Here is a 288358-nt window from a genome sequence, read left to right on the forward strand (position 1 = left end):
GGTTACTATATACATACATATGTTCCCACAACATCCCACATTTTTATCGCCAAGTTCTTAGTTGATCGACATTCTATGCCAAATAAACGTTACGTTTCAAATTGTAACGTTTTGCAGATACTTATGTTCAAAATTTTCCCTCCAACCCTGGTTGGTTGCATCGACATAAGGCAAGTGAAATGCTTTCACAAAAAATCTAATAACATTTCTATTTCACTTCCAATATCAAAATTTCTTTACCAAACAAATTATCCCATTTACTCTTAGGCCAAAAAGGGCTAAAGCTTTTTTAGCGAATCTGCCAATTGAGGTATAGTGCACTCGTTCATTCGTTACACAAGTTTATGCATACATTGACACTATCTGCTGCTTGTATGGATGGGTGACATGGGAGACAAATAGATTATTGATGTTAGTGGCCACCACTTGTGCCTTTTTGTCTGTCATCCACATTTGCATCCCAACCCACCGCTGGCCCACTGCACACACCCCAGACACTCAATTACAATTACATGTGTATGCGAATGACTGTGGGTATGATGCGCTTTCCAGCGCATGTGCATCTTGGGCATTGTGAAAATCGGCCTTTCCGTCTTTTGTGCTCGAGGTAAGTGGTACGCAAAAATTTGCATCTCTCATAAAATCGAAAATTTTTCAAAAGAAATTGCAAACATCCATTTGAAAATAGTGTGAAATCGTTTCAAATTATCAATTGGTAAGTAAGTGGAAGAAATATTTTTTGTTAAGTTGCAGTGTTTTTCTTTAAATTAAATAAAAAATAAAATTCGTAAATCCCAATTGCAAAAAGACAAATGTGTATTGAGAAAAGTGCATGTCTATATATGATATATAGTATATATAAAGATATATGTATGTGGTGAAATGCAAAAGTACTTACCGGCCGGTAGAAAAAAATGTGATTTTTTTTATAAAAATTAAAGAAAACTATTAAAAGAGTTTTCACTTTTGAATTGGCTTACAAGTAATTATCAGTAAAAACAAGATTTTGTTCAATATTTCGCAGAAAAAAATCTGTCTGAAATCCCTTAAATGTCTTGCGATTTCGTAATTCAATATGGCGACATGTGGCATAAAAATATATGGTGACTGTGTGCGCCTACTTATCTAACCGGAAATAAGTGCAGTTTCTTTTTTAAATATGAGTGAAATATTGTGAAATTCCCTAATTATCAAAAAAATAATTTGCAAAAACATATTTAAATTATTAAAATTCTACAACATTTTCTTTGTGATGTTAGTTTCTTTTTTTCTAGAAGAATGTGTATGTATACCATATGTATATGCTGAGCTGATTTGTATGGGTCTTGAAAATTATCTTTTCCAAACAAAATTATTAGAGTGAAGTTGATCATTTTTGATTTAGAGGCTGAAACTATTTTAACTTTTTTACGTTTTTTTTTTTTATAAACCATGTCATTTAAGCTGTCAATTCCACTGGATATTTGTCAAAGAATTTATGTATTTTAATAAAAGTCGTGTTTTATGTGACACATTAGGTTTAGAGTATATCCCAAAATAGAGGTCGAGATTTTCTCCCATGCTTTTTTAATGGTAAACTTAGTCCATATTTACATTAGGAAATTTTTTCAAAAAATTTGTTCATGTGGAATAGGCAATTCTGATTTTTTACTAAGTCCATATTTATATTATAGTACGGTTACACTAGAGTTTTTTTGCCGGGTTAACCCACTTCGAGAGGATTTATTTGACGTTTGCGCTATGAAACTGACATTTGAAACCCAAACCCACTGGGTTAATCCGGTTAAGTGTAACCGGGGTATTAGGCAATTTTCCCTGCGGCAATTGTCATTTTGTTGGAGAGAGAGGTGAGGCATATGGTAACCCTTTGACTCTCAACACCCTCCCTCACCTTCAAATTGACAATTGCCGCAAGAAAATTGCCTAATATAAATAGTCCATATTTACATTAGGCAATTTTCCTTGCGGCAATTGTCAGTTTGATGGAGAGAGAGGTGAGGCATATGGTAACCCTTTGCCTCTCAACACCCTCTCTCACCAACAAACTGACAATTGCCGCAAGTAAACTCGCCTAATGTAAATTGGGACATATGGACTTAGCAAAAATCGATTTGCCTATTCCACATGAACAAATTTTTTGAAAAAGTAAAGAAACGGAAAAATTTTCCGCTATGGGGCCGTTTTGTAGCAAAAAATTGTAAAAATAGTATTATTTTGCAGGTTGAGCTCCAAAAATTGCTGAACAGTTGTCTAACCTATGTGTATTTGACATTGACAGCTGGAACGCCGGGAATATCAGTATATATTTCGTAGAAACCAAGGCCTAAGAAGGTCGCCCATTCAGAGTTCTGTTAACAACTTTTGATAAAAAACATAATAGATTTTATATTATTGTGATTTGAGTTTCTTTGTATTTTAAATCACAATAATGTTTTTGACAACAAACATAACAATCAGTAGTGCGATTCTCTAACACATTTTTTGAGTTAGCGACAAATGTCGGTAAAATTAAAATGTTTATAATTTCGATAGTTAACGATATTATTCGGTAAGTTAGCGACCAATAAAAAGTAGTCGTAAAGTTCTACCGATAGCAACAATGTTGTCAACTTTTATTTGAAGTTTTTATTCATAATTTTGCGTTTTAATGTTACCGATTTTTGTCGGTAACTCAAAAAATGTGTTAGAGAATCGCACTATAGGTGGGCTTAGTGTCCAACTGTATAAACTGTGGTAAAAACCTTATGTCATATGTTCCATATATGAGGCGCTCAGCGCCAAAACGGCCTAACCCACGTGGCCAAAAAAATCAAACAGACTAAAAATATCTAAAGATAGAAACAGAATCAGCTCGTTCCCTTGCTTGCTTTCCTAATGTCAAAATTATTGCTTATTATTTGCAATAATCAGGATTAATCTCAGGGCGGTGAACAGGTTTGAAAGGAAACATCGTAGCTCCCATGCCGCTTTTTTACTATCACACATCGAAGCGTGACATTTTTGGCGCCGGCTATCATATGTTTTGGGTAAACAAAAAAGTATTTTGCAATTTATTAATTTTTCCTCAAACATTGTATAGTTTTAACAAGTCACCGCCAATTGTTGTTGTTAAAACTGATTGTGTTGTGTCAAACGAACTGTCAAAATGAAATGTCAAGTATCAAGCAGAATACGAATTCCAAAGTTAAACAATTTTTAACTTCGGCGCCTGAAATCTTGCTTCGTTGTGGGCTGTTCTATGAAAACAGTACAATTTAATTTCTCGCTTTCACGCCAAGCAACAAAAATCCATTGTGTTTCTACCTTAACCGCAACCTTTTGAAATTAATACTCAAAAAACTCCCTATTGCATCCTATAACACTAGGTAATACTACCTTCTAAGACAATGCAATATGGATTTTTTAAAGCATTTATTTCAAAAGGTTCCGGTTTGATCTTTATAGTCACTTTGATTTTTTTTTTGGCCATGTGGGTTATAGTACGGTTACACTAGAGTTTTTGCCGGGTTAACCCACTTCATTATGATTTATTTGACGTTTGCGCTATGGAAGTGACATCTGAAACAAAAAACCACTGGGTTAATCTGGTTAAGTGTGACCGGGGTATTAGGCCCTTTTGGCGCTGAGCGCCACATATAAAGGCAGTGGTTTAAGAAGTAGGATTGTCCTTTTCTTTTTTATTCTTTTAACAAAAGCAAGCAGGCGAGGCAACTTATGTATTCAGGCCTTTATTGTGAATTTGCATGTAATAGTACTTTTACATATGACCATTTAAAATGTCAATTCAATTGTGCATTTGTCAACTAGCCCGGCAAAAATCTATAATATAAACTATAACCGGATTTTATTAAATCCACTGAAATTTCAAATGTGGATTCCATGCAAACATGGCATTTAAAAGACAAAGATCGACCTATTTCGAATTTGGGTAGTTCTGTATTATTTTATCAGAAACTACTTAAGTCCCAATTTACATTGGGCGAGTTTACTTGCGGCAATTGTCAGTTTGTAGGTGAGAGAGGGTGCTGAGAGGCAAAGGGTTACCATATGCCTCACCTCTCTCTCCTACAAAATGACAATTGCCGCAAGTAAACTCGCCCAATGTAAATTGGGACTAAGCCGAAAACAATCAACGTTTGAGTTGATACGTGCTGATAGTTGTTTGCAAATATTTTTGTTCTGATGTTTTTTTGGGAAAGCCGAAAAGTGAGTGTGCAATTCTCATTTATTTGAGAATACTAGACACTTAAAGAGTTCGGGTTTTCGCTAAAAAAGGCATCATTTCAAAAAGCTGAAAAGCCAATTGATAATTCCCTTCGCCGGGATAAAATTATGTCAGTTCGTTTTGAAAAACATTACTCTCTGTAACAAAAAGTAATGATGAAGTTTAAGCCATTGGGGTAATACTCCTGACTTAAAAACAATCAAACCCAGTGAGTTAGTTAAATCTGGTAATATGTACACGTACTATAATACTAAGTTTACATTTACGAAATACACTCGATTTCAAATGTCAATTCCATTGATTAAACGTCAAATGAAATCCAATGGATTGCCGTTGAAATTTCATTTGACGTATACCCAAAGGAATTGACAGTCGAAATCGAGTGGATTTCGTAAATGTAAGCTTAGTATAATATTGCGTTTGCATATAACTGGACTTAGTAAACCCACTGGGTTTCAAATGTCAATTCCATTGCGTATACGTCAAAATAAATCCTCATAATTTTGTTGTGGCGCTTTAATACTCAGCCGGGAAGGGGCCAACAGCTTAAAGAGGGTTAACTAACTCGGCAAAAAGCTCAAGTGCAAACGTCGTTTAAGGCCAAGTTTAAATTACCCAGCAAAATTTGACGGAAGGGGTTCTTTGCGATGACGTGATTTCATGTCATCTTTTGCATTGGTTCAAAGGAAGTCGTGAAAGATCCGATATTTTCATTAGGATTTGAACCAATGCCAAGGAAGTCGTGAAAGATCCGATCTTTTCATCAGCATTTGTACCCATTCCATCAATCCAATAGAGATGATGTTTGTGTTTTTATTTACACACCTGTTTATTTTCATTTTGGTATGTTCCAGTACTGCAAAAATCTACTAATTTTTACTATTTTTTCCGATAACATAAAGGAAAAATTGTTATCGTAGTAAAAATAAGTAGATTCTTGCAGTTTCTGGAACAGACCAAAGTTGTTAGAACTGTCGTCGTGATGTTGTCTTACATTTCCTGCATATCAAACAACTAAAATTTCTAAACAATTGGTATTATATGAAGTCCCAATCATCGAGCTAAAAATAGAATCGGACTGCACACATTGCTATTTTAAAAGTTCCCTTGTCTGTTCTAAATCTGACATAGAATGAAATCAATCAAATCTCGCTTCTTGGAATTTGAAAAAAAGTCCGAAACGAAAAGGAACAAGAATCTGAAAATAAAGAAGAAACTACTTTTGGAAAGAAACAATTAAAAATAAATTAATTAAGCAAAAATGCATAAAAAGTCTCTCCTCCCCGATCGTTACATTTTGTTCTTAGAGATCCCTAAAGCAAGCCGGGTTGTAGATCCCTACATATGTATTTCCGTCATTAAACAAAAGAGTATAAATTACCAAAATATTGTTATAAAATAACAAAATTATAAAATAAAAGTAATTTACGAAATAAAAATACTTAAAGCAGTGCATTTGGAGTCCATGTTGAAATCTGAACTGGTGATGGGAAGATAATTGAAAAAACCTTTTGTAAGATGAAAGAATATCAGTTGCGGAGAACGGAGGAAGTAATCTTTTGCGTTGCAGCGGTGGTGATAACATTGCAATTTTGGATGTAAACTTTTGAAAAACTAAACTGATAAATAAATTGTAGCTATTTCATGAATTCGTTTGAATTAATAAAGAGGTTTGTTTTTCATGAAAACCATATTTCAATACAGCATTTCCATTTTCCAAACAAGACATGAAAATTTCATGCCAAGGGGTTGGTGAAAATGACATGCCAAAGCATTGGTTAAAATGACATGTCAAAGCATGGGTGAAAATGACGTGTCAAAGCATTGGTGAAAATGACATGTCAAATCATTGGTGGAAATGACATGCCAAAGCATTGGTGGAAATGACATGTCAACGCATTGGTTAAAATGACATGCTTAGGATCCAGAAAAGAACGTCATCTTTTGGGGTCCACGCTCATATAAAATTCATCGATGAAGATGCTAAAAAGATGACATGCTAGATCACTTGCACCCATGATTGAATGTCATCTTTGGCATCGAACATTTTGCTGGGTTAGTTTTAAAAATTCACTAAGTTTCACATGTCAATTCCATTGCATTAACGTCAATTAAATTCTCGTCATAAATCAATGAATTTTATTTAATATATACGCTATGCAATTGACATATGAAATATAGTGGATTTCGTAAATCTCTAACGTACTATTATGCCAAAATTATATTGAAACAAGTTCCCACATTATCAAACTACCTTCGTAAAATTGATTTACTTTGTGTGTGTGGGTTTTCTAAGGAAATTCGTTTCATTTCATTTTTGAAAACACATCGACATCTTCACGCCTAGTGTGATACACGGCAGCATCTGCATTTTAATTTGCATTTATGTGCAAACTTAAAAGAACATGTGTTAATAAAACTAACCTGCACCAATCTCTTCCCGCCACACAAAATTAAAATGATGAGTTGTCAGTTGTAACATGTGTTAATTTTAGTTTGTTTTTGTTTGATGGCATATCTGAATATCATTCACAAAAACAAAAATCACAAGAGATCTTTGACCTAAATTCAAGGACGAAATTTTGATTTATTGGAAAACATATGGCAGCGGGATAAATGTTGGAGGGAGATATTTAGACAGTAGACCACTAGTGCAATTTTCTGACTCATTTTTTGAGTTGCCGACATAAAATCGGCAAATGTTTAAAATGTTTATAATTTCGCTAATTAACGATATTTTTCAGAAAGTTTACGGTCGTTAAGTTCTACCGATAGGAAGAATGTTGTCAACTTTTATTCGACCTTTTCATTCATAATTTTGCGTTTTAATGTTACCTATTTTTGTCGGTAACTCAAAAAAATTAGTTAGAGGATCGCACAACAGAAAAAGTATAGAAAAGCAAATACCTTGGTACATAAAGGCCTCGGTGCATAATACCCCGTTTGCACTTAACCAGACTTAATAAACCGACTGGGTTTCAAATGTCAATTCCATATCGCAAACGTCAAATAAATCCTCATAAAGAAGGTTAACCCGGCAAAAAGCCCTAATGCAAACGACGTTTAAGAAGTCTCGCCGACTGGCTGTCCTTTCTTACTTAAACCTACTCAAACGTTGATTGTGTATTAGCTTTGGGGAGAGGAATGTCATGCTGCTTAAGGCCTCGGTACATAAGAAGCCTTACCGGCTGGCTTCCTTGCTCCACTTCATTCATTTCCGATAAAAGAATAAAGAAGGCCCATTAAATTTCAGGAGTATTACCCCGATGGCTTAAACTTCATCATTATTTTTTGTTACAGAGAGTAATGTTTTTCAAAACGAAATGACATGATTTCATCCCGTCGAAGGGATATATCAATTGGCTTTTCAGCTTTTTGAAATGATGCCTTTTTTAGCGAAAAACCGAACTCTTTAAGTGCCTAGTATTTTGAAATAAATGAGAATTTCACACTCACTTTTCGGCTTTCCCAAAAAACATCAGAACAAAAATATTTGCAAACAACTATCAGCACGTATCAACTAAGAACTCATAGAGTTCTGTAAGTTGAAAAGAACATCACCACAGTTGCATGTGAGTAGTTGTTGTTGGAATTTGTTAAATTCCCCGGCGCGTGCCATCCGCTGTTTTTTTTTTTGTTTTGGTGTTCGAAATCACCTGAAATTCATAAATGTAAATATGCTTTTACTTAACAGATGTCAAATTGCATGGTGTAAATGTGCTATAAGAACTATTGGGTCCCGGTTCACACTAGAACAATTTCATTGTAAAAATTTCATGAAATAAGGCGTTTCTAGATCGAGTTCCACACTACAGAAATTTCATGATATTACTATGCTATGGAACTCGATCTAGGGACGCATAGTTTTATAACATTTTTGCAATGAAATCACTCTAGTGTGGGCCGGGACTTGAAAACATTCCTTACCATGCGTTTACACATGACAAAAACCCTGCAAAAACAATTGTAAAATTATGAATGAAAACCATATATATCTTTTTGATTTCCGTTCACATATTAGACCTGTTCGATAACTTCGCAAGTAAAAAGTATTTGCAAGTTCTTGCAAGTACTTCTCATTTCTCTTTTACTGAACAAGTTTGTTATCGAACAACATTTTGTAAAAGTTTGTACAAAATTGTACCAACTTTTGAGTTATCGTACAGACCTATTTTGTTATAGCTCAAATTCTTCTGTTTTTATAGTCCCAATTTACATTAGGCGAGTTTACTTGCGGCAATTGTCAGTTTGATGGAGAGAGAGGTGAGGCATATGGTAACCCTTTGCCTCTCAGCCCCCTCTCTCATCTACAAACTGACAATTGCCGCAAGTAAACTCGCTTAATGTAAATTGGGACCAATTATTATTTCAATTATTAGGTCTGTACGATAACTTTCCCAGCAATAATTACTCAGCAAGTTCCAGCAACTACTCTCAGTGAATTTTACTCTCTCAAGCAAGAAAAAATGCAGAAAAAATGAACAACATTTTGTAAGGATTCGCAAGAAAGTCAGCTATTTCCGAAAATGTATGAAAACTGTTTTTGTTTATTTTGATATTTTAAACCAAATTGAACAAAAACATATATTTTAAAATTGCATTTTACCTATTTATAGCACGGTTACACTACAGGTTTTTGCCGGGTTAACCCACTTCATGAGGATTTATTTGCTTAATCTGCTCAAATCTGACCAGATTTTCCATACAAAAATTAAATCCTCTCATGGCTGGATTTATTTTAAATCTGGCACAAATCCACCAAAAATACAGTGTTGTATTCGGTATTTGTGCAAAAAAATCCAACTCTACTCAAAAAGTACCAAAAGTTGCAACCAAAAGTTGCAACAGAGTATGTCGTGTTTTACACGTTTACGATTGGTCGCATGAGATTTTATGGAGTTAATAAATCTAAAGTTATTTGGAAATCATAAAATTGTTTTTTTTTCATTAGACACTTTTTTAACAAAAAGTACGATAGATACCAGGATACAAAAATGTATCCCTGTGTGTAAAATATACCAATATGAGCAAAGAGGGGACGATATCTCATACGAGAAATTGTAAAAGTGTAACACACGACTTTATTAGCTATTTTGTATGTATACGTAAACAAACATCAGCTGACAGTTTATATCCTCGAAAAGCTAAGTGTAACCAGCAAAGATTAACCCACTGGATCTATTACACCCAGTGGGTTAACCTTCAATAGTGTAACCGGGGTATTAAAGCAGTAATCCTATCCACAATGCTTTAGAATCTAAAAAAAATGTGAAATTTTGACATTTTCTTGGTCAAAAATGTTAACATTTCAGGTTGTTTACATTGAACAGCTGATCAAAAAATCAGCTGGCCAAACTTACAAAATTTTTACGGGACAAATTTTCCCAGCAAAAATTTGCAAATTCTCAGTCACAGAACTGTCAAAAAGTCTCTCTCAACTCGCTCTCTTTTGCTAGACAATTTTGTTATCGAACAGCATTCAGTAAAAATTTGTACGAATCTGGAACAGAGCTACAAAAATGTAAAAAATTGGTTACCTCTACTGATGGATAGCCCTGCGTTTACACATGACAAGACAGTTGAGTACATGTATTGATTGTCAAAAACCCAAAACTTGCCTGTGTGACGTATGCGTCCAGACAACTGCAAAAACAGTTATAAAATTATGATTGAAAATCGTCGATTTCTTTTTGTTTTCCGTTCACATATTTTGTTTTTGTTCATGTTCTTTTGTTTTCAATAAACTTCAATTATTTTGCACACATTTTCACAAAAAATATCAAAAATTTTTTTAACCCGACTGTCTGTGAAAAAATGATGGACAGCTGGAAGACAGCCGACAAATGCATGTATGTGTTAGTAAATCAGAGTTGTATTTGAAGACAAACTGTCAGGTGTAAACGCCTAGTAACTGGGAGACAAACGACAAGTGTATGTATGTTAGAAAATCAGGGTTGTATTTTAAGAATAAATATCTTGTGTAAACGCCTAGTTAAAGGAGCCTATCCAAGGAAAATGTAATGTAAATGTAGGCAAATCACGCCAGCTTATTGGAAACATAAAATGTCAAAACAAAACTGTTCTAATGTGAAATGTAAACAAACATCTTGTTCTGATTGGTTGAAATAAATCCGCTGTAAATGTAAGCGCGAAACTTACATTTTATGTTACCACAAAAGCTGCTTTGTTGCAGCAATTCGCCGAATCTGCTACCTATTCAATACGCCTATTCAGATCTATTTACCAGGGGCTCAATTCTATTTCTATGAAAATTTGAAATGAAGACGGTTGTAAAGGAGAAAACTGTCAAATGAAAAAAAATACAAAAAAAATATTTTTCATTTCAAATTTTCATAGAGCAAGAATACAGGGCCTATTCTGTAACTTTTTAACAACTTTACTCATTGTTTATTTTACAACAATTTTATTTGTTTCTTTTGTAGTTAGTCTGTGTTTGGGACAGAGCGGAGAGGAAAGAGCTCCTCAATACTCTTTCCTACCCCCTATTGCCTAAAAACTGAATTTACTTTCCCGAGAAATTTGTGTGTCTAAACAGGGACTTGTTACAAAAACAAAAGATATTTTACTAGGCGTTTACACAAGACAGTCGGTCTGCAAATACAACTCTGATTTACTAACACATATGTACATATATTTGCGGCTGTCTCCCAGCTGTCCATCATTTTTTCACAGACAGTCGGGTTAACAAATTTTTTACATTTTTGTAAAAATTAGTGAAATAATTGGCCTGTTTCCGTACTTTATAAAGTGGTAAAAGTCGTAAACGATTTTCATATAAATTTTGTGTACGGGAACGCAAAATGTGTAAAAGTAGTAAAACTTGTAAAAACTTTTTAGTTCTGGAACAGAGCTAATAATTGAAATGTGTTGAAAACAAAAGAACATGAACAAAAACAAAATATGTGAAGGGAAAACAAAAAGAAATCGACGATTTTCACTCATAATTTTACAACTGTGTTTGCGTGACGGAGGCAAGTTTTGAATTTTTGACAATCAATACATGTACTCAACTGTCCTGTGATGTGTAATCGCAGGGTTAAAAACTTTTCAATCGATAAAAGTTACAGAATAGGCCTACAGGGGCTCAATTCAGTTTCTATGAAAATGTGAAATGAAAACTTTTATAAAGGAGAAAACTGTAAAAAAAAATTATAAAGGAAATATTTTTCATTTCAAATTTTCATAGAACAAGAATCCAGCCCCAGGTCACGTAAAGCGGGGTACACACCGTCATTCAAAAGTGACAGTCAACGTACTTTTAGGACAATTTTTTGGCAAATAAAAATGATTGTTTAGCTAAAAATGTTTGTAATACAATATGTACACAGTCTTACATAAGTATACGTACGCCCCATAAATCTCGGGTTTTAGAAAAAGTAATGATATTTATGAAATTCCAAGTACACAGGTTTATTTCGTCTCACTAATAAATAATATTTAATACAACAAAAGTATATTCCATAATATAAATAACGGTAAATTTTACAAAAACCAAAAAATGATACTTACAAAAGTATACATACGCCCCAAGGAAATATGAGTATTATCGTACAATTTATGGAATTAGCAGCAAAATTTATACATTTTATTGTTTTGGCGAATGTGTCTGGGTGTCCGAGATATATTTTAGAGAAAAAAAAAAATAATTTTTGGGTGTTAAGTGCCGTTATTTAATGCCAAACTTCTTGTATAGCTCGTTAAAGCGGACCCTTGCTGATTTGTTTCCGTTTTAGGTATTTGAGTATACAAAAGCCACAATATTAGTGTCAGATTATAGATTTTGAGATCCTAGAAAGCTTTTTAGTTGACCTTGTGCATAACACACCTTCCTGGGTGTCGATAAATTCACATTTTTCCTGGGATATCTCAGGAAGTTAATAGATTCCTCGGAATTCTTGGCTCAAATTACATGCGGAAGACCTTGAATTGTGTTCTAATATGGCGTTATATAATCCTTGGACACCAATTGAATCAGAAATGTGCAATTATCCGATACTTTCCGACCCTATATTGACGGTAATGGTTATAATACGAAAACTACGTTGTTCACAGTGTAAATTTCATGCTTTTGGTAGTGATTATATTTTGATGCTTTGGGAGCAGGTTTTTAACAGAATATTTCACATTTCTGATTCAATTGGTGTCCAAGGATTATATAACACCATATTAAAACACAATTCAAGGTCTTCTGTATGTAATTTGAGCCAAGAATTCCGAGGAAACTATTAACTTCCTGAGATATCCTAGGAAAAATGTGAATTTATCGACACCCAGGAAGGTGTGTTATGCACAAGGTCAACTAAAAAGCTTTCTAGGATCTCAAAATCTATAATCTGACACTAATATTGTGGCTTTTGCATACTCAAATACCTAAAACGGAAAGAAATCAGCAAGGGTCCGCTTTAACGAGCTATACAAGAAGTTTGGCATTAAATAACGGCACTTAACACCCAAAAATTATTTTTTTTTTCTCTAAAATATATCTCGGACACCCAGACACATTCGCCAAAACAATAAAATGTATAAATTTTGCTGCTAATTCCATAAATTGTACGATAATACTCATATTTCCTTGGGGCGTATGTATACTTTTGTAAGTATCATTTTTTGGTTTTTGTAAAATTTACCGTTATTTATATTATGGAATATACTTTTGTTGTATTAAATATTATTTATTAGTGAGACGAAATAAACCTGTGTACTTGGAATTTCATAAATATCATTACTTTTTCTAAAACCCGAGATTTATGGGGCGTACGTATACTTATGTAAGACTGTGTATATACCCAGCAAAAAGTTTGCATCCGCGGATGCAATTGAATCACTACAAGTGTGCAGTACATTTGCCGTTGGAGTACATCTTTTCCAATGAATTCACTTATGAATTTTACAAGAGAGCGCGCAGCTAGGATGTACTCCGTTTTCGATCCATATCACAACTTTTTATGTAGTCTTTTGGATTAAATTTAAAGTCACTTTTCGGATTGTGTTTTTAATCAATCCAAAGATGCAGGTAAAGTGCAAGCTATTGCGAAATATCCCAGAATAAATAAAATGCATTTATTATTTGTGTAAAACAAAAACACAAAGAACTTTATTATATAAACATAAATTAAAAAAAGTTTCCATTAAATTCAATCACTATTGAGTGTACTTCCTTTCTCTCCATTTAATCCAAGCGCAACTGATTTTGCTTCGTCGTCCTAAAGGTTTTTATGTTGCTTTCCCATCACTAGTTCAGATTTCGACTCTAACTCCAGCCATTTAAAAATTTCCGTCTCGTAAATTACCACAAACATGTTCGCAATGGGCATGGACTCCGTTAAAAATTTCCGTCTCGTGAATTACCACAAAAATGTTCGCAACTTAAGTTTTTATTTCTTTATTTTATAACAAATTCTCCGAAATGTATACACTACACTCTAGTTTGTCTTTTGAAGAAATGTGTAGGGATCAACCAACTGGTTTTTTCTGTAGGGATCTCTACAGCAACTGCTTATAAAATGTATCGAACAGAGTGCATTTTTCATAACTCTGTTGGACTACATCGAAAGATGTTGTGAAATCATAACTCCAATTGCTCAACTTCCAAATTTTTTTTCTGGGTAAAGTATTATTTACAGATTGGGAAAGTAAGAATTTAGCTAGACTTTGACATTAACGAAGTAGACCTCGATGACTGTCAGTTTTGTTGGTCAGTGTGTACTATGTTTAAGTAAGTCCCAATTTACATTGGGCGAGTTTACTTGCGGCAATTGTCATTTTGTAGGAGAGAGAGGTGAGGCATATGGTAACCCTTTGCCTCTCAGCACCCTCTCTCACCTACAAACTGACAATTGCCGCAAGTAAACTCGCCTAATGTAAATTGGGACTAACACAGCAACCACTCATGTTTGGTCGAAAATTCTTCAATATGTCAAATTGTCAATAGCATAACGTGGCGTTTTACGTCACCTTATAATTTCATCATGGGCCTATCCATGGTGAAATAAGAAGTTGTTACATCAAATTATTGGTCATGGGCCTATCTGAGTACGTTTATTGTGCATTGCATATAACAAATGTCAATTCCATTGCGTATACGTCAAAAACCCTAATACACGATGCTATTTTATTCTGAAAAGATTTTATCTTCAATTGAATGTTTATATGACCCACCCTATTATACGCTATTCGAAATAAATTCCCCAAAATAAACGATTCCAAAAGACATGCGAGCGATAAGCTAAGGAGTAGGACCAATACAATGGGGAAACTATGCTGTTACTATGTCAAGAATAGAACATTAATAAAAACTAAAGGAGGAAACAAAAAAAAAAAAAAAGGAAAATTTCAGGCATTGGTGAGGAGGATGTGTGTTGGTGACACAACACACAACGGCCATTTGGAGAACAAAATGTAATGGACGTTGATACTAAGGAAATGCGCAAATAAATAGTTGTTCGTATGCATTATGGGAGTGCAAAAATTTGTCATCAGCAAAGAACTCTCCTTACCTCCAATGACATTTCCATGCATGACACATAGTGCACCCCAAAATGGCATGGAAAAAAGAGAACAGAGAAACACAGATTCAGTGAGAAAGTCAATTGGCGTTAAGGGAAATAAAGAACGAAATAACATCGGCTATGACATCGTGCATCATTATGGAAATTGATTTTTCCGTCTTTGCAAACTACTTGCCTTCGCCGGTAGCTAACGAATGAGTAAGGGAACTCGAAGGAAAACGAGAACATGCCGAGCGCACGAAGTTTGTGCTCAATTGTTAACAACTCTTTTAATTTGGTTTCCAATGCACATGGCAGCACATACCGGTCTCATGCATGGCACCGGTCTGGTCTGTTGCAAGGATGAAATGAACCCTTCTACCTCTGCTTCTCTGGCTTTTGCAGGTTAAATGCATTAGTGTGTTGGGGGAAAGGGGATCTGGATTATTGCTCTCTTTTTTTGGATAGAGCAGAATATTTTTTCTTCTCCACTCTACAGCAAAATACACACAAACAGACTCACATAAACATTTATCGATTTTCCGTATAGAGAAAAATCACGAACACCACCGCCAGACTTTAACGAGGAAAAAGCCAACAAAAATTTTGAACATTTCCAATCCAGACAGACTTACGGAAACACAAAGAATCTCCCAACAGCAGCCGTATAAAGTGCACAAATATAAAATTTTTTAAATATTAAAAAAACGGTAAAAATTATTTTTAATAAATAGTTAAAATTAATTTTATGTTTTTAAATGTGTGTGGTGGATAATAAGTGAAAATTTTAAATTAACAAATTTATTGACAAAGATGAAAGCATACATATTTCACACCTTATCTTGGAAAATTTTTCAGTCCAAGTATGAAACGGGCATTTTGCAATTTCTTTGGTTTCTAAGAAAAAATTCGTTGCTTTTAATTTCTATTTCCTGTTTTTAAATTACATAATTTTTTTCCTTTCCACCTACTTCCAGTGCTTTTGGTGACTAGTTTCTTGGGTATACCAGCAAATAACGGTTAATTGTGCTACTTTTATTGTAATAAGCGGCATATAAAAAGTGTAAGTATTTTCCACCATTCCACAGCATAACTTGAATATCTATAACTAAACAGAAAATTGCACGCACACACACAGACGGACATACTTCACAAATGCATATTTATGTACATACACATTGATTTATAAAATAACGGCACAAATAGAAATCCGAAAGGCAAACTATTCATACTCGTCGTTTCTGTCGTTTCCGTATTCGCGATTTGAGTGAGGTATAACTTTCCACCCCACATTCCAGGAATACCAATAGGATAATAGACAAAGTATATGAGGTTATCTTTGTAAAGGATATTGAATTGTCATTGTCAATATAAAGGAAACGGAAATTATATCTCTTATGAAATATTACAGAAGTTTGGCCACACTTCAACGATTTCTTTTATTATCGTGGATAGAATTTAAAATGTGGCCCGGCCGCTTTATGTATCCACCATTTGTGATTATTGTAATTGAAATTGAGAAATTGTTCGAGACCTTTGTCTAATAACATGTCTGTCATCGTTACTTTGACACTTTGGGGTCCACACATTCCTTTTAATTCTATTAAACCATAGCTCTGTTCCTTTACGTGCCTGAGGTTACCATTTCTTACAATTTTTAACCTGCAAAGTGTTCCTTTACTTTAAAAAGCATACAATTTATATGAGACCAGTTCACCACTTTTACCATTTTTTGCCACTGTTACCATTTTTAAAAGTAAAGGAACAGACCACATAATACCATTTTGAGGTAATCGATTAACGAGTAATAGTACGTTTACATATGACCGGATTTAATAAATCCTCCGGATTTCAAATGTCATTCCATATCTATATATAGCTCTGTTCCTTTACGTGCAAGAATCTTCAAGTTTTACCACTTCTACTCGAAAAAGTTCCTTTACTTCTGACACCATGCAATTTATATGGGAGCAGTTTAAAACTTTTACTACTTTTGCCGGTTTTACCACTTTCAAAAGTAAAGGAACAGCCCATATATAAAAATGGTGTAAAAAATGTATAGTAATTCATAAAATGAGAACGGCTAGGCAGATTTCTGTAAAATTTTTTGTCAGTTATTCGTATTTTCGAGGAGAAGGTCTTTACGGAAGAACATTTTGGAAAACCTCTCTGGAAAAGTTGGAAAATTGGAAAAATCGAAAATTGAGTTTTTGTATGAAATTTTATTCCTTAATAGCGAGACGAAGTTCGCCGGGTCCGCTAGTGTAAAATAAATATCCATAAAAAGATTAACCCGACAAAAAGCTACAATGTGTATGGCGTTTAGGACTAGATTTACGAAATCTACTGGATTTCAAATGTCAATTCATTGCATATATGTATGTCAAATAAATCCTCGTCACAAATCCAATGGATTTTATTAGAAGTATACTCTATAGATTTGACATTTGAAATCCAAATTTCGAAAGCATGTTTACATTTAAGGAATCCATTGGATTCAAATGTCAATTCCATTGGTTATATGGCAAATAAAAACGTAACCTAAATCAAGTGAAATTTCATTTGACGTTTACCTTATGGTTTCCATAGGAAATCTGTAATTCAACCGTGGCTGAATGGTAGTTTCCATAGGAAATCTACAATTCAGCCAGGCTGAATGTTAGTTTCCACAGGAAATCTGCAATTCAGCCTGGCTGAATGTTAGTTTCCACAGGAAATCTGCAATTCAGCCTGGCTGAATAAAGGTTTCCATAGGAAATCTGCAATTCAGCCTGGCTGAATAAAGGTTTCCATACGAAATCTGCAATTCAGCCTGGCTGAATGAAGGTTTCCATAGGAAATCTGCAATTCAGCCTGGCTGAATGAAGGTTTCCATAGGGAATCTGCAATTCAGCCTGGCTGAATGAAGGTTTCCATAGGGAATCTGCAATTCAGCCTGGCTGAATGAAGGTTTCCATAGGGAATCTGCAATTCAGCCTGGCTGAATGGTAGTTTCTATAGGAAATCTGCAATTCTGCCTGGCTGAATGGTAGTTTCCATAGGAAATGTGCAATTTAGCCTGGCTGAATGGTAGTTTCCATAGAAAATCGACAATTCTGCCTGGCTGAATAAAGGTTTCCATAGGAAATCTGCAATTCGGCCTGGCTGAATGGTAGTTTCCATAGGAAATCTGCAATTCAGCCTGGCTGAATGGTAGTTTCCATAGGAAATCTGCTATTCAGCCTGTCTGAATGGTAGTTTCCATAGGAAATCTGCAATTCAGCCTGGCTGAATGGTAGTTTCCATAGGAAATCTGCAATTCAGCCTGGCTTAATGGTAGTTTCCATAGTCCGTGTTTAGACACACAAATTTCTCGGGAAAGAAAATTCAGTTTTTAGGCAATAGGGGGTAGGAAAGAGTATTGAGGAGCTCTTTCCTCTCCGCTCTCTCCCAAAAAACTCAATTTACTTTCCCGAGAAATTTGTGTATCTAAACACAGACATAGGAAATGACATTTTAAATATGCAATTCAGCCTGGCTGAATGGTAGTTTCCATAGGAAATCTGCAATTCAGCCTGGCTGAATGGTAGTTTCCATTGGAAATCTGCAATACAGCCTGGTGAATGGTAGTTTCCATAGCAAATCTGCAATTGAGCTTGGCTGGATGGTAGTTTCCATAGAAAAACTGCAATTCAGCCTGGCTGAATGGTAGTTTCCATAGAAAAACTGCAATTCAGCCTGGCTGAATGGTAGTTTCCATAGGAAATCTGCAATTCAGCCTGGCTGGATGGTAGTTTCCATAGGAAATCTGCAATTCAGCCTGGCTGAATAAAGGTTTCCATAGGGAATCTGCAATTCAGCCTGGCTGAATAAAGGTTTCCGTAGGAAATCTCCACTTCAGTCTGGCTGAATAAAGGTTTCCACAGGAAATCTGCAATACAGCCGTGCCTGAATGGAGGTTTCCACAGGAAATCTGCAATTTAGCCGTCGCTGAATGGAGGTTTCCATAGGAAATCTGCAATTCAGTCGTGGCTGAGTGGCAGCAGTTTCCATAGGAAAGCTAGCTAAAGTGTGTCAATTACCCTCAGGTTTAGGAAGGGTGTTCCGATATCCTATTTAGGAATTACATAACGTATCTACAATACATGTCATCCATGTCCTTGCAATGACTTTATAAATTCTTCTCTTTATCCCTTTCAGCATCTACGCAAACAATAGCTCCGTAAACAGAAAGCCCGACAACAATTTCTTTTATTTTAATTCATTTTTTGTGTTGCATAAAACCGGAAATTTCCTCCTCTAAATCTCCACTTTAACATGGGTAAGGAAAAGATTCATATTAACATCGTTGTCATTGGACATGTCGATTCTGGTAAATCAACCACTACCGGTCATTTGATCTACAAATGTGGTGGCATTGATAAGCGAACCATTGAAAAGTTCGAAAAGGAAGCCCAAGAAATGGGCAAAGGTTCCTTTAAATATGCCTGGGTATTGGATAAGCTAAAGGCGGAACGTGAACGTGGTATTACCATTGATATCGCCTTGTGGAAATTCGAAACACAAAAATACTATGTAACCATTATTGATGCACCCGGACATCGTGATTTCATTAAGAACATGATTACCGGCACTTCGCAAGCTGATTGTGCTGTGCTGATTGTTGCTGCCGGTACCGGTGAATTTGAAGCTGGCATCTCTAAGAATGGCCAGACACGTGAGCATGCCTTGTTGGCCTTTACTTTGGGTGTAAAACAATTGATTGTGGGTGTGAATAAAATGGATTCGACTGAACCACCCTACAGTGAGGCCCGTTATGAGGAAATCAAAAAGGAAGTGTCATCGTATATCAAGAAAATTGGTTACAATCCAGCCGGTGTTGCATTTGTACCCATATCCGGCTGGCATGGTGATAATATGTTGGAGCCATCGGATAAAATGCCCTGGTTTAAGGGATGGACCGTGGAACGCAAAGAGGGTAAAGTTGAGGGTAAAACTTTAATTGATGCATTGGATGCCATTATGCCGCCATCACGTCCCACCGACAAGCCATTGCGTTTGCCATTGCAGGATGTTTATAAAATTGGTGGTATTGGCACGGTACCAGTGGGTCGTGTTGAAACCGGTATTCTCAAACCAGGTAAGTTTAAAGGGTGGGGGGGGGGGGGGGGGGGGGTTTAGTGAATTTAAGTTAAAAAAGTGGGTCGATGGGTTATTAAAAGCCACTAATTGGCATTTGCAATTGTTTATGTAAATGTGTGTGTTCGATGGGAATTTTCCTTGTCTTATTTTTGTGTGTATCCATGTTGTTTCACTCTCTGAGAGTGTTGGGGAAAGAAAAAGTGAGAGAAAATAAAGAATAACTGAAACATTTACACTTTCCCCTCCTTAGGTATGGTTGTCAACTTTGCTCCGGTTAATTTGGTAACTGAAGTCAAGTCGGTAGAAATGCATCATGAAGCTTTGTCCGAAGCTTTGCCCGGTGACAATGTGGGTTTTAACGTCAAGAACGTTTCTGTAAAGGAATTGCGCCGTGGTTATGTTGCCGGTGATTCCAAGAATTGCCCACCCAAGGGGGCTGCTGATTTTACTGCCCAGGTGGGTGTTTTATTACCTTTTTATGACGAGGTTGGTAATGAAATGAAATTGTTGTTTTTTAGGTTATTGTTCTCAACCATCCTGGTCAAATTGCCAATGGCTATACACCAGTATTGGATTGCCATACCGCTCACATTGCTTGTAAATTTGCTGAAATCAAGGAGAAATGTGATCGTCGTACCGGTAAAACAACCGAAACCGATCCGAAGGCCATTAAGTCGGGTGATGCAGCCATTATTATGCTGGTACCCACCAAACCGTTGTGTGTTGAAAGTTTCCAAGAATTTCCACCATTGGGACGTTTTGCTGTACGCGATATGAGGCAAACTGTTGCTGTTGGTGTCATCAAATCGGTGACATTTAAGGAAACGACTTCGGGTAAAGTCACAAAAGCCGCTGAGAAGGCCCAAAAGAAGAAATAACTAGGGAGCAGCCAGAAGAAAGAAATGCAACAAACTCAACAACAACAACAGCAAAATGTTACACAACAACAACAAAAAGAATATCAATTTCTGCTCCCAAATGGATGGATGGCATATGAAGAAAAATCATTTAATAAGCATAAATATAAAAATAATATTAAAAACAACAACAACAAGAACAGCAAAATCATCATTAACAAAACCAACAACAACATTAATAATATTATAAAATTTATTCAAACATTTAGTGATTATTACAACAAGAACAACAAAAACCAAAATAACAACAATAATTATCATTCAGAAATTACACTCCAACTACAGCAGTCACCACAATTTATTCCACTGGATATTATTGAACAAATTCCAAAATACTCATCAGCCCACATTACTAAACCAACAACAACAACTACTATTGGCAGCCTTCAATATTTTCAATTTTATGGAAAATCACAACCCAATCATAATCATATTAAAAGCATAGAAAAGACATTAATTCCTAAAACCAAACTTACTACATCAACATCACAACCAATATCATCATTATTATTCCTTGAATCCATTATAAAACCTGGTTTTAAACTCTCTTTCACATTCATCAATCATCATCAACAATAACAACAACAACAACATCATTAATAAGAATTATGAAGATTTTACTAAAAATTTGGAAAGCATTTTAATACAACTTTTTATAGAATTTTTCCTAATTTATTATAATTATTTGTATCTAAATTTACACAGACATCGTAAATCATTTCGCAGGAAATCATTGCCATCACCATCAACAACAGTGTTGTCAACAACATCATTATCACGACAAGTCTCTTGCCGCCGCACAGTTCTCACACATGATCTCTCCTTGTTTTGTCATCATCATCGGATAATGCCAATAAATTGCTGGTCTATTGTGTCTAGATTATAATCATGGGCCAACAACTGTTCTCCTCTCAATTTAGGGCACTATGTGCATGAACAAATGAGATGAGAAACAAAGAGCAAAAAAAAAAACACACAACTACACATCTCTCAGTTATGACAAATACATCACTCTCATTCCTTTATCATCTCACAGAAAATTACAAAATTTTTAATACATGATTTTCTATCAAAATTCTTTTACTTATTTGCCTAACCAAAAAAAAAAAAAGAAAACTAATTTATTTGCTTAGCAAAATAATGTGATTTGATTTAATGTGAAGAACCCCTAAAAGGAATAGCAACTAATTAAATACTACTAAGGTTTGTTTTCCCCAAAAGCAGCACAAGGAAGTAAAATGAAATGTGTGCATAAGAGTATCTAAAAGAACAAGAACAAGATTATGAATCCCTTTCTTCTTTTAAACAAAACCAATTGGCCAACTTAATACTCATATTTTTTATTAATAAAATACATTTACACAACAATAAACAACAACACTTTTACACTTGTATAATTGCCAGCATATAATGGCTTGGCTTGAACGTGTTGGCTCAAATATCCATCATGAGATCTTTTGTCGTTTTTTCGAAATGAATGTGTAGGCTTTTAGAGAATCCTATTTTGTGGTATCCTAACGATCATATAGAATCACTTAAAATTATGATAAAATACAACACACACACACAGATACACGCTGAAACACAATACTAATAAGCGAAAAGTGGGATACAAAAATTAAAAGGAATAATTATGAAAATCGAATAACAACAACTTCATATTATATTAAAACAAAAGATAAAAAACAATACAGAATTAAAATTAATGAAATACTATAAATGTATGTGCTTCATTCTTAAAAACCAAAAAACGTAAATAAAAACAACAATAAAAGTAATACAACATAAGTAGGGTGTTTTATTTAGGCCACAAATAATCCTTCGTTCTTTGGAAGCAATCATTCAAAATCCTATTGGCAAAATTATCCTTTGCGTTAAAATTTAACATGAAGCCTAAAAGTATGCAGCATTTTTTACATATTCGCATAGAATGACCCCCAATAGTGGAATTGTTTATTAAATACAGACATCAGAAAATGTCATACTGGAAAACACATACCTATTGTAGGGAGAATATAGAGGCCTTACATGAGAGATATTACTGATCTACTACAGGTATACAGGTAAAGAGTTACTTCTATATGTCTATACAAATACCTACATTTCTTTTATTAGAAGGCCAACATATCTATTGGTCTTCTATATGAGGTATATTTTGCGAGGAACTTTTGGTCTACTAGGGAATGAGTTTTTGGTCTTCCTAGGGACTATCTTTCTAGTTCTTCTTCTGGACTTTTTAAAACTGAAATTCCCATGAAGAAATCTATTTGTTAGAAAGATTCCTATTTAAAGACAAAACCTAAATTATTGCGTGTTGAGTGTGCGTTCTTCAAAACAACAACAAAATACTAATATTTCAAATTTGAAATACATATGTACATGTATTTTGTTTTTGTTTTGAATAACTCACACACAATATGCAATAATTTAGGTTTTGCGCTAAAAAAATTCTTCAAAAGGTTCCTTTGCCTTAACATTTAACATGAAACCTAAAAGTATGCTGCAATTATCACATATTTTTTACATTTCTCATATAATGACTTCCAATAGTGGAATTGAGTAACAGTTTTGTTTGTTAAATAAAGAAATCAGAAAATGACATACTGGAAAACATGCAGACCTATTTAAGGGAATATAGAGGCCTTGCATGACAGATCTTACTGCTCCACTACGGATAGAGAGTTACTACTATACAATGTCTTGGTCTTCCATATGAGGATCTGTTGGTCTTCTTCGTGAAGAACTTTTGGTCTTGTAGGGAAAGACTTATACATTATCCAAAGGAAGGCCATATTAGCACCTACTGGTACTGAGCGTGATGAGCTTCGCCGAACCAACCCAATAACCCCAGAGTCAGGGGGCTGACAATGGAAGTTAATAGGCTAGTCGGCGAGCATAAGCGGAACAAGTGGTTAAATCATCTGAAGAGTTGCAACATTGGAGCCGTTATAGGTGAATTGTGGGCAACGGTTAAGTCACTCTCGAACCCTTGAAGAAGGGATGATAGAACCTACGTCACGTTTGGCGACGTTACGTTGACTGACCCGAAGAGGTGCGCAAGTTATTTCAATCGACAGTTTGTCGAGCACCCCGAGAGTGACAGGGCGAAGATCTCTTCCTGCCGAGGAGGAACCACCACAGTTTACAATGGATGATGTTGCCAATGCCATCAGGAACGCTAAATCATACAAAGCGTTGGGCCCTGATGGAATCTCCATGGTAATGCTGAAGGAGCTGGATGAGCCGGCAGTGGAGTATCTCACTAAAGTTCTCAACTTGTCGCTATCCACCCTCATTGTTCCCGAAGTCTGGAAAATGGGCAGGGTGGTCCCGCTACTGAAGCCAGGCAAGGATGCCAGCAGAAATGAATCGTACAGGCCGACTTCGCTTTTGCCGCCCGTAGCAAAGACCCTTGAGGCCTTGCTCCTCCCCAGTATCAGAAATAGCTATCAAGTTGCCGATCATCAGCATGGATTCCGTAAGCAGCACAGCACGACAACAGCGCTGCACGCCATTATCACATATATCTGCAAAGGACTCAACCAGAGACTGCCGTGCGATAGAACAGTTATGGTGGCGCTTGACTTATCAAAAGCCTTTGATACAGTCAGGCACTCCACGCTGTTTGAGGACATTGAGCAGACAACCCTCCGGCCAAGCTTGAAACGTTGGATAGTCAATTATATGTGTGGACGCCAGTCGTACGTGGAATTCAGGAACAAGAAGTCCAAACCCCGTAGAGTGAAACAGGGAGTTCTTCAAGGTGGGGTGATATCTCCGGAACTGTTTAACCTCTACCTCTCCTGTATTCCGCCCCCTCCAAACGGCATCGAGATCGTAACGTATGCGGATGATTGCACGATCCTGGCGTCGGGTACCTATCCTGATGACATCTGTGAGAGACTGAACAACTATTTAACCGATCTTACCACCTTCTTCCATTCGAGGAATATGCAGATTTCCGCCACAAAATCAACATCCACTCTGTTCACCACATGGACAGCGCAGTTTGGAAGAGAATTGAATGTCGTGGTCGACGGTAGCACAATTCCGACCACAAACTGCCCCAAACTGAAAAGTAGGAACAAGGTCCTCAAGTCCCTAGCCGGCAGCACTTGGGGTGCAGATAAAGAAAACTTGTTGACCACATATACGCGATAGGTCGGTCTGTGGTAAGCTATGCGGCGCCAATCTGGTCCCCAAGTTATGTAATACGAATAGGAAAAAGATTCAAACTTGCCAGAATGCCGCCCTGAGAACAGCAACAGGGTGCCTCCTCAAATTTTCAGTGGGCCATCTACATGAGTAGGCAAAGATTCTTCCAGTAAAGCAACACAATGAGATGCTTTCGTTGCAGTACCTGCTTGGATGTTACCGTGTGAGCCATCCAAATCACCATCTTGTGGGTAGGCCCGACACATACAGGCAGATCAGGAAGGATATCCATGCTCTAGAGAACGCCTAGATCAACAAGCGTATCAAGCAGGTTTAAATAGTGTTCATACGGATGCAGTTGCCAAGGCCTTAAGCAATTATAGTGTGAATAAAGTCCTCGAAATACATCCCCCATCTATTGCAGCTGAGGAGCATCTGCTGCCACGACAAACTAGAGTAGTTTTGGCTCAACTACCCTCGGGATATTGCAGTCGCCTAAATTCTTATTGGGCGGAAATCGACCGCGTCGTGCAAGACATCTGCCCAGTATGTGGCATGGGCCCGCACGACACAAAACACCTTTTCAACTGCCCTGCCAAACCTACTCATCTAACTCCAGTGGATCTGTGGTTACATGCCATCGAAGCAGCCACTTTCCTGGAACTGGAGATAGACCCAGAGCCAGATTGAACAGAAGAACGAACATACAAACATAATAACAAACACTGTTACAACAACAACAACTGGTATCATATAAAAAGGCTGTTTTTCGATGGGTAAAATCTATTGGTCTTCGGCGGGATGATCATATTCTTCTATGTAAAGATCTATTGATCTTCTACTGAAAGATCTACTGATCTTCTATAGGAAGGTTTATTGGTCTTTATGGTAAGATCTGCTGCTCATCATTGGGAAGACCTAATGCTCTGCATAATGCTCGTTCGTATATCTTTTCAATTATCTGTTCTAGATTCGAAAATTCTGCAATTCTTTGATTCGAATTGAGGCGGCTGCATCGTCCGGATCTTAATTAAGCTAAAACCATTCGTGTTTGTCTTGGGGTGGTCTACGAGAAAGGCATTCACACTGTATCTTTGTATTGCCTGCACAACTGCACCAGTTTGAATACTAACCTGCGTGACAGACTCGTTGACCTAGAGGTTCTCGTTTGTACCTTAAGACATCTCTATCTCTTGACGTGTAACACTGTTGTGGTTGTGTGGGCAATTGTTTCTTTTTATGGGGAGGAGTAGAACCTCTAGGATTTTCACTACTGGCGATAGGAAGGTAATCGCCCTATAAAATTCGCCTCTGTTGGCATACTTGCCTGGCGTCAGTAGCAGCGCCACCCTGTCAACATTCCAAGGTTTTTGTAAAATATAGGTGGCTAACGATAGAATGAGGAAACCTGTCAAATACACAACTCCGGGTTCACCCAGTTGCTTATTGCTCATTGTAAATTGTGGTGGTACTTCCCCGGCTGTAAAAGCTCTTATACGGCGTGGCGCTACTCTTTGCCCTGTCACTCTCGGGGAGCTCAATAAATTACCGGTTAAAATAACACCCGTTAACCATTGCCCACAATTTACTCAATCCTTTACAAATGTTGCATTGCTTCAGGTGGTTGAGCCACTATTTCCGTTTCAAGTTAATTTCCCTAGTTCTTGGGTCTTCAGGGTTCGTACGAAGAAGCTCATCATGCTCAGTTGCTAGTCCCATCGCTTCTGCTGGCAAATTTTGTGGACATTGAAATCACACAGCACCAGTTAGAACCTTAAGTATGGATCACTAGAGTCAAGCTCAAGCGAGATAGGTCTGTACTGGACAGACTGTTGTATATGTCCTATTTCTCTTCTACTTGTACGATCCTCCACCGAAAAATTGAAGAGTACAGGTGACGGTAAACTTTGGCTGACTTCCGAAACGTTAGTTGCTTTGTAGTCGTACATGAAACTAGGGGTTCTTAGATCGAGTTCCATACTGGAGTAATTTTATGAAGTTGCAGTAGTGGGGAACTCGATCTAAGAATCCCTAGTTTCATGCATGACTACAAAGCAAATGACATGTACCGCGAGAGCCATCCCAATCACCATCTGCTGGCCACCGATACGATACACCCAGACATATCAGGAAGGATATTCGTGCTCTAGAGACGGAGGTCCAGCAATATAGGAGAGAACTCCTCGATCAACAGGCATATCAGGTAGGTTTGAACAACATTCACACGGACACAGTTGCCAAGACCATAAGCAATTATTGTGTGAATGCAGTCATCGGAGTACATCCCCCATCTGTCGCAGCTGAAAAGCGTCAGCTGCCACGACAAACCAGAGTAGTTTTGGCTCGATATTGCAGTCGCCTAAATTCCTATTGGGCGGGAATTGACCGCACCGTACAAGACATCTGCCCAGTATGCGGCATGGGCCCGCACGATACTATGCACCTATTCAACTGCCCCGCCAAACCTACTCATCTAAATCCAGTGGATCTGTGGTTACATCCCATCGAAGTAGCCACTTTCCTGGAACTGGAGATAGACACAGAGCCAGATTGAACAGGAGAACGAACATACAAACATAATAATAAAACACTGTTACAACAACAACAAAGCAACTGACATTACGGAAGTCAGCCTTTTTTCGTGGATCGCGGCAATGGCAATGGGCGGATATGGCAAACGGAACAGCAAACTCGGGTCTCTTCTCTTTCCCGACACGGACCAAAAGAGCACGGAGAAGGAATACCGAATATATTGCTGCTCCCTTGGTAATAAAAGTACACAAACTCATAATTGTTGAGATGACGGAGAGCCGGCCGCCATAACGCTCGATACAAAGTAAGTCCCATATCATTGAGCTAATACGAATTCATGTGCCCTCATTTACATATATGGGAATGACCTAAAAGTATTCTATACGAAAACCAACAGGTCGTTGGAAAGGCCTAAATGTATCTCTTCTATTAAAAAATTAGCCTTTTGTAAGGAAGGCCATTGTATTCTTTGTGCTCTTCTTTTAGTTTATGTTGACTTCTATTTTCAAGTTATTACTCCATGTAGTTCGGCCTTTGTGTGCTGATTTTAATGACACAAACATTTTCGAGGGGGATGTCCACAATTTTCGAGGCATATATATATATACAGTGAGTCAATTAAGTATTTTGCCTCTTTAGAAAATTGAAAAATTTTCAATAAATTCGTTTGAAACCATCAAATTAGTGGTAAAAAAGTCGAATACTTATGTGTAGTATGTTTGTGGGTAGTTTAGTATCCAATATCTGCAAGAAACGCAGCGAAAGGCTTAATGGTCTTCTAGATATTGACCAAAATCTATAACAACATAAAATATTTTACCTCAAAAAAGTATTTTGCCTTTTACATATTTTTTGAGAAAAACACATTTTTGTTACACTCTAAAGATTTTTATTGTAACCGTTGGAGATTATGACATTATGCAACTGTTTCGGCACCAGTTCTACCACCTTGCGACATGTTTACTTACTTACTTACTTAGCTGGCCCATTACAGAACATTTGTTCTATAGGCCGAACTAAGAAGAGATCTCCATTCCTCTCTATTTGTTGCTTTGCACTCTGGAATACCGCGCCTTTTCATCTCATCATCCACTTGTTTGCGCCATCTATTCCTTGGCCTGCCAATTCTGCGTGCACCGCCATGTGGCATGTATTCATACGCCTTTTTAGCGGGATCATCATCGCTCATTCTTTTGATATGGCCTAGCCAACGCAATCGCTGCTTCTCGATACGTTTAACAATATTCATGTCGTTGTATAGCAGATACAGCTCGTGGTTCATGCGACGTCGATATTCACCGTCAACGCAGATTGGTCCGTAGATCTTTCGAAGAATTTTTCTCTCAAACACACCAAGCACTGCCATGTCTGCTTGCGCAAGTACCCAGGCTTCGGAGCCATACATCAGCACGGGTAGTATCAGTGTTTTGTAGAGCGTTATTTTTGTTTGACGAGATGTGGCTTTGTTTTTAAACTGCTTACTTAATCCAAAGTAGCATCTGTTGGCCAATACAATTCTACTTTTTATTTCACAACTGATGTCGTTTGTTGTGTTGACGGAGGTGCCGAGGTAGACGAAGTCTTTTACTACCTCAATATTATAGGAACCAACTTCCACAGTCGGTCCGAGCTCAATGGACGCATTGCGCGTCGACACCATTAACTTGGTCTTCTCATCCGATGCAAATATATTTAAATACCTTCGCCACTAAACCGCACCATTTTTAAAATCCAATTTTATAACTTCAGAGGTCTTGGCAAGGGATGATTGTTTCCCTATATTTTCCAATTATTTTCTAATGTTTTATTTGCTACAAAACCGTCAATATCTCCGGATTTTGGAAACTGGTGGGCAATTTATGCAAGACATTGGTTCCGAGATTAGTATTGAAGACACGATTCATTTTTGGAAGCAGTCAGGAGTGATCTTCGCGATTTTTTAAATATTTTTTTGTCTCTGTTCTTAATTTTCCTAGTTCCAAACTATAATTTCTTTCACTATTCGTGATGCGTCTTAGCTTTTTATTTATTTTTTACGCTATTGTTAGGATTTGAAGGTAGCGGCGAATCATTTTTCACTGATTTTCTTAGAGATTAATGTCGGTAATGACCAAAATTAATAAAACATATTGTCAAATAAATTAATGTAGGAAAATTGGAGAAAATAACCGCGTAAACATGTCGCAAGGTGGTAGAACTGGTGCCGAAACAGTTGCATAATGTCATAATCTCCAACGGTTACAATAAAAATCTTTAGAGTGTAACAAAAATGTGTTTTTCTCAAAAAATATGTAAAAGGCAAAATACTTTTTTGAGGTAAAATATTTTATGTTGTTATAGATTTTGGTCAATATCTAGAAGACCATTAAGCCTTTCGCTGCGTTTCTTGCAGATATTGGATACTAAACTACCCACAAACATACTACACATAAATGTTCGACTTTTTGACCACAAATTTGATGGTTTCAAACGAATTTATTGAAAATTTTTCAATTTTCTAAAGAGGCAAAATACTTAATTGACTCACTGTATATAGTTTTACAATGTAAATATATTTTGACCAGATTTATTTATATTTCCCGCTGAAGGCAGTTCTTCTCATTTTCATCACAATATGTTGCTTCCCTGATTATATGTCACATATTAAAATTCAGGGAATTACCCATGGGACTGCCAATAATTCGCAATGGAAATAAAAGGTTATTCTTTATGAATTCTATTAATATAATTATGAGAAGGATTCCAGACATCGAATTCTGGAGTCGTGCACGGAATTATTGAGGTCTTCGAATTATCCTCATATCGCTTCATTCATCTAATATCTACATCTACTTGTTAGGACAAACTTCAATTGTTTATAAAATTGTTTTTATTATTCTCTAAACTAAATAATAAACAAGAAGAAAAAAACTTACATACTATCACATTACACACAACTACTGCCATTCACTATCGGAATCATATTCTTCCCAATCTAAATCTTTATCCACGGGCAGGTTGCGCTTTTCCAAATAAACATTAAATTGTTCTTTGACATTCATAAATTGTTTAATTTTCATACGGAATTGTTTCCAGGTCCATTGATCATGATTACGACGATCCGTAACCATGGCTTTGTAATTGAATTTATATTTATCCAAGAAATAGGAAAGATGGCTTACGACACCTTTGGGTAATCTAAAGAAACAAAGTAGAAGCATAGAATTACAAATAAAATCTTGTAAATAAAAATATTTGTGTAACTTGCCTAAATTTAGATTCTGCCTTTTGTTTTGCCATTTCTTCCATTTCACTGACAACATGCCCACGTTTTGGCACCGGTTTGGTATCCTCCTCGGTGAGTTCTTCTTCTTCAAAACCATTTACAATTTTAGTGATTTTCAAACGATCATTTTTGAAATTTGGTATGGGCACTGTTTTATTGGGATCTACACACAAACCCATTTCACTGAAATTTGTTCCAGGTCGCTTTCTGTCTTCCCACAGCTTTTTAAAGGCAGGACTGGAACAATTGGAATTACAAGACAAGCCAACACAAATGTTTGTTTACTTACTCTTTTATTTTACCAGTGGATGACCGGGTTTTATTCAAAGTTTTTCTATTTACATTGTAGCGATAACGTTTCTGTCTATGATTTCTACGAATTTTCATTGTAAAACTGTTGTTTTATTGAATTTTTTAGTAATTATTTTAATAAATTATCCAGCGTTTAAATCTACGGGCAACAAAGTGTTTACACGTGCTACGAAGAGAGCACTTTGAATCAAATGTCAAATTGTTTACGGCTCTCTCTCATTAATAACAGTGTTGCCTACTCGCAGAGTATGGTGTACCTAAACAACGGCGTAAAAAGTATGGCAAATGACAAAATTGTTTTTAAGGGTTTGTTTTAACTTTTTTTGGACTTTTAAACCGATTATTTGGTTGAAAAGTAGATTTTTTATTTATTTATTTCACCAAATAAAAAAATGCTCAGAAATTATTTTATTTTTATCAGAAAAATAGGCACGAAATGTTCAACATTGCGCGTCTTAAATACTTTCGACGTTTTTTTATGGAATGTGGGTTAGCCACACTTTCACCTAGTGTGAAAACAAGGCCAAGTACAGGTAGATACATCGTGAAACAAAAGAATAAGGTGTAACAGCAAATCCCAAACGTCAAAATCGTTCTCAATAACACATTACTGTGAATTATTCACGATAATGCATTTTGACAACTAGTGTGATGATCAGCTGTTTTCCCGTTATACCTGTATTATTGTGCCACGAAAGAAACAAAAGATCTTGGCATGGTGGAATAATGAGGTGTAACGCCAAAAACAGATGATCTTCATACCAGTTGTCAAAATGTGTTATTGTGAATAAAATCACGTACAAAATGTAAACAAGCAATTCACAGTAATGCATGATTGTGAGCAAATTTGACGTTTGACATGATTTGATGTAACACCTTCCACCATGGATCTTGTTAATGTTAGAATTCAATCAAATTCGATCAGCTGATGCATCTACCTTGGTAATTGTACAATTGATTTATGATGTACGTATGTCATGTATGTTATTAGTTAGTTAAGGGCTGTTTACACCATCTATCAATGTCATATGAGCTGTCATTTCTTTCACCCATTCGACATTCTCTATGTTTGTCAAAATTGACGTCATCCATACAACTTTCAATTTGTGCGTTCATACCTACAAGTGTTATTTTCGTATGACATAACCTATAAATATAAAAACAGCTGTTTTTGTCATTGTTTACATTTATTGTTGAGTTACAAATTTGCGCAAATTTTTAATTTTGGTTGAAGGAAAATGAATATCTAGCATGTTTGTTGTGGTAGAATAGGTTTTTGGGGTTATAGAGGCATTCATGTTTTGCCACAAAGCAATAATTTCCAACACTGCTCCTTTCGACCAATCGATCTAAAAATAACATTATAAACACCCTTTATTTACTTTTCTAAATACTTAAATATACATAACTTTCCATTTTCTTTTTTAAAAGATATTGTTTTTCAATTTTTTTTTTTGAGAATGCCAGAAAACAGCTGATAAATTTATGTTTACATACGAGAATGCCGTATCAAATAGAGCGCTCCCTAAATGAAAAAATTACATATGAGTTGCCAAATCATTTTGATAGATGAAAATTTTCATAGTGGTCACACTATAGGTGTGTTCGTTTACTCAACAATTTGTACAAATTTGTACAAGTCCAGTAACTTCTTGTAATCGACTAAGGTCTTTTGCATTGTACTGTAGAGTAAACGAACAACATCCAGTAACAATTTGTACAAATTTTGAGTAAACGAACACACATTATGTGTACAACATTCGCAGGTAGAAAATTTGACATCTCATACGACATTGATAGATGGTGTAAACAACCCTTTAGTGGACTCGTTGAAAAGTTGTTTGTATTATTGCGGAAAAGGATATTGTTTGTTATAAGGACAATAAGGCTTGCTACAATGCGCGATATACAAATATTGGATCCCAGAAACTTGGTCAAGAACCGAGAAATCCTCTATAGACTTATAATAAGGTAAGGCAATCATGAATGTCTTTTGGAAGCTAGGAATTACTAACAGTCCTCATTATCTTTTCTTCCAGTCAACTTATGTACGATGGCCTGGAGAAATTTGCCATGGAATTGTCCATGTTGGTAAAGGCTGATGAATGTACGCCTAGTGAACGTCTTTTACACGTTATGATTGCTGGTATGCAGGCGATGTCGGATAAAGAACCTGCACCCAAGGATGATGTTTTGCCTTGTATCGATTTAGAATTTGAACCTGACGCAGCTGCAATGGCGCCCGAGCCAGCATCGTACGAAACAGCATATGTTACCTCTCACAAGGCTTCATGTCGTGCTGGGGCCTTCAGTCATGATGGTACTTTAGTGGCAACGGGCAGTCAAGATGCCAGTATAAAAATTCTCGATGTAGAACGTATGTTGGCCAAGTCGGCTCCGGATGAACTGGATACTGGACGTGAACAACAAGGACATCCCGTTATACGTACCCTTTATGATCATACAGATGAAGTGGCATATTTGGAATTTCATCCCAAAGAACATATTCTGGCCTCGGGTTCAAGAGATGGTACGGTGAAGTTATTCGACATAGCCAAACCATCGGTTAAGAAGGCGCATAAAGTTTTTACGGATTGTGAACCGGTGACATGTTTATGTTTCCATCCATCTGGTGATTATATGGCAATTGGTACGGAGCATTCTCTGTTACGGCTTTATGATGTACATACGGCCCAATGTTTTGTCAGTGCTATTGGGTCGCAGCATCACAATGGTTCGGTAACATGTGTGGCGTTTGCTCCCACGGCCAAGCTTTATGCCAGTGGAAGTATTGATGGTTCCATTAAAATATGGGATGGAGTTAGTGGTCGCTGCATTAATACAATTGCAGATGCTCATGATGGAGCTGAAATATTTTCCATACAATTTACCCGAAATGGAAAGGTAAGTAGTTTTGACCTGCCAATCATGATTTATTTATAAAAAAAACTTTTCTTTTAGTACCTTCTTTCTTCGGGTAAAAATTCCTTGGTATATCTTTGGGAATTGTGTACAAGTCGTCCCATCCAAACATATACCGGTGCCGGTACTACGGGCAAACAGGAACACAATACCCAAGCCGTTTTCAATCACACCGAAGATTATGTTCTATTTCCGGACGAAGCTACCACTTCATTGTGTTCATGGAATTCTCGTAATGGTAGCCGTTTAAATTTGATGTCATTGGGTCACAATGGTCCCGTTCGTTTTATAACACACTCTCCCAATGCCCCAGCATTCTTAACATGTTCAGATGATTTCCGTGCAAGATTTTGGTATAGACGTACAACAAATCAATAGTTTCCAAGTCAAATCCTCCATGTGTAGTAATGACAAAGATATTTGAATGTAGTTTATAAGGCAAATTTCATATAAATAAGAAGTAGAAATTAAACAAAATATAATATCCTTGTGAAGAATAATAACAAAAATTTAAATTGGAAATATTCAGGAAGGCAGGCCAAAGGAAATCTTTATTTTTATACAAACCGAATAGGGAGTCCATAGGAGTCTATAGATGATGAGCTTAAGGGAATCTTTAAAGACGAGCTTGAGGGAGTCTTTATGGACGAGTTTAAGGGAGTCTTTATAGACGAGCTTAGGGGACTCTTTATAGACGAGCTTAAGGGAGTCTTTATAGACGAGCTTAAGGGAGTCTTTATAGACGAGCATAAGGGAGTCTTTATAGAAGAGCTTAAGGGAGTCTTTTTGGGGGAGGTTAAGGGAGTTTATATAGAAGAGCTTAAGGGAGTCTTTTTACACGAGCTTAGGGAGTCTTTATAGACGAGCTTAAGGGAGACTTTATAGAAGAGCTTAAGGGAGTCTTTATAGAAGAGCTTAAGGGAGTCTTTATAGACGAGCTTAGGGAGTTTTTATAGACGAGCCCAAGTGAGTCTTTATAGACGAGCTTAGGGAGTCTTTAGACGAGCTTAAGGGGTCTTTATGGACGAGCTTAAGGGAGTCTTTATAGACGATTTTATTGGAGTCTTTATAGACGATTTTATTGGAGTCTTTTTAGACGAGCTTAAGGGAGTCTTTATAGACGAGCTTAAGGGAGTCTTTATAGACGAGCTTAAGGGAGTCTTTATAGACGAGCTTAAGGGAGTCTTTATAGACGAGCTTAAGGGAGTCTTTATAGACGAGCTTAAGGGAGTCTTTGTAGAAGAGCTTAAGGGTGTCTTTTTAGACGAGCTTAAGGGAGTCTTTATAGACGAGCTTAAGGGAGTCTTTATAGACGAGCTTAGGGGAGTCTTTATAGAAGAGCTTAGGGGAGTCTTTATAGACGAGCTTAGGGAAGTCTTTATAGACGAGCTTAAGGGAGTCTTTATAGAGGAGCTTTATAGACGAGCTTAGGGAGTCTTTAGACGAACTTAAGGGCTCTTTATGGACGAGCTTAAGGGAGTCTTTATAGACGATTTTATTGGAGTCTTTATAGACGAGCTTAAGGGAGTCTTTATAGACGAGCTTAAGGGCGTCTTTATAGACGAGCTTACGGGGGTCTTTATAGACGATTTTTTTTGGAGTCTTTATAGACGATTTTATTGGAATCTTTATAGACGAGCTTAAGGGAGTCTTTATAGACGAGTTTATGGAGTCTTTATAGACGAGCTTAAGGGAGTCTTTATAGACGAGCTTAAGGGAGTCTTTATATACGAGCTTAAGGGAGTCATTATAGACGAGCTTAGGGGAGTCTTTATAGACGAGCTTAGGGGAGTCTTTATAGACGAGCTTAGGGAAGTCTTTATAGACGAGCTTAAGGGAGTCTTTATAGAGGAGCTTTATAGACGAGCTTAGGGAGTCTTTAGACGAACTTAAGGGCTCTTTATGGACGAGCTTAAGGGAGTCTTTATAGACGATTTTATTGGAGTCTTTATAGAAGAGCTTAAGGGAATCTTTATAGACGAGCTTAAGGGCGTCTTTATAGACGAGCTTAAGGGGGTCTTTATAGACGATTTTTTTGGAGTCTTTATAGACGAGCTTAAGGGAGTCTTTATAGACGAGTTTATGGAGTCTTTATAGACGAGCTTAAGGAGTCTTTATAGACGAGCTTAAGGGAGTCTTTATAGACGAGCTTAAGGGAGTCTTTATAGACGAGCTTCAGGGAGTCTTTATAGACGAGCTTAAGGGAGTCTTTATAAACGAGCTTAAGGTAGTCTTTATAGACGAGCTTAAGGGAGTCTTTATAGACGAGCTTAAGGGAGTCTTTATAGACGAGCTTAAAGGGTCTTTATAGACGATTTTATTGGAGTCTTTATAGACGATTTTATTGGAATCTTTATAGACGAGCTTAAGGGAGTCTTTATAGACGATTTTATGGAGTCTTTATAGACGAGCTTAAGGGAGTCTTTATAGACGAGCTTAAGGGAGTCTTTATAGACGAGCTTAAGGGAGTCTTTACAGACGAGCTTAGGGGAGTCTTTATAGACGAGCTTAAGGGAGTCTTTATAGACGAGCTTAAGGGAGTCTTTATAGATGAGCTTAAGGGAGTCTTTATAGACGAGCTTAAGGGAGTCTTTATAGACGAGCTTAAGGGAGTCTTTATAGACGAGCTTAAGGTAGTCTTTATAGACGAGCTTAAGGGAGTCTTTATAGACGAGCTTAAGGGAGTCTTTGTAGACGAGCTTAAGGGAGTCTTTATAGACGAGCTTAGGGAGTATTTATAGACGAGCTTAAGGGCGTCTTTATAGACGAGCTTAAGGGAGTCTTTATAGACGAGCTTAAGGGAGTCCTTATAGACGAGCTTAAGGAGTCTTTAGACGAACTTGAGGGAGTCTTCATAAACGAGCTTAATGGAGTCTTCATAAACGAGCTTAAGGGATTCTTTATAGACGAACTTAAGGGAGTCTTTATGGACGAGCTTAAGGTAGTCTTTATAGACGAGCTTAAGGGAGTCTTTATAGACGAGCTTAGGGGAGCCTTTATAGACGAGCTTAAGGAAGGAAGTCTTTATAGATGGGCTTATAGGAGTCTTTATAGACGAGCTTAAGGGAGTCTTTATAGACGAACTTAAGGGAGTCTTTATAGACGAACTTAAGGGAGTCTTTATAGAAGAGATTAATGGGCCGATTCCGTACAGCGAGGCGAGTCGTGTCGCGTTGCCAGTTGCAATTTTTCCATTACGTATGGCAAAAGTCGCACGACGACGTCAAATTTTGTCGCCGTAATGTTCATTTTCCGGCGACAACAAATTAGCTGTTCATTGTTACTAACGAATAAAAAAAAATAAAAAAAAAAATAAAAATAACTTGTTATCGACGATTATTTTCTATCGCTGTACGTAGTGCATTTTTTAAATTTTGTCACAGAGACGATAGACGACGCGACATGACTCGCCTCGCTGTACGGAATCGGCCCATAAGGGAGTCTTTATAGACGAGCTTAAGGAAGTCTTTATAGACGAGCTTAAGGGAGTCTTTATATTATCCTATTCGTAGCCGTGTTCGTGTTCCAATGTTCGTCATCAGGTCATGGTAGGACAATATAAGGTATAATATAAGTCTATGTTCTCAGTCACAGAACTCTCCAAACTCGCTCTCTTTTACTGGAAAATTTTGTTATCGAATAGGATTCAGTAAAAATAAGTACGAATTTGTACAAATTGTTGGGTTATCGTACAGACCTATAGTTCATCTAATTTTGATACCCATATACATATTTATGAGACCACGTTTGTGGTTTTCTGGTTATAATAGATCTTCTGTGTGGTTAATGACTCGAAGATCGTTTAATAGATTATGAACGGATGACTTAAAAGGGTTATAGAAAATCGTTTCACATTCAATTGCAAATGGTCCGCACGTAAAGATAGATCTCATTGGCCTGGTAGACGATAATTTCATAGAAATTTTAATTATTAATTCACATTTCACAATTTCATTCATTCCGTTAAACAATGAAGCCAATTCTCGAAGTCTTGTTTTCTAAACACAACTACCCGGCAAGTGATCAAGAAAAACAGAAGCCACAAGAGCAAAAGAAAACCCTACGACAAGGTCTAAAAGAAATCTACTATGAATATTGTACAAATACCTCGGTACATTGTATTCAATATTTGGGAACACATCGTCCATGGAAAGAAATTATTTTCTGGTTAACCATATTCGCTATATCATTTTATTGTTGTTCCGAAACTATAACAAAGATATATCAAAAATGGAATGATACTCCAGTTATTGTGACTTTTTCGGAACATTCAACACCTGTGTCAGATATACCATTTCCAGCCATAACCATTTGTCCAGAAATAAGAAGAAGGGCAAACAAAAATGGTCGGTATTTGAGAGTTATTTGCATGGCAACAGGAAGGAAGAGTCTTATTAATATTCTTTCTTCTTTTTTTTTTGTTTTTACAGGTCCAAGCTATGGCGCGTTTTTGTCGAATATAACAAATGGTATGGAAATTTCAAAGAGTCTAACAAAAACTGAACGTGAAGAATTGCTGACTCTATTACAAACCTGTAACAAAGATGTGTATTCCAGTGAGATTCCCAGGCTATTCAATGGATCTCTAGATTATATTCAAATAATAAATAACATGGCATTGGGATTCGAGGAACAGACTGTGGCTTGTAAATGGTTTGGCATCAGTGACATTTGCCGGGATTTACTAACGAATACCTATACCGATGATGGCCTTTGCTATACCTTTAATGGTTTCAATGGCACCGATTTGTATCGTGAAAATACCGTACAATATAAACTATTGGGTCTTGAGAATATTATCGATCAATCAACTCTTCAACGTATAAATCGTAGCTTAAATTGGTCCATGGAACATGGCTATCCAAATGACGCTCCACTCAAAACTTATCCCGCCCGAGTTATAAGTGCCAATACACGGACATCTTTTGAGGCAACACTGCGTATACCAGGCGGACACAGTGATCACAGTTGTAGTGGTGGAACCGATGGTTATAAAATTGTTCTACACACCCCATCCGATGTACCAATGTTGTCCAAACGTTTTGTACGCATTTCACCGCACAAGGAGGTTGTAATCACTGTAAAACCCATACTGTTGACCACATCCGATGGTGTTGCCAATTATTCGCCGGAAAAGCGTGAATGTTATATGGATGGCGAAAGATATTTGCGATTCTTTAAGGTCTATAGTGCCCGCAACTGTGAAATGGAATGCCTTACCAACTATACCCTCAAGGAATGTGGTTGTGTAAAATTCTCCATGCCTCGCAGTGCCGATATGCCCATTTGTGCTGAGGATAAAATCAGTTGTTATGTACAGGCCGAAGATCGAATGCTATTGGAACATTTCGGCAGCAGTGATAAGGATCCATGCAACTGTATGCCATCGTGTACCTCGTTGGACTATGATGTTGAAATATCACAATCGGAGTTTAATGAAGAACAAATTTTTGCAGCATTTAAAATTAAAGATGCCGTTGGGGCAAAATGGTCTCGTTTAACTGTCCATTTTAAGGATAATGAATTTATAACTTCCAAGCGTTCCGAGTTGTATGGATTCACGGATTTTTTGGCAAATTGTGGTGGCGTTTTGGGTCTGTTTATGGGTATTTCCATATTGAGCTTTATCGAATGGTTGTATCATTTCACTTTGCGTCTGTGGTCGAATATGAGAATGAATCATGTTTGAGTCATTGAGATTGTAAAGTACCACCCGTTCAATTTCTGCCTTCATTTAATTATTTGCAATATTTGTATTATATTTTATTATTAATAACAACCTGCGTCACAACATTTATTCGCCATATGTATGTATATCCAATACTTTGAGAACATATACAGTCGGCATTTCGAAAACCTATGCTAAATGACGATAATGTTATAAAGAAACCAGTAAGGAAAGGATTAAAGGCGGTATATATATTGGGAGTTATACCGAAATCTGAACCGATTCCAAAAAAATATGGCACACTTATTTCTGGATCAAATTCCGTCACACATTCCAAATTTCATCGAAATCGGACATATATAGCGTGTTTTGGCGTAAAATCGGCCGAAAATATATATGGGAGCTATATCCAAATCTAAACCGATTTCGATATAATTTGGCACATTTATTTCTAGACCGAATTCAGTCATACATTCCAAATTTTATCGAAATCGGAAATATATAACGTGTTTGGTGCAGAAAATACTTGAAATCGGCCGAAAATATATATGGGAGCTATATCCAAATCTTAACCGATTTCGATATAATTTGGCACATTTATTTCTAGACCGAATTCAGTCACACATTCCAAATTTGGTACAGCAAATACGGAAAATCGGCCGAAAATATATATGGGAGCTTTATCCAAATCTGAAACGAATTTCACCAAAAGCAATAGCGTTCTTCCTATGGCTAAAAAATTATATTCCCCAATTTTCAGCTGAATCGGACAATAATTGCGAACTGTATGTTGCGAACATAAATACATGGACAGACGGGCGGGCATGCATAATTCGACTCAGAAAGTTAAAATATGTACATACATACATACATACATATATCCCCAAAAGGAACTATGGGTCTATTTTGTTTCCTTATGTATGTTACATACAAATGCACAAATACATAATACCCTCTATTTTTTTGTTAATAATTGTTTTCGCTAATTGAGAAACAATGGAAATTTGCGAATTTTTTAAATAAAATGATAAAAAATATGAAATTAAATATGATTTGGTTAATAAAAATATTTTTATTAAGTGTGTTGGAGAGCTTTAAAGTGACACGTTTCCAAAAAATACAATTCCACTTGCAAAAGTAAAAGTGGTTTCGAAAAAATTTCGTTTTTCTTTTTCTGAAGGAGCTAAATACGCAAGGTATATTCATATAAGGTAAATGCATGAATTACAAAAACAACATTGTTGTTGTTGAAAATTAATTGTCAAAGAAAAATATTGAATAATAGGGTCGTTCCAAAAATTTGTTCAGGAAAAGCATAAATACATTTTGAAAATCCTCTAAAATAAAACAAATTTTAATCAAAATGTAAATATAAAGCATACAGAACTGTCGTAGGTCATTGTTATTACACGTTTACGGTGAAAAGAAGAATTTTATGGTAGCACATTTTGAAGTTTAAAATTTCATGAGTAGACCCTATTACATTTTGAAAACTAAATTTACAAAAAAAGTAAGAATACAGCTGATTGTCACTTCTACCTTGTATAAATATGCCTTGTAAATACGGAATTAATTCCACTTTCGATCGGAATGTTTCTGTCACATGCCTGTATATTAGAGTGGGGCGATTTGAACACCATCACGGGCGCCTGGAGTTTCTGAATCTTGGGATTGTTCTGAGCAAAAAAGTCAACTAGACCCTATGTCTACGGTGAAAATCGAGCCCCCGGATTTTGACTTGAAGTTTTTTTTCAAGGATTTTTGGATATTTTGGCATATAACAACTAAACCACTGAGATTTTCGATCCAACACAAAGACAACAATTGTAGCCAAGACTATAATTAAGAACTTTCTAGTACATCGCAAAAGCATTGGAACTCTCCTTCAGGTAGTTATGCCCTCGAGAAGATGAATATTTTTCGGAAAATATCGATAAATGACACTGTGCTACAAAATGGGACTCAAAGTCAGTGTGTGGAAAATTCCTTGTGGAGATGAAAGCTCTTAGTGAGTGTACTAAGAACCCAAAAGGAAATTTTCACCATAGGTCAAGTTTCCAAGATAATTTTGGGCCCTTAATTTGTGAGAGAATAACTTTATATCTCTGTTAAGCGTTATTGTAGCTTCATTTTGAGATTACATGTCTTCAGTCAAATCGAATGGTGAACCTTTTTGTAAAATATTTCATTCCTCTAACTCAATTCCTTCTATGTTCTTTTCGTCCTTTATTTTTTGAACCGTAGTAAAAGTACCAAGACGATGATACCACAGATCCAATCCCACAAGATGGTATAGAATGTATACCGCCCGGCCAAGATGAGGTAAAAACAGCAATCAACCGGCTGAAGAATAATAAAGCAGCAGGAGCCGATGGCTTACAAGCCGAGCTGTTTAAAACCGGAGGCGACGCGCTGATAAGGTGAATGCATCAGCTAGTTAGCACCATCTGGCAGGAAGAACGCGTACCCGACGATTGGAACCTGAGCATTCTATGTCCCGTCCACAAGAAAGGAGATAAGACTGTATGCTCCAACTATAGGGGCATAAGTCTTCTCCCTATTGCCTATAAGATAGTGTCAGGGATATTGTGCGAACGACTAAAGCCAATGGTCAACGAAATAATTGGACCAATGTGGCTTTAGACCTGGCAAGTCCACCATTGACCAGATATTTACCCTGCGGCAAATCCTAGAGAAGACCCAAGAGATGCAGATCGACACATTTCACCTTTTTGTCGATTATAAAGCAGCATTCGACAGTCCCCTCCGATCAAAGGTATTCCACGCAATGTCTGAATTTGGTATCCCCGCAAAGCTCATCCGGCTTTGTAAGATGTTAAAAAAAGAAGTTAAAATTGGAAAGAACATCTCCGAAGAATTTTGTACCAAAAGAGGTTTCAGACAAGGAGACAGCCTTTCGTGTGACCTATTCAACATTTTGCTGGAAAAGGTAATACGAGATGCAAATGTCAAAAGAAATGGCACAATTTACACCAATACCCACATGTTACTTGCCTATGCTGATGACATAGACATCATGGGACGATCAGTAGAGGAAGTAACTGATACCTTTAGGAAGGACGAAGCAGAATCTGCGAAAGTGGGTCTGGCGGTAAACGGCGAAAAGACCAAATTGATGGTGTCGACACGCAAAGCGTCCATAGAGCTCGGACCAACTGAGGTAGTTAAAGACTTCGTCTACCTCGGCACTGCCATAAACACAACAAACAACATCAGTTGTGAAATAAGGAGAAGAATTGTATTGGCCAACAGATGCTACTATGGTCTAAGTAAGCAATTTAAAAACAAAGCCACATCTCGTCAAACAAAAATAACACTATACAAAACGCTGATACTACCCGTGCGCAAGCAGATAAGGCAGTGCTTGGTGTGTTTGAGAGGAAAATTCTTCGAAAGATCTACGGGCCGATTTGCGTTAACGGTGAATATCGACGTCGTATGAACCACGAGCTATATAAGCTATACAAAGACATGCATATAGTTAAACGTATCGAGATGCAACGATTGCGTTGGCTAGGCCATATCATGAGAATGAGCGACGACGAACCCGCTACAAAGGCGTATGAATACATGCCACATGGCGATGCACGCAGAATCGGCAGGCCTAAGCTTCGATGGAGCATACAAGTGGATGAAGAAATGAAAAGGCGTGGTATTCCAAAAAGTCAAGCGAAAAACAGAGGAATGGAGATCTTTTCTTAGTTCGGTCTATGGAACAAATGTTCTGTAATGGGCCAACTAAGTAAGTAAGTAAGTAAAAGTACCATAAGACGAGATTTTACAGCATCCAAATATTCTGCAAAAATGTTGTTCAGAAGATTTTAGGTACGGTTCTCATTGATGACCATTCGATATTTCCCCGTTTTCATGGTCCTTTTTGACATTTACCCGGTTTTTGTTCAGAAAACTATGTTTTGTTTTTATGTATATTCGTTATTGGTCTGTGGTGCTTCTGAAATACTTACCATAAATAGCTCTTGTAATGACGAACACGTTAATAACAAATTTTATTGGAGGATAGATCCGGTTATCTAAATTTTTGAACCGGATATTCTGATATTAAAACCGATTAATGAACCGGTTTTAAGTAACCACGTTTTTTGATTACCTCCTATAGAACGGTACCACCCGTTTATATAGCCTCCGTAGAACAGTTCCTCCCGATTTTAGGGGTTTTCAGGGTTTTAGCCGAATTATTCTACAGAAATTTAGTATTTAGTCTTCTATGAGGCTATAATATCCTTTCCCCTCAATTCGTTAATTTGTTTTGATATAGCCACCGACGTATAGGATAAGTACCAGTGTTCGAAATTTCGAACAGTCAACTTTTCACATATGTAAAGTCACGCTTAGCCCAGTCAATATAGATTTGCGTATAAGGGGGAAATAGCAAAAATTCCCACAAAGCTGAATTTTGGTGGAAAGCTGGGTTTAGCCATTAGAAGCAACATCCTAAAAGTTCCATGTTGTAACAGGTTGGCTGCAACCGTATGTTTTTCCTTGTAGATAGAATGTAGATTCTCGAATAGATTTGCTTGTGTGCTAGTGTGTTAGGTGTGGAGTGGGTGCCCAAAAAAATTTTTTTACCGAGGCTCTGATATTAGATTCTTTTAAGAGGTTTTCCAAAGTTTGTTCAGAAAATTTACGGAATTCTCAAAATTTCCCTCAGAAATTGAAGCGATCTTCAGCAAGATTTCGTTTAAGAATTTCTGCACACTTTCGTGCGCTTGTTTTCGAAAATGTTGCGAGTAATCTGCACATACTCTAATGGGAAATTTTGATTCGTTTCTCTCTCTCTCTCTGGAACAAAATTGTCGAACATTCGTCGAGAGTTGATTTAAAGGCAAGGGAGAGATTTTTTGTGCCTCCACGATATTGCTTGTTTTTTAGTTATTTTGCAGCTGTTAAGTGAATAAGACGTAACGGAACAAGTTATTTTGTGATGAAATTGGCACATGTTTTACAATAAATGAAAGTGTAAGATTGTATACACATTTTCTAAAACGTTGTTTATAATATTGTTATTTCTATTTTAGATACAGTCTGTCGCAAAAATTAGTATACACCGTTGAAACCAAAATGTATTAGCGATAAATATCACTATAACTTATTGAAATCAACGAACAATTAGTTTTATTTGATAGACAAGAAGGTTGTCTTCCGTAATAACAAATAAAAGTGCGCAATATTTGCATACATTAGCAAATGTACGGTTCGAATCCCAAAAATACCAAAATTTATGTCGCAAAAGTTAGTATACAACGGAGAATCCTCGTGGAACTGTGTAAAAAATTCTTGATATTTTTGAACAAAAAGAAACTAAATCTGTACTTAAGCTCATAAAGAGTATATTAATTGGTTTTAATGGCAGTTATAGTACTTATAGTGATAAGTCCAAAGTACACTGGATGGTAAAATCCACAAAAATTGGTCATCTAGAAATACAACAACTGTAGCGACAAAATTCCGGGTGTTATGTCCTGGTTATGAATTCTAAAGCAATGAAATGCTCAGAAAAGCTCTAAAGTTTCAATATGGGGTGATTTTGATCGAGTTTCGACTTGCCTTGTTTGAACAAACGGGAATGTCTTGAAGGAAACCCACACTTTTGAGGCCATTGTCCTTCTAAAACATGTGATAATCCTTAATCCTTACACATAAGGAATTTCCTTTTGAGTTAATTTTCTCACAAATGTCCCCCCTTTTCGTATTCCCACCAAAGTAAATAGTAGGAGAACCTCAAGTTCTGGTGTAAGCCCTACAGTGATACTCCACCACCACAGAAGCATATGATAGCTAATTTAAAATTTTAATACAGTGTTATAACGCATGGATTGTGCAAAAACTTTCTGAAAAACTGTGTTCGCTTCACTTAGGACCAAAATACAACTAAATGGATCAGTTAGAAGTAGTTCATTAGACATTAGACACTATGGACACGAGAAGCATGTCCGATACTGCTAAAAGGCCGGTAGGACAGTATAACTGTAGGGCTACAACAGATCTTGAGGTTCTCCTACTATTTACTTTTGGTGGGAATACGAAAAGGGGCAACATTTGTGAGAAAATTAACTCAAAAGGAAAGTCCTTATGTGTAAGGATTAAGGATTATCACATGTTTTAGAAGGACAATGGCCTCAAAAGTATGGGTTTCCTTCAAGAAATTCCCGTTTTTTCAAACAAGACGAGTCGAAACTCCATCAAAATCACCCCATATTGAAACTTTAGAGCTTTTCTGAGCATTTCATTGCTTTAGAATTCATAACCAGGACATAACACCCGTAATTTTGTCGCTACAGTTGTTGTATTTCTAGATGACCAATTTTTGTGGATTTTACGATCCAGTGTACGTTGCACTTATCACTATAAGTACTATAACTGCCATTAAAACCAATTAATATACTCTGTATGAGCTTAAGTACAGATTTAGTTTCTTTTTGTTCAAAAATATCAAGAATTTTTTACACAGTTCCACGAGGATTCTCCGTTGTATACTAACTTTTGCGATATAAATTTTGGTATTTTTGGGATTCGAACCGTACATTTGCTAATGTATGCAAATATTGCGCACTTTTATTTGTTATTACGGAAGACAACCTTCTTGTCTATCAAATAAAACTAATTGTTCGTTGATTTCAATAAGTTATAGTGATATTTATCGCTAATACATTTTGGTTTCAACGGTGTATACTAATTTTTGCGACAGACTGTAAATCAAATGGAAAAATTGTTCGCAAGGACTGTGCTTTATGATTTTATAAATGTGCAATTCAGTGGGCAGCAGCGACGAATACTATTTCATCAACATTGTAATAATAAAAAGTTCAACAAATATTTTAAATAAAGTTCCAATTTAATCAATGAGAAATTCGAATCGTATCTAATAAACATTGAGAATTTTGGGAGAAAATATTCAGAATATCTAATAAAACATCAGAATAGTTTCCGATTTACGGAGAAAATATCAAGAATTTTTTAGAATTTGTTCCGAAATTTTTCAGAATCTCGAAACAAATCTCCGAGAAGAATTCTTTTTTCTTCAGATTTTCGAATATTTCTTCAGAGTGTTATCAGAAAATCTTTCGAATTCTAAACGAATTCGTGTAGAAACTAGAATGTTCTTTCCGAATTTCCCTCGACAAAACGTTCCGAATTCTGCGAACCGCTTCACACAAATTCGGACCTGTTTTGCATGCGATTACGGCATCAGAAATGGAAACTTGTGCAGAAAATACATCCGAATTCGGTACGATCTCGGCAAAAATTTTTGGCTGGGATATTGGTTGTGTAGGTGAGGGGTGTGAGTGTGTGGATTTATGTGGTTGTGTTGGCGGGTATGTGTGATGGATATTGTGTATGTTGGATGGAAGTTGGAAGTGTTATAAAATATATCTATTGTTGAACAAGATCATGTCATGGGCTATTGTTATTATTGATTTGGAGGAACTGTGCCACTTCCACCGGTCTCACCCAGAGGTCCACAGGGCGCAAATCTGTGGGCCTCGCTGGGCAAGAAAACAAGTGCGACATATTATGCGGGCTTTGGCAACAATTTGGGCACTGGTCTAGTGTGTCTGGAATAATTCTCGCTCGATAGCGGTTTAGGAATGTACTCCAACCAGATCTGAGCTGGGCTAATGTTATTCCAACGGATCTGGGGAGCTGCTGCTCGCTGTCAGAGATTGCTGGAGGATGTTGGTTTAGGACAACGTTAGGGCTGTACCCATTGACGGCTTCATTAACCGCCCTGGTGTGCAGCTGTTTCAGGCCTTGCGTTATTGACAGTCGGTTGACGTCCGATGGAATGACGTCTTGGATGTCCGAACGAAAGCGTCTGATGTCCTTCCGGATGTGTCGTGGAGGTGAATGCTGCACCAAAATGTGGTGGTTGGGATGACTGGGCAGATGGCAGGTCAGGAGGACTTGTCTCGCCAACAACACATTACGTTGTCTAACTGACAGAATCCTCGTCTCCTCATGTAAATGATCCACCTTCGACATCTGAACACATCCGGTAGCAATCCGCAATGCACTGTTTTGAACCACTTGCAAGTTTTGCCACTGGGTGTCACTGAGAAAGAATGTCCACACTGGGGCAACATAACTTAAGATTGAGCGACTGATGGCCTTATATGTCGCTGTGAGTGTTTCCTTGTCCTTGCCCCAGGAAGTACCTGTGAGTGCCTTCAGTACTTTATTTTTGGCTTGGACTTTTCTTTTGATGTACGTGACATGTTTTGTGAATTTCAGGAGATTATCAAACACAACACCTAGGATCTTCGGGTGTTGGACGGTCGGTATTGTTCTCTCTTCGACCTTGATGTCCAGCTCTCTCCTTAGTTCACGTGTGTCCGAGGTAAAAAGGGTAGCTGTTGATTTGGACGGCAATATAACAAGTTTCCTTTCCTGCATAAATGTGGCGATGGTGGCTATATAGTCATTTATTTTAGCACTTACTTCTTCAATATTGACGCCAGATGCCATTATGGTGCAGTCATCTGCGTAAGAAACCATTTTGACGCCATCGGGTGGTGCAGGAAGCTTCGCAAGGTATAAGTTGAAAAGGAGTGGTGACAAGACTCCCCCTTGCGGTACGCCCATTTTCAGTTTGCGATACTTCGACTTCTTGCCACGAAATTCCACATATGCCTGTCTGCCATTGAGATAATCACCAAGCCAGGGCAATGTTAACTCCATTATGTCACCCATTAGAATCGAGTGATAAACCGTGTCAAATGCTTTTGACAGGTCTAAGGCGGCGATCACAGTCCGCGCTGGTGGTCGATTCTGGTTGAGGCCGTTCGCAATATGTGTTGTTATATCATTTAGTGCAGTCGTGGTGCTATGCGCTTTCCGAAACCCGTGTTGGTGATTCGCCAGATGTAGGTGGCTGGAACAAGTTGGTAGAAGTAGCGCTTCCAAAACCTTCGCTATAGGTGACAGAAGGGAGATTGGGCGATTGGACTCTCCTGCGTTAGCCGGTTTTTCAGGTTTAGGAATAACTCTCGCCACTTTCCATATCTCTGGAATAATCAGCTGATTAATGGAGAGACTAAGAAGTTTTGAGAGATATTCCAATGCTACTGGACCATTGTGTTTGAGCATCACAATGTAGATGCCGTCTGGACCATGAGTCTTGGATGGTTTTGCCCTGGAAATAGTGGCTTGAACTTAACAGGGAGTGAAGGACCAGGACTTGTCTCGCGCTGGAGTTTCCTAAATTTTCTAAGGATGGCTCTTCTGGTCCTGTTCTGCTGGATGGGATGAGCAACGAATTGCTGGCAGAACTTGTTTGCGCACTTCTTGGCATCTGTATACTGGATATCGTCGAACGAGATAGCGATGTTACCCTGATTGTTATTTGAGCCGGAAAGACGTTTAATGGTAGACCATGGGTTCAATTCTGTTTCTATGAAAAAGTGAAATGAAAACTTTTATAAAGGAAAATACTGCCAAAGGAAAAAATTATAAAGGAAATATGTACATATTTTTCATTTCAAATTTTCATAGAACAAGAATTCAGTCCCATAACTTGTGAGCGCCAGCGTCACAGTTGTTCAGGTGATTAATCCATTTATTACGACGGTGCTAGTTTACAAGAGAGTTTATCTCTTCCGTCAGAGATGCAATCCTTTGATCATCAGGACATGTTTGAGGCAGATGGTCGCGTTCATCAGCAAGTCGTGCTGCAGCTGTCGGATAACCGGGTCTACATTGTGGAATTCTTCCAGCAGGGATATGGAGCTTTGCCGCCCGAAGAAAACTATTCCTCAGTATATTCTCACCCATGGTATAAGTAAAGAGGTAGATTTAAATGAAAAAAATCTATAGAACCCTTGTTTTTCCTGAATTCCTAATATCACGGTTACACTACAGCTTTTTGCCGGGTTAACCCACTTCATGAGGATTTATTGCTTAATCTGGTCAAATTTGACCAGATTTGCCATACAAAAATTAAATCCTCTCACGACTGGGTTTATTTTAAATCCGGCACAAATCCACCAAATATACAGTGTTGTATTCGGTATTTGTGCAAAAAATCCAACTCTACTCAAAAAGTACCAAAAGTTGCAACTGTTTTTGCAACAGAGTTAGTCGTGTTTTACACGTTTACGATTGGTCGCATGAGATTTTATGGAGTTAATAAATCTAAAGTTATTTGGAAATCATAAAATTATTATTTTTTTTTTTCATTAGACACTTTTTTAACAAAAAGTACGATTGATACCATGATACAAAAATGTATCCCTGTGTGTAAAATATACTAATATGAGCAAAGAGGGGACGATATCTCATACGAGAAATTGTAAAAGTGTAACACACGACTTTATTAGTTATTGTGTATGTATACGTAAACAAACATCAGCTGACAGTTTATATCCTCGAAAAGCTAAGTGTAACCAGCAAAGATTAACCCACTGGATCTATTAAACCCAGTGGGTTAACCTTCAATAGTGTAACCGGGGTATTAGATAAATAAAATGGAACATTTGTTCGCAAGGACTGTGCTTTATGATTTTATAAATGTGCAATTCATTGGGCAGCAGCGACGAATACTATTTCATCAACATTGTAATAATAAAAAGTTCAACAAATATTTTAAATAAAGTTCCAATTTAATCAATGAGAAATTCGAATCGTATCTAATACCCCGTTTATATATAACCGGATTTAACAAACCGACTGGGTTTTAAATGTCAATTCCATTACTTATATTTCAAACAAATCCTCATAAAGGAGGTTAACCCTGCAAAAAGCTCTAATATAAACAGCATATAATAAACATTGAGAATTTTGGGAGAAAATATTCAGAATATCTAATAAAACATCAAAATAGTTTCCGATTTACGGAGAAAATATCTAGAATTTTTTTAGAATTTTTTCCGAAAATTTTCAGAATCTCGAAACAGATCTCCGAAAAGAATTCTTTTTTCTTCAGATTTTCGAATATTTCTTCAGAGTGTTATCAGAAAATCTTTCGAATTCTAAACGAATTCGTGTAGAAACTAGAATGTTCTTTCCGAATTTCCCTCGACAAAACGTTCCAAATTCTGCGAACCGCTTCACACAAATTCGGACCTGTTTTGCATGCGATTACGGCATCAGAAATGGAAACTTGTGCAGAAAATACATCCGAATTCGGTACGATCTCGGCAAAAATTGTTGGCTGGGATATTGGTTGTGTAGGTGAGGGGTGTGAGTGTGTGGATTTATGTGGTTGTGTTGGCGGGTATGTGTGATGGATATTGTGTATGTTGGATGGAAGTTGGAAGTGTTATAAAATATATCTATTGTTGAACAAGATCATGTCATGGGCTATTGTTATTATTGATTTGGAGGAACTGTGCCACTTCCACCGGTCTCACCCAGAGGTCCACAGGGCGCAAATCTGTGGGCCTCGCTGGGCAAGAAAACAAGTGCGACATATTATGCGGGCTTTGGCGACAATATGGGCACTGGTCTAGTGTGCCTGGAATAATTCTCGCTCGATAGCAGTTTAGGAATGTACTCCAACCAGATCTGAGCTGGGCTAATGTTATTCTGACGGATCTGGGGAGCTGCTGCTCGCTGTCAGAGATTGCTGGAGGATATTGGTTTAGGACAACGTTAGGGCTGTACCCATTGACGGCTTCATTAACCGCCCTGGTGTGCAGCTGTTTCAGGTCTTGCGTTATTGACAGTCGGTTGACGTCCGATGGAATGACGTCTTGGATGTCCGGACGAAAGCGTCTGATGTCCTTCCGGATGTGTCGTGGAGGTGGATCCTGCACCAAAATTTGGTGGTTGGAATGATTGGGCAGATGGCAGGCCAGGAGGAACTGTCTCGCCAACAACACATTATGTTGTCTAACTGACAGAATCCTCGTCTCCTCCACCTTCGACATCTGAACACATCCGGTAGCAATCCGCAATGCACTGTTTTGAACCACTTGCAAGTTTTGCTACTGGGTGTCACTGAGAACGGATGTCCACACTGGGGCAACATAACTTAAGATTGAGCGACTGATGGCCTTATATGTCGCTGTGAGTGTTTCCTTGTCCTTGCCCCAGGAAGTACCTGTGAGTGCCTTCAGTACTTTATTCTTGGCTTGGACTTTTCCTTTGATGTATGTAAGTGACATGTTTCGTGAATTTCAGGAGATTATCAAACACAACACCTAGGATCTTCGGGTGTTGGACGGTCGGTATTGTTCTCTCTTCGACCTTGATGCCCAGCTCTCTCCTTATTTTACGTGTGTCCGAGGTAAAAAGGGTAGCTGTTGAATTGGACGGCGATATAATGAGTTTCCTTTCCTGCATAAATGTGGCGATGGTGGCTATATAGTCATTTATTTTAGCACTTACTTCTTCAATATTGACGGCAGATGCCATGATGGTGCAATCATCTACGTAAGAAACCATTTTGACGCCATCGTGTGGTGCAGGAAGCTTCGCAAGGTATAATTTGAAAAGGAGTGGTGACAAGGCTCCTCCTTGCGGTACGCCCATTTTCAGTTTGCGATACTTCGATTTCTTGCCACGAAATTCCACATATGCCTGTCTGCCATTGAGATGATTACTAAGCCAGCGCTTGGTAATATTGGGCAATGTAGACTCCATTATGTCACCTATCAGAATAGAGTGATCAACCGTGTCAAATGCTTTTGACAGGTCTAAGGCGGCGATCACAGTCCGCGCTGGTGGTCGATTCTGGTTGAGGCCGTTCGCAAAATGGGTTGTTAATCAGCTGATTAATGGAGAGACTAAGAAGTTTTGAGAGATATTCCAATGCTACTGGACCAAGGTGTTTGAGCATCACCATGGAGATGCCGTCTGGACTTTGAGCCTTGGATGGTTTTGCCCTGGAAATAGTGGCTTCAACTTTACAGGGAGTGAAGGAGCAGGGACTTGTCTCGCGCTGCAGTTTACTAAATTTCCTAAGGGTGGCTCTACTGGTCCTGTTCTGCTGGATGGGATGAGCAACAAATTGCTGGCAGAACTTGTTTGCACACTTCTTGGCATATGCATACTGGATATCGTTGAACGAGATAGCGATGTTACCCTGATTGTTATTTGAGCCGGAAAGACGTTTAATGGTAGACCATAACTTGTGAGAGCCAGCGTCACAGTTGTTCAGGCGATTAATCCATTTATTACGACGGTGCTGGCTTACAAGAGAGTTTATCTCTTCCGTCAGAGATGCAATCCTTTGTTCATCAGGACATGTTTAACGCAGATGGTCGCGTTCATCAGCAACTCGTGCTGCAGCTGTCGGATAACCGGGTCTACATTGTGCAATTCTTCCAGCAGGGATATGGCACTTTGCCGCCCGGAGAATACTATTCCTCAGTGTATTCTCACCCTTTCTGGCATATGAGGGGGGCGGTTGTTGGCTTAGGTCTACTTCAATTGCATTCGTGAAGCCATGCCAGTTGGCTTTGTTATAGTTCACGAATGTGCGCATATCTGGCTCCATAAAGTCGCTTGACTTCTCCACATTGATCACGATCGGGATGTGATCGGAATTTAGGGCCACGTATGTTTGCCAAGATGTTATGGCTATGAGCGACGAACTGACGATCGTAATGTCAGGGGAGCATGTGCAATTGGCCGTTATTCTGGTGGGGAAGTTCTCATTTATTGCTGCGAATTCCGAGTTGTCTATTTCATCGGCTGTGTTGAGCCCGCGGTGGTCTTGGGCGAGGTGTGAGTACCAGGTCTCGTGATGCGCGTTAAAATCACCAATTACCATCCTATTGTCCCCCACCAGAAGGTGTTGGATAGAAGGGTGGTAGCTAACCGCGATGCTGTTTACGGGCGGGATATATACGTTGACAATCTCAAGTGTGGTGCCTCCGGATCGGATTGAAATTATCATGGCCTCCAGGAATTGGCCGTGAGGCAGGGACGGCAGGTGGACTAGCTGATAATGAATATTTCTATTAATTATAAAGGCCAAACCTCCACCGTGATTGCGTTGCCTGTCCTGACGTATAATGATGTAGTTCGCGTGAGAAGTGAGCCTGATATCACTAGTCAGTTTAGTCTCCTGAATAGCAGCAATTAAGATGTTGTTCACATGCATGAAATTGGTGATCTCCACTACCTTATTTCTCAGACCATTACAATTAAGTTGTACGATCTTAAAGGAGTGGAAATTATCAATTTGATGATGTTGCTGCTGCTGATGTTGAGAGGAGGGGCTCTGGCTTTGTGGCAGTTGGTTGTTATCGAACTGGCTGTTGGAGGTTCGTGACGATGAGTTCGAGTTGTTTTGTCCAGAGGTGGAGATGATGGAGTCGGACAGTATGCTGTGCTGAGACGAAGATATTGAAGCACTGGTATGACTGCTGTTGATGGAGATGTTCGGAGAGCTGGAAGAGCTGCTCAGCGTGCTGTTATTGGAGCAGCAATCCGCCACGAAATTCAACGTTAAGTTAACAAAAATATGTTTATCAATAAAAAAATTTGTAACTACTACTACCTCAAAATAGTAATTATCTAATTTGGTCCAAATCTACTGGACTTCGTGGTATAAACCACCATGGTCTTATCGTCTTTTACTGCTACACCAATTTTGTCAGACATTAGGGTGGTCTGTTCTATTCTCACCCGACCAAGTGAAATGTACGCACGCAAAGCGTTTCTGCAACACACATTACACCCAATTTTGGTGAGTTCGACACACTGTAATTTTGATGGCGAGAGCTGAGTGAATTCTTATACTTGGTTTACATTTACGAAATCCACTCGATTTCAACTGTCAATTCCTTTGCGTAGAGTTTTACATTGTTAATGATAAAGTTTAAAAGCTCCAATAAAGCTTTCGAAAGTTCTTTCTTGAAATATGAAAGTTCTGTTTCACGTGAAATACAGAAACGCCTTTGCTTTTACAGGTGAAGTGCATGTGTGATGTGAAATGGATGCATGGTGAATTCCAGAACATGCCCGCCAACATCTATAATTAGTTTCTCTTTGGTTTTAAACGATCCTTTTTCAAGTAAAGCAAAAGATGTGTCATATTTTTTAGTCATTGAATATTTGTTGTTTTTGTTTATTTTTAATATTTTTATATATGTATATAAATTGCATTTTGCATTATCGTTAAATTATAAATAAAACATATGTATGTATATTCATACTGTTATAAACATGATTTAGTTGAGCGTTTATAAATTGCTTTAAGTAGGGCTTTTTTTGTTTTAAAACATAAAGTTATTATTAATTAATTAATGTAGTAATGATGTTGTAAAACTTACAAAATACAATTTAAAACTAATAATTGCTTTTAGTTTTCAAAAAAAAAAGTGGCAGGTAACATAACCTTTCAACCACCTCATTATTATTGCTAATACAGTTTTTGTGCTTTTTTACGTTTCATTTTTGGTCTGTTCCAGAACTGCAAGAATCTATTAATTTTTACAATTTGTTCCGATAACATAAAGGAAAAAATGTTATCGTAGTAAAAAATAGTAGCTTCTTGCAGGTTCTGGAACAGAGCGTTTTTTAGTATAATTATCAATAAGTTTTGTTTTTTTATTGTTGTAAATACTTAAGCCGTTAAACAAATTGAAGGCAAGGGTGGGTGAGTGGTTATTTTGTTTACAATTTGTTTAAAAAAAAAATCCTTTTGTAGGGGTATTTTATTTTGAAAAGTCAATTTGTAGTCTAACACTGGAAGTTCCAAGTTTTATTGTTATTGTTAAGATTTCTTTTCATAAATGTTTTTATTATAATTCTTACTAAATATATTGCTTAATAGGAGTAATATTGTCGGTGAGTTTGTGGTTTAGTCTTATTCATTGTATGTATGTTTTTAAATATATTTTTTATTTGTTTATAAATAATATTTTATTATTTATAATTAATTCCTAGTTGTTTCCCTTTTTTTTTTCTTCATATAATTGCACACATTTTAAATATGTTAAAAACATTTTTCATACACATACTTTTTTTGTTTCTTATTTTTAATAATTTTATTTGAGTTTGAGTATTGAAAATTTATCTTAATATTATATACAATATAATATTTATTCTTTTAATATTTTTAAAAACTAAAAAAGAAAATAATACAGTGTTCTTTTGTTTGTAAAAAATAAAATCACAAAATAAGTTTTTAGAAACAAAGAAAAAAAAAAACGATAGAAATGAATTAAATTTCAATGAAAAAATATCAACATTTTTATGTAGGGCTTGAGTTTTTTATTTGCTTTCTTTTTGAAATGCAATTTTTAAGTAGCTTTTGCTGGAAAAAATTATGAAAAAAAATATTTAAAAATTAAAAAAAACTAAACAAAAAATTAAAGCAAATTGTTACATTTATTAAAAAAAGCGTAGGACGGAGGACACTTGACAACGAAATAAAACAGTAAGTAGAAAACAAAATATATAGAAATCAACAAAACCTAAAAAACACAAGACGAAATAACCGATAAAATCCAATAAAAATCCAATCTGAAGGGGAACATTCAGATGTTATACCAAATCCATTATCGATAGCAATTATCGCTGAGTGGCGTTGACAGTTGCCATAATTACTTTATGTATGGCAACTTGCAACTGAAGTTGCGAATCTCAGTTGACGATGTGGCCACCTATTTTCAGTTGCAGTGAACATTTTCGAAGAAACAAGAAGTAGGCGTTCTTAAATCGAATTCCCCACTACAACAATTTTATGATTTTACTCTACTATGGAAGTCTAGTGTGGACCGGGACAAAGGAAAATAAATTTTTTTTTTAACAGTTGTTGATTGATTGCATCATTAATGAATTTTGTATATCAAAAATATGGTGAAAATAACGACAAAACAACAGTTTAAAATATTAATTGATAAATTGAGTGCAAATCCAATGTGCACATGGGTTCCATCTATACAGCCGACTACACCAGGAATTGACAGGACAGTTGACAACGCAACTCAAGTTTAGTGGCGATGCATAATCGACCCCTTAATATATGAAAAGTTAAAGTGGGTGATCCACCTTCAGCCTTGTCTATAAAGACCACCTTCAACCTCGTCTATAAAGACTCCCTTCATTTCAGCTTGTCTACAAAGATTCGCTTTAGCTTGTCTATAAAGACTCCCTTCAGTTCGTCTATAAAGACTCCCTTCAGTTCCTCTATAAAAACTCTCTTCAGTCCGTCTATTCGTATCTGAAGACGACCATCAGCTCGTCTATAAAGACGACTTTCAGCTCGTCTATAAAGACGACTTTCAGCTCGTCTATAAAGACGACTTTCAGCTCGTCTATAAAGACGACCTTCAGCTCGTCTATAAAGACGTCGACCTTCAACTCGTCTAAAAAGACGACCTTCAGCTCGTCTAAAAAGACGACCTTCAGCTCGTCTATAAAGACGTCGACCTTCAGCTCGTCTATAAAGACTCCCTTCAGCTCGTCTATAAAGACGACCTTAAGCTCGTCTATAAAGACGATCTTCAGCTCGTCTATAAAGACTCCCTTCAGTTCGTCTATAAAGACTCTCTTCAGCCCGTCTATAAAGACTCCCTTCAGTTCGTCTGTAAAGACTCTCTTCAGCTTGTCTATAAAGACGACCTTCAGCTCGTCTATAAAGACTCCCTTCAGTTCGTCTATAAAGACTCCCTTCAGTTCGTCTATAAAGACTCCCTTCAGTTCGTCTATAAAGACTCCCTTCAGTTCGTCTATAAAGACTCCCTTCAGCTCGTCTATAAAGACGACCTTCAGTTCGTCTATAAAGACGACCTTCAGTTCGTCTATAAAGACGACCTTCAGCTCATCTATAAAGACGACCTTCAGCTCATCTATAAAGACGACCTTCAGCTCATCTATAAAGACGACCTTCAGCTCGTCTATAAAGACGACCTTCAGCTCGTCTATAAAGACTCCCTTCAGTTCGTCTATAAAGACTCCCTTCAGTTCGTCTATAAAGACTCCCTTCAGTTCGTCTATAAAGACTCCCTTCAGTTCGTCTATAAAGACTCCCTTCAGTTCGTCTATAAAGACGACCTTCAGTTCGTCTATAAAGACGACCTTCAGCTCATCTATAAAGACGACCTTCAGCTCATCTATAAAGACGACCTTCAGCTCGTCTATAAAGACTCCCTTCAGTTCGTCTATAAAGACTCCCTTCAGTTCGTCTATAAAGACTCCCTTCAGTTCGTCTATAAAGACTCCCTTCAGCTCGTCTATAAAGACTCCCTTCAGTTCGTCTATAAAGACTCCCTTCAGCTCGTCTATAAAGACGACCTTCAGTTCGTCTATAAAGACGACCTTCAGTTCGTCTATAAAGACGACCTTCAGTTCGTCTATAAAGACTCTCTTCAGCCCGTCTATAAAGACTCGTCTGTAAAGACTCTCTTCAGCTTGTCTATAAAGACGACCTTCAGCTCGTCTGTAAAGACGTCGACCTTCAGCTCGTCTATAAAGACTCCCTTCAGTTCGTCTATAAAGACTCCCTTCAGTTCGTCTATAAAGACTCCCTTCAGTTCGTCTATAAAGACTCCCTTCAGTTCGTCTATAAAGACTCCCTTCAGTTCGTCTATAAAGACTCCCTTCAGTTCGTCTATAAAGACTCCCTTCAGCTCGTCTATAAAGACGACCTTCAGCTTGTCTATAAAGACGACCTTAAGCTCGTCTATAAATACGACCTTCAGCTCGTCTCTAAAGACTCCCATTAATTTGTATCTAAAGACGACCTTTAGCTCGTCTATAAAGACGACCTTCAGCTCGTCTATAAAGACAACCTTACGCTTGTCTATAAAGACAACCTTAAGCTTGTCTATAAAGACAACCTTAAGCTTGTCTATAAAGACAACCGTAAGCTTGTCTATAAAGACAACCTTAAGCTTGTCTATAAAGACAACCTTAAGCTTGTCTATAAAGACAACCTTAAGCTTGTCTATAAAGACGACCTTAAGCTTGTGTATAAAGACGACATTAAGCTTGTCTATAAAGACGACCTTAAGCTCGTCTATAAAGACGACCTTTAGTTCGTCTATAAAGACGACCTTGAGCTCGTCTATAAAGACGACCTTAAGCTTGTCTATAAAGACAACCTTAAGCTCGTCTATAAAGACGACCTTGAGCTCGTCTATAAAGACGACCTTCAGCTCGTTTATAAAGACTACCTTCAGCTCGTCTATAAAGACGACCTTCAGCTCCAACCTTAAGCTCGTCTATAAAGACAACCTTAAGCTCGTCTATAAAGACAACCTTAAGCTCGTCTATAAAGACAACCTTAAGCTTGTCTATAAAGACAACCTTAAGCTTGTCTATAAAGACAACCTAAAGCTTGTCTATAAAGACGAATTTCAGCTCGTCTATAAAGACGACCTTCAGTTCGTCTATAAAACGACCTTCAGTTCGTCTATAAAGACGACCTTCAGTTCGTCTATAAAGACGACCTTCAGTTCGTCTATAAAGACGACCTTCAGTTCGTCTATAAAGACGACCTTCAGCCCGTCTATAAAGACAACCTTCAGCTCGTCTATAAAGACAACCTTCAGCTCGTCTATAAAGACAACCTTCAGCTCGTCTATAAAGACGACATTCAGCTCGTCTATAAAGACGACCTTCAGCTCGTCTATAAAGGCGACCTTCAGCTCGTCTATAAAGACGACCTTCAGCTCGTCTATAAAGACGACCTTCAGCTCGTCTATAAAGACGACCTTCAGCTCGTCTATAAAGACGACCTTCAGCTCGTCTATAAAGACGACCTTCAGCTCGTCTATAAAGACGACCTTCAGCTCGTCTATAAAGACGACCTTCAGCTCGTCTATAAAGACGACCTTCAGCTCGTCTATAAAGACGACCTTCAGCTCGTCTATAAATACGACCTTCAGTTCGTCTATAAAGACTCCCTTCAGTTAGTTTATAAAGACTCCCTTCAGTTCGTCTATAAAGACTCCCTTCAGTTCGTCTATAAAGAATCTCTTTAGCCCGTCTATAAAGAATCTCTTCAGCCCGTCTATAAAGACTCCCTTCAGCTCGTCTATAAAGACTCCCTTCAGCCCGTCTATAAAGACTCCCTTCAGTTCGTCTGTAAAGACTTCCTTCAGTTCGTCTATAAAGACTTCCTTCAGTTCGTCTATAAAGACTCACTTCAGTTCGCCTATAAAGACTCGTCTATAAAGAGTCTCTTCAACCCGTCTATAAAGACTCCCTTCAGTTCGTCTATAAAGACGACCTTCAGCTCGTCTATAAAGAGGTCGACCTTCAACTCGTCTATAAAGACGACCTTCAACTCGTCTATAAAGACGACCTTCAACTCGTCTATAAAGACGACCTTCAACTCGTCTATATAGAGACGACCTTCAACTCGTCTATAAAGACGTCGACCTTCAGCTCGTCTATAAAGACGACCTTCAGCTTGTCTGTAAGTACTTCCTTCAGTTCTTCTATAAAGTCTTCCTTGTGGTGGTCTAAAATAGATTTCATTTTGGTAATCTATAGGGACTCACTTCTGGTCGTCTGTAGATTCCCTTCTGTTCCCCTACAAATGCTTCATTTTTCTCTTCATAGAGACTCAATGACCTGATAAAGCTATGGTCTTATTGTTGTTCATAAACACAGTCTACTGATCGATTAAACCAGACGTTCTAATTGCCTATAAAAAAAACTTTACATGACTCCTTCTTGTCTTCACCTTCTTGGTTGTTAATAAAAGTCGTTCTGTGAATAGTTTGGTTATCGCCTATATATTGAAGATATTCCAATAGTTTGTCGTGTGAGGAACTCCAAATGGTCTTTTAAATCTTCTTTATATATAAGTCGATTTGGTAGCCTTCTGTAGATAGAAAATCTTCTGATGACATTCATTCAAGCTGTCTTAATGATCTTCTTCATCGGCATGACAAATACTTTCTTCTCCCTTAAGCTGAAAACCCATTCAACGTCTGGCTAAAGTTTTGTGTCATTTCCGGTAGAAGAATAAAGAAAAATTGTAGTTGTGCTGTGTCGTTTATTCTTCTACCAGCATTGACACAAAACTTTACCCAGACGTTGAATGTGTTTTCAGCTTTAGATTGACACAAAGACTGTAAAAAATTAATTTTTTAAAATAACTTAACCTCAAAAAATTTATAATATTTTTAACATTGTTTGAGAATTGAGACAAGTGAATCACGTTGTTAGAAAAACTTAAGATTGCTATTCACATTATGGCAAATTAATGAAAATTTTGAGAAAAAAAAAATAAAAACAAAAATTACATGGAAAAAAGTTGGCAAAAAATCTAACCTCAAATTTATTTCTTTTTTGTTTTAATAAAAATGGCATTATAATGAAAACAATAACACACTATGTTGTTGTTTTAAATTTTATATAAACAAGTTGAATGTAAAACAATAATCTTGTTTAGAATCAAATGATAGTTTTTGAGGTTAGAAATTCTAAAAATTTAACAAAGTAGTAAAAAATAAAATATTATTATAAAAAAAAATTCAATTAAAAAAATTAAATTAAATTAACATAACTTATTCATTATGTTGTACTCTTACGTTTGAGTAAAAGATTTAGTTGTGCTTTTATGTTGTAAATAAAAGACTTATTGATAAATTAACAAACTTAAGCAAGATTTATTCTGTTTAATTCTGGAAACTGAAAATGCGTTACAATGGTTGATGTGCGTGTTACTACTTGTGGTGTAATACAATGACTGTGTTGTCTGAATGACTGAAAGAGACTGACTGAGTGAGAAAGAGTATAGCATGAGGGTAGCAAGTGTGTGTGTGTGTATGTATAATAACAATGATGCCTAGTTTCTGATTGTTTACAGTAGAACCCTAACATCTCCCTTTTTGAGACTTCTCGGGGGTCCGGGATACTGGCTGTACAGGGTTTCTTCGAGAAGTGATGCGTTGTGGGTGCATAACCGGTGATGATGGTGGAGTTGTGAAATCTTCTTCCATTGGTGGACTAATGTTGAAGTCTTCTAGTAGGATTTGAAGAGGAAGATTATCATTTTGCTCTGCAGGTACATTTTGATCGGTTTCTCTTGCTCGGAGTTGATCTGCGTGAGATCTCACAAGAATTTGTCTCTTATCCACTTGAATGAGAGTGTTGTAGGTAACATTTCCCACTTTGTTGATAATTTCACCTGGAACCCAGTAGCTTTTATTACCTTTGAAGTGTTTAGCGTAGACAAGATCTCCAGTGATGAAATTTCGTTGTTTTGTACCATGTTTCCGGTTGTATTGTTTCTCCATTTGAATGTTTCTCTCTCTGCTCGCTGGTGGAGGCTTTGTTATTAAATCGAAAACTGTTCTCATTTTTCGACCTAGGAATGATTCCGCTGGAGAGAGTTCATTAGGTGAGTTTTTGTTCGGTGTTGAACGATACACTTCTAAGAATGTTTGTAGTGCATTAGATGCCGTCTCCTTTCCCTCTGATTTTTTTAAAGATCGTTTGAGAGTATCGACGAATCTTTCTGCTTGACCATTGGAACTTGGGTGATATCGAACTGTTCGTGTATGTTTGATTCCTCGTTGAGAACACCAATTTTCAAAATCCGCTGAGGAAAATTGTGTTCCATTGTCGGATACGATTTGTAGAGGATTTCCAAACTGTGAACAATAAGTTGTTAGTAACCTTAATGTTGCTGCGGTCGTGGTTGATGAAGTTTCATATATGACGGGATATTTGGAATATGAATCCACTATTACGAGGTAGTAAATGCTTTTTACAGGACCTGCGTAATCTATGTGAACACGTTCGAGAACGCGTGTTGTTGTGGGCCAAGGACAAAGGTTGGTTTTGATGGGACTTTTTGCTGCGAGTTGGCAATTGTTGCATTTCTTGACGTAAGTCTCTATGTCCTTGTCTATGTTTGGCCAATATACGTAGCTGCGTGCGATAGATTTGCTTCTTTCTGTTCCTATGTGTCCGCGATGCAGTTGTTTGAGAATTTGTTTTCTGTAGCATTCGGGTACTATTATGCGCGTATTGAACATAAGACAATCATCTGTTATTGATATTGAATCTTGCCTGTTGAAATATGGAAGAATTGAAGAATCTATGCTGTTTTTGTTTTCTGGCCAGCCGTTGTATACGTAGTTTGAAACTGTTTGTAAGGTTGAATCCTTTTTGGTTGCATCCTGTATCATATTGAAGCTAACTGGCAGTGTTGATACGGCGTCTGTGATGTCATATCTTATGTCGTTTTCTAGGTTGATTGAAGCTATGATGTACTCGTCTGATGGTTTTTCATGTGCGCTTATCAATCTTGACAGAACGTCTGCATGTCCAAAATCCTTTGTATTGGTATACTTTATATCGAAATCGTAGGTGAGAAGGATGAGAGCCCAACGTTGTAACCTGTTCGCGGTGTAGACCGGAATACCTTTTTTGGAACCAAATATGGTGAGCAATGGCTTATGGTCGGTATGTAGGGTGAATTTTCTTCCGAAAATCATTTTGTGGAAACGTTGTACGGCGAAAACTAGTGCTAGTCCTTCTTTTTCGATTTGACTGTAATTTCGCTCCGTTGGAGTAAGTGATCTTGAGACGTGATGAATGGCTTTGACACTGTTGTCTGGGTAAGTATGGTATATTACCGCTCCGATGCCATGTGATGATGCGTCCGCTGCAATGTGAATTGGCAATGCTGGATTGTAATGAGTTAGTAGTAAATCCGATGTTAGAATGCGTTTGAATTCGTTGAGAGATTGTTGACATTCTTTGGTCCAAATGAATTTGTGATCTTTTTTTAAGAGATCATCTAGTGGTTTTCGGATGTTTCTCATGTTGTAGACATACTTTCCATAGTGGTTTATGGAGCCTAGTAAAGATCGTACTTCTGAAATGTTTTCAGGGACCTTCAGGTTCTGTATTGCAAGAATTTTATCTGGATCAGGTCGTATGCCATTTTTATCTATGATTTGACCTAGATACTTTATTGATGGTTTGAAAAATTGACATTTTTCGAATTTGAGTTTGAACCCGTAATCTTGAATTTTCTGTAATAACAAATTAAGATTAGTTTTGTGATCGTGAAGAGATCTACTTGCCAAGACTATGTCGTCTATGTACGCTCGTGCTCCTTGGATGCCTGTGCATAGCTCATCCATGATTCGCTGGAAGGATCCTGGTGCTGATTTTATACCTGGAGTGAGGCGATTAAATCTGTATAACCCTTTGTGAGTATTAATAGTTAGCAAGTCTTTGCTTTGATCGTCGACTTCTACTTGTAGATATGCGTCAGAGAGATCCAAATGACTAAATATCATACAATCGTGACAATCTGAGAGAATTTCTTCAGGAGTGGGCAGAGGATACTGATTTGGTTCAATTGAATTGTTGAGACCCGTGGAATAGTCTGCACAAATTCTAATTTTTCCGTTCCTTCTACTTACGACTATTGGCGCTGCAAATTTTGAAGAATTGACTGGTGTGATGATATTTGCTTTTTCAAGTCTATCTAGCTCTGTTTCTATTTCTGTTCTCACGGCATATGGTACTGGGCGTTTTGCAATGAATGTTTCTTTTGCGTCTGGAAGAAGTTTAACATGCACTTTGGTTTTTGTACAAAGGCCAAGACTGCTGTTGTCGAAAACAGGTTTGAACTTGCTTCTCAGGTTTGATATGTATTCATCGTTTGATATTTGGCGACACCAAGCTGAAATTGGTTTGTCCCAAAGGTTAAAACTTTGTATCCAGTCGATACCCATTATGTTTAAGTTATCGATTTCCGTGACGTAACATTGTAGAGTTAGCGTTTTGTCTGATACCGTTGTGTTGCATTGACACTTTCCGATTAGGCTGATGCTGTTGGAATTCACGTCTGTTGCAGTATCATTTGTTTTGTGTACGTGAGGCTTACCTATGTATTCCCATGTTGATCGTGATATGATTGAAATATCGGATGCTGTGTCGATTTGTAATTTGACTTGTTTCTTGTTTATTTCCACGGTGGTATATTTTCGCAATTGTTGAAATTGGAGTTGCTTTGAAGAGAATACAGCGTTGGCGTTGTATTTTGTTTTGTCCGACTTGACTGCAGTTTTGTCTGTAGTGGACTTGCCTCGTTTTGCGCTTTTGCAAAAGTTATCCTTGTGACCTGTCTGCTGACACTTTGAACATTTATGATTTTTAAATGGACAGTATTTTGAGTAATGCATGTCTCCGCATAACCAGCAGGGCGTTTTAGGAATTTTATGGGAATGCTTGTTGTTGTTCTTGGCGAATTTCTTGACTGCGCATATTGATTGCGATTGATGCTCGATCAATGTATTGTCTGTTTTCAAATCCATGAGTCGTTGAGTTTCATCTACAAGAGTGTCTAGAGTTGTGGAGTCCTTTGCTTCGTCTAGCAATTTGAGTAAACGTAAGCGAATGTCGTTGTCTTTGCTTGATTGTAAACCTAAGACATAGATTAGACACTTGAATTGATCCACTTGCATTTCATTTAGCTTGAAGAGTTCGCACTGTAAGTTAACTCTACCGGCGTATTCCTTATAGTCTTCTCCGTCAAGTTTTTTCATTTGCAAACACTTGTAGCGTTGAGACACTTGAGTTTCTACCTTACCAAATAGTTTGTTAAGTTTCTCCAGGGTGTCTTTGAGACTCATTTCTGTTGGATTCTTTGGAAGAACGTAGTTCCTGAATCTTTCGTGAACACTGTTTGACATCTTTCTCCAGAGTAACGCAACTTTGTCATGATCGTCCAGAGATTGGGCTTCTTTTTCGAAGACATGTTGGTAGCGATTGTACCACGCTTGAAAAATTAATCCGCTTTCCGGTTCATAAACGAAGTCTGTCATGGAATGTGAAAGAGATTCCATCAATGCTGCTTTTGAAGTGCTGGGACTCGTAGCATCTTTGGTGTTTCCAGTACTCTGTGCTTGAAGTAGATTTGTTAATTGTTGCAGTAACTGCGTTTGAAGATTCATAGCCGCTTGCTGTTCAGCTAGTAATTTCACAATGTTCTCGCTTGACATTTTATGTGCAGTTGATTTTTGCGTAGATGAATTGAAATTAAAGAATTTATTTCCTTATTCACCGTCCTCGTCGCCAGTTGTTGTACTCTTACGTTTGAGTAAAAGATTTAGTTGTGCTTTTATGTTGTAAATAAAAGACTTATTGATAAATTAACAAACTTAAGCAAGATTTATTCTGTTTAATTCTGGAAACTGAAAATGCGTTACAATGGTTGATGTGCGTGTTACTACTTGTGGTGTAATACAATGACTGTGTTGTCTGAATGACTGAAAGAGACTGACTGAGTGAGAAAGAGTATAGCATGAGGGTAGCAAGTGTGTGTGTGTGTATGTATAATAACAATGATGCCTAGTTTCTGATTGTTTACAGTAGAACCCTAACACATTACAACATACATACATATTCATATGTGTACGTTTTGTTTATTAAAGTAGATTTTTGTTATTCGGATTTTTTTTCGTTTAGGAAAATTGGACGGATTTGAAATATCAAAAATAAACTTAATTACAAATTCTTATTAAATGAAATCATATTTACTAATATTATATGTATATTCTTTTTTGTTTTTGTAAAAACTAAAACAATTAGCTTAAGTAAATTGTGTGCAAAAAATTATGCGTATTGTTTGTGGGTGGGTGTGGTGGAGTTGTTATGTATCTCCTCCAACCAAGTCTTTTCTTTTTAATTGCTTACAAAATATTTATATGAGTGTGAGTGTGTTTGTTCACACCACTTGTGATGGCAAATTTATCTACTTCACCTCTTCTAATCTTTGTGCATTTAGTTGAGCGTTTGTTGTAGTTGCTGCAGATTTCAGCAAACTTAAGGAAGAAGTTTCGGCTAAGGAAACTGAGGTACCCGAGGGTAATTGATGTAACATTGTTGAGGATGTGGCTGTTGCGGCGGCTGCTGCTGATGATGATGTTGGTGGTGGTGGTGGTGGTGAGGGTGATGGTGAGATTACAATTTCATTTTTAATTTCAATATCTGTGGGTAGCTTCAATTGCTGCGCCAGATTTTCTTTTTCTTGTTGGGCTACATGCTGGAGGAACTCCTCATTGTTGTCACCCGGGTTGGTGTTGTTGTTAATCATAATACTTAAAGCTGGATTGGAAGACTGTAATTGACTTATCAATGGTGGTTGTGATGTATTGGTGTTGGTGATGTTATTCCCAGCAGCATTGGTGTTATTACCAAAATTGGCCTGAATTTCATCAGCAGCTGCGGCACTAATGAGATAATTTAAAGGATTGAAATTTTGTATTTCCTTGGCCATAAACGAGGCATGGGTCATTTTCATGTGATTCTTCATTTTGTCTGGCCTTGAGAACTCCTTGCCACACAGGGGGCAGGGAAAAACCTTACGATGTTTACCCTCATGATAGAGGAAAGCATGTCGCTGGAAACTGTATTTGTTTTTAAATGTCTTTTGCATGTTTTCCTTGGCACATTCGGTACACTGATACACCCCCTCCGTGACACTGGCATAACGGAAAAGATCCAAACCTCGTACCGACATTTCGGTCAATTGTTCAGCCTGATCATCTATGGAGGATTGGGCTTTACGTCTAACACGACGCCGTTGAACTGGTTTGCCATTTTTGCTACGTGGGGTAGAACAATTCTGTCCCATGGCCGATTGGTGATTCATCGAATTGTTATGGGAGCTATCAAAATTTTCATTATTCTCCCCTTGGCCACCACCGCCACCCTCATTACCTGTACTATAATCCAAACCGGCATTTTCATCGGCCAATGTTAACATTTCCGGATCCGATTTATCACTTTGATCCATAAGTAAATCTAAATTATTATCATCTTCCCGCAGCAGCAAGGCATTTTGATGTTGTTGGAAAAAATCTCCACCGGATTTCATAATTGGATTAGCTGCCATGTGTAGAAGAAATTGATGGTGTAAATTATTGGCCGATGGTGGTTGTATGCTGTTGTTGTTGTTTTGAGCAGCTTGACGTTCAGCTGCATTGGCCAATGATTGCAAGGCGGAACAGGCTTCTTGGGTATCCATGTGGGTGGAGGATACCAAATCATTATTGGAGGAGGGAGCAGTTTGTTGATTCAAACTGTTGGCGGTGGTAGTGATGGTGCTGTTGCAATTGTTGTTGCTTGCATTGACACTGGCCAGTGTAACATCAATCAAATCTTTTAAGCCGGCACGTAGCTGCTGCTTTAACAAGGAATTGGGATTTGTTGATGGAGTTGAAGATGTTGCTGCCGCCAACGGTTGGGAAGATGAAGTAATGGTCATTGTCATGTGCTGATTGTCTGACTGCTGTTGCTGCTGTCCTCCTCCTCCTTGTGTTTGATTTGCCAATTCTTGTTGTTGTTGCATAGTATTTTTAAATTTCAATCCCAAAACGGTGGGCAAGTGTACGTTGATATTATCATTGAATTCAATTGCCTGTGGTGGTGGTGCAGAAGATGATGCTGCTGCGGCGGCTCTATTTTGCGGCACTAAGGAAATCATTGATGTATTGCTAGTTACAATATTGTTGTTGGTATTCGTTGGGACAGTGCTGCTGTTGCTGCTTGTAATACCAAAAAGTCTTTGTGACAGTTCTGGGCTACTGGTAATGAGATGCACTGGAAAGGAAAAACAAAATGAATTGTTAATGCAAAGGGAGATAATTTCTTTTCGGGGACTTTGTTGGGGCTTTTTTCTTTATACCAATTTGATGTGTTATCTCTAAAGTAGATATAATGATTTTTATAAATATATATGAAATTTCGACGGTGTGGTGAGTTTCTTGGGAAATTCACCACACCCCCACAATTGCTAGTTTTCGGATATATAAGAATAATGACAAACATTAGAATTGATATTTTTAAATTTCTAACATTTCTATGCTTTCACCTCGGTGTGGTGAGTTTCTTTGGAAATTCACCAAACTCTGAAATTAATATTTTTCAAACCTTTAAGCATTTCTACACACAATATATTTGATAATTTTAAGGTTCCGTGGATTTAACCCTTTGAAATGACCCAGAAAATATAGAATTTTCATCTCCCTTTCAAATAAATAAATTATTTCGGAGGCGACGTTGACTTTATATAAATACATCTTGGCGATATATTTAAAGCAGAATGATTTCCTAACATTTCTGTGCATTTACTTCGGTGTGGTGAGTTTCTTTGGAAATTCACCACACCATAAAATTTACATTTTTCGAATCTCTAAGCATTTCTACACACATTAGCCTTGATATGGCCCATCAACATAAACTATGTTTAGATATAATATAACGTGGAGTAAATCGGTTAATCCGTTCTAGAGCTATCCCACGCTCCTGCCATCTCGACTCAAAATTCTCTGCAACAGCTTCGTACAAATATTTAGACCCAGAGTATATTTGTACGAAATCTGTTGTAGACAATTTGGAGTCGATTTCGCCCCGTTATTTCCACGAGGCTCATTTTTATTGTATCAAAGTGTCTATGGGGTTCAGACCAAACGGCTGAAGCTAGAATCTTGAAATTTTGGTTGAGGGTCAGTCTTGGTCCGAAGGTGTCAGATAAGGCTGGGTTTTTGAAAATTCGAACTAGAACGCAACGAAAGTCGAAAGTCACTAATAGAGTGTAGGATAGATGTACCACAGGGTTTTTAGAAATTCGAAATCGAAGTGTACGAAAAGTACTAAAATGTACTAAACTTGGTACTATTTTGTATTATGTGAACGGATAGAGCTGGAATCTTCAAATTTGAAATGAGAATCAAGAAAGGGAAGTTGGGCTGATACAAGAGGTGGTTTTGGAATTGTATACGAAAAGTACAAAATGGTACTAATTTTGGTACAAATTTTATTTGGATGAACGTATAGAGCTGGAATCCTAAAATTTGGAATTAAGATTACTGTTGGAGTGTAGGTTTGAGATATGGAGGTAGTTTTGGAAATTAGTACTTATGTGTACGAAAAGTACTAAATATTACTAAATTTGGTACAATTTGGATTTGGGCGAATAGAACTGAAATCCTGAAATTTGGAATTAAGATTACTCTTGAAGTGTAGGATTGAGGGAGTTTTGGAAATTCGTACAATGGGTACGAAAAGTACTAAATGGTACTAAATTTGGTACAATTTGGATTTAGGTGAACGGACAGAGCTGGAGTCCTCAAATTTGAAATTTACATTACAGTAGGAGTGTAGGATCGAGGGAGTTAGGAAATTCGAACTTATGTGTACGAAAAGTACTAAATGGTACGATTTGGATTTGGGCGATCAGATAGAGCTGGAATCTTGAAATTTGGATGACTATTGAAGTGAAGGATTAAGGTAGTTTTGGAAATTCTTACTTATGGGTACGAAAAGTACTAAATATGGTAAAAGTTGATTTGGGTCAACGGGTAGAGCTGGAATTCTGAAATTTGGAATTAAGATTATTGTTTTAGTGTAGGGCTGAGGATGTTTGGAAATTCCAACTTGTGTGTACTAAATGACACTAAATTTGGTAAAATTTAGATTTGGTTGAACGGGTAGAGTAGGAATTCTCAAATTTGGAATTAAGATAACTGTTGGAGTGTAGGACTGAGGAAGTTTGGAAATTTTGATTTGGGTGAACAGATAGAGCAGCAATCCTGAGATATGGAATTAAGATTATTGTTGAAGTGAAGGATTGAGGTTGTAGTTTTGGAACATCGTTCTTATGGGTACGAAGAGTACTAAATGGTACTAAGTTTGGTACAATTTGGCATTGCACAAACGAATAGAGCTAGATTTCAGAGATTTTAAATTAAGATTACTGGTTATTTGGTGCTAATGTCAGTGTAGGGTTGAGATATGCTGTCCAATACGACAATTACTATGTGGTACCCAATTTGGTATTGTGTAGCGACAGGTCTGAATACTGTTGTTTTTTTTTCTTTTTTGTTTGTTGCAGTCAGGATGAGTGTTGGTGTGTAATGTTGGTATATGGAAGTGGTTTAAGAAATACGTACCATAAATTTACGAAAAGTACTAAATCGATCCAATGTTGGTATTGGGAACAGAGGTGGAATTCTAAAATGTGTTCTTGGAGTCATTGTTGGTAAAGGGGTAGGAATTTAGAAATAATAAGAGGAGGTTTAGGAAATTCATGCTTATGTATTTATGTGTAAAGTACTAAATAGTTTTACATTTGAACAATAATATAAGGAGTTTTTTTTTTGAAATGCGTACAAGTTCTGAAATGTGGTATAGAGGCCGCTGAGGGCTGAAAAGGTATTGGAAATAACTACTGTAAGGCAACGAAAAGTACTAAAAAGTTCTAAATTTGGTCTTGGGTGTAGGAATAAAACTAGAATTATATATAATTTGAAATACCGTTGTGTACGCTAGCTGTACTAAATAATACTAAACATTGGAGCACTGATATTGAATGAACAGGTAAAACCAGCGCTCTGAAGTGGAATTCTCACCATTCCAAAAAATAAAAATGTCGTTAATTACCGAAATTATAAGCATTTTAATTTTACCGATTTTTGTCGGTAGCTCGAAAAATTAATTACAGAATTCCCCTATTGACATTTGTTATGAGGATCACTGTTTGGACTAGATCTGAATGGTTATGAAAATGCCCACTTAAAATGTAGGCTATTCCATAGGTAGTGGGCGAATAAGTAGGGCTGAAGCTGTAAAATTTGAGATAAGCTCCTGGGTTTTGGTCTGGTATTCTACCATTGGTTTTATGTGAACCGCCTTCGGTTTCTATCTTTTCAACAAAATTGTTTCTTTATTCTGAACGGTTTAGTAATTTTATTCGGAAAAGTAGACCTATGCTACCTTCTGAGGACATCTTTATTAAAATGCCTCAAAAAATGTGGCACGCTGTTGATGTTTTGGGGTGAGATGCGGCTGTTTTTTTAGAAAATCCGACTAAAGTGATACGAACAGAGCTTAATACTTAGTACAACAAAATGGCCCCGAAAACAGGCTACATATTTTATTGAATTCCAGAAGGACGGCATACCTCCCCTATGCGATATTTTTAAAAACGCTATATTTGCAAAAACTACGAATTTATCGGTTTTAAAATTTACGAATTAATCTACAATCTAGGTACTTCTTTGGGGCCTAAAGACGCCTGTTTTTTTTTTTTAAATGTGTTATATCTCCAATACTACTGGATCGATTTCCATGAAATTTGCTGCAAAAGCTCAAGGTTTGCCGTTGTTATGTATATTTTATGAATTTCGGAGGAGGTTAGGTACTTTCCGCTCGCCTTTCTTTTAAACGCTATATGTATGTATAAGCCAAACTTATGATTATATTGGTTTTAGCATAAATTTTGGGAGGCACTGGGGTTGTTTGTACCCTTGGTACATATTTGGAGCCAAAAATACAGGACCACGCCCACTTTTTTTAAATATGTTATATCTTAAAAACTGATGACCATGCCCACTCTTTTCAATACATTATTTTTCCAAAACTACTGAACAAAATTTCATGCAATTTTTAGAAAATATTCAGGAATATCCCGTGGTCCAAACTGCTATATATTTGTAGACGAATTTCGGGGGCCTATTAATTTATAATCGCTATATTTGTTCAAATTATGAGAGCATCGACCTGCAAATTAATTTTCGAGACAACGGTGGTTGCGCCCCCGATCAAGAAAAAGGATATAAGAAGGAGGGTTGGCGTTTTTTATTTGGGATGACGACTTCTATTTTAATATTTTATTAAAACAACTTTAATTTATTTTTCCCACTAATAAATTAAAGTTGTTTTAATAAAATATTAAAACAACGACTATGGGATTAAGTCTGATTATTTTGAAAAACAAAATAGAAGTCGTGAGGTAGAAAATACCTATTTTTGAATTGTCAAGCATAAAGTCCATAAAAAGTTATCATTAAAACTCATTACGACGGCCAGCAACGCAGACCGGGGTCTGCTAGTAAGAAATAAAATAAATATGTGTTCTCAATTTAATTGGCCTATATGGAAGTTTAGTGTCGAAATTCTTGTCCTATTACATGAGAACTACAAACAGCGAAAACAACTTATTAAGCGGGTGTTCGCCAATTAGGAGAAAACAAACATGTTAAAAGTAGATTTTTTTGATCTGTGCTTTTTTATAGAAATATCAAATATTTTCGTAACAAAATATACCAAAAATAAATAAAATGCGAAGCTACCTGTTTCAAAACGTCAAAAATACGCATTTTTAACGCAGGTTGCATTTTCGAGGAACAATGTGTAAGTGTGCAACTGAAATATTTTGACTAAGTCGTCAGCTCGAAGTATAAAGGTAAGCAAAGAAAAAAGTTCAATGAGAAGTTTTTCCTTAGCAACCTCACACAACTCCGACGAAAGTGTCTGCGAAAACAATTCAAACCTTTTCCACTAGTATGTGTCGTCGAATTTCAACGAATGCACACACCAACGTGCCAGTGTCTTCAATTAGAAACATTGTGGCGTTTTTATTGGGATAGCGTTTGCAATTTTGTTTTTTCAAAATAGTCTGGCTTAATCCCATTGTTGTTGTTTTAATATTTTAAAACAACTAGTTTATTAGTGGAAAAGATTTGGCATTGTTCGCCAAGGGGTAAGATAGGGAATACTATAGATTCGATTCTCGCCACAAAATCTCATCAAAACAAATTAGGGTTTAATATATTCCAAACTAAGATAACAAATTATAAGAACAAATTTATTTTTAACAGTAAAATTTTAGAAAAAAAAATTAAGAACAATTTTTAAAAATTTTGTATTTTTTTGCTGATTATGGAACTGCAAAAATGGAACTGTATTACATTTTCATAACGATGTGGTGAGTTTGAACAAAAAAAATTCACAACACGGGCGCAAGAAAATTCGAGAAAAAACCGAAAACGTTATACATATCTAAACGAATTTTTAAAACAACTTCTCCCAAAAATTATTAGAATTAAAAAAAAAATTGCAGTACAGAAAAAATATTTTTCTTCTATTTTTTGCATGGCATATTTTTCTATAAATCTTGTTTATAGCAAATATGTTTGAAAAACTTTCCCCCTAAAAAAATAAAACCAAAATATGTTGTTTTTTGTGTGTGTTGATTGTTTAATTTTTGTTGTATTTCTCTTTCTCTTTGTAGTAATAAAATTAATTAATTGATTTATTTAAATTATGATTTTTTTTTATAATATATAATAATAATAAATTGTGTTTTGCAGTTTATGTTTTTAATGCTGTACATAAAAATTAATTTATAAAAAATATACAAGTATTATTATTAATAAAAATAATAATAAAAAAATAATTAACATTACTATAATGATAAAACATTAACCATATTGCTGGGGGGATTGGTTGGTTGGTTATTTTTGTTTTTTTTTTCTTGTTTTTTTTTTTTATGTCAATTGTTTTTGTTTTTCTTTCTTTCTTTTTGTTTTGTTTTAAATAATTATGGGGTAATTTATTATAAAAAAATTAGTTCTTTGGCGATATTATTAAGCCTCCGATTTATATATTTTCTTTTTGCAAAAAAAATTATATAAATATTATTATAAAAAAAAACAAATGTTATATTACAAGAGAAAACAAATGTGTTTGAGATGTTGTTGTTAGAAAGAAAGAATTAGAATTGTGGGGAAAAAATAAATAAAATTTATGGAAAAAAATAACCAGCAATTCAATTAATTTACACAATAAAGTGGGGTTATGATAAAATATGTTTTAGATTTTTTTGTTAACTTTTCTTTTATAGATAAAGAGAATTAGCTTCTTGTGAAGGCAACAAGGTAGATATTTTTCATATTCTTGGATGATTTCAACTATGTTTGTTTTGTTTCTTTATACAAATGTAAATTAAACTTAATTTAAAAAATTGTTGAATAAATTTAACTAAGATTTTGATAAGTTTTTTTTGTTTGTTTTAGTTTTAATAATGAAGTACTAGTATCTAGTGGTTGGTGGAACAAGTACACTTTATGAATTGTGGTGGTGGTAAGGCACTCTGTGGTGAATAATAGTTTAGCTATGTTTGTATGTACATATATGTGCATCAAACTAAGCAAAAACCTCCCAAAAAGTGTAGAGTAAAAAATGATTTATAAATTTTATGAAAATACTACATTTTAAATTATAAATATTTATTATAAAAAGAGGGTGGTGTTGGTGGTAGTGCTTATTAAAAATTAAATTATTAACTAAATATCTAAACAAAAAAATAATAAAGATTTAATTGCACACAAACTTATAAGAGAACAAAGTAGGATAGTAGTGAGGAGGGGCAAAGAATTGGGTTTATGTATTTTAAGAATACATACATTATTTTTTAAAGATAATGATATTGTCAATTTCACTTGCAGATCAGTTCTAAAGAAATTGTTTTTAGAAAATTCGAAATTTTCACATAAAGTTAAAGAGTGACAATTTTTTAAAATTGGGAAAAAAGATGAACAGAATTTATAAAACAAAATAATGATAAGGATTCCAGAGATATCCTTTGCAACATTATAACATTAGTAATGGTTTTTTGGAAAAGAAAATTAAAAATAAAAAAAAAATATAACAGAAAATATAAAAAATTAAATTAAAAAATAACAAAAAATTTAAAATTTTTCCCAGAAAAATTACTTTTTTCAAAGTTTCTTTTAAAAAGAAATCTTTAAACCGGGTTGGATTTTGGGGGTGGGGTTTGTTTTAAAGAAACTGTTGCTAATATAATTTTAATTATATTTAGTGGAAATTAAGCAAACTATTTTAATGTATAAATATAAACTTTACATTTTTAAGAGTTTTTCTTTTTTTATATTTTTTTTGGAATATTTTGGAAGCCTTTTTCTGGTTTTGTTAATGAAAGTTACTTGAAATCTATTAAAAGCTAAATATTTTTGAATATTTTCTTTTTTTGCAATATTTTACAAAGTTATAAACAGCAGAAAACCATAAGTTTAAAGCTGTTCTTATATCCTTTATATTCTATATGTGGTGTTGTCCCAGCCTAAAAGTAGTTGTAGGAGTAGCATAACAATATTTTTCTTTTTCTAATTTCCTTATCAAAAAGAAACAAAACATAGTAGATAAAGAAAGGAGGGAGGGAGAACAATAAAAGGTAGGTGGGTGGATGGGGTGAGGAGGGTTTTACTATTTTCATAAAAAGCCAAAACCTTTGCTTAATAATTTGTTTTTGTTTTTTTATACACTTAAACCATAAACTACATAGTAATATAGTAAGCCATATTGTTTCATTGCGCCGCTGCAGCTGCTGCTGTTGGCGTGGGCGTTGATGTTGTCATACCGGCCGGTGGTGAGCTAACCGATGAAGATGATGCCGATGATGATGACAAGCCTCCTGCTGCTGGTGTTGCTGTATTCAGTGACATACCACCACCCATACCCATACTCATACCACTACCCGATTGATTTGATGTTTGAGCATTCAAATCTGGTGGTGTTGGTGTCGATGAGGCGCTCACATTTTGTGAACCCGAACCGGAGATTTGTCCTGGTAATGGTAGGGGATTACCCGCCGCTGCTGCAGCTAAAGCTGTTGTTGGATTTTCAATTTTGTGGATAATTTTAACATGCGCCGTCATATTATCCTTTCGTGTAAACTCTTTGAAACAGAATGGACAGGGATAGACTTTGACATTACGTTTATGGGAGGTTACATAGTGGCGGCAGAAATTACTAATATGGGTATAGACGCGAGAGCACACCTTACAGCGATAGGTGTGTTCACCCTCTTTGATGCAGAAATCACGCACTGATCCCTCACCCTCGCCCTCAATAATGGAATTACAAGATGTATTCAATTTGATTTTGGGTGGTGGAGAATTGACATTTAGACTGCCGGTACTGGCACTGAGGGCCGATTTCATTTTTTGCAATTGGGCGGAATTCATATAGTTGCCAGATAGCATGTCCATGTAGTCGGTTGTATTGGAGAAGGGCTAAAAGAAAGAAGAAAGGAAATTAGTAAAAAAAAAATTATTAAAAAATATGGATTTTTTTAAATAAAAAAGCAAAACTAATTTGGAATCAGGCCGTAAAAGTTCAAAACGTTTTTTTTTTTCTATAAAAAATTCGCCATTTGCACATGTAATTCGAAGAATTTCAGTTGTAATTTGATTATTTCATTTGAAATTCGAAACATTTCACTTGTAATTTGAGATTTCCAATTGAATTTCGAATTATTTCATTTGTAATTTGAGAATTTCATTTGAAATTCGAATTTATTTTGTTTGTAATTTGAATTTTTTCATTTGTAATTCGAATTATTTCATTTGAAATTCGAATTTTTCCATTTGTAATTTGAATTTTTCTATTTGTAAATCGAAGTTTTTCATTTGGAATTTCAAATGAAAAAAATTCAAATTACAAATGGAAAAATTCGAATTACAAATGAAATAATTCGAATTACAAATGAAACAATTCAAATTACAAATGAAATAATTCGAATATCAAATAGAATTCTTAAATTACAAATGAAATAATTCGAATTTGAAATGAAAATCTCAAATTACAAATGAAATAATTCGAAATTCAATTGGAATTCTCAAATTACAAGTGAAATGTTTCGAATTACAACTGGAATTATTCGAATTACATGTGAAAATGGTGTAGTAATTTAAAAAAAAACTTTATTTTGCAATATTTTTCAAATTTGGTATTATTAAGTGAAATTCACCACCGCCAACAATATTTCGTGAGAAATCAAAAAAAAAAAAAAAAAAAAAAAAAAAATGACTATGTACATACTCTTGTAGCTTTCAAAATTTTTCAAAATAAAAAAATCAACTCAAACTTTGGTTTTTGCACAATCAATTTTAAAATTTAAGCAAATTTTGTAATAGAAAATTATTAAAATAAATTAATTTATGGACGGATTGGTGTGATTTAGAGCTTTGTAAATATTTGTTGTCACCCTTATAAAAATGTGATTTTTTGACATCTAAATCTCGGTGTGGTGAGTTTTGGAAAAAATTCACCACACCTCAAGCTTTGCAGAAATGAAAGTTTGAGATCTTCAATTAGTCAAATAAAATGTTAATTTTATTAAAATAAGCCTTTAGGCGTTTTGAAATGAATATTTGCCATTGAAAATTGAATATTTTTAATTACTCTTGAATTGAGAGGAACATTTTCTATGTAATTTTTAAGTTTGTTTGAGAAATTCTATCGTTGAATAATTGATAGAATATCGAAAATATTATTTTTTTCTGTCATAAATTGAATGTGGTGAATTTTTTTTTAATTTCACCACACCTAACATTTGGCAGCATTTAACAATTTTTCTGTAATTTTACAATTAAAACTAATTATTTTCATCTCAAACGTAATTTTTCGATAATTTCGAACGACTAAAAATATTTTTTTGATTGAATATTTTGAAAATAAAAATAAATTTTGGATCACATTTTTTTAAATCTGAATATTTTCGAAATAAACTAATAATGTTTAACGAATTATGTCCTTTTGATAGCCTAAGGAGAATAGAATTTTTTCCTGCCATAAAATGGGCGTTGTGATATTTTCATGAAATTCACCACACCTCAAATATTGCTATAATTATCGAATTTCCTATAGTACGAGGAAAACGAAATATTTTCGACTCAAACCTCATTGTTTCAGGTTTTCCAACCATTAAAAATATTTGAATTGATTATTTTGAAGAAAAAAAAAAATAAATCTAGGAATTAATTCTTTTAAAAATTCTGAATATAGTTGAAATAAATAAAGTTCAAAGAAACTATGTGCTTTTGATAGCCTAAGGAGAATAGAATTTTTTCTTGCCATAAAATGGGTGTGGTGAAATTTTCAAGAAATTCACCATACCTCAAATATTTGTAAATTTAGCAAATTGCATGTAGTTTTACAGGAAAAAGTTTATACTTTTGCCTCGACACTCATTTTCCCGATGATTACGAACTATGAAAATATATTAATTAAATATTTTGAGAAATAAATTCAATCATAGAGTTAAATATTTGAAAAAATCTGAATATGTTTGAAATAAACAAATAAAGTTCAAAGAAACTATGTGCTTTTGATAGCCTAAGCAGAATAGAATTTTTTCCTGCCATAAAACGAGTGTGGTAAAATTTTCAAGAAATTCACCACACCTCAAATATTGGTTAACTTAGCAAATTGCTTGTAGTTTACAAGAAAAAGTTTATACATTTGCCTCGACACTCATTTTCCCGATGATTACGAGTTATGAAAAATAATTGAATTAAATATTTTGAGAAAAATTTCAATCTTGGAACTAATTATTTAAAAAAAATCGGAATATGGTTGAAAAAAACAAATAAAGCTAAAAGAAACAATGTGCTTTTGATAGCCTGACGAGAATAGAATTTTTTCCTACTAAAAAATGAGTGTGGGGAAATTTTCAAGAAATTCACCACACCTAATTTTTTTCTTAAATTGGAAGAAAACTTGTTATTTAACAAGAAAAAGGAGTTATTTTCACTCCAAACCTTAAAGGGATTGTTCTAAAGCCCATTCCAAAAATTAGTTTGCCTTTAAAAAAAAAAAAAATTATTAAAAATTAAAAAAAAAACTTACCTTAACATCAACACCATTTTGCTTCAACTTAACACGCTTGTTAATCTTTGGCTTGACAGGTTTAACTAATGGTGCCAATTTTGGTATGCTAACCATTGAATTTAACAAACCACCTGGCATACCAGCCATTTGTAAACCACCAGCCGCTGCAGCAGCTGCCTCGGCCAATTGTTGTTGATGTTTCTGTTGGGCGGCTAAGAGAAATGCTTGCTGGCGGGCCTGTTGCGACATATTCGATATGTTATTCTCTTGTGAATCATTGGCATTTGGATCGAATTTAAATTCAACAGGTTCATCGTATTCATCCAACATTAATTGAGGTTCCATATATGATGTGTCCATGGGTTCATCATTTTCGCTGTCGTTGCCATCTGAAATAAATACGCAATAAATGAATAATGTTCTTCAAGGGGGGGAGGGGTGCAAGGGGAGGGGAAGTGGTGAAAATGTACAATGCGTTTGCGAAAAAATAGACATTACAAATATTACGAAAAAAGAAAGTTTGCAGTGTTATATTTGTTGTTGTTTTCTTTTTCTTAATTTACATTTTTGGTGTTATATGAATACCCAAATCATTGTAACGGTAGTACTGCATCTAAAATTTTTGTGATCGGAAAAGCTATAGGGATTTCAAGCCATTTCTTTGTGTATAATACGGCGCTGTTATAAAGAGTGTTTGTTTTGTTGTTTTTTTTAACTTAAAATCTAAGAAATATTTTTTTTTTGGTTAGATTATATAAAAACGAAATTTTGGTTTAAAGATTTTCGAAAATGGTATCTAATTTTTTTTTTTTTTTGGTTTATACGATTATTACGTCGGCCATAAATCCCTAAAAGCTCATACCGATTTATTTTCAAGATTTTTATTTGAGTTTCAGTTTAAAACAAATCTTTCTATTTTTCGTTATTTGCAAGTTGTTCTCTTTTTTTCTTTGCTAAACGGCATCATACGTTTCCAACAAACTTTATTTCGAACTCACCTGCCGACGTTAAACGTATGTCTGTCTGTTTCTGTTTTTTTTTTTTTACCGAAATTCGAAAATCACTAAACACTTTTCTTCGTCACTTGAACACTTACAAAAAATTCAAACATTAAACTCAACAAATAGCTGTTGAACTGTTTTTTTTTTATTAAAACGAAATCCCTTTTTAGCTTTTCCGATTTTTTGGCGTTCTATTCTAAACAACGCGTTATTGTATAAATTAAGCTAGGTTAGTTGTTTGTTTTTTATGGTGCATCTTTTTTTCCTTCTTTGCCAATAAAAAAAAAGATATGAATAATGTTCAGGAGTTTTAATGAGAATTATGTACAACAAAGAGAATCTTTCGATTTTATTTATTTGTTTTTATTTTACAAACAAAAAATGCAGGTGATTGTTTATTCTTTTGCAAATGAATATGAAATTTGATGCCCAAAATAATTGTATTTAGAAAAATAAGGAAAATGGTGACTTACCGGAAGTGCTGTTATCATCGTTTTGTTGATGGCGTTCCTGTTGCATTTGAGCTTTCTTTGAGGGTGAGAGTGAGTCGCGACTTTCCTGCAAAAATAAGTAAAAAAAAATGAGTATTAAAAATTATGTCACACCCAAAAAAAAAAAAAAAAATTGAATTTAAAAAAATGTTAACAAATATTTAAATTCTTTTTTTAGGGAATATTTATCAAAATTAATGCCTTTATAGGGAAGATGTAATGATGTGGAAATTTTTAAACATTTTTCTCGTAATCCTTATAAAAAATTTGATTTTTTGATACATAAATCTCGGTGTGGTGAGTTTTGGAAAAATCCACCACATCTTAAATTTTGCAGAAATGGAAATTTAAAGCTCTTCTATTACGCAAAGAATATGTTAATTTAATTAAATGTGCCTTTTTAGGGGGTTTTGAGTTGAATATTTTCCTTTGAAAATTATGCAAAATATGAAGAAAATTAAGTTATGCTTAAATTAAGTTTTTTTTTATATAATTTAAAATTTTTCGAATTGAATTGAAAAGAAATATTGGATTTTTGTTTTAGAAAAACAATATCTTAAAGATTTTAAGGCATATTTTTTTCATTTTAGAGTTCATCCGTAATTTTAAGGCTTTTTAAGCATTTTGAGGTGAATATTTTCAATTGAAAAACATTTAAAAAATACAAAAATTCTTTCTAAAATATGCCTGAATTAAGAAAAAATTTTCTATAGAATTTTCAAGGTGTGGTGAGTTTTTTTAGAATTTCACCACACTAAATTTTTTGGCGAATTGAAACGATAAGTTGTTCTTTTGATTAGAAAAAATATTATTTTTAAGTTTTAAGACGTATTTGGGAAATTTTGATGATGTTTTTTAAAGTTTGTGATAAGTTTTGAAAATTCAAAATATTTTTTAAGATATTCGGACATTTTACTTCCATTTAAAGATTTTTTTATATAATTTTAAATTTTTCGAATTGAAATTTAAAAGAAATATTGGATGTTTGTTTTAAATATCTTGAAGTTTTTAAGGCATGTTTCTTCTTTTTTAGACTTCATCCGTTAATTTGAAGGCTTTTTAAGCATTTTAAGGTTAATATTTTCCATTGAAAAACATTCAATAAATACAAAAATGGTTTCTAAAATATGCCTGAATTAAGAAACAATTTTCTATAGAATTTTCAAGGTGCGGTGAGTTTTTTTAAAAATTCACCATACTTAAATTTTTGGCGAATTGAAAACAAAAGTTGTTCTTTTGATTAGAAAAACTATTATTTTAAAGTTTTAAGACATATTTGGGAAATTTTTGATGATTTTTTTAAAGTTTGTGACAAATTTTGAAAATTTAAAAATCTTTTTTAAGATATTCGGATATGTTACTTACATTTAAAGATTTTTTTTATATAATTTTAAATTTTTTCGAATTGAAATTGAAAAGAAATATTGGATTTTTGTTTTAGAAAAACAATATCTTAAAGTTTTTAAGTCATATTTTCTTCATTTTTAGAGTTCATCCGTAATTTTAAGGCTTTTTAAGCATTTTGAGGTGAATATTTTCCATTGAAAAACATTCGAAAAATACAAAAATAATAAAATATAATTTGTTGTATACAATTTTCAAGGTGTGGTGAGTTTTTTGGAAATTCACCACACTTACATTTTTGGCGAATTGAAACGATAAGTTGTTCTTTTGATTAGAAAAAATATTATTTTTAAGTTTTAAGACATATTTTGGCAATTTTTGATGACTTTTTAAAAGTTTGTGACTAGTTTTGCAAATTCAAAATCTTTTTTAAGATATTCGCAAATTTTACTTACATTTAAAGATTTTTTTTATATAATTTTAAATTTTTCGAATTGAAAAGAAATATTGGATTTTTGTTTTAGGAAAACAATATCTTGAAGTTTTTAAGGCATATTTTCTTCATTTTTAGAGTTCATCCGTAACTTTAAGGCTTTTTAAGCATTTTGAGGTGAATATTTTCCATAGAAAAACATTCAAAAAATACAAAAATTCTTTCTAAAATATGCCTGAACTAAGAAAATTTGTTCTATACAATTTTCAAGGTGTGGTGAGTTTTTTTTTTTTTGAGAAATTCACCACACTTAAATTTTTTGGCGAGTTGAAAGGAAAAGTTCTTCTTTTGATTAGAAAATTATAATATTGAAGTTTTAAGACATATTTATGTAATTTTTAAGGAATTTTTTAAAGTTTGCAACAAGTTTTGAAAATTAAAATCTTTTTTCGTTTTTAAGCATTTTGAAAAAATACAAAAATTCTTTCTAAAATATGCCTGAATTAAGAAAAAATTGTCTATACAATTTTCAAGGTGTGGTGAGTTTTTTTTTTGAGAAATTCACCACACCTAAATTTTTGGCGAATTGAAACGATAAGTTGTTCTTTTGATTAGAAAAAATATTATTTTAAAGTTTTAAGACATATTTAGGTTATTTTTGATGCCTTTTTAAAAGTTTGTGACAAGTTTTGAAAATTCAAAATCTTTTTTAAGATATTCGGAAATGTTACTTACATTTAAATCATCATTATTGCCGGAATCCCTTTGATTATCATCTGAAGCATCTTCATTGCCGGAATAGGAATCATTGCACATTTTACCATCACCACCCGCCATTTCACCATCAAATTCATCATAGTCAGCATCATCACTGCCCGATAACCGACGTGGCTTGCCACGTTTACGTTTGGGCATTGAGGCCAGGGCCAATGTTAAAAGGGATTCTTGTTGTTGCTGCTGCTGTTGTTGTTGGTTTCTTGGTTTCTGTTGTTGTTGACCAGTTACACTGGCAATTTGAGGCGTTGATGAGTCTAAATCACGTTTACGTTTGGGCATTGATGCCAATGCCAAAGTTAGCAGTGATTCTTGTTGACTTTTTTGTTGTTGCTGCTGATTACCAGCTGGTGTTAGGGGGGAACCACCATTATTTTGATGGGTTTTATGACGTTGCTGTTGTTGTTGTTGCTGCTGTTGCACAACATACGGTTGTATGCGTTGCAATTGTGGTGGCTGGGGTGTGGGTTCATTGTTGGAGGGTTTATCATCATTGACTTCTGTCAAACCCTTAATGCGCAGACTTTCGGCTACACGCAAAAATGCTGTTAAACGTTCCTGATCAACAGAAACTTCACCACGATACATAAAATCCAACAGCGATTTCATATCAGCATAGGGAACATCCTTTAAAATGACAATTGGATGTTTTTCCGGGTGATTTAGGAAGAGGGCATTAAAATAGGGACTGCAGGCGGATAAAACCATCTGAAAGAGAAAATGAAAGGGCATGTTAGTTGGTCCATTGGAGAGGAATTATGTTAAAAATCTTCTACATACCTTGTGTGCTTTGAGATATTGACCGTCAACGGCCAATGTAACATCCGTAAATGTTTCGGCATGCAGTAGCTGATCGAAAACTGATAATAAATTACTTTGGTGGTTGTTCCATCGCAAACAAAATCTCTGTGAAGCCATCTTCATTTGGAAGCCGTTGTGTTTGTTTTCAGCAAAACCAGGTTAACGAAAAATCGATGCGGGGGAATTTCAGGAAATAAACTTATTTGCCTAGGATTTTCAAAATCCTTCAGTTATTTTTGTCTTTTTTGAGGATAACAATTTTTTGTTTTATTTTGTATGACAGAGTTCCTTGTTTAAAACATTTTAGTTAGGAAAAACTCCTGTAAAGAGAGAGAGAGAAAGAAAAATGTCGAATTAGTTTCAAAATGTTAAGATTTTTTTTCGTGGTTGCTTCCTTGAATGCGTTATCTAAATTTAGCCTGGTATTGCCTAATAGTAGCTGCCAGTATTGGTGGCGTCGGTATTTGTATAGATTATAAAGACACCTCTTCATCAACCTCCCCCCTTTTTCGCCGTCACCACCAACACCACCTTTTTCCACTTGGATAAAAATAAAAATCAAAACGTAAAGGCGCAACCAACAGCAGCAAAAAGAGATTTTAAAACAGCAACAACAATAACCGAAAAAAAACAAATGTGAAATTTCTTTTAGTCTTAAATCTACTTTCACGGATATTTTTCAGCTTCTTCTTCTTCTTTGGCTGAATGTTTTCGAGGAGATAATAAACAAAACAAAAATTCTCTTATTCTTCATCCAATGCGGATGATGATGAAACACGAATGTTTTTTTTTCTGTTTCCCCCCAAATAACTAAAAATAGACAAAGGATCTTCGTCGTTCGTTGTACAAACAAAAATTGAAATAAAATTTGGTTTTTGGCTTTTGACTTCATCAAAGAATGCCTGAGAGAGAGCGAGAGGAAGAGAATGGCAAATGTGGCCATAGTTGTTGGTGATGGAGACTTGACAACATAAAAACCACACGCTTTTTCTGATTTCTCATCGTGTCTAGGAGCAATAGCAGTCAACAGCCAGCAATCAGCTAAGGAATCTCATGCTTATAGAAAAAAAAAAAAAAAAAAAAGAAACTAATTTCATTGGACCGCAAACTATACAGCCAGCCAGCCAACAACAAGGAAAATGCCTTTGGAATTTCCATCTACACAAAAGCGCACTACAAAACCACAATGGAATAGGAAAGAACAGAAAATGTGTTGATATACAAACATACATTAATATGTATGAATGTGGGTATATACATACATATACTAAACAACCAATCAAGCAAACTATTGCCACGACATAAGGAAGTGATCCAGGCAACAATTTTTGTATGTGGGAAGTGTCCAGCCCCAATAGGCAAAGGATTACAAACCTACAAGAAATGAGGTGCTATACGAAAATATAGTCAGTTTTATATTACAATTCTTAAAAAATAATTTTTTGTTAAGAATTTTTTTTTAAAACATTTTTTAATTTTAAATTAAAATGTTTAATAATTCAGATTTTGGTAATAAAATATTACGAAAAAAAAATATTTATACCTATTCACCACACTGAAATTTTCAAGGCAATCAAAAGAGGGAATCCTGTAATATGCGAAAGCATAGTTTATTTAATGTGAAAATTCTTAAAAATAAAACTTTTGTTAAGAATTTTGAAAAAGAAATTTAATTTTAAATTAAAATGTTTAATAATTAACATTTTGGTGATAAAATCTTACGAAAAAAAATAATTTAATCTATAAGAGTATTTTCTATGGAATCCATACATTTTTAAAAATTTTTCTATACACTTTTTAGAGCGTTGTGAGTTTTATATGTAATTCACCACACTGAAATTTTCAAGGATATCGAAAGAGGGAATCCTGTAATATGCGAAAACATAGTTTATTTTATGTTAAAATTCTCAAAAATATAACTTTTGTTAAGAATTTTGAAAAAAAAAAAACATTTTTAATTTTAAATTAAAATGTTTAATACTTCACAGTTCGGTAATAAAATCTTACGAAAAAAAAATTATTTAATCTATAAGAGTATTTTCTATGAAATCCTTAAATTTTTAAGAATTTTTCTATACACTTTTTAGGGTGTGGTGAGTTTTATGTGCAATTCACCACAATAGCAATTTCCTGGAAATCAATATAGGTTGTTACAGTTTACAAGAAAACATTGTTTATTTAAAATAAAAACACTTAAATAACCAATTTATGTTAAGGCTTTTGAATAAAACATTTGTGATTTTAAACAAAACTTTTCAAAAATGTCCTTTTATGGTATAAAATGTTATCAAAAAAATGAAACAGAATTTTTTATGTAATCCTTAAACTTTCACTAATTTTTCAATGCACTTTTTAGGGTTTGGTGAGTTTTTTTATGAAATTTACCACACCAACATTTTCATGAAAAACAAGAAAGAAATGAATGCTTTATAAGAAAAAAATGGTTGATTTTTAATGAACATTTCTGAAAATCCAATTTCAATTAAAAATCAAAATTTTTGATTTTAATTAAAAGTTTTTAACATTAAAATTGCAAGGAAAAAATATTTAACCTGTAAGAGTAGTTTTTATGTAATATTTAAATTTTTACTAATTTTTCTATGCATTCTTTAGGGTGTGGTGAGTTTTCTATGAAATTCACCACACCAAAATTTTCATGGAAATCAATAAAGGGAATTTTGTTTTATACGAAATTAAATTTCTGTTAAGAATTTGACGAAATTTGTTATATATTTTTGCCTTATTAAGGCGAATTAATTCTCATTCTAGTTGAGCTGTTTTGATTTAAATAAAAATCTTAAGGAAAAACATTATTTAAATTAAAAGAGTATTTTTTTATGTAATCCTTAAAATTTGTACTAATTTTTCTACGCTCTTTTCAAGGTGTGGTGAGTTTCTTATTAAATTCACCACACCAAAATTTTTATAAAAATTGATAGAGAAAATTGTTTTATAATACAAGACTGTTGATTTGAAATATAAATGCTTAGAAAACCTCTTTTTTGTAATAATAATTACGAAAAAATCAACTAAACATTAAAAGAATATTTTTCATGTAATCCTTGAATTTAAACGACATTTTCGGTGCACTTTCCTTGGTTTGGTGAGTTTCTGATTAATTTCACCACACCGAAATTTTCATGGAAATCAATAGAGAAAAATGTGTTTTATACGATTAAATTGTTGATTTGAAATAAAAATGCTTGAAAGCCATTTTCCAATTAAAAAAAAAAAACTATTTAATTTTAAATTAAAATTCTTTAAAATCAAAATTTTGTTAAGAATAAAGGCGAGAAAAAAAATTATGATCAAAAATGTTAAGAAAAAAAATTGTTTAAAAAACTAAAAATATATTTTTAATGTAATCCTTGACTTTTGTTTACCAAATTTTCGTGTTTATGGTGGGTTGAGTTTTTTTTATAAAATTCTCGACACCGAAATTTTTATAAAAATTGATAGAGGAAATTGTGTTTTCTAAGACAAGATTGTTGATTTGAAATAACAATGTTTAGAGAAAAACTCTGTTTTGTAAAAATAATAACGAAAAAAGTGTTTAGAAACTATCTTTTTTGTAAAAAAAAAAATACGAAAATAACGACTAAACACGAAAAGAATATTTTTCATGTAATCCTTGAATTTAAACGACATTTTCGGTGCACTTTCCTTGGTGTGGTGAGTTTCTGATTAATTTCACCACACCGAAATTTTCATGGAAATCAATAGAGAAAAATGTGTTTTATACGATTATATCATTGATTTGAATTAAAAGTGTTTAAAAGCCTTTTTCCAATGAAGAAAACTATTTAATTTTAAATTAAAATTCTTTAAAATCAAAATTCTGTAAAAAATTTTGGCAAAAAATTATCAAAAAGGTTAAGAAAAAAATTGTTTAACCTGAAAGAATATTTTTTATGTAATCCTTGACTTTTGTTTATCAAATTTTCGTGTTTATGGTGTGTTGAGTTTTTTTATAAAATTCACCACACCGAAATTTTTATAAAAATTGATATAGTAAATTGTGTTTTATAATACAAGACTGTTGATTTAAAATATATATGCTTAGAAAACCTCTTTTGTTGTAAAAATAATTACGAAAAAATCGACTAAACATGAAAAAAATTCTTAGAAAACCTCGTTTTTGTAAAAATAATTACGAAAAAATCGACTAAACTTGAAAAGAATATTTTTCATGTAATCCATGAATTTAAACGGCATTTTCGGTGCACTTTCCAAGGTGTGGTGAGTTTTTAATGAAATTCACCACACCGAAATTTTCATGGAAATCAATAAAGATATTTACGTTTTATAAGAAAACATTGATAATTTTATAAAAATAAAACCAAAAACAGAACAAAAAGTATAAAATATCCCCGAAAAAATATTTTTTGTCCTTCCTCTGCCATTTTCTGAGTCTTAAATCCCATCCCTTGCCATAAATACATTTAAGCGTAGATTATATGTAGGTATGCCACACAGCATATCCTACTTTTCAAAAATTAATGAATAATAAACAACTTTCAAACTTTGTCTCATATACAACAACAACACTAACAACAAACAAACTTTTTTAGAGAATAAGGCATTGCCTTGTAACAATGTAACAAGTGTTTGTTTGATTCTAAAGGTGGCATTTGAAAAGAAAAAACAAAAACAACCGGTTTTTTCGAAACGAAATAAATTAACAAACATTTTATAGTTAGGTATTTTTTTATTTATTCATAAGGGTTACAACAGGAAATCGAGCTACAACTAGAGGAGAGACAAGGAAAACGTAGAAGAAAAAAACAACAACTAAAACCTCAAAAAAAAAAATTACATTCAAAACGGAAATAGATAAAAAACACAGCGAGATAATGACCAAAAACACAATATTTTAAGTGAAAAAACACAAACAACAACAAAGCCAGAGAACCCATACTACAGTAACAACAACAAAGGAGAATAAACATTAAAATGATCAACAAGTCAGCAGCAAGCCAGTAAGAGGGAAAAAAGCCGTATGGAAAACCAAGGCTCACAACACACCCATCCTAAAATCCACAAAAAAAGAAAAACATTTTAAACAGATCACGTCACAGATGAATGCATCCCCACAACCAACCAAACAAACGAGCACACACAACACAACAACAACAATCAAATACTGTTAGATATACTGAAAATGGCCTCCCCCCCTCCCCCCATCACATTAGTAAATACCATAATTCTCTTTTCAAATGTCCTCGCCATATAGAAAAAAACTACATATTGTGAAACGCAATAACAACAAAGCTGGGCTTTTTATTATACCCCCACATGTACACACTACACAGGCAATTGGGCAAACACACATGAGGCCACCCAATGTAAAGTCAAGCTTAATGGGGAGAGGTCGAGAGATACATAAAGGGCTTAGATTTCCCCATTCTGTTTTTTTTTTTTCCTAAAGTACAGCCTAAAAACAACATTAGATGTAAAATTGTACTATGATACACAACGCAACATATGGGGGAAGGAGATCACTGATTTATGTAGTGGTGTTTGTATGTATGCCAAAGCCACACAATGGGGACGGACGGCTTCGAGACTTGGCATGTCTTCCCAGCAAACCAAATGTCGGATGTCCGACATATCGGAACAATTTCGGAAACAAAATCGTTCAGATTTCGTATCGATTTCTATACGATTTTTCGTAGGGGAATTCGTTCAGATTTCGTTCCGATATGTCGGAAACAAATTTCCCTTCGCACAACAACCACCTTTTGTATATATCTAACAAGCAACATTTTAGTTTGTTGTCGAAAAACAAAATTGTTGGTTATAAAATTCGCATATACATTTTTTAAATATTTTAAATATAAATGCAACATATAATAATTCAAGCTAGTGCTGATAGACTCAACATATTCGTACACAAAGTTTGCATTGTTCTACTATAAGTACAAAATGATAACAACAGTGAAAATCATTACATATCTTTGAAATTATAATCTTCCAATAAAAAACATAACAAAGCAAATTTATCAATAAAAAAGAGGCATTAGAGAAAAATTTTTTCCTTCAATAATCATACGAAATTATCCCAAAATCGTTCAGAAATCTTTACGAAAGTTCGGAAGTTACCTCAGATTTTCATACGACATTATTCCGAAATCGTTCAGAAATCTGTACGAAAATTCGGAGGAAAAAATTCGAATTCCGAATTTCCCAAGGATTTTCTTCCGATTTCGTAGCGAATTCTGATCGAAATCGATCCGATTTCGCTCCGACATTTCGTTCCGAAATTATGTCAACCACTTCATACAACTTTCGTTAAGATATCGTTACGATTTCGGATCAGATATCGGACGTAACGTCCGAATTTTGTTCCGATTTCGTTACGATATCGGTACGATTGGTTTGCTGGGTTTTCAGTGTGCACACGAACAAAACATTACGAAACTCAAAAAGGCGTAACATTTGTCCATGTTCCACGTTTCAAAAACACGCACACACACTTGCGCACAGTAGTGTATGTGAAAGGCCCCACAGGAAAAGTCAGAAAAAAAGAAAACACGACAAAAAACGAGGAATTAATGAGAAATTAAGCATCAATGAGAGGAGAGGTCTCAAGAAAATTTCCAATTGTAAAATGTACGAAGGAAAGAAAATGAAATAGAGAGGGAAAGAGTGAGAATTGGTATACGAAACAATACCGCGATCGTTGTTGTAATAGAACGTAACGAACAAAGTATAAACAAGAAATTCTATGAATTAAATTACAACATAATGATGTTGTTGCTGTTGTTCATCGTATTGGGCCCCATTCGTCCGGGTTTACTCAATGAAGAAGATTTTGGGAGACACAGTGATACGAAAAATAGGGTTATTAAAGGAATAGTTGTGTTTGTAAAAATCCACTGAACATGAGAAAAATCTTGATTGTAGGTTATGATGGAGAGAGAGAGAGTTTACTGAACAAAATTGTAACGTTGCTGTTATAGAACAAACGAATTAACGAAAAATTCTATGAAAATTCATGTTTCTCCTTTGATCCCCACATATGATGAAAACACATCGACACAAAATAGGGTTATTAAAAGATCAGTTCTCTTTGTTAAACTCTATTGATTTCTCTTTTAACAAAACTCTCCAATATGAACAAAAACATTTTGGAGGGCAGTACAAACAAAATAAAAATACCATCGTAATGCAAATCGAGTGGAATTTAAAAAAATAATAAAAATGCTAGAAAATTTGGGGTCAAAGGCGTTATTTAAATGGAAAATTAAAGGAAATGTGAAATAAATACCCACATATGAACAGGAAAGGAGAATAATGGCAATTTTTAAAAACAAATAAATTAATTAAAATAATAATTAAAAATTAAAAATAATTAAAAATTATAATAAACAAACAAAAATAATAAACAAACAAAAATAAGTCAATAAAGATAACAAAAAATTTTAAATAATTTAAAAACATATTTTTTTTTTAATTTTTGGATTGTCCCAATTTTATTAAAAAAAAGAGAAATTTGACGTTAGATTACAAGAATATATATTTTTCAATTAAATTGTACCTAATTGCAAACACTTTTTTAAATAAAAATGAAAGTGTCGTCCCACTTTTTGGTTAATTTAATTTTTTTTTTGTTTTCATAATTTTTTCTATAAAATTGTAATTCCAAATAATTTTTTTAAATAAAAATTAAAGTGTCGTCCCCCTTTTTTGGTAATTTCTTTATTTTTAATATTTTTCTAAACACATTCTAATTTTTGTCCGCTTTAATTTTAATAAAAAAATTAAATTTCCCCTTAAAAATATTGTTATAGCAAATTATTTGTTTTCTTTTGTTATTTTTTTGTTTTTATATATTTTTTGGCTTAGATGTCGTTTAGGGGCACCTCTTGGATCGGGCTGAAATTTTTACAGTAGATAGCCCTTGGTATCCTGAATACAACGATATATAATTTTCCGGGCGGGAGTGAAAAACTTCCCGAGATATGGGTCTTGACATTTTACAATTCTAACGTGGGTAATATGGGCATCGTTTTAAAGCTTATGGAGAGTACTTTTATGCACGCGACCTATTTTTACACCTGTTTATAGGAGAATGTATTAAATTTCTGTTCAAAGCCGGCTACTTAGGAAACTTTAAATTTACAAAAAAGTTTTGTTTGCGTAGCCCCCTTTTGTCATTGTCCATAGGAGAAAGTCTTAAATCCCCGGCCGAAGGCCGTCTACTTAAGAACACTTTCAATTTGAAAGAGAGTTTTGATCGCGTAGCCCACTTTTGTCCCTGTCCATAGGAGAAAGTCTTAAGAACACTTTCAATTTAAGAGTTTTGATCGCATAGCCCACATTTGTCCCTGTCCGAAATGTCAAGACCCATATCTCGGGAAGTATGGACTTGCCCCCGGAAAATTATATATCGTTGGAATCAGAGTCCCAAGGGCTACCTATGGTAAAAATTTCGGACCGATCCGAGAGATGCCCCTAAATGACACTTGTTCCAAATTAAATTTCCCAATGAAAATATTGTAATGTCCAATAAATTTTTTTGTTTTTGTTATTTTTGTTTTTATATATTTCTTAAATAAAATTAGCAGCGTTGTCAATTTGATTTTGTTAATTTCATAAATTTGAAAATTGTTCATCAATTTGAAATTTTTCATTATTAAAAAATAAATTTCCCATTAAAAATATTGCAATATCAAATTAATTTTTTTATTTTTGATTTTTGTAAATTTGTTTTTCAATAAAATTGGCAGTGTTTTCAATTTTATTTTGAACAATTTAGAAATTACCAAAAGTATAAAAAAAAAAAAAAAAAAAAAACAAATTAACAAAAAAGTTGGATGACACTTCCATTTTTATTAACAAAAAATTATTTGCATTACAATTTAATTGAAAAAAAATATATATAAAGAACAAACAAAACAATAATAATTAAAAAAAAAAAACAAAAACAATAATAAAAAATTGATTTGAATTTAAAGAAATATGAAAATTAAAGGGAACAAAAAATGAAACCTTTTTTTAAAAAAAAAACTTTTTGAAAAAAAATTAAAAAATACAAAAACAAAAAAACTTACATTAACAAAAAAGTGGGACGACACTTCAATTTTTATTAACAAAAAATTATTTGCAACTACAATTTAATTGAAAAAATTATAAAGAACAAACAAAGCAATAATAATTATAAAACAAACAAAAAAAAATAATAAAAATAAAAAATTGATTTGTTTGAACGCAAAATGAAAATTAAAGAGAACAAAAATGAAATCTTTTTTGATTTTTTTTTGAAAAAAATTATAAAAAAAAAAACAAAAAATTAACAAAAAAGTGGGATGACACTTTCATTTTGATTAAAAAAAATATTTGCAATTACAATTTAATTGAAAAAATTAAAAAAAAAAACAAGCAAAACAATAAATAAAAAATAATTATAAAAACAAAAATATTTGCGATTACAATTTAATTGAAAAAATTATAAAAAAACAAGCAAAACAATGAATAAAAAATAATTATAAAAAAAAATGATTTGAAAGGAAGATGAAAATTAAAGGAAAAAGAAATTGAAATCTTTTTTGAAAAAAAAAAACAACATATTGGGACAACCCTATTATATTTATTAAAAAATACCTATTTAAGATGAAAGTTTTTAAAGGAAAATTTCAATAAAACTGCCAAAATGAGAATGGAAAATTAAAAAGAAAATATAAAATAGAGCAGTATAGGATTCAGTAACTTTTGAACAACTTTACTAGGTAACTGTTTATTTTAAAACAGTAAATTTTTAAGAAGTTTTTAATACATATTACAAATTATAAAAATTATTATTATCAAAATAAAATTTGTTGAAACTAAAATGAAAAATAAAATACTAGCCGAAAACACTAACTGTTTATCAAAATAAAATTTGTTGAAACTAAAATTAGAAATTAAATACTAGCCGAAAACTCTAGGAAGGTATTTATTGTAATAAGCCGGAAAAGCCCTATATACATTTTTGAAAAAAAAAAAAAAAATGGCATAAGTTGAGTTTACCAACTAAGCTCGGTTCGGGATGAAATGTCTTTTCGCATATAGATCTCGTTTCCCTGATCACAAATATATACAACATTTGTTGCGGAAGTCCATACTTCCCGAGATATGGGCCTCCGAAATTGCGGAAATTCCCCTGTTAAAGGCCGGCTATTTATCTCGGGAAGTATGTAGGTACTTCCCCCGGAAAAGTTATATATCGTTGTGATCAGGGTCCCAAGGACTACCTATTGTGAAAATTTCAACCCGATCCGAGAGGTGCCACTAAACGATACTTAAGCCGTAAAATATAAAGCCTATTGGAAAAATAGAGCCAAGAAAACCAGGAAACAAATGCAAAATGTTAATAAACTTGAAGTTTTTCTAATTATGAATTCTGAATATTCTAACGATATTTGAATAAAATGTACTTTAGCCGTATTGAGATACAAATAAAAATAATGAAAATTGGCTATACAACAGCCATCTGGCAATATTCGGATTTCCATGCGACCTTCCGATTTTTCTGAAATTTTTATTTCTCATATCTTACAAAAATATGAGCTTTTCCCACAAAAAACGTAGGTAATTGTTATCCGGGCTACGATATCTATCTTTGGTAAAAAATATCAAGACAATCGGAGTGGAAGTGCTAAAGTTAAGCCATTTTTCAACACATTTTTCATGGCCACAACACCCTAATATTCTAATATTGTGTAAAGACACATTTTTTAATTTTAATTGATGTGGTAAAAATGTCAAGCCTTTGGAGAAGTTTCGCTAAAGTTAATCCAAATATTTTTCATAAACATCTTTTTTCATGATCATACCACCCTAATGTTGTGTAAATACACATGTTTTCAATTGATTTCACCTAATTTTTTTATGTGACAGTAATCAATCAAATCACTCTCTCTCTCTCTCTCTCAGAAGAAGTTATTGGCTCTCCTTGGTAACATTTTCTTACTGGAGAAAATTAGTTTCATTTAAAGAATTGTCACTTGTTGCTGTTTTTTTTTTTTTTTTTGTAATTTTTCTTAATAGAAAATTACTTTTTAAAAGAAAATTGGGCATTAATTGAATACTCTCTCTCCCAGCTGGTACAATTTGTTACGAAAATTGGAACAACTCTAGTTTAGTAAAAACTTTCAGATTTTTTTGAAATTTTTTCCAGAGGTAGATATTGTTGCGCTGATTATGGGAATGTATAATTTTCTTGGGGGACGGATCCGGTTACCCGGTTATTGGACCCGAAAGTTCGGGTACAAACCCGGGTTAGACCCGGTTCTACTGAACCTATTGCTACAAAATGGGTATCATTGGAAAGGTTAGTTTCAGGTGGTCAGGTGATATAACCCAAAAACTTGTTTTTTGGACCAGGATTTTTCCATAAAACCCTCAAAAAGTCGGAAAGAAAATTATACATTTCCGTGATCAGCGCAACAATATCTAACTCCGGAAAAAATTTTTCAGAAAAATCGTTTTTACTAAACTTTAAGCCCGAAAATTGTTATTTTTTAATTTTAAAACCATTTTTGCTGCTGTTGTATTCACGAATAGTTTTGATAATTTAACAAAAATAATAATAACACTCTGTTCCAGAACTGCAAGAATCAACAATTTATGAATATTTTTATTATTTTTTTGTTTTCATTTATATATTTGGAATTAAATTTAAAATTATTTCAACACATCACTGCACAATTGGTGTTTTGAAAATGTTAATCAAGAGGCCCTTAAAACACAAAAATGTTTTTTTTTTCTCTTTGTGTTCTTATGTTTATATTTATTTTTTCGTGTTTCAGGTTTTATTTTGTATTTTTTTATTAATATATATTTTTTAAATTTATTTATTTATTTATTGTAACTAGGTATAATTTTTTATTTTAATTTTTTAAATTTTATTTTTCCAACTAACATTTTTTGTGAATTTTTTATTTTTAAATATCCAATATTGCTTTTTTTATTTGTCTTTTCCAGTGTTTTTAGTTTAAACTTTTATTTTTATTAATTTTTTTTTCATATTTTATTAAATATTTATTTTTTCCGAATTTTCCTATTTTTTATTTTTCCAACTACAATTTTTCTTAAAATTTTTATTTTTAAGTATCCATTTTTATTGTTTTTTTTATTTTTTCAGCTTTTTTGATTTGTTTTTTTTCGGTTTTTTTTTAGTTTAAACTTTTATTTTTATTAATTTTTTCATATTTTATTAAATATTTATTTTTTCCGAATTTTCCTATTTTTTCAAATTAAATTTTCTGTTTTTAAGTTTTTTGATTTTCAATATTTTTAATTTATTTATTTTTTATTTCATTTTATGTTTTTTATTTTATTTATTTTTTATTTTTTCAGACTTTTCTATATTTTTTATTCAATTAAATTTTCCAGTTTTTAGTTTAGTTTTAAAGTTTTTTTAATTTGTTATTTACTTGTTACATATTTTATTGATTATCACACTTTAATTTATTTTTGTTTTTCTTTTTTCCTTTTTAATTCAAGTTTTTCTTATTTTCTTTCTCTTCGTTTATCACAATTTTATTTGTTTATATTTTTAATAATAATTTTCTAATTTTCCCTTTATTACTATTAATTTTATTTCTATGTTTTATTTTCATTCTCTGTGTCATTTTTGTTATTTCATTACAATTTTTCTCAATCAAAAGAGCTTTTTTTCTTATTTTGAAATGCATTGCAAACACATGCAGCACTGATCAAACCACGGCACGATACTCTCATACAACAAAAACACTCACTGAACTAACAAAATATTGTCCAACAAAAACAAATCAAATGGATGCATAGTTGTTGCTTTTCTTACATTTTTTGGGGGGTATGTAATAAATTGTTTTTATTATTTCTTCTTGTTGTTGTTGCTATTATTATTATTGTGTAAGGTGGACACTATACTACTCAACATCACTCACACACGACAACGGACGAACAACGAATGGATGGATGTGTAAGAGTCAGAGATAGATGGCCACAACACGATACGACAACGGCAGGCAGGCACGTCCTTTCAGTCACGAGTAACAACAGCGAATGTACGGTAATGCGTAAAGAAAAAACTATTTTAAACTCAGTGTGAGTGAGTGGTGGTGTGAGTCCTGAGAGGAGTCAAGCAATCAAGCAAACCACACGACGACGTTGCTAGGTTACTACGAGGCTTGCTGGCATACAACAACGTCAGCAGAGCCAGCAACAGAGGCAGAACAGCATTGAAACCCTTATTGTTGGCAAATCATATGGGGGGAATTTCAAGTGAGAGAGAGTGACTGTGAAGGAGAATAACAGGTCTCAATGAATAAACAATTCTCCAAAAAACAAATGATTGTGTGTGCATGGCAAATCATATGGGGCCAAAATAAAAGAGCCACACACACATTGGGTGAGCCAGAAAGAGAGAGGGAGTATATTTTTTCTACTTAATGAAAAATAATTCTCCCCAATGGTTAGTTGGTGTGTTGTTGGCGCTCAGTGTTATTATTTTCTTTTGTTTTTTTTTTCTTCTTATTTCAGACTGTTGAATGAGAGGCCCCCATCATATCGAAAAAAAGAGTGCCAAGTCCCTGAGAGTTAGAGTAGTAGGGGTATTTTTATTTAATTTCGAGGAGAGATTCATATAATTTATATTGTGGGGCCATCCTCCGTTGTTTTAGATCACTTAATGACGTTACAGTTTTTTATTTTTTCATTTAATTTTTCACTTAAGGGGTGGGGAGTGGTTGGGTGACATTTTCATGGGCCAGATTTTCAGTCTTTTTTCCCTTTTAAAAATTCTCCAAAAAAAGGAATTCAAAAATAAAATTCAACTTTGCACTTTGAGTTTTCACTTGCAATAGTTTTTTTCTTATTTCTCATTAATTAAATAAATTTATACAATTATTTTTCAGGGAGCTTACTTTTTTCAATTTTGCCACTTCATTTCACAAAATTATATCCATGGAAAGTGAAAAATTGTTTTGTTTTTTTGGAAATACACTTGTTTTTTTTAGACACTTTAAAACAGATTTTTCTTTTGTAAAAATTCTTAAGTTTGGTTTTTGGTGTATAGAATTTGTTTTCGTTTCGTTTTAATTTTCTTTTTTATTTTTAGGATCCGTACGAACTCTCCTTTACGACACCACTACCATGACTGACAATCCTCTTTGCTCCTCATTGATCGCTTAGGCCAAACACAAATCCGTTGAGCTGTGTAGTAGTTCTTCGTTGGTTGGTTGTGTGTTTGCCTTCGTCGTAAACGTCTCGTAGTCAGAGTCAAGTCGCGTCGTGGATGGATGTCGGTCGTTGTTTGTTGTTGTTGCCATCGGCAACCAAATAACATTAGTGTTTTTGTTGTTGCTGTTTTATTCCTACTTAGTTAGGCTGCCAGCAAAGCAGCCCCAATGTGAAGCACACACAACCACCACCTTTTTTAATAACTTTTATTGGCGCAGCGTCGGCAGTGCAGTCGCGGCGTTTGTCCTCTACTAACATTGTTGACTCCTAATAAGTAAATCCTCTTAAAAGCAACAACAACAGCTAAAAAGCAACCACCATCATCCAACCCACAACCAACCACTCAGTAATGTTTCTACTTTATTTTTCTTCTTCTTCTTCCATAAAGGGGATATTCCAATTTCACATAATAATATTTTTGTGATTTCTAAATCCATGTCATGTAGTGGTGTGTGTATGGTGGTATTTTATTATTGTAGTGTGTGTGTTGTTGTTGTTTGTCATGTGGTCTCCTTTTCCTTTTACGTAAAAAGAAACACACGACGACAAGCAGCAGCAAGACAATGCTTGGCTACTCTCAGCAGCCACTCTGTTAAAAAAAAACTAGGGTGGGAGAGAGCGAAAGAGAGCAACTCTACACTTAAGCTCTCGTGTTTTTTTCTGATCATTCTCAAAAACACGACGACGATCACCACCATTCTAATTGGCATGGCAAACAAGGAAATTTGGAGAGTTAGAGGGAGAGCGAGAGAATGTGTATTATTTTGTTATTGTTATTAGGGTAGTAGAATTCTCTGCAACAGGTTTTTTCTTTTGTTTTCGAGGGAAATCTAATTAGGGTTTCAACTAACAAAATAAACGAAGAATGAAATAGAAACTAAAAATCAGACTGGGTCTTTAAACTAAAATTAATGATGGGAAGAATTTGCTGCTGCTGCTGCTATTCATTCCGACTTGTTTATTTCTAATGCCATTTTAACTGTAAATGCCATTAGAAATGTAAATATAATTATGGAGATGAAGAAATGTGTAGATTGAAATGAACTTCCTAGATTGAGTTTGGAAACATAGGAATTTAAATGATACTGAAGCGCCTTGCCTTTTTCTGTTTTGGCCGTAGTAATTAAGTAAAGTGTAGATACAGTACGAAAAATAGGTCTGTACGATAACTTTCCCAACAATAATTACTCAGCAAGATTCAGCAACTTCTCTCAGTGAATTTTACTCTGTCAGGCAAGAAAAATTGCAGCATTTTGTCAGAACTTGCAAGAAAGTCAGCTGTTTCCGAAAATGTATGAAAATTGTTTTTGTTACTTTAAATATTTTAAACCAAATGGGTGACGTAGGGGATGGGAGATACCAAGGAACGGTCCTGACAGGTTTTAACATGGCAAAGCCCAGGATTTATCTTGGTCCCTCTTTCATCTCAAGTGGACACTGACCTCCCCGTGGTGTCACCTGGGGAACTGCCTTTAACACCCGTTAAAGGTAGTAAGCTAACATGTGCCGCGCGTTCACCCATAAGAACGTTAATAACTTGGGTTTGGGCGTCGGGTTAGTAACCCTCCCCTAGAAAAAAAGCAGCCTACTATGAAAAAACGAAAGAAAAGAAAAACAACCCCCTCTAAAGTTGACGAACCCCGCAAACGTTTTAAGGACCATGATCACTGAATCTGCACCTGGAATGTTCGCACTATTTATAGAGAAGGTGCAGTCTTCGCATTGGCAGATGTACTTGAAAAGTACAAGGCCGACATTGCCGACATTACTGTCATACAGGAAATACTATGGATTGGGAAAGGCATCACAACAACACCTAAAGGTGACGCACTGTATTATAGCTGTACTTAGTCGGAGACTAAAACATCTGGTATCCAGCTTCACCCCAGTGAATGAAAGACTTGCTGCAATTCGAATAAAACCTAAATTCTTCAACAACACCTTTATTTGCGCTCATGCCCCCACTGAAAAAAGGACGAACAGACCAAAGATATATTTTACGAGCGCTTAGAAGAAACATATGACCGTTGCCCTGCCCATGACATTAAAATCATTCTAGGCGATTTTAATACCAAAATTGGAAAAATATCTTTGGCCCAACAGTCGGAAAAATCAGTCTCCACAGTGAGACATCTAACAATGGTATGACGCTGATAGACTTCGCAGCGGCAAAAAACATGGTAGTTAGCAGTACCAGATTTAATCATCTCGATATTCATAAGGGCACCTGGCTGTCTCCAGATCAAAGAACAAGTAATCAAATTGATCATGTTGTGATAGATGGAAGACATGCATCAAGCGTGTTGGATGTACGATCGTTCCGAGGTGCAAACATAGACTCGGACCACTACCTTGTTGCAGCAAAAGTATGTACCGGATTAAACATAGCAAACAAAGTGCGAACAGACACAACACGGAAGTTGGCTGCAAACACAACAGATAGCCACAGCATATTCCAATCAACTAGCCCGATTGCTTAATGAGAGCACACCTTGTCCCGATAACATAACAACACAATGGCAAAATATTGCCCACTCTATGCAAACAGCCGCAAAATCCATACTTGTATACCAAAGACCTCAACCAAGGAATCCATGGTATGATCAGGAGCAGGGGAAGGCATTGTGACTCACAAGAGAGCCCATGTGCTCTAAGTGAGCGTAAATTTGTTATCGCTCACAGCCTCTACACGCTAACACGTTGTGAACAACAACAAATTTACGCTCATTGAGAGCACAAGAGAGACCCAAAAATGTTCTCTGCCTCACTCTGATCAGGAGTGTCGTGCTGCTACCGAAGAGAAAAATGCGGCATATAGGGCACTGATGGGCAGAAATGCTCTGCCTCACACACAAAAGTGTAAAAAAATACATGAGTCTCTCGCAATTTGCCCACCATTGATATAGGGCTACTTTACAGTCCGTAGCAACGCGTAGCGCACGAGAAAGGTATCGAAAAGGAGAGAGGAGAAACGTCTTTTCTGCAGGAAAAAGAGAGAGATGGAAAAGCGGGAGTGTAAAAAAATCGAGATGTACAGGAGCCAGAATGAAGTCCGAAAATTCTACCAAAAAGTGAAGCATCAAACAGATGGCTTTGGTACAGGCACCTCCTCCTGTAGATACCAGCAGGGTAATTTGGTAACTGATACAGATAGTGTGCTCAGGATATGGAAAGAGCATTTTTTAAACCTGTTGGTATCCAGCGAAGACGACGAAGATACCACAGATCCAATCAAAACCAAGATGAGGTAAAGACAGCAATAAACCGGCTGAAGAATAATAAGGCAGCAGGAGCCGATGGCTTACCAGCCGATCTATTCAAAACCGGAGGCAGGAAGAACGAGTACCCGACGATTGGAACCTGAGTATCCTGTGCCCCATCCATAGGAAAGGAGATAAGACTGTATGCTCTAACTATAGGGGCATAAGTCTACTCCCGATTGCCTACAAGATCGTGTCAGGGATATTGTGCGAACGACTAAAGCCTATGGTCAACGAGATAATTGGGCCATACCAATCCGGCTTTAGACCTGGCAAGTCCACCATTGACCAGATATTTACTCTGCGGCAAATCCTGGATAAGACCCAAGACATGCAGATCGACACCTATCACGTTTTTGTCGATTATAAAGCAGCCTTCGACAGCCCACTACGTTCAAAGGTATTCCAGGCCATGTCTAAATTTGGTATCCCCGCAAAACTCATTCGGGTTTGTAAAATGACTTTAACTGACACGAGATTCTCAGTTAAAATAGGAAAGAGCCTCTCCGAAGAATTTTGTACCAAAATAGGTTTTAGGCAAGGAGACAGCCTCTCGTGTGATCTCTTCAACATCCTGCTGGAAAAGGTTATTCGAGAGGCAAACGTCAAAAGAAGTGGCACAATCTACAGCAATAGCCACATGTTACTTGCTTATGCTGATGACATAGACATCATGGGACGATCAGTAAAAGAAGTAACAGATACATTTATGAAGGTCGAAGGAGAATCTGCTAAAGTGGGTCTGGCGGTAAACGGCGGGAAGACTAAGTTGATGGTGTCGATGCGCAATGCGTTGACGTTGGTTCCTATAATTTTGAGGTAGGAAAAGGCTTCGTCCACCTCGGCACCGCCGTAAACAAAACTAACGACATCAGTTGTGAAATAAAAAGAATAATTGTATTGGCTAACATATGTTACTTTGGCTTAAGTAAGCAGTTTAAAAACAAAGCCACATCTCGTCAAACAAAAATAACGCTTTACAAAACACTGGTACTACCCGTGCTGATGTATGGTTCCGAAGCCTGGCTACTTGCGCAAGCAGATGCTTGATGTTTTTGAGAGAAAACTTCTTCGAAAGATCTACGGACCAATCTGCGTTGATGGTGAATATCGACGTCGCATGAACCACGAGCTGAATCTGATATACAACGACATCAATATATTTAAATGTATTGAGATGCAACGATTGCGTTGGCTAGGCCATATCATAAGAATGAGCGATGATGAACCCGCTAAAAAGGCGTATAAATATGAGCCGCTTGGCGGTGTACACAGAATTGGCAGGCCAAAGAATAGATGGCGCAAACAAGTGGATGAAGAGATGACAAGGCGCGGTATTCCAGAAGGAGAAGCAATAGACAGAGAGAAATGGAGATCTTTTCTTAGTTCGGCCTATAGAACAAATGTTCTGTAATGGGCAAGCTAAGTAAGTAAGTAGGACCTGAAAGGGTCTTCTTTTATCCCTAGAAGACGTGAAGAGGTTTTCTTCTCTAAATAGAGACCTGAAGAAGTCTTCTTTCATCCACAGAAGGTCTGAATAAGCCTTCTTTTAGCCCTGAGAAGATCTTCTTCTAACCATATAAGACCTGAAGAGGTCTTCCTTTGTCGATAGAAGATCCGAAAAGGTCTTCTTTTATCCATAGAATACCTGAAGTGGACATCTTTTATCCATAACAGACCTGAAGAGGTCTCCTGAATATGCCTTTTGCCTGCAGAAGTCTTCTTTTTATCCACAGAAGGCCTCTTTTGTCCATAGAAAACCTAAAAATGTCTTCCTTTATCCATAGAAGACCTGAAGAGGTCTTCTTTTACCGTTAGAAGATCTGAATAGGTCTTCTTTTATCCATAGATGACCTGACTAATTTTATCCATTGAAGACCTGAAAGTGTCTTTTTTTATCCCTAGAAGACTTGAAGAGGTTTTCTTCTCTACACAGAAGACCTGAAGAAGTCTTCTTTCATCCGCAGAAGGTCTGAAGAGGTCTTCATTTATACGTAGAAGGCCTGAAGAGGTCTTCTATTATCATCCAAGACCTTATGAGGACTTCTTTTATCTATAGAAGATCTAAACAGGTCTACCTTTTTCCATAGACGACCTGAAGAAGTCTTCTTTTTATCCATAGATGACCTGTAGAAGACTTCTTTTTTAAAAAATGCTTTCTTTTATCTTTTTTATCCATAAAAGATCTGAAAAGGCCGTCCTTTATCCCTGGCCTGATGAGGTCTTCTTTAATACATAGAAGACTCGGTCTTTTTCCATAAAAGACCTGAAGGGTCTTCTTTTTGTCCGTAGAACACTTGAAGAAGTCTTATTTTATCCATAGAATACTTGAGGAGGTGTCTTTTTATTCATATAAGGCCTGAACAGGTCTTCTCTTTTAACATAGACGACCTAAAAAAGTCATCTTTTATCCATAGATGACCTGAGGAGCCCTTCTTTTTTCAATAGAAGACCTAAAATTTTTTTGTTTTATCTTCTTTTACCCTAAAAGATCTAAATAGGTCTTCCTTTATCCCCAGAAGATCTGAATAGGTCTTATTTTATTCATAGAAGACCTGAAGAGGTATTTTTTTTATATAGAAGACCGAAAGAGGTCTCTTTTTATCCATAGAAGACCTGAAGATGTCTTCTTTTATTCACAAAAGAAATGAAGGGGACTTATTTTATCCATAAAAGATCTGAATACTCCGTCTGTTACCTATAGAAGACTTCCACAGGGGACCTGAAGAAGTCTTCTCTTATCCTAAAGAAGTCTTATTTTATCCACAGAAGGCATGAATGCGCTTCTTTTATCCATAGAACCCCTGAAGAAGACTTCCTTTATCCTCAGAAGGCCTGAATAGATCTTTTTTTATCCATAGATGACCTTACTAATTTTATCCATTGAAGACCTGAAAGGGTCTTCTTTTATCCCTAGAACACTTGAAAAGGTTTTCTTCTCTACATAGAAGACCTGAAGAAGTCTTCTTTCATCCACAGAAGGTCTAAATAATCCTTCTTTTATCCATAGAAGCCATGAGGAGATCTTATTTTAACCATATAAGACCTGAAGAGGTCTTCCTTTGCCGATAGAAAATCCGAAAATGTCTTCTTTTATCCATAGAATACCTGAAGTGGACATCTTTTATCCATAAAAGACCTGAAGAGGTCTCCTGAATATGCCTTTTTAATCAATTAAGGCCTGAAAAAGTCTTCTTTTTATCCACAGAGGACCTGAATAGGTCGTCTTTTATCCATAGAAAACCTGAAGAAATCTTCCTTTATCCACAGAAGGCCTCTTTTGTCCATAGAAAACCTGAAAATGTCTTCCTTTATCCATAGAAGACCTGAAGAGGTCTTATTTTACCGTTAGAAGATCTGAATAGGTCTTGTTTTATCCATAGATGGATGACCTGACTAATTTTATACATTGAAGACCTGAAAGGGTCTTCTTTTATCCCTAGAAGACTTGAAGAGGTTTTCTTCTCTACACAGAAGACCTGTAGATATCTTCTTTCATCCACAGAAGGCCTGAATAAGCTTTCTTTTATCCATAGAAGACCTGAGAAGATCTTCTTTTAACCATATAAGACCTGAAGAGGTCTTATTTTGCCGATAACAGATCCGAATAGGTCTTATTTTATCCATAGCCTTGAAGAGGTCTCTTGAATATGTCTTTTTAATCAATTAAGACCTGAAGAAGTCTTCCTTTATCCACAGAGGACCTGAATAGGCCGCCTTTTATCCATAGAAAACCTGAAGAAGTCTTCCTTTATCCACAGAAGGCCTCAATAGGCTTTCTTTTATCCTAGAAAACCTGAAAATGTCTTCCCTTATCTATAGAAGACCTGAAGAAGCCTTCTTCTACCGTTAGAAGAACTGAATAGGTCTTATTTTATCCATAGAAGACATGAAGTGGGCATTTTTATCCATAGAAGTCCTGAAGAGGGACTTATTTTATCCATAAAATACCCGAGGAGGTATTGGAAATATCTAATGTTGGGGATATCGATAGTTTGCTCTAAGTGTGGACCGGGACTAAGCAGACATATCACTTAAAATAATTTTTGAGAAAAAAGGTCAAAAAGTCAGAACCTGTAGAACACGATTTCAAACCCACATATAATGCATAGAAATTCCCTGAAAATCGCCCCTTATCCCCAATAATCAAATTCCTGCACCCCATCAACAACTCTTTCTTTTTGGTTAGTTGCCTAGGAAAAGAACCGTGAGTAATTAAGTTTTTCTCTCCACAAAAACTCTACACTTGTTTAAGTTAATAATAATGAGAAATTAAGCCGTTATGTGGTGGTTATTTTCCCTCTCTCTCTTGTACACACTCTCTGTTAGTAATAAAAACTCTCTGTTAGTAATAAAAATGACCTGTTTGTTAGTTTCCTATTTCCTTTATAAAGAAACGAAAGAAATAAAAAACAGCAACAAAATACGTTTAGAAAGCTGGGTAAGGAAAAGAAAAAAAAAAACATGTGGCAAAAGGGGTAAGTGGTGGTGGCGATGCTGCTGCTGACGTGGATAAGAAATAAAAAACAAACAAATTGAAAGGAGAGCTTTGTGGAATGGAGAGTTGAAATGAGTGAGAGGATTTCAAATCTGGTGGGTTGTTTTTAAAGAAGGGGAAAGAAATAAAAGGATAAGTTGCTGTTGTTTTTGTTTAGAAAACAAATCAGGGTTGTTTTTAGGGGTTATTAATTGGCAATTTTTTTATAAAGCCAGGGATGTTTTGTTATTTTTTAAATGTGTTTATGAAAAAAGGAGGAGTTTTGTTGTTGGTTAGTTAACAAATTTGGGGTGTTTTCAGGCCACTCCTTTTTCTGTTAGTTTTTCACAAATTCAGAAAAATAAAATAAATAAAATGTTAACATTTGAAACCCACCTTAAAATTGCCAAGTCTAGTCTTCATTTCCATCTACCACCTACCTACCTCTTCCTCCTTACTTTTTTATGTTTGTTTCAAATTCCACTTCTAATGAATGTGGGTATCTATCTACTCTATCTGTTTTCTATGTTTCGTTTCCTACTCACATTGCCATGTTTGTCTAGCATTTCATTATCCCCACCTTAGAATTATTTTTTTTTATGGACAAAACCAACAACAACAAAATGTTGTTTGAAGCGGTTACGCTCCCTTGCTGTTGTGGTTGGGTTGATTGTGTGATCGTCGTGTCGAGTTTTTTGCTTTCTCTGCCCACCCCACCACCATCCGTCAATGAGGCAAAAGGCTGGCGGGCAAGTAAGTTAGTCATAGTCAAGAGCTTAAAACGATCCTCTAGCTAAGTGTTTGGGGGAAAAAAGCTTTTGTCATTGAATGTCTGTCTGCCTTTCCTTTGCGCAGCACAGCAAGCAAAGATCACACATACACACGCATATTTTAGTGCAAAGTCATTATTGTTTTTTCTAATGCCCCCACATTTGAGAGCTCAGCAGCAATCGTCGCAGTTGCTCGCTCACTTACTCGCCTACATACGAACACTCATCAAGAAGCTTAGACAGCAGCAACAAAAATGTGAACTACAGGTCCATAAATAGTGGAGAGATACACTTGCGTTAATGATCGCCACACTGGGACACAAAGGGTAAGCAACAGCTTGAATGGATGAAGGGTGGGGAGTTACAACACAGGGGTGGAGGACAAATAAAGTGTTTCAAAACCTTCAACGACCCTACCTACGAACATTAGAAAAATATGATCTACCTACTGCCTGCCAAACATAGGAGAGAGGGAGCTAACCTTAGCGGCTCTTGAAACGGATGGTTGAATGCCGATAGAAAAACAAGAGTACACTCTGAAAACCCCCATATACTAACCCACACACACCCAGCTAAACAACAATAGACCTCTAGAATGGCATAGATATCCGTGCGCGTTCGTTCACACAAACCAACGATCGATCGAGCGGGCCAACAACCATCATTCCGTCAGTCAAGTTAAGCTAGCGGACGAGGGTACCAACTATCCGTCCATAATCATTGAAACGTAACGTCTATGTTTGTGTGGAGTCATTTCGAATAATAACAATAGAAAACAACAACAATACACTCATAAAGTAGACCTCCTCTATAAAACCTGACGTTGGCAGAGGGCAGCGACGTTGTAAACATTAACGTTGTCCTACAATAAAAAAGGCAGCTACAGGCTTCAACAACAACAACAACGGATCCATAGGTATTTCGTGGATGGTGGATACTCGACGAATTCGTTGGTTCGTTTCTCTACTCCCTCTCTCTCTCTCTCTTGTCAACGATCATCAACAACTGATCATAATAATGAACTAGAAAACAAGCTAGGCAAACAACCACAACAACCAGCAACTTGGATCGTGGTGATGATGATGACGACGACCAAGTCCACGATTGAAAACAAACCACACGAGAAATGAACAAAACGAAACAAAAAAATTCCGTTTGTGCCTTGTTGTTTGCCTTGCCCTATTGCGTGATTCTTGTTCATTTTCAATAGAGTCGCACAGGCAGGCAGGCACACACTTGATCGTGCACACACACATCCATGCATGGATACTTGCCATGGCAATAACAACAATTTTCCAGTCGTTGGGGATCACCCAAAAGAGAATAAACAAAACCAAAAAAAAAAGAGAATGAGAGTGTGCTCCACTATAATTTGTTTGAGAGCCCCCCCTATTAGTGGAGAGTTGTGCTCTAAAAACTGAAGAGACTAGTATGTAACTGTGTTCTTTTGTTGTTGTCACCAGAGCTGGGTACAGGTGAAATTGCAGCCTGTTTTCATTTAAAACAATGTTCGGCAAAAAGGGGCACACGTGCCCTTGATGAGAATAACAACAGAACAACCACCTCTCAGTCTTCGTTCAGAAGTCAAAGAAGAAGGTTCTGTTGTCGGTTGTTTCAATGATTTTTAATTTTAGCAATGCATTAACGCACACGCTGTTTGTGGAGAGAGCGAGAGAGAGTCGTATGCGTGAGGCCGCAAACAATGCATTTGTATTGGTGCCGATACCTGATTTAAAATGTGCCGTTGTGTTGTTGTTGTTGGTGGTGCCTTTTTGGCTGATGTCATGGAATTTGTATTGAATTTTAATTGGCCATATCTGTAACTCCTTAAGTTAAAAATTGCAGTGATTCATAATTTCGAGGAAAGAAATGCGCAAAGCAAAGCAGGAGGTGGGTGACAACTGGATATGCAAAATAAATGACCTCATTTTAAATGATGGGGGTTTTTTCCTTCAATACGAAGTTGATTTGTTTTGGGAAGATAAACTAAAAAGGGTGGGAGGATCGGGAAATTTTAACAATAACCAAGTAAAAAGACGAGTTTGACCGGCCCGAACTTGTTATGTATACATTTCACCACGAGTTGTATTGAAGCAAAATGGAATAAGTTTACTTTATAAAAGTACTAAGCTACTCCTCCGCCACGGTGTCACAAGCAAAACATTTCCCTGCATTAAAAACTTTCCGAAAAAAACTTTTGTATTCACATTTCGAAAATTTGACAAAGAACTCACGAAATACAAAACAAGGTCGGTGCATTTGTACCGACGAGAAAACCACGTTGCAAATGGCGCCCGAGTAGGGCGCCGCACTGCGGAAAACCCGAAACCACCGCCAACGACGACGAATCGAGTCACAAATGCGATAAGAAGTTAAAAGGAGAATCATTGGATTGGATTTATTTGTTGAGCAAGGAGCATCTCGTAGAGCAGTGTCAGGCGGCAGCAATGCCGACGGTAGGTTAAACAGTCGGGTACTTGAGGAAGCATTTGTCAGACCTCATGAGGAAGAAGCGGCAGGAGACCTGCACCAAAAATTTTCTTTGGGAGTTAGAAAACGAATTGAGTGCCGAGGAAAGAACTGATATGATAAAGGAATACTTGACCGTTCCAGAACCTCCCGGAGAGAGGCGTGCGACTCCGAAACCATAAATATTGTGTAGCGCTGGAACCTGAAATACACTGGCGAAGAAAACTTGGTGGAGTTTCTAGAAAGGCTTAAGGAATTGGCCGAGTGCTATAGAGTACCACACGACAGTTTAATTTCCACCGTACCCATCATCCTAGAGGTTAATGCTTTGATGTGGTACAGGGTGAAGAAAAATGATATCAAGTCTTGGATCACTTTTCGAGGGGAAACCGAGAAGTTCTTTTTATTGAAGCGACATCTAGCTCATTTATAACACTCCTACAACCGCTGGCAAGATAACCGAGAAAAGGCGAAGGAGTTTATCCTGAAGATGTTGACCTTAGCGATACAACACCCCACCCTCCGAGAAATGGATCAAATGGATGGAAGAAAAATGATTCAAGTCTTGGATCACTATTCGAGGGGAAGCCGAGAAGTTCTTTTTATCGAAGCGACATCTAGCTCATTTAGAACACTCCTTCTGCAACCGCCGGCAAGATAACCGAGAAAAGGCGAAGGAGTTTTTCCTTGACCATGGCGAAACAACACCACACCCTCCGAGAAATGGATCACCTCGACCGAATCTATGATGGTCTCCGCCCCGAATATCGCCACAACATACGCAGATGTGATTTCCAGATCTTGGACGAACTAATGTCACTCACGGACTACTTCGAGTTCTTAAAAAGGGAAGAACATCGTGCCGAACGTCCACATACCTCCCACATGCTTTCTCATCGAGCTGAAAGTTATCACCGTTCAACTCACTGCTGGCGGTGTAAACAGAAAGGACACACTCGATTTTAATGCAGAGGCAGGTGGAAGATCTTCTGCTCGTATAGCGGCAAGGAGGATATACTGACAAGGAACTGTCAATACCTGGACGATGCGAACGACGACGTCGTCAGGGACAATAACCTCTATAGGCCAGTAAGTCAGCAACATCTTCAGAGCACAGACGACTCCAATGGCTATAAACCAAGAATCAACATCTACGCCGAGAAAACAAACGTCGACGGAAGTAAGCGTCAACCATAACGTAATCGAAATCATCCAACAAACGATTGCCTTCGATTTCAAACGAGGAACTCAAAGCGACGGGTAAACATACAGCCATATCACAGAGGACCGAAGTGCTGCCTGTTGAATCTATACATATTAACGAAAATCTCCGCCAAAATATGGGGACCAAGCAGAAACGGAAGTCAAAATTTAGAAGGAAGAAGCAACCTGAATTCTGATGCAAGTCTCCCTTTGGTATACGAAATATACCTTTCCAAAGCAATATACACTACATCATTACTACCCACCCGTTGTGGTATACGATGTAATGCAAGGGAGAATTGCATTCCAGTGTAACTTTACAACAATCATTGTAAATACTTACGACTAATAATTCGCATTTACTTCATACTCCATGACACAGAAGTATTTCAGAAATTATTGACAATGGTGAGCTTACTACTGTAGGGGGTTAGCTACACGGGTCGGAACAAAAGACTGTTCTAAATCCGCCAACTTACACTTCGGTGCTAAAGCGTTGGGAATACTTTTTGAGGACTATCCATTAAGTTGTGATGGCTAATACATACACAGGTCTTTCGAGTCAGCTGTTCCACAGAGCCTTCGGGTCAGCTCTTACACTGGGCCTTCCGGTCAGCGGTTCCACAGAGCCTTCGGGTCAACTGTTCCACTGGGCCTTAAAGTAAACCTCTTAATGTTTTCCATGGGTATAAGAAGACTTATTCAGGCCTCCTATGGAAAGAAGAAGACCTCATCAGGTATTTTATGGATAAAGGGAGACTCTTTCAGGTTTTATGGGTAAAATGAGACCTCATCTGACGTACTATTGATATAAAAAAACGCTATGTTCGACTGGGCGTTCGGAGTCCATCAAAAAAGGAGATCCCTTATCAATGAGCAAACATTGAATTAGGCTGCACTAAGTCTACATTTAACACTTGGGAGATGTTAGGGAGATATATTGTATACTAAAGTACCATTTTATGGGTCCTTGGACATTAGAGGTCCAATATTAAAGCTTTTCTGTCTATACAGGTATTTTGTACCAAACATCCCCGGCGGGGCAAGGGAGACTTCTCTCATATCAATGAGTGCACCCTGATTCATATTAGCGCAATGATTAAAGACGGATACCCATCCAATATTGTCCTGTACTGGTCTTTGTTACGTGTTTCAGGGTGATAGCTAATAAATCCTTATAGCCACGGATTTTCTTGGGACTTGCAAATGGCTTTAGTGTATTTGGATGGCTTTTGTTGAAACATCTATCGGTATTTAGGTTTTTCCTCTTTTATTTGAGAAAAAAATAGATAGGGAGATCTTAGGTTTAGATGGTTATAGAAAGCAGATTTGAATTGGACAGCCAAATGTTTCTAAAGCCGGCGACTCGTTGGAAATTGTCCAGTTCTGGTCTTTTGGACTTGCTTCAGGGCGATTATGAGCCTTATAATCGTGGTATGCAAAAGGAAGGTTCTCCTCTATGATTCCCTATTGATATCGCTCCGGCATTATAGGGTAGCCCTATGTATTTTTACGTTATCGGGACGAGGAGTGATTTCATCATGGGGGCCCAGCAAGCAGGTTGAAACTGAGTTTGGCAGAAATATTGAGCTGTACAGAAAGTTATCGTGCTCCGACAAGCCAGACAGACGGTAAAGGCTAAATCGACTCGAAATTGTATGAAGCGTATTTGATTAAACCATATATGGGGTCTAAAAACTACAATTTCTACGAGGCACATTTCAGATCGTATCAATGTGTATGAATATACCCTATTTATATGATCTTTCTCTCTCATTTTATCGACTCGGTACTAATTCCTAATCCCTGTATTTTACATTACCCTTAGCTGCAAAGGAATCACATTATTACTCCCAGCTCTGTCCTAATGTTCTTTTTGGAGATTTCCCTCATGAAAATGTATGAGCGGGTTACTAGTTCTCAAAGGAGATGTACTCTTTTCAAATGAAGAACTCACGGTGTCGAAGTGAAGTTGGAGGCGAAAGGGACGCCTACATTTCTAATGACATTTTAACTTTTTGATGTTGTTGTTAAATAATTTTAACTTTATTAGAGACTCGATCGTTGCTGTTTTGAAGTAGTTTGCGGTTGTAATTGGTTGTAATTGTTGCTGCTGCCGATCGGTTGCTTCTGGCTTATTTTGATTTGTGTGGAGCTTAGAATAATTTTACGTTCTGCCACCATTAGCACAAGCAGCAACAGGCAGCAGCGGTTCTAACCACAACACCAACCAACCAACAACAAGTTACATGAATTATATGAGTACCGGTAGATAACTTTATGGATGAGTAAGGGTCTTTGGGAGAGGTGTGAGGCGGTACAGTAAAAAGCTTAGAAACTCTGTAAATAAATACGTGTATTAGTGTGTAAGTATCCCTGTGTTGGTTTGTAAAACTTTAGAGAAGAAACCTACTTTAAAAACAGCCTACGTGCCAAAGGAGGAATCGTCATCGTGATCAGCATCATCATTGTCTTCGCTGCTAACATCGTCATTATCATTGGAAAAGGCAATCTTCAGCTTCATTACCACCAACTTTTTAAAATGATCATTAGCAGCAACAAGTTGTTTGTTCTTGTTGTTGGCGGTTTGACTTGGTGGATCTTTGCTGGATATGCATGTAGCTGAAGAAGAAGATGAAGTGTGAGAATGTCAGATGGATGAATGAATGGCAAGAAACGGAACGTTTTTGAGGAAATTACATCATTTTCAGTTTTCATAAATGTGTTTGCATCTATGTACGGATGTGTGTGTGTGTATCTGCGTGTGGAGATGCCATCATTATTGTTGTAACAACTTGCATATGGATCATAAAATATATGATATTTACATGCATTCTGATAAAGGTAAATACCGACAAGAACTGGCCGAACATAAAGAACACTTAAAGGTTGTATGATATGAAGATTTTTGTAGGTGAATGAAAGACTTCTTCCGGTTTTATAGGGACAGAAGAACTCTTCGGGTCTTCTATCGATAAAGGAAGACCCCTTCAGTTCATCTACAGATAAAAAGGCATCTCCGGGTATTCTACGGTTAAAAGAAGACCTCCTCAGGCTTTCTATGGATAAAAGAAGGTCTATTCAGTTCTACTATTGATAAAAGAAGACCTCTATAGGTATTTTATGGATAAAAGAAGATCCTTCAAGTCTTCTATGTATAAAAGAGGACCCCCCTTCAGGTCTTCTAGGGATAAATGAAGATCTCTTCAGGTCTTCTATGGATAAAAACAAGACCTCTTCAGGCCTTCTATAAACAAAGAAAGACCTCTTCACATCTTCTATGGACAAAAGAAGACTTCTTCAGGTTTTATATGGACAAAAGGATCTCTTCAGGTTATTCATGGATTAAAAAAGCCTCTTCAGATCTTATATGGATAATTGAATCCCTCTTTAAGTCTTTTATGGATAAACGAAGACCTCAACAAGCCATCTGTGTAGAAGAAGAGCATCTCCAGAGCTCTTCTATGGATAAAAGAAATCCTCCCCAGGTTTGTAACGTGACAATACTACCACGCACATACATAGTATAATAACACAATACCGGCTACTACCCAATACACTGCACACATACTGAACAGCCATTCAATAGGCAGCAGCCACTACATTACATCTGTCTACCTGTTTGATATTAACACCCAGCAAAAATACTCATTACAAATTGGCCTACTTTCTCATTATTTTAACACGGGCATGTCATAGGGAGTAAGTACTTATTTTTTTGCCACTAAAAAGTACACGCAGAAAAATTTATGTTAGAAATATGTTTGGATCCAAACAAATATATGTTTGGGACCGGTTGCAAACAAATATATGTTTGGATCCAAACATAATATGTTTGGGTCCAAACATATATATGTTTGCAACATTTTGTAACATATCTCAATTTGATATGTTTGGGTAAAACATATTTTTTATGTTAGAACATTTTTTCATGGGTGGAGAGAGGATTTTTGTCAACGAGAGTAATAACAGTGCTCTCGCGGCTGTGGGTATTGTATAATAGAAGACGTAGAAGCGAAGAAGGGGGCTTTGGTGGCATGTATGCGTCAAACTCGTGTGTTTCTTGTTTTGTTGTTGTTAACCAACTTACCTGCCGAAGAAGAAAAGAAGAAATGATATGAATTATATTTTTTTCTTTCTTCAGTGTTTTAGTTGCCTTTGTAGAGTCAAGACGGTAAAGTGAGTGAATAAATCAGTGTTTTGTGTTTTCTTAAAGAAATTGTGCTTTTTAGTAAATTAAATGCCCAATACATTTTATAATTGAATCAATAAGGTAAATGGACATATTTTATTGGACAAGGAAGAAATCGCATTTAATATTGGTAATTACATACATACTTATGTATATTTGAAATATGGCATATCCATATTTATTTATTACATTTCATCATCATTTGATTCCAGATGCCGATTCCCCGCTGATGATTTCAACTATGAGGACAATTTGTTTTATTTCACAACTAAGGAGAAGCGTTCAACTACGTTTCTATATATTTTTCCTTTTTAAACGTGTGACTATTTACAAATTATTTCAATCAGTTTTTCTTTTATTAAAGTGTGTTATGTATTTCTTTGGAATTTTGTATGTACCTATGTGTTTGTTCTTCTTTTGCTTTCCAATAAAAAGCCACAACATTTGTGTGTATACTATAGAGATAGCCAGTGAGTTCTTACTGAGAGCAAGTGAGCACACATTTTAAAGTGCTTTACATAGAATTTTACGCTCCCTTGCTCTCAGTAAGCGCCCACTGGTGCATGTGTTTGTTTTTTTTTTGTGCCTTTTGGGTTTGTATTTTTTGCACCCAAACATATAAAATGTTTGCACCCAAACATAAAATTGTTTCCACCCAAACATATCTTTGTTTGCACCCAAACATATATATCTTTGCACCCAAACATAAATATCTTTGCACCAAACATATATATGTTTGCACCCAAACATATATTTGTTTGCAGACCCAAACATATATTATGTTTGGGACTGTTGCAAACATATATATGTTTGCTGCAAAATATGTTTGGGACATATGTTAGAGAGGCCGTTTTTTTTTTGCGTGTAGATAAATAAGTAGGTACTCCCTGGTTACTTCAAGTCGTAACTAATTATTTAACCCCCAGTTTATGTATTTCGAAACGAAAATGTGTGCGCATGAAACACACCCAAACTTTAGTTTTTGAAAAATATTTCCTTTGCTTTTGCTTCAAAACAAAAAATCAAATTTGAAAAACACACTCAAATTTAGTAGTTTTTCTTACGCATTCATTTTCTTATCGACATACATAAACAGGCCCTAAGTACTTATTTATTTACTTTTAAGTGCCAAAAAATAAGTACTTACTCCCTATGACATGCCCGTGTTAAAATAATGAGAAAGTAGGCCAATTTGTAATGAGTATTTTTGCTGGGCATGTAACGCAACGGAAAATTCAATTCCAGGGCTATTTCGCCGTAACCATTATGACGCGCACTGCGAATAATTCCTATTAACTCTGTACTCCAGGCCACTAACGTATTCCAGAATTGCTTGAGAATAGCGAGCTTACTATTGCAGGGGGTTAGCTACCCGGGTTGGAACAGAAGACTCTTCTAAATCCTCCAACTTACACTTCGGTGCTGAAACGTTGGGAATACTTTATGAGGGCTACCCATTAAGTTGTGGTGCCTGATACATACACAGGACTTTCGAGTCAACTGTTCCACAGGTTCTTCGGGTCAGCTGTTCCACTGGGCCTTCGGGTCAGCAGTTCCACAGGGCCTTCGGGTCAGCAGTTCAACAGGGCCTTCGGGTCAGCTGTTCCACTGGGCCGTCGGGTCAGCTGTTCCACTGGGCCTTCGTGCCAGCAGTTCCACAGGGCATTCGTGTCAGCTGTTCCGTAGTTAAAAAACCAGTAGCGCATGGTAGCAAATATACCATAACACTAGACTAATACCCGAATCCGTCGTGTTTCCGAGCATCAACAGCCGAACGCCGAACCCATCGTGTTCCCGAACATCAACAGCCGAACGCCGAATCCATCGTGTTCCCGAACATCAACAGCCGAACGCCGAATCCATCGTCTTCCCTATCATCTGTAGCCGAATACCGAAAACATCATCTTCCCGATCATCTGCAGCCGAACACCGAAAACATCGTCTTCCCGATCATCTGCAGCCGAACACTGAATTCATCGTCTTCCCGATCTTCTGCAGCCAAACACTGAATTCATCGTATTCCCGATCATCTATAGCCAAACACAAACAACACCGTTTCCCTCGAAGAAGAACCCGCTAATTCAACACGAGCTCCTCAGCTGTCAAACCCCAGCGAGTTTGCAGAATCCTTACGCTCTTGAGGTCTTCTATCAAAAAATGAAGATCTCTTTAGGCCTTCTATGGCTAAAAGAAGACCTTTGAAGTCTCCTATTGATAACAGAAGACCACTTTAGGTTTTATATAAGTGAAAGAAGACCTCTTCAGGCCTTCTATTTATAAAAGAAGACATATTAAGGCCTTCTGTGGATAAAAGAAGACCTTTTCAGGCCTTATATGGATAAAAGGATATTTCTTCAAGTCTTCTATGGACAAAAGAAGACCTCTTGAGGTCTTCTATCAAAAATGAAGAGCCCGTAAAAGAAGATCTCTTCAGGTCTTCTATGGCTAAATATGGCTTCCTCAGATCTTCAATGGAGAGAAAAATACATCTTCAAGTCTTCTATGGACAAAAGACGACCTATTTAGGTCTTCTATTGATAAAAGGAGACCTCTTCAGATCATCTATGGATAAAAGAAGGTCTGTTCTGCCTTTTTCGGTTTCAGGTCTTCTATGCATAAGAAAATACCTCTTCTGGTCTTCTGTGGAGAGAAGAAAACCTCTTCAAGTTTTCTGCGAGTAAAAGATGACCTATTCAGGTCTTCTATGGATAAAAAAATACCGCTTCAGGTCTTTTATGGATAAAAGAAGGCCTATTCAGGTTTTCTGTGGATAATGGAAGACTTCTTCAGGTCTTCTATGGATAAAAGAAGGTCTATTTAGACCTGCTATGGATATAATAAGATCTCTTTAAGTTTTGTTATGGAAAAAAGAAGACCTTTCAAGTCTCCTTTTGATAACAGAAGACCTCTTTAGGTTTTCTATAAGAGAAGACCTCTTCAGGCCTTCTGTGGATAAAAGAAGACCTATTCAGGCCTTATATGGTTAAAAGGATAGTTATTCAAGTCTTCTATGGACAAAAGAAGACTTCTTGAGGTCTTCTACAAAAAAATGAAGAACTCTTTAGGTCTTCTATGGCTAAAAGAAGACCTCTTTAAGTCTTTAGGTTTTCTATAAGTAAGAGAAGACCTCCTCAGGTCGTCTATGGATAAATGAAGACCTCTTCAGGTATTTTGTGGATAAAATATGTCCACTTCAGGCCTTCTATGTATAAAAGAAGACCTCTTAAGATCTTCTATCGGTAAAAAAAGACCTCTTCAGGTCTTCTATGGCTAAATAAGACTTCTTCAGATCTTCAATGGAGAGAAAAATACATCTTCAAGTATTCTATGGAAAAAGACGACCTATTCAGGTCTTCTATGGATAAAAGTAGACCTATTCAGATCATCTATGGATAAAAGAAGACTTATTCTTGCCTTTTGTAGACTTCTTTAGGCCTTCTATGCATAAAAGAAGGCCCATTAAGGCCTTCTTTGGATAAGAAAATACCTCTTCTGATCTTCTGTGGAGAGAAGAAACCCTCTTCAAGTTTTCTGCGAGTAAAAGATGACCTATTCAGGTCAGGTAAAAAGACGTCTTCAGGTCTTTTATGGATAAAAGAAGGCCACTTGCGGTCTTCTGTGGAGGGAAGAAATCCTCTATGGACAAAGGAAGACCTTTGTATGGATAAAACAAGACCTAGTCAGGTCTTTTGTGGATAAACGAAGCCCTATTCAGGCTTTCTGTGGATAATGGAAGACTTCTTCAGGTCTTCTATGGATAAAATGAGGCCTATTCAGGCCTTCTATGGGTTAATAGAAGACCTCTTTAGATCTGATATCGGTAAAAGAAGACCTTCTGAGATCTTCTATACATAAAGGAAGACCTTCCATGGATAAAAGAAGACCTTGTCAGGTCTTCTGTGGATAAAATAAGGCATTTTCAGGCCTTCTGTGGATAATGGAAGACTTCTGCAGGTCTTCCGTGGATAAAAAAGGCCTATTCAGGAGACCTCTTCAGGTCTTTTATAGATAAAAGAAGACCTCTTCGTATCTTCTATCGGTAAAATAAGACCTCTTCAGGCCTTCTATGGTTAAAATAATACTTTTTCAGGGGTTCTATGGATAAAAGAAGACATTTTTAGGCCATCTGTGGATAAAAGAAGAATTCTTCAGGTCTTCTATTGAGGGAAAAAACTTCTTCAAGTCTTCTAGGGATAAAAGACGACCTATTCAGGTCTTCTATGGATAAAACAAGACCTCCTCAGGTATTCTATTCATAAAAGAAAACCTTTTCAGGTCTTCAATGGATTAAAGAAGGCCTCTTCAAAGACTTCTATGGATAAAAGGAGGTTTATTGAGGCCTTCTGTGGATAAAACAAGACTTCTTCAGGTCTTATATGGATAAAAAAGGTCTATTCAGGCCTTCTGTGGATAAAATGAGCCCCTTTAAATCATTTGTGAATAAAAGAAGATCTCTCCATATTTTCTATGGATGAAAGAAGTCCTCTTCAGATCTTTTAGGTATAAAAGAAAGCCTCCTAAGGTCTTCTATTCAAAAAAGAAGGGCTCCTCAGGTCATCTATAAATAAAATATGACCTTTTTAGGTCGTCTATGTTAAAAAAGAAGATCTGTTCAGGCCTTCTATGGATAAAAAGACACCTTTTCCAGTATTCTATGGATATAAGAAGACAATACAAGTGTCCTACGGACAAAAAAAGATCCCTTCAGTAGTGCAATTCTCTAACTCATTTTTTGAGATACCGACAAGTGTCGGTAAAAATAAAATGGTTATAATTTCTGTAATTAACGATGTTTTTCGCTAAGTTAGCTACGAATAAAAAACTGTCGTAAAATTCTACCGATAGCAAGAGTGTTGTCAACTTTTATTTGAACTTTTCATTCATAATTTTGCGATTTAATTTTAACGATTTTTGTCGGTATCTCAAAAATGAGTTAGAGAATCGCACTACAGGTCTTTTATGGAAACAGACCTCATCAGGCCTTCTATGGAAAAAGAAGTCCTCTTGGATAAAAGAAGAAAGAAAAAGGAAGATCTGTTTAGGCCTTCCATGGATAAAAGAAGACTTCTTCAAGTGTTCTACGGACAAAAGAACCCCTTCAGGTCTTCTATGGATAGAAGAAGACCTCTTCACGTCATCTATGGATAAAATAAGGCCACTTTAGTTCTTCTGTATATAATAAAAAACCTCTTCAAGTCCTCTTTGGATAAAAGAAGGCCTTTTCAGGTCTTCTATGGATAAAATAAGACTTTTTCAGGCTTTCTATGTATAAAAGAAGATCTCTTCAGGTCTTTTATTGATAAAAGAAGACCTCTTCAGTTCTTCTATCAATAAAAGACGGCCGTTTCAGGTCTTCTATGGATAAAAGAAGACCTATTTAGTTCTTCTATGGATAAAAGAAGATCTTTTTAGGTCTTTCATAGATAAAAGAAGACATCATCGGGTCTTCTATGGACAAGAGAGGACTTCTGCAGGTTTTCTATGGATAAAAGAAGACCTCTTCATGTCTTCTGTGGATAAGAGAGCGTCTCTTCAGGTTTACTATGGATAACAGAAGGTTTTCTATGGATAAAAGAATATCTACTCAGGTCTTCTATGGCAAAACAAGACCTCTTCAGGCCCCTTTTATGTATAGAGGAAGACCTCTTCGGGCCTTTAAGGAATAAAAGAAGACCTCTTCAGGCCTTTTATGGATAGAAGAAGACCTCTTCAGGTTTTCTATGGGCAAAAGAATACCTCTTGAAGCCTTCTATGTATAAAAGGACATCTACATGTCATCTATGGATAAAAGAAGACCTCTTCAGGCTTTATATGGATAAAAAAGTCTTCTTCAAGTCCTCTATGGACAAAAGAAGACCTTTTCAGACCTTCTATAAATAAAAGAGGACCTTTTCAGGCCTTCTGAAGATAAACCAAGACCTATTCAGGTTTTCTATGGATGAAAAAGGACCTCTTCAGACCTTCTATGAGAAAAAAGAAGTTCTATTCATACCTTCTATGGATAAAGGAAAACCGCTTCAGGCCTTCTATGGACAAAAGAAGGCGTTTTATGGTCTTCTATTATTTTTTTTGGTTTTCTAGGGATAGAATACTTCCTTAGGTCTTCTATGGATGGAAACCCACCTCCAGGTCTTCTATGTATAGAAGACTTCTTTGGTCTGCCATAGAAAAAGACCACTTGAATACTTTTTTAACTCTTCTATGGATAGAAAACTCCTTCAGGTCTTCCATGGAAGACCTCGCCATGTTTTCTATTGATAGGTGATCTCTTCTAGTCTTCATTGGATCATAAAATCCTTGTTGTTTGGAATCTGTTTTTTTAGCAGATATCAAATCATAGTGACTATTGTTGTCAGCTATGTAAGGAAAAAACCAACTACAACAACAACAAAACTCATGGCGTAACTTAAATCGTATAGTTGAATATCATGCATTGAACTACATGGTGTATCATCGGTGTCTAAGTTTACGCATCAAACAAAGCCTGTTTTTCACTGAAACATTCATTCGTTCTTGGCAAATTGTATCTAATACCGACAACCTGATACTCCGCGGGCCACAGACAGATATCTCCATGCATGGTTGGGAATTTTGTTGCTTTTCTATTTGAAGCAGACACTTGTTGTGCGTGTGTGCAGAGAGGGGAGTGAAATGCGATTGGTGCCTTGGATATGCGTGAGTGTTTACCATGAATGCATCATTCAACAAGTATGCCTCTGCTACGAATGGCGGTGCAATTGCCTAACAGTTGGTTTCATGACAGCAGCGGCAGAGTAGTTGTCACCGATATCATCATCAGCAACAGCAGCTTCGCTTTTCTAGCTGCTTGCCTTCTGTTTTGTATTTGAAAACTGTTTGGAGATTAGAAACAGACAACCAGCCTGTGGCCAGTTTCATTGGCCACTCATAATGATGGGGGCGAGATCAATTCTCTGTTAATCTAAAGGCACTAATCAATAATTGACCTCAATTTCGGAAATGCGTTTTTGTGTGGATGACACGCAAGCTTTGTTTTTTTTTCTTCTTCTTCTTCAATTTTGATTGGAAAACTTTCAATTTTTATAAATTTGTAAATCGAAGCCTCTTCGATGAGATGTTTTAAATATCAAATAAAAATTTCCTGTAAGCTTACTTACGTTTTGAAAGCCTTACCTGAAACGAGAGAAAAAAATATATGGTTAGTAAATCGCCAAGAAAAAAATTATACAATTTTATCAATAGGAGACCTTTGCGAAGATGAATCTATAGCAAGTCCACCTATAAGTTGAATACAATGCGAAGTTCTGTTGGCGGTCTCATGGTTGTAGATGCAACTAAAGAGGCCATGTGAGGTTTGCCAGAGAATCCTTATGAGAAACTGCGTTCAGAGCCAAGACCCTTATAAAGCAGGACAAATGTGAACCTTCACCTCTTGATAACAAAACTGAAAGCGCATTTCAGTTTTTCCCAGGTTTTAACAGGATGACAGTATTAATCTAGAAACCATTTCGGCAAGATTTAGCTCCACGTACCAGGTTCCAGAGTACATAATTGAGACCTAAGTTTCGATCTTAATACTGAAATTAGTTGATCTCGACCATTCTGACGTCAGGCGTAGACCGGCAAGCCAGATACTGCTGGACAGGCAAGACATAAGGTCGAGGATGTGTACCTTTGTAAGGGGGCACAGACCAGAGCCCCTTTAAAATTAATTTAAGTGGTTGTTCTAATCATAGAATACATTAAGGAGGTCTTCTGACTATAGAAGACATTAAGGCGGCCTTTTAGCTCTATATGCCCTTTAGATGTTTTCTAACGCTAGAGGATCTTTAAGAGGTCTTCTAACTCTAGAAGAGCTACAAGAGGATCTCAACCATAGAAGACTTTCTAGACGTCTTTTAACCCTAGAGATGTCTTCTATCCTAAGTCCCGTAAGGGGTCTTATAAACCTAGAAGACGTTCAATACGCATTTTAAGTATAGAAGGCTATTAAGGAGGCTATTTAACACTATAAGGACCTTCTAGAGTTCTACTTACCTTAGAAGACCCTTACAAGGTCTTCTAACCCTGGAAGTTCTACAAGTCCTTAAATATGCCTTTTAACTATAGAAGGATATTAAGGAAGCTTTTTAACACTAGAAGGCCCTGAAGAGGTCTTCTAACCCTAGAAGACCCGTAAACTCTGGATAACCCTTTAGGTGTTTTCTAACGCTAGAGGACCCTTAAGAGGTCTTCTAACTCTTTTAAGACGTCTTTTAACCCCAGAAAACCTTTAAGACGTTTTATAACCTTAGAAGTCCTTCGAGATGTATTCTGTCCTAAGTCCCGTAAGAGGTTTTCCAAACCTAGAAGGCCTAAAGGCGCCTTTTAAGTATAGAAGGTGGCTATTTAACACTATAAGGGCCTTCTAGAGGTCTACTTACCCTGGAAGATCCTTACAAGGACTTTTAACCCTGGAAGTCCTACAAGTCCTTAAAGATGTCTTTTACCTATAGAAGGATATTAATGGGGGCTTTTTAAGACTAGAAAGCCCTGAAGAGGTCTTCTCCATAGAGGGCATCAATTCTTCACGCTCCTCTTGGCTAAAGTTTCAACGTTGCTCTTGGTTATGAGTTGATACCTAGCTTTTGCAAGAAGAAGTTTGCGAACAGACTTCGTGATGTCTTCAGATGTCTTCTATCCTAAGTCCGGTAACAGCTATTCTAACCCCAGAAGGCCTTAAAAACGCCTTTTAAGTATAGAAGGCTATTAAGGAGGCTATTTAACACTATAAGGGCCTTCTAGAAGTCTACTTACCCTAGAAGGGACTTACAAGGCCTTTTAACTCTGGAAGTCCTACAAGTCCTTAAAGATGCCATTAAACTATAGAAGGATATTAAGGAGGCTTTTTAACACTAAAAGGCCCTGAAGAGGTCTTCTAACCCTAGATAACCCTTAAAGTCCTTCTAACCCTAGAATACCCTTAAGGCGTCTTCTAGCCCTAGAAGACCCTTAAAAGGCCTTCTCACTCTAGAAAACCGTAAGGAGGTCTTCCAACTCTGGAGTAGGTCATGAGTAGGTTTACTACTTTTAGAAGACGTTTAAGTGAGGGTTCTTACTATAGAAGATAATTAAGGCGGACTTCTAACTCTAGATGACCCCTCAGATGTTTTCTAACGCTAGAGGACCCTTAAGAGGTCTTCTAACCCTAGAGGACCCTTAAGAGGTCTTCTAACCGTAGAAGACCGTTAGGAGGTCTTCTAATCCCAGAAGGGCTTAAAGACGCCTTTTTAAGTATATGAGGCTATTTAACACTATAAGGGCCTTCTAGAGGTCTACTTACCCTAGAAGACCCTTACAAGGGCTTCTAACCCTGGAAGTCCTACAAGCCCTTAAATAAGGAGGCTTTTTAACACTAGAATGTCCTGAAGAGGTCTTCTAACCCTATAATACCCTTGAGGTGTCTTCTAACCCTTTAAGAGGTAATCTAACCCTAGAAGTCCTAAAAGGGGTCCTCAATCCTAGAAGTCCTTCAGGTGGTCATAGAATGAGGTCTCCTAGCTTTAAAAGACCTTAAGACCTAAGATCTTATAAATGTAGAAGAACTTAAGGAGGTCTTTTGACCTTAGAAAACCTTTAGGTTGTTTATACCTAGAAGAACAAAAGGAGGGCTTTGACCCTAGACGACAGGTTTGGAGATTTTCTGACTCTAGAAGACTTTTACGAGGTTTTTTGAGGCTAGAATGCCTTTGAGAGATTTTCTCGATTGCAAGATTTTCTCAATTGCAAAGTTTAGAAGACCTTCAGGTGGTCATAGAATGAGATCTCCTAGGTTTAAAAGACCTTTAGGAGATCTTATAAATGTAGAAGAACTTTAAGACGTCTTTTGACCTTGGAAGACCTGTATGAAGTTTTCTATACCTAGAAGACCTAAAGGAGGACTTTGACCCTAGACCACAGGTTTGCAGGTTTTCTGACCCTAGAAGACCTTTACGAGGTTTTTTGAGCCTAGAATACCTTTAGGATATTTTTTGAGCCTAGAATACCTTTAGGATATTTTTACGATTGCAAGATTTTCTCAATTGCAACGTTTGGAAGAACTTCAGGTGGTCATAGAATGAGGCCTCCTAGCTTTATAAGACCTTAAGGAGATCTTATAAATGTAGAAGAACTTTAGGAGGTCTTTTGACCTTAGAAGACCTTTAGGATGTTTTCTGAACCTAGAAGATCTTTAGGAAGTTTTCTATACCTAGAAGACCTAAAGGAGGACTTAGACCCTAGACGACAGGTTTGGAGATTTTCTGACCCTAAAAGACCTTTACGAGGTTTTTTAAGCCTAGAATGCCTTTAGGAGATTTTCTCGATTGCAAGATTTTCTCAATTGCAAAGTTTAGAAGACCTTCAGGTTGTCATAGAATGAGGTCTCCTAGCTTTAAAAGACCTTAAGGAGATCTAATAAATGTAGAAGACCTTTGAGACGTCTTCTGGGCCTAGGAAACCTTTAGGAGGTCTTGTAACCCTCGTAGTTTCTTAGGAAATATTCTGACCCAAGAAGACCTTTAGGTGGCCTTGTGATCCTAGAAGACCTTTAAGAAGACGTTTTACCCTAGAAGACCCATAAAAGGTCTACTAACCCCTAAGAAGACCTTTTGTCATTAGAAAACGTTTAGGAGGTTTTTGATCCACAAAATACCGTTTGGGACCTTATTTATATCCATAAGAGACTCTTAAGAAGTCTTCTATTTATAGACGACCGTTAGGTGCTCTGCTATCCATAAAAGGCCTTTAGAAGGTCGTCTATGAATAGAAGAGCTTTAGGAGGTCTTCTGTATATAGAAGGCCGTTAGAAGGTCCTCCATCCTTGGAAGACTTTTAGCAGATTGAGGAAGACATCTAATCCTAGAAGACCTTTGAGAGGTCTTCCATCCTTAGAAGGTGTTTAAAACTTCTTCCAACTTAAGAAGACTTTCATGAGAGCTCTTTTGACCTTAGAAGACCTTTAGGGGGTCGTCTGAACATAGCAGACCTTTAGGAAGTTGTCTATACCTAGAATACCAAAAGGAGGACTTTGACCCTAGACGACAGGTTTGGAGGTTTTCTGACCCTAGAAGATATTAATGAGGTTTTTTGAGCCTAGAATACTTTGAGGAGATTTTCTCGTCCTAAAAGACCTTCAGAACATCTTCTAACCTATGAAGACTTTTTTAGCCCTAGAAGACCTGTAGGAGGCCTTCTAACTTTAGAAGGCTTCTAACCTAAGAAAACTGTAAGGAGATTTTCTAACTTTTTAGCCATAGAACACGTGTAGGAAGTCTTCTGACCTTAGAACATTTTTAGGAGGTCTTCTAATCCTAGAAGGCCGTTGTCAGGCTTTCAGCTCTAGAAGACCTTTAGGAGGTCTTCTAAACCTAGAAGATCTTTAGGAGATCCTTTAGGCCTAGAAGATCTTTCGGTGGCCTCCTAAACATAGAATTTTATAAGGAGGCCTGACCCTAGGAAACCATTGAGAGGTCTTCCAGCCCTAGATAAACTTTAGGAGGTCTTGTAACTCTCGAAGTTTCTTAGGATAGCTTCTGACCCAAGAAAATCTTTAGGTGGCCTTGTGATCCTAGGCCTTTAAGAAGACGTGTTAACCTAGAAGACCTATAAAAGGTCTACCAACCCCAGAAGACCTTTTATCAATAGAAATGCTTTAGAAGGTTTTTGATCCACAAAAGACCGTTGGGGACCTTATATCCCTAAAAGACTCTTAAGAAGTCTTCTATCGATAGACGACCCTTAGGGGCTCTGCTATCCATAAATGGCCTTTAGAAGATCGTGTTTCAATAGAAGACCTTTAGGAGGTCTTCTGTATATAGGAGGCCATTGGAAGGTCTTCCATCTATATAAGACTTTTGGCAGGTTGAGGAAGACAACTAACCCTTAGAAGGCGTTTAAAACTTCTTCTAACATTAGAAGACTTTCAAGAGAGGTCTTTTGACCTTAGAAAACCTTTAGGAGGTCTTCTGAACCTAGAAGACCTTTAGGAAGTTGTCTATACCTAGAAGACCAAAAGGGGGTCTTTGACCCTAGACGACAGGTTTGGAGGTCTTATGACCCTAGAAGACCTTTACGAGGTTTTTTGAGCCTAGACCTTCAGAACATCTTCTAACCTAAAAGACCTTCAGAACATCTTTTAACCTAAGAAGATTTTTATGATATTGGGTAAGATTTATAAACCTATAAGACCTATAGAAGGCCTTCTAACCTTAGAAAGCGTTTAAGATTTCTTCTAACCTAAGAAAACATTCAGGAGATGTTCTCACTTTTTAGCCATAGAACACCTGTACGAAGTCTTCTGACCATAGAAAACTTTTAGGAGGTATCCTAATCCTAGAAGACCTTTACAAAGCTTTTTAGTTCTAGAAGACCTTTAGGCCTGACCCTAGAATTCCTTAAAAGTCTCATGCCCCAGGAAGATCTTCTAACCTAGAAGTTTTTATGTGGTCTTCTTACCCAAGAAGAACTTTAGGAGGCCTTTTGATCCCAGAAGACCTTTAAGAGGACGCTGACTCTTAAGAGGTCTTCTAACCTTGGAAGAACTTCTATCAATAGAAGGCCTTTAGGAGGTTTTTGATCCACAGAAGTCCTTTAGGGGTCTGTCTTCTATCCCTAAATTACCCTTAAGAGGTCTTCTACCCATAGGAGGTCTTAAGTCCATAAACGACCCTTAGGTGGTCTGCTATCCATAAAAAGCCCTTTGGTGGTCGTCTATCAATAGAAGACCGTGGTCGAGATCTTCTGTCTATGTAAGGTCCTCCACCTACAAAAGACTTTTAAGAGGTCTTTTAAATATAGGCGACTGTTGGGAAATTCTTCATGTATAGAAGACCTTTGCAAGGTTTCTATCCCCTAAATTACCCTTAAGAAGTCTTCTACCCATAGGAGGTCTTAAGTCCATAAACGACCCTTAGATAGCAGAGCAATCCATAAAAAGCCCTTAGGAGGTCGTCTATCAATAGAAGACCGTGGTCGAGATCTTCTGTCTATAGAAGACCGTTGGAAGGTCCTCCATCTATAGAAGACTTTTAAGAGGTCTTCTAAATATAGGCTACTGTTGGGAAGTTCTTCATGTATAGAAGACCTTTGTAAGGTTTCTAGCCCTAAATTACCCTTAAGAAGTCTTCTACCCATAGGAGGTCTTATATCCATAAACGACCCTTAGGTGGTCTGCTATCCATAAAAAGCCCTTAGGAGGTCGTCTATCAATAGAAGACCGTGGTCGAGATCTTCTGTCTATAGAAGGTCGTTGGAAGGTCCTTCATCTATAGAAGACTTTTAAGAGATCTTCTAAATATAGGCGACTGTTGGGAAGTTTTTCATGTATTTGTAATGTTTTTAGCCCCAGGTCTAAAAGCTATAGAAACTCCTTAGAGTGGAAGAACATTGAAAGGCTTTCATCCTATAGAATAGCTCTAGCAGTTCTTATATCTATTGCAAATAACAATCACCCCTTCAATCCAAAACAAATTCGAATTCTATTGTTCTAACCTAAATTCCGCATGTAATCCTGAATGAAGGCAAAACCCTACAATCCCAACTTCAAGGAAATGTTTTCGACGCCTACCCACTTTTTGGTTTTTGTTGGACAACAAACAAACATAGCAGCACCGGCTGCCTAGAATCCAAAACACCCTTGTCACTAACAGGATTTCGTATCATAAATCGCATTGAACCACTTGCAAAGTTTAGAAAAAGAACCAACAAAAATGTATCAACGACCTGCCATGAAAAGGTTACAACAACCACGGCATAGAAGGAAATAGACGGACTGTGTGTTTTTGCCACTTAAGCCTTTTTTCCAACAACAACACACATCCATCTGTTAATTGAATTAGTGGCTGGCCACTTGGACACAAGGCACCGGCACCGTCGCACAGCCAGGCAGGCACATCACATCGATTGTACTTGAGGCGGCAAGGCGCACAAAACGGGAAGCCTATGTGAGGCTCTTGTGGCAACAGAGCACAAATTGAACAAAAGTCAAAGCTCAATGTCCCCTAAAAAGTGAATAACAACAACCCGACCACACATTTCAACACACAAAGTAGTCACATGTGTGTGTGTTTGTTCCTATTTCCTATTTAAAATGGAATCAGGGGTAAAGCACTTCAAGAAGCAGAAACAGAAAAAAAAAATAGAGAAAAACATGACAAGCCAAAGAAAATCTGCAAAAAGGCTTTATCAGCAGCTACCATGGACAACGACGGACTAGGCACCACACCACGGAAAATAACAAACAAACAAGAGGCACCCTTATAATGCCCTTTCACAAGTCAAAGGCACACAGGCAGTCACTCAGTCATCCGAATCCACAATCACCATCGTCGCCGGCAATCGCTTACAGGCTAACAAAGCATAAAAACAGCAGCAGCAGCATAAGAAAATGGAAAAGCCAAATATCATTCATCCATCCGTTTTGGATGAGAGAGCTCTATGCGACGAAGTAGGGGGACAATGTCCGCATAGTTTTGAGTTGATGATATTTTTACAATAACCGGGAAAGGCAGAATCGCTCAGGCATATCAAGCCAACCTCCATAAACTACATAAATATGAAATTAATTGTCGGCAGAAAGGACAGTTAGGGAGCAAGTGCAAAGGAGACCTCCGAAAGGTTTTCCAAAGGCAGAGATCTCTTAAAGGTCTTCTAAAAATAGAAGTCATACAAGAAGCCTTTTAGAGATAGGAGCCCTCATAAGGGTTTTTAAAAGATAGGAGCCTTCAAAAGGCCTCCTAGAGAAAAAAAGATCTTCCAAAGGTCTTCTAAAGAAAAAGTACCTTCAATGGGACTTTTAGAGATACACTATGCAACACGAAAATTGTTAACCATATTCTGACACCGCAGCGTGATAGAAGACCAAAAATAAGAAGACACGTGTACCGGCGTTTTTCCCTATCACTTCCACTTTCGCGGTTATGCGCCCACAAAGACCTGAGGTCTTCTAAAGAAAAATTACCTTCAATAGGACTATCAGAGATACACTATGCAACACGAAAATTGTTAACCATATTCTGACATCGCAGCTCGATAGAAGACCAAAAATAAAAAGACACTTGTCCCGGCGTTTTTCCCTATCACTTCCACTTTCGCGGCTATGGGCCCCCAAAGACCTGAGGATAAAAAACCTCGCAATTGTATTGCTGTTTGTGCCATTAAGAACCGTTTCTACAGAGTTGGTATGTTCTAGAAAGTTGTTTATTGAGACCTAAGGTACATTTTTATAGGTGGTTGTTTGCTTCAATTCTGATCGGTTTAATATCAGTAGCCTAAAATCCGAGAAAATAACTTATAAGGGAAATTTGACCATGACGATTTTGACCTTAAAGATGAGGTTGAATCGATTTTATGTGTTCACAATTACTATTCTTTAAGACGAGAACTACAACTTTGCTTCCACGAGTAAACCCAAATTATCAGCGGTTTAGGAGGTATGAGTCCCACAAAATGATCGCTTTTGACATCAGTACCTCAGGTCTTCGTGGGCTCATAACCGCGAAAGTTGAAGTGCTAGGAAAAATCGCCGGGACACGTGTCTTCTTATTTTTGGTCTTCTATCACGCTGCGGTGTCAGAATATGGTTAATAAACCATGACTCAAAAAACGACACACAGTGATATAAGACTTTCTGTAGGTAGAGGAGCTCTTAAAAGTCTTCTAAAAATGGAGACTTCCTAAAGGACTTCCAAAGATGAAGAATTCTTAAAGGCCTTTTAGAAATAGAAGAACTGCTAAACACCTTCCGAAAAAGAAGATCTCTTAAAGGACATCTAAAAATAAAAGGTCTTCTAAAGTTAGTATACCTCATAAAGCTATTCTAAAGAAAGGAGACCATCTGAAGGTCTTCTAAAGAGAGAAGACCATCTGAAGTTCTCATAAAGCTAGAAGACCTCCTAAGGGTCGTCTAAAGGGAGAAGACCACCTAAGGGTCTTCTAAAGAGAGAAGTCATCATAAAGGTCTCGTAAAGATAGAAGACCTCCTAGAGGTTTTCTAAATGTAGAAGACCTCTTAAAGGTCTTTTAGAAATGGAAGAACTGTTAAAGACCTTCCGAAAAAGAAGATCTCTTAAAGGACATCTAAAGATAAAAGGTCTTCTAAAGTTAGAATACCTCATAAAGGTCTTCTAAAAACAGGAGACCATCTGAAAATCTTCTAAAGAGAGAAGACTATCTGAAGGTCTCCTAAAGCTAGAATACCTCCTAACTGTCGTCTAAAGGGAAAATACCTCCTAAGGGTCTTCTAAAGAGAGAAGTCATCATAAAGATCTCCTAAAAATAGAAGACCTCCTAGAGGTTTTCTTCTTTTAAAAAAGAAGACCCCTAAAGGAGACCATCTGCAGATCTACTAAAAACTTCCTATGGGGATCCTAAAGGTCTTCCAAAGACAGAAGACTTCATAAGGGTCTATAAAGATAAAGCACCTTCTAAAGGTCTTAAGAATAGACACTTCCTAAAGGTTTTGTAGAGATGGAAGAACAGCTAAGAGTCTTCCAAAAAAGAAGACCTAATAAAGATCTTCTTTGGATGAAAAATCTTTTGAAGGTCCCCTATGGATAGAAGACATATTAAAGGCCTTCCAAGGATTCTTAAATACTTATATGTATAGCATACTTCCTAGAGCTCCTCCATGGATAGCAGATCTTTAAATGGACTAATGTATATATCAGACCTCCTACGGGTCTTATAGGTTAAGCAGAGTTCCTAGAGGTCTTCTAGGGATATCAGACCTCATAAAGATTTTCTGTTGATAGGAGAGCTCATAAAAGTCTTTAATGGATAGCAGACTTTCTAAAGGCCTTATATGGATAAAAGAACTTCTAGAGGTTGATAGGAGACCCCCCAAAAGGTCTTCTATGGATAGCAGACCTCATAAAGGTCTTCTATGGATAGCAGACCTCATAAAGGTCTTCTGTGGATGTCAGACCTCCTAAAGGTCTTCTATATATATCAGATCACCTAAAGGTTTGCTATGGATAGCTTCATAAAGATAGAGACCTCATAAAGGCGTTCTTTGGATAGAAGACCCTAGAAGGATTTTAGGCCTTCTATGGACAGACGACCTCACAAAGGTCTGCTATGGATAGCACACCTCATAAAGGTCTTTAATGAATATCAGACCTCCTAAAAGTCTTCTATGGATTGCAGACCTACTAAAGGTCTTCTATGGATAGAAGACCTCTTAAAGGTAGTTTATGGATATCCGACCACCTAAAGGTCTTCTATGGATATCGGATCTCTAAAAGATTGTCTATAGATATCAGTCCTCCCCAAGATATTCTATGGATAGAAGCTCTCCCATTGGTCTTCTATAGATAGCAGATCTCCCAAAGGTTTTTTATTGATAGAAGACTTCCTAATGGTCTTCTATGGATAACAGACCTCATTAAGGTCTTCTAGAGATATCAGGTCAACTAAAGGTCTCCTATGGATAGATGACCATATAATGGTCATCTATGGATAGAAGATCTCCTAAGGTTCTTCGGTTCTTCTACTGATGGCAGACTCCAAACGGTCTTCTATGTACAGCAGACCTCCTAAAGGTCTTCTATTGAAGGAAGACCTCCTAAATGGTTCTATGGATAGTAGACCTCCTAAAGGCTTCCTTCCCATTGAGAATCTTTATTCGATAGATGACTTCAAAAGCCTTCTTTTGATAGAAGACCCCCTAAAAGCATTCTATATGTAGAAGGTCTCTTAATGGCCTTTTATGGACAGAAGACCTCCTAAAGGTCTTCTATGGATAGCAGACCTCCTAAAGGTCTCCTAGAGATAGCAGGTCAACTAAAGCTCTTCTATAGATAGAAGACCTTCTAATGGTCATCAATGGATAGCAGAACCTCCTAAAGGTATTTTATGGAATGCAGACCTACTAGAGGTCTTCTCTGGATAGAAGACCTCTTAAAGGTAGTTTATGGATATCCGACCACCTAAAGGTCTTCTATGGATATCAGACTTCCTAAAGGTGTTCTATGAATATAGGACCCCCTGAAATTCTTCTATGGATACCGGATCTCTTAAAGATTGTCTAAAGATATCAGTCCTCACCAAGGTCTTCTATGGATAGCAGATCTTCCAATGACCTTCTATGGACATTAGACCTCCTAAAGGTATTCTATGGATATAAACTGTCCCAACGGTCGTCTATGGATAGCAGACCTTCCAAAGGTTTTCTATTGATAGAATACCTCCTAAAGGGCTTCTATGTATAACAGACCTCATTAAGCTTTTTTAGAGATAGCAGGTCAACTAAAGGTATCCTATGAATAGAAGACCATCTAATGGACATCTATGGATAGAATATCTCCTAAGTTTATTCGGTTCTTCTACGGATGGCAGACCTCTTCTATGGATAGCAGACCTCCTAAGGTTTTTTTATTGAAGGAAGACCTCCTAAATGGTTCTAGGGATAGTAGACCTTCTAAAGGCGTCCTTCCCATTGAGGACCTTCTTTCTATGTGTAGAAGGCTTCCTAAAGGCATTTTATGCCAGAAGACCTCCTAAAGGTCTTCTAGAGATAGCAGGTCAACTAAAGGTCTTCTATGGATAGCAGAACCTCCGAAAGGTCTTTTATGGAATGCAGACCTCCTAAAGGTCTTCTCTGGATAGAAGATCCCCTAAGGTTCTTCTACGGAGCGCAGACCTCCAAACGGGTTTTTATGGATTGCAGACCTCCTAAAGGTCTTCTATTGAAAGAAGCCTTTTATGGAAAGGTCGAAAGGTCTTCTAGGATAGAAGACCTCCTAATTTATGGATAGAAGTCCTCCTAAAGGTCTTTTTTCGATAGAAGACATACTATATGCCTCCTTTCCATTGAGGACCTTCTTTCGATAGAAGACCTTCTAAAGACCTTCTTTTGATCGAAAATATTTTATGGACAGAAGACCTATTAAAGGTGCTCTATAGACATAAGACCTACTAATCCGTCGATAGAAGTCCTCCTAAAGGCTCCTTTACATACAAGACCTCATAAATACCTTTTATAGTGGAATACCTCTCAAATGCCTTCTTTCGATAGAAGGTCTCCTATAGGCCTCCTTTTCATACCTTTTATGGATGGAAGACCACTCAAAGGCCTTCTTTCTATAGAAGACCTCCTAAAAGCCTTCTATAGATAGGTGACCTCCTAAAAGTATTTTATGGACAGAAGAACTACTAAAGGTCTTTTATGGACAAAAGACATCCTAATCTGTGGAAAAAAGTCATCCTAAAGGCCGATAGATGACCTCCTTTGCATAGAAAACCTCATAAATACCTTTTATAGATGGAATACCTCTCAAATGCCTTCTTTCGATAGAAGACCTCCTAGAGGTATTTTATGGACAAGGACCTACTAAAGATCTTCTATGGACAGAAGACCTCCAGATCTGTGGAAAAATTCCTCCTAAAAGCTTTCTTTTGATAGAAAACCTCCTAAAGGCATTTTTTAAATAGAAGACCCCCTAAAAGCCTAATATGGGTAGAGGACCTCCTAAAGGCCCTTCATGGACAGAAAATCTTATAAATGTCTTCTATTGCAGATATCCTAAAGGCTTTCTGTGGATAGAAGACCTCCTAAAGTCCTTCTTTCGATAGAAGACCTCCTAAAGGATTTTTTTCGTAAAACACTACATAAAGGTAGCCTTTCCATAGAAGACCTCATAAAGACCTGCTACGGATGGAAGACCTCCTAAAGGTCTTTTATGGATATAGGACCTCTTAAAGGGGTTCTAGGGATAGAAGACCTCCTAAATAGAGGACCTCCTAAAGGTCTTCTGTGGATAGCAGACCTCTTAAGACCTTATGTTGATGGAAGACCTCCTAAATTTCTTCTGTGGATCGAAGGCTTTCTAAAGGCCTTATATTGATAGAAAACCTTATAAAGGCCTTTTTTACCTCCTCTTTAAAATCTTCCTTCAAGACAATCCATTAAAGGTCCTCTTAAAACTCTTCTATTTTCCCCATTTCGATTTCTCTCAATCATTATGTAATGGTGGCCATATTGAACCGATAAACACCCCAGCAAATTCGGCCATTGCTTCAACCACCAAAAAATAAAAGACCTTCGAATTATTCCTGATTTGCGCATGTCTTGGCAATGATATGCGCCTTGCAATAATAATTCTCACAAAAAAAATCTACCCTCCCCAGAGAAGCAGGAGGGAGGACCTTACTCACACACATGCTATCACAAATACAAAAAAATTCTGCCTTCTTAATTTGGTGGGGCAAAGGACAATGGACTCGTAGCAGAGATAAAATTGCTGCTGATTCATGGCTTTCCGCCCAACACCAAACAAAGTCTATACAAAAAAATAATCTTTTGTTTCTCATCCATTGTCCCCATGGACTCCTTTAGCAACAGTTCGTTGTGTTCGCCACTGATAGCGAGGCAAACGAACGAATCGGAGCGTTATCATAACAACAATGAACAGGAAAACACCAGGCGGCGAAATGTGACTCTGGAAATTGAAACGACGTCGATAAACAACTGGCATCCTACAATTACAGTAACAATAACGCCAACAATAACAACAACAGCATCAACGTTAGGTTCCACTGCCGCGCCTGACCGCATTCAGAGTTGTATTTGTTTGGGTGGCATAATAACAATTCTCATTGCAAAGGAATTGTTGCGTTTGGTTTGGGAAGGGAAGTGGTGGCGAGCGGGAGGGGCGAGGAACAAACAAGTACACAATTCATGTGTCTGTTTGCCTACCCAAAAGGAAATGAAAGTTTATTGTAGCCCCCATAGCCAGAGTCATTGTGGTCGGTCACATGCCTGCCTGCCTTTTTCTCGTTGTTGATTTACGAAATTTACGGTGTACGGTTGTGTGAGTGCCTGCCTGGCTGTTGGTGTGCTTTTTATCAGTAATACTAAACCTATACAAACAACAGCAACAACAATGACGACGACAACGCTACGCTGGCAACAACAAGGAATCAGAAAGTACACTGCTGCGCAGTACCGCCCGCCCGACCAAGTGCTATCCGAATGCCTGACTGGTGCCTGACACGGAATTCTGTTTGCCTTGTCTTGCCTGCCTGTTGCTATCGGAAAGGCCTTGTTGAAAAATTTTATAGAAAAAGTTTAAAACAGACGAAGGAAGAAGAAGAAAAAAATGTGCTGTGCAAAGGAATTGAAAAATAAATACCCGAACACACACAAGCACCCGCTCGTTCGCTTTTAAGTATTTTTTTAGGGGAGGCAACAATCAGGAGGTGTACATGCTTATCAATGGGCCAGGGTAGTGGGGTTGTAGTCGGTGGAGCGGAGAATGAGTATGGGGTGGTGTTGTTAATTTTAGCACGGTGAGAGCGAGTAAGCGTTTGGTTGATCGGTGTTTGTTGTGGGGTGTTGAGTTAAGCGATCGTGACAACAACAACTTAAAAAGCTCTTCCTGTGTGTGCGCTCTAGGTACTCGCTCTCTCTTTCTCCCTCACACGCAATAGTCTCTTGATTGGGAAAATTTTTTACTCAGCTACCCCAAACAATGATCGCGAACTGCACAGTGGTCAGAGTAAATGAAAAAGCTATGAAGAATTTTAAATCTTCAAAAATCGCTTAGAACGTCATGAAGGTCTTCTGTGGATAGAAGGCGTCATAAATGACTTTTATGGATAGAAGACATCAAAAAGAGCTTCAATGGATAGAAGACGTCAAAACGGACTTCTACAGATAGAAGACGTCACAAAGGTCTTCTAAGGATAGATGACGTCATAAAGGCGTTCTATGGATAGAAGACGTCATAAAGGTCATCTATGGTTAGAAGACGTCATACAGGTCTTCTATGGATAGAAGGCGTCATAAAGGTATTTTATGGATAGAAGACGTCATAAAGGTCTTCTATTGATAGAAGGTGTCATAAAGGTCTTCTATGGATAGAAGACGTCATAAAGGTCTTTAATGGGTAGAAGACGTGATAAAGGTCTTCTATGGATAGAAGACGTCATAAAGGGTTTTTGGGTAGAAGAAGTCAAAAAGGTCTTCTATGGATAGAAGACGTCGTAAAAGTTTTCTACTGATAGAAGAAGTCATAAATGTATTCTAAGATCGTCTATTGTTAGATGACGTCATTAAAGTCTTTTATGGATAAAAGTCGTCAAAAAGGTCTTCAATGGATAGAAGACGTCATAACGGAGTTCTATGGATAGAAGACGTCGTTAAAGTCTTCTACTGATAGAAGAAGTCATAAAGGTCTTCTATGGATAGAAGACGTCATAAAGGTCTTCTATGGATAGAAGACATCTATTCTATGGATACAAGACGTCATAAAAAAGGTCTTCTATTAATGCATGACGTCATAAAGGCGTTCTATGTATAGAAGACGTCAGAAAGGTCATCTATGGATAGAAGACGTCATAAGGTATTCTATTGTCAAATGACGTCATAAAGTTATTTTATGGATAGAAGACGTAAACAAGGCCTTCAATAGGTAGAAGACGTCATAACGTACTTCTATGGATAGAAGACGTCATAAAGGTCTTCTATGATGAAGACGTCTAAAAAGTCTTCTATGGTTAGAGGACGTCATAAAGATATTTTGTGGGTAGAAGACGTCATAAAGGTCTTCTAGATATAGAAGACGTCATTAAAATCATAATCATAAAGGTCTTCTATAGGTAGAATACGTCATAAAGGTCTTCTATGGATAGAAGATGACATAAAGTTCTTTTATCGGTAGAAGGCGTCATAGAGGTCCTCTATGGACAGAAGACGTCATAAAGGTCTTCTATGGACAGAAGACGTTATAAAGGACTTTTATTGATGGAGAACGTCACAAAATTTTTTATGGGTAGAAGACGTCGTAAAAGTCTTTTATGGAGGGAAGACGTCATAAGGATCTTCTATGGATATAAGACGTCATAAAGGTCATCTATTGATGCAGGACATCACAAAATTTTTCTATGTGAAGGAGACGTCGTAACAGTCTCTCATGGATAGAAAACGTCATAAGGGTTTTCCATGGATACAAGACGTCATAAAGGTCTTCTATGGATAGAAGACGTCATAAAGATATTCTATGGATACAAGACGTCATAAAGGTCTTCTATGAATGCAAGACGTCATAAAGGTATTTTATGGAAACAAGACGTCACAAAGGTCTTCTATGGATAGAAGACGTCATAAATGTCTTCTATGGGTAGAAGACGACATAAGGTCTTCTATTGTTAGATGACGTCATAAAGTTATTTTATGGATAGAAGACGTCAACATGGCCTTCAATGGATAGAAGACGTCATAACGGACTTCTATGGATAGAAGACGTCATAAAGGTTTTTTTGTGGATGAAAGAAGTCACAAAGGTATTCTACCCATAGAATACGTCATAAAGGTCTTCTATGGATAGAAGATGACATAAAAGTCTTCCATTGATAGTAGAAATCATAAAGGCCTTCTATGGGTAGAAGACGTCATAAAGGTCTTCTATATACAGAAGACGTCATAAAGGTCTTCTATTGATGGAGGACGTCACAAAATTCTTCTATGGGTAGAAGATGTCGTAAAGGTCTTTTATGGAGAGAAGACGTCATAAATGTTTTCTATTGACGAAAGACTTCATAAAGGACTTCTGTGGATAGACGACTTCATAAAGGTATTCTATGGGTAGAAGACGTCATAAGGATCTTCTTTGGATAGAAGACATCATAAAGGTCTTCTATTGATGGATGACGTCACAAAATTCTTCTATGGGAAGAAGACGTCGTAAAGGTCTCTCATGGATAGAAGACGTCATAAATGCCACCTGTGTATATAAGACGTCATAAAGGTCTTCTATGGATAGAAGACGTCATAAAGGTCTTCTATGGATAGAGGACGTCAAAGGTATTCTGCGATTTAAAGACGTTATTAAAGTCTTTTATGGATAGAAGAAGTCATAAAGGTATTCTATGGATAGTAGACGTCATAAAGGTATCCTATGGATAGAAGACGTCATAAAGGTATTCTATTTATAGAAGTGCTTCTATGAGGGTCTTCTGTAGATTGAAGAGCTCCTATGAGGGCATTCTGCAGATTGAAGAGCTCCTATGAGGGCATTCTGCAGATTAAATTGGTTTCATGAGGGTCTTCTGTAGATAGTAAACCTCCTTCCATGCCTTGAAATTTATTTTTGCCCTACACTTAAGTTCCGAACCACTGTGTAAAGTTAGCGCAAGAGTGTACTGATAAAAAAGAACAAACCAAAACAAACGCCATATTTTGAGAGAGAGAGAATAACAAATTGTGGGGAAAATGAGAAAAATTCTACCCATATGAAACAGTGCAAAATCACATTTCACTCCAAGGAGTCTCTTTGGTGTGCCATATTTTCCTACGGGTGGAAGTGGGTTGTGAGAGGTAAAAACCCTGAAAGACAATGACAAAGGCAAACAAACAGAAAAAAGTACAGAGAGGATCGTATCGGATCACACATGGATCATTTGTGTTTTTATTTTTTTGCCTTTCCTGTGTAGTGTTAATTCGGAGGAGGAGGGGGTATTTGCGGTTGCTTGGTTTGTTGTTATTGTTGCAGTCTGTTGCTGCTTTTCTATGGCTAGCGTTACGAATTGTGTGGGGGTTGTAGTTGCTGTTTTTTTCTGTTCTTTAAATTGTTTTCAAGGAGGAGGATGTTGGTATAGAGAAAAAATCGCATGATTTCGTTTCCTAAAATACGAAGAAACAAATTTTGTATTTTTAATTTGTTGTTCTTTTTTAGATTTTCACAAATGAGGAGCACCACTAGAGATAATGGGTGCGTGGGGGTGGGGGTAGGAGGAAATGTACCATGTAGGTGATGTGCCAGGAATATGTGGGTGTGTTGTTCCGTGTAAAAATAGATTCTGAAAATGTTGAACAACAAAAAAACTTAAAGAACGCCGAAGGAGAATAGACGTCGTCTAAAAATATAGAATTGAAAAACAATGTAGGTCACTCAAAGATTTCTTCTCTTCGAAAGGATTGTTGATAATTTTTAACATCTGTTTTTGATTTTTCGCTAAATGGCGAGAAAACAAAATCCTGAGAACGGGGAAATGTGATTTTGTGTTGGAAATTAGGAGCGAATTAGCTGGAAATGTGAAATTCGAAGGGTTTGTGGCTGGATACGTTTGACCTAAAGCGATATAGGTATTTTTTTAATGATGACGCCGTGAAGGGGTTTCTATGGAAAAATAGATAAGCGATATCTACTTATCGTCTGTTACGAAGGTCTTCTATAGACAGAAAACTTATATGAGAGTCTTCTAAGAACAAAGAAACTACCTGATCGTCTTCTATAAAAACAGTGTATCTAATGAGGCTTGTTTGGTGGGTAGATGACCTTTCATGAGAAGCTTTTATAGAAAGAATATTTTCCATGCATCTTTCTGTGGCTAGAAGATCTTCCATAAAAATGTTCTGGAATTGAAGATCTTCTATGGGGGTCATTCCCACATCCCTTTGATATAAAGATGCTTTTCCATGGATTCTTTTGGGGATAAAAGGTAGAAGACCTTATGAGGATCTTCTAAAATAAGAAGCCCCTCCCTGAGGGTCTTCTGTGGAGAGATTACCTTTCATTAAGGTTTTCTAGGAAGGTCTATTAGAACTTCTATGAGAATCTTTTACAGAAATCATAACTTCTATGCGGATCTTCTGTAAATAGACGACCTACCTGATAAACTTCCAAAGAAAGAAAGTCTACATGTGGGGTTTTTCTGTAAATAGAGTTCATTTCTTTTGTTATTGTTCTGTAGATAAAATGTCTTATATAGGATGAAGAGCTTCCATTCTGGCCTTTTATAAATATAAGACCTTCCTAATGAGATCCATGAGGGTCTTCAGTTGTTTGAAAAACTTCCATGAGATTTTTCTGCATATAGAAGTTTCCCTAAGGAATATTCTACGGATTGAAGTCCCCTTAAAGGGCTCTGCTATGCATTGAGGTCCCATAAAAGAGTCAAGTCGCTTGTAATGGGATGTTCTATTGGATAATGTTACCTTCTACTGATAGAAGTCCCACTAAAGGGGTCTACTATGGATGGAAGTCCACCTAAAGGGGTATTCTAAGGATAGAAGTCCCCCTAAAGGTGTCTTCTAAGGATAGAAGTCCCCCTAAAGGGGTCTTCTAAGGATAGAAGTCCCCCTGAAGGGGTCTTCTATGGATAGAAGTCCCCATGAATGGGTCTTCTATGGATAGAAGTTCCCCTAGAGGGGCCTTCTATGGATAGAAGTCGCCCTGAAGGGGTCTTTAATGGATAGAAGCCCCACTGAAGGGGTCTTCTATGTATAGAAGTCGCCCTGAAGGAGTCTTCTATGGATGGAAGTCCCCCTGTAGGGGTCTTCTATGGATATAAATCCCACCGAAGGGGTCTTCTATGGATTGAAGTCAATTTAAAGTGGTATCCTATGGATAGATGGATGGAAGTCCCCCTGAAGGGGTCTTCTATGGATATAAGTCCCCCTGAAGGGGTCTTCAATGGATATAAGTTCCCTGAAGGGGCTTCTAAGGATAGAAGTCCCCTGAAGTTGTCTCCTATGGATATAAGTCCCCCTAAAGGGGCCTTCTATGGATATAAGTCCCCCTCGTGGAATAAGTCCCCCTCATAAGTCCTCTTCTATGGATAGAAGTCCCCTGAAGGAGTCTTCTATGGATGGAAGTCCCCCTATAGGGGTCTTCTATGGATATAAGTCCCCCCGAAGGGGTCTTCTATGGATTGAAGTCAATTTAAAGTGGTATCCTATGGATAGATGGATGGAAGTCCACCCTAAATGGGGTTTCTTAAGAATAGAATCCCCCTGAAGGGGTCTTCTATGGATGTAAGTCCACCTGAAGGGGTCTTCAATGGATAGAAGTCCCCTGAAGGGGTCTTCTAAGGTTAGAAGTCCCCTGAAGGGGTCTTCTAAGGTTAGAAGTCCCCTGAAGGGGTCTTCTATGGATATAAGTCCCCCTAAAGGGGTATTCTATGGATAGAAGTCGCCCTGAAAGGGTCTTCTTGGGATATAAGTCCCCCTGAAGGGGTCTTCAATGGATAGAAGTCCGCTGAAGGGGTCTTTTAAGGATAGAAGTTTCCCTGAAAAGGTCTTCTATGGATAGAAGTCGCTCTAAAGGGGTCTTCTATGGATAGAATTCCCCATGAAGGGGTCTCTTCAATGGATAGAAGTCAACTGAAGGGGTCTTCTATGGTTAGAAGTCCCCTGAAGGAGTCGTCTATGGATGGAAGTCCCCCTGAAGGGGTCTTCTATGGATATAAGTCCCCCCGAAGGGGTCTTTTATGGATTGAAATCAATTTAAAGTGGTATCCTATGGATAGATGGATGGAAGTCCCTCTAAAGGGGTCTTCTAACGATAGAAGTCCCCGTGAAGTGGTCTTCTATGGATATAAGTCACCCTGAAGGGGTCTTCTAAGTATAGAAGTCCTCCTGAAGGGGTCTTCTATGGATAGAAGTCCCCCTGAAGGGGTCTTCTATGGATAGAAGTCCCCCTGAAGGGGTCTTCTATGGATATATGTCCCCCCGAAGGGGTCTTCAATGGATAGAAGTCCCCTTGAAGGGGTCTTCAATGGATCGAAGTCCCCCTAAAGGGGTCTTCTAAGGATAGAAGTCCTCCTGAAGGGGTCGTCTATGGATAGAAGTCCCCCTGAAGTGGTCATCTCTGAATAGAAGTCCCCCTGAAGGGGTCTTCTTTGGATATAAGTCCCCCTAAAGGGGTCTTCAATGGATAGAAATCCCCCTGAATGGATCTTCTATGGATAGAAGTCCCCTGAAGGGGTCTTCAATGGATAGAAGTCCCCTAAAGGGGTATTCTATGGATAGAAGTCCCCCTGAAGGGGTCTTCTATGGTAAGAAGTCCCCCTGAAGGGGTCTTCAATGGATAGAAGTCCCTCTGAAGGGGTCTTCAATGGATAGAAGTCCCCTAAGGGGGTATTCTATGGAGAGAAGTCCCCCATAGAGTGGACGTCTTGGGTAGAAGTCCCATTAAAGTGGTCCACCCCTAACGGGGTTTTCCATGGATAGAAGTCATAGTAAAAGGGTCTTCTATTGATAGAAGTCCCTCTGAAAGGGTGTCCCTAAAGTGTCTTCTATGAACAGAATACCCTAAAGGGTATTCTATGGACAGAAGTATCTCTTGAGTGGTTAGAAGTAATAGGAAGGGATTCTTCTATGGATATAAATCCCCATAAAAAGTCTTCTAAGGTAAAAAACACCTCCCAAATGGGTCTTCTGTGAGAGGAAATTCCTCTAAAGTGGTCTGACATGGATAAAAGTCACCCTAAAGGGGTTTGCATGTACAGAGGTCCACCTAAAAAGGTCTTCTATGGATAGAAGTCATCCCAAAAGGTCTTCTATTGATAGAAGCCCCGCTAAAAGGGTCTTCTATGAACAGAAGTGTTCCTAAAACGGTATTATATGGACAGAGGTACCCCTAAACGGTATTCTATGGACAGAAGCATCCCTAAAGGGTCTCCTATGGATAGAATTAATCTTAAAGGGGTCTTCTATGGATAGAAGTCCCAGATAAAATGTTTCTCTATGGTTAGGGGTCTTCTGTGCCTAGAGGACCCCTAAAAGTGTTCTTCCATGGATAAAAGTCTCCCTGAAAAGGTCTTCTATGGATAGAAGTCCCTCTAAAGGCCCTGTAGGGGTCTATTATGGATAGAAGATCCCTTAAAGGGATGTTCTAATGAGGGGCTTCTGTATAGAGAAGGACTTCCATAAGGGTCCTCTGTAGATAAAGGACCTCCTTTTAGGTGTTTCTGTAGATAGAAAACTTCCTACGAGAGCCTTCTGCAGATAAAAGACCTCCCATGAGGGCCTACTGCAGATATGACTATTTCCATGAGGATCTACTGTAGATTGAAGTCCTCATCTGAACCTTCTCTGTAGATAGAAGACTGCCTATGAGGGTCTTCTGTAGATAGAAGACCTCTAATGAGAGCCTTTTGTAGTTAGAATACGTCTAATGACGCTCTTCTGTAGATAGAAGGCCTCTAAAGAGAGCATTCTGTAGATAGAAGACATACTATAAGGACCTTCTGCACATAGTACAGCTTTTATAAGGGAGATAGAAAACCTCATATGAGGGTCTTCTGAATAAAGAAAACATCTTATGATACCCTTCTATAGATAGAAAATTTCCTATGAGGATGGAAGTCCCCTTTATGCGGGACTTCTATATGGGTTTAAGGGTTTTCTGTAGATAGAAGACTTCCTGCGAGATCCTTCCGCAGATAGAAGACCTATCATGAGGTCCTTCTGTTGATAAGACTACTTCTATGAGGGTCGTCTGTAGATAGAAGTGTATTTTCTGTAGATAGACGACTTCCTATTAGGACCTTCTTTAGATAGAAGACCTCCGATGAGAGCATTTTGTAATTAAAGATCTATAATGTGGCTCTTCTGTAGATATAAGACCTCTAATGAGAGTCTTCTGTAGATAGAATACCTCCAATGAAGGCCTTCTGTAGATAGAAGTGATTTTATATGGGTCTTCAGTAGATAGAAAATCTCATATGAGGGTCTTTGGAATATAGAGCACCTCTTATGATAGCCTTCTGTAAATAGAAAACTTCCTATGAGGGCCTTGTATAGACCGAAAACTTCTAATGAGAGCCTTTTGTAGATAGATGTCTTCCTATGAGGGCCTTTTGTACATAGACGAGCTTTGATGAGGTTCTTTTGTAGATAGAATACATTATAGGAGGGCCCTTAGTAGATAGAAGACGTCCAATGAGGGACTTCTGCAGAAAGGAATGCTTTCATGAGGGTCTTCTGTTGATAAAAGACTTCTTGTGAGGGACTTCCGAACATAGAATACCTTACATGAGGCACTTCTGTATATAGAACACATTCTATGAGGTGCTTCTGTAGAAAGGAGAACTTCAATACGGTTCTTCAGTAAATAGAAGAGCTTCTATAAATAATTTATTTATGCAATAGAAGACCTTCTGTAGATAAAAGACTTCCAAGGGTTTTTCATAGAGGTCTTATGTAGATAGAAAACCATTCTTAGGGACTTCTGTATACAAAATTGCATCTGTGTAAGACTTCTTTAGAAAAATGACGAACAACTTGCCGAAAAGGGCAACTTGATGAAAGCTAAAGGTAGGCCTTATGATCATTTATAAGACCTTCAGGACCTTCTGTCTTCTATAGGACGACTTTCCGATCTTCTTTATTCCTCTATAAGAAGACTTTTTGCTATTTTTTTCATAAAAAATACATCTATGAGAGAATATCCTACAACGCTTCTATAAGAAACCCTTCCGAGCTTTCATAAAAAGACCTTCTGAACTCCAACAAGAAAGCCAGTTGGCCACTTTAGTCACTTCAGAAGAAGAGATTTTTTTTAAATTTCCTTCTGCAATGGTTAAAGAAACTGAAAAACTTTCCATGATAAGAATATTTTTCTGTTGCCTTTTGTTATTTTCGAATATTCATTCCCTTAAGGGGGAAGATAAGAAACCTTGTTTTGTTGGTTTACAGCTTGTTTTTTTTTTGTGTTGTCGGTTAGATTTCAGTTCATTCCTTTTGATAAGGAGGATGAGGAGGCGGAGGTAGTAAAACTGCTGTTGTCGCACATTGGTGATGCTCTCTCATAACTTTATCTACATTTTCGTGTTTTCGTGTGTGTTTTTTTGTTTTTGTCTTGAGACTCCTTTGGGAAGTTTGATAAGCCGACAAAATGTTTGCCCATAAAATGAAATCGGAATCGTAGATATCAAAAAAATATGGGACTGATATGAAATTATGTAGGTATGTGCGACAGTTAAAAGGAGGCCAGTTTTGACTTTGTGAATGTTTTTGTTGAAATTGTCAACATCTTAAAGAAATTCCTTAATTTGATTCTCCTCACATTATCCATGTCACGTGGTCGGTCGATTTGCTTTTGCCTTGTTCAGAATGCGGAATTAAATGATTATCACCAAACAGGCAGTAGCACCATTTCATCATCGTACCTACCAAACAAACAGCAACAACAACAACGACAGCATGCAAATACAAAAACAAAACACCAACAGCAATAAGGAAAGCCAACTTTATCGCAATGGACGACGAACGCACTGATACCAAAAGACAAGCAAAGCTAGACGAATGCGGAGGGACAAGCAAATACGGAGGAAAGCTGACGGACAGACAGACAGCCAGCCAGCCAGCCAAACAAACAATGCCCTGCCAATGAATAAAATCCAACCCAAAGCGTCAAGTGGTGAAATGGTGCCAAGAAACGGCTGTTTTCATTAAAAAAAACGAAGAAGAATTAAAAATGAAGCAACGGAGACGAACGCCAAAGGTAAATACTAAAGGAAAACGCAAACAAATGTCTCGAATGAAGAAACAGATACCAACATCTACTTTTACATCATATAAATATACGACGATACCTTCAGCTTTTGGTCAAGTTGTCTTGGTTTCATAGAAAATCGGCAAGTATTCTTCCTGGCTTTTTGTCTATTGGAGATCCTCGTTAGGTCGTCTGTCTAACCTCACGGAATCTCGTCTATCTACAGAATAGATTCAATAAGTTTTTTTTTTGCTACAGAAGACTCTTACAGAAGCTCTTCTTTGTATAGAAGACGCCAGTGAGAGGTCTTCTATCAGCATCGGATGACCTTTTATCTACAGATGACCCTAAAAGGAGGCATTCTATCTACAGAAAGTCTTCACAGGAGGCCTTTTAACTATTGAAAACTCTTATGGAAGATATTCTTACTATATAAGGCTTCGTGGAAGCACTTGTATCTACAGAAGGCCCTTATAGGAGGTATTCTATAAATAGAAGACCCTCATGGAGGCACTTTTATCTACAGAAGGTTTTCTATTTGCAGAAAGGCCCCGCTAAGAGGTTTTCTTTCAACAAGACCTCATGGTAGCACTTATATATACTTACTTACTTAGTTGGCCCATTACAGAACATTTGTTCCATAGACCGAACTAAGAAAAGATCTCCATTCCTCTCTGTTTTTCGCTTGACTTTTTGGAATACCGCGCCTTTTCATTTCTTCATCCACTTGTATGCTCCATCGAAGCTTAGGCCTGCCGATTCTGCGTGCACTGCCATGTGGCATGTATTCATACGCCTTTTTAGCGGGTTCATCATCGCTCATTCTCATGATATGGCCTAGCCAACGCAATCGTTGCATCTCGATACGTTTAACTATATGCATGTCTTTGTATAGCTGATAGAGCTCGTGGTTCATACGACGTCGATATTCACCGTCAACGCAAATCGGCCCGTAGATCTTTCGAAGAAATTTCCTCTCAAGCACACCAAGCACTGCCTTATCTGCTTGCGCAAGTACCCATGCTTCGGAGCCATACATTAGCACGGGTAGTATCAGCGTTTTGTATAGTGTTATTTTTGTTTGACGAGATGTGGCTTTGTTTTTAAATTGCTTACTTAAACCATAGTAGCATCTGTTGGCCAATACAATTCTTCTTCTTATTTCACAACTGATGTTGTTTGTTGTGTTTATGGCAGTGCCGAGGTAGACGAAGTCTTTAACTACCTCAAAATTGTAGGTACCAACTTCCACAGTTGGTCCGAGCTCTATGGACGCTTTGCGCGTCGACACCATCAATTTGGTCTTTTCGCCGTTTACCGCCAGACCCACTTTCGCAGATTCTGCTTCGACCTTCATAAAGGTATCAGTTACTTCCTTTACTGATCGTCCCATGATGTCTATGTCATCAGCATAAGCAAGTAACATGTGGCTATTGGTGTAAATTGTGCCATTTCTTTTGACATTTGCATCGCGTATTACCTTTTCCAGCAAAATGTTGAATAGGTCACACGAAAGGCTGTCTCCTTGTCTGAAACCTCTTTTGGTACAAAATTCTTCGGAGAGGTTCTTTCCAATTTTAACTGAGGACCTAGTATCAGTTAAAGTCATCTTACAAAGCCGGATGAGCTTTGCGGGGATACCAAATTCAGACATTGCGTGGAATACCTTTGATCGGAGGGGACTGTCGAATGCTGCTTTATAATCGACAAAAAGGTGAAATGTGTCGATCTGCATCTCTTGGGTCTTCTCTAGGATTTGCCGCAGGGTAAATATCTGGTCAATGGTGGACTTGCCAGGTCTAAAGCCACATTGGTATGGTCCAATTATTTCGTTGACCATTGGCTTTAGTCGTTCGCACAATATCCCTGACACTATCTTATAGGCAATAGGGAGAAGACTTATGCCCCTATAGTTGGGGTCCTTTCTTGTGGACGGGACATAGGATGCTCAGGTTTCAATCGTCGGGTACGCGTTCTTCCTGCCAGATGGTGCTAACTAGCTGATGCATACACCTTATCAGCGCGTCGCCTCCGGTTTTAAACAGCTCGGCTGGTAAGCCATCGTCTCCTGCTGCTTTGTTATTCTTTAGCCGGTTGATTGCTGTTTTTACCTCATCTTGGCCGGGCGGTATACAGTCTATACCATCTTCTGGGATTGGATCTGTGGTATCATCGTCTTCCCTACTATTGGATACCAGCAGATTGGAGAAATGTTCCTTCCATATCCTGAGCACGCTATCTGTATCTGTTACCAGATTACCTTGCTGGTCTCTACAGGAGGATGTGCCTATACCAAAGCCATCTGTTTGATGTTTCACTCTTTGGTAGAATTTTCGGACTTCATTCTGGCTCCTGTACATCTCGATTTTTTCACACTCCCGCTTTTCCATTTCTCTCTTTTTCTTGCGGAAAAGACGTTTCTCTTCGGTAGCTGGAATCCAAGTATGGATTTTGCGGCTGTTTGCATGGAGTGGGCAATATTTTGCCATTGTGTTGTTATGTTATCGGGACAAGGAGTGCTCGCGTTAAGCAATTGGGCTAGTTGAGTGGAATATGCTGTGGCTATCTGTTGTATTTGCAGCTTATCGATGTCCAACTTCCGCGTTGTGTCTGTTCGTACTTTGTTTGCTACGTTTAAGCGGGTGCGTACCTTTGCTGCAACAAGGTAGTGGTCCGAATCAATGTTTGCGCCTCGGAACGATCGTACATCCAACACGCTCGATTAATGTCTTCCATCTATCACAACATGATCAATTTGGTTTCTTGTTTTCTGATCTGCGGACAGCCAGGTGCCCTTATGAATATCGAGATGATTAAATCTGGTACTGCTAACTACCATGTTTTTTGCAGCTGCAAAGTCTATCAGCCTCATACCATTGTCAGATGTTTCACTGTGGAGGCTGAATATCCCGACTGTTGGGCCAAAGATATTCTCCTTTCCAATTTTGGCATTAAAATCGCCTAGAATGATTTTAATGTCATGGGCAGGGCAACTGTCATATGTTTCTTCTAAGCGCTCGTAAAATATATCTTTGGTCTGTTCGTCCTTTTCTTCAGTGGGAGCATGAGCGCAAATAAAGCTGATGTTGAAGAATTTAGCTTTTATTCGAATTGCAGCAAGTCGTTCATTCACTGGGGTGAAGCTGGATACCAGATGTTTTAGTCTCCGACTAAGTACAGCTATAATACAGTGCCTCACCTTTAGGTGTTGTTGTGACGCCTTTCCCAATCCATCGTATTTCCTGTATGGCAGTAATATCGGACTTGTACTTTTCTAGTACGTCTGCCAATGCGAAGACTGCACCTTCTCTATAAAGAGTGCTAACATTCCAGGTGCAGATTCGCAGATCATGGTCCTTAAAACGTTTGCGGGGTTCGTCAACTTTAGAGGGGTTTGTTTTTCTTTTCTTTCGTTTTTTCATAGTAGGATGTTTTTTTCTAGGGGAGGGTTACTAACCCGACGCCCAAACCCAAGTTTTTAACGTTCCTATGGGTGAACGCGCGGCACATGTTAGCTCACTACCTTTAACGGGTGTTAAAGGCAGTTCCCCAGGTGACACCACGGGGAGGTCAGTGTCCACTTGAGATGAAAGAGGGGCCAAGATAAATCCTGGACTTTGCCATGTTAAAGCCGGTCAAGACCGTGGCTTATATATACAGAGGACACTAATAGGAGACCCGCACTGAAGGTCTTCTTTTACATACATTTTTCATAGAAGTTTTTTTATTTACTAAAGAAAGTAAAGCCCCTCATAGGAGGTCTTCTATCTACAGAAGACCCTCATGGAAGCATTTTTTTCAACAGAAGACCTTCATGAAAGCTCTTCATAAGAGGACCTCTATCTACAGAAAGCTCTAATTAGGAGTCTTCTATCTACATAAGGCCATCCTAGGAGGTCTTCAAACTACTGACGACCATTATAGAATAGGTGGCCTTCTATCTACAGAAAATGCTCATAGAAGCACGTCTGTATACAGAAGTGCCCCATAAAAGGTCTTCTATCTACAGATAGGAAATCTTCTGTCAACAGAAGACCTCATGGAAGCACTTCTATCTACACAAGGCCTTAATAGGAGGTTGTCTATCTAGAGAAAGTCATCATAAGAGGTCTTCTATGTATAGAATAACCTCATAGATGATCTTCTATCCACAGAAGGTCTTCAAGGTGGACTTTTTGTCGAGGGAAGGTCTTCATGGGAGGTATTCTTATAACAGAATACCCTCATAAAAACCCTTCTATCCAGAGAAGACCATCATACGAGATATTCTATCTGCAGAAGACCCTCATAAGAGGTCTTTTATTTAAAAAAAGGCTCTCGTCGGAGGTCTTCTATCTACATAAGGCCCTCATAGGAAGTTTTCAATATGCAGAAGACTCTCATGGAAGCATTTTTATCTACAGAAGGCCCTCATAGGAGAACTTTTATCTACAGGAAGATTTTATAGGTGGTATTTTGTCTACAAGAAACTGTCATAGGAGACCTTCTATCTACCCTCATGTAAGCTCTTCTATCTACACAAGACCCTCATTGAAAATCTTCTAACTACAGATGCCTCGGATAAAATCTCTTCTGTGTGTAGAAGTCCCTCAAGGAAGTTCTTCTGTCTACATAATATACTCGTGTAAGCTTTTCTATTTACCGAAAACCCTCATTAGTGGTATTCTATATAATCATAGGAGTTGCTTCATAAAAGTACTTATTAAGGAAGAACAACACAAGATCCCTTTCTGTGCCGGCAGGTCTTCTGCTAGCGTAGAAGACTAAAAGGTTTCCTCTTAGAATATCATCCATCAGAAGGACAAGAAACCAATTTTTTCCTGACGATAAGAAGCTCTTCCTATAGAAGATCTTCTTATAGTAAACTGGAAGATCATCCCTTGGTTCTGTTTTTTCGAAGACCACATTATCTTTTTAATAAGACACACAAGATCGGAACGTCTTCCTAAAGAATGCCCTAAAGTTTTACCATAGAAGACCTGAACGTCTTCCTATAGAAGAATACCCTAGAGTCTTCCCAAAGAAGCTCTTCTTATAGGAGAACAACAATACTTCTTATTTAAGATCGAAAAGTCTTTTTATAGAAGAGCTGAAGGTCTTCTTAAAGGAGACAGGAATGTCTTTTTATAGAAGAACAAAAATTCTTCTTATAGAAAACCGAAAAGTCTTCTCATAGTAGACCGAAAAATCTTCGTATAGAAGTGCAGAAGGTCTTCATATAGACGAGCAGAATGTGAACAGAACAGAAGGTCTTATTATAAAAGACAGGAAGCTCTTTCTTAAGGAAGCCAGAAGATCTTCCTATAAAAGACTAGATGGTCTTGCTATAGAAGACTAGAAGGTAACTAGAGGGTCTTAATATAGAAGGCCAGAGCAGCTTCCTATATATGACCAAACAGTCTTCCTATAGATGACCGGAAGGCCTTCCTATAGAAGACCAGTACCTTTTGTTATAGAAGACCAGAACATATTTCTATAGAAGAGCAGAACGTCTTCTTTTAGATGACCATAAGGTCTTCTTAAAGAAAACCGAAAAGTCTTTTCATAGATGAGCAGAAGGATTTCCTATAGAAGACATGAAAATCTTTCTTAAAGAAGACAAACAAAGTCTTCCTTTAGGAAACCATAATGTCTTCCTATAGTAGACGACCATAGGGTTTTAATATAAAAGACAAGAAGAACCAATAAGAAGGCCAAAAAGTCTTTCTATAGAAGAGCAGAAGGTTTTAGAAGTCTTCTTATAGTAGACCTATGCATTTGGCGGGGAAGGGTTCCTATAGAAGCGCAGAAGGTATTCTTATAAAATACCCATATTCTCCCTATAGAATATCAGAAGGTGTTCTTATAGATGAGCAACTTCTTCTTTTAGAACAGTAGAAGAGCAGAAGGTATTTCTCTAGAAATGCAGATGACCTTTTTATAGAAGAGCAGAAAATGTCCTAATGGAAGAGCAGAAGATCTTCTTATGGAACAGTAGAAGAGCAGAAGGTCTTTCTTTAGAAGAGCAGAAGGTTTAACGCGACCGTTTCATATATGTATTTCTACATGCATTCATTACCAACTAGAGTTGTGCCAAAGGAACTATATGGAACTATCTCGTTCACTTTGCAGTTCCAATGGCCCACCTTTTTTCTTTGAACAAACTGCGTATACTTACTATCACACGTTATATTTAATGATGTTACTCATACGCTTTGGAACTAGTACCAGGAACTAGGAACTAGATGACCCAACTCTATTACCAACAACCACCACTACACAGTCAGCATAGTGGACAAATTTAACTTCGGTGTAATTAACGATAATCACTGCTGCATAATAATTCTCATTCAGTTCTTGTTACCACCCGAATGTATATTTCAGTTTTATGCACCGAAGACGTCGATCACCAGCCGACAAAGTACGACAAGACGTGCGGCTCGTTCGCAGTCTCGTTACTCGTTAGCTACGATTCGAACACGCTCCTAGTAAGCGCCAAGTCTCTTAGCAAGTTCCAGTCTCTTAGCAAGCTCCAAGCTCTTAGCAAGTTCAACGCTCATAGCCAGCCCAATGCTCATAGCCAGCTCCTAAATATTGACCAACCTCTTTCCCCCACAGCAACCCGAATGCCATCGAGTCGAGTCATACACCCGACGACCGCCGAGCCGACAGCCACCCGAAAGCATTACCGAACCACATCCGACAACTGCCGAACTGACAACAGCCCGATTGCCCAGAGCCGAGTCCTGTAGAGCCGAGTCCACCCGACAACTGCCGAGCGGAAAGCTACCGATTGCCCCGAGCCGACAGCATCCCGAGTCTTGTAGAGCCGAGCCACATCCGACAACTGCCGAGCCTAAAGCTACCCGATTGCCCCGAGCCGACAGCATCCCGAGCCTTGTAGAGCCGAGCTACATCCGACAACTGCCGAGACGAAAGCTACCTGATTGCCCCGAGCCGACAGCAACCCGAGTCTTGTAGTGCCCAGTCGCACCCTACAGCTGCCGAGCCGAAAACCACCCGTTATAAAGGTCCTCCTTTAGAAGAGTAGAAGGTCCCCCTATAGATGAGCAGAAGATCCTCCTGTAGAAGAGCAGAAAGTCTTCTTATATGAGCTCAGAAGGTCTTCTTATAGAAGATAAGGAGGTCTTCTTATAGAGGACAAGAAGGTCTTCTTATCGACGACAAGAAGGTCTTCTTATAGAAGACAAGAAGGTCTACTTATCGGCGACAAGAAGGTCTTCTTATATAAGACAAGAAGGTCTTTTTATAGAAGACCAAACAGAAGAGCAGATGGACTTCTTACAGATGACGAGAAGGTCTCCTTATAGAAGACTATAAGGTCTTCCTTTAAAAGACCAGAAAGTCTTTTTATAAAGGACCTCAAGGTCTTCTTATAGAAGACCAGAAGGACTTCTCATAGAAGACCAGAAGGACTTCTCATAGAAGACCAGAAGGACTTCTCATAGAAGACCAGAAGGTCTTCATATAGAAGACCAATAGGTCTTCTTATAGAAGACCAGAAGGTCTTCTTATAGAAGACGAGAAGGTCTTCTTATAGAAGAGCAGAAGATCTTCTTATAGAAGGGTAGAATGTCTTCTTATAGAAGACCAGAAGGTCTTCTTATAGAAGATCAATAGGTCTTCTTATAGAAGAGCAGAAGGTCTTCTTATAGAAGACCAGAAGGTCTTGTTATAGAAGACCAGAAGGTCTTCTTATAAGAGGCCAGAAGGTCTTTTTATAAAAGACGAGAAGGAGGTCTGCCCATAGAAAACCAGACAGTCTTCCTATAGAAGAACGCCAGAGGGCCATCCAGAACTTCCTACAGAAGACCAGAAAAACTTCCTGTTGGAGACCAACCAAACGATTTTCTAAAGATAGTTAGAAGAGCTTGCCATAGAATACCGACCAGAAGGTCTACCTATAGAAGGTCTTCTGTTATAGAATCAATTGCACTTCGTTTAGAAAACCAAATGATTTTCTATAGATAATCGAAAGGTCTTCCCATAGAGTTGGTCTTCTTCTAGAACACCTGAGACCAATCCAAACGGTCTTTCTACAGAAGACCAGCATTTCTTCCTGTAGATGATCAGAAAGTCTTTCTAGAGACGAAGACCAAAGTGATCTCCAAAAGAAAATTACCAGACGGCCTTTCTATAGAAGAACATCGGAGGACATTCTATAAACAAGTAAAAAAGTATCAGTCGGCTTGGCCGACAGAGATATACCCTCAGCCTGTGTATATTGAAACATTTTTTTCCAAAAAAACGCATGTACCGCATGAGGTACCGGAAGGAGTGGACCGATATAGCTCATCTTCGAACTTAAACTAAGTTTGGGCAAAATATTACGAAAGCCAAAATTTGAACCGAATCGGTTCATCCGATCGAGAGTTATCGTGCGCTCCAGCCAGCCATACAGACAGACAGACAGACGGACGGACATTGCTCAATCGACTCCAAATTGTCTGAAACACATTTCGTTCAAACATACTTGGGGTCTAAAACCATTATAGCCTAAAGGCTGAGGGTATAAAAAGTACCAGATTTGTTTTCTATAGAAGAAGGCCAGGTGGTCTTCCTTTGGAAGAAAACCAAAAGGTATTCGTATTTTCTATAGAAGACGAGAATACGAGTTTTTCCCATAGAGAGTACCAGAAGTCTTCCTACAAATGAAGAAAAAAGGATCTTCTTCTAAAGGAAGACCAAAAGATTTTCCTATTGGAGAGCAAAAGATCTTCGGAAAGAAGAAGACAGCGGGCGTTTCCATAGTAGACAATAAATTCTTCCTTTATAACCCCACAATGTGTTTCCATAGAAGATCCGAAGGTTTTCGTATAAAAGAAGACCAGATGTCTTCTCTTGGAAGAACAGTAGGGCTTCTGGTAGAAGGTCTGTTATAAGGTCAGAACGTTGGACGACCCGTCGATCTTGCTATAGAAGGTCTTCCTATAGAAGACCAGAAGATTATCAAGACCAGAAGGAAAGGGAAACGTTATGGCCAAGTAACAGAAACCCCTCTGGTTTTCTGAAAGAAGACCTTCTGAATTCTATCGGTATTCCTATAGAAGACCGGAAAGTCTTCTATTTGACGAACAGTAGGTGGATTGGTGTGATAATCAAATCAAAATTAAATCGGTCATGCGCTTTAGGAAACAACAACAACACCAAACAATAACAACAGGTTGAACTAAAAATTAAGTCATGCTTTTCTTAAAGATGTTTAGTCGCTGGCATTGTTGACATGTTTGGCCTGGTGACTGACTGCAGTCTTCGTGTATAGCCAGCCCCGCTGAAGATTTCATAAGTTATTGTATTTCACATATTTTATTTGCCTAACCACTTTGATCTGGATTTTTGGTACAAAAATCCGTTCATGAAGGAGAAAAAAAGAGGCGCGTGTTTTCAATCCGAGAGTATTTAACTGAAAATATTGCGTATGAGAAGAGAGCTGTCTCAGAGCAATGTCTCTAGTTGGTATGGTCGAATGCTTGTGTAGGGATTTCGAAGACCTCAAAAAAGCTGATCACTTGATTGTCCGGCTATCTGTGTGAGCGTATTGCGTCGAAATGGGTGCGAAAGTAAAATGTTTACCACGTTTTAGGTTGTATTTTATATTTATTTTTTGTTGTTGTACCTATTCTGTTTTCATTTCTCCATGATTTTGAGATTGAAGAAGACACCAACAACAACAGCAGCACCTCCACACACCATTTAGTAGTAAAAACTGTGACAACAATAAGAGAGGGACAGAGGGACGTTCGGACGGACGCATGCAGCGCACCATAACATCATGTTTTGGTCACTGACCTTTATTCGACGCTCACTATTATTGTTGTTGTTGCTGCTGCTTGGCTTAAATTTTGTTTGTTGTTAGTGTTTTTGGTTTTTTTTTTGTGTTTTTAGTATCTCTGTTTTGATTGGGTTTTTGTTTTGTTTTATTATTGATTTTTTACTTTGTTGTGTGTTTTTGAGTGTTTGCCCATCATAGCTGCTGCTATTCAGCTATTCTTGATAGCCACTACTAGCCCGCCATCAGCCAGGCAGCCGAGTAGTCCCAGAGAAGATCAGCAGAACGACAACACCATCAACACCACCACCCAAAATTAGTTGACCAAAGTGTTATTGCTGTGTTGTGCTGTTGTTGTTGTTTCTGCTGTGTGTAATAACCCCTTCCATGTCATTTGTCCAGTCAAATAGTTACACAGCCAAGCCAAGCCAACCATCATCCGCTCACATGTCCGTTGTCCACACACATGTCCATGCATCTATGTTTCTTTTTTTTTCGTTTTTGTTGTCTTTTCATGTTGTCCCCAATTCGTTTTGCCCGCACACAAAACAAAACACAGGGTGTCCCCGTGTACCGCTGATGCCTGTTGTGGACTTTGTGTTTTTTTTTCGATTTTGTAGTTTGAGGTGTGTTTCGTTGTTGTAATTCCTATGAAGCGAGGCTAGCTAATGATGATGTGTGGTGACAGAGGAGGAGGGAGGGAGGGCGGTTGGTTGGACGAGGAGCATAGGTTGTAATGGGGGCTTATCCATTAGTCAATAATTTGTATGGATGTCGTCTACATGTGTTCCACTTTTCTTTCGTTTAACTACCAGAAAGACTCGTGTGAATGAATGTTCGCCATTCCATAGGTTGGTCAGACGAGGAGGAGGAGAAGGAAAGACAAAAACTAAGAAAATCACTTTTGAATTGGCGTTCTTTATTAATTTTTGTACACACCCTAAAATATTTGGTAGGTATTTTTCGAAAAATCCTCGGATTTTTTTTTTGGATTTTACGATTTTCTAAAAATTCCGTTGCCAGAAATAATACGACCTTGGCCTAATTTGAAGAATCTCGTCTTCTGATTTTTGTGAGAAGATTTTCTGGTCTTCAACAAGAATACCTCAGATTTTCTATAGGAAAAACTTCTGTAGTGGAATTTTGTAACTCATTTTTCGAGTTATCGACAAAAATCGGTAAAATTGAAATGCTTATAATTTCGGTAATTAGTAAAATTTTTCGGTACTATAGCGACCAAAATGTTGTAGTCGTTAAGTCCTACCCTTGCAAATAGTGCTGTCAATTTTAATTAAAACTCTTAATTCATAATTTTGCGGTTTCATTTTACCGATTTTTGTCGGTAACTCGCTGCAGGTCTTCAATAGGCAGACCTCCTGGTCTTTACCAGGAAATCTTCAGATTTTCTATAGAAAAACCTTCTGGTTTCGCATAGGAAGACCTTATGGTCTCGATAGGAAGATCTACCTGTCTTCTATAGGAAGACCTACTGGTCATCTGTAGGAAGACCTACTGGTCTTTAATTTGAAGACATATTGGTTTGCTATAGGAAAACCTATTGGTCTTTTATAGGTGCACCGTCTGCTCCGCTATAGGATCAACTTCTGGTCTTCTATAGGAATATCCTCGTGGTCTTCTATAGGAACCAGAAGACTTTCTAATCTTCTATGGAAAAATCTTATTGTCTTCTATAGGAAGACTTTCTCGTCTTCTAAAGGAAAAATGTGTAGTTTTCTATAGGCAAATTTTTTGGCCTTCTACAGGAAGACCTTTTTATACCCTCCACCATATGGAGGGTATAATTAAATTTGTCATTCCGTTTGCAACACATCGAAATATTCGTCGGAGACCCAATAAAGTATATATATTATTGATCAGCATAAAATTCTATGTCGATTTGACCATGTCCGTCCGTCCGTCTGTCTGTTGAAATCAAGATACAGCTCGCAATTTTAAAGATAGAGAGTCAAAATTTGGTACAGAAGTTTTTATTACTTGCAGGATGGTTGGTATTGAAAATAGAATATATCGGTCAACGTTTTGATATAGCCCCCATAGAACGGTACCTCCCAATTTTCGGTACTTTCAAGGTTTTAGCTTCATTATCACACCGAAATGGCTGAAATTTGGTACTTAGTCTACGTTGCTGGTATAAAACTTTCCCCCAGAACTTTGTCGTTATCGGTACATGCCTTCATAAAGGCCCCATAGAACGGTACCTCCCGATTTTTGGTATTTTAAACGTTGTGGCCTCAATATTCCACTGAAATGGCTGAAATTTGTTATTTAGACTTCGTTGGGGGTACTCAAACGTCCCCCTTAAATTTGTCGGTATTGGTCCACGCTTTCATATAGCCCCCATGGAAAGGTACCTCCCGATTTTCGGTATTTTGAAGGTTTTAGCTTCATTATCCTACCAAAATGGCTGAAATTTGGTACGTAATCTTCTTTAGGGGTATAAAACTTTCCCCCAGAATTCTGTCGGTATCGGTCCACACCTTCATATAGCCCCCATAGAACGGTACCTCCCGATTTTCGGTATTTTGAAGGTTTTAGCTTCATTATCACACCGAAATGGCTGAAATTTGGTACATAGTCTACGTTTGTGGTATAAAACTTTCCCCCAGAACTTTTTCGGTATCGGTCCATGCCTTCATATAGGCCCATAGAACGGTACCTCCCGATTTTCGGTATTTTGAACGTTGTGGCCTCAATATTCCACTGAAATGGCTGAAATTTGTTATTTAGACTTCGTTGGGGGTACTCAAACGTCCCCTTTAAATTTGTCGGTATTGGTCCACGCTTTCATATAGCCCCCATGGAAAGGTACCTCCCGATTTTTCGTATTTTGAAGGTTGTGTCTTCAATATTCCACCAAAATGGCTGAAATTTGGTATTTAGTCTTCAATGTGATATAAAACTGTTCGCCAGAAATATGTCTGTACAGGCCCACGCTTTCATATTGACCCATTTCTGACTAAAATTCGTCGGTATAGGTCCACGTTTCGATATAGCCCCCATAGAACGGTACCTCCCGATTTACGTAATACTGAAGATTGTGACGTCAATATCCAACCGAAATGGCTGAAATTCGTTATTTCGTCTTCCAAGAGTTATAAAATATTCCAGAAGAGTATTATCAGTATAGGTCTACGTCTTCCGCTATACCCATAGAAGCGTACTTCTGGTGCCTCACATTGTTTTACCGAAATTGCTGAAACTTAGTATTAAGTCTTCTTCATACACGAAAGGAAACTAAATATTCCATTTTACTTCAATACAACTTGTGGTGGAGGGTATAACAAGTTCGGCCCGGCCGAACTTAACGCCGTTCTTACTTGTTGTAATCTACATTGAGACCTTCTGATATTGGAGCTTTTGATCTACTACAGGGAAACCTTTTGATCATCTATAAGAAAATCATCTGGCCTTCTATAGGAAGAACTCTTGGTCTTCTATAGGTAACCCTTCTGTTTGGAAGACCCTCTGGTCTATAAGAAGAACTTCTGGTCTTCTATAAGAAGAACTTCTGGTCTTCTATAAGAAGACCTTCTGGTCTTCTGTAGGAAGACCATCTGGTCTTTTAAAAGAAGATCTCCTGGTCTTCTATAAGGAGACTTTCTTGCACTCTATTAGAAGACCTTCTAGTCTTCTACAAGAAGACCTTCTGGTCTTCTATAAGAAGACCTTCGGGTCTTGTATAAGAAGAATTTTTGGTCTTCTATAAAAAGTACTTCTAATCCTCTATAAAAAGACCTTCTGGTCTTTTATAAAATGTCCTTCTAGTCTTCTATAATATATGGGGGGATCTTCTGGTCTTCCATAAGAAGACTTTCTGGTCCTCTAAAAGAAGACCTTCTGGTATTTTAAAAGAAGAACTTCTGGTATTTTATATGAAGACCATCTGGTCTTATATAAGAAGTACTTCTGGTCCTCTAAAAGAAGGCTTTCTGGCATTTTAAAAGAAGAACTTCTGGTATTCTATAAGAAGACCATCTGGTCTTATATAATAAGTACTTCTGCTCCTCTAAAAGAAACCTTCTGGTCCTCTATAAGAAGACCATCTGGTCTCCTATAGGGAAACCTTCTGATCATCTATAGGAAGACCATCTAGTCTTCTATAGGAATACCTCCTGGTCTTTTATAGGTAACACTTCTGCTTGGAAGACCTCCTGGTGTATAAGAAAAACTTCTGGTCTATAAAAACGTCTGGTCTTCTATGCGAATAGCTTCTGGTTTTCTATTAGAAGACGGTCTGGTCTTTTATAACAAGTGGTTCTGGTATTTTATAGGAAAACCTTCTAGTCTTGTATAAGAAGGTTTTCTGGCCCTCTAACAGAAGACCTTCTGGTCTTCTATAATAAGAACTTCTGGTCTTCTATAATATGAACTTCTGGTCTTCTGTAGGAAGACCTCTAAAGGAAGACCTTCCGGTCCTCTAAAAGAAGACCTTCTGGTCTTGTATAGAAAAATGTTTGGTCTTCTATAATAAGTCCTGATGGTCCTCTATAAGAAGACCTTCTGGTCTTCTATAAATGTCCTTCTAGTCTTCTGTAATATATGGGGGGGGGGACCTTCTGGTATTCTATAAGAAGACTTTCTGGTCCTCTAAAGGAAGACCATCCGGTATTTTATAAGAAGAACTTCTGGTCTGCTATAAGAAGACCCTCTGGTGGTGTTCTATAAGAAGACCCTCTGGTTTTCTATAAGAATAACTTCTGGTCCTCTAAAAGAAAATTTTTAGTCTTCAATAAGAAGGCCTTCAGGTCTTCTTTAAGAAGACCTTCTGACCTTCTATAAAAAGGGCTTCTGGTCTTCCTTGTGTATGCTTTGAGTCTGCTGGTCTTCCATAGGCAGACCTACTTGTTTTCAATAGGCAGACCGTTTGGTCTTCTGTGGACAGACCATCTGGTTTTCTCAACTGGAAACTACACGTAGAAAAATATATGTTAGAAATATGTTTGGATCCAAATAAATATATGTTTGGGTCCAAACTAATTTATGTTTGCAACATTTTAGGAGCGACGACGGGAGGGTGTAAATGTTTGTTTTGGCTTTGGTGGTGTGTGTGCAATATGCCCCAAACACATGTGTTCCGCTTTATGTTGTTGAAATTTTTTCATCCACATGTTTTTCTGTAACAGTTAACCAATTTGCAAGCGAGGAGGAAAATAAAAAAATGGTATGTTGTTCTTTTTGCGAGAAAACAGGGAACATTTTTTCTTTAGTTTCACCAAGGCAGTCGTTGAGTAAATACGATAAAGTGAGTGAATAAATTGGAATATATTTTATATTTGGAAATATATTTTATAACACTGTGCAACAAAATGGAGGTGAAAGTCTGGGGCACGGAAAATTCTTCTTGGGGAAGAAAGGCCTTGGTGAATATATTAAGAACCACGAAAGGACAGATCCGCCGTGAGTCGAACTTCCGCGTTATGGCGTGGTGAAGTTTTTGCTAGAGACCCTGTAAGGCATCAGGAATTAGCGTTATATCTTTGTTCACTGTTGTTTTAGCTTATTTTTGAGATGACATATCTGCACTCAAATCGAATGAGGATTATTTTCGTAGAGCACTTTGACCTTCTAAATCGCTTCCTTCAATGTCCTTTTCGTCCTTTATTTTAAGAGCCGCTATAAAACTACCACAAGATGTCGTTTTTCAGCTTTGAAATGTTCTGCAAAAATGTGGCTCAGAAAATTTTAGGTACGGCTCTCATTGACAACTAATCGATTTTGTCCAAAAGGAATTATCTCTGCCCCAAAATTTGTGTTCACAGTGTAATTGAATCAAAAAAGTGAATGCAAATATTTTATTGAACAAGGTTCAATAATATTGGTAATAACATTAAAACATATTTCATCTACATGCATATATTTGAAATATAGATGTAACTATTTATTACATTATATAATCATTTGATTTCTGATGCCGATTTCCCGTTGATGATTTAAATTTTGAGGAAAATGTGTTTTATTTTACATCTAACGAGAAGCGTTCAACTATGTTTCTATATTTTATAATTAATAGTTTTTATTTGTTTTTCTTTCTAAAAGTGCGACACTATTACTTGTATTTGGAATTTTGTATGTATCTACGCGTCTGTTGCTGCTTTTGTGTTTGGTATTTCTATGCATTTCAATAAAAGATGTGTGTATGTTTTTTGTGGATGTTGAGCATGTTTTTATATTTCATCCAAAGAAATATTTGTTTGCACCCAAAGATATATGGATGTAAAATCTCCTAAAGGTTTCCTATGCGTGTGAAGCTTTCTAAAGGTTTGTATTTCGTATTTAGAATACACTGCAGATGTATTCTATGGATAGAAGACCTTCTAAAAGTCTTCTATGAATGAAATGACGCAATGCCTATTTGGTTAATAGAAATCTTCCTAATGGTTATCTATGGATGGCAGATCTTCTAAAAGTCTTATAAGGTCAGAAGAGATTCTAAAGGTCTTTGGTGGTGAAACATCCTTCCATGTGACTACTCTAAAATTTGAAGATTTTCCAAAGGTGTTCTATGGATGGAAGTTTTGCTTAGAATCTTCCATGCCCATAAGAAATTAAAGTTACTTTTAAATGGGTGTATGGTGTTCTATACTTCCATCTCATTTTCAATATTGATTCTTCCACCACATTTATTTCCTCATGTTGTCTTTCGTGCTATCATCCGTCACATCATCTTCACTTCGAGTTGATTATCAACACGCCGATACTCTGATCTTTGATGACTACATTTCTGACGAAACAAGTACCGACGACACTGACAGCAGCAGCAGCAAACACTTAACCTCAAGTGCAAATAATAAAAGTAAATACAGTGGACGTTTGTATTTCGTATTTGGTTTGGTAGCTTTTGAGTCCGTCAAGGTGTCAGAGAAGGCAGAGAAGGGTGGGGGCAACAACGATTGTGAAATCATTTCCTTAATATTTTAAGACTTTATACAACAAAAACAAAAATGATCATTACTTGTGAAAGAGTGAGAATGCCACATTAGTCAATGGCTAGCAGCATTTCTCATCCTTAATGTTTTTTTTTAACAAAATGTTATAATACTTCTACGGAGATTGGGGTGATTGTTTTCGTTTGATAGTGTTTGAAAACCTTGACCACCTCTGTAGGAGATCGAACAATAGTCAATGGATCAAAAATGTATGTTTGTTATGCACATGCGTAGTTTCAGCCAGGCTGAATAACAGGTTTCCTATGGAAACTCTTATTCAGCCAGGCTGAATAACAGATTTCCTATGGAAACTCTTATTCAGCCAGGCTGAATAACAGATTTCCTATGGAAACTCTTATTCAGCCAGGCTGAATAACAGATTTCCTATGGAAACTCTTATTCAGCCAGGCTGAATAACAGATTTCCTATGGAAACTCTTATTCAGCCAGGCTGAATAACAGATTTCCTATGGAAACTCTTATTCAGCCAGGCTGAATAACAGATTTCCTATGGAAACTCTTATTCAGCCAGGCTGAATAACAGATTTCCTATGGAAACTCTTATTCAGCCAGGCTGAATAACAGATTTCCTATGGAAACTCTTATTCAGCCAGGCTGAATAACAGATTTCCTATGGAAACTCTTATTCAGCCAGGCTGAATAACAGATTTCCTATGGAAACTCTTATTCAGCCAGGCTGAATAACAGATTTCCTATGGAAACTCTTATTCAGCCAGGCTGAATAACAGATTTCCTATGGAAACTCTTATTCAGCCAGGCTGAATAACAGATTTCCTATGGAAACTCTTATTCAGCCCAGGCTGAATAACAGATTTCCTATGTGCTTAAGTATTTCGCGGATGCAGTCACTGAAGGACAAAAGTGAATGGTGGTGAAACAACAACAAAAAACATTAGCAAAATTATGATAAATTATCTGCCATGGTGATGCTGATGATGATCGGAAAGAGCGGAACTGCTTATTGAATGTTTCATCCACACACTTGCTTGTTGTTGTTATTTTCAATTTGCTTTGCTGATGATTTGTTGACATTTCAAGCAATTCACAGCTGTTTTGTTTTGATTTGCATTTTGTGAGTAATTTTTGTTTTTTTGTTTTATTAGGTAGCCGGCTAAATAAATTCAAGTAGAGAAGCAAGAAGAAGCAGAGAAAAAAACAAAACAAAGCAACAATAAAAAAACACTTGTTATTGTGTATTTTTATAATGCTATTGTTGTTGTTGCTGTAATTATTGTATCTGTCCAACTAGTCACTGCGTCACATTTCACTTGTTTTTGTAGTGGATTTTTTGTTTCATTTCTTTCGTCGTTACTTTGCAACGATGAGATAAAGTCAAAGTAAGATCCGAATACGTCACCATGTACGCCACAGAGCGTTGCTTTGTTTAGCTTTTAAATGTTGTTGTCGTTCTTCTTCTTATTACCGCTGCACTTGTTTTCTAATCAATGAGAAAAAGATACGCTTGTTGAGTGGGGTATTCAACACTGTTGGTTTGTTGTTGTTTTTAATAATGCATAACTGTTAATTGTTTACATATTTTCTAGATACTCTTTCTCTCTCTATGACAGATACCGCGAGGTTTCTTAAGAAAAAAATAAAAAACAAATGAAAAAAATTCTCAAAGATAAATGTGTAATACCGTTAAGCTCTCACTCAAACAAAACACACTTTCTCTCTCTGTCTCTCCGTTAGACTCATCGCAAGAGACGTCTATTTTAAAATGAATAATTTCTTCTATTTCTGCTCCCCTTTGTAAAGAAACAACAACACCAGCAATGGGTGTTGTTTTTGTTGTTAATGGTATTCCCCCTAATAAAGATTAAATGTTTATAGCACGGTTACACTACAGCTTTTTGCCGGGTTAACCCACTTCATGAGGATTTATTGCTTAATCTGGTCAAATCTGACCAGATTTGCCATACAAAAATTAAGTCCTCTGACGGCTGGGTTTATTTTAAATCCGGCACAAATCCACCAAAAATACAGTGTTGTATTCGGTATTTGTGCAAAAAAATCCAACTCTACTCAAAAAGTACCAAAAGTTGCAACTGTTTCTGCAACAGAGTTTGTCGTGTTTTACACATTTACGATTGGTCGCATGCGATGTTATGGAGTTAATAAATCTAAAATTATTTGAAAATCATAAAATTATTTATTTTTTTACATTATACAATTTTTTAACAAAAAGTACGCTTGATACCAAGTTACAAAAAATGTATCCCTGCGAATATGACCAAAGTGGGACGATATCTCATACGAGAAATCGTAAAAGTGTAAAACACGACTTTATTAGTTATTTTGTATGTATACGTAAACAAACAACAGCTGACAGTTTATATCCTCGAAAAGCTAAGTGTAACCAGCAAAGATTAACCCACTGGATCTATTAAACCCAGTGGGTTAACCTTCAATAGTGTAACCGGGGTATTAAACAATTCACATTTTTGTATGTTGTTGTTGTCGTCGTCCTCTTTATGCTGTTGTTTTTTTATTAAAAAATTGATTGGTCTCCAATATTAAGAGGGTCTTCCACAGTTTTACTATAAATGACACACATAAATTGTTGTTGTACATAACAACAACAAACGTGAATTTGGTTAAAATGTTCAAAATCGGATACCAACCATCGTCATTATAAAATTATTATTACCACAGATTTGCATAACTTTTTTGTTGTTGCCGCCGCGTTTTACTTCAGCACCAATACACAGAAAGCGAGACATGCACACACCTTTGTCTTTATAGACATTTAACATTAATAAACAATTAATAATTCCACGATTTTGTTGTTGTTTTCATTATAATTATTACTGCAACAGGTGTGCGTCTGATCGATAGTATGCGGATGCCAGTGAGAGAGAGAAAAAAAAGATTTGTAAACACAGTGGGATAAGTGGAAGAGTTTACCTAAACTGGGAATCTGTTATTTAGCCTGGCTGAATAAGAGTTTCCGTAGGAAATCTGTTATTCAGCCTGGCTGAATAAGAGTTTCCATAGGAAATCTGTTATCCAGCCTGGCTGAATAAGAGTTTCCATAGGAAATCTGTCATACAGCGTGGCTGAATAAGAGTTTACATAGGAAATCTGTTATTCAGCCTGGCTGAATAAGAGTTTTCATAGGAAATCTGTTATTCAGCCTGGCTGAATAAGAGTTTCCATAGGGAATCTGTTATTCAGCCTGGCTGAATAAGAGTTTCCATAGGAACTCTGTTATTCAGCCGGGCTGAATAAGAGTTTCCAAAGGAAATCTGTTATTCAGCCTGGCTGTATAAGAGTTTCCAAAGGAAATCTGTTATTCAGCCTGGCTGAATAAGAGTTTCCAAAGGAAATCTGTTATTCAGCCTGGCTGAATAAGAGTTTCCAAAGGAAATCTGTTATTCAGCCTGGCTGAATAAGAGTTTCCAAAGGAAATCTGTTATTCAGCCTGGCTGAATAAGAGTTTCCAAAGGAAATCTGTTATTCAGCCTGGCTGAATAAGAGTTTCCAAAGGAAATCTGTTATTCAGCCTGGCTGAATAAGAGTTTCCAAAGGAAATCTGTTATTCAGCCTGGCTGAATAAGAGTTTCCAAAGGAAATCTGTTATTCAGCCTGGCTGAATAAGAGTTTCCAAAGGAAATCTGTTATTCAGCCTGGCTGAATAAGAGTTTCCAAAGGAAATCTGTTATTCAGCCTGGCTGAATAAGAGTTTCCATAGGAAATCTGTTATTCAGCTTGGCTGAATAAGAGTTTCCATAGGAAATCTGTTATTCAGCTTGGCTGAATAAGAGTTTCCATAGGAAATCTGTTATTCAGCTTGGCTGAATAAGAGTTTCCATAGGAAATATGTTATTCAGCTTGGCTGAATAAGAGTTTCCATAGGAAATCTGTTATTCAGCCTGGCTGAATAAGAGTTTCCATAGGCAATCTGCTATTTAGAGTGGCTGAATAAGAGTTTACATGGGAAATCTGTTATTCAACCTGGCTGAATAAGAGTTTCCATAGGAAATCTGTTATTCAGCGTGGTTGAATAAAAGTTTCCATAGGAAATCTGTTATTCAGAATGGGTCCATAGAAGCACGCTTTCCTTCAGAATGGGTCCATAGAAGCACGCTTTCCTTCAGAATGGGTCCATAGAAGCACGCTTTCCTTCACCTATAGAGACACCCTTCCTTTCAGAATGGGTCTATAGAAGCACCCTTTCTTTAAGAATGGGTCTATAGAAGCACCCTTTCTTTCAGAATGGGTCTATAGAAGCACCCTTTCTTTCAGAATGGGTCTATAGAAGCACCCTTTCTTTCAGAATGGGTCTATAGAAGCACCCTTTCTTTCAGAATGGGTCTATAGAAACACCCTTTCATTCAGATTAGGTCTATAGAAGCACCCTTTCTTTCAGAATGGGTCTACAGAATCACCCTTTCTTTCAGAATGGGTCTATAGAAGCATCCTTTCTTTCAGAATGGATCTATAGAAGCACCCTTTCTTTCAGAATGGGTCTATAGAAGCACCCTTTCTTTCAGAATGGGTCTATAGAAGCACCCTTTCTTTCAGAATGGGTCTACAGAATCACCCTTTCTTTCAGAATGGGTCTATAGAAGCACCCTTTCTTTCAGAATGGGTCTATAGAAGCACCCTTTCTTTCAGAATGGGTCTACAGAATCACCCTTTCTTTCAGAATGGGTCTATAGAAGCACCCTTTCTTTCAGAATGGGTCTATAGAAGCACCCTTTCTTTTAGAATGGGTCTAAAGAAGCACCCTTTCTTTCAGAATGGGTTTATAGAAGCACCCTTTCTTTCAGAATGGGTTTATAGAAGCACCCTTTCTTTCAGAATGGGTCTATAGAAGCACCCTTTCTTTCAGAATCGGTCTATAGAAGCACCCTTTCTTTCAGAATCGGTCTATAGAAGCACCCTTTATTTCAGAAAGGGTCTATAGAAGCACCCTTTATTTCAGAAAGGGTCTATAGAAGCACCCTTTATTTCAGAAAGGGTCTATAGAAGCACCCTTTATTTCAGAAAGGGTCTATAGAAGCACCCTTTATTTCAGAAAGGGTCTATAGAAGCACCCTTTATTTCAGAAAGGGTCTATAGAAGCACCCTTTCTCTCAGAATGGGTCTATAGAAGCACCCTTTCTTTCAGAATGGGTCTATAGAAGCACCCTTTCTTTAAGAATGGGTCTATAGAAGCACCCTTTCTTTCAGAATGGGTCTATAGAGAATGGGTCTATAGAAGCACCCTTTCTCTCAGCAAGCGTCTATAGAATCACCCTTTATTTCAGAATGGGTCTATAGAATCACCCTTTATTTCAGAATGGGTCTATAGAATCACCCTTTATTTCAGAATGGGTCTATAGAAGCACCCTTTATTTCAGAATGTGTCTATAGAGACACCCTTTCGTTCATAATTGGTCTATAGAAACAACTATTCTTTCAGAATGGGTTTAAAGGACCCTTTCTTTTAGAAAGGGTCTAAAGCAACACCTTTTATTTGGGAAAGGGTCTGTAGAAACCCCATTTCTTTAAGAAAGGGCCTATAGAAGCAGCCTTTCTTTCAGAAAGGGTCTATAGAAGCCCATTTTATTTCAGTAAGAGACTATACAGCGGTTCTCGGGCTATTCCCTCAAACGTGATTTGTTTTTAAGCCAATTTTTTAACATTTAAATAGAGTTGGGCAATCTCGTTCAATTGAGCCATCCGGATCACTGTCCTCGTTCAAAGACGAATGAGTATTATCATAAAAACAAACGTGTGAAATTAAGTATACGCAGTTTTGTCAAAGAAATTAACGGTGTCCATTGAACGAGATAGTGATCCGGATCGTTCAATTGAACGAGATTGCCCAACTCTATATTTAAATTTATTTTAAATATTTGAATTAAATAATTTATTGGATAATTCTCACAATTTTCTCTCCCTCTCATGCATCTTGCTCTCTATCATCTTTATTTCGTTTATGGCTATTCGATTACTTGAATTTCAATAACTCTAATTTCATAGTAGAGATGGCAAATTGTAGAGTTTGTAGCACTAGAATACACTAAGCCATAACTAACTAACCAATACTAAACACTTTGGTTGTTGTTTAGTGTTTTCTAGTCCCACGAACACGACAATTTCCTAACTGAAAATAAAGTAAACCAAATATTTCCCAATATGTTGTTTAAGAAATATTGCAAACTTATACTCAATTTATTGAAAGTAATCGATAATCATTTCCTATTTATCAACAGTTACATCACTAATAGCATAACCAAGCAACAATTCCAAACAGTTGGTCTGGTCATACATACAAACATCCATATGATAACTTTGTATGTTGTATGGATTCAATTTGTATCTATTTTTTGAATGACAAACTCACTGAGGCTGCTGTTGCTATAAATATCCCGTTGTAGTAGTACTAAGCTAGACTCAAAAAGCGGTAGACTCATACATATTCAGGAAGGGTGTGGGGTGCTACGCATGTATCTATCGTTTTCCTATACACATGCAGTCCCCCATGTTCAAATATGGGAGCTTATAATGAAAACTAGGGAGCAGCTTAAATGAACTTTAACAAAAGAATTATTAGATCGCGGCGGCAGAGGGGAAAACTTTGTTTTTCTCTCCTCCATTCACCGCTCTTTCTACATGATGAAACATATGGCTATGGAAGCTTAAAGCCACCTCCCTTTCCATTAACAAACAGTCGAACAACAAATGTGCAATTGTGTGTATGTCCATGAATGGATGCCTGGAAATCTACTTCAACTGTACATACATACAAACAAACGGATATGCATTCACATGGTATCCCATCCGATACACACTAGCCACCCATCCAACCACCCAGTCATTCCGTTCCATTCCATGATAGATGGATACGCTTGACTAATGACAAATATGGATATCAAATGCCCAAACCTCATGTACATACATACATACATTCGTACGAAGTATGTTACACACATTTTATATGGAGCATTTCGATACTCACAATTGCTGTTGTTGTAGTTGATGATCATAGTTGTGATTACAAAATGTCATCGAACAAAAATCAGAAGATATGACAAAATCATATTAAATATAAAACACATATAAGGTCGAAGGTGAGTGGCATAGACAATTTTCCAAATTGAATTGAAGCTTCATATGAAAAATCGTATTCAGTCAGGCTGAATAACAAATATCAGCCAAGGCTGAACAACAGATTTCCTATGGAAGCCCTTACTGAGAGAAAGGGTACTTCTATAGATCCTTTCTGAAAGAGAGGGTGCTTCTATAGACCCATTCTGACGGAAAGGGTGCTTCTAAAGACCCTTTCTGAAAGAAAGGGTGCTTCTATAGACCCATTCTGAAAGAAAGGGTGCTTCTACAGATCCTTTCTGAAAGAAAATGTGCTTCTGTAGATCCTTTCTGAAATAAAGGGTGCTCTATAGACCCTTTCTGAGAGAAAGGGTGCTTCTATAGACCCATTCTGAATAAAAGGTCGCTTCTATATACCCATTCTGAAAAAAAGGGTGCTTCTATACACCCATTATGAAAGAAAGGGTGCTTCTGTAGACAATTTTTGAAATAAAGGGTGCCACTATAGACCCTTTCTGAAAGAAAGGTTGCTTCTATAGACCCATTCTGAAGGAAAGGGTGCTTCTATATACCCATTCTGAAAGAAAGGGTGCTTCTATACACCCATTCTGAAAGAAAGGGTGCTTCTATGCACCCATTCTGAAAGAAAGGGTGCTTCTATAGACCCATTCTGAAAGAAAGGGCGCCTCTATAGACCCATTCTGAAAGAAAGGATGCTTCTATAGACCCATTCTGAAAGAAAGGATGCTTCTATAGACCCATTCTGAAAGAAAGGATGCTTCTATAGACCCATTCTGAGACAAAGGGTGCTTCTATAGACCCATTCTGAAAGAAAGGGTGCTTCTATAGACCCATTCTGAAAGAAAGGGTGCTTCTATAGACCCATTCTGAAAGAAAGGGTGCTTCAATAGACCCATTCTGAAAAAAGGGTACTTCTATAGACCCATTCTGAAAGAAAGGGTACTTCTATAGACCCATTCTGAAAGAAAGGGTGCTTCTATGGACCCTTTCTGAAAGAAAAAGTGCTTCTATGGACCCTTTCTGAAAGAGTGCTTCTATAGACCCATTCTGAAAGAAAGAGTGCTTCTATAGACCCATTCTGAAAGAAAGGGTGCTTCTATAGACCCATTCTGAAAGAAAGGGTGCTTCTATAGACCCATTCTGAAAAAAAGGGTGCTTCTATAGACCCATTCTGAAAGAAAGGGTGCTTCTATAGACCCATTCTGAAAAAAAGGGTACTTCTATAGACCCATTCTGAAAGAAAGGGTGCTTCTATAGACCCATTCTGAATGAAAGGTCGCTTCTATATACCCATTCTGAAAGAAAGGGTGCTTCTATACACCCATTATGAAAGAAAGGGTGCTTCTATATACCCATTCTGAAAGAAAGGATGCTTCTATAGACCCATTCTGAAAGAAAGGATGCTTCTATAGACCCATTCTGAAAGAAAGGGTGCTTCTATAGACCCATTCTGAGACAAAGGGTGCTTCTATAGACCCATTCTGAAAGAAAGGGTGCTTCTATAGACCCATTCTGAAAGAAAGGGTGCTTCTATAGACCCATTCTGAAAAAAAGGGTACTTCTATAGACCCATTCTGAAAGAAAGGGTACTTCTATAGACCCATTCTGAAAGAAAGGGTGCTTCTATGGACCCTTTCTGAAAGAAAAAGTGCTTCTATGGACCCTTTCTGAAAGAGTGCTTCTATAGACCCATTCTGAAAGAAAGGGTGCTTCTATAGACCCATTCTGAAAGAAAGGGTACTTCTATAGACCCATTTTGAAAGAAAGGTTGCATCTATGGGCCCTTTCTGAAAGAAAGGGTGCCTCTATGGACCCTTTCTGAAAGAAGGGGTGCTTCTATAGACCCATTCTGAAAGAAAAGGTGCTTCTATAGACCCATTCTGAAAGAAAGGGTGCTTCTATAGACCCATTCTGAAAGAAAAGGTGCTTCTATAGACCCACTCTGAAAGAAAGGGTGCTTCTATAGACCCATTCTGAAAGAAAAGGTGCTTCTATAGACCCATTCTGAAAGAAAGGGTGCTTCTATAGACCCATTCTGAAAGAAAAGGTGCTTCTATAGACCCATTCTGAAAGAAAGGGTGCTTCTATAGACCCATTCTGAAAGAAAGGGTGCCTCTATGGACACTTTCTGAAAGAAGGGGTGCTTCTATAGACGCATTCTGAAAGAAAGGGTGCTCCTATAGACCCATTCTGAAAGAAAGGGTACTTCTATAGACCCATTTTGAAAGAAAGGTTGCATCTATGGGCCCTTTCTGAAAGAAAGGGTGCCTCTATGGACCCTTTCTGAAAGAAGGGGTGCTTCTATAGACCCATTCTGAAAGAAAAGGTGCTTATATAGACCCATTCTGAAAGAAAGGGTGCTTCTATAGACCCATTCTGAAAGAAAGGGTGCCTCTATGGACACTTTCTTAAAGAAGGGGTGCTTCTATAGACGCATTCTGAAAGAAAGGGTGCTCCTATAGACCCATTCTGAAAGAAAGGGTACTTCTATAGACCCATTTTGAAAGAAAGGTTGCATCTATAGACCCATTCTGAAAGAAAAGGTGCTTCTATAGACCCTTTCTGAAAGAAGGGGTGCTTCTATAGACCCATTCTGAAAGAAAAGGTGCTTCTATAGACCCATTCTGAAAGAAAAGGTGCTTCTATAGACCCATTCTGAAAGAAAGGGTGCTTCTATAGACCCATTCTGAAAGAAAAGGTGCTTCTATAGACCCACTCTGAAAGAAAGGGTGCTTCTATAGACCCATTCTGAAAGAAAGGGTGCTTCTATAGACCCATTCTGAGACAAAGGGTGCTTCTATAGACCCATTCTGAAAGAAAGGGTGCTTCTATAGACCCATTCTGAAAGAAAGGGTGCTTCTATAGACCCATTCTGAAAAAAAGGGTACTTCTATAGACCCATTCTGAAAGAAAGGGTACTTCTATAGACCCATTCTGAAAGAAAGGGTGCTTCTATGGACCCTTTCTGAAAGAAAAAGTGCTTCTATGGACCCTTTCTGAAAGAGTGCTTCTATAGACCCATTCTGAAAGAAAGGGTGCTTCTATAGACCCATTCTGAGACAAAGGGTGCTTCTATAGACCCATTCTGAAAGAAAGGGTGCTTCTATAGACCCATTCTGAAAGAAAGGGTGCTTCTATAGACCCATTCTGAAAAAACGGGTACTTCTATAGACCCATTCTGAAAGAAAGGGTACTTCTATAGACCCATTCTGAAAGAAAGGGTGCTTCTATGGACCCTTTCTGAAAGAAAAAGTGCTTCTATGGACCCTTTCTGAAAGAGTGCTTCTATAGACCCATTCTGAAAGAAAGGGTGCTTCTATAGACCCATTCTGAAAGAAAGGGTACTTCTATAGACCCATTTTGAAAGAAAGGTTGCATCTATGGGCCCTTTCTGAAAGAAAGGGTGCCTCTATGGACCCTTTCTGAAAGAAGGGGTGCTTCTATAGACCCATTCTGAAAGAAAAGGTGCTTCTATAGACCCATTCTGAAAGAAAGGGTGCTTCTATAGACCCATTCTGAAAGAAAAGGTGCTTCTATAGACCCACTCTGAAAGAAAGGTGCTTCTATAGACCCATTCTGAAAGAAAAGGTGCTTCTATAGACCCATTATGAAAGAAAGGGTGCTTCTATAGACCCATTCTGAAAGAAAAGGTGCTTCTATAGACCCATTCTGAAAGAAAGGGTGCTTCTATAGACCCATTCTGAAAGAAAGGGTGCCTCTATGGACACTTTCTGAAAGAAGGGGTGCTTCTATAGACGCATTCTGAAAGAAAGGGTGCTCCTATAGACCCATTCTGAAAGAAAGGGTACTTCTATAGACCCATTTTGAAAGAAAGGTTGCATCTATAGACCCATTCTGAAAGAAAAGGTGCTTCTATAGACCCTTTCTGAAAGAAGGGGTGCTTCTATAGACCCATTCTGAAAGAAAAGGTGCTTCTATAGACCCATTCTGAAAGAAAGGGTGCTTCTATAGACCCATTCTGAAAGAAAAGGTGCTTCTATAGACCCACTCTGAAAGAAAGGGTGCTTCTATAGACCCATTCTGAAAGAAAGGGTGCTTCTATAGACCCATTCTGAGACAAAGGGTGCTTCTATAGACCCATTCTGAAAGAAAGGGTGCTTCTATAGACCCATTCTGAAAGAAAGGGTGCTTCTATAGACCCATTCTGAAAAAAAGGGTACTTCTATAGACCCATTCTGAAAGAAAGGGTACTTCTATAGACCCATTCTGAAAGAAAGGGTGCTTCTATGGACCCTTTCTGAAAGAAAAAGTGCTTCTATGGACCCTTTCTGAAAGAGTGCTTCTATAGACCCATTCTGAAAGAAAGGGTGCTTCTATAGACCCATTCTGAAAGAAAGGGTGCTTCTATAGACCCATTCTGAAAGAAAGGGTACTTCTATAGACCCATTTTGAAAGAAAGGTTGCATCTATGGGCCCTTTCTGAAAGAAAGGGTGCCTCTATGGACCCTTTCTGAAAGAAGGGGTGCTTCTATAGACCCATTCTGAAAGAAAAGGTGCTTCTATAGACCCATTCTGAAAGAAAGGGTGCTTCTATAGACCCATTCTGAAAGAAAAGGTGCTTCTATAGACCCACTCTGAAAGAAAGGGTGCTTCTATAGACCCATTCTGAAAGAAAAGGTGCTTCTATAGACCCATTCTGAAAGAAAGGGTGCTTCTATAGACCCATTCTGAAAGAAAAGGTGCTTCTATAGACCCATTCTGAAAGAAAGGGTGCTTCTATAGACCCATTCTGAAAGAAAGGGTGCCTCTATGGACACTTTCTGAAAGAAGGGGTGCTTCTATAGACGCATTCTGAAAGAAAGGGTGCTCCTATAGACCCATTCTGAAAGAAAGGGTACTTCTATAGACCCATTTTGAAAGAAAGGTTGCATCTATGGGCCCTTTCTGAAAGAAAGGGTGCCTCTATGGACCCTTTCTGAAAGAAGGGGTGCTTCTATAGACCCATTCTGAAAGAAAAGGTGCTTATATAGACCCATTCTGAAAGAAAGCGTGCTTCTATAGACCCATTCTGAAAGAAAGGGTGCCTCTATGGACACTTTCTTAAAGAAGGGGTGCTTCTATAGACGCATTCTGAAAGAAAGGGTACTTCTATAGACCCATTTTGAAAGAAAGGTTGCATCTATAGACCCATTTTGAAAGAAAGGTTGCATCTATAGACCCATTCTGAAAGAAAAGTTGCTTCTATAGACCCATTCTGAAAGAAAGGGTGCCTCTATGGACCCTTTCTTAAAGAAAGCTTGCTTCTATAGACCCATTCTGAAAGAAAAGGTGCTTCTGTAGACCCATTCCGAAAGAAAGGGTGCTTCTATAGACCCATTCTGAACGTAAGGGTGCTTCTATAGACCCATTCTGAAAGAAAGGGTGCTTCTATAAACCCTTTTTGAGAAAAAGGGTGCTTCTATAAACCATTTTTGAGAAAAAGGTTGCATCTATAGACCCTTTTTGAGAAAAAGGGTGCTTCTATAGATCCTTTCTGAAAGAACGGTTGCTTCTATAGATCCTTTCTGAAAGAACGGGTGCTTCTATAGATCCTTTCTGAAAGAACGGGTGCTTCTATGGATCCTTTCTGAAAGAACGGATGCTTCTATAGATCCTTTCTGAAAGAAAGGGTGCTTCTATAGATCCTTTCTGAAAGAACGGGTGCTTCTATAGATCCTTTCTGAAAGAACGGGTGCTTCTATAGATCCTTTCTGAAAGAACGGGTGCTTCTACAGATCCTTTCTGAAAGAACGGGTGCTTCTATCCAACCTTTCTGAAAGAAAATCTGCTTCTATATACCCATTCTGAAAAAAAGGGTGCTCCTATAGATCCTTTCTGCAAGAAAGGGTGCTTCTGTAGATCCATTTTGAAATAAAGGGTGATTCTATAGGCCCATTTTGAAATAAAGGGTGATTCTATAGGCCCATTCTGAAAACAAGGCGGCTTCTATAGACCCCTTTTTATAAGAAAGGGTACTTCTGTAGACCCTTTCTGAAACAAAAGGGTGCTTCTATAGACCCATTCTGAAAGAAAGGGTCTATAGACCCATTCTTAAAAAAAGGTTGCTTTGAGTTCCGAGAAACAGCCCATACTGGGTTTGACTCTATTTTTTATGTCACTGTCTGAGGGTATATCTCCGTCGGTAAACCCGTCTCACGGTGTTTTACTTGTTAAATGAACAGTCTATCTGATGGTATTTATTAATTCTTGAAATATATTCCTAAAAAAATACTTCCAATTCACGTATGATATATGTAACTCTACTTACCTGTTATTTGCACAAATCAGTTGAGACTATTTAAAAGAACCAACAACATACATACATATTTTTTGGGAATTCAATTTCCTTTGAGTCAATAAAAATTTAATTGAGAACACAAACACTTGAGAATTTTCAGCAGCTTTTAATACACTCACAGTTATTTTTTCTTTATAAAAAAATTACACTAAAAATCCACTAAAACTAAATTTAACGATATTGCAATTGTTGTTGATAAGCTATTTCCCATAGCGTGTTGATTTCCTTCACACAATTACAACGAAACATCGAGTAAACCTCCTGAAATTCGTACTGAATCGTAGGGATCTCCCCACAGCAACTGAATAACTGAATGGCTGGCTAGCTGTGTGACATTTTGAATGGGGACGTCTACGATGCGATTACATATGGATGAGAATGTTGGTTGGTCGTTTGCCGAATGTCCCTGCAATGCATTGCTGTCGGTTGCTGCTACAGCGACGACAGCAGTCGTTGCAGCAGCGAAGGCACAATTACTCCTCTCTCTATGTACGATTACATACGAAAAATAATAAGTGTGCAGGTATTGGTGTGTATTTGCACGACCCCAAAAGGTGGCGTATACCTTATTTTTTGCAAAACGAATGATGGGAGCCTACACGGCGAACGTCAGTCACGTCGTTTTGTTGCTTACAGCAGCAACAGTTGTTGTTGTTATTGTTGGATGTGTGAGAAAAGGCAAACGACGAAGGAAAATATTCATAATTGCAAAGAAAAAAAAAACGAAGCTCTTATGAAAGCTTTGTACGATGATTTCGACCTTTCAATGCAAGGAGAATGAGAGAGCCACCCCAAATAAAATAAGGAGAATAACTGCAGAGCACCAATCGTATGTGAGTTTTTGCCTTGATTTTACAAATGCATTGGGGTGGTGACGGTGCAGCAATCCAAGCAGGAGGTCTCTGTTTTTAAATGGCACAATTGTGAATATGCATTCCTTTTGTAAAATGTCGGCCTTTGGTGGCCTGTACAATAGGGTGGATGGAGATACATAACTGCATATTGATTTATAAAATTCCAATTTTTAATTGAATATAAATTGTAAATGTTTCATTTTTCATATACAGTGAGCCAAGCAAATGTTATTATATCCTCAGCCTAATTGCTAAGGAGGGAGGGATACACTTTAATACGATCAAAAATGTTTTAGACCTCAAGTATGTATGTTTGGCAGAAATCCGTTTTAGAAAATTTGAAGTCGATTTAGCCGTGTCCGTTCGTCTGTCCGTCGATCAATCGATTTTTACCAAATTTTGCACCTCGCATTATTTTGTCCAAACTTAGATCTAGTTCGAAAATGAGCCATATATATCAACTCCTTCAGGTACATCCAGGTATCTACTTACTGAGATAACTGCCCCAAAACTGAAAAAAACCCTGCCGGCACGGTCTTATGAGGAGGATAAGGTTAGATTAGGGGATTTGCAGCCACCTACTACGTGCCTAAGAAATTCGGAGGCCTTTCGGTCCATTGTGATCATCCAAAAAATTAGATAGGAAAGAAGGCAAGGAGGTATTTTATATAAATATAAAAAATAATTTTAGAGTAGTGATGATGATAAATTAAATTAAATCTTTGAGGGACAAAAAAGCAACTAGGCCTGACGAGATACCTTCAGAAATATTAAAACTCATTGATGGAAACAACTTACAACTATTTACCAAACTTTTTAACCATATATATGACGCAGGACAATTTCCACAAGACTGTGACTATAGATTCATAAGCCTTATGAGTCATGCATTAAAGATATTCCTTAAAATAATTCATAATAGGATATATGAACAATGCGAGAAATCAATGGGAGATACACAATTCGGATTTAAGGAAGGAAAAGGCACACCAGAGGCTATCCAAGTTCTTATATAACAAGTAAAAAAGTATCAGTCGGCTTTGCCGACAGAGATGTACCCTCAGCCTGTGCAAATTGAAACACTTTTGGTCGTATGAACCGACAAAAATGTTGATTAGGATTAAAGTTCAAAAATTTTGCGGAAAGGTACTTAAAGGAATGGACCGACATAGACCATGGGGGTGTCATAGGGGGTTTTTACACACTTCGGGCTGTTTTCTCAAGAAGTATGGACTTGCCCCTGAAACAACTTTTACCATCGTAATTGAGGCAGCGAATGCAAGTTGCTTCAACAAAAATCAAAGTGATTCGATAGCAGGTCTTAAAGTGAACTTATCCGAAATTTTGTGTGGGAAGTGCCGGATGGAGTGGACAAATATAGTCCATATTCGAACCTGATCTATATCTGGTAGATATTATGAGAATGTGTAAACTATGGACCAAATCGGTCACTCCCATCAACAGTTATCGTGCGCACAATTTTTCCGAATATTTTTGAACTTTTGTGGGGTAGGTACCTGAAGGAGTGGACCGATATGGCTTATCTACGAACTTATAGTAAGTTTGGAAACAATATTACGAAGGCCAAATTTTGGCCGGAATCGGCATTTCCGTTCGAGAATTATCTTGCGCTTCCACCCATAAACATGGTGTCATAGGGTTTGTTTTTCAACTTTCAGGCTATTTTTTCAGGAAGTATGGTCTTGCCCTTGTACCTTCGTATAGGGGACAGTGAATACAAGATGTTACAACAAAAACCAAGGCGATTCGAGAGCAGGTCCTAAACTGAACTTTTCCGAAATTTTGTGTGGGAGGTACTCGAAGGAGTTTACCGATTGAGTCCATATTGGAACCTCATCTAAGTCTGGTAGAAATTTCATAATGTGCAAAGTATGGACCAAATCGGTTACTCCCTTCAAGAGTTATCGTACGCACAAATTTTCCGAACATTTTCGAACTTTTGTGGGGGAGTACCGGAAGGAGTGGACCAATATAATCCATCTATGAACTTGAACTTAGTTTAGACAAAATATTACGAAAGCCAAATTTTGGACCGAATCGGCAGATCCGTTCGAGAGTTATCTTGCGCTCCAACCACTACACACGGTGTCATAGGGTTTTTTGTAACTTTCAGGCTATTCTCTCAGGAAGTATGGACTTGCCCCTAATGAAGCTTATAGCGTCGTATAGAGGACAGCGAATACAACTTGCGTAAACAAAAATCAAAGCGATTCGAGACCAGGTCCTAAACTGAACTTTTCGGAAATTTTGTGTGGGAGGTACCCGAAGGTGTGGACCGATTGAGTCCATATTGGAAACTCATCTAAGTTTGGCAGAAATTACACGATGAGCAAAGTATGGACCAAATCGGTTATTGCCTACAAGAGTTATCGTGCGCCCAATTTTTGCGACAATTTTTGAACATTTGTGGGGGAGGTACCTGAAGAAGTGGACCTATATGGCCCATCTTCGAACTTAAATCGAATCTGGACAAAATATTTCGATACCCAAAATTTGAACCGAATCGATTGATCCGTTCGAGAGTTATCGTGCGCACCAGCCAGCCAGACAGACAGACGGACGGACGGACATTGTTAGATCGACTCAAAATTGTCTGTCGTACAAACATACTAGCTCATATATATATGTTCGCCCGATTTCAGGTATTTGCTGCACTAAACACGCTATATACGTCCGATTTTGATGAAATTTGGAATGTTTGACTGAATTCGGTCTAGAAATAAGTGTGCCAAATTATATCGAAATCGGTTCCGATTTGGATATAGCTCCCATATATATTTTCGGCCGATTTCACGTATTTTCTGTACCAAACACGCTATATATTTCCGATTTCGATGAAATTTGGAATGTGTGACCGAATTCAGTCTAGAAATAAATGTGCCAAATTATATAGAAATCGGTTCAGATTTGGATATAGCTCCCATATATATTTTCGGCCGATTTCACGTTTTTTCTGTACCAAACACGCTATATATTTCCGATTTCGATGAAATTTGGAATGTGTGACTGAATTCAGTCTAGAAATAAATGTGCCAAATTATATCGAAATCGGTTCAGATTTGGATATAGCACCCATATATATTTTCGGCCGATTTCGTGTATTTTCTGCTCCAAACACGATATATAAGTCCGATTTCAATGATATTTGGAATGTGTGACTGAATTCGGTCTGGAAATAAATGTGCCAAATTATATCAAAATCGTTTAAGATCTGGATATAGCTCCGATTTATATTTTACATATTCACAGTGGTGTAGGGTATCATATAGTCGGCCCCGCCCGACTTTGATCCTTTCCTTACTGGTTTTCCGTAAATTGAGCACTTATTGGGCAACTCAATGGATTTTGTAGACAAAAGCTTTAATGATTAGATTTGTTTGATGCTATGGCTGTAATCTCGAACAATATATAATGATTGGTATCCCATAAATTTGTGTATTTTGATCCTTGAGCCCACTTTAAGCCAGTTTACATTAGCCCTTTATGTAAGGATCGGCCAAAAAAGCGTATCTATAAGGAATTTATTCCTCGACGAAATGATATTTGGAAGTCCTCAGGATGTTAACTTTGTGTATACAATCAATTTCGCTTCTATTCAACAAATTTTTAAAACGTGATCGGTTGAAATGTACTTTTGCACCATTTTGTGATATGCAGGCTGGGTTTACACTGTGGTTGTATACGTCGTACTATATTTTTCAATATAAACTTACGTTTTTCACACGAAAATACTTCATTTAGGTTAGTTCCATTAGAAAACTGTGTAATATACGATGCAAAACCTAATAAACATAATCGTAGGCCAACTTCAAAAGTTTGTCTTTAAAGTTTACTTCTTCACAAAGCGTGTGAAAAAATGTCTCATAAGTGAAAATCATCCAATTTTTCAAAAATGAACAAAATAATTGTTCTGCGTGAAGTTAAGATGCTGAGGACCTCAAAACATTATTTGATCGAGAAATTAATGCCTTATAGATATGCTTTTTTGGGCGATACTTACGTAAAGAGTTAATGGAAACCGGCTATAACTTGGCTCAAGGATCAAAATACACAAATTTGTGTGATACCGATCATTATATATTGTTCGAGATAACAGTATGAGCATCAATAAACTCTAATCACTAGGTTTTGTATGCAAAATCCATTGAGTAACCCAATAAGTGCTCAATTTACGGGAACAAATTCTGCAAGGACAATCGCCTGTTTCTTGGCTACCTCCAAAGGACTTTTGTTTTCAAACAGCAATCAAATCTCATAAAATCTATTGGATTTACTACTGTTAACTAAAATATTGACAATTTTGATCCTAAACTCAACTAAAAATATTTTTATTGTCCTTTTTCTTCCGCACTCCTATTTTTGGAACAACTAATTTGAAGGCGATTTATATTGTTGGTGTAAACAGTAAATAATTTAAAAAAAAAAAATTCCACATTTCTCCTAATGAATTGACTGTTGGGATGTCAACAATGTTAAATAAATACAAAATAGGCCAAAATGGAGAAGTTTAACCATGTTTATTTGACCATTCCCTTGGTGTGAATGAGCACTCCTATTATTTTGAACACAGCTGTACCCTCCTTAGGCTAAAGGCTGAGGGTATAAAAATGCTTCTTGAAATATTTTGTCAGAGTATATATTAAACTGTATTGGAGATAAGACACATATTTGTCGAACTCCTTTGGATATCATTATTTTTTCTGTTGTATCTCCGTTGACATCAATTTGGGCAGTTTGATGACAGTATAAACTTTTTATGCATCTTATTTCTTTGTCTGAACTTCCCGACATTTTTATACCCTCAGCCTTTAGGCTAAAGAGGGTATTTACACTTTGATACGACCAAAAATGTGCCTCATCGAAATAATGGTTTTAGACCCCTAGTATGTTTGTACGATATCCGTTTCAGACAATTTTGAGTAGATCTAGCAATGTCCGTCCGTCTGTCTGTCTGGCAGGCTGGTGCGCACGATAACTCTCGAACGGATCAATCGATTCGGTTCAAATTTTGGGTATCGAATTTTTTGTCCAGATTTGATTTAAGTTCGAAGATGGGCCATATCGGTTTACTTCTTCAGGTACCTCCCCCACAAAAGTTCAAAAATGTTCGGAAAAATTGTCCGCACGATAACTCTTGAAGGGAGTAACCGAATTAGCCCATACTTTGCACATCGTGACATTTCTACCAGACATAGATGAGGTTCTAATATGGACCCTATTGGTTCACTCTTTCGGATACCTCCCACACAAAATTTTGCTTAAGTGCAGTTTAAGGCCTGCTCTCGAATCGCTTTGATTTTTGTTGCAGCCACTTGTATTCACTACCCCCATTACGACGATATAATTTTTTTCAGGAGCAAGTCCATATATCCTCAGAAATCAGCACGAAAACTGCAAACAACCCATATAATACCATGTGTCGTAGTTGGAGTGCACGATAACTCTCGAACGGATCAACATATTTGGTTAAAATGTTGGGTCTTTCAATATTTTGTCCAAACTTAGTTTAAATTTGAAGTTAGACCATATCGGTCCACTCCTTCCGGTACCTCCCCCACAACGGTTCAAAATTTTTCGCCAAGATTGTGGGCATGATAACTTTAGGAGGGAATAACCGAATTGAGCCAAACTTTGCTATTGGTAATATTACTTTCAGGCATAGATCGAGTTCTAATATGACCTATATCGGTCCACTCATTTGAGTACCTCCCACACAAAATTTGGAAAAAGTATAGTTTAACAACTCCTCTCTGATCTTATTAATTTGTGACGCAGCAGGTTGCACTTGCGGCCCCTGTTACGACGTTGTAGTTTTTTTCGTGGGAAAGTCCATACTTCCTGAAATAATGACCCAAAAAGGTCCAGAAAATCCTACCGGCACCACCTAAACTGGCTAATGTGTAAAATAACCCTTTAAGAGAGAAATCGATTTAGCTCAAACTTCGCAAATTGAAAAGTAAAATTGTAATATATTTAAATTCAGAAAATTAAGTACAACATATTTAAATATTTCCTACAGATTTGTATTAGGTCCGAATATGTACTACATCGGATCACTCCTATGGGTACACCCTACCCAAAGTTTGGAAAAAAATGCACTCGTCTTGGATCATTCTGAATTTTGTTGCAACATGTAGTTTTTTGCGGCCCTTTCCATCCTGGAAAATTTTCCCAACAGCTTTTTTTCTTCGGGTACGTGGCTGAGGGTATATCTCTGTCGGCTCAGCTGACTGATACTTTCTTACTTGTTTTATTTGTCCTTCTGTATCAGAAGATTTTGATCATCAATATTTGTCATCGGAATCTTTGACAAGTTGATGGTGGCTTAGAACGCTAAGACGCCTGCAACCGTGTCACTTGGTTGTTGGAGTCCCAGGTTCGAATGCCAGCCTGGCTCATGCTGAAATAATTTTTTTTTGTTTTGCCTTATTAAGGCGAAGGTCATTTTTATTTATTTTTTGAATTTATTTTATTTATTTATTCACAAACACAATGTTCTTTTTTTTCTGAATAGATTTTTGACAATTTGAAAATAAACCTTATTCATCGGATTGAATGGGTTTCATTTTGAAAATCAAAGTTATTTTGATTTTCCTCAATCCATAAAATTCACACACACATTGTCATATTTTGAAAAATTTACGTATACTACTACAAATGTTGACATCAAAATTTGATAGTGTATGGCCCGCTTTATAGCAGAGAAGGCCTTCGCAGTCATCTTTTATGGTGGAGAAGGCCTCCTCAGAGGTCGTCTATAGCAAAGAATGCCTCTACGGTGGTCTTCTATGAAATATAAAGCCTCCAAAGGGGTCTTCCATAGCTGAGAAGACCTCCACGGGTGTTTTCTATGCAAAAGCAGACTTCAATAGGAGTCTTCTATAGAACAGAAAACCTCCGTAGGACACTTCTGTAGAATAATGACTACCTATTTGCAAATTATGTATTATCGTCGACAAAGAAATTTCAACTCGATCCAAGCTAAGTGGTTAAATTCAACTTATAGTACGTTTACATATAGCCGGATTTAACAAACCCACTGGGTTTCAAATGTCAATTACTTTGCGTATACGTCAAATAAATCCTCATTAAGAAGGTTAACCCTGCAAAAGGCTATAATATAAACATGGCCTTACATAAAATTGATATTTAAACAGAAATTTTCTATTTTGTTTTGTAGAGTATCATTTCGTGTTCAACATTTGAAAGTGTCCACCCTAATGTAAATTATGCCTTTACCTTTTAAGGGGTTTGTTGTTTGAAAACTGCTGCAATGTTGATGTTGTTGTTATTTATGAGATACACTTGCACATATATTTTGGGGAGAGGATTTTCTTCTTATCTCCTTTCTTTTCCTTTTTTGACACTTGTCAGAATATTATTTGTAATTATTTATTTATTTTAACTTTACTTTTGTTTTAGACACGATTATTTACAATTTTTAAACATTTTAGGGGTTTTGACCAGAGTCGTTCCGACACTTGTTTAAACATTTGAAATCAACTTTATTTGAACATTTTTGAGAGATTAAATTAATTAAGATTTGAATTATTTTATAATTTGCAATTTCATTCTTTGTTTCTTTGGGGCTTTGGAGGATAATTTGTTTGCATTTTAAATTTCACTTATCCATTGAATACACAACGTGGTGATGATGGACGATACGACCGACGATTTCGAAGTTACCACGAAGACCCGTTATCAGCACCGAACATGATCTGGATGTGCTGCCTGCCCGTCTGTTGTTGCGAATACCAATGCACCGCCGTTTAATGGATGCAACGAAAAAAGAAATTCAAGTAATTTCTGAACGAAATGAAACAGAAAACCCAACCGAACAGAACGCAAAGAATGTGAAAAAAGAACGATTCAAGTGTGCGAGGGAATTAATGACTGGCAAAAAAAAAAAAAAACGACGGCACAATCACCAACAATAACTGGAGGGCCGGCCAGCCCGGCAAAAAATAACAAACCAAACAACAACAAAACCAATAAATAAAAACAATAATAAAAGTGTGAAATGAGAACAGTTATTAAATTTGGGGCGCAAAATTGTTACAAACACACACAGCGACACACACGCTCATGCCCAAGTCCAAGCGGATCTTAAAGCAATACTTGTGGAAAATCCGCAAATAAAAGACAAGAAGCAAGCAGTAAGCAGATTTTAATAATAACCTGGTTAAGTGGCAGAAGAGAACATATTGGCACGTTTCTCCAAATCTCGACAACAATAAACCCTTAACATATGAGCCAGCCAAAAACAGAGAACAAATAGGCTCACTGGGCCCCCAAATGTCAATATCCCCCCCAGAAGAAAATTATTAACTCTCCCTCTGTGTTTATGCAAAACAATTGCACTTTGCTTTTTTCTCTCCAAAAAAGAGGGTCACTTTTTCATTGCTTGGGTACGTTATTGCAATCCCTACGAGAGAGACACTTCCTCTCATTCCGATAGTTCCATGCAATTGCATTCGGTTGCAAAGGTTTCCATACGACCCCACCAACCCAACGGGTGGTGTGCAATTCGGGCTTTAAACTTCTCCATACCTTCACACCCAACACACTCTCTGTGGTGTTTTCCCATTTCTTAAACTCTTTTCGTTGTTGTTTTGTAATTCTCCTCTCTGTGGGTCTTTGGGGCCAATCGTCATTGCCGTCATTGTTGGTTGTTGCTGGATTTTTAATTAAGTTTTTCAATTCATTTTTTTTTGTTTTAACAAATTGTTGTTTTTGTTGTTGTTGGATTATGCTGCCCTCAGCATATTACGAAATATGACAACAATGCAATTTTATGTGGTTCATCATCAGCGAGCTAGTGGTTTGTACCAGCAGAGTGAGAGGGGGCAACGAATCAAAACTTCGAAAAAGGTTTTCGGTATTGTTTTGGGGATTCATTGTTGCAAAGTGGGATAAATGGGCTTCGTAGGGGGGTTTCTATAGAATAAAATAATTCTATAGAAAGGGGCTCTTTATAGAGCAGAAGACCTCCGAGGGGGGCTTATAGGTCAGAGATGGCCTCTGAGTGGATTTTCTTTAACAGAAAAGGCTTCCGCTGGGACTTCTATCGCAGATAACGACTTCGTAGGATTTTGTATAGAATAGAAGACCTCCATAGGAGACTTCTATAGAATAGAAGACCTCCATAGGACACTTCTATAGAATAGAAGTCCTCCGTAGGAGACTACTATAGAATATAATATGCTGTTTATATTAGAGCTTTTTGCAGGGTTAACCTTCTTTATGAGGATTTGTTTGAAATATAAGCAATGGAATTGACATTTTAAACCCAGTCGGTTTGTTAAATCCGGTTATATATAAACGGGGTATAAGACCTCTTTACGAGACTTCTATATAATAGAATACCTCTGCATGATACTTCAATATTATAGACGACGTCCGTAAGAGACTTCTATATAATGGAAGACTTGAGTAGGAGACTTCTAGAAGACCTCCGTAGGAGATTTCTATATAATAGAAGACCTTAGTAGGAGACTTCTATATAATAGAAAACCTCCGTAGGGGTATTCTATAGAATAGAAAACCTCCTTAGTGGACTTCTGTAGAATGGAAGACCTCTATAGTGGTCTTCTGTAGAATAGAAGTCCTCCTTAGTGGTCTTTTGTAGAATAGAAGACCTCCGCAGGGGTCTTCTATATAATAGAAGGCCTCCTTAATGGTCTTCTGTAGAATAGAAAACCTCTGTAGGGGTCTTCTATAGAATATACGACCTCCGTTGGGGTTTTCTATATAATAGAAGACCTCGGTAGGGGTCTTCTATAGAAAAGAAGACCTCGGTAGGGATGTTTTCATAGAATAGAAGACCTTGGTAGGGGTAGAAGACCTCCGTAGGGGTCTTCTATAGAATAGAAGACCTCGGTAGGGGCGTTCTATAGAATAGAAGACCTCTGTAGGGGTGTTTTATAGAATAGAAGACCTCGGTAGGGGTGTTCTATAGAATAGAAGATATCGGTAGATGTCTTCTATAGGATAGAAGACCTCGGTAGATGTCTTCTATAGGATAGAAGACCTCGGTAGATGTCTTCTATAGGAAAGAAGACCTCGGTAGGGGTGTTCTACAGAATAGAAGACCTCTGTAGGGGTGTTCTATAGAATAGAAGACCTCTGTAGGGGTGTTCTATAGAATAGAAGACCTCGGTAGGGGTGTTTTATTAGAATAGAAGACCTCGGTAGGGGTAGAAGATTTCCGTAGGGGTCTTCTATAGAATAGAAGATCTCGGTAGATGTCTTCTATAGGATAGAAGACCTCGGTAGATGTCTTCTATAGGATAGAAGACCTCGGTAGGGGTGTTCTACAGAATAGAAGACCTCTGTAGGGGTGTTCTATAGAATAGAAGACCTCTGTAGGGGTGTTCTATAGAATAGAAGACCTCGGTAGGGGTGTTTTATAGAATAGAAGACCTCTGTAGGGGTGTTCTATAGAATGGAAGACCTCGGTAGGGGTGTTCTATAGAATAGAAGACCTCGGTAGGGGTGTTTTAATAGAATAGAAGCCCTCGGTAAGGGTAGAAGACCTCCGTAGGGATCTTCTATAGAATAAAAGATCCTCTTAGGGGTCATCTATAGAATAAAAGACCCCCTTCGGAATAGAAGAATATAGAATAGAAGACCTCCGTAGGGGTCCTCGGTAGAATAGAAGACCTCCGTAGGGGTCTTCAATAGAATAGAAGACCTCCGTAGGGATCTTCGAAAGAATAGAAGACCTCCGAAGGGGTGTTCGATAGAAGAGATGACCTCCGTAGGGGTCTTCTATAGGATAGAAGACCTCGGTAGGGGTCTTCTTTAGAATAGAAGACCTCGGTAGACCTCGGTAGGGGTATTCTATAGAATAGAAGACCTCGGTAGGGGTCTTCTATAGAATAGAAGACCTCGGTAAGGGTCTTCTATAGAATAGAAGACCTCGGTAGGGGTCTGCTATAGAATAGTAGAACTCGGTAGGGGTCTTCTATAGAATAGAAGAGCTCGGTAGGGGTCTTATATGGAATAGAAGACCTCGGTAGGGGTCTTCTATAGAATAGAAGACCTCGGTAGGGGTCTTCTATAGAATAGAAGACCTCGGTAGGGGTCTTCTATAGAATAGAAGACCTCGGTAGGGGTCTTCTATAGAATAGAAGACCTCGGTAGGGGTCTTCTATAGAATAGAAGACCTCGGTAGGGGTCTTCTATGGAATAGAAGAGCTCGGTAGGGGTCTTCTATAGAATAGAAGACCTCGGTAGGGGTCTTCTATAGAATAGAAGACCTCGGTAGGGGTCTTCTATGGAATAGAAGAGCTCGGTAGGGGTCTTCTATGGAATAGAAGAATAGAAAAGCTCCGTAGGGGTCTTCTATAGAATAGAAGACCTCCGCAGGGGTGTCCTATAGAATAGAAGACCGCCGTAGGGGTCTTCTATAGAATAGACGACCTCGGTAGGGGTCTTCTATAGAATATAAGACCTCGGTAGGAGTCTTCTATAGAATAGAAGACCCTCGGTAGGGGTCTTCTATAGAATAGAAGACCTCGGTAGGGGTCTTCTATAGAATAGAAGACCTCTGTAGGGGTCTTCTATAGAATAGAAGACCCCGGTAGTGGTCTTCTATAGAATATAAGACCTCGGTAGGGGTCTTCTATAGAATATAAGACCTCGGTAGGGTCTTCTATAGAATAGAAGACCTCGGTAGGGGTCTTCTATAGAATAGAAGACCTCGGTAGGGGTCTTCTATAGAATAAAAGACTTCCGTAGGGGTCTTCTATAGAATAGAAGACCTCGGTAGGGGTCTTCTATAGAAAAGAAGAGCTCCGTAGTGGTCTTCTATGGAACAGAAGTGCTCCGTAGGGGTCTTCTATAGAATAGAGTAAGGGTCTTTTGTAGGTCAGAAGACCTCGCTAGGGATCTTCCATAGAATAGAAAACCTTGTTCTATAGGTTAGAAGAGCTCGGTTGGGGTCTTCTCTAGAATAGACGACCTCGGATGGATCTTCTATAATATATAAGATCTCCGTAGGGGTATATCATACAATATATTCCTTGGAGTCTTTTATAGAACGGAAAGAAGTGCTCCGTTATGGTTACCTATAGAATATAAAGCCTTCGTAGAATAGAAGGTCTTCGTAGGAGTCTTTTGTAGAACATAAAACCTGAGTAGGGGTCTTTTATAGAATTAAATATGTACGTCTTGTATAAAATTGAAGGTGTCAGCTGGGGTCTTCTGTAAAATAGAAAGTCCCTGTAGGTTTTTTTTTCAAAAGAATAACATTTATTGTTAAGGGTATTTTATAGAATAAAAGGCTTCCGTAGGGGTCTTCTCTAGAATGAAAGGCCTACATAGACTCCGTAGAGGTAGGTGAATCTTACGTAAGTATCTGTTTTATAGAATACCCATCCGTAGGTCTTCTACTGAATACCTATTTGTATACATTTATACCCACTGTGCAGGCAAAGGTTTAACCTCACAAATTGCATTTTCGTTTCGGTGCTCATCTTCGTTTTGGCCTGCTTGAAGTTCGAGTTGTAACCGAGAATATTTGTTGGTGTTGCACTTTGGTTTGTGGTTGTTGCAATTTTCTGCTTTTGAGCGCAGTGTCCTCGTTCTGTATTTGTTGTTGGTTCTTCCGTTGATTGAATGGAAGAAGAATGACGGTTTGTTGGTCGGGTAAAATTCGGTACTCAGTGTCTTTTTAACTGTTTGTTGTCTTTGTTGCCGCTGTTACCTTCGTTGCATTACAGAATCAGCAAAAAATTTTAGCTGTTGTTGTTGCTGTTTTTCCCTTAAGTGACTTTGGTTATTGTTTTGATTAGTGGGTACTTCAACAGAAAGTGGGACAACAACAATTTGTTTGCTTTTGTGAAACGCCAGGATGGAATTTTTTGGGATTGATTTGAAGGAAGGAAAAAAAGGTGATGGAAGGGAGAGGGGTGTTTATTAGTTAGCAAAAGTAAGAGGAAAATATTCAAAAAATCGAATCTTACAAAACGATGATTATAGCTCTGATGGGAACTATTGTAGGGAAGTGGTTAGCATTCAAGGCGGAAAATCTGTAGTGCAGTGCCCAACCAGAACATGACATTTTCGGCGGTAATATATCCCCTGAGCAATATTTTATGCACTGGTCTATACGTGGAATCGAACTCGAACATTCAGAATCGGCGAAGAAAGGAGGTCGCTTATCAATAACCTGTAAATAGAAGTCGATCGGGCCTTAGTTGACTGAAAAAACCCATATTCTTACACACTCCCTGACTCCTGCTATAGATAAAAAACATTATAACTCTGATAGTCCTTCGAAATATGCTTAAAAATCATCTCTATACAGTTATAAATATTTGTACTTTTACGTGTACTTTTCTCAACTCTTCTCTTTTCCCAACCACATACATACATATGTGGGGCGTCAACCACATGTTGATCGAAATTAAATTTACCCATGGGAAAATGTTTCATCCAAAACTCAAATTTCATAAAAAACAATAATAACAAATTACCCCTTTGTTTAGAAACTCAGAAACAATTACAGGATCATTAGACCAAATCGTTTAACATAAATGATGAACATTACAAATGTCGATGCCATAGCCCCATCCAGCTTGTGGCTGTGTTAACCAACAACAAACTCTTCTTCTTCGCTAATAATTAATCAAAAATTCCTCTATAAAATGAAGAAAAAATATTGCTTTGAAAAAAGTAATGATGAATCATTTTGTAAACGATTTTGGGGATAATACCCAAAACAAACGCTGCAACTGAAAATGATGGAGGATCAGTTCGAAGCTCCTCCCAAAGGTAATTAATGAGATTGAATCCAATTGAAAGTTATTTGTTTAATAGTCATTTTGGGGTTGAGTTAGCGAAGTGGAATGTTGGGATGGGTAAACATTGAGAGTAGGCCACAGACGGTATACATATTTAAAACGGTGTTTAAAAGTGACTCCATTTCATAGAAGACCTACATCTAGGTTTTCGGAGATCTTCTACGGAGCTCTCCCAAGGCAGCGGGTTCTTTCGTACCGGATTGACCCTAAACCATAGTGTTTCGGCCAGCGGCTGCCAACCCAGCATCAAACCTATGCTTCTACGTAGGTTTCATGCTGCTACAACAACAACAACGGAGCTTTTCAATTCTACAGACGACTACTATGAAGCTCTTCTAGTCCATAGAAGACTCCTACGGCGATCTTCTATTCTATAGAAGACTACCAAGGAGCTCTTCCATTCAATAGAAGTCTCCTACGGAGCTCTTCTATTCTATAGAAGACTACTACTGTGATCTTCTATTATATTGAAAACTCCTACGGAACTATTTTATTCTATAGAAGACTACCAAGGAGCTCTTCTATTCTATAGAATACTTCTACGAAGCTCTTCTATCCTATAAACTATTCTATAGAAGACCCCAGCGGAAGTCTTATATTTATAGAAGATCCCTACGAAAGTATTTTTTAATAGAAGACCCTATTCGGAAGTTTCTCTTTTATATACTTTTACGGAGTTCTATTCTATAGAAAACTCCTATGGATCTTATCTATTCTACAGAAGACCCCTATGGAGATTCTCTATTCTATATAAGTAGACAGCGGAATTTTATGCATTTATTTTTGGTCCGATACATGTCAAATTTTGGGACTGGGCATATTTTTGGCTTCTGATTACATTGCAGTCGAAACATATGACATATGCAAAATTATGTAAAATGCATAAATTTTTGCATATGCAAAATTTTCTTATGCATCAATATTTGAATAATAGGTACAAAAATGTTTGTGTGTACAATTTTTCTGTTTAAAATTCTCTTCAGACAAGTCAATAAAATAGAGAAATGTATAACCACGGCTATAGGAAGACGTGGACCTATACCGAAGACTTAAGACCAAATTTCTGCCATTTCGCAGGGATATTGAGGGCACAACCTTCAAAATACCAGAAATCCGGAGGTACCGTTATATGGGGACTATATGAAGACGTGGACCTATACCGACAAATTTCAGGTGGAAAGTTTTATACCCACAACATAGAAAAAATGAGAAATTTCAGTCATTTACGTGGGATATTGAGATCACAACCTCCAAAATGCCGAAAATCGGGAGGTACCATTCTATGGGGGCTATATGAAGAGGTGGACCTATACCGATAAATTTCAGGTGGAAAGTTTTATACCCCCAACGAAGACCTAATACCAAATTTCAGCCATTTCGGAGGGATATTGAGGGCACAACCTTCAAAATACCAGGAGTCCGGAAGTACTGTCCTATGGGGGCTATATGAAGACGCGGACCCACGCCGAAAATTTTCAGGTGAAATGTTTTATAGCCCCAACGAGGACTAAATACCAATTTTCAGTCATTTCGGTGGGATATTGAGGCTACAACTTTCAAAATACCGAATATCGGTAGTTACCGTTTTATGGGGTCTATACGAAGACGTGGACCTATACAGACAGATTTCAGTTATAAAGTTGCACACCTCTAAGGAAGACTTAATACCAAATTTCAGCCATTTCGGTGAGATATTTAGACCACAGAGTTCTTCTATTCTATAGAAGAATCATTCGGAGCTTTTATATTCTAGAGAAGACCCCTACGGTAGTTTTCCATTCTATAGAAGACCCATACGAAGGTTTTCTATTCTATAGAAGACCCCCCTATTCTATAGAAGACCTCTACAGGGGTCCACAATTATATAGAAAATCCCAGCGGAGGTATTCTATTCTATAGAATACCCCAACGGAGGTCTTCTATTCTATAGAAGACCCCTACAGACGTCTACTATTCTATAGAAGATCCCTACGGTGGTCTTCTATTCTATAGAAGACCCCTACGTTGATCTTCTGTTCTATAGAGGACCCCTACGGAGACCTTCTATTCTATAGAAGATCCCTACGGATCACTTCTATTCTATAGAAGACTCATACGGAGCTCTTCTATTCTAGAGAAGACTCATACGGAGCTCTTCTATTCTATAGAAGACACCTACGGAGCTCTTCTATTCTATAGAAGACACCTACGGAGCATAGAAGACTCCTACGGAGAACTGCAATTCTATAGAAGACTCTTACGGAGCACTCCTATTCTAGAGAAGACTCCTACGGAGCTCCTCTATTCTATAGAAGAATCCTACGGAGCACTTCTATTCTATAGAAGACCCCCACGGATCACTTCTATTCTATAGAAGACTTCTACGTAGCACTTCTATTCTATGGAAGACTCCTAGGGAGTTCTTCTGTTCTAGAGAAGACCCCTACGGAGCTCTTCTTTTCTAGAGAAGACTCCTACGGAGCTCTTCTATTCTATAGAAGACACCTACGGATCGTAGCAGACTCCTACGGAGAACTTCTATTCTATAGAAGACTCCTACGGAGCGCATCTAATCTATAAAAAACTCTTACGGAGCACTTCTATTCTATAGAAGACCCCTACGGAACTCTTCTACCCTATAGAAGACTCCTACGGAGTATAGAAGACTCCTACGGAGTATAGAAGACTCCTACGGAGCACCTCTATTCTATAGAAGACACCTACGGAGCATAGAAGACTCCTACGGAGCACTTCAATTCTATAAAAGAATCCTACGGAGGTCTTCTATTCTATAGAAGACACCTACAGAGCACTTCTATTCTATTGAAGACTCCTACGGAGCACTTCTATTCTATGGAAGACTCCTAGGGAGCTCTTCTATTCTAGAGAAGACTCCTACGGAGCACTTCTACTCTAGAGAAGACTCCTACGGAGCTCTTCTATTCTAGTGAAGACTCGTACAGAGCATAGAAGACTCATACGGAGCACTTCTATTCTATAGAAGACACCTACGGAGCATAGAAAACTCCTACAGAACACTTCTATTCTATAGAAGACCTCTACGGAGCACTTCTATTCTACAGAAGACTCCTACGGAGCACTTCTATTCTAGAGAAGACTTCTACGGAGCTCTTCTATTCTATAGAAGACCCCTACGGAGGTCTTCTATTCTATAGAAGATTCCTACGGTGGTCTTCTATTCTATAGAAGATCCCTACGGAGCTCTTTTATAGAAGACACCTACGGAGGTCTTCTATTCTATAGAACACTCCTACGGGGCTTTTCTGTTCTTTAGAAGGCTCATACGGAGTTCTTCTATTGCATAGAAGACTCCTAGGGAGCTCTTCTCTTGTATAGAAGACTCCTAAGGAGCCCTTCTATTGTATAGAAGACTCCTACGGAGCACTTCTATTGTATAGAAGACTCCTCTGGAGCTCTTCTAATGTATAGAAGGCTCTATTCTATAGAAGACTCCTAAGGAGCTCTTCTATTGTATAGAAAAATCATACGGAGCTCTTCTATTGTACTGAAGACTCATACTGAGCTCTGCTATTCTATAGAAGACTCCTGCAGAGCTCTTCTTTTCTATAGAAGACTCCTGCAGAGCTCTTCTTTTCTATAGAAGACTCCTACGGAGCTCTTCTATTCAATAGAAGACCCCTATGGACCTCTTCTATTCCATAGAAGACTCCTACGGAGCTCTTCTATTCGTTAGAAGGCTCCTACGGAGCTCTTCTATTCTAAAGAAGGCTCATACGGAGCTCTTCTATTGTATAGAAGACTTCTGCGCAGCTCTTCTATTGTATAGAAGACTCCTACGTAGCTCTTCGATGGTATAGAAGACCCCTAGGGACCTCTTCTATTCTATAGAAGATCCCTACGGTGATCTTCTACACCTTTTTCAGATGTAATTCGAAACATTTTAGTTGTAATTCGTAACATTTCATTTGTAATTCGAGTTATTCTATTTGAAATTCGAATCATTCCATTTGCAATTCGAATTATTTCATTTGTTATTCGAATTATTCCATTTGTAATTCGAATTATTTTATTTGAAATTACAAAGGAAATCATTCGAACTACAAATGGAATAATTCGAATTACAAATGGAATAATTCGAATTTCAAGTGGAATAATTCGAATTACAAATGGAATTCTCGAATTACAAATGAAATGTTACGAATTACAAATATAATTTTCGAATTACAATTAAAATAATTCGAATTACATCTGAAAAAGGTGTAGTTTACAGAAGGCCCCTACAAAGGTCATTTATTTCAAAAATGACCTAAACGTATGTCTTCTTCTCTATTGAAGGCCCATACAGAGGTCTTCTTTTCTATTGAAGGTCTTTTATTCTATTGAAGACTATTGTTCTATTGTGTAAACCCCTTCGGAGTTTTTATATTCTATTCTATAAAATACTTATTTTATTCTATAGAAGACACTTGCGAGTTATTTTGCTCTATAAAATCCCCCTACGTCAGGTCTTCTAATTTATAGAAGAAGCGCCTTATTCCAATCCTTTATTAAAATTTTATATTTCCTTCTATAATTTGTTCTAAGTTCTCCATGACTTCTCTACCTAATTAAAAAAAGCAAACAAAGGAATTAAAATTCCTGAAATTCCTTGGCGAACTAATTAGCGAAGCATTTTGCTTTGCATCAATGATTTACCCCTTATATCATCTTCATGTGTTCTGGGGGCAAACTCCATCTACTTCAAAGAGTGGCAGACACCTGTTGCATTTTCAAACACGCAACACTTCAACCTTGGCACATCTGTTCTTCTTCTGTTTTTTTTTTTTTTTTGTTGAAACTTTGAGAACTTTCACAGTCAGCAACGGAATTGTTGTCGTCGTCGCAGCCGTCATCAATTCAAAGCCAAGTCATGGTTATTAAATTGGTATTATTTGTTGTTGTGATTGTTGTTGCTGGTGCTGATGTTGGCCAACTTAGAGAAATCAATACCAGCACCACCACCACCAACCTCCACCGCCATCATCATCATTAGGTCGTCTTCTTCTTCTTCTCATTGACTTGAATGGAATTCATTCATTCAGTCTTCGATTGGTTGGTTATAGGGTGGGCTAAAAATAAACTTTGACTAAAACATTTAAGCCAAGATGAGTTAAGGCAAGAAGCCCCCCTTTTCACCCCTCTCTCTCCTCAGTCAAAAACGTCAACATTTCTAAGTTCCTTTTTGTTTTCAAATGAGAAGTTGGTGTGGTTAGTGAGTGAGTGAGTGCCTCGTGTCTGTGTGTGTGTAGTCTCGTTTATGGTTTAGTCACCTTAAAAACCTGTTTTAAAACTTTGCTTAAAACGGAGACAACAAAAAGCACTCAGGCTCTAATGGAGGGACGACAGTAGCTGAAGGTATTGGCAGCCGGACGGACGGACGGACGGACATGCAAACGAAAAACTAACGCAACTTGTTGATAGCCCAGCTACACTTTAAGCATGGACGTGGTCTCGGGTGGGAGGAGGAAGTCTCCTCTACTAGCCGTGTAACCGTGTCTATGACTGCTGCCGTCGTCATAGGGAAGAAGCCAAGCCAAAGCCAAGCATTAAATAACATTGCCATTAGAATCCCACACAGATTTTGAAATCACCTTCAAAACCACAGATGAACAATGAAAACAATAACAACAACTGTCTACTTCTACAACAATAGAAGTGGATGGAAACAACAACAACAAAGCAGCGGAGGCTATAGTGACTAAGTAATAAAATTAGATTTTTTATATGAGAGAAGTAGGCGACTTTAGGCGGGAAATCTACACGGAATAAAAAATAAACGTTTTGAAGTGAAACACAATGGGATGCTCATATGGAAGATGCAGGAACTTCGTAATGAGGATGATGATAAGGAAAACCTTTCTTTTTAAAGATCAGTTAAACTACTTATAGAATATCCTCTTGATATTCTAAAATAAATTCTTTATGAAGCTCAGGATATTCTATTAAAAGATCCTTCCGATCTTCTATTTGTATATACTCTCGATCCTCTATTCTGATCTTCCGTAAAATATTTCTTTTGATTTTCTATCTCTATTTAAGAAGATTTTGTAATAGTGGGTCCGGAAGACTTTCTTCTAGAATATCAAGAGGATCCTCTTATAAGAAATCATCATCAGAATCATCGTATTGTAGTTCATCAGGATATCTTTTTTATAGTGGGTCTTATACGTAGGGGATGGAAGATACCAAGGAACGGTCCTGACCGGTTTTATTTATTTATTTATTTATTTCAAAATTCATATATGATACAAAGCCTCAATGGCCAATTAAACGTATCTCAAGACAAAAAAACCTGAGTTATAAAATAATAAATCCAATTTAATTTACTTAAATACATTAATATATAACAAATAATTATTATTTAAATGCAGATATATTTCTTCGGCTCCCCAGCCATAAAAACAGTTAAAGAAAAAAAAAAAAAAAAAAAAAAAAAAAAAAAACAATAAAAAAAAAAGTCCAAAGAGTAGTAACTCAACATGTGCTGATTATTCAAAGAGTGACTTATTATAAATGACTTTAAATATATATGGATTGTTGTTCACGTAGCCTTTGCATGTATCTAAGGATTTTCAAACGAAAAGAGTTATTGGTGTGAGAAAAAATACGTAGTTCTATTGGTAAAAAATTCCAAAACCGAGCGACTCTGACTAAGAAAGACTTAGAATACACATCTTTCAAAATCAAAGGAATAAAAATCTGAGGATTTCTAATAGTGTTTAAAAAAGTAAATGCCCTACTAAGAGCAAAAGGCATGCCATTTTTAATAAGATTGTAAAAAAGCAACACACAACGATAATTGACAAACATATCAAATGAGCACCCTAGAAAACGAATGACATGTTCAGATACATGACTTCTTCGTCGAAGATTAAATAAAAAACGTGTAATAGTATTCACAATACGGTTCACTTTGTCAATATTTCCGCCAATAGTGCCAGAATATACCTCAAACCCATACAAGACTTGAGATAACAATAGAGAATTCGCCAGCATTAACTTAATTCTGTAAGGGAGATATAAATTTGATCCATAAACTCTACGTAACATACCCCAAACTCTCCCAGACAAAGCATCAATATGACTCTCAAATGAAAGATCACAATCAATAATTACACCCAAACACTTGTGCTGCTGTACGAAGTCGATTTTAGTGCGATCCAAGAAGATGTCAATATTAGGCAAAAGGTTATTATTACCAAAAAATAACGCCTTGGTCTTAGAAGGGTTGACTTTTAATGAATTCATTGTCGCCCAACGAAGAAAATAATTTAGATTTGAATTTATATTACTTTCAAGAATGTTGACAGTATCACGTCTACTATTAAAGAGCAAGAATATATCGTCTGCAAATATAAAAGTAGAGCAAAAAACAGAATTCGTGCAACGAGGAAGGTCATTCACATATAGGATAAATAGAAGGGGACCAAGTACAGATCCTTGCGGAACACCAGAGAACAAGGGTAGGCAATTAGATTGACAACCATTTAGAACAACAAACTGGCTCCTATCACACAAGTAGGAAAAAATTAGTTTACAAGCAGATTTAGAGAAGTTAAACTCATCTCTCAATTTTAAAATAAGTGAGGTATAATTAATAGAATTGAAGGCTTTGGACAAATCTAAGGATATAAGAACACTAACCATATCATCGTTGATGGCTTCACGAACAGATTCAGTTAGTTGAAGCAATAAATGAGTAGTGTTATGTCCCCTGCGAAAAGCAAATTGACAATCATTAATCCGACTTTCACAAATCTGAAGCATTTGATTCTTAATGACATGCTCCATAATCTTTGATACAGCAGGCAAAATAGAAATTGGCCTCAAGTCATCAGAATCCCTAACAGACCGCGATTTTGGAATTGGCACTACTCGAGCTGTCTTCCACGCAGATGGGAAAACAGACGTAGTTAAAATAGAGTTAAACAGGCTCAGTATAAGGCCCGAGACATATGGAAAAACTAGTTTAATGAAGGATATAGGTATGCCGTCAATACCAACAGATTTAGATGTAACTTTATTCATTGCTTCACAAAGCTCATCTTCATTAATGCAACGAAAAGAAAAAGACGAATCAGCATCTAGGAAATCATCCACATTAAAAGATACATCGTAAGATACATCAGAAGCATTTGCAAAGAACTCATTGATAGTATCTACATCAATATTTATCCCCTCATTGTTGTTTCCAACACAGCCATGACTTCTTAGAACCTTCCAAAGTCTAGTGGAATCCATTCTTCCATACAGCCTCGCATAATGAATTCTCCTCTCTTTGCGTATAACAGATTTTGCCTTGTTCCTGTACTTGCAATAGACCCGCCAGTTTTGCCGAGATGGGTCCCTTTGGAAAGAAAGGAAAGCCAAATCCCTTATCGAAGTAGCAAACCTGACTCCACTTGACTGCATCCAAGGATCACCCGAGTAACGAATTTCTTTCCTAGCAATAGGAACAAACGAAAAAAGTTCATCGAAGAGAGAACATAAATAAGAACATTTAACATCCACATCCGTACACTCTACAATCAAACTGCTATCAAAGGAGGCAAGGAATGAAAATAAACCATCCCAATCAGTGTTCCTAAAATCGCGGAATTCAAAATAGTCTGGTAAAGGATTATAATTAATAGAGAGAGATGCAAAAATAAGAGCATGGTCAGAAATCGCAGGACACTGAACCTGATTAGAGTAGCTCAAGAGAGCACAGTCACTGACTAACATGAAATCAATCAGAGATGTCGACCGACTACGTAAGTCAAAGTGCGTAGGGATTGAGTTATGAGCAATATTTAGATTCAATCCAGTACAAAGTGACCGAAACAGGTTTGCTCTCGAAGGATTAAATAAATTGCAGTTGAAATCTCCAACAGTTATTATATTAGTATATTCAGCAAACATGTCACAATGAAGGTTCTCAAAAACATCTACATTACCTGAAGGTAAATAAACAACACCGAAAAGAAGTTTAGTATTAGAAAATTGCAACTCTATGAAAAGAGACTCACAATGTCGGACTGAGGTTTTAGAAACATACTTGTATTGAAGACCCTTAGAAACATATATTCCAACACCACCACCTCTAGCTGCTATCTGACGGTCATTACGACACATGTTGAAGCCTGGAATAGAAACAGCAGAATCCAATATATCAGACGAGAGCCATGTCTCAGAAATAGCAAAGATATCAAATGTATTATCTTCCAAAATACGTTTAATTTCATCAAATTTAGTAGTAGGTTTAATGCTCCTGCAATTTAGATGAGCAATTTTAAGATTATTTTTATATGGATGCAATAAACTTTTTAGATAGGTGTTACCACTCACTATTGGACCAAGATTATCGTTAAAAGACATCAAAAACATAGCAGATGGGGAGCCAAGTAAGGAAATATAAATGCGAGAATCTTTTGCAAACACTACGATTCATTATAAACAAAAATTCAATCAATAATACAGCTCATCGCATAGTTAAAAAAAAAGAGATCAAAAAAAAAAAATATCAACATATGCATATGTATACAACATATGCATGTAACATGGCAAAGCCCAGGATTTATCTTGGTCCCTCTTTCATCTCAAGTGGACACTGACCTCCCCGTGGTGTCACCTGGGGAACTGCCTTTAACACCCGTTAAAGGTAGTGAGCTAACATGTGCCGCGCATTCACCCATAAGAACGTTAAAAACTTGGGTTTGGGCGTCGGGTTAGTAACCCTCCCCTAGAAAAAAACAGCCTACTATGAAAAAACGAAAGAAAAGAAAAACAAACCCCTCTAAAGTTGACGAACCCCGCAAACGTTTTAAGGACCATGATCTGCGAATCTGCACCTGGAATGTTCGCACTCTTTATAGAGAAGGTGCAGTCTTCGCATTGGCAGACGTACTTGAAAAGTACAAGGCCGATATTACTGCCATACAGGAAATACGATGGATTGGGAAAGGTGTCACAACAACACCTAAAGGTGACGCACTGTATTATAGCTGCCATGACGTAAAGCATGAGTTTGGTTGCGGATTCGTAGTTAGTCGGAGACTAAAACATCTGATATCCAGCTTCACCCCAGTGAATGAAAGACTTGCTGCAATTCGAATAAAAGCTAAATTCTTCAACATCAGCTTTATTTGCGCTCATGCTCCCACTGAAGAAAAGGACGAACAGACCAAAGATATATTTTACGAGCGCTTAGAAGAAACATATGACCGTTGCCCTGCCCATGACATTAAAATCATTCTAGGCGATTTTAATGCCAAAATTGGAAAGGAGAATATCTTTGGCCCAACAGTCGGGAAATTCAGTCTCCACAGTGAAACATCTGACAATGGTATGAGGCTGATAGACTTTGCAGCTGCAAAAAACATGGTAGTTAGCAGTACCAGATTTAAGCATCTCGATATTCATAAGGGCACCTGGCTGTCCCCAGATCAAAGAACAAGTAATCAAATTGATCATGTTGTGATAGATGGAAGACATTCATCCAGCGTGTTGGATGTACGATCGTTCCGAGGCGCAAACATTGATTCGGACCACTATCTTGTTGCAGCAAAGGTACGTACCCGTCTAAACGTTGCAAATAAAGCACGAACAGACACAACGCGGAAGTTGGACATCGATAGGCTGCAAACACAACAGATAGCCACAGCATATTCCACTCAACTAGCCCAATTGCTTAACGCGAGCACTCCTTGTCCCAATAACATAACAACACAATGGCAAAATATTGTCCACTCCATGCAAACAGCCGCAAAATCCATACTTGGATTCCAGAGACCTCCACAAAGGAATTCATGGTATGACCAGGAGTGTCGTGCTGCTACCGAAGATAAAAATGCGGCATATAGATCTACTTTACAATCAGTAGCAACGCGTAGCGCACGAGAGAGATATCGGGAGAAAAGGAGAGAAGAGAAACGTCTTTTCCGCAAGAAAAAGAGAGAAATGGAAAAGCGGGAGTGTGAAAAAATCGAGATGTACAGGAGCCAGAATGAAGTCCGAAAATTCTACCAAAGAGTGAAACATCAAACAGATGGCTTTGGTACAGGCACATCCTCCTGTAGAGACCAGCAAGGTAATCTGGTAACAGATACAGATAGCGTGCTCAGGATATGGAAGGAACATTTCTCCAATCTGCTGGTATCCAATAGTGGCGAAGACGATGATACCGCAGATCCAATCCCAGAAGATGGTATAGAATGTATACCACCCGGCCAAGATGAGGTAAAAACAGCAATAAACCGGCTGAAGAATAATAAAGCAGCAGGAGCCGATGGCTTACCAGCCGAGCTGTTTAAAACCGGAGGCGACGCGCTGATAAGGTGTATGCATCAGCTAGTTAGCACCATCTGGAAGGAAGAACGCGCACCCGACGATTGGAACCTGAGCATCCTATGTCCCGTCCACAAGAAAGGAGATAAGACTGTATGCTTCAACTATAGGGGCATAAGTCTACTCCCTATTGCCTATAAGATAGTGTCAGGGATACTGTGCGAACGATGCCAATGTGGCTTTAGACCTGGCAAGTCCACCATTGACCAGATATTTACCCTGCGGCAAATCCTAGAGAAGACCCAAGAGATGCAGATTGACACATTTCACCTTTTTGTCGATTATAAAGCAGCATTCGACAGTCCCCTCCGATCAAAGGTATTCCATGCAATGTCTGAATTTGGTATTCCCGCAAAGCTCATCCGGCTTTGTAAGATGACTCTAACTGATACTAGGTCCTCAGTTAAAATTGGAAAGAACCTCTCCGAAGAATTTTGTACCAAAAGAGGTTTCAGACAAGGAGACAGCCTTTCGTGTGACCTATTCAACATTTTGCTGGAAAAGGTAATACGAGATGCAAATGTCAAAAGAAATGGCACAATTTACACCAATAGCCACATGTTACTTGCCTATGCTGATGACATAGACATCATGGGACGATCAGTAAAGGAAGTAACTGATACCTTTAGGAAGGTCGAAGCAGAATCTGCGAAAGTGGGTCTGGCGGTAAACGGCGAAAATACCAAATTGATGGTGTCGACGCGCAAAGCGTCCATAGAGCTCGGACCAACCGTAGAAGTTGGTACCTATAATTTGAGGTAGTTAAAGACTTCGTCTACCTCGGCACGGCCATAAACACAACAAACAACATCAGTGAAATAAGAAGAAGAATTGTATTGGCCAACAGATGCTACTTTGGCTTAAGTAATCACTTCAAAAACAAAGCACCTCTCGTCAAAAAGAAATAACACTATACAAAACGCTGATACTACCCGTGCTAATGTATGGCTCCGAAGCATGGGTACTTGCGCAAGCAGATAAGGCAGTGCTTGGTGTGTTTGAGAGGAAAATTCTTCGAAAGATCTACGGGCCGATTTGCGTTGACGGTGAATATCGACGTCGTATGAACCACTAGCTATATAAGCTATACAAAGACATGCATATAGTTAAACGTATCGAGATGCAACGATTGCGTTGGCTAGGCCATATCATGAGAATGAGCGATGATGAACCCGCTAAAAAGGCGTATGAATACATGCCACATGGCGGTGCACGCAGAATCGGCAGGCCTAAGCTTCGATGGAGCACACAAGTGGATGAAGAAATGGAAAGGCGCGGTATTCCAAAAAGTCAAGCGAAAAACAGAGAGGAATGGAGATCTTTTCTTAGTTCGGTCTATGGAACAAATGTTCTGTAATGGGCCAACTAAGTAAGTAAGTAAGTTATACAAAAGAGAATACCTCTATTGTGGACCCCTGATGAACAGAAAAAAATCTCCGGATGGATCTTCTACAGTATAATAGTCCCGTAGGATTCTTCTACAGTATAGAAGATTTCCCAGGATTTTCTGTAGTTCGGAACATCAATTAAATGTTTTCAATAGAATATAAGTCCTCCGATTGTGTCTATAAAATATACTCCGCAAAAGCTCTGTAGGCGTCTTCTATAGAATATAAAACTTCCATAGGTGTTTTCTATCATCTGTAGAATAGAAGAGTTCCTTAGTGATCTTCTATAGAATGGAACAACTTCGTAGGAGGTCTATGGAATAGAAGAACTCCGTACGGGTCTTCTTTTGGAAATAAGAGTTCCGTAGGGGTCTTCTATAGAATAGAAGACCTCCGTAGGGGTCTTCTATAGTAGAGAAAAACTCCATAGGGGTCTTCTATTGAATTGAAGAGTTCCTTAGGGGTCTTCTATAGAATAGAAGACTTCCGTATAGGTCTTCTAAACAATAGAAAAACTCCGTGGGAGTCGTCTACAGAAGAATTCCGTAGGGGTATTCTACAGAAGAGAAGAACTTTGTAGGGGTGTTCTTCATAATAGAAGACGTCCGTAGGTGTCCTCTATAGAATAGACGACATCCGTACGTTTCTTCTATAGAAACAAGTAAAAAAGTATCAGTCGGCTTTGCCGACAGAGATATACCCTCAGCCTATGTGAATTGGAACTATTTAGGGTCTTTTCAGAATTTTGTGGCACTTTTTGGACATTTGAACTTTCCGACAAAAATGTGGATTAGGATGAAGGTTCAAAAGTTTTGCGAAGGAGGGAATGGACCGACGTAGTGCATTACGGAAGTGGATCTTATTTTGAGAGTCATATCTTTTCGAAAGATATCGCGCCCACTAGTCATTTCAGTGGGTTATCGTACACCTGTTGGACCAGTATGCCAGGAAACATGGACTTGTCCACGGAAAACATGTATGGCTGTAAACAGGACCACAAAAAACATCATCGGTATAAATTTGCAAAGGATCTCCGAACAGACCCTAAACTCCACTTGGACACAAATGTTGAACTTTTGTGGGAAGGCATCCTAAGGAGAGAACCGATTTGGGCCATTTTAGAAGTTAAACTAAGTTTGGACAAAATATGACGAAGGCCAAATTTTGGACGAAATCGGTTTATCAGTTCGAGAGTTATTGTGCTTTCCAGCTACTACACACTACACATACAACTTTCAGGCTGTTTTCCCAAGAAGTATGGACTTGCCACTGAAAAAACATTTACCGTTGTAATTGATACAGCGATTGCAAGTTGCTTCAACAGAAAGCAGAGTTAGTCAAGAGCAGGTCTTAAAGTGAACTTATCCGAAATTTTGTGTGAGAGGTACCCGAAGTAATAGGCAAATATAGTCCATATTCAAACCTGATCTATATCTGGTATATATATTAAGATGCGTAAAGTATGGACCAAATAGACCCTTTCCTTCAAGAGTTATCGTGCGCACAATTTTTCCGAACATTTTTGAACTTTTGTGGGGGAAGTACCTGAAGGAGTGAACCGATATGGCTTATCTTCGAACTTAAACTAAGTTTGGACAAAGTATTGTGAACGACAAATTTTGGATCGAATCGGCAGATCCGTTCGAGAGTTATCTTGCGCTCCAACCACTACACACGGTGTCATAGGGGTTTTTCATCTTTCAGGCTATTTGCACAGGAAGTGTGGACTTGCCCCTGATGAAACTTGTACCGGCGTATGGGGGGCCGTGAATACAAGTTGTTACAACAAAAATTAAAACGATTCGAGAGCATGTCCTAAACTGAACTTTTCCGAAATTTTGTGTGGGAGGTACCCGAAGGAGTGGACCGATTGAGTCCATATTGGAACCTCATCTAAGTTTGGTAGAAATTTCACGATGTGCAAAGTATGGACCAAATCGGTTATTCCTTTCAAGAATTATCGTGCCCACAAATTATGCGAATATTTTCGAACTTTTGTGGGGCAGGTACCGGAAGGAGTGGGGCGAAAATGTTGCGAAAGCCAAATTTTGAACCAAATCGGATCATCCGTTCGAAAGTTATCGTGCGCACCAGCCGGCCAGACAGAAGGACGGACATTGCTAAATCGACTCCAAATTATCTGAAACCTGAATAGGATTCGTCCAAAGAGAGAGTGGAGTTAAGTTAGTCGGGTTGGCTGGACAGTTAAACAGGTGCTGCGTAGTATGCGGACTGGTGCCACATGCTGAGCAGATATTCCGCGTGCCATCAATCCAGATCTAAGTTGTGCCAACACGACTCTCGTTTGTCTTGGCAGCTGTTGTTCTTCTGCTGCCACGGGTGGTGGATGATCGTCGAGGACGATATTCGCACTGTAGGCTGCCAGAGCCTCTGAAACGGCAGACGCGCAGGAAGGATCTTGGTCTCCTCATGTAAATGGTCCACTGCAGACATGAAGTGACACCCTGTAGCTGTTCTCAGGGCAGCATTCTGGCAGATTTGTAGTTTATCCCATTGCGTATCACTTACGTTAGCAAACCACGCTGGCGCCGCATAGCTTACCACACACACAGAGAAGAGATATTGTTGGAACAATCATATTCTAAGAACAAAATAGTGTATTTTAAAAATCTGAAAATATATATTGTTGTTTCAACCATATATTTTTTATTAGGGAACATGATGACACAAAATATATTGTTGCGCCAACAATACATATTTTAAGAATTTTAAAATACACTATTTTGTTCTTAGAATATGATTGTTCCAACAATATTTTTTCTCTGCGTGCAGACCGACCTATCGCGTTGTATGTGGTTAACAAGGTTTCTTTATCCGCACCCCAAGTGCTGCCGGCTAGGGACTTGAAGGCCTCGTTCCTGTTTCTCAGCTTATCGCAGACAACTGTAGTATGCTGGGACGACTTATACATGCTATCGATTGTGACCCCTAGGACTTTGGGGTAGTTTGAGGTCGGAATTATTGCATCGTTGACCTGCTCCTTCAGTGGGAGCTTCATTTGCGCCGTCCATGTGGTGAACAGTATGGATGTTGACTTAGTGGTGGATATTTTCATATTCCTCGCGTGGAAAAACTCTACAAGATCAATGAGATAGGCATTTAGCCTGTCACAAACGTTACCGATGTTGGGAGCTGACGCCATAAGTGTACAATCATCAGCGTACGTAATTAACTCAATGTCGTCGGGAGGGCGTGGAATTGCAGAGAGGTAGATGTTAAACAATTCCGGAGATATCACGCCTCCTTGGGAAACTCCCTGCTTCACTCTACGGGGTTTGGACTTCCTGTCTCTGAATTCCACGTATGACTGGCGACCACACAAATAGTTGATGACCCAGCGTTTCAGACAAGGCCAGAGGGTAGTATTCTCGATATCCTCGAACAGCCTAGCATGGCTGACCGTATGATACGCTTTGGTCAGATCCAATGCTACCATCACTGTTCTGTGACATGGTTTGTCCTGGTTAAGTCCTTGTCCAATATATGTGGAAATGGCGTGCAGTGCTGTTGTGGTACTATGCTGCTTCCGGAATCCGTGTTGATGATCCGCAACTGGATAACACGTTCTGATGCTGGGGAGGAGTAATGCCTCGAGTATCTCATCCAGCTGTTTTAGCATCACCATAGAAATTCCGCCATGTCCAAGCGCTTTGGATGACTTTGCGCGTCGGATAAGATCTGCAACATCATCCATCGTAAATTGTGGCGGTTCTTCCTCGGCTGGAAGAGATCGCAAACGACGCAAAACACTTCTCTTCGCCCAGTCGCTATCGGGGTGCTCAATTCAGATCTGTCACATCCACGCCGTTAAACATGACAGATGTCCGATCGTCCCTCCTACCAGGGTTCGATAGCGCCTTAATCGTTGTCCACAATTTATTATAGCCGGCTCTAATGTTGCAGCACTTCAGATGTTCTAGCCACTTTTTTCCGCTTGTGTTCACCGACTAATCTATTGACTTTCATTGTCAGTTCCCTGACTCTGGGGTCGTTAGGGTTCGTGCGGCGAAGCTCATCATGCTCATTAGCTAATCCCGTCGCCTCTGCTGGAAAATTGGGTCTTATTTCAGGTATTCGACCAGCAGGAATAAAGCGAGCGGCTGCAGCAGTGATGATGTCTCTGAATTTCCTCTCTGCTACCCGAACATCAGAGGGATTGGGCAGTTCTCTGAAGCGTTGATTAGTGAACTCTCTGAAACCTTGCCAATCCGCTTTCCCATGATTAATGAAAGTGCGGCGTTCAGAGGTTATGAAGTCTGGTGGTCTGTTTATGGAGATGAGGATTGGGAGATGGTCCGACCCAAGGGAAATTACGGGTTGCCATGTCACGTCATTCGTCAGACCGTGTGACACAATGGATATGGCAGGCGAATTGTGGCAGTCTCCTCTAATCCTGGTGGGTGCGAGATAGGTCTGTACTGGACAGACTGGTGCAGTAGGAATGCAAGCCCTCCACCCCCACTTCTCGTAAGATCCTGGCGAAGACCATAGTATCCATCACAACTCCGAAGACTGCTGTTGTTGCTCAGCTTCGTTTCCTGTATCGCGGCGACCATAATATTTTTCCGACTCATAAAGTTCACGATCTCATTGATCTTGGTTCGAAGACCATCGCAGTTAAACTGCAGGAATGTCACATCCTCAGAAACTGGCACAGCAATACGCGGTGTTAATGGCTGCGGCTGATACTGCTGTCGGGGAGATTGCGGGGGAGTTTCATAATCCGATGATGTTGATGATGAAGACTCACTGGGGTTCATGTTGGTGCAGCACGAAGCAATATAAACACTGTCGTAATACTCCCTCACGAAGGTCAGGCCTGAACAGTTCCTGAAATGCACCCATCCTCGGCACCCGTTGCATCTCATAGAAACCGACCTATGGTGTATGAGACGTTGACAAACGGTGCAAAACCATGGCGTGGGGTTACTTTCAATCTCGGCCGGACCAAAAGAATCCGGAGCAGGCATTCCAGGACATGCCGCTCCCAAAATAAAAATAAAGACGAACACGAACAAGTAGTTGCTGAGGTGACGGCCCCTGGCCGAGAAGATGATCCCGTCGCGGGATTGAGAATAGCTCCGCAGGTGTCTTTTATGGAATGGAAGAGCTCCATAGGGGTCTTTAATAAAATAGAAGACCTGCGTAGGGGTCTTCTATGGAATAGAAGACATCCGTAGAGGTCATCTATGGAATAGAAGACATCGGTAGAGGTATTCTATAGAATTGAAGACGTCCGTAAAGGTCTTCTATAGAATAGAAGAACTCCGTAGTAGTCTTTTATGGATTATCTATACAATAGAAGACATCCGAAGGAGTCTTCTATACAATAGTAGGGGTCTTCTATAGAATAGAAGGGCTCCGTAGAGGTCTTCTATCCAATAGAAGGGCTCCGTATGGGGACTCCTATAGAATACAAGGGCTCCCCTCTATATGGGTCTTCTATAGAATAAAAGAACTCCGTAGTGGTCTTCCATAGAATAGAACATTCGTAAAACTCTTCTATAGAATTGACGACATCCGTAAGGATCTTCTATAGAAAAGAAGACATCCGTAGAGGCCTTCTATAGAATAGAAGACATCCGTAGATGTCTTCTATAGAATAGAAGATCTCCGTCTATGTAATAGAATACCTCTGTAGGAGTCATCTATAAAGTAGATGACCTCTATACGAATTTTCTATACAATAGAAGAAATCCGCAGGGGTCTTCTATACAATAAAAGTCATCCGAAGGGATCTTCTATAGAATATAAGGGTTCCGTCGGGCTCTCCTATAGAATAGAAGGGAAAAGACCTCCGGAGGAGTCTTCTGTAGAACAGAAAAGCTTCGTAGGGGATTTCTTTATACTGGAGATCAAAAAGATTTTCACATAGAAGACTATCAAGATAATTTTCTCATAGATGATTAGTAAGACCTCCTCATACAAACTCATAAAGATATTTTCATACAAGGTCAGGAAAATTTTCTCATAGAATATCAGGTATATATTTACATTGAAGATCAAGAAGATATCTTCTCACAAAAGAATAGGAACAACTTCATGTACAATTCCTCTAATTTCTGTAAGTGTATTTTAAAGCAGTTTCCAATGTTCTAACCACTATTCGATTTCCTTCGCAAAAGCTGAAAACCACCTTTGGTACTGCCTGACATGGCACTTCATCATCGTCAGTCAACGATTTAAGAGTTTAGGGGAAACCTTATAAAACAAACAGCAGCAATAATAATATGACGAGAAACCCCCACGCACGCACATAAAAACAACAGCAACAACAATCAATCGTCGCATCAAAACAATTTGTTGCCTAACATCCAAGCCGCCGCCACCGACAGCCAAAAACAAAGAAACTACAGAAAAATTTACAATGGCCATGGCCAGATCTAGGCTGTTTTAATAACTAGGCAATATTATAACAACAACAATAACAATTTAATTACACTACAACAAATGGTGTATTTACCAAATGTTTGAGGGTACAACAAATTAGTAAAAATTGTTAGGGAAGATGTTTCTTGGATAAGTAGAGGTAATGCTCGGTGATCAATGTGAAATGCATCTGATCGTCTTAAAGACTGCTTTAAAATAGTCTATAAAGGCTCCTTTGTGCTCTTCAATAGAAACTCCTTATAGCTTCTAAGATATCCTTATCAGATTTTTTCGTCTTTAAATGCTGCAACCAACTTATTTCTAAAAGTTTATTCGGACCGGCCCAGATTGCGTATAACATGTGTCCTATAAAGGTCCGTCGTCTACAAGTCCACCCTTACTTCGGTTATACAGACTCAGTTTACCGTTCATGCCGCCTACAAAGTCTCCATAAAATATACCCTTCAGGTCTCCTATAAAACTCCCCCTACTTTGTATGTAAAGACTCCCTTCCGATCGTCTATAAAGACACCCTTCAGCTCGTCAAAAAACTCCCTTCAGCTAGTCTGTAAAGACTCCCTTCAGCTCGTCTATAAAGACTCCCTTCAGCTCGTCTATAATGACTCCCTTCAGTTCGTTAATAAAGGCTCCCTTCAGCTCGTCTATAAAGACTCCCTTCAGTTCGTTAATAAAGCCTCCCTTCAGCTCGTCTATAAAGACCCCCTTCAGCTCGTCTAACAGATTCTCTTCAGCTCGTCTATAAAGACTCCCTTCAGTTCGTATATAAAGACTCTCTTCAGCTCGTCTAAAAGATTCTCTTCAGCTCGCCTAAAAGACGCCATTCAGCTCGTCTATAAAGTCTCACTTCAGCTCGTTTATCAAGACTCCCTTCAGCTCGTCTATAAAGACTCTCTTCTGCTCGTCTAAAAGACTCCCTTCAGCTCGTCTATAAAGACTCTCTTCAGCTTGTCTAAAAAATCGCTTCAGCTCTCCTATAAAGACTCTCTTCAGCTCATCTAAAAAACTCCCTTCAGCTCGTCTATAAAGACTCCCTTCACCTCGTCTATAAGACTCCCTTCAGATCGCCTATAAAGTCTTCCTTCTGCTAGTCTATAAAGGCTGCCTTCAGCGCGTCTATAAAGACTCCTTTTAGCTCGTCTATAAAGACTCTTCAGCTCGTCTATAAAGACTCTCTTCAGCTCGTCTATAAAGACTCTCTTCAGCTCGTATAAAAACTCCCTTCAGCTCGTCTAAAAGTACTCCCCTCAGCTTGTCTATAAAGACTCCCTTCAGCTCGTCTAAAAAACTCCCTTCAGCTCATCTATAAACACTCCCTTCATCTCGTCTATAAAGACTCCACTCATCTCGTCTATAAGACTCCTTTCAGCTCGTCTAAAAAAACTCTCTTCAGCTCGTCTAAAAACTTCCTTCAGCTCGTCTAAAAACTTCCTTCAGCTCGACTATTAAGACTCCCTTCATCTCGTCTATAAGACTACCTTCATCTTGTCTATAAGACTCCCTTCAGCTCGTCTATAAAGACTCCCTTCAGATCGTCTATAAAGCCTCCCTTCAGCTCTTCTATAAATACTCCCTTTAGATCGTCTAAAAATACTCCCTCCAGCTCGTCTATAAAGACTCTCTTCAGCTCGTCTAAAAACTCCCTTCAGATCGTCTATAAAAACTCTCTTCAGCTCGTCTATAAAGAATCCCTTCAGCTCCTCTATAAAAACTCTCTTCAACTCGTCTAAAACTCCCTTCAGCTCGACTATAAAGACTCCCTTCAGCTCGTCTATAAAGACTCCCTTTAGATCGTCAATAAAGACTCCCTTTAGATCGTCTATAAAGACTGCCTTCAGCTCGTTTATAAAGACTCCCTTCAGCTCGTCTATAAAGGCTCCCTTCAGCTCGTCTATAAAGACTCTCTTCAGCTCGCCTATAAAGACTCCCTTCAGGTCGTCTATAACGACTCCCTTCAGGTCGTCTATAAAGACTCCCTTCAGCTCGTCTATAAAGACTCCCTTCAGGTCGTCTATAAAGACTCCCTTCAATTCGTCTATAAAGACTCCCTTCAGCACGTCTTTTAAGACTCCCTTCAGCTCGTCTATAAAGACTCCCTTCAGATTGTCTATAAAGACTCTCTTTAGATCGTCTATAAAGACTCCCTTCTGGTCGTCTATTCATTTCATCAATAATAATCCTTCAAATTTGTCCATAAAAACTCCCCTTAGCACGAAATGCCACCTCATCACTCTTCTCAAAAAGCACGGTATTGAGAAATGGACATACATACATAAATGAAACTCCCCTCTACCAAGAAAAGGAAACTCACAGCATAACGAAAACTCATTAACACCAATGCCAACCAATGGAGCTCAGTTGCAGCACAGTAACAGAGCTGCTGCACGTAGCAGCAGCGCATTGACACTTGTTGCCCCCTTTTTCTATAACAAAACAAAACAATCAGAAAAAACCACAAACACATGTCCCCAAAACAAACACCAGTGAACAATGACTGGTGGAGACTAGAGAGTGGAGACCAAAAAAGTAAAGTTGAAGAGTTCTCAATTATACGTTGTTAGCTCCCTCTCAAAATTTGAGATTCTCAAATGATCCCCATTAAGTTGGTCACCTCTCAATAGACAATTCTCCAATTTTTTTGTGAAATTTTCCCTCTCAAATGCTCCCCATAGTTAATTCATAAGTGAGAACGAGAGTAACAAGGAACTCGAAGAGCAAACGATCTATGAGATACATGTCGTTTTAAGAACCACCACTCTATTCAATTCTGTTTTTTTGTATGACATTTTACGATCCCCCATCCCCCAGGTCTGTTCCGTTGGAGGCATTGTGAAATTCTCAACAACAACTAATGGAATGATTGTGAGAAATCTGCTGCTGCTGTGGAGGTATTTACGATCTTTTTGTTCGTAGTTGTGAAAAGTTACACAAACATAAAAAAATGGTTGGGGATGGTGGTGGATCGTTGGATGGAATGATGGACGGACTGCTTGATTACTTTGAAATATAACGAGGATCGTCGTGGACAAACGCACGAAACTACTACAACAATGTGATGTGGTGGCGATGTTGTAACTGTTGTTATTTGTTGGAAATTTATTGCTGCTTTTCTTGTTGTTGTTATTGCCTTTTATGCTTTAGTTGTGGGGTTTCAAACGTTAAAATGCCGATGGATATATGGTTGACTGGATGGATGTGCTCAGCTGTGCTGTGTATGTAGGTTGCTTTGCACAGTGACTCTGAAATATATTAAAGGGTACTTTATTTATTATATTTATAGAAGAGCTGAAAGGTTCTTTATAAATGAACTAGAGGGAGTCTTTATAGACGAGCAGAAGGGAGTATTCATAGAAGAGCTGAAGGCAAACTTTAAGACTGAAGAGAGTCTTTATAGGCGAGCTGATGGTTTTTTCTATAGAAAAAATTTCCTCAGGTCCCTGAGGATGGTTTTTTCTATAGAAAAAATTTCCTCAGGTCCCTGAGGATGGTTTTTTCTATAGAAAAAATTTCCTCAGGTCCCTGAGGATGGTTTTTTCTATAGAAAAAATTTCCTCAGGTCCCTGAGGATGGTTTTTTCTATAGAAAAAATTTCCTCAGGTCCCTGAGGATGGTTTTTTCTATAGAAAAAATTTCCTCAGGTCCCTGAGGATGGTTTTTTCTATAGAAAAAATTTCCTCAGGTCCCTGAGGATGGTTTTTTCTATAGAAAAAATTTCCTCAGGTCCCTGAGGATGGTTTTTTCTATAGAAAAAATTTCCTCAGGTCCCTGAGGATGGTTTTTTCTATAGAAAAAATTTCCTCAGGTCCCTGAGGATGGTTTTTTCTATAGAAAAAATTTCCTCAGGTCCCTGAGGATGGTTTTTTCTATAGAAAAAATTTCCTCAGGTCCCTGAGGATGGTTTTTTCTATAGAAAAAATTTCCTCAGGTCCCTGAGGATGGTTTTTTCTATAGAAAAAATTTCCTCAGGTCCCTGAGGATGGTTTTTTCTATAGAAAAAATTTCCTCAGGTCCCTGAGGATGGTTTTTTCTATAGAAAAAATTTCCTCAGGTCCCTGAGGATGGTTTTTTCTATAGAAAAAATTTCCTCAGGTCCCTGAGGATGGTTTTTTCTATAGAAAAAATTTCCTCAGGTCCCTGAGGATGGTTTTTTCTATAGAAAAAATTTCCTCAGGTCCCTGAGGATGGTTTTTTTCTATAGAAAAAATTTCCTCAGGTCCCCGAGGATGGTTTTTTCTATAGAAAAAATTTCCTCACGTCCCTGAGGATGGTTTTTTCTATAGAAAAAATTTCCTCAGGTCCCTGAGGATGGTTTTTTCTATAGAAAAAATTTCCTCAGGTCCCTGAGGATGGTTTTTTCTATAGAAAAAATTTCCTCAGGTCCCTGAGGATGGTTTTTTCTATACAAAAAATTTCCTCAGGTCCCTGAGGATGGTTTTTTCTATACAAAAAATTTCCTCAGGTCCCTGAGGATGGTTTTTTCTATTGAAAAAATTTCCTCAGGTCCCTGAGGATGGTTTTTTCTATAGAAAAAATTTCCTCAGGTCCCTAAGGATGGTTTTTTCTATAGAAAAAATTTCCTCAGGTCCCTGAGGATGGTTTTTTCTATAGAAAAAATTTCCTCAGGTCCCTGAGGATGGTTTTTTCTATAGAAAAAATTTCCTCAGGTCCCTGAGGATGGTTTTTTCTATAGAAAAAATTTCCTCAGGTCCCTGAGGATGGTTTTTTCTATAGAAAAAATTTCCTCAGGTCCCTGAGGATGGTTCTTTCTATAGAAAAAATTTCCTCAGGTCCCTGAGGATGGTTTTTTCTATAGAAAAAATTTCCTCAGGTCCCTGAGGATGGTTTTTTCTATACAAAAAATTTCCTCAGGTCCCTGAGGATGGTTTTTTCTATAGAAAAAATTTCCTCAGGTCCCTGAGGATGGTTTTTTCTATAGAAAAAATTTCCTCAGGTCCCTGAGGATGGTTTTTTCTATAGAAAAAATTTCCTCAGGTCCCTGAGGATGGTTTTTTCTATAGAAAAAATTTCCTCAGGTCCCTGAGGATGGTTTTTTCTATAAAAAAAAATTTCCTCAGGTCCCTGAGGATGGTTTTTTTTCTATAGAAAAAATTTCCTCAGGTCCCTGAGGATGGTTTTTTCTATAGAAAAAATTTCCTCAGGTCCCTGAGGATGGTTTTTTCTATAGAAAAAATTTCCTCAGGTCCCTGAGGATGGTTTTTTCTATAGAAAAAATTTCCTCAGGTCCCTGAGGATGGTTTTTTCTATAGAAAAAATTTCCTCAGGTCCCTGACGATGGTTTTTTCTATAGAAAAAATTTCCTCAGGTCCCTGACGATGGTTTTTTCTATAGAAAAAATTTCCTCAGGTCCCTGACGATGGTTTTTTCTATAGAAAAAATTTCCTCAGGTCCCTGACGATGGTTTTTTCTATAGAAAAAATTTCCTCAGGTCCCTGACGATGGTTTTTTCTATAGAAAAAATTTCCTCAGGTCCCTGACGATGGTTTTTTCTATAGAAAAAATTTCCTCAGGTCCCTGAGGATGGTTTTTTCTATAGAAAAAATTTCCTCAGGTCCCTGAGGATGGTTTTTTCTATAGAAAAAATTTCCTCAGGTCCCTGAGGATGGTTTTTTCTATAGAAAAAATTTCCTCAGGTCCCTGAGGATGGTTTTTTCTATAAAAAAAATTTCCTCAGGTCCCTGAGGATGGTTTTTTCTATAGAAAAAATTTCCTCAGGTCCCTGAGGATGGTTTTTTTCTATAGAAAAAATTTCCTCAGGTCCCTGATGATGCTTTTTTTCGATAGCAAAAATTTCCTCAGGTCCCTGAGGATGGTTTTTTTCTATAGAAAAAATTTCCTCAGGTCCCTGATGATGCTTTTTTCGATAGCAAAAATTTCCTCAGGTCCCTGAGGATGGTTTTTTCTATAGAAAAAAACCTCTGGACGCTGAAGATTTTTTTCTATAGAAAAAAGTTCTCAGTTCTGTAGAACGTTTTTTATAGAAAACATTTCCTCAGTTCCCTGAAGAAGGTTTTTTCTGTAGAAAAAAAATTTCTCAGTTCCCTGATAATAGTTTGTTCTGTAGAAAACATTTCCTTAGATCCGGAGGATGTTTTTTTCTATAGAAACAATTTGAGATATAAAACAAAAATTATCCGAATCGGTCCAGTCGTTTCCAACTGATGCAATTATCAACGAACGACATTTTATTTTTATTTATAATTTTTTCCTAATTAAATCGGCTTTGATACACTGTGTCAATGACTATTTCATTGCCTCTTATTTGTGTTTTCCGTTTCGTAGGGGTTTCTTTGCTCACGACGTTGTTGTAGTGCTTTACTGCGGCTCATGTCTAGGAATTTAGTTTTGATCAAGGAAAACCCCAAATGGATCGTGGTGTGAGTTTGTGTTGGTGTGGTGGTATTCTCATATTGACGGCGACACGACGTACTTGACGCGACGAACAGCAGAGCTTCCACAAGTGTAGCTTTTTGCAGGCAGTGCAGTTAACGGCGACTGAAGTCAACAAAAAGGGTATTCAAAATCTCAATTAGAGGAGACTGAAATGTCGCTCTCGTGAGAGCCTATTTTTTCTTATAGAAAACACTTGAGGGAAGAATGAGAATGGAGAGAAAAGCAACAAATTGAAAACTTCTCTATGTTGGTGTGAAGAAAAATCTGATCTCCAGCCAAGTGAAACTTTAAGGCAGTGCCATAAAGATGTTGTCGTCTGTCGTCTACTCGCCTGCCAACCTGGCTTAATAGCATGAAGACTGTTTTGATTTCTAGAAACCTTTAGACCAAAAGCAAAATACAAAATCACACACTGAGCCAACAAAACAGCAGCAGCAGGTATTAGATAACGTTTGGCCCACAACCAAACGAAGCTAGATCTGCTCTCTATGCTTGGAATCTGAAACGAAAAAACGCCTAATAGCTTAGCCTTGTAGTGTTGTTGTAAACAACAACATCAATATCACCAAGTTTATGATCTATAGATCATAGTTCTTTTGTATTTCTGTAAAGCGTGTAGAATTTGATGTTTTAGGTTGCTCTGATGCTGTGTTTTTAACAAAAAGGAGAGTTTGTTTCTCCCCCGATACCCCATTGTTCTTTGAGACCCCTCTCCCAAACATGGTCCTTCTCACCCTAACCCATAAATTGTGAAACATACAGCTTTTGTTGTTTTTCTTTCCTAACAAAGTTTTCAAGTGATTTGTCTTTCATTTCGTTTTGGAGGGAAACCAAAATTGAGGTCAAACTTAATTTGTTGACTTTGGATGAAAAAAAAAATAGACAAAACAAAATAGGAAAAGACAACGGCAAAACAAACGACACTTTGATTGTCAGTAATAAAAATCTGTAAAATGAAATCCCATAAAAGAGGCATTCTCGAATGTTGAAATATTAAAGAAAAAAACAACAAAAACAATGGGAAAGGAAATTTCCACAGTTGGATTGGCAAAAAAAGCTGTACGAGAATAGGAGTCTATGTAGACGAGATGGAGGAAGTCTTTATGGACGAGCTAAAAGGGAGGTCTCATGGTCGGACTAAAGGAAGGCTTTATAGACGAATTAAAGAGAGGCTTTATAGGCGAACCATAGAGAGTCTTCATAAACGAGCTAAAGGGAGGATTTAAAAACGAGCAATCGGGAGTCTTTATAGCAGAGCTAAAGATAGGCTTTATAGACCAGCACACAACAGGCCTCCTTATGGCTAAAGTGTATGTCCACACGGATATCTGGTGATCTTGTATCACCCCTCTTTTCAACCTAATCTAACCTAAAGGGAGGCTTTGTAGACGTCAGGCTTTATAGACGAGCTCGATGACGTCTTTATAAGAGAGTCTTTATGGGCGAAATGGAGGGAGTCTTTATATGCCAGCTCGTGGGAGTCTTTATAGACAAGCTGAAGGGAGTCTTTATAGACTAGAAATAGGGGGTCTTTATAGACGAGCTAAATTGAGGTTTTACAGATGAGGTAAAGGGAAGTTTAAGAAGATCAACAGGGAGCCTTTATAGGCGGGCTAAAGGGAGACTTTATAGACGAGCTTAAGGGAGGCTTTATGGACGAGCAACAGGGACTCTTTATAGACGAGCTAAAGGGAGACATTATAGATGAGCTGAAGGGAATCTTTTAGACGTGCTTGAGGGAGTCTTTATAGGCGAGCTGAAGTGAGTCTTTATAGGCGAGCTGGTGGGAGTCTTTATAGACGAACTAACTGAAGGTTTTATAGATGAGGTAAAGGGAAGTTTAAGAAGATCGATAGGGAGCCTTATAGGCTGGTTAAAGGGGACTTTATAGACAAGCTAAAGGGAGGCTTTATGGACGAGCAATAAGGAGTCTATATAGACGAGCTAAAGGAAGGCCTTATAGATGAGCTGGAGGGAGTCTTTTCGACGCGCTTGAGGGAGTCTTTATAGGCGAGCTGAAGTGAGTCTTTATAGGCGAGCTGGTGGGAGTCTTTATAGACGAGCTGAAGAGAGTCTTTATAGTGGAGCTAAAGGGAGGGCGTCTTTATAGAATAGCTGGAGTTAGTCTTTATAGAAGAGCTGGAGGTGTCTTTTTGAACGGACTGGAGGGAGTGTTTATATGCAAGCTGGTGGGAGTCTTTATAGGCCAGCTGGAGAAAGTCTTTATAGGCGAGCTGGAGGGAGTCTTCATAGACGAGCTGGTGGGTGTCTTTATAGACAAGAAATAGGGGGGTCTCTAAGACGAGCTAAATGGAGGATTTATAAACGGGGTAAAGCGAAGTTTAAGGACGAACAATAGAGTGCCTTTATCGGCTGCCTAAAGGGGGACTTTATTGACGAGCTAAACGGAGGCTTTATGGGAGTCCTTATAGACGAGCTAAATATAGTCTTTATGAAGAGCTGGAGTTAGACTTTAGAGAAGAGCTGGATGTGTCTTTTTAAACGGACTGGAGGGAGTCTTTTTGGACCAACTGGAGGGAGTCTTTATGGACCAACTGGAGGGAGTCTTTATAGAAGAGCTGGACTGAGCCTTTATAGAAGAGCTGGATGGAGTATTTATAGACGAGCTGATGGAAGTCTTTATGGACGAGCTAAGGCAGGCAATATAGACGAGCTAAAGGGAAGCTTTATAGACGGGCAAAAGGGATAATTTATAGACGAGCTGGAAGTAGTCTGTATAAACGAACTGGAGGGAGTCTTCATTGGCGAGCAGAAGGTGGTCTTTATAAATAAGCTGGAGTTGTATGCATTAGATGGAGGAAGTCTTTATAAACGACTTGGAGAGAGTCTTTATAGACGAGCAGAATGGAGTCCTTATAGACAAGTCAAAGAAAGTCTTCTTAGAGAAAAAACTTATTCTTTGTCTTTATAGACGATTAGAAGGGAGTCTTCTTAGATAGTGAGTGTCCTTGTAGACGGGTGTCCTTATATGTGACCAGAATGGAATCTACCATAAACAAGTTTTTATAGACGAACTTATAGGTCCTCAGAAGGAATTTTTTATAGATGACCAGATGCGAATAACAAATGGAGTCTTAAGTTTAATTTAAGAATCGTCACTCTTATTAATACAGTCGCTTCGCTCGGAGACCAAAGGTCCATTGTGTTCATCCTGTAAGTAGAAGATAAAAGATAGAAGATATGAGAGTGGCATAAAAAAACAAATGAACAAATCGACACCTCCAAATAATAGTATGCTAAGTGTAAAAAGTGAGTTTTGCAGGAGAAGCTCTCAAAGTGTGGAAATTTTTTTGAACTTCAGTACTATGCTAAGTCAATATTTGTTTATAACTTCTGTTCGGATTGACCGATCATTACCAAAATTTGACAGAATTTAAGTTAAAGGACGTTCGACACTTCCAAATAATAGTTTGCTAATTCTGAACAGTGAGTTTTGCAGGACAAGCTCTAAAAGTTTGGAAATTTCTTTGACCTTCAGTACTATGCTAAGCAAATATTTGTTTATAACTTCTTTTCGGATTGTCCGATTATTACCAAAATTTGACAGAATTTAAGTTAAAGGACGTTAAATATAAAAAATGTAAAGAACTTGAAAACATGCTAAGTCGACTTAGCATACTATTGTTTGGAGGCGTCGAAATGATGGCGAGTAGTAAGGTGAGAGGGAGGAGGCAAAGATTCTTCCATTAAAGCAACACAATGAGATGCATTCGCTGCAGTACCTCTTTGGATGTTGCCGTGTGAGCCATCCCAATCACCATCTTGTGCGTAGGCCCGACACATTCAGGCAGATCAGGAAGGATATCCATGCTCTAAAGGGAGAGGTCCAACGATACGGGAGAGAACCCCTAGATCAACAAGCATATCAAGCAGGTTTGAATAGCATTCACATGGACGCAGTTGCCAAGGCCTTAAGCATTTATAGTGTGAATAAAGTACTCGAGGTACATCCCCCATCTATCGCAGCTTAGGAGCGTCAGCTGCCACGACAAACCAGAGTAGTTTTGGCTCATTTACGCTCGGGATATTGCAGTCGCCTAAATTCTTATTGGGCGGAAATCGATCGCTCAGAACACCTTTTCAACTGCTCCGCCAAACCTACCCATCTAACTCCAGTGGATCTGTGGCTACATCCCATCGAAGCAGCCATTTTTCTGGAACTGGAGATAGACCCAGAGCCAGATTGATCAGAGGAACGAACATAATAAAAAACACTGTTATAACAACAACAACAAGTAGTAGTAAGGGAATATAGATTGGACTTCAAAGAAGAAGTTGTCAGTTTAAAGCTTGAAGAAGCTCAGAATATTTCTTTATAACCATCTAAAACTTCCTAACAAAAGTTCAATGACTGCTGAGTCCGGTTTATGTCTGCTAGGTATAAGACAGATGGGAATTTATAAACACCTAAGAGTCTGTATCCTAAGTTGTTTAACATTGAGCACTGACAGAGTAGGTGTTCGATGGTCTATATCTCCTCCTCATTATCGTATAATCTGCAGTAATCGAAATTGCTTTCATCTCGCCAACAAGTTCCACATCTTACATAGCAGTGTCTAGTGATAACCCCTATGGCAATTATAATCTTGGCTTTGTTAAATAGAACTATGGAAGAAGTTATGCGACTCCATATAAGTGATCAGATAAATGACATCTTGGGTGTGTAAAGATTCCTCAATTGTAATATTTACAGACTGAAGTTCCTTATCTGTAGTCCTTAGAGATGTCAACAACATTGATAAAGTAGGATTTGAGTGTTAAGAGTGTCACCTGTCTGTCGACAAACACCACTACTGACCTCTCAAAACCGACTTGTATCAGCTTTAGGGCCTTTTAAATGGCTAGCATTTCTGCTTGGAAGATCTAATCTACTTACATATTGATCTAATTTTACTTACATATTGATCGCCTGATATCGAGCTTCTCACAAAAATTCCGGTTATGTGACCTTGTCCATTTGTATCCATTCGTGGTGGAAGCGGTCTTCAATAGGTCCAGTCACTCCTAATTGGAATCAAGATATTAGCCGCTCTGAAGTTAAGTATTGGTTAGAGGTAATCACAGGTTTCCAGAGGGCCCAGACAGTCTCCTTTGTGGAGGATAGAAGAGTTCCCAAAATGCGACTCTCCCCACATATTCATCTCCCTGAGACTGAAAGGGCTTATAGTTGCGATATTTTCAACTAAAATAGGGTTCATATAAAAAATTGAGTTTAGCGCAGCCTGCGGAGTGCTTTAGATACAGCCGATGATGAGAATCGAAGCTGCGTATTGTACACTGTCCAGTTTTACCTGATTTGACTTGATACAGATTTTTCGTGGTGCGCTGATCAATGTTCCTCTTCCAAGTATGCGATCAAGTTTAGTCCATCTGGACAGCTGACGAAGAGCGCCTTGTATGAGCTCCGACAGTCTTGCCGCTTCCATGCAAAAGTGGACAGAAATTAGAAGGAGTTGTCCTAGGATGATGAATTGCACAAGTACGTATGATGGCATAGGAATGAAAAATGTCAAATCGGTTCAGATTTCAGTTATATATTTTAGCCGATTTTGCTATAACTCGGTAACTTTCGATCGAATAGAGTTCAAATTTGTGTTTACGAACTTAGTATCCAAGCCATCGAAATCCTTCAGTATCTCGTCTATTACTATGAGCCAAAGCAGTGGTGAAAGTACTCTTCCCTGAGGTGTGTCCCTTTATAGACAAGCTCAAGTGAGTCTTTATAGACGAGCTCAAGGGACTCTTTATAGACCCCGAGGTAATAGGTGTATTTATAGACATGCTGAAGGGAGTCTTTATAGACGACCGAAGTGAGTCTTTATAAAGAAGCTGCTGGGAGTCTTTATAGGAAAGCTGTAGGGAGTCTTTATAGACGAACAGAAGGGATTAGTTATAGAATAGCTGAAGGGAGTCTTTATAGACGAGCTGTAGGGAGTATGTATGGACGAGCTAAAGTGATTCTTTATAGACGATCAGAAGGGAGTCTTTATAGACGACCTAGAGGGAGTCTTTATAGACGACCTAGAGGGTCGAACAGACGGTAGTCTAAACGGAGTAAAGGTCATCTCTTTAGACGAGTTAAAGACGATTTTATAGGCGGGCTTAAAAGGTCTTTTTAGGCCAGTTAAAGAGAGTGTATTTGAAATCGACTAGAAGTAGAGAGATAGACTTCGAATAAGAATAATAATAATAGTGACTAACTTTATGGGCGATTAGAGGGAAGCTTTTCAGATGACCAAAAGTGGCTAAACTACTTAAAACTGCAGTTTAAGCCCGCCTCTCAGATAGTTTTTGTTTTCTATAGCAAGTGCATATTTCCTGAGAACCAACGAATATGTCTGATGAGCACGACAACTTACGACTTGATTATCCGATTCGGTCGATAGTATGCACATTGTAAAGTTTCTTCGAAACATACATCAAGTTCTAAAAAAGGGCTATGTCGGACAACACTTCGATTACCTTCCTCACACAAGTTCAACATGTTCCGCCGTAGTGGACTTTAAGCGCTGTTCGTAGATAGTTTTGAAATGTTCACCGAAGGTAGTCTATGCGATTTTGATTGCAACGATATAATGTTTGTTGAGGTAAGCCCTGCTTCATAATGTAATGTAAGAAATTCAACGGTGACCACCTAAAATCTCTGCTTGGAATTATAAGTACCGAACGGAATGACTTTCAACATTAGATCTAGTGCCTAGTTGGACCATGGCGGTCTATTCCTGAGGTACCTCATTTTCAAAAGTTCAACACTTTTGCGCTTTAGTCTACTTAAAGACCAGTTTTCGTACACTTTAATAGCGGCAAGTCGTTTTTGGTAATGACTACCACATTACAATTTTTTTGGTAGCAGGAACCAATACTTGTTGGGATATGGGTTCCGAAATACACTATAGTTTTTACTAGTGGTTTTTGTTACAACGCTATAATTTTATTCCCCAAATATCTGCGAGTATTTCAAAAACCTGAACGGGTTCAATGTAGAGCAGAGATGAATACGTAGAGAGTATTACTGTATGTTTGGGTATGGTAAGACTTTTTGTCCTTTATTTAATTTATTAATATTGAAAATGTGTTAACATTTGCTATATTTCAAAATAAAGTAGTTCTCTTTAGGAACATAAGGCGTCACGGTGAGACTTAATTTAAATGTTAAAAAACACCGCTCAAGTATCCTACAAATATAAGAAGGGTTATAGTTTTTTTGTAATATGTGTTTATTGGGTCTGCCAGTGGAATAATTAGGCCCACTGTGTATGATACCTTCCCCACGAACTTCTAAAACCTTATGTTGGAAACTTTCACAACTTTTTTGTCACCTACAAAAATGATATTACTTTTTAAAATTAGAAATCATTTAGGTCAACCACTTCTGATATTTTTCTCTGTAACCCTCATGGGTTTATGATAATTGTCTCTCGGCAAGATATAGAGGTTAGTTTGTAGACGATCTGAAGAAAGTCATTTTAGATGGCCAAAATGCACCCTTTATATACGGAACATTGTAACATGTATCCAGCTTCACTCCAGTGAATGAAAGACTTGCTGCAATTCGAATAAAAGCTAAATTCTTCAACATCAGCTTTATTTGCGCTCATGCTCCCACTGAAGAAAAGGATGAACAGACCAAAGATATATTTTACGAGCGCTTAGAAGAAACATATGACCGTTGCCCTGCCCATGACATTAAAATCATTCTAGGCGATTTTAATGCCAAAATTGGAAAGGAGAATATCTTTGGCCCAACAGTCGGGAAATTCAGTCTCCACAGTGAAACATCTGACAATGGTATGAGACTGATAGACTTTGCAGCTGCAAAAAACATGGTAGTTAGCAGTACCAGATTTAATCATCTCGATATTCATAAGGGCACCTGGCTGTCTCCAGATCAGAAAACAAGAAACCAATTGATCACGTTGTGATAGATGGAAGACATTCATCGAGCGTGTTGGATGTACGATCGTTCCGAGGCGCAAACATTGATTCGGACCACTACCTTGTTGCAGCAAAGGTACGCACCCGCTTAAACGTAGCAAACAAAGTACGAACAGACACAACACGAAAGTTAGACATCGGTAAGCTGCAATCACAACAGATAGCCACAGCATATTCCACTCAACTAGCCCAATTGCTTAATCAAAGCACTCCTCATCCCGATAACATATCAGCGCAATGGCAAAGCATTGCCCACTCCATGCAAACAGCCGCAAAATCCATACTTGGATACCAGAGACCTCCACCAAGGAATCCATGGTATGATGAGGAGTGTCGTGCTGCCACCGAAGAGAAAAATGCGGCATATAAGGCTACTTTACAATCCGTAGCAACGCGTAGCGCACGAGAGAGATACAGGGAGAAAAGGAGAGAGGAGAAACGTCTTTTCCGCAGGAAAAAGAGAGAGATGGAAAAGCGGGAGTGTGAAAAAATCGAGATGTACAGGAGCCAGAATGAAGTCCGAAAATTCTACCAAAGAGTCAAGCATCAAACTGATGGCTTTGGTACAGGCACATCCTCCTGTAGAGACCAGCAAGGTAATTTGGTAACTGATACAGATAGTATACTCAGGATATGGAAAGAACATTTTTCAAATCTGTTGGTATCCAATAGCAGCGAAGAAGACGAAGATACCACAGTCCCAATCCCAGAAGATGGTATTGAATGTATACTGCCCAGCCAAGATGAGGTAAAGACAGCAATAAATCGGCTGAAGAATAATAAGGCAGCAGGGGCCGATGGCTTACCAGCCGAGCTGTTCAAAACCGGAGGCGACACGCTGATAAGGTGTATTCATCAGCTAGTTAGCACCATCTGGCAGGAAGAACGAGTACCCGACGATTGGAACCTGAGTATCCTGTGCCCCGTCCACAAGAAGGGAGATAAGACTGTATGCTCTAACTATAGGGGCATAAGTCTACTCCCTATTGCCTACAAGATCGTGTCAGGGATATTGTGCGAACGACTAAAGCCAATGGTCAACGAGATTATTGGACCATACCAATGCGGCTTTAGACCTGGCAAGTCCACCATTGACCAGATATTTACCCTGCGGCAAATCCTGGAGAAGACCCAAGAGATGCAGATCGACACCTACCACCTTTTTGTCGATTATAAAGCAGCCTTCGACAGTCCGCTGCGCTCAAAGGTATTCCAAGCCATGTCTGAATTTGGTATTCCCGCAAAGCTCATCCGGCTTTGTAAAATGACTTTAACTGACACGAGGTCCTCAGTTAAAATAGGAAAGAACCTCTCCGAAGAGTTTGGTACCAAAAGAGGTTTCAGACAAGGAGACAGCCTTTCGTGTGACCTCTTCAACATCCTGCTAGAAAAGGTTATACGAGAGGCAAACGTCAAAAGAAGTGGCACAATCTACACCAATAGTCACATGTTACTTGCTTATGCTGATGATATAGACATCATGGGTCGATCAGTAAAAGAAGTAACTGATACCTTTATAAAGGTCGAAGGAGAATCTGTTAAAGTGGGTCTGGCGGTAAACGGTGAGAAGACCAAGTTGATGGTGTCGACGCGCAATGCGTCCATTGAGCTCGGACCGACTGTGGAAGTTGGTTCCTATAATATTGAGGTAGTAAAAGACTTCGTCTACCTCGGCACCTCCGTCAACACAACAAACGACATCAGTTGTGAAATAAAAAGAAGAATTGTATTGGCCAACAGATGCTACTTTGGATTAAGTAAGCAGTTTAAAAACAAAGCCACATCTCGTCAAACAAAAATAACGCTCTACAAAACACTGATACTACCCGTGCTGATGTATGGCTCCGAAGCCTGGGTACTTGCGCAAGCAGACATGGCAGTGCTTGGTGTGTTTGAGAGAAAAATTCTTCGAAAGATCTACGGACCAATCTGCGTTGACGGTGAATATCGACGTCGTTGTACAATATTGATGTCTGCTGTACAACGACATCAATATTGTTAAACGTATCGAGATGCAGCGATTGCGTTGGCTAGGCCATATCATAAGAATGAGCGATGATGAACCCGCTAAAAAGGCGTATGAATACATGCCACATGGCGGTGCACGCAGAATTGGCAGGCCAAGGAATAGATGGCGCAAACAAGTGGATGTTGAGATGAAAAGGCGCGGTATTCCAGAGAGCAAAGCAACAAATAGAGAGGAATGGAGATCTCTTCTTAGTTCGGCCTATAGAACAAATGTTCTGTAATGGGCCAGCTAAGTAAGTAAGTAAGTAGGGTATTATATAGTCGGCCCCGCCCGACTTTGATCCTTTCCTTACTGTTTTTTTTTTTTTGTGAAAAAAGTGTTTCAATTTGCACAGGCTGAGGGTATATCTCTGTCGGCAAAGCCGACTGATACTTTTTTACTTGTTTTTTTATGTCCTTTCCGCATACGAAGTAGCGGGCACATTGCTAGCTTCAAAATAAAGTAGTTCTCGTTAGGAACATATGGCGTCACGGTGAGACTTATTTTAAATGTTAAAAAACACCACTCAAGTAGTATCCTACAAATATAAGAAAGGTTACAGTTTTTTTGTAATATGTGTTGATTGGGTCTGTCAGTGGAATAATTAGGCCCACTATTTATGATACCTTCCCCACGAACTTCTAAAACCTTATGTTGGAAACTTTCAAAACTTTTTTGTCACCTACAAAAATTATATTTCTTTTTCAAATTAGAAATCTGTAAATGGGTCATTTAGATCAACCACTTCTGTTATATTTCTTTGTCTCTCGGCAAGAAGTCGTTATAGATGGCCAAAGGGACCATTTATAATACGGAACATTAGTGCAGAGAAAGTCCTTATGGACTCTGTGATTCACTTCTAAAATCTTTTCTCATCGTTTAGAAGTGTCAGTTTTGTGTAGATACCTTCTCCATTGACTCAATCTATAACTGATTGCACAATAACCTCTTGCATTTGTTTCTTGTTCGACTATTTCATACACATTGTCTTCAGCTATTCTTAAATCCGGAAACTCGGTCAGCGTATTTAGAAAATGAAGAGAAGATCATTAAGTTCGTCTAATACTTTTATAGATTGCACTTGTTTCAATAATAATGTTCGTGGGGTTCATGGCACTTGTTGGGGTTTCGTGTAGCTCAAACCAAACCAAAACACATTAAACGAAAACAAAAAACTCTTACTCTCATCTAAAACATTTCAAATGGGGGAGAGCTACATACACCCTCTCCACATAATATTGGCCACTCAGTTCTCTAATTATGGAGAAATTTTTAGTTCGAGAAATTATGTGGAGCTGTTTGTAGTTTGAAGCTAGTATTTGGAGAATGGAGGAGCACAACTAGAGAAGGTTTGTTAGATCACTGTGAGACTGTGTGGGGTTGGTTGTCTGTTTTATTCTCCATTGTTATTATTTTCTAAAACTATTTTCTTAGGATTCCAACAAATTGTGAATTATGAATATGTGAGGGATTTCAAAATACAAAAAAAGTTGCTTTTTCCCATTTAAGTTCCTGGTTTAACGGCATCTAATGATGCTTGAATGGTTGGTTGGCTGGCTGGCTCCCTGGGTGGATGGATGGATGATCTCATTCGTCTTATTTCGTGTTGTAGTCATTTGTGAAATTTCAAACTAATTTACATTTTGTTAGCTTCGTCGTTTCTTCGTAGTAGTATCATCCTATGAAATTTGTAAAGAAGATAGAGAAAGCCTTAAGGCAAGGGGATCTGTAACAAAGAGGGACAAGCGGGAGGGAGTCTTCAAAGACGAACAGAGGAAAGGCTTTATAGACAAAGAGGAAGGAATGACTATATAAACGATTAGGAGGGAATCTTTATAAACGAGTTGAAGGCAGTCTTCATAAACGACCAGAAATGAGTCTTTATAGACGACCTAAAGCGGGTCTTTATAAACGAACTGAAAAGAGGCTTAATAGAGTTCCAGAAGGCAGTATTTACAGACTACTAGAGGTTTTACGATCTCAGCAACAGGCTATCCAAATAATCCGACCTCACCAACAACAACAATCTGCTTGGCTTTCTCCCAGGCTTAAAGGGTTATTGCCTTCCTTCTCTTGACTAACTCTGTGTGAATGTGAGTCCATATAAGTTTTTTTTGTTGTTGTTTGTAAACAACAGTATATTTCGAAAGTCTTCTATGGGACAAAACCTAGCAACAACAACACTAACACTATAATCAGCATAAAAACGTCAACAGACTAACAATTTGTTGTTACTTTTTGTCCATCCATCCATTCAGCCAGCCAGCCATGCTGACGAAGCTTGACAAACCGCTATGAACCGAAAAAACAACAACAAAACTCCGGTAAGTTGGTCAAAAGCAACAGCAAAAGACTGATTGGTTTCCCATGCTACGGAGAAGGGTTTGAGAGGCAGCAGGTGGTTATTTGGTTGGTTGGCTGGATGGCGGGATTTATAGAAAATAGCTACAAAACAACCGAAACACACACACTCACACCCAGTTAGAGAAGAACGGCGAGAGAAACAGAACACCGCAACAAGTGACGGAAGACTGACAGACAGTCGTCAGTTAACGGAAGCATTCAACGACATGACTAGAAAAATCTTGGCTTTTTTCCCTAACAGAAGCCACAAATAAACTTAGCAGCAGCAGAAAAAAGAAACAGCAACAACAACACCAATAACCACCATAATAGTCTATTGAGAAATCTCCACACAGGCTAGCTTACCCACATCCCCACTCAACGCTTTAAACTCTTTTTTCTTGTTTTCTATTTTAAAATAGAAAAACACAACAACAGCAAAATAGCAATCAAAGGCAACTGAAACTTGGCCAAAGGTTTTTTTCTGTGTAATGTGTGGCGTAACGGATAGGAGTGACTAATGGAGAAGAAAAAAAAAACAACAGCAACAAAGTGATGAGGATCGGTTTGGGACTGTAAAGCGGCTACGTTTGTATGAAGTTCTGACATAGTTAAGGCCGTCTTAGATGGGATTTAAACAACACATTTAGTTCCCCTTTAAAGACTGCCTTTAACTCGCCTATGAAGACTCCTTTTACATACATACATACATACATATGTTCCAACAACATCCCCGAAGGGACAAGGGAGACTTCTCTCATATCAATGAGTGCACGCCGATTCATATTGGCTCAATGATATGGGACCTACTTTTTATCGCCGAGTCCGAACGGCGTGTCTTACACCACTTATAGAGAAGTTTTTCATGGCTGAAATACTCAGGAAATGTCGCCAGCATTACTGAGGGGGAATTTGCCACCGTTGTAAATTTGATGTTGCTTGGCCTGGGATTCGAACCGCAGACCTTCTGAGTGCAAGGCGGACGTGCTAACCATTGCACCACGGTGGCCCCCCAAAGACTCCTTTTACTAGCCTAAATAGACTCCCAACAGCTCGCCCATAACGACACCATTTTGCTACCTTATGAAATGTCGCCAACATTACTGAGGGGTTTTTTGCCACCGTTGAAAAGTTTTTTGATGTTACTTGGCCGGGGAATCGAACCCACGAACTTATGTGTGCAAGGCGGGTGTGCATACCATTGCACCACGCTGAAAACCCCCATAGGTCCCCTAAAAAGACGCCCTATAGATCTCGTATAAACTACAGTTGGGTAAACGTATGAGTAACATGATTAAATATAACGTCTTATATTAAGTATTCGGAGTTTGTTCAAAGAAAAAATGTGGGCCATTGGAACTGCGAAGTGAACTATATAGTTTCATATAGTTCCTTTGGCACAACTCTAGTATAAACCCTACCTATAAAGACCCTCTACCTATAAAAAGAACCCCTAACTCGCCTGACCTCTAATGACCCCCTTTAGCTCACCTGTGAAGACTACCTTCCGGTCTTGTGTAGGGACTTATTTCTGGTCGTGTATAAAGCCTCAATAACGAATTCCTCCTGACTTCATTTCGTCTATAAAGACTACCTTTATCTAGCCTATGAAGACTCTTATAAGTTCGTCTTTAAAGCCCCCTTTAACTCCTTAAAGCCCTGCTGTTATATCTGTTAATACATCAACAGAGTATGTAAATATATTTACAGAGTTGTTAATACATCAACAGAGTATGTAAATATATTAACAGAGTTGTTAATACATCAACAGAGTATGTAAATATATTAACAGAGTTGTTAATATATTAACAGATATGGTTAATACATCAACAAAAGCTGAGAAGCATTAACAGTAGCTGTTAATACATTAACAGATCCTGCTAACAGTATCTGTTGTCAATATATGTTTTAAAGGAGGCTGCTAGTATAGACTGTTAATAAATTAAGAGAGCCTGTTCATTAATTAACATAGGTTGCTGATATACACTGTGCAACATTTTTAAGGTGATCTTGTGCAAACAATTTGAACTGAAGATTTTTTGAAAGTGCAGACCCAAACGACAAGAAACCCTAGTTGGGTTTTGTTGTGTCAGATCCAGCTCGGATTTTATGGCCCCATCTAAACATGGTTAAATATTGAGTTTTTAAAGAAATTCGGGGCTATATCTCTGAAACCAATGCGAATCTTCTTCTGACCTCTGAAGCAAATTTGTAGACAAGGACAAGAATAAAATATTTGGAGAAATAATGAACTCGAAAAACAACATTTATTGCCTCAAATTTCAAAATATACGCAAAAATTCCACAATTTTTATACATTTCGCACCGTATCTCCAAAACCGTTAATTTTTTCTAAATATTTTCTTTTGAAAAATATTCCCTGGAATGTAATACACAACTCTTCAGAACATGTCATTGTTGTAAAATGCCTCTATCCCGTTGTTTTCAGTACATTTTTCAACGACGATTTAATAAAAATGTCAATAATGTAGTGAAATCCGAAATGCGAGAATAAACTGTTGGTGTGAACTGTGTTTGAAATACGTGTTGTAAAAGATATGATGCAAAATACCGCTGAAACAACATGAAGGTAGCATTTTAGAGTTTCAGAATGTTCTAAAGAATTGTTGAGAACTTTATTTGGAAGATTTTTGCAAAAGGTTACTTGGTTCAACTCCCAATAGTTTAGCCGATACTGACCAGAATTTCAGCAATTATGTAAAATTTTTTATATTTTATAGATTTTGATGACCTAGAAGGAGTTTCTCTTATGTGTATAAGTTCTACTAGTTTAGGGCTACAATATTGCTAAAGACAGCAGGGCCAAATTCCTATTCGTTTCTGAGATAAAGGCCTGATAAATGCAAAAAAGTGTAGATTTAGCCCGGTTTATATGAGGCCATAAAATCCGAACTGGATCTGAGGCAGAGGCTGTAAATACATTAACAGAGTCTGCAGTACATTAGCAAAGGCTGTTAATACATAAATAAAGGCTTTAAGGTATTTAGAGAGGCTGTTTAGGTATAACGGAGGCTAAAAGAAAATATTAATATATTAACAGAGGCTGGAAATACATTAACAGAGGCTGTAAATACATTAACATAGGCTGCAAATACATTAACAGAGGTTGTTAATACATTAGCACGGGTTGTTAATACATAAACAAAGGCTTTTAAGGTTCTAGAGAGGCTGTTTAAATATTACAGAGGCTAAAAGCTGCTGTTAATATATCAACATAGGCTGTTAATACATAAACAAAGACTCTTAAGATATTAAGATAGGATATTAACATATTACAGAGGCTAAAAGAAACTGTTAATATATTAAGAGAGGCTGTAAATACATTAACAGAGTTTGTAGTACATTAACAGAGGCCGTTAATACATAAACAAAGGCTTTTAAGGTATTAAGAGAGGCTGTTTAGGTATAACAGAGGCTAAAAGAAAATATTAATATATTAACAGAGGCTGGAAATACATTAACAGAGGCTGGAAATACATTAACAGAGGCTGTTAATACATTAGCAGAGGCTTGTTATACATTAACAGAGGCTGTTAATATATAAACAAAGCCTGTTAAGGTATAGAGGGGTTGTTTAGATATTACAGAGGCTTAAAGAAAGTGTAAATATGTAAACAGAGGATGTTAATACATAAACAAAGATATTAAGATAGGATATTAACATATTACTGAAGCTAAAAGAAACTGTTAATATATTAACAGCGGCTGTAAATACATTAACAGAGGCTGTAAATACATTAACAGAGGCTGTAAATACATTAACAGAGTTTGTAGTACATTAACAGAAGCTGTTAATACATAAACAAAGGCTTTTAAGGTATTAAGAGAGGCGGTTTAGGTATAACAGAGGCTAAAGGAACATGTAAATACATTAACATAGGCTGTAGATACATTAACAGAGGCTGTTAATACATCAACAGAGGCTTTTAAGGTCCTTACAGGCTGTTTAGATATTAGAGAGGCTAAAAGAAACTGTTAATATATCAACAGAGTCTGTTAATACATAAACAAAGACTCTTAACATATTAAGATAGGACATTAACATATTACAGAGGCTAAAATAAACTGTTTATATATTAACAGAGGCTGTAAATACATTAACAGAGTCTGTAGTACATTAACAGAGGCTGTCAATACATAAACAAAGGCTTTTGAGGTATTTAGAGAGACTGTTTAGTTATAAGAGAGACTAAAAGAAAATGTTAATATATTAACAGAGGCTTGAAATACATTAGCAAAGGCTGTAAATACATTAACATAGGCTGCAAGTACATTAACAGGGACTATTAATACATTAACAGGGACTGTTAATACTTTAACAGGGGCTGTTAAAACATTAACAGATATTACATACAGATTCTGTAAGATATTACAGACACTATTAATATATTAAAAGAGAAATAAAAACCTGTTAATATATTAGCAGACGCTGTAAATACATTGACAGAGTCTGTAAATATACTAACAGCGGTTGTTAATACATTAACAGGGGTAGTTAATACATAAACAAAGGTTTTTCAAGAATTTAGAGAGACTGTTTAGATATCACAGAGGCTAAAAGATACTGTTAATATATCAACAGAGGCTGTTAATACATAAACAAAGACTCTTAAGATATTAAGATAGAATATTAACATATTTCAGAGGCTAAAAGAAACTGTAAATATATTAACAGAGGCTGTAAATACATTAACAGAGTCTGTAGTACATTAAAAGAGGATGTTAATACATAAACAAATGCTTTTAAGGTATTAAGATATGCTGTTTATGTATAACAGAGACTGAAAAAAAATGTTAATATATTAACAGAGGCTGAAAATAAATTAACAAAGGCTGTAAATACATTAACATAGGCTGCAAATACATTAACAGAGGTTGGTAATACATTATCAGGGGTTGTAAATACATAACCAAATGTTTTCAAGGAATTTGGGGGGCCTGTTAGATATTACAGAGGCTAAAAGAAACTGTTAATATATCAACAGAGTCTGTTAATACATAAACAAAGACTCTTAACATATTAAGATAGGACATTAACATATTACAGAGGCTAAAATAAACTGTTTATATATTAACAGAGGCTGTAAATACATTAACAGAGTCTGTAGTACATTAACAGAGGCTGTCAATACATAAACAAAGGCTTTTGAGGTATTTAGAGAGACTGTTTAGTTATAACAGAGACTAAAAGAAAATGTTAATATATTAACAGAGGCTCGAAATACATTAGCAAAGGCTGTAAATACATTAACATAGGCTGTAAGTACATTAACAGGGACTATTAATACATTAACAGGGACTGTTAATACTTTAACAGGGGCTGTTAAAACATTAACAGATATTACATACAGATTCTGTAAGATATTACAGACACTATTAATATATTAAAAGAGAAATAAAAACCTGTTAATATATTAGCAGACGCTGTAAATACATTGACAGAGTCTGTAAATATACTAACAGAGGTTGTTAATACATTAACAGGGGTAGTTAATACATAAACAAAGGTTTTTCAAGAATTTAGAGATACTGTTTAGATATTACAGAGGCTAAAAGAAACTGTTAATATATCAACAGAGTCTGTTAATACATAAACAAAGACTCTTAACATATTAAGATAGGACATTAACATATTACAGAGGCTAAAATAAACTGTTTATATATTTACAGAGGCTGTAAATACATTAACAGAGGCTGTCAATACATAAACAAAGGCTTTTGAGGTATTTAGAGAGACTGTTTAGTTATAACAGAGACTAAAAGAAAATGTTAATATATTAACAGAGGCTCGAAATACATTAGCAGAGGCTGTAAATACATTAACATAGGCTGCAAGTACATTAACAGAGGTTGTTAATACATTAACAGGGGTTGTTAATAAACAAAAGTTTTTAAGGTATTTAGTGAGGCTGTTCAGATATTACAGAGGCTAAAAGAAACTGTTAATGTTTTAAGCAGAGGTTGTTAATACATAAACAAAGACTCTTAAGATATTAAGATAGAAGATTAACATATTACAGGGGCTAAAAGAAACTCTTAATATATTAACAGAGGTTGTAAATACATTAAAAGAGTCTGTAGTACATTAACAGGGGCTGTTAATACATAAGTAAAGGCGTTTAAGGTATTAAGATACACTGTTTAGGTATAACAGAGGCTAAAAGAAAATATTAATATATTAGCAGAGGCTGAAAATACATTAACATAGGCTGTAAATACATTAAAATACCTGCAAATACATTAACAGAGACTGTTAATACATTAACAGGGGCTTTTAATACATAAACGAAGGCGTTTTAGGTATTTAGAGATGCTGTTTAGATATTACAGAGGCTAAAAGAAACTGTTAATATATTAAAGGAGGCTGTAGATATGTTAACAGAGTCTGTGGTACATTAACAGAGGCTGTTAATACATAGACAAAGGCTTTTAAGGTATTAAGAGAGGCTGTATAGGTATAAGAGAGGCTAAAAGAAAATGTTAATACATTAACATAGGCTGTAGATACATTAACAGAGGCTGTTAATACATCAACAGAGGCTGTTAATACATTAATAGAGGCTGCTAATACATAAACAAAGACTTCTAAGTTATTACAGAGGCTAAAAGAAACTGAAGAGAAATAAGAAGCTGTTAATATATTAACAGATGCTGTAAATACATTAACAGAATCTGCAAATACATTAACAGAGGTTGCTAATACAATAACAGGGATTTTTAATACATAAACAAAGGGTTTTAAGGTATTTAGAGAGTCTGTTTAGATATTACATAGGATAAAAAAAAACTGTTAATATATCAACAGAGACTGTTAATACATAGACAAAGACTCTTAAGATATTAAGATAGAATATTAACATATTACAGTTGTTAAAAGAAACTGTTAATATGTTAACCGAGGTTGTAAATACATTAACAGAGGCTGTTACTAAAATAACACAGGCTGCTAAGATACTAACGGAGGCTGTTATATATAAATAGAGGACGTTAAGATATTGACATATACTGGTAAGATATTAACAGAGGCTGTTAATACATAAAAAGAGGCTGTCAATATATTAATATAGTACGTTAATATATTAACAGATTTGTTAATAAAGAGAGGCTAAAAGAAGCTGTTAATGTGTTAACAGAGGTTGTTAAGATTTTTATTGGAACTGTTAAATAATTAACATAGAATGTTAGTAAATTAACTAAGGCTGTTAATACATTAAAAGAGGCTGCATTACCAGAGGCTAATAAAACATGATCAGAGACTGTTAAGATTTAAAGAGAGGTTCTTAAAATATTAATGGAGGTTTTTAATTCATTAACATAGGCTGATAAAATTAACAGATTAAGCCGATAGCTAGTGCTCTATAATTATAATTTTATTATAATTTGTTATTATAATAAACATTTAAATAAACAAAATTAACAGATACTGTTAATACATGAAAAGAGGCTGTTAATACATGAAAGGGGCTGTTAAGATATCGAGAGAGGTTGTTAACACATTAACAGAGGCTTTTAATATATTAAGAGTGGTTGCTAAAAGTAAAAGAGAATGTTGATATATTAACAGAGGCTTTTAAAATATTAACAGAGGCCTTTAATATTAAAAGAGGATGTTAATATTTTAACCGTGGGCGTTAATACATTAACAGAGATTACGTTAATATATTAACAGAGGCTGTTAAGATGTTAATAAACAGATAATGTTAGTAAAGTAACTGAGGCTGTTAATACATGGACCGAGGTGGTTAATACTATAACAGATGCTGTTAATATGTTTATAGAGTCTGTTAACATATTAACAGAGACTGTTATTATATTTAAATGAAGGGGCAAGTGTTACAGGAGATCGATCAACAAACATGCCGCCTGTTTGTTGAAACAACTTGTCTAAAATTACCTTTTCCAGTCGTCTATAAAAAGTCTTTAAGCTCATCCATAAAGACTACCTTCATAAGAGCTCCCTTAAGTTTATATTCAGGTGAGCCTCACTTCAGCTGTGAAATATTTTCAAAAAATCACAATTTAAATGTTAAAATGTTCCACAGAATTTGGGTCAAAGCAACTACCATTGCAACCTAATGTTTTTTGTGTTTTTTTTTTTGGTTTCTGCAATCGTTGTAGACAGTCCTTGATGGCTTAATGACCCTTTGAGTTGGCCAGCAAATCCAAAGCGAAGAAAAAACGACACAAACGAACTTTGTATTGTATCTCGTTGGATCGATCTCCCATGGGGTTGGATAGAACAATGTTAGAATTGTAATTGGTTTTGTTGTAGCAGTTTTTGTTGTTTTTCAAGTTATGCATTTCCTCAGGTGTTGCATTGTTTTCGCATTCAGCTTGTGGGAAATGTGGAATACAATTTGCAATAAAACCAAACAAAACATATGGATGCTGAGGGAAAAAACAAATATGCGGAACTAAAAAAAACAAAATTCTGGCCTTAGAGACTATGAGGTATCCTCTACACCCATGTATGTATCCAGATGCCAATGATTTTGGCGGGGATTTAGGGTTTTGAACAGTTATGAATATAGGAAAATAATATCTTTGGAACTCCATAATTGTTAGTTAATATGTATTCCCAATGGAAAGATGTGCCATAATTTCATCTTACACCCAATCCAACAAACTTCTGGTATTAAGATGACTCAACATTGTCTTTGAAAAAAAACAAGCAATTTGTTTCAAATACAAAAGGTTGCAGAAATTTACAAATCTCTACAACGAGCATCAAGCCTGCCTGCATGCAAGCCATGCAAAAAAAAAAAAAAAAAACAACAGTCAATTTATCCAACATCCATTGGATTTGCAAAGCAAAGCTTTGAGTGGAGGAATCATTGAAAAACAAACACTACAACTGCAAAACAGACAAACAGTCAGATGGACAGACACAAAAAGCAAAACAATCGCACAAGATTCATGCAATTTGATCAACAGCAGCAACAACAACAAATAACATGCTCAAGGTCATTCCAAAGCGCCAAATGCAATCAAGCTACAACAACAACAACAACGACGTTAGCAAATAACTTTTGCTGGCTTATTGGCAGCAACAGCAACATAACCAACGAATGCGACTAAGTCGGCCAACATCAGCTTCAATTGAGATTTTTACAATGACGCCATAGTCGTGTGGAGGCACCAACAAAAAGTGAATTAAAATAAAAATATCTCCCAACAGCAATTTGATTTGAACTCTCACACACAATGAGAGACAACTATACTAGGCAGTCGGCGACCAGATAATCAATATTCCGTAGTTGGAAGATTGGCTTTCATTCATGTAAAATCCATGAATGAAAGAATCGATCGATAGCGGGACAGATATTCTAATAATTGTATCTTTATGAGTAGACCACTGAAAGAAGATCTTGTACTGGGTCGTGGCGTTAATATATAGCCAGGCAATATTATTATATTAATAACATTTGCAAAGTCTGTTTATATATTAACAACTTTTGTTGATAAAATAACAGCTTGTGTTAATAATAACAGCATATGTTAATAAGTTAACTGTGTCTGTTAATGTAGTAACAGCCTCTGTTAATGTATTAACAGCCTCTGTTAATATGCTAACATTATGATTAATACATTAACAGCCAATGTCAACTTATTAATAAACTAAGAGCCACTGTTAAAATAGTAACAAACTCTGCTAATGTATCAACAGCCTCTCTTAATATGCTAACAGCTTCGTTAATATATAAACAGCACCTGTTAACATTTAAACAGCCTCTAATAATACTTTAACCGCCTCTGTTAATATTAAAAGATTGTGGAATTACATTAACAGTCACTGTTAAAGTAGTAACAGCCTCTGTTAATGTGTTTACAGCCTCTAATAATATTTAAGCAGACTCTGTAAATACATTAAAAACGTCTGTCAATAAATTGACAGCCTCAATAGTTTCTGTTAATACATTGACAGTCTCTTTATAAATATAGAGCGCCTCTGTTAATATGTTCTTCGTAAATATATTAACAGCACCTGCTAATAGTTTAACAGCTTCTGATAATATTTTAACAGCTTCTGTTAATACATTAAAAGCCTCTGTTAATATATTGACAGCCTCTGTTAATACAATAACAGTACTAACACATTAAAATACTCTGGTAATACATTAACAGCCACTGTTAAAGTAGTAACAGCCACTGTTAATGTATTAACAGCCTCTGTTAATACATTAAAAGCCTATATTATTGATGAGATGACAGGCTCAACGGTCTCTGTTAATAGATTAACAGTCTCTGTTAATATTAACCGCCTCTGTTTATATGTTAACGGCTTCGATAATATATTAACATTACTTGATAAAATATAATAGCCTCTGTTAATATTTTAGCAGCCTCTGTTAATATATTAACACCCTCTGTTAATATATAAACAGCCTCTGTTAATACATTAAAAGCCATAAGCACCCTATTTTAGTACATTAAAGCCTCTGATAATACATTAAAAGCCTCTGTAAATATATTGACAGTTAAAATAGTAACAGCCTCTGTTAATATGTTTACAGCCTCTAATAATATTTAAGCAGCCTCTGTTAATATATTAAATTGACAGCCTCAGTAGTTTCTGTTAATACTTAACAGTCTTTTTTGTTGATGAAATAACAGCTTCTGTTAATAATAACGGCATATGTTAATAATTTAACTGTACCTGTTAATGTAGTAACAGACTCTGTTAATATGCAAACAATATTATTAATACATTAACAGCCTATGTCAATGTATTAATATATTAACAGCCACTGTAGTAACAGCCTCTCTTAATGTATCAACAGCCTCTGTTAATATGCTAAAAGCTTCGTTAATATATAAACAGCACCTATTAGCATTTAAACAGCCTCTAATAATACTTTAACCGCCTCTGTTAATATTAAAAGATTCTGGAATTACATTAACGGTCACTGTTAAAGTAGTAACAGCCTCTGTTAATATGTTTACGCCTCTAATAATATTTAAGCAGCCTCTGTTAATATATAAAAAGCTTCTGTTAATAAATTGACAGCCTCAATAGTTTCTGTTAATACATTAACAGTCTTTTTATAAATATAGAGCGCCTCTGTTAATATGTTCTTCGTAAATATATTTATAGCACCTGCTAATAGTTTAACAGCTTCTGATAATATTTTAACAGCTTCTGTTTATACATTAAAAGCCTTTGTTAATATATTGACAGCCTCTGTTAATAAAATAACAGTACTAACACATTAAAAGCCTCTGGAAATACATTAACAGCCACTGTTACAGTAGTAACAGCCACTGTTAATGTATTAACAGCCTCTGTTAATATGTTTACAGCCTCTAATAATATTTAACAGCTTCTGTTAATACATTAAAAGCCTATGTTATTAATAAAATGACAGGCTCTCTGTTAATAGATTAACAGTCTCTGTTAATATTAACCGCCTTGGTTTATATGTTAACGGCTTCGATAATATATTAACATCACTTGTTAAAATGTAATAGTCTCTGTTAATATTTTAGCAGCCTCTGTTAATATATTAACACCCTCTGTTAATATATAAACAGCCTCTGTTAATACATTAAAAGCCATAAGCAGCCTGTTTTAGTACATTAAAACCTCTGTTAATACATTAAAAGCCTCTGTAAATATATTGACAGCTAAAATAGTAACAGCCTCTGTTAATATGTTTACAGACTCTAATAATATTTAAGAACCTCTGTTAATACATTAAAAGCGTCTGTTAATAAATTGACAACCTCAATAGTTTCTGTTAACACATTAACCGTCCCTTTTAATATTAAGCGCCTCTGTTAACATGTCCTTCGTAAATATATTAACAGCACCTGATAATATTTTAACAGCTTCTGATAATATTTTAAACAGCTTCTGTTAATGTATTGATAGCCTATAATATTAATGAGTTGACAGGCTCAACGGTCTCTGTTAATAGGTTAACAGCTTCGATAATATATTAACAGCACTTGTTAAAATATAATAGCCTCTGTTAATATATTAACAGCTTATGTCAATGTGTTAAAACATTAAAAGCCTCTGTTAATACAATAACAGCTGCTATTAAAACAGTAACAACCTCTGTTATTGTATTAAGAGCCTCTAATGATATTTTGACTGCCTCTGTTAATATATATCACCCTCTGTTAATATATTGATAGCCTCAACAGACTCTGCTAATATGTTAACAGATTCGTTAATATATTACTGCACCTGCTAAAAGTTGAACAGTCGATGTTAATATTTTAGCAGCCCCTGTAATACATTAAAAGTCATTAGCATCTTCTTTTAATAAATTAGAGGCCACTGGTAATACATATAAAGCTATGTTAATATATTTACAGCCTCTGTTTATATTTTAACAGCAAAATTCAATGTATTAACACATAAAAAACCCCTGTTAATACATCTGCTAATACAAAAACAGCCTTTGTTAATACATTAAAAGACCCTGTTAATATATTGACAGACTCTGTTAATACATTAACAGCCTAGGTCAATATATTACAAATTAAATAGCCACTGTTAAAATAGTAACATCCTCTGTTAATATATTTACAGCCTCTAATAATATTTAAGCAGCCTCTGTTAATACATTAAAAGCGTCTGTTAATAAATTGACAGCCTCAATAGTTTCTGTTAATACATTAACCGTCTCTTTTAATATTAAGCACCTCTGTTAACATGTCCTTCGTAAATATATTAACAGCACCTCATAATATTTTACAGCTTCTGATAATATTTTAACAGCTTCTGTTAATATATTGACAGCCTCTGTTAATACAATAACAGCCTATTTCAATGTACTAACATATTAAAAGACTCTGGTAATACATCAACAGCCACGGTTAAAGTAATAACAGCCTCTGTTAATGTATCAACAGCATCTGTTAATATGTTTACAGCCTATAATAATATTTTAACAGCCTCTGTTAATACATTAAAAGCTTATATTATTAATGAGTTGGCAGGCTCAACGGTCTCTGTTAATAGATTAACAGCTTCGATAATATATTAACAGCACTTGTTAAAATGTAATTGAGAACCTCTATTAATACATTAAAACCCTCTGTTAATATATTAATGTATTAACAGCCTCTGTTATTGTATTTCCAGCTTCTGTATATATATTAACAGCTTATGTCAATGTGTTAAAACATTAAAAGCCTCTGTTAACACATTAACAGCTACTATTAAAATAGTAACAGCCCAGCCTCTAATAATATGTGGACAGCATTCGTTAATACATTAACCGCCTCTCTTAATATATTAATAGCCTCTGTTAATACATTAAAAGAATCTGTTAATATATTGACAGCCTCTGTTAATACAATATCAGCCTCTAATAATATTTTAACAGCCTCTGTTAATACATTAAATGCCTATTATATTAATGAGCTGACAGGCTCAACGGTCTCCGTTAATAGATTGACAATCTGTGTTAATATTAACCGCCTCTGTTAATATGTTAACAGCTTCGATAATATATTAACAGCACTTGTTAAAGTATAATAGCCTCTATTAATATATTAACAGCCTGTGTTAATATATCAACAGCATCTGTTAATATTGTTAACAGCATATGTTGATATTGTTAACAGCACCTGTTAATGTTTTAACAGCCTCCGTTAATATATTCGTTAATATATTACTGCACCTGCTAAAAGCTGAACAGTCTCTGTTAATATTTTAGCAGCCTCTGTTAATACATTAAAAGTCATTAGCCTCTTTTAATACATTAGAAGCCTCTGTTAATGCATTTAAAGCTATGTTAATATATTTACAGCCTCTGTTTATATTTTAACAGCTTAATTCAGTGTATTAACACATAAAAAGCCCCTGTTAATACATTAGAAGCATTTGCTAATACAAAAACAGCCTCTGTTAATACATTAAAAGACTCTGTTAATATATTGACAGCTTCTGTTAACACATTAACAGCCTAGGTCAATATATTAACAAATTAAAACATCGGTTAATACATTAAAGGCATTTGTTATAATATTAACAGCCTCTGTTAATACATTAAAAGCCTCTGTTAATATATTAAAAGTCTCTGTTAGTAAATTAAAAGCGTATGTTAATATGTTAGCAGCCTCTGTTAATACATAAAAAGCCTCTGTTAATATATTAACAGCCTCTTTCTATGTATTAACACATTAAAAGTCTCTGTTAGTATATTGACAGCCTCTGTTAATACGTTAACAGCCTATACATTAAAAGCCTCTATTCATCACAAAAAGCCACTGTTAAAATAGCAATTGCCTCTGTTAATATGTTAGCAGCTTCGTTAATATACAGCCTCAACAGTTCCTGTTAATATATTAACCGCCCCTGTTAATAAGCTAACAGCTTCGATAATATATTAACTGAACTAGTTAACATTTTAACAGCCTCTGTTAATTTATTAAGACCGTCTGTTAATACATTAAAAGCCATTAGCATCCTCTTTTAATATATTAAAAGCCTCTTTTCTTATATTATCAGCCTCTGTTAATACGTTAATACATTAACAGCCTCTGTAAGCAGCGTCTGTTATCAGCCTCTGTTAACTAATTAACAGCCTTTTAAAATTTAACAGACAGACTTTACTATTTTGCTTCAAGTCTTTAATTGGAAAATATGTTATCAATCGCCTTCAAACATGATCTTCTGATCTGTTATTGCGTTTTGAACAACTTGTTGATACCTTTAATGTTCCCTTTGTCTATGTAATAAAGATTTATTATTGTCTATTTTTTTATTCCTCTATTTTATTTTCCTTTACCTTATTGCTCAACCGAAAACAGGTGCCTTCAACAAAAGGTTTAGCTTTCCCATTATATCCCGCAGTTTGTTGGCTTTTCATTTAGCCCATACCTTTTCTTCTTTTTCGTGTGACATACTTACATACACATTTTCTTCTTCGTTTTGTTTTCTTTGTCTTTGATTTTCTCCTAAGCTTGGCTTACCTTTATTTTTTATTTCATTGGTGCCTGTCTGTCCCTTAGACGGACGGACGGATAGGCAGACATACATAAATACATAAAAATGAGAATGTATGAGATTTCACTGGGACCCAAGACTAGCAACCCAAACAATCAGCCAACCTACCAACCAGCCATTCATCCATCTATCCTCCAACATTCCAGCCCTGCCAAGTTGTTTATTCCAGCTACGCACACAAACCTTTTCTCTACCCCACCCCACAACCCTACCATCATCATGGCCAGCAAAAAACACATAACCACAGCTAGGAATTCATAGTAACCTTTTGGTGTTATTTTTGTTGTAATATATTAACGGTTTCTTAGAGCTTCACAACCTGGTTAGATGGATGGATGGATGGATGACTGGTTGGTTGGTGTTTGGCTGACTGACTGACTAGTTGTTGTTTTGTGATGGCAAGTGAGTGTGTGTGTGCGCTGTTTAGATGTTTCCACAGTTTCTATTTTTTATCCAACTTAATTTGTATGTAAAGGGAATCGTTGGAGGGAGGGTGGGGAGATGGAGGGAGATGCATGCCTTCCTTTTGGGTAAAATGATATTTCCTTCATTTGGTAACCAGTTTACCGTTATTCTCCCCATGCCCAGCACCAGACCACTGTTGGTCATTCATTAGCTAGCTGGCGTTAATTCATTTCATTGCTTCTATGTAAATGGGATGGCATTTCAAATCTGTTATTGTTTTCTTATATTTATCAATTCCCTTCACCACCATTCCCCACAAAGAAGAAAGGGCCAAATTATTTGTTGTTTTTTTTTTTTTGGGGAATTAATTGATAACTAATGTTTTTTGGTTTTGGTTGGCTATACGGTTTCTAAATAATTAGAAACAACAGGTTGTTGAGCTACAGGTGGGAGGTTTGGTGGAGGGAGGAGGAATGTTGTTTTGATTTTAATCAGAGGAGGCAGGCAGAAAATTGTGTTAAAGAACTAAAGAGGGAGTCTATAGACGAGTTGAAGAGAGTTTTTTAGACGAGCTGAAGAAAGTTCCTACAGACGAGCTGATGGGAGTATTTATAGACGAGGACAAGAGGTCTTTTTAGACGAAGAGAAAGGAAGTCTTCATAGATGAGCTGGAGAAAGACTTTATAGACGTGGACAAGAGGTCTTTATAGACGAAGAGAAGGGAGTCTGTATAGAGGAGCTGGAGGAAGCTAAAGGGAGTCTTTATAGACGAGCTAAAGGGAATCTTTATAGACGAGCTGAAGGGAATCTTTATAGAAGAGCTGAAGGGAGTTTTTATAGACGACCTGAAGGGAGTCTTTATAGACGACCTGAAGGAGTCTTTATAGACGACCTGAAGGGAGTCTTTATAGACGAGCTGAAAGGAGTCTTTATGGCCAAGGTGAAAGAAGTATTTATAGAAGAGTTAAAGGGAGTCTTTATAGACGAGTTGAGGGAAGTCTTTATAGATGAGCTGAAGGGAGTCTTTATAGACTAGCTGAAGGGAGTCTTTAGAGACTAGCTGAAGGGAGTCTTTATAGACTGGCTGAAGGGAGTCTTTATAGACGAGCTGAAGGGAATCTTTATAGACGAGCTGAAGGGAATCTTTATAGGAGAGCTGAAGGGAATCTTTATAGAAGAGCTGAAGGGAGTCTTTATAGACGAGCTGAAAGGAGTCTTTATGGACAAGCTGAAAGAAGTCTTTATAGAAGAGTTAAAGGGATTCTTTATAGACGAGTTGAGGGAAGTCTTTATAGACGAGCTGAAGGGAGTCTTTAGAGACTAGCTGAAGGGAGTCTTTAGAGACTAGTTGAAGGGAGTCTTTATAGACTGGCTGAAGGGAGTCTTTAACGACGAGCTAAAGGGAGTCTTTATAGACGAGCTGAAGGGAGTCTTTAGAGACTAGCTGAAGTGAGTCTTAAGAGACTAGGTGAAGGAGTCTTTACAGACTGGCTGAAGGGAGTCTTTATAGATGAGCTGAAGGGAGTCTTTATAGACGAGCTGAAGGGAGTCTTTATAGACGAGCTGAAGGGAGTCTTTATAGACGAGCTGAAGGGAGTCTTTATAGACGAGCTGAAGGGTGTCTTTAGAGACTAGCTGAAGGGAGTCTCTAGAGACTAACTGAAGGGAGTCTTTATAGACTGGCTGAAGGGAATCTTTAACGACGAGCTAAAGGGAGTCTTTATAGACGAGCTAAAGGGAGTCTTTAGAGACTAGCTGAAGGGAGTCTTAAGAGACTAGGTGAAGGAGTCTTTATAGACTGGCTGAAGGGAGTCTTTATAGACGAGCTGAAGGGAGTCTTTATAGACGAGCTGAAGGAAGTCTTTATAGACGAGCTGAAGGGAGTCTTTATAGACGAGCTGAAGGGAGTCTTTATGGGCGAGCTGAAGGGAGTCTTTATGTACGAGGTAAGACGGTTTTTATAGACGAGCTGAAGGGAGTCTTTATAGACGAGCTGAAGGGAATCTTTATAGACGAGCTGAAGGGAGTCTTTATAGACGAGCTGAAGGGAATCTTTATAGACGAGCTGAAGGGAGTCTTTATAGACGAGCTGCAGGGAGTCTTTATAGACGAGCTGCAGGGAGTCTTTATAGACGAGGTGAAGGGAGTCTTTATAGATGAGATGAAGGGAGTCTTTATAGATGAGCTGAAGGCAGTCTTTATAGACAAGTTGAAGGGAGTCTTTATATACGAGCTGAAGGGAGTCTTTATAGACGAGCTGAAGGGAGTCTTTATAGACGAGCTGAAGGGAGTCTTTATAGACGAGCTGAAGGGAGTCTTTATAGACGAGCTGAAGGGAGTCTTTATAGACGAGCTGAAGGGAGTCTTTATAGACGAGCTGAAGGGAGTCTTTATAGACGAGCTGAAGGGAGTCTTTATAGACGAGCTGAAGGGAGTCTTTATAGACGAGCTGAAGGGAGTCTTTATAGACGAGCTGTAGTGAGCCTTTATAGGCGAAGTGAAGGAAATCTTTATAGACGAGCTGAAGGGAGTTTTTACAGACTAGCTGAATGGAGTTTTTATAGACGAGCTGAAGGGAGTCTTTATAGACGAGCTGAAGGGAGTCTTTATAGATGAGTTGAAGGGAGTCTTTATAGACGAGCTGAAGGGAGTCTTTATAGACGAGCTGAAGGGAGTCTTTATAGACGAGCTGAAGGGAGTCTTTATAGACGAGCTGAAGGGAGTCTTTATAGACGAGCTGAAGGGAGTCTTTATAGACGAGCTGAAGGGAGTCTTTATAGACGAGCTGAAGGGAGTCTTTCTAGACGAGTTGAAGGGAGTCTTTATAGACGAGGTGAAGGGAGTCTTTATAGATGAGATGAAGGGAGTCTTTATAGATGAGATGAAGGGAGTCTTTATAGACGAGGTGAAGGGAGTCTTTATAGATGAGATGAAGGGAGTCTTTATAGACGAGCTGAAGGCAGTCTTTATAGACAAGTTGAAGGGAGTCTTTATAGACGAGCTGAAGGGAGTCTTTATAGACGAGCTGAAGGGAGTCTTTCTAGACGAGCTGAAGGGAGTCTTTATAGACGAGCTGAAGGGAGTCTTTATAGACGAGCTGAAGGGAGTCTTTATAGACGAGCTGAAGGGAGTCTTTATAGACGAGCTGAAGAAGTCTTTATAGACGAGCTGAAGGGAGTCTTTATAGACGAGCTGAAGGGAGTCTTTATAGACGAGCTGAAGGGAGTCTTTCTAGACGAGCTGAAGGGAGTCTTTCTAGACGAGCTGAAGGGAGTCTTTATGGGCGAGCTGAAGGGAGTCTTTATGTACGAGGTAAGACGGTTTTTATAGACGAGCTGAAGGGAGTCTTTATAGACGAGCTGAAGGGAATCTTTATAGACGAGCTGAAGGGAGTCTTTATAGACGAGCTGAAGGGAATCTTTATAGACGAGCTGAAGGGAGTCTTTATAGACGAGCTGAAGGGAATCTTTATAGACGAGCTGAAGGGAGTCTTTATAGACGAGCTGCAGGGAGTCTTTATAGACGAGGTGAAGGGAGTCTTTATAGATGAGATGAAGGGAGTCTTTATAGATGAGCTGAAGGCAGTCTTTATAGACAAGTTGAAGGGAGTCTTTATATACGAGCTGAAGGGAGTCTTTATAGACGAGCTGAAGGGAGTCTTTATAGACGAGCTGAAGGGAGTCTTTATAGACGAGCTGAAGGGAGTCTTTATAGACGAGCTGAAGGGAGTCTTTATAGACGAGCTGAAGGGAGTCTTTATAGACGAGCTGAAGGGAGTCTTTATAGACGAGCTGAAGGGAGTCTTTATAGACGAGCTGAAGGGAGTCTTTATAGACGAGCTGAAGGGAGTCTTTATAGACGAGCTGAAGGGAGTCTTTATAGACGAGCTGAAGGGAGTCTTTATAGACGAGCTGTAGTGAGCCTTTATAGGCGAAGTGAAGGAAATCTTTATAGACGAGCTGAAGGGAGTTTTTACAGACTAGCTGAATGGAGTTTTTATAGACGAGCTGAAGGGAGTCTTTATAGACGAGCTGAAGGGAGTCTTTATAGATGAGTTGAAGGGAGTCTTTATAGATGAGTTGAAGGGAGTCTTTATAGACGAGCTGAAGGGAGTCTTTATAGACGAGCTGAAGGGAGTCTTTATAGACGAGCTGAAGGGAGTCTTTATAGACGAGCTGAAGGGAGTCTTTATCGACGAGCTGAAGGGAGTCTTTATAGACGAGCTGAAGGGAGTCTTTATAGACGAGCTGAAGGGAGTCTTTATAGACGAGCTGAAGGGAGTCTTTCTAGACGAGTTGAAGGGAGTCTTTATAGACGAGGTGAAGGGAGTCTTTATAGATGAGATGAAGGGAGTCTTTATAGATGAGATGAAGGGAGTCTTTATAGACGAGGTGAAGGGAGTCTTTATAGATGAGATGAAGGGAGTCTTTATAGACGAGCTGAAGGCAGTCTTTATAGACAAGTTGAAGGGAGTCTTTATAGACGAGCTGAAGGGAGTCTTTATAGACGAGCTGAAGGGAGTCTTTCTAGACGAGCTGAAGGGAGTCTTTATAGACGAGCTGAAGGGAGTCTTTATAGACGAGCTGAAGGGAGTCTTTATAGACGAGCTGAAGGGAGTCTTTATAGACGAGCTGAAGGGAGTCTTTATAGACGAGCTGAAGGGAGTCTTTATAGACGAGCTGAAGGGAGTCTTTATAGACGAGCTGAAGGGAGTCTTTCTAGACGAGCTGAAGGGAGTCTTTCTAGACGAGCTGTAGGGAGCCTTTATAGGCGAAGTGAAGGAAATCTTTATAGACGAGATGAAGGGAGTTTTTACAGACTAGCTGAATGGAGTCTTTATAGACGAGCTGAAGGGAGTCTTTATAGACGAGTTAAAGGAAGTCTTTATAGACGAGTTAAAGGAAGTCTTTATAGACGAGTTGTAGGGACTGTTTATAGACGAGCTGAAGGGACTCTTTATAGACGAGCTGAATGGAGTTTTTATAGACGGGCTGAAGGGAGTCTTTATAGACGAGCTGAAGGGAGTCTTTATAGACGAGCTGAAGGGAGTCTTTATAGACGAGCTGAAGGGAGTCTTTATAGACGAGCTGAAGGGAGTCTTTATAGACGAGCTGAAAGGAGTCTTTATAGACGAGCTGATGGGAGTCTTTATAGACGGGCTGAAGGGAGTCGTTATAGACGAGCTGAAGGGAGTCTTTATAGACGAGCTGAAGAGAGTCTTTATAGACGAGCTGAAGGGAGTCTTTACAGAGGAGCTGAAGGGAGTCTTTATAGACGAGCTGAAGGGAGTCTTTATAGACGAGCTGATGGGAGTCTTTATAGACGAGCTGAAGGGAGTCTTTGCAGACGAGCTGAAGGGAGTCTTTATAGACGAGCTGAAGGGAGTCTTTACAGACGAGCTGAAGGGAGTCTTTATAGACGAGCTGAAGGGAGTCTTTATAGACGAGCTGAAGGGAGTCTTTATAGACGAGTTAAAGGAAGTCTTTATAGACGAGTTAAAGGAAGTCTTTATAGACGAGCTGATGGGAGTTTTTATAGACTATAAAGACTCCCTTCAACTCGTCTATAAAGACTCCCTTCAGCTGGTCTATTAAGACTACCTTCAGCTCAGCTATAAAGACTCCCTTTAGCTCGTCTATAAAGACTCCCTTCAGGTGGTCTATTAAGACTCCCTTCAGCTCATCTGTAAAGACTCCCTTCAGCTGGTCTATTAAGACTCCCTTCAGCTCAGCTATAAAGACTCCCTTCATCTCAGCTATAAAGACTCCCTTTAGCTCGTCTATAAAGACTCCCTTCAGCTGGTCTATAAAGACTCCCTTTAGCTCGTCTATAAAGACTCCCTTCAGGTGGTCTATTAAGACTCCCTTCAGCTCGTCTATAAAGACTCCCTTCAGCTCATCTATAAAGACTCCCTTCAGCTCGTCTATAAAGAATCCCTTCAGCTCGTCTATAAAGACTCCCTTCAGCTCGTCTATAAAGACTCCCTTCAGCTCGTCTATAAAGACTCCCTTCAGCTCGTCTATAAAGACTCCCTTCAGCTCATCTATAAAGACTCCCTTCAGCTCGTCTATAAAGAATCCCTTCAGCTCGTCTATAAAGACTCCCTTCAGCTCGTCTATAAAGACTCCCTTCAGCTCGTCTATAAAGACTCCCTTCAGCTCGTCTATAAAGACTCCCTTCAGCTCGTCTATAAAGACTCCCTTCAGCTCGTCTATAAAGACTCCCTTCAGCTCCTCTGTAAATACTGCCTCCAGCTTGTCTGTCGTCTATAAAGACTCCCTTCAGCTCGGCTATAAAGACTCCCTTCAGCTCGTCTATAAAGACTCCCTTCAACTTGTCTATAAAGACTGCCTTCAGCTCGTCTATAAAGACTCCCTTCATCTCATCTATAAAGACTCTCTTCACCTCGTCTATAAAGACTCCCATCACCTCGCCTATATAGACTCCCTTCAGCTCGTCTATAAAGACTCCCTTCAGCTCGTCTATAAAGAGTCCCTTCAGCTCGTCTATAAAGACTTCCTTTAACTCGTCTATAAAGACTCCCTTCAGCTCGTCTATAAAGACTCCATTCAGCTAGTCTGTAAAAACTCCCTTCAGCTCGTCTATAAAGATTTCCTTCACTTCGCCTATAAAGGCTCCCTACAGCTCGTCTATAAAGACTCCCTTCAGCTCGTCTATAAAGACTCCCTTCAGCTCGTCTATAAAGACTCCCTTCAGCTCGTCTCTAAAGACTCCCTTCAGCTCGTCTATAAAGACTCCCTTCAGCTCGTCTATAAAGACTCCCTTCAGCTCGTCTATAAAGACTCCCTTCAGCTCGTCTATAAAGACTCCCTTCAGCTCGTCTATAAAGACTCCCTTCAACTTGTCTATAAAGACTGCCTTCAGCTCGTCTATAAAGACTCCCTTCATCTCATCTATAAAACCTCCCTTCAGGTCGTCTATAAAGACTCCCTTCAGGTCGTCTATAAAGACCCCCTGAAGCTCGTCTATAAAGACTCCCTTCAGCTCGTCTATAAAGAAGGGAGTATATATAGACGAGCTGAAGGGAGTCTATATAGACGAGCTGAAGGGAGTCTATATAGACTAGCTGAAGGGTGTCTTATAGATGAGGTAAGACCGTGATTTAGACCAGCTGAAGGGACTTTTTACAGAAGATCTGAAAGAAGTCTTTATAGAAGAGTTAAAGGGAGTCTTTATAGACGCGCCGAAGGGAGTCTATATAGACGAGCTGAAGTGAGGCCTCACAGACCAACTGAAGAAAGTCTTTATGGACGAGAGAGTCTTTATAGACATTGTGGTTTTCTATAAGAAGGCCTTATGATCTCATATAAGAAAACTTTGTGGATTTCCATAAGAAGACCTTGTGGTCTTCCATAAAAAAAAACCTTTTGGTCTTCCATAAGAAGTCTTTGTAGTTTTCTATAAGAAGACTTGTTTGCCTTCTACAAAGAAACAATATGGTCCTATATAAGAAAACCTTGTCGTCTTCAAGCCGAAGGCATTGTGGTCTTCTTTAATAAGAAGAACTTTGGTCTTCTTCTCCCATTATTTTAAGTAATTTCAAAACCTGATATGAATTGTGTTTCAAACTCTGTTACCCGATTACATGTTTTACAATTTCAATATCATTACAAAATATTTGTGGGACGATTTCGTTTCCAATTCACCACTTCCAGTTGTGACACTGAATTATGGCTTAGTTTTCAGAAATAAAATTTCAATTTTGTCTATTCAATGGATGCAAAAGCAAGGTTAGGCTAACTGGCTGAGTGGCTGGCTGACACTCAGTAAGACAGACAGATTGACTATTGACATTTCTTGTACGAAGTTAGTTAATGAATTTAATGTGGCCAACAAGACAGGCGGACAGACAGACGTACGGATTAGTGTGTGGGCGCCCATGACTTTAATATTCGTTCATTAAATCATTCATAAATTTATTCACAAACAAAAATTTGGTTTTCAAATAGAATTTGGTATGAATTAAATTGAAAAAAAAAAACAAAACGTTGAATGTGGGCTTTATTGCTGTATGAAACTTTAAAGAAACAAGTTTCATATCCTGTTCTGAAGTATGGCTAAGAGACAATATTATGCAGCCTACGGAATATCAACCTCTTGTAATAATTTTCTACTTTTAAGGTATTTTTAAAATCCCCTTTGGAATACAACGTAACTTTTTAAACTTTCTGTTGTAAAAATACAAATTATTGAAAATTTCAAATTAAATTGAATCACTAATAATGAAGATGAGTCTAATGTTTCGGAAGAGATGCTGCTGCTTCCTAAGTTCCTTTTTAGAAATGTTTTATTGTAGTTGTATTAATTAGCGGATGAAAGAGAAGAGATAATTTAAAAGAAATTTTAACATTTGTATTTTTTATCAACAGACTGGTTTTGTAGAAGATGTTTTACTAATCCGAATGTTTGTAATGATGTTTTACTCAATACACCCAAAGAAAAGTGTTAAATAAAAATTGAAGGAAGCCTTAGAGAAGAAACAGGTGAAATTCATATTCATATACAAGAGCAAAAGTTCTTTTTATAGAAGGACATAAGGTCTTCTCGTTGATAATTACATAAATTTTCTGATGACGATGTGTGATAGAAGACAACAATGTCTTCTTAAAGAAGACCGCAATATATTCCCACGACAAGTTCCTCCTATAAAAGATAACAATGCCTTAATTTAGTTGACATCAAGGTATTTTACAGAAAATCACAAGGTCTTCTAACAGAAGCAGAGCTCCGATTTACTCGCGAATGAACAACCTTCAGCTCGTCTATAAAGACGACCTTCAGCTCGTCTATAAAGACGACCTTCAGCTCGTCTATAAAGACGACCTTCAGCTCGTCTATAAAGACGACCTTCAGCTCGTCTATAAAGACGACCTTCAGCTCGTCTATAAAGACGACCTTCAGCTCGTCTATAAAGTCTCCATTCAGCTCGTCTATAGAGACTCCCTTCACCTCGTCTATAAAGACTCCCTTCACCTCGTCTATAAAGACTCCCTTCACCTCGTCTATAAAGACAACCTTCAGCTCGTCTATAAAGACTCCCTTGAACTCGTCTATAAAGACTCCCTTGGGCTCGTCTATAAAGACTCCCTTGAGCTCGTTTATAAAGAATCCCTTGAGTTCGTCTATAAAGACTCCCTTGAGCTCGTCTATAAAGACTCCCTTCAGCTCGTCTATAAAGAATCCCTTGAGTTCGTCTATAAAGACTCCCTTGAGCTCGTCTATAAAGACTCCCTTGAGTTCGTCTATAAAGACTCCCTTGAGCTCGTCTATAAAGACTCCCTTGAGCTCATCTATAAAGACTCCCTTGAGCTCGTCTATAAAGACTCCCTTCAGCTCGTCTATAAAGACTCCCTTCAGCTCGTCTATAAAGACTCTTCAGCTCGTCTATAAAGACTCCCTTCAGCTCGTCTATAAAGGCTCCCTTCATCTCGTCTATAAAGACTCCCTTCGGCTCGTCTATAAAGACTCCCTTCGGCTCGTCTATAAAGACTCCCTTGAGCTCGTCTATAAAGACGACCTTCAGCTCGTCTATAAAGACGACCTTCAGCTCGTCTATAAAGACGACCTTCAGCTCGTCTATAAAGACGACCTTCAGCTCGTCTATAAAGACGACCTTCAGCTCGTCTATAAAGACGACCTTCAGCTCGTCTATAAAGACGACCTTCAGCTCGTCTATAAAGACGACCTTCAGCTCGTCTATAAAGACGACCTTCAGCTCGTCTATAAAGACGACCTTCAGCTCGTCTATAAAGACGACCTTCAGCTCGTCTATAAAGACGACCTTCAGCTCGTCTATAAAGACGACCTTCAGCTCGTCTATAAAGACTCCCTTCAGCTCGTCTATAAAGACGACCTTCAGCTCGTCTATAAAGGCTCCCTTCAGCTCGTCTATAAAGACGACCTTCAGCTTGTCTATAAAACCTCCCTTCATCGTCTATAAAGACTCCCTTGAGCTCGTTTATGAAGACTCCCTTCAGCTTGTCTATAAAACCTCCCTTCAGCTCGCCTATAAAGAATAAGGGAGACGTCTATAAAAACTCCCTTGAGCTCGTCTAGAAAGACTCCCTTCAGCTTGTCGATAAAAACCCCCTTCATCGTTTATAAAGACTCCCTTCAGCTCGTCTATAAAGGCGACCTTCAGCTCATCTGTAAAGACTCCCTCGAGCTCGTCTATAAAGACTCCCTCGAGCTCGTCTATAAAGACTCCCTTGAGCTCGTCTATAAAGACTCCCTTAAGTTCGTCTATAAAGACTCCCTTCAACTAGTTTATAAAGACTCCCTTCAGCTCCTCTATAAAGATTCTCTCCTGCTCGTCTATAAAGACTCCATTCAGCGCGTCTATAGAGACTCCCATCAGCGTGTCTATAAAGAATCCCTCCTAGTCATCTGCAAAGACTCGTTTCTGTTCGTCTACAAAGTCTCGCTGCTACTCGTCTGTAAAGACTAGCTCGTCTATAAGGACTCGCTCCTGCTCTTGTATAAAGACTACCTTCAGCTCTTCTGCAAAAACCTTCTTCCACTCGCCTATAAATAATCCGTCAGTTTGTCTTCCTTCAGAAAAGGTCTAAAGAAGCACCCTTTCTTTGAGAAAGGGTCTATGGAAGCACTGTGCTTCTTACAGTAAATGGTCTATCGAAGAACTCATTCTTTCAGAAATAACCCATGGCAATTTCAGCTTCTGTATAAAAATTCTTTCTGCACTTCAATAAAGATTCCCTTCTGCTCGTTTTTAAACTCGCATATAAATACTCCATTTTTCTGAGTGTATTCTGAAGTAATTCCGCTTTGATGCACAATTTTTCCATGGCTGTTGTCGCAACTACCATAAGTAGCATCGTTTCGGAACTTTTTTGCCTCTAGTCTTAGCTGTGAATGTCATTCCATAATTATGCCCATCATAGATTGCAGATTAAGACCAAAGATGTCAAACACTAGGTTAAGTTGTAATTAATGTCATCGTTGCTGCACTTCTTTTTTGACAAGGCAATTCTTGATTCTAATCGAAAAGTGGAAGTAGAAATGGAAATGGTTGAAAGATCATCCATCCATCCAACAATTGGTTGGACGCCTGATAATAATGGAAACCGCATGTTAGCTTCTTAGAATTCGACGAAGGCCAGTTTCAAATGTGTGTGAAGTCAGTGACTTTTTAATTTGAGATTCTCAATTGCCTGAAATTCGCTATAATGCGTATTGAGTTCATGTACATACATATGTATGTATGTACGTTTAGTTGTAACACAGTTACGATGTAAATACCAATTCAGGTTTTTTTCTTCTGGATACTCAGCCCCCATACATCCCCCCTCACCATCAACCATTGCATTCCTGCTTTGCCAAGAGACAAAAAACCGCTGTGGGTGTTGAATGTCCTGTTTCGTTATTTTAATTTATCTGACGTTGGCGTCACTGGTAGTTGGGGGGGTGGTTGGTGACTGCGACAATAAGCCTGCCAGTCTGTCATTTAGCCTCAGTCAATAACTTAATAACGATTATTCAAATGTCATTGGGTTGGATGTGAACGGGTGTATGTGTGTGTGTGCTTGATTGCCCTTCACAGGGGCATGTAGGCATTGTGACCGGCATTTAGGGGACTTGTTGCTGTTTTGCGGAATGAGTAATCCACTTTCATTTTGCATTTGTCGATGGTTGGCTGGCTGAAAGGGAGGACAACAAATTCAATAACATAAAGCCTGCACAGGGAGCAAAACTGCTGGCTGTCAGCCAGGCAAAGTGACTGTTGTTATGAAAGTGGCACACAGGCATGCAGGTATTTCGACGACGCATATTTATGAGGAGGAGTAATAAAGTAAAAATAACTTTTACTCCTGGGACAGAGGTTCCCAAACAAATCAAAAAAAAAAAAAAAAACAATAATTTCTAGTCTAGCAGAAAGAATATTTTTAGGCGATCAGAAATTTATAGACGAGGAGAGTCACAACCGGTGTGCTGAACGAAGTCTTTAGAAAGGAGCAGCGGGGAGAATTTATAGACTTTCTGAGAGAAAGGGTGCTTCTATAGTCCCTCTCTGAAAGAAAGGGTGCTTCTATAGTCCCCTTCTGAAAGAAAGGGTGCTTCTATAGTGCCTTTCTGAAAGAAAGAGTGCTTCTATAGCCCCCTTCTGAAATAAAGGGTACTTCTATAGTCCCCTTCTGAAGAAAGGGTACTTCTTTAGTCCCCTTCTGAAAGAAAGGGTACTTCTATAGTCCCCTTCTGAAAGAAAGGGTGCTTCTATAGTCACTTTCTGAAAGAAAGGGTGCTTCTATAGTCCCTTTCTGAAAGAAAGGGTGCTTCTATAGTCCCTTTCTGAAAGAAAGGGTGCTTCTATAGTCCCTTTCTGAAAGAAAGGGTGCTTCTATAGTCCCTTTCTGAAAGAAAGGGTGCTTCTATAGTCCCTTTCTGAAAGAAAGGGTGCTTCTATAGTCCCTTTCTGAAAGAAAGGGTGCTTCTATAGTCCCTTTCTGAAAGAAAGGGTGCTTCTATAGTCCCTTTCTGAAAGAAAGGGTGCTTCTATAGTCCCTTTCTGAAAGAAAGGGTGCTTCTATAGTCCCTTTCTGAAAGAAAGGGTGCTTCTATAGTCCCTTTCTGAAAGAAAGGGTGCTTCTATAGTCCCTTTCTGAAAGAAAGGGTGCTTCTATAGTCCCTTTCTGAAAGAAAGGGTGCTTCTATAGTCCCTTTCTGAAAGAAAGGGTGCTTCTATAGTCCCTTTCTGAAAGAAAGGGTGCTTCTATAGTCCCTTTCTGAAAGAAAGGGTGCTTCTATAGTCCCTTTCTGAAAGAAAGGGTGCTTCTATAGTCCCTTTCTGAAAGAAAGGGTGCTTCTATAGTCCCTTTCTGAAAGAAAGGGTGCTTCTATAGTCCCTTTCTGAAAGAAAGGGTGCTTCTATAGTCCCTTTCTGAAAGAAAGGGTGCTTCTATAGTCCCTTTCTGAACGACAGGGTGCTTCTATAGTCCCTTTCTGAAAGAAAGGGTGCTTCTATAGTCTCTTACTAATAGAAAGGGTGCTTCTATAGTCTCTTACTAAAAGAAAGGGTGCTTCTATGTCTCTTACTAAAAGAAAGGGTGCTTCTATAGTCTCTTACTAAAAGAAAGGGTGCTTCTATGTCTCTTACTAAAAGAAAGGGTGCTTCTATAGTCTCTTACTAAAAGAAAGGGTGCTTCTATAGTCTCTTACTAAAAGAAAGGGTGCTTCTATAGTCTCTTACTAAAAGAAAGGGTGCTTCTATAGTCTCTTATTAAAAGAAAGGGTGCTTCTATAGTCTCTTCCTAAAAGAAAGGGTGCTTCTATAGTCTCTTACTAAAATAAAGGGTGCTTCTATAGTCTCTTACTTAAAAAAGGGCGCTTCTATAGTCTCTTACTAAAATAAAGGGTGCTTCTTTAGTCTCTTACTAAAATAAAGGGTGCTTCTTTAGTCTCTTACAAAGAGAAAGGGTGCTTCTATAGTCTCTTACAAAGAGAAAGGGTGCTTCTATAGTCCCTTACTAAAAGAAAGGGTGCTTCTATAGTCTCTTACTAAAAGAAAGGGTGCTTCTATAGTCTCTTACTAAAAGAAAGGGTGCTTCTATAGTCTCTTACTAAAAGAAAGGGTGCTTCTATAGTCTCTTACTAAAAGAAAGGGTGCTTCTATAGTCTCTTACTAAAAGAAAGGGTGCTTCTATAGTCTCTTACTAAAAGAAAGGGTGCTTCTATAGTCCCTTACTAAAAGAAAGGGTGCTTCTATAGTCTCTTACTAAAAGAAAGGGTGCTTCTATAGTCTCTTACTAAAAGAAAGGGTGCTTCTATAGTCTCTTACTAAAAGAAAGGGTGCTTCTATAGTCTCTTACTAAAAGAAAGGGTGCTTCTATAGTCTCTTACTAAAAGAAAGGGTGCTTCTATAGTCTCTTACTAAAAGAAAGGGTGCTTCTATAGTCTCTTACTAAAAGAAAGGGTGCTTCTATAGTCCCTTACTAAAAGAAAGGGTGCTTCTATAGTCTCTTACTAAAAGAAAGGGTGCTTCTATAGTCTCTTACTAAAAGAAAGGGTGCTTCTATAGTCTCTTACTAAAAGAAAGGGTGCTTCTATAGTCTCTTACTAAAAGAAAGGGTGCTTCTATAGTCTCTCTCTCTCTGAAAGAAAGGGTGCTTCTATAGTCTCTCTCTCTCTCTGAAAGAAAGGGTGCTTCTATAGTCTCTCTCTCTCTCTGAAAGAAAGGGTGCTTCTATAGTCTCTCTCTCTCTGAAAGAAAGGGTGCTTATATAGTCCCTTTCTGAAAAAGGGTGCTTCTATAGTCTCTCTCTCTGAAAGAAAGGGTGCTTATATAGTCCCTTTCTGAAAAAGGGTGCTTCTATAGTCCCTTACTGAACGAAAGGGTGCTTATATAGTCCCTTTCTGAAAAAGGGTGCTTCTATAGTCCCTTACTGAACGAAAGGGTGCTTCTATAGTCCTTTTCTGAACGAAAAGGTGCTCCTATAGTCCCTTCCTGAAAGAAAGGGTGCTCCTATAGTCCCTTTCTGAAAGAAAGTGTGGTTCTATAGTCCCTTTCTGAACGAATCGGTGCTCCTATAGTCCTTTTCTGAACGAAAGGGTGCTCCTATAGTCCCTTTCTGAAAAAAAGGGTGCTTCTGTAGTCTCTCTCTCTCTCTCTGAAATAAAGTGTGCTTCTGTAGTCCCTTTTTGAAAGAAAGGGTGCTTCTGTAGTCTCTCTCTCTCTCTGAAAGAAAGTGTGCTTCTATAGTCCCTTTCTGAAAGAAGGGGTGCTTCTATAGTACCTTTGAGAACGAAAGGTTTCTTTTATAGTCCCTTCCTGGACGAAAGAGTGCTTCTATAGTCCCTCTCTGAAAGAAATTGTGCTCCTATAGTCCCTTTCTGAAAGAAAGGGTTCTTCTATAGTCCCTTTATGAAAGAAAGGGTGCTTGTATAGTCCCCTTCTAAAATAAAGGGTGCTTCAATAGTCCCTTTCCGAAAGAAAGGTTACTTCCAAAGTCACTTTCGGCAGAGCTGCCAGTTTTTTTTGCTTGTTGCTTATAAAGACTTAGGTCTTGTGTTCCACCTTTATTGGAACATTGGGAACCTCTGATGCCTTTTTGGGTTACTATCAATAAAAAGATAATGATTCCTGCTTGTACTCATGTTTGTTTGTCCACGAATCCATGTAAAATTTAAATGTGAGTATATCTGTTTACATAAACATATGTAGATGTATATATACATACAAATATTTGTATGTATGTACATAACTACATCCTGATGATAACCAGAAACAAAAAACAAAGCAAAATAAATTTGTGGCTGAATTTTATTTTTTATCGCAAACAAATTTAGTGGGTTATTGTTGTCGTTGTTGTTGTACAGCCTGTCTGTTGACTGTGTGTAAATTTGCTCATATGACTCCTCATCCTCTTTGAACAAAACTACACCCGGTTGTGGAGGAGATAAACTGCGTATTATTGAATTGAATTGTTACAGTCCTTTTTCCCTCGAGAGGATATGAGGGGCACGAGGTCAGAAGAGAATGTATTTTGGTGTGGTTAAATTAGCTAGGGATTTTTTCGGAGGTTGGAGGAGTTTTGCTGCATATGGCAGGGAATGGAATGTTTGTGGTTTTCGGCGATAACAACTCTTGTTGAGGGAAATAACAAATTTTGGGATATAATTTTTTGTTTTAACTGCGTATCGGGTAAATAAAGGAAATGCAAGACAAGGCAAATCAAATATCCAATATCTGACTACTTACATATTTACAAATGTAATAATCGGATTTTTTTGTTTCTGTGTTTCTTACAAAATTCCATTTATTAAGCAATTTTAAATTGGAATTGACCCAAATGTCCTTCAAAAGACAAAAACGAAAAAAATCTGCTAGAGGAGTTTTTAGTTTCTGCTTGTCGTGCAAGAACTTATTATTCTGAACTAGTTTTATTTCTCAACTTTGCAAATGGTTGTCAGTGGTCGTTTGGCCATAAAGAAGAATAAGAAAAACATCCGACTTTGCAAAAAATTGAACTGAAAATCGTTGCTAATAAAACGTTTTAAAATAATGAATTTGTGTCAACCTCAAGAACCTTTAAAGCAGCAACAGCAGAGACAAAAAAAACATAATCAAGGCAACAGAAATACGACCGACCCTCAATGCCTTTTTTAAAAGAAATGTGGGTCAAATGGTGTGACATTTTCGTCAAGCCATCACTTCTTTGATTGTCTTTTTTTGGTTTGGTTTATGGCTTCAATGGAAATGCACAAGTTTTGAGCTGAAGAAATGGTAAGGGCAGTAACTTCATGGGGGCATAAACGAATTGTCCAGATACTACAATAAAAGTATATAATATTATATATAAAATATAAAATATAAAATATAAAATATAAAATATAAAATATAAAATATAAAATATAAAATATAAAATATAAAATATAAAATATAAAATATAAAATATAAAATATAAAATATAAAATATAAAATATAAAATATAAAATATAAAATATAAAATATAAAATATAAAATATAAAATATAAAATATAAAATATAAAATATAAAATATAAAATATAAAATATAAAATATAAAATATAAAATATAAAATATAAAATATAAAATATAAAATATAAAATATAAAATATAAAATATAAAATATAAAATATAAAATATAAAATATAAAATATAAAATATAAAATATAAAATATAAAATATAAAATATAAAATATAAAATATAAAATATAAAATATAAAATATAAAATATAAAATATAAAATATAAAATATAAAATATAAAATATAAAATATAAAATATAAAATATAAAATATAAAATATAAAATATAAAATATAAAATATAAAATATAAAATATAAAATATAAAATATAAAATATAAAATATAAAATATAAAATATAAAATATAAAATATAAAATATAAAATATAAAATATAAAATATAAAATATAAAATATAAAATATAAAATATAAAATATAAAATATAAAATATAAAATATAAAATATAAAATATAAAATATAAAATATAAAATATAAAATATAAAATATAAAATATAAAATATAAAATATAAAATATAAAATATAAAATATAAAATATAAAATATAAAATATAAAATATAAAATATAAAATATAAAATATAAAATATAAAATATAAAATATAAAATATAAAATATAAAATATAAAATATAAAATATAAAATATAAAATATAAAATATAAAATATAAAATATAAAATATAAAATATAAAATATAAAATATAAAATATAAAATATAAAATATAAAATATAAAATATAAAATATAAAATATAAAATATAAAATATAAAATATAAAATATAAAATATAAAATATAAAATATAAAATATAAAATATAAAATATAAAATATAAAATATAAAATATAAAATATAAAATATAAAATATAAAATATAAAATATAAAATATAAAATATAAAATATAAAATATAAAATATAAAATATAAAATATAAAATATAAAATATAAAATATAAAATATAAAATATAAAATATAAAATATAAAATATAAAATATAAAATATAAAATATAAAATATAAAATATAAAATATAAAATATAAAATATAAAATATAAAATATAAAATATAAAATATAAAATATAAAATATAAAATATAAAATATAAAATATAAAATATAAAATATAAAATATAAAATATAAAATATAAAATATAAAATATAAAATATAAAATATAAAATATAAAATATAAAATATAAAATATAAAATATAAAATATAAAATATAAAATATAAAATATAAAATATAAAATATAAAATATAAAATATAAAATATAAAATATAAAATATAAAATATAAAATATAAAATATAAAATATAAAATATAAAATATAAAATATAAAATATAAAATATAAAATATAAAATATAAAATATAAAATATAAAATATAAAATATAAAATATAAAATATAAAATATAAAATATAAAATATAAAATATAAAATATAAAATATAAAATATAAAATATAAAATATAAAATATAAAATATAAAATATAAAATATAAAATATAAAATATAAAATATAAAATATAAAATATAAAATATAAAATATAAAATATAAAATATAAAATATAAAATATAAAATATAAAATATAAAATATAAAATATAAAATATAAAATATAAAATATAAAATATAAAATATAAAATATAAAATATAAAATATAAAATATAAAATATAAAATATAAAATATAAAATATAAAATATAAAATATAAAATATAAAATATAAAATATAAAATATAAAATATAAAATATAAAATATAAAATATAAAATATAAAATATAAAATATAAAATATAAAATATAAAATATAAAATATAAAATATAAAATATAAAATATAAAATATAAAATATAAAATATAAAATATAAAATATAAAATATAAAATATAAAATATAAAATATAAAATATAAAATATAAAATATAAAATATAAAATATAAAATATAAAATATAAAATATAAAATATAAAATATAAAATATAAAATATAAAATATAAAATATAAAATATAAAATATAAAATATAAAATATAAAATATAAAATATAAAATATAAAATATAAAATATAAAATATAAAATATAAAATATAAAATATAAAATATAAAATATAAAATATAAAATATAAAATATAAAATATAAAATATAAAATATAAAATATAAAATATAAAATATAAAATATAAAATATAAAATATAAAATATAAAATATAAAATATAAAATATAAAATATAAAATATAAAATATAAAATATAAAATATAAAATATAAAATATAAAATATAAAATATAAAATATAAAATATAAAATATAAAATATAAAATATAAAATATAAAATATAAAATATAAAATATAAAATATAAAATATAAAATATAAAATATTAAATATAAAGTATAAAATATGAAATAAGATAATATATATAAAATGTAAAAATAAAATATATAAATAAATGTAAAATATAAAAAATAAAAAAATAGAAATTTTTGATAAATAATTCTCAGCCCTACTTGTAGCTTAAGATTGTCACATACCCTGCTGTAGGGTATTTTTGTTTTGCAAAAGACTTCCCTAAATGCATGACAATAACAACAATGCTGCATTCGTTTTTTGTAATTCAAGAATTTGAATAATGACAAAAAATCAAAAATGCCGAAATAACAACTCTAGAAGAAGAACGAACACCAACAACAACAAAAAAGTGAAAACAAAAAACAGAAGGTGAGAACGTGACATGATGAATAACAGTTTTTATTTTGGCATTCATTAAGGCTATTGCATATTTTCGGAACGTTTCAAAAAAAGGAGAAGACGAAGATAATGAAAAAATATGAAACAAAAGAGAACAAAGGTTAAATGTTAAGTTTCGTCTTTTAGAACCAGCAACGTAATGTGTCCAGTATTCCTAAAAAAGTTTTTTTTTCGGCCTTCCAACACTTCTCTAAATGACGCATAGGTGGAAGATTGCTAAAGTTAACCTCTGTCCTTGCGACACACACAAACTGGTCCTCATGCCCCTTTAATTATTCATGGAATCAAAAGTAAATTACCAGACAATTCACCCAGACATTGTGACATTCCATCAGAGACCAACAAACCAGGAAGTAAATCATCATCACCGCCACCACCATGTCTAACATGCCATGACATTTTCCTGAGGACAATAACCAGCCATGAATGCAATGACTTGAAATGGAGGAAAACAAATCCCAACCATAGTTCATTGTGCGATTTGCTGAGAAAATCTCAATGTAATCCCTATTGCATTTTGCAGCGGACAACAAGCAATGAATGAGGAATGAAAAGAAGGAAATGCACTACAAGAGAATGTGAACGTCTGTGTGTGTGAGCTATGGGAAGTAAATTGTCCCAGGAAAATGGAGTTAGAAGTTTGATGCGGGCACTGGCAGGCAATAACCTTCTTTGCTACCATAAAACAGAGTTAATAAGTCCTTTAACCTTTCGCTATGTTGCTTCCTTTTGACGGTCATTCCTGTTTACCCAGATTACGCTTTGGCCCACTGTTTCGCTTCCTGCTTCTTGTGTGTAATTGAATATCATCATCAGGGATTTTATTTTATCGATTTCTAGTCCATGTTCCCAAGCCACACCAGTCATTTGCCGCTGTTTAAAGTGGTGTACATACGCTGGTAATCATGCATTTTGCTTGTGCGACATTTGGAAAACTTTTAATAGAATTTAATTGCCAATGGAAGAAATTCTGTGTCAGTTTTCCGAAAAGCAACAAATCTGCGGGTATTTCATTTTTTTTCTTTGGTTGTGTGACCCAAAAAATGAAAACAAACCCTCCACTCGGTAAGTGAATGAGTGGTTGTTGGATGGAATTTTGGCATGTGGTGGCATGGTGTCATTAAGGATCTTCTAGCTTCTGTTTAGCTGTGTGCGAATACAATCGTTTCTTTTTTTGGAAATTTACCACCACCAGCGTAACTTATGCCTGCCTTTGCCATCACCACAACTTCTGATATTTTATTGAATTTAATTGGTTTCGTAATGAAAGGAAAGAGGTCGTCTGTTCATTCCTTTACTGAGTGGCTTTCCTCAATGTAAATTGATGAGAAACAACAACAACAATGTTCATGATGACGATGCCGGCAACGTTGTGGGGTCAAAAGGTTTTGCACGCGTCATTAAAATGCAATCCAAAAGTAGAGAGACGAAAGCAACTAAGCGGGTCAACAAAAATTATGCAGGATCTATTGAAGTGAAACTTTAAATTATTAAGGATAAGGGCAGCAGGATCAATTGGCAATTGAAAAAATTTAATTAATGTAACACAAAAGGATGTGTAGTGAACACAAGAAACTGAGGATATGACTCATAGGGTGCTAATTGAAGCTCTCACTACAGCGTTATAGAGGTTAATTGTCTTTACAGACGATCTAAATCAGCGACGACCACAGAAATACAACCAAAGCGAAGACATGTATGAACGTATGAGTGAAAAAAGCAACAACCACATTATGTTTTTGTTTGTTTTCATTCATTTACACTGTACGTGAGAGAGAGAAGCAAATGCAAAAACAACTCAGTGGGCGCCCTCACTATACGATCTAAGCAAAGAAGCTCGTCCCTGATCTAAATAGAGAGACCATATATACGAAAAAACGGAAAGCAAAAAGGAATCGTAATAGAAGAGCTGAAGGGAGTCTTTATAGACGAGCTGAAGGTTGTCTTTATGGAAGAGCTGAAGGCAGTCCTTATAGATAAGCTGAAGGGAGCCTTTATATACATACTGAAGGACGTCTTCATAGACGAGTTGAAGAGAATCTTTTTAAACGAGCTGAAGGACTTCTTTATAGACGAACGGACGGTCGTCTTTAAATACGAACGGAAGGTCGTCTTTATAGACGAACGGAAGGTCGTCTTTATAGACGAACGGAAAGTCGCCTTTATAAACAAACGGAAGGTGGTCTTTATAGATGAACGGAAGGTCGTCTTTATAGACGAACGGAAGGTCGTCTTTATAGACGAACGGAAGGTCGACTTTATAGACGAACGGAAGGTCGTCTTTATAGACGAACGGAAGGTCGTCTTTATAGACGAACGGAAGGTCGTCTTTATAGACGAACGGAAGGTCGTCTTTATAGACGAACGGAAGGTCGTCTCTATAGACGAACGGAAGGTCGTCTTTATAGAGGAACGGAAGGTCGTCTTTATAGACGAACGGAAGGTCGTCTTTATAGACGAACGGAAGGTCGTCTCTATAGACTAGATGAAGTCCATATTTATAGACGAACGGAAGGTCGTTTTTATAGACGAATGGAAGGTCGTCTTTATAGACGAACCGAAAGTCGTCTTTATAGACGAACCGAAAGTCGTCTTTATAGACGAACCGAAAGTCGTCTTTATAGACGAACGGAAGGAAGGTCGTCTTTATAGACGAACGGAAGGAATGTCGTCTTTATAGACGAACGGAAGGAATGTCGTCTTTATAGACGAACGGAAGGTCGTCTTTATAGACGAACGGAAGGTCGTCTTTATAGACGAACGGAAGGTCGTCTTTATAGACGAACGGAAGGTCGTCTTTATAGACGAACGGAAAGTCGCCTTTATAAACAAACGGAAGGTGGTCTTTATAGATGAACGGAAGGTCGTCTTTATAAACAAACGGAAGGTGGTCTTTATAGATGAACGGAAGGTCGTCTTTATAGACGAACGGAAGGTCGTCTTTATAGACGAACGGAAAGTCGTCTTTATAGACGAACGGAAGGTCGTCTTTATAGACGAACGGAAGGTCGACTTTATAGACGAACGGAAGGTAGTCTTTATAGACGAACGGAAGGTCGTCTTTATAGACGAACGGAAGGTCGTCTTTATAGACGAACGGAAGGTCGTCTCTATAGACGAACGGAAGGTCGTCTTTATAGAGGAACGGAAGGTCGTCTTTATAGACGAACGGAAGGTCGTCTCTATAGACTAGATGAAGTCCATATTTATAGACGAACGGAAGGTCGTTTTTATAGACGAACGGAAGGTCGTCTTTATAGACGAACGGAAGGTCGTCTTTATAGACGAACCGAAAGTCGTCTTTATAGACGAACCGAAAATCGTCTTTATAGACGAACGGAAGGAAGGTCGTCTTTATAGACGAACGGAAGGAAGGTCGTCTTTATAGACGAACGGAAGGAAGGTCGTCTTTATAGACGAACGGAAGGAAGGTCGTCTTTATAGACGAACGGAAGGTCGTCTTTATAGACGAACGGAAGGAAGGTCGTCTTTATAGGCGAACGGAAGGTCGTCTTTACAGACAAACGGAAGGTCGTCTTTATAGACGAACGGAAGGTCGTCTTTATAGACGAACGGAAGGTCGTCTTTATAGACGAACGGAAGGTCGTCTTTATAGACGAACGGAAGGTCGTCTTTATAGAGGAACGGAAGGTCGTCTTTATAGACGAACGGAAGGTCGTCTTTATAGAGGAACGGAAGGTCGTCTTTATAGACGAACGGAAGTTCGTCTTTATAGACGAACGGAAGGTCGTCTTTATAGACGAACGGAAGGTCGTCTTTATAGACGAACTGAAAGTCGTCTTTATATACGAACGGAAGGAAGGTCGTCTTTATAGACGAACGGAAAGAAGGTCGTCTTTATAGACGAACGGAAGGAAGGTTGTCTATATAGACGAACGGAAGGTCGACTTTATAGACGAGCTGAAGGTCGGCTTTATAGACGAGCTGAAGGTCGTCTTTTTAGACGAACGGAAGGTCGTCTTTATAGACGAACGGAAGGTCGTCTTTATAGACGAACGGAAGGTCGTCTTTATAGACGAACGGAAGGTTGTCTTTATAGACGAACGGAAGGTTTTCTTTATAGACGAACGGAAGGTTGTCTTTATAGACGAACGGAAGGTTGTCTATATAGACGAACGGAAGGTCGTCTTTATAGACGAGCTGAAGGTCGGCTTTATAGACGAGCTGAAGGTCGTCTTTTTAGACGAACGGAAGGTCGTCTTTATAGACGAACGGAAGGTCGTCTTTATAGACGAACGGTAGGTCGTCTTTATAGACGAACGGAAGGTTGTCTTTATAGACGAACGGAAGGTTTTCTTTATAGACGAACGGAAGGTTGTCTTTATAGACGAACGGAAGGTTGTCTATATAGACGAACGGAAGGTCGTCTTTATAGACGAGCTGAAGGTCGGCTTTATAGACGAGCTGAAGGTCGTCTTTTTAGACGAACGGAAGGTCGTCTTTATAGACGAACGGAAGGTCGTCTTTATAGACGAACGGAAGGTCGTCTTTATAGACGAACGGAAGGTTGTCTTTATAGACGAACGGAAGGTTTTCTTTATAGACGAACGGAAGGTTGTCTTTATAGACGAACGGAAGGTTGTCTATATAGACGAACGGAAGGTCGTCTTTATAGACGAGCTGAAGGTCGGCTTTATAGACGAGCTGAAGGTCGTCTTTTTAGACGAACGGAAGGTCGTCTTTATAGACGAACGGAAGGTCGTCTTTATAGACGAACGGTAGGTCGTCTTTATAGACGAACGGAAGGTCGTCTTTATAGACAAACCGAAGGTCGTCTTTATAGACAAACCGAAGGTCGTCTTTATAGACGAACGGAAGGTCGTCTTTATAGACAAACCGAAGGTCGTCTTTATAGACGAACGGAAGGTCGTCTTTATAGAAGAACGGAAGGTCGTCTTTATAGACGAACGGAAGGTCGTCTTTATAGACGAACGGAAGGTCGTCTTTATAGACGAACGGAAGGTCGTCTTTATAGACGAACGGAAGGTCGTCTTTATAGACGAACGGAAGGTCGTCTTTATAGAAGAACGGAAGGTCGTCTTTATAGACGAACGGAAGGTCGTCTTTATAGAAGAACGGAAGGTCGTCTTTATAGACGAACGGAAGGTCGTCTTTATAGACGAACGGAAGGTCGTCTTTATAGACGAACGGAAGGTTGTCTTTATAGACGAACGGAAGGTCGTCTTTATAGACGAGCTGAAGGTCGGCTTTATAGACGAGGTGAAGGTCGTCTTTTTAGACGAGCGGAAGGTCGTCTTTATAGACGAACGGAAGATCGTCTTTATAGACGAACGGAAGATCGTCTTTATAGACGAACGGAAGGTCGTCTTTATAGACGAACGGAAGGTCGTCTTTATAGACGAACGGAAGGTCGTCTTTATAGACGAACGGAAGGTCGTCTTTATAGACGAACGGAAGGTCGTCTTTATAGACGAACGGAAGGTCGTCTTTATAGACGAACGGAAGGTCGTCTTTATAGACGAACGGAAGGTCGTCTTTATAGACGAACGGAAGGTCGTCTTTATAGACGAACGGAAGGTCGTCTTTATAGACGAACGGAAGTTCGTCTTTATAGACGAACGGAAGGTCGTCTTTATAGACGAACGGAAGGTCATCTTTATGGACGAGCTTAAGGTCGTCTTTATAGACGAACGGAAGGTCGTCTTTATAGACGAGTTGAAAGGTCGTATTTATAGACGAGCTGAAGGTCGTCTCTATTGACGAGCTGAAAAGTCGTCTCTATTGACGAGCTGAAAGGTCGTCTTTATAGACGAACTGAAGGTCGTCTTTATAGAGGAACGGAAGGTCGTCTTTATAGACGAACGGAAGGTCGTCTTTATAGACGAACGGAAGGTCGTCTTTATAGACGAACGGAAGGGAGTCTCTTTAGCTGAAGGTCGTCTTTATAGACTGTATAAAAGATCTGAGGGGAGTCTTCATAGTCTGAAGGTATCTTTATAGAAAAGCTTAAGGGAGCCTTTATAGCAGAAGGGAGTTTATATAGAACAGCTGAAGGGAGTCTTATTAGACGAGCTGAAGAGGGTCTTTATAGACGAAACGAGACGATAGGAGTCTTTGTAGACGAGGTAAAGGCAGCCTTTTCAGACGAGCTGGAGGGAGTCTTTATAGATGAGTTTAAATACAAATACTCCTGAAAGGATTGCCTTAGAGAGATAACCAGTGGCATTTTTTCTGCGGATAGAATATCTTGTAAAGTCCTTCTGAGAATGGACAGTTCCTCTAAGAATAAAAAGGTTTCCTAAGGATAGGGTCCCTTCTAAAAGTGTACCAGAACATGAATTACTGGTGAAGGTCTTATGGAGTTAGACCGCCTAATTTATTCTGGACAAAACGGCTTTCTAAATTTCTTATATTTGTAGAAGATCTGTGCTATGGATAAAATACCACCCAAATGTCTTTTGTAGATGGAAGACCTGCGATTTTTTCTTGTTTTTGGATTTTCCTCATCTATGAACATTGCTGTTTCAGAATCCGCAAAAACTTTCCATGTGTAAGCGGTTTTCACTTAAAGTTAGTCAAGGTGTACCCTGCATGACATTTTTTATAAGGTGGCGATACAGTCAGTACATTGTCCCAATTTGAACTTCTATATCTCAAAAATGGTAAAGCCTACGAAAATACTATTAAGGTCAATCTTGTAGAGAATTTTCACTGCTAAAACATTTTCTCTAATCCCATTTCGATAAGGCTTGCGGTTTCCAAGCAAAATCGTGAAAACCTAAAAAAGCCCTAAAAATGTGAACTTGACCGCGGTTTATTTTAAAATTCCTCCGGCGATTTTTTTTTGGTTTTCGATTTTTCTCTTCTATGAACATTGTAGTTTCAGAATTTGTAAAAACTTCCCAGGTGTAAGTATCTTTCATTTAAAGTTAGTTAAGGCGCACTGTGTGAAGTATGCCTAGATGATTATTATTAACTCTCCTGCAGGTTCACAAATGGGCGAACTGTGATGGCATGTTAGCCATACATTTACCAACTGATGGGTAAATTGCGCACTGCTGCGATTACATGCTCTAGTCCTACTAATTGGGTATTTGCTGAAACTAAAGTGTACTCCAAATACCCATCAAAGTATCTGGTGTCATATTTAGTGTTGTTTTTGTTTCTACTTCTTCCTTCTCAATTGCAACTTTTACATTGGAGATAGTCATGCATGCACTTTACTTAGTGGGCTCCTTGGCTACATCAATTACTGCACGTAAGCCAGGAAAGAAGAAGAAGAAGCAGCGGCAGCAGTTCACTTGCCGTTTGTCCATTCACATGGTTGTTGATTTTTCCAGCACATGTTTTAGTTTTTCCTTTCTCACATCGACGTTCATTTACACATTCGTAAATTTTCCTTTGCCTCTGCTAGTCTGATAAGCCAGCGAGGCACCCAGCCAGCCAAGCCATTGAGCCCTTCTTAGTTTTTCTTTTCCTGAGTTGGGAAAATCTTTTTATTTGTTTTGTAGTTGTTGTTGATTTTCTTCTTTGTTTTTTTTTTTTGTAGTTTGGTAAGTCAGTGTTAATAGGATTTTCTCGTGGCTCTAAGTGAACAGCATATCGAACGAAGCAAAGTGAACACGAAAAGTCAACAAGAAAATAAACACAGCAAAGAAAATGAGCGATAACAAATGCAGGGATTTAATGTAGCGCTAGCTGGCCTGGCCTGGCGGACCAAACGTAGAAGAAAGACTTCCTGATAAGAGTCTTGAATGTGTTCGCTGTTCACATTTTGTATTCCTGGCTGGTCAACGCCCTTTCGTAATGCTGTTGTGAAATGTTGAAAGCAGCAACGAGGAGCACCCTCTCTTTATTTTTTTTATTAGTATTATTGTGCTTGTTGTTATTGTAAAATTGTTGATAACAAAAGCAGAGAACTACACCAAAATATTATTGATATACTTTAAATAAAATCTATTGATTTGTTAATTGTTAAAGAAATTTGAAATGCAACCCAAATTTGTGATAGTCCAACGACAAGGGTGTGGGGTTTGTTAGACTGTGATAGCAGTAGAACCAATTCATTCCGCTGGATAACATAACATTGTTGATTATCACTTTGTCACTCAACTAAGAAAAAAATTATCACTATGTGAAAGAAAGGTCGAAAAAGTGTTTCGTTTTCTTCTTTCTTCTTCTTTTGGATGAACATGACAACACAAATCTTTAAAGAGATTAACCCTTTCTTCGTTGCATGTATTATGATATGTATGTACAATGTAGCTCCAAATTTATAGGGTTCTTCTATAGACACTTTACAGAGGAAAGGGTGCTTCTATAGACCCTTTCCGTTTGTAGGGGAAAGGGTGCTTCTATAGACCCTTTCCGTTTGTATGGGAAAGGGTGCTTCTATAGACCCTTTCCGTTTGTAGGGGAAAGGGTGCTTCTATAGACCCTTTCCGTTTGTAGGGGAAAGGGTGCTTATATTGACCCATTGCAGAGGAAAGTGTGTTTCTATAGACCCTTTCCAGAGGAAAGGGTGCTTATACACACCCTTTGCAGAGGAAAGTGTGTTTCTATAGACCCTTTCCAGGGGAAAGGGCGATTCTGTAGACGCTTTCCAGAGGAAAGACTGCTTCTATAGACCCTTTCCAGAAAAGGATGCTTTTATGGGCCTTTTATGGACCGAAGAGATTCCAAAGGTTTTCTAACGACAGGTCTTTTAAGGGCAGGTCCTCTGTGGAGCAAATATCCTTTTAAAGGCCTTCTATGGAGCGTATACCATCTAGAGGCCTTTTATAGACAGAAGACTTTCTAAACGTCTTCTGTGGACAGAAGACATTCTAAAGGTTTTCTATGGGTTTCTGAGGCCTTCTGTAAAAAGAAGATCAGTTAAAAGTCTTCTATGGACTGATGATCTTCTAAAAGTCTTGTATTTTCAGGAGAATTTCTAAAGGTCTTATTTGTACAGAATTTCTTTTGAAGGCCTTCAATAGACCCACGATGTCTTCAATGGACAGAAAGTTTTCTATTTACAGAATACCTTCTAAATGTCTTCTATGGACAAAAGACGCAAGGTCCTTCTGTGAACAGAAGACCTTATAAGAGTCTTCTATGGACAAATTACCTTTCAAAGACCTGCTATGGACAGAAAACCTTCTAAAGGTCTTCTATGTTCAGAAGATATTCTAAAAGTTATTTTTTTGCCAGAAGAACTTCTAAAGATCTTCTATATACAGAAGATCTTCTAAGGGTTTTCTATGGACAGAAGACCCTCTAATGGTTGTCTATGGAGCGAAGATCTTCTAAAAGCCTTTTATGAACAGAAAACCTTCTACGGGACTTCTATGAACAGAAGATCTTCTGTGGTCTTCTATTGTGAGAAGATCTTATATAGTTATTTCCAGAGGAAAGGGTGCTTCTATAGACACCTTCCAGAGGAAAGGGTGCTTCTATAGATACTTTCCAGAGGAAAGGGTGCTTCTATAGACAGTTTCCAGAGGAAAGGGTGCTTCTATAGACACTTTCCATAGGAAAGGGTGCTTCTATAGACATTTTCCAGAGGAAAGGGTGCTTCTATAGACACTTTCCAGAGGAAAGGGGGCTTCTTTAGACACTTTTCAGAGGAAAGTGGGATTTCTATAGACACTTTTCAGAGGAAAGTGGGATTTCTATAGACACTTTCCAGAGGAAATAAAGCTTCTATAGACCCTTTCCCGAGGAGAGGGTGTTTCTATAGACTCTTTCCAGAGGAAAGGGTGTTTCTATAGACTCTTTCCAGAGGAAAGGGTGTTTCTATAGACTCTTACCAGAGGAAAGGGTGCTTCTATAGACCCGTTACAGAAGAAAGATGCTTCTATAGAGCCTTTCCAGAGGAAAGGGTGCTTCTATAGACCCGTTACAGAAGAAAGTTGCTTCTATAGAGCCTTTCTATAGACTCTTTCCAGAGGAAAGGCTGCTTCTATAGACCCGTTACAGAAGAAAGGTGCTTCTATAGAGCCTTTCCAGAGGAAATGGAGCTTGTATAGACCCTTTCACGAGGAAAGGGTGCTTCTCTAGACCCTTTGCAGATAATAGGGTGCTTCTAAAGACCGTTTCCAGGGGAAGGGTTCTTATATAGACACTTTTCAGAGAAAAGGGTGTTTCTATAGACCCTTTCCAGAGGAAAGGGTGCTTATATAGACCCTTTGCAGAGGACTAATGACCTTCTAAAAGTCTTGTATTTTCAGGAGAATTTCTAAAGGTCTTATTTGTACAGAATTTCTTTTGAAGGCCTTCAATAGACCCACGATGTCTTCAATGGAAAGAAATTTTTCTATTTACGGAATACCTTCTAAAGGTCTTCTATGGACAAAAGACGCAAGGTCCTTCTGTGAACAGAAGACACTCTAAGAGTCTTCTATGGACAAATTACCTTTCAAAGACCTGCTATGGACAGAAAACCTTCTAAAGGTCTTCTATGTTCAGAAGATATTCTAAAAGTTATTTTTTGCCAGAAGAACTTCTAAGAAGACAGAAGACCCTCGTATAGTTGTCTATGGAGCGAAGATCTTCTAAAAGCCTTTTATGAACAGAAAACTTTCTACGGGACTTCTATGAACAGAAGATCTTCTGTGGTCTTCTATGGTGAGAAGATCTTATATAGTTATTTTTGTTTTTTGGATAGAAGACCGTCTAAAGGTCTCCTTCAGACAGAATATCTTCTACAGGTTTTCTATGAAATTAAGACCTTTAAAGTCTTCTGTGGACAAACAACATCTGAAGGTTTTCTATGTACATAACAATTCTGAAAGTCTTCCTTGGACAGAAGACCTTTTCAAGGACAGAAGGTAATCTAAAGATATTGAGAGGACAGAAAATCTTCTATAGTTCTTGTGTGGACTAAAGAACTTGTAGAAGTCTTCTATGGACAAGTAACCTTCTATGGAAGGTCTTCTTTACACAGAAAATGTTCTTAAGGTTTTCTATAAATAGATGACTTTCTAAAGATCTTCTATGGACAAAAACATCCTAAAGGTTTTTATGGACACAAGACCTTCTAAAGTTCTTCTATGGAGCCATGTCCTTCTAAAGCTCATCTACTGACAGAAGACTTTCTTAAGGTCTTCTGTGAAAAAAGACTTTCTAAAGGTCTTCGAAGGACCGAAGACTTTTTAAAGTCTTTGTTGTAGAGACGACTTTCTAAGGATCTCCTATGGACAGAAGACCTTTTAAAGGTCTTCTATTTACAGAACACTTTCTAAAGGTCTTCTATGGAGCCAATACCTTCTAAAGGTCGTCTACTGACAGAAGACCTTATTTAGGTATTCTGTGGAAGACGTTAAGACGTTCTCAGGGTATTCTAGGAACAGATGACCTTCTTAAGATCTAGTAGTTTTCTATAGACAGACGACTTCCCAAAGGTCTTCTATGGTCAGAATATCTTCGATAGGTCTTTTGTAGACAGAAGACCCTCTAAGTCTGCTTTGGATGGAATAATCAATTCGTAGGCTATAGAGCTCATCGGTAATGTTTGTTGATGCCGACAGGGTATTTTATGGCTATTGAGCCATTATTTAAGGAAGTAGAGAATTGCTCCGAAACAAAATTTTATCGTCAAAATATGGATTGTTGTCCAGCAATAAGACATTTCAAAACGATTCAAGACATGTTCTAAAACTGCATTTTGCGAAAAATTTTGAAATTGCGCACTGTATATTCGAACCTAGTCAAAATATGACGTGGTGTAAAGTTTCGATCAAATCAGGGTAAACTGTTTGAGAGATATCGTGCGCACCACATATCATGCATGCAGGTATGGTTTCGGGTCAATCCGGTACGAAAGAACCCGCTGCCGTGGGATTATATTCAACGTCAACACTGATTGGTCCATACATCTTTCGAAGAATTTTTTCTCTCAAACACACCAAGCACTGCCATGTCTGCTTGCGCAAGTACCCAGGTTTCGGATCCATACATCAGCACGGGTAGTATCAGTGTTTTGTAAAGCGTTGTTGTTGTTTGACGAGATGTGGCTTTATTCCCAAACTGGTTACTCAGACCGAAGTAGCATCTGTTGGCCAACACTATTCTTCTTCGTATTTCACAACTGATGTTGTTGGTTGTGTTTACGGCGGTGTCGAGGTGGACGAAGTCCTTTGCTACCTCAAAATTATAGGAACCAACGTCAACAGTTGGCCCGATTTCATCAATTTGGTCTTCTCGTCGTTTACCACCAGACCCACTTTAGAAGATTCCCTTTCGACTTTTACAAAGGTGTCAGTTACTTCCTTTACCGACCGACCCATGATGTCAATGTCGTCGGCATAAGCAAGTAACATATGGCTGTTCGTGTATATTGTTCCACTTCTTTTGACCTCGCGTCTCCTACGACCTTCTCCAGCAGGACGTTGAAGAGATCACACGACAGGCCGTCTCCATGTCTGAAACCTCTTTTGGTAATAAACTCTTCGGAAAGGTTCTTTCCTATTTTAACCAAGGACCGAGTATCAGTTAATGTCATTCTACAAAGCCGAATGAGCTTTGCAGGAATATGTACCAAAATCAGACATGGCTTGGAACACCTTTGAACATATTGGGCTGTCGAAGACTGCTTTATAGTCGACGAAAAGATGTCAATATGCATTTCTTGAGTCTTTTCCAGGATTAAAGGTCTTCTATTTACAGAACACTTTCTAAAGGTCTTCTATGGAGCCAATACCTTCTAAAGGTCGTCTACTGACAGAAGACCTTATTTAGGTATTCTGTGGAAGACGTTAAGACGTTCTGAGGGTATTCTAGGAACAGATGACCTTCTTAAGATCTAGTAGTTTTCTATAGACAGACGACTTCCCAAAGGTCTTCTATGGTCAGAATATCTTCGATAGGTCTTTTGTAGACAGAAGACCCTCTAAGTCTGCTTTGGATGGAATAATCAATTCGTAGGCTATAGAGCTCATCGGTAATTTTTGTTGATGCCGACAGGGTATTTTATGGCTATTGAGCCATTATTTAAGGAAGTAGAGAATTGCTCCGAAACAAAATTTTATCGTCAAAATATGGATTGTTGTCCAGCAATAAGACATTTCAAAACGATTCAAGACATGTTCTAAAACTGCATTTTGCGAAAAATTTTGAAATTGCGCACTGTATATTCGAACCTAGTCAAAATATGACGTGGTGTAAAGTTTCGATCAAATCAGGGTAAACTGTTTGAGAGATATCGTGCGCACCACATATCATGCATGCAGGTATCATACATGATTTTAAAAATTCGGAATATTTTCAATGCAGGGAAAACATTTGTAAACAATTATTGTTCTAAATATGTATTTATCTATAAGAGCATTACAGAAAAATTATTTACTTTTTTAATAAATTAAATTCCAAATGATTACCATAAAATATTGTTATTGAATTAGAAACCATATAATACCAAATCCTCACCATAGATTCATTGTTTTGATTCTTTTTATCTTCAAAAAAAATTTAAATGCCATGCTAAGCCTTAACCCTGGTATTCGATTCAGCAAAAATTTTGGTGTGGTGAGTTTTCGTAAAAATTCACCACACTAAGGTGAATATCAAAAAACATTACAATTCGTCCAAAAATCATTCATGATTTTATAGTTTTTATAATCTATGCCTTAAAAGTTCGGAAAATTTTGAAACCAAGAGAATTTATTCAAACAAATTTCCTACAATTACCCTCAAGTGAGGTTAATTTACAAACCATAATATTTTTTCTTTTCCAATTATTATTCATACTTTGTCATAATTCCCATAAAATTCATTTAATATCTTTACCCAAAACTTCATTTATGTATCCTTTTTCAAACCAAGAGACGACGTTCAGAGATTCTTTTATTCCTCTTCCAAGTTACGGATTCATTTCACGTAAAAATTCCTTTAGAATTCTTATCGGCTTTTGTTTATAGCTCACGCACGCACACACCGGTAGCTACCTACCTAAAATCCTGTATAAAGTAAACAATAATCTCTCCTTCAAATCACATTTTTTGTTGCTGTTGATTCCTCAACATCACGGGAGGACAAGGAGGAGGATGAGTATATGAACAAAAAGAATGATCTTTTTAACTTTATGACGTTTTTGACTCAGCATGCGTTTCGATCTTTTGTTGTATGGAAACGTGTGGATGACATCATTTCACACACACACAAACACAAAAGGAAACAAAAATGTTTCCCTCAACCAAACTGGAGGAGTAGTTGGAGGATCAACAATGTTTGCCTGCCAAGTGATAATGATGATGACGATGATGAAGACAATGAGTGTGACAACAACAACAATAGCAATTGTAAAGGCACAGATACCGCTGCGTCTGTTGCTGTTACTGGTGCTGCTGCTGATGATGTGGTTATGCGATTACGTCGCTTTCGTCCATCCATCCATCCATCCATCCATCCATCCATTACTGTTCCCATTTCTCGCACTGCAGCAGGTCTGTTTATTTGTTCATTTGTTCACACAACATACATACATACAAAAACACATGAGCATACAAACACACACGCGTACACATTCCCTTACATTTCTACGGGCAACAATTACACACTTTCTTATCCAGTTTTCCACATTTCTTTCACGTCCCGATTGCTAGAGCTGATGAACTTTGTTTTCTTTGTTGCTGTTGTTGGTTTTTGTTTTCCTTTCTGTTTATGATCGTGTTATACACACGTCGTCCTCCTTGCCACAGGCATTTGCTATGGTGTCATCCCAGTTCAATGAACTCCAGAGTTTTCTCTCTCTCTCTGTTCTTTTATTCCTTATCTTTTTCATTCACTCTTCCACGTTGTGTATGGGAATTTAGTTGGGACAACGACTCCTAGCCTAGGGAACCCACGTGTGTTTGGCCTTTTGAACGTAGTTTTTTTAGTTTTCCTACATTTTCCTTAGATTTTCTTGCTGTGGTGTAGGAAAAAGGGTTAGATGAACTGAATTCTAAGTTTTGTTTATCTTTCGTTCGTACGTTTGTGTGTTGGAAAATGAGGGGTTTCGTTCATTATAATCGAAGAAAAAGGGTTTTTGACCTCAGCAGAAGTTGAAGAGTTCTTTGGAAAAAAAATAAGATAATAATGTGGTTTGAAGAAACCCTTAAGCCATGCGTTTTTTGTTTTGAGAAGCTTGTTGAGGTCTTCTATAGATGGAATACCCCTATAGGTATTCTATAGGAATAATTCCTTAATATGTCTCTGATGGATAGAAGACGTCTATATGTCTTCTATGGATTCAAGAATTTGAAATATCTTGTCTAAACACACAATTTCTATGGATATCCCATTGTTATATAGAAGACATTTAATGAGATCTTTTAGTTAGAAGATCTACAGAGCTGTTGCATCTATTGAAGGTATGCTAGTGTATTTTATCGGTGGAATACATTAAGAGGTTTCCTTCCTATCAACAGAGGTGTTGTGTCCTTAGAATACTTCTAGCGGTCTTCTATCTATTGACAATTTTGAATGGTCTTCCCTATAACTGTATGTAGTCTCTCTATAGAATATCTTTAGATGTCATATCTGTATAGAATGCATATAGTAATCGTATATCTTTGAAATACATGTGAACTTATTTTACCTATACATTACTTTTCGAAGTTTTCTCCCTATAGTCATAACATTTTTCGGAAGTCTTAGGTCTATCTAAGGAAGACAAACAGAGATCTTACTTACTTACTTGGCTGGCCCATTACAGAACATTTGTTCTATAAGTCAAACTAAGAAAAGATCTCCAACTCTCTCTCTGTTTACTGCTTCGCCTCCTGGAATACCGCGCCTTTTCATCCCTTCATCCACTTGTTTGCTCCTTCTAAGCTTAGGCCTGCCAATTCTGCGTGCACCGCCAAGCGGTTCGTATTTATATGCCTTTTTAGCGGGTTCACCTTCGCTCATTCTTATGATGTGGCCTAGCCAACGCAATCGTTGCGTTTTGATACGTTTATCTATCCTGATGTCGTTGTATAGCAGATACAGTTCGTGGTTCATACGACGACGATATTCACCGTTGTTGTTGTTATAGCAGCATAAGAACCTACGTAGAATCATAGGCTTGATGCTGGGTTGGCAGCCGCTGGCCGAAACAATATGGTTTCGGGTCAATCCGGTACGAAAGAACCCGCTGCCGTGGGATTATATTCAACGTCAACATTGATTGGTCCATACATCTTTCGAAGAATTTTTCTCTCAAACACACCAAGCACTGCCATGTCTGCTTGCGCAAGTACCCAGGTTTCGGATCCATACATCAGCACGGGTAGTATCAGTGTTTTGTAAAGCGTTGTTGTTGTTTGACGAGATGTGGCTTTATTCCCAAACTGCTTACTCAGACCGAAGTAGCATCTGTTGGCCAACACTATTCTTCTTCGGATTTCACAACTGATGTTGTTGGTTGTGTTTACGGCGGTGTCGAGGTGGACGAAGTCCTTTGCTACCTCAAAATTATAGGAACCAACGTCAACAGTTGGCCCGATTTCATCAATTTGGTCTTCTCGTCGTTTACCACCAGACCCACTTTAGCAGATTCCCTTTCGACTTTTGCAAACGTGTCAGTTACTTCCTTTACCGACCGACCCATGATGTCAATGTCGTCGGCATAAGCAAGTAACATATGGCTGTTCGTGTATATTGTTCCACTTCTTTTGACCTCACGTCTCCTACGACCTTCTCCAGCAGGACGTTGAAGAGATCACACGACAGGCCGTCTCCATGTCTGAAACCTCTTTTGGTAATAAACTCTTCGGAAAGGTTCTTTCCTATTTTAACCAAGGACCGAGTATCAGTTAATGTCATTCTACAAAGCCGAATGAGCTTTGCAGGAATATGTACCAAAATCAGACATGGCTTGGAACACCTTTGAACATATTGGGCTGTCGAAGACTGCTTTATAGTCGACGAAAAGATGTCGATCTGCATTTCTTGAGTCTTTTCCAGGATTTGTCCCAAGGTAAATATATGGTCAATGGTGGTTTTGCCCGGTCTAAAGCCGCGCCGCACTGATAGGGTCCAATAATTTCATTGACCATAGGCATTATTCTCTCACACAATATGCCAGTTACTATCTTATATGCAATAGGGAGCAGACTTATGCCCCTGTAATTGAAGCACACAGTTCTATCTCCCTTCTTGTGGAATGGACATAGGATGCTCACGTTCCAATCGTCGGGTATGCGTTCTTTCTGCCAGATGGTGCTAACTAGCTGATGCATACACCTTATCAGCGTGTCGCCTCCGGTTTTGAACAGCTCGGCTGGCAAGCCATCGGCTCCTGTTGCCTTATTATTCTTCAGCCGGTTTATTGCTGTCTTTACCTCATCTTGGCCGGGCGGTATACATTCAATACCATCTTCTGGGATTGGAACTGTGGTATCTTCGCCGTCATCGCTACTATCGGATACCAACTGTTTGGAAAAATGTTCTTTCCATAACCTGAGCACCCTATCTGTATCAGTTACCAAATTACCTTGCTGGTCTCTATAAGAGGATGCGCCTGTACCAAAGCCATCAGTTTGATGTTTTACTCTTTGGTAGAACTTTCGGACTTCATTCTGGCTCCTGTTACGAGTACTCTCAATTTTTTCACACTCCCGCCTTTCCATTTCTCTTTTTTTTCCTGCGGAAAAGACGTTTCTCCCCTCTCCTTTTTTCCCGATACTTCTCTTGTGCGCTTCGCGTTGCTACTGATTGCATAGTAGCCCTATATGCCGCATTTTTCTCTTCGGTAGCAGCACGACACTCTGGGTCATACCATGGATACCTTGTTGGAGGTCTCTGGTATCCAAGAATGGATTTTGCGGCTGTTTGCATGGAGTTGGCAATATTTTGCCATTGCGCTGATATGTTATGGGGACCAGGAGTGCTTTGATTAAGCAATTGGGCCAGTTGAGTGGAATATGCTGTGACTATCTGTTGTGTTTGCAGCTTACCGATGTCCAACTGCCGCGTTGTGTCTGTTCGTACTTTGTTTGCTACGTTTAACCGGGTGCGTACTTTTGCTGCAACAAAGTAGTGGTCCGAATCTATGTTTGCTCCTCGGAACAATCGTACATCACACGCTCGATGAATGTCTTCCATCTAATACCACATGGTCAGTTTGATTACTTGTTTGTCGATCTAGAGACAGCCAGGTGCCCTTATGAATATCGAGATGCTTAAATCTGGTACTGCTAACTACCATGTTTTTTCAGCTGCAAAGTCTATCAGCCTCACACCATTATCAGATGTTTCACTGTGGAGACTGAATTTCCCGACTGTTGGACCAAAGATATTCTCCTTTCCAATTTTGGCATTAAAATCGCCTAGAATAATTTTAATGGCATGACAGGGCAACGGTCGTAAGTTTCTTCTAAACGCTCGTAAAATATATCTTTGGTCTGTTCGTCCTGGTCCTCAGTGGGAGCATGAACGCAAATAAAGCTGATGTTGAACAAATTTGGTTTTAATCGAATTGCAGCGAGTCTTTCATTCACTGGGGTGAAGCTGGAGACCAGATGTTTTAATCTCCGACCAACTACAAATCCGCAACCAAACTCATGCTTTGTGTCATGGCAGCTATAATACAGTGCGTCTCCTTTAGGTGTTCTTGTGACGCCTTTCCCAATTCCTGTATGGCAGTAATGTCGGCCTTGTACTTTTCAAGTACATCTGCCAATGCGTAAACTGCACCTTCTCTATAAAGAGTGGGACCATTCCAGGAGCAGATTCGCAGATAATGGTCCTCAAAACGTTTGCGGGGTTCGTCAACTTTAGAGGTTTTGTTTTCATTTCTTTCCTTTTCCAATAGTAGCTGCTTTTTCTAGGGGAGGGTTAGTAACCCGACGCCCAAACCCAAGTTTTTAACGTTCTTATGGGTGAACACGCGGCACATGTTAGCTCACTACCTTTAACGAGTGTTAAAGGCAGCTCCCCAGGCAGGCAGCTTTTTACCATGAAATAACTCAAGAAAGTCGTCTTCTCATATAATACCTTCATAAGACATTTCTGCCATAAAATACGAATAGATGGTCTTCTGTCATTGAAAGTACTTTCGAACGTCTTCTGCCCATGAAAGACCTTTAGAAAGTCTTCTTTTATAAAAGAGCTTTTGAAATCCCCAGAAGAAGGTTAGAAGATTTTCTACTAGCAAAAGTCAGAAGAAGAGATACAGCCCATAAACGATTTTAAGAAGGTCTTCTTCCCATGGAACAGCTTTAAAAGATCTTCTGCCCAAGAATACCTTATTTTACCTCCGAAGAAAGCATCCACAGAAGAAGTTTAGATGATTTTCTGCTAGCAAAAGACAAATGTGGAGATAATGTCCATAGAAGGCCTTAAAAGGCTTTCTTCCGATGTCTTGATGGTTATATGTATGTCACTACATGTCCATTGGAAAGCTTTCTGTCCATGGAAGACCATAGGATATCTTCTTCTCATAAAAAGCCACTGTCCACAGAAGAAGTTCAGAAGATTTTCTGGCCACAAAAGGAGTCAGAAGAAGAGATACTGCCCATAGAAGCCCTTAATAAGCTTTATTCCTTTGAAATGTTATCTTCTGTCCAAGAATAAATTGTTGTTCCTCATGGAATACTTTTAGCAAGGAATACCATGGAACAGCTTTAGAAGATCTTCCGGCCATAGAACACCTGTTCATAGGCGATTTTAGAAAGACTTCTGTCCACATTAGACCACTAAACGTATGTACGGATAGGCATTTAGAAGGTTATCTGACCATAGAAGATATTATATCCTTAGAAGAACTTTGGAAAGTCTTCGGTCCAAGAAAAACTTGCATTAAGTCTTCTGTCCATACAAAACCTTTAGAATGTCTTCTAATCATAGCTGACTTTTAGGAGACCTCAAGAAAGTCTTAGGTCTTAGAAAGTCCCCTGTAGAATAACTTCTGCCCATAGTTGACTTTTAGAAGGTATTCTGTCTGCAGGAGGTCCTCAAAAGAAGAACTTTAGAAGTTCCTCTGCCCATATAAAGCCTTTAGAAGCAATTCTGCATATTGAAGATCTCTAGAAGGCCCTTTGTTAATAGAAGATCTCAGGAAGGTCAATTTTTTTAACAAGTCCTCTGTCCGTAGAAGATCTGCAGAATGACTTCTGTTCATAGTAGATTTTTTGTAGGTCTTTTGTCAAAAGATCACCTTTAGAGGATGATCGGTCCATAGAAGACATGAAGCAGGTCTTTAGTCCTAAAGAGTTTTTTAGCGGGTCCTCTGTCCACAGAAGACCAGTAGAAACCTTCAGAGGACTTCGGTCCATTGAAGACCGTTAGAATGTTTTTTGTCCATAGAATAAATCTAGAAAATCCTCCGTTCGTAGAATACCTTTAGGCGGTCTTCTCTTTATAGAAACCTTTTAGCAGTTCTTCTTCTACTTTTAGAATACCTGTGGTAGGTATTTTTTTCATAAAAGGTCGTTTAAAGGTCTACTTCATATAGAAGACCTTTGAAGGTATTCTGCCTATAGAAGACATTTCGAAGGACTTATAATCTAAGAAGACAAATCGAATCTCCTTTAAATATTGACCTTTAGAAGAACTTCTGTTCATAGAAGACCTTTAAAAGGTCTTCGGTCCTTAGAAAGCTTTTTTAGCAGATATTCTGTTCATGGAATAACTGTAGAAGGTCCTCTTTTTATAGAAGGTCTTCAGTCTACTGAAGATCATTAGAAGGTCCTCTGTTCATAGAAGACATGTAGAAGGACTTCTGTATATAGAAAACCTGAATAATGTCTTGTATTCCTAAATGTTTCTAGAAGGTGTTCTCTCCATAAAAGACTTCTGAAAGGTCCTCTGTCCATAAAATACCTTTGGAAGGTTTCTCTTCATAGAAGACTTCAAGAAAGTCTTTAGTCCTTAGAAGTTTTTAGACCTTCGGTTCATTGAAGACCTTAAGAATGTTTTTTGTCCCAAGAAGGCCTCTAGAAAGTCTTCCTCTAACAGATGTTCTGCCATACATTACCTTATTTTCCCTCATAGGATATTTTTAGCAGATCTTCAGTTTTAAGAAAGTCTTCTTCCCGTACAAGGCTTTTCGAAGGTATTCTTCTCTTACAATTTCGGTAAAAGGTCTACGACCCATAGAAGGCCTTCTGTCCAAAGAAGATCTCTGCCAAGTCTTCCATGCATAGAAGAACCGTAGAAGGTATTTTATGTGTGAAGAAGACCTTTAGATTTATTACTGCCTATAAAAGCCTTGCGAAGGTCTTCGTTTCATTGAACACCTTTGGAATGTCGTTTGTCCATAGAAGATCTCTAGAAAGTCCTCTGTCCATAGAATACCTTTAGCAGACTCTCTTTTCATAGAAGACTTTCAGAAGGTGTTCCTCAGATAGAAGATATTTAGAAAGTCTACTTCTCTAAGAAGGCCTTCAGAATCATCTTCCCATGGAAGACCTGCAGTAGACCTTCTACCAACAGAAGACTTTTTTAAGGTTTACTATCTAAAAAAACACCAATAGAAGTTTTTTTTTTGGGTGACGTAGGGGATGAAAAGTACCAAGGAACGGTCCTGACCGGCTTTAACATGGCTAAGTCCAGGATTTATCTTGGTCCCTCTCTCATCTCAAGTGGACACTGACCTCCCCGTGGTGTCACCTGGGGAAGCTGCCTTTAACACCCGTTAAAGGAAGTGAGCTAAAATGTGCCGCGCGTTCACCTATAAAAACGTTAAAAACTTGGGTTTGTATTTTGTCCCAAGAAGTCCTCTAGAAAGTCTTCCTGTGACAGATCTTCTGCCTAGCATTACCTTGTTTTCCCTCATAGGATATTTTAGCAGATCTTCAGACCTTTGGTAGGTCATCCTCCCGTAGAAAGCTTTTAGCAGGTATTCTTCTCTTAAAATTTCGGTAAAAGGTCTCCGACCAATAGAAGGCCTTCTGTCCAAAAAAAGATCTCAGCCAAGTCCTCCATGCATAGAAGACCCCTAGAAGGTCTTTTGTGTGTGAAGAAGACCTTTAGACTTATTACTACCTATAAAAGCCTTTCGACGGTCTTCGTTCCATTGAAAACCTTTGGAATGTCGTTTGTCCATAGAAGACCTCTAGAAAGTCCTCTGTCCATAGAATACCTTTAGCAGGCCCTCTTTTCATAGAAGACTTTAAGAAGGTGTTCTGCAGATAGAAGACATTTAAAAAGTCTACTTCTCTAAGAAGGCCTTCAGAATCCTCTTCCCATGGAAGACCTGCAGTAGACCTACCAACAGAAGACTTTTTTAAGGTTTACTATCTAAAAAAGACCAATAGAGGGTATTTTTGCCACAGAAATTACTTACCAGATCTTCTGCTCAAAGAGGACTTTTAGGTTAGGGTTAGGTTTGGGGATGTGCAGCCACTAACTTGTGACTGCGTCACTCGGATACCTTCCGGTCCATTGTGATCATCCAGTAGAAAAAAGAAAAAAAAAAACTGTAAAGAAAAAACTGTAAATAAATTACAGAAGGTTTAAGAGGGGAGGAATAGTTTTAGAGAAGGGAAAAAAGTTTTATTTTGATGGTAGGCAGAATATTTGAAACATCGTTTACGCGTTCAGGTTGCGCTGTCCCAGCCACTTCAGATTTTTGATGATGTTGTAGATCACAGCAGGTTCCACAGTTGAGTAGAAAGTTAGACACGGTGGAAAGTGAACACCTACTAACCTATGTCGTCTAAGAGCCAGGGCTGGACAACGACACAGGAGGTGCACGATCGTCTCCATTACTTTCTCATCCTCACAGAGTCCGCAATAGTCAATAACCTCCTCATCCCATTTGATGGTAAAGGCCCTGATATAGCAGTGTCCAGTGATGACTCCCGTCGTTGCTCTAACTTCAGCTTTACTCAGGTTCAACAGAGAGTTCGTTTTTTTGACTGACAGAGACGGCCATATGGATTTTGCCACAATGCACCTAGGTTCATTATGCCACAATTCACTGGCTCTTTCGTCAGAGAACGCTTCAATTTTTTGGAAGAAATGACAAATGGGTGGTTTGATGGAGTCAGCGATAGCTAGATCTGTAGACTGCGATCGTCGTCTAGCTAATTCATCTGCTCTTTCATTACCCAGATAGTCGTGGTGTCCAGGTACCCAGCATAGCCGAAAGCCGTTAGTTAGCGTTCCCAAGGCTGATCTACACTTAAGGACGACATCGGATTTGATGCTGCAGGATTTGATGGCTTTAAGAGCCGCTTGACTATCCACAAAGATAGTCACCGGTTCAAAGATTACTGCATCCAAACTTTTTTTATCAATTCCGCTGCCTTCCAAATCGCGAAGATTTCAGCCTGGAAGACACTACAGTTGCTGTCTAGCCTGTAGGTGTACTTAAGAGATAGCCTTTCACAGTAGACGTCAGCCCCGGTACCTTCATCCATCTTGGAACCGTCTGTATAAAAAGCCAGACCGTCCAGAGGGGGGTTACTGCGGTTCCAGTCGTCTCTACTAGGTATAACGACGTCTATATCGCCAAATCTCAGGACTGGTGATATATATTCGCTCAGTTTCCCGTGTTTGTTCACATTTATACCTGATTCGTTCAGGATACATTCATGTCCATAGGCACAACCGCGCCAGAGATCCTGTTCATGCAGCCGTAGGGCACTGCGAGTTGACTGACACTTAATGCTGAGACTCACTGGTTTTAAGTTCAGCATTGCGTTCAGAGCAGCCTGTGGTGTGCTCCTGGTGGCTCCAGTTATAAGAATCGCGGCAGCTCTTTGCACCTTGTCAAGCCTACTGGATGTCGATTTTTGGCGCATTGAGTGTCACCAAACAAGAGAACCATAGGATAAGATGGGTCTAACCACGGTGTTATACAACCAGTGTATAATCGATGGGTTTAGACCCCAACTTTTCCCAATAGAATTCTTACATGAATAAAGTGCAATCAATCCTCTCTTCGCCCGCTCCTCAGCATTCCTGTTCCATCGCCAAGGTACTTTGCCTCGGGCGAGAGCTGAGGTGTGTTAACTTCCTTAAATGAGAGTTTTATGGACTCAAGTTCTACGTTGTTAAAAGCCCCTTCTATGTCTAGAAAGGCAGCCAAGGTAAAGTTTGAGTTCTCCATATTCCTCTCAATGAAGCCAACCACCTTATGCAAGGCAGACTCACAGATTTGCCTTTGATATAGGCGTGCTGTGAGTTGCTTATAGAGGCGGTGTCTACATGGCTCCTTATCTCCAGATCGATCAGTCTTTCGAGAGTCTTAAGGAGAAAGGTTGATAAACTGACGGGTCTGTAGTCCTTTGATGCAGAATGACTAGGTTTTCCCGCTTTGGGAATGTAAGTAACATTTACCTCTTTCCACAGACCCGGTACATACGAGAGAGTCAAGAGGACTTTACAAGTTATTTTGTCCACAAAAGAAATTATTTTTCCTTAAATAATTCTTCTTTAGAGAAGGCCTATAGAATACCTTTAAATGGTCTTCTTCTTATGGAAGATTTTTTCCTTATTCTGCCCATACATTTTTTAGAAGAATTCCTCACCGTGGATGCCCCACAACAAAGAGTCTTCATACGATGGAAATACGACTTGAGAGATCTGCAGCTCATACAAATTTTTTGGAAGATATTTTGCACATAGAAAGACTTCTTGTTATAGAAGACATTTAGAAGTTCTTCTGTCCAGGATACCTTTTTCCTTGGAAGAACTTTAGAAAAACTTCCGTCCCAAGAGAAACTAAATAAGGTCTTCTTCCCATAGAATATGTTCCTTTAGATATTAGAAAAACTTCAGAGCATATAGGACTTCTAGAAGAGTTTTTTTCCTATAGAAGACCACTTGAGGGACTTCTGTCCATAGACGAATTTTAGAAGGGTACTATTTATAGAAGACTTTTTGAAGATTCAGGTTTTACGATAGAAGATATCCTGCCTTTGTTTTGGAAAACCTACAGGAAAAATTCTCTAACGGCCGCAATAATGGTCCAATCAATGAAACACTTTACCAGTATATTGTTGTGGCTAAAAATTAAATCTTCGAACATTTGTGAAAATCGGATTGGATTTTAATATAGCTACATATATCGGGCCCAAAATACCTAAAATGGGCCAATTATTCATTTCATTTTCATTCATTTATAGAAATGAATGAAATCAAAATACGATCCGATTTTCGCAAACTGGTAAAGTTTTTGGGGGGACAAAAATCACTAGGTTGGTACGGGCTAACGTTAACTGGTTGCCATAAAATTGCATATACATATGTATATATATGTATATGAAAAACGGGCCCTGATAATATTGCTGGATATAAGTCCGCGGAAAATTTAAATACAGTCCAACTTCTCTATAACGAACACCATTATAACGAATAATTCCACATAACGAATCGTTGTTTATCTAAAATATGGTGTAGGAATCCAAAATAGTTAAAAAGAATCTCTATAACATGGTACTTCTTCGTTGCCAAAAGCTGCCTCATAGAGGAGTTCGATTGAGCAAGCTCCTTTACCGGATGATTTCTTAATGATAATTTATAGTCGAAAATTTCATTTTAGTTTTCTTAGATTAAATA

General features: G+C 37.3%; 5 protein-coding genes across 25 annotated transcripts; 3 read left to right on the top strand and 2 right to left on the bottom strand.

Annotated features, from left to right (window-relative positions):
- Window positions 1-365: 365 nt before the first annotated feature.
- eEF1alpha2 (eukaryotic translation elongation factor 1 alpha 2) lies at window positions 366-22559 on the top strand. 8 transcript variants are annotated; one of them, XM_073977805.1, is made up of 6 exons: window positions 871-982; window positions 15284-15443; window positions 15711-15796; window positions 18913-19852; window positions 20105-20310; window positions 20373-22559. In XM_073977805.1, the coding sequence occupies exons 4-6, from the start codon at window positions 19030-19032 to the stop codon at window positions 20730-20732; spliced, it is 1389 nt and encodes a 462-aa protein (XP_073833906.1). In that variant the 5' UTR covers window positions 871-982; window positions 15284-15443; window positions 15711-15796; window positions 18913-19029; the 3' UTR covers window positions 20733-22559. The 8 variants fall into 8 exon arrangements, with proteins under 8 accessions (XP_073833890.1, XP_073833922.1, XP_073833914.1 ...); XM_073977789.1 differs by lacking the exons at window positions 871-982; window positions 15284-15443 and adding an exon at window positions 366-607; XM_073977821.1 differs by lacking the exons at window positions 871-982; window positions 15284-15443 and adding an exon at window positions 482-614.
- A 7759-nt stretch (window positions 22560-30318) lies between these two features.
- On the bottom strand, window positions 30319-31219 carry LOC141399336 (nucleolar protein 16). The gene is made up of 3 exons (XM_073977853.1): window positions 31013-31219; window positions 30706-30960; window positions 30319-30635 (listed from the first exon to the last, which is right to left on the bottom strand). Exons 1-3 carry the CDS (start codon window positions 31108-31110, stop codon window positions 30395-30397), a joined length of 594 nt encoding a protein of 197 aa, XP_073833954.1. The 5' UTR covers window positions 31111-31219; the 3' UTR covers window positions 30319-30394.
- A 1616-nt stretch (window positions 31220-32835) lies between these two features.
- CstF50 (cleavage stimulation factor subunit 1 Cst50) lies at window positions 32836-34466 on the top strand. The gene is made up of 3 exons (XM_073963523.1): window positions 32836-33006; window positions 33075-33939; window positions 33997-34466. The coding sequence occupies exons 1-3, from the start codon at window positions 32933-32935 to the stop codon at window positions 34333-34335; spliced, it is 1278 nt and encodes a 425-aa protein (XP_073819624.1). The 5' UTR covers window positions 32836-32932; the 3' UTR covers window positions 34336-34466.
- Window positions 34467-37814: 3348 nt separating this feature from the next.
- On the top strand, window positions 37815-39750 carry LOC141390573 (pickpocket protein 28-like). The gene is made up of 2 exons (XM_073963524.1): window positions 37815-38303; window positions 38388-39750. Exons 1-2 carry the CDS (start codon window positions 37928-37930, stop codon window positions 39644-39646), a joined length of 1635 nt encoding a protein of 544 aa, XP_073819625.1. The 5' UTR covers window positions 37815-37927; the 3' UTR covers window positions 39647-39750.
- A 25937-nt stretch (window positions 39751-65687) lies between these two features.
- ttk (zinc finger and BTB domain-containing protein ttk) lies at window positions 65688-184804 on the bottom strand. 14 transcript variants are annotated; one of them, XM_073977937.1, is made up of 7 exons: window positions 98411-98660; window positions 97755-98017; window positions 83842-84182; window positions 83023-83769; window positions 80493-80577; window positions 79037-79407; window positions 75365-76419 (listed from the first exon to the last, which is right to left on the bottom strand). In XM_073977937.1, exons 3-7 carry the CDS (start codon window positions 83983-83985, stop codon window positions 75712-75714), a joined length of 2055 nt encoding a protein of 684 aa, XP_073834038.1. In that variant the 5' UTR covers window positions 83986-84182; window positions 97755-98017; window positions 98411-98660; the 3' UTR covers window positions 75365-75711. The 14 variants fall into 14 exon arrangements, with proteins under 14 accessions (XP_073833967.1, XP_073833985.1, XP_073833995.1 ...); XM_073977955.1 differs by lacking the exons at window positions 97755-98017; window positions 98411-98660 and adding an exon at window positions 183869-184804; XM_073977962.1 differs by lacking the exons at window positions 97755-98017; window positions 98411-98660 and adding an exon at window positions 175725-176161.
- Between the last annotated feature and the right edge of the window lie 103554 nt (window positions 184805-288358).

Source organism: Musca autumnalis, unplaced genomic scaffold (genome assembly GCF_047663935.1).
Source record: "Musca autumnalis isolate F117 unplaced genomic scaffold, ASM4766393v1 scaffold_1, whole genome shotgun sequence".
Classification (NCBI taxonomy): domain Eukaryota; kingdom Metazoa; phylum Arthropoda; class Insecta; order Diptera; family Muscidae; genus Musca; species Musca autumnalis.

What these genes read in the sequence shown, in the direction of transcription:
- eEF1alpha2 (XM_073977789.1), top strand. Translation starts at nt 19,030, where the DNA reads ATGGGTAAGGAAAAGATTCATATTAACATCGTTGTCATTGGACATGTC. An exon ending in AACCGGTATTCTCAAACCAG is followed by an intron (nt 19,853 to 20,104) that starts GTAAGTTTAAAG and finishes TCCCCTCCTTAG; the next exon opens with GTATGGTTGTCAACTTTGCT. An exon ending in CTGCTGATTTTACTGCCCAG is followed by an intron (nt 20,311 to 20,372) that starts GTGGGTGTTTTA and finishes GTTGTTTTTTAG; the next exon opens with GTTATTGTTCTCAACCATCC.
- LOC141399336 (XM_073977853.1), bottom strand. Translation starts at nt 31,110, where the DNA reads ATGAAAATTCGTAGAAATCATAGACAGAAACGTTATCGCTACAATGTA. An exon ending in TCCACTGGTAAAATAAAAGA is followed by an intron (nt 30,961 to 31,012) that starts GTAAGTAAACAA and finishes CAATTGTTCCAG; the next exon opens with TCCTGCCTTTAAAAAGCTGT. An exon ending in AAGGCAGAATCTAAATTTAG is followed by an intron (nt 30,636 to 30,705) that starts GCAAGTTACACA and finishes TTGTTTCTTTAG; the next exon opens with ATTACCCAAAGGTGTCGTAA.
- CstF50 (XM_073963523.1), top strand. Translation starts at nt 32,933, where the DNA reads ATGCGCGATATACAAATATTGGATCCCAGAAACTTGGTCAAGAACCGA. An exon ending in CTCTATAGACTTATAATAAG is followed by an intron (nt 33,007 to 33,074) that starts GTAAGGCAATCA and finishes CTTTTCTTCCAG; the next exon opens with TCAACTTATGTACGATGGCC. An exon ending in AATTTACCCGAAATGGAAAG is followed by an intron (nt 33,940 to 33,996) that starts GTAAGTAGTTTT and finishes CTTTTCTTTTAG; the next exon opens with TACCTTCTTTCTTCGGGTAA.
- LOC141390573 (XM_073963524.1), top strand. Translation starts at nt 37,928, where the DNA reads ATGAAGCCAATTCTCGAAGTCTTGTTTTCTAAACACAACTACCCGGCA. An exon ending in AAGAAGGGCAAACAAAAATG is followed by an intron (nt 38,304 to 38,387) that starts GTCGGTATTTGA and finishes TTGTTTTTACAG; the next exon opens with GTCCAAGCTATGGCGCGTTT.
- ttk (XM_073977866.1), bottom strand. Translation starts at nt 83,985, where the DNA reads ATGAAGATGGCTTCACAGAGATTTTGTTTGCGATGGAACAACCACCAA. An exon ending in AATATCTCAAAGCACACAAG is followed by an intron (nt 83,770 to 83,841) that starts GTATGTAGAAGA and finishes TTTCTCTTTCAG; the next exon opens with ATGGTTTTATCCGCCTGCAG. An exon ending in CGATGATAACAGCACTTCCG is followed by an intron (nt 68,144 to 80,492) that starts GTAAGTCACCAT and finishes TTTCCTTTCCAG; the next exon opens with TGCATCTCATTACCAGTAGC.